Below are 243,793 nucleotides of genomic sequence, written 5' to 3'. Positions count from 1 at the left end.
TTGAAAGATGCACATGGAAAAAAGCTTTGAACAGTCAGATTTACTTCAAAAAGTTTCAGCTTCATGCATTACCACAAATCTCTTATTAGCTGATTCATATACACGTTTACCTTAAAAGTAATTGTAATGAAACTGCTGTGAGGGGCAATAAGTCTAATTCTAATCTGAAACTGTTCTTCATTTATGTCTAGTTTTCATTTATTAAAGACAAAACAACATAGAAATGTATTGGTAGAAAATATCTATACAAGTAATAGAAGTCCTGCAGTGACTTAACTGACAGTGTCAGTAAACTACTCACTGTCCTATAATTTTACAAATAGTGTTAACCAAATTACATGAGATATCAAAAAGACTTAACTGATAATGTCAGTAAACTATTAGTGCTATGCTACAATTTTACATACATTGCTAATCAAATTATATGAGATATCAAAATGGCATAACTGACACTGTCAGAAAACTATTAGTACTCTCCTATAATTTTACATATAGTTGTAAAGAAATTACTTGAGATGACAAAAATACCACAATTTTATTTAATATATGTTGTGATACTGCCAGGTGTTGAACACAAGGAGAAAACTGTTTTAAGCAACCAAAGATTCTTCAGACATGTGCAATGACAAAAATTCTAAATACCCCACTAGCACATAGCATAAAATAATAAAATAACTTCCACATGGAGTTTGAATTCTTATCAGAAGTTCAGAACACAGCTTTATTTCTGAGATTAAAGCTTTTACCAGAGTTCTGAAAGACACAAAACAAAAACTTTGAAATAATCAGGAAGGAGAGTACACCTTACTATTCACACCTTCTATAAATGAGTAACATCATCTCCCTTTCTTAATGGTTTACATAAATGCTGCAATTTTACACCTGAAAAGTGCATTGACAATTCCTTTGCAAATCCTTGCCTGGTCTATCTTGTGTCATCCTTAATGTCATAGTGTTTCATTATCACTGTTACACCTAAAGCAAAAAAGTAATGAAATTTATTATATTCTTGTTTATTCGCTGCACTGTCTTGCTGTGTGAATTACCAAGCATTTTGCTATTTCATGGCCGACAGCAGCACTCAGTGGTGGTGGGACAGCATTTCCAACCTGAAATACAAAAGTATATGCTTCAAAACCATGGGCACACACCCATGCATCCAGACACACACACACACACACACACACACACACACACACACACACATTGGAATGTTCATTAACTCCAAACTTTCTTACCTGGCGGTACTTATCTGCCATTGATCCACAGAAAATAAAACTATCAGGGAAGCCTTGCACTCTAGCAAATTCTCTAACACTCATTATTCTTGACTGTTTTGGATGAAGAACTCGACCCTGAAAATTGTTAATGTGCAATAGACCAGTTTAATTTCATGATAGGACAATATTTGATCTATGTTGTGATGAAGTTAGGTGCTGAACATGAAATATTGATTTGCATCATACATGTCAAGCAACAACAGCTTAACCTACACAACACAAGAGATAAATACTTCAAAAGAGCTGGAGGTTCAGCCTGGAGTTGATGTACAGGTGATACAGATATAAAACAGAAAACAAATAATCCTCAGAAATTAAAAACAATTGTTTTATACATGTAGCCACTTCCTTGTTTAAACTGAGGTGATCAAAGTCAAGGGATAATGATATACACATATACAGATGACTGTAGTATCATTTACACTAGGTATACAAGGGAAGTGCACTGGCGAAGCTGTCATTTGTACTAAGGTGACTCATGAAATAGTTTCCAACGTGGTTATGGTCACACGACTGGAGTTAACAGGCTCAGAATGAGGAATGGTTGTTGTGAGGAATGGTAGTTGGAGCTAGATGTAGGGGACATTCCATTTTGGATATCATTAGAAAACTCAAAAATCAGATCTCCACAGTGTCTGGAGTGTGCCTAGAATACTAAATTTCAGGCATTACTTCTCAACACAGACAACACAATGGCCTATGATGATCACTTAATGACTGAGAGTATTGACATTTGTGTAGAGTTATCATATGACAAACAAGCAACATTGTGTGAAGATACACAGAAGTCAGTGTGGGACATATGACAAATTATCCTTTAGGACAATGTGGCAAAATTAGACATTATTGGGCTACAGCAGCAAATGGCCAATGAGAGTGGCCTGCTAACAGCACAACATCTCCTGTGGTACCTCTTATGGAAGCAGACCCTGTGAAGACCTGTATCCAAGCTGTCAACAAGGTACTGTGAAGCTGGTATTGGGTCCATAACGGTGTGGGCTGTGTTTACACGGAATGAACTGGGTTCTCTTGTTCAACTGAACCAATCATTGATACTTCAGCTACTTGGAAACCTTTTACTGCCATTTGCGGAATTCAGTGTTCCCAAACAATGACGGAATTTTTATGGATGACAATCCACCATGTCATTGGGCCACAATCATAGTGATTGGTTTGAAGAACATTCTGGACAATTCAAGTGAGTGATTTCGCAAACCAGATCACCTGACATGAATCCCATTTATGGGACATAATCAAGAGGTCAGTTTGTGCACAAAATTCTGCGCTGGCTACACTTTCACAATTATGGACAACTGTAGGGGCAACGTGGCTCAGAATTTCAGCATGGGACTTCCAACAACTTGTTCAGTCCATGCCACATAGAGTTGCTGCACTATGCCAGGTAAAAGGAGCCTTCGCTTGATATTAGGAGGTATCCCCAACTCCTTTCTCCTGTGTGTGTACCAGAAAACATGGAGTTTTAGCATTGTAAGAGTAACCGTATGACTCAGTGGCTAGTGCCACAATATGAGTTCAGAAGTCTCAGCTTTGGTTGCTGGTCAGTACTAGGGTTTTAGAGTCTCTTATCACTTCTTTCACCTCTGAAATGTTTGTTGATGTGAAAAATGCCAAGGTGAACCAGGGTTCAAAGTTCTCGTTAAACTGTCATATCCGCCTATAACTGGAATTTCAAAATCTGGAGGAAGGCAACAGGACAATGCCTAGTAAAGCACCATGATGTTCACAACAATTTTTGGCTAATGACAGCTTTGTGTTAGAGTAAAGGACATATAAAAGAGCCTCCAATTTTACCAGCTGTACAAGTATGAAACCAGAATTTTGTTGCAGTAATTACACACCTGTTGTTTGAAATGGATAAATGATATTTTATTCAAAATATTCTCCATTGCTATTTATATATTTCTCCCACCTCTCTGGTGAAGAGAAACAGCTTTCTGCATCACATTCAATTGTTCCACGAGTTCCTGTTGAGTTAGAGTATCACCTCCATCCAACAAAGCCTGCAATTCATTGTCTTTGAACTTTTTCTGTTGTTTCCCATGCTCATCAATTCTTGCATCAAAATCGCCTCTTTTGAATTTTTTGAACCACTTGAACCACTTGAAACATTGTGCTTTCCCCCAAAGCATGTTCACTGAAAGCTTCGACAAGCATTTGATGCAATTCTGCATCAGTTTCCTTCAAATGATAACAGAAAATCAATGATGTCCGCAGATCATTGTTTGTAGGCACAAAACTCGACATGTTTACAGTTTTGAAACAGGTACCAGTGCACGGAACTTGGGTTACTGTGTGTTGACATTCATCATCAGCCATTAGAGGAAGCAAATGGCACTGCAGATGTGGTCTCATGGGTCCTACACTGACAGCTAGCAACATCTATAGGGGAATTCTGGTTTCATACTTCTACACCTGGCATATTGCACAAAAATTTGTTTCCCATCAATTTAAGGAAACATTGAGATTTTATTGATATTACTCCAATAACGTGATCCACCATGAATGAAAATAACAAGGGAAAGTACATTTTTACAGACTACTGGACATGGGACTCAAGCTTGTAAAAAATCTGCCTGACAGGCAAGGAAGCACCCACAAGACATTGTCAGATGTCACTGTAACTTCATACATGTTGACACCATCAGCTGTCGTGTAGATTATTAGAGCTGCATCTCTCTCTATCAGCTAGAGTGGCCACCACATTGCATTACTGTTGTTCATGTTTAGTATTTTCACCAGCCCTGGTAGGGTATAGAAGGGAGGTGCAATAATAAATTTTGAGTGAATTGGAAACCTCTGAAAGGGAGTACTATTTTTTTCCTGACAGTGTATGTTCTTAGCAGCCTCCAGCCACCAATCTTCATGGAGTGTTGATCCAGCATATGTTTCATGAATGGCAAACAATTCCTGAATAGGACATTTCAAGGTTGTTTGCTTCCGTTCCACAAACAATTAGGGAGTACATTTCTGCTCACAAGCCTTTCAATGCTACAGGTGTGCTCTCTGCATTCCAAGCTGAGTGCACCTCTGTTGTGGTGGGGCTGCTAACTAAATACTGATACCTGTGATGAGTGGTGATGTTCTGGCCATGATGAAATACTTATCATCTGATTTTAAGAAAACTATTCACTGAAAAAATTTGAGTTTTGTACATCTTACAATCCAATATCTTTGCTCAATAGGACTAAATTTCTTTTCATTATTCCACATAGTTACTGCACTGCAGCAAGTTAAGTAAAACATGTACACTACTTTAAAGAGTTTGCAGATGTACAAGTACAGTGCATTAACTTTGTGTATGGTTGATTTTATCTCATACACTTCAATGTATAAAACACAAATAAGATATCAAAATTTTACTTAAAACTGAGAGCAAAATGATATCTCAGTTCATTCTCAAAGTATTGATTTTTATACGTGATGGACAATTGCATACAGTGTGCCCAGTTCTGTCCATAAGGACTTGCTGGCTGCTATGAAATACTTACCATTCAATTTTAAGAAAATTATTTGCTGAAAACATTTGATTTTTGCCCATCTTTTAGTCTGATAGTTTCACTCAAAAAAGGACTGAATTTTTTTTCATTATACTCATACATCATAGTTACTCTACTGCATCAAATGAAATATTATTTAAAATTGAGAGTAGAACAATATGTCATTTATCTTTCAAATTATTGGTTTTTATATTTGATGGACAGTCAATGCACCCATTTCTGTCTCTGTGAATTGGGAATCATGTGGTCGTAACAACTGTATTATTTCATAAACAGTTCAAGATATCAAAACAAGGTATTTTGCAAATTATAGCACACAAAGAGGCACATATGTTATATGATAAATAATCAAAACTTTTTTATTTGCCATGGTATGAAGTAACTTGTCCACAGCCATGTGAAGTTAGTGGTACAGAATACATAAACATGTCAACAGTGCTTCAAGAAAACCCAGGGGTCATGCTTAAACAAGTCCTCATCACCTGTGGGACGATGGAGCATGACGAGTTAACTTGTTCATAAAGGTGGTTTTACATGAGTGACTTATTGGTCAAAATCAACTACTTGAAGGGTTTGCACCTTTTGTACTTGCTTCCAAATCAGCAACCAACCATGATGCAAGTGTGTCTGTGCTGAATGTGGAGTTCTACATTTCTGAATATGCTGCACCCTGCACTTGTGCAGAGACAGGGGATTTAGGAAGCGTCTGCTAACACTGGGAGTTATAACCTATTCTGGTAAAGTTCAGTCCTATTACAGAAATAGATTTTGCGATTTTGTGTCTTTTCAAGCTTTATTGTGTTGTTTTTTGGCACACTGAAAAGTTACACAATGTCCTGGTTTTTTTTTCCTACTAATGTTCTTAGAGAGATGAAACAACTGAAAGCAAAAACTATTTACATTTTACAAGGAAAAAACTACACTATATATAAAAAAGAAAATAAATAGATAAACATGTTTAATGAAAAGTAATTCAACAGCGAAAAAGTCAAAATTATTGGACAAGAAAAATAATTTTGTTGTTGTTTGGCACTTAGCAAGAATATGTGATACAAAGGATAAAGCAAAAATGTGTTATTTACTGCATTTTACATATTGTCTGATGTGTTGGCAAGCATGTATTTTCTCAAGCAAATAAATGTACGTGGTCTGAAATGTTTGGATGACACTTTTCCCACTCTTCAGTTCTCAGGAATGTGAAGAATTTACTACATGACCTGTGACATGAACTTCCACTAGCAATTCTTCTTTGGTCATTAATAACCTCTATTGTCACAGCTCTTTTCCATATTTTGTTACTACGGTTGATTTTTCTGTAAAAAGCATAATCCTTCATAACCTCACTTTCTCCATTCACATGCCAAACTCCACAGCAGACAGCTTTTTCTACACCGGCAATTTTGGTGCCGATGTGTGAAAGAAAATGACCACTCTCCACAGATGAGACTCAGTAAGGGAATAAAATGCCAGAGGTATTGCAGTTGACGCATTTGTCTTGAGTAATCAACTGAGATCAAAAAAATTATTGTATAAAAGGGGCTTAACAGTTAAAAGGGTAAGGGTCACACCTTATACTGATATTGAGAATGATAAAAATGAGTTTGAAATAAAATACAAGGTTTAATCTTTCAATAGTTTTTCCCTAATAAACACCTCCGTAAAGTTCAATAAATTTCCAGTTTTGTCTTAATAATGATATTGGTGGAATTACATTCTGAGTACTTAGGAATCTGAAACTTCCTACAACTTTTATCTCATGACACCTTTGTCTTTTAGACAGCTACTATTTCTACCACCCAACCTCAGACAATCTTCATTCCTTTAATATTTTCCAACTAAATTACATTTTCCTTTACCAATACATCTAGGTTCCTTCTGTACAAAATTGGAGTAAATCTCAAAATATTAAATATTTCACTTTTATACACAATACTTTTTAGTCATCCTCCCTCAGACGAACTTCCTCTCCTTTCCTATCAACACATTGCAGTGAGTTAGCAGAGACTGAGGAAGGAGTATTGTGGGAGTAAAGGATGTGCTGCAAGAATAATTCCCATTTGTGTTACGTAGTTCATAAAAGCTGGTACTGTGGAGAATTATCCAAATGGCACAGGTTGTGAATGAGCCATTGAATTGGAGTAGCTTATGCTTAGCTGCATTTTCTGCCAGTGGATGGTCAACTCTGCTCCAGGCCACAGTTTGGCAGTGGCCATTTGTTCACATTGACAGATAGTTGGAGGTCATGCACACAAAAAACACTGTGCAGAAATTTCAGCAGAACAGGTATACACTGTCCATTAAAAAAGTTTTAGGATTGATTTTATTCTTGCTGTATACAAAAATTAGTGCAGTAACTATGGTGGCAGGTTCAACTAACAACTGCAGACAACGTAAGTGCATTCAACCAGTCAGTTGCAATCAGGCAGTGTTAAGTAGTGGACATGCAACCTTACTGTGTCATCAATGTTCTGTCACAAATCACAAAAGAGAAATGTCTGCACAAATTTGTCCCATGTACAAGGGGCGTTTGAAAAGTCTGTACAAAGTCTGAGAGATGGCACCACCAGCGCGTATCAAGGCCATGTTTAGTCAGTAGCATCTTTGGAAAGAACACACACCAAGTTTCAGCCATATTGGTCTATTTCTTTGTGTTTGGCACTCAAGTGAATCAAAGAAGCTGAGTGACTGTCAAAAAATGGACGAAAAATAATTTTGTGTGGTGATTAAACATTACTTTATGAAAGACAAAATACCTCAAGATACTAAAGAGAAACTTGATAAACATTACAGTGACTCTGCACCTTTGATTAGAACAGTTTATAAGTGGTTTCAAAATTTCCAGAGTGGCCTTATGGGCGCAAGTTATTCTGAACGTTCTGGATGTCCTGTGGAAGTTAAGACTCCAGAAATCATTGATAAAATCCATGATATGGTGATGGATGACAGAAGAGTTAAGGTGCATGAGATTGCTAGTGCTGAGGGCATCTCAAATGAATGTGTACATAATATTTTGCATAAACATTTGGAGATGAGAAAGCTATCCACAAGATGGGTTCCATGATTGCTCAAGCTTGAGCAAAAACGGAATTGTGAAGTGTTGCAAGGATGGTTTGCAGCTCTTCAGGAAGAATCCAAAGGACTTTACACATTGTTTTGTCACTGTGCATGAAACATGGATACATTACTATACACCTGAGACCAAAGAACAATCTAAACATTGGGTTACCAAGAGAGAATCTGCACCAAAACAGGCAAAGACCATTCCTTCGGCCGGAAAGGTTATGGCAGCTGTCTTTTGGGATTCGCAAGGGATAATCCTCATTGACTATCTGGAAAGGTGTAAAACTATTACAGGTGCATATTATTCATTGTTACTGGCTGATTTGAAAACAGAGCTGAAAGAAAATGCCGGCGATTGGACCGCAAAAAAGTCCTTTTCTATCACAACAATGCACCAGCACACACCTCAGTAGTCGTTGTCACAAAATTAATGGAAATAGGATTCCAACTCATTTCACATCCCCCCCCCCTATTCTCCAGACTCGGACTACTATTTGTTCCCCAATTTAAAGAAATGGCTGGCGGACAAAGATTTTATTCAAACGAGGTGGTGATTGCAGCAACTAATAGCTATTTTGCAGACTTGGACAATTCCTATTATTTGGACGGGATTACCAAATTAGAACAGTGCTGGACGAAGTGCATAAGTCTAAAAGGAGACTGTGGAAAAATAAAAAAGGTTTACCTCGAACATGTAAGTAGTTTTTATTTTTGCACATACTTTTCAAACGCCCCTTGTACCTTGACTGCTGAACAAAAACAGTGATACGTAGACACCTGCTATGACCTGATTGAAATACAAAATGCAGACAGTAACCTGGTCAAGTCACATTACTCTAACCACCACCTAAGTTTGACATTGTTGTGCATTAATCACTCATCAATAGCACGTAGCAGCACTACCAGTGGGGCCATATCAGGGGACACGATGCACTCCATCCTCCAGCCTGGATCCTTCCAACAATTGTTACAGGGTATTTGATTTCAGACGTTTCACTCTTTACATGTCAGCAGCCACCTGTCTGATGGAGCATAAAACATTGTTCATCTGAAATAGTCACCTGTCACCATTCAGTGGACGTCCAGTTGCATCACTGATGTGCAATTCCAGCTTTCATCGCCAACGAACAGCAGTCATCATAGGTGCATGAACCGGGCACCTGCTGTGAAGGCCTATATGCAGCTATGTTTGCTGAATGTTCTGCGAACGGACAGTGTTGGTAGCCCTTCAGTTCATCTGGGCAGTCAGCTGATCAATATTTACATACCTGATCACCTGTACACATTTCCACAGCCATCGTTCATGCATGTCGTGTAAGGCCCATTGTGCACCGGTTCTCTCAGTGCCAGTTTTGGATGGTGGTCATTTTTCCACACACAGTATACTTTAACCACAGTGATACATGAACAGTTTACAAACTTACAAGGGAACCTCCCCATCACACCCCGCCTCAGATTTAGTTATAAGTTGGCACAGTGGATAGGCCTTGAAAAACTGAACACAGATCAATCGAGAAAACAGGAAGAAGTTGTGTGGAACTATGAAAAAAATAAGCAAAATACACAAACTGAGTAGTCCATGCGCGACATAGGCAGCATCAAGGAGAGTGTGAGCTGAGGAGTGCCGTGGTCCCGTGGTTAGTGTGAGCACAGAACGAGAGGTCCTTGGTTCAAGTCTTCCCTCGAGTGAAAAATTTAATTTTTTATTTTCAGACAATGATCAAAGTTCAGGTACTCACACATAATCAACTTTGCTCTCCAAAATTCCAGGACATGTTCAGATTTGCTTGGACATACACAGGGTTTGACAGACTACACAAGGAAAAATTTGAAAACATTAAAAACATATGTTTTGACAGAGCTCAGGGAAAACTGTGACTGTGAAACTGTTGCATTCATTTGTTGCGGTTTATGTGACAAACTCATTATGTTTTCATCATTTTTTGGAAGTGATTATCACATCCACAAGAAAACCTAAATCGGGCAAAGGTAGAAGAATCTTTTTTCCCATTCGCCAAGTGTACAAGTTAGATGGGTTGACAACATATTCCTGTCATGTGACGCGCAAGCCGTCACCAGTCTCGTATAGAATATATCAGACGTGTTTTCCTGTGGAGGAATCTGTTGACCTATGACCTTGCGATCAAATGTTTTCAGTTCCCATTGGAGAGGCACGTCCTTTCGTCTACTAACCACACGGTTTTGCAGTGCGGTCGCAAAACACAGACATTAAACTTATTACAGTGAACAGAGACGTCAGTGAACAAACGGACAGATCATAACTTTGTGAAAATAAAGTAAGTAAACTTTTCATTCGAGGGAAGACTTGAGCCAAGGGCCTCTCCTTCCTCAGCTGCTCACGTAACCACGGGACCACGGCACTCCTGAGCTTACACTATCCTTGATGTTGCCTATGTTTTGCATGAACTACTCAGTTTGTATATTTTGCTTATTTTTTCATAGTTCCACACAACTTCTTCCTGTTTTCTCGATCGATCTGTGTTAAGTTTTTCAAGGTCTATCCACTGTGCCAACCTATAACTAAATCTGAGGGGGGTGTGATGGGGAGGTTCCCTTGTTAGCCATTGCCAAAATGGTCCCACCCTAGGCCCAAAAATCAATTATTGTCTTTTGATGTCAAATAAATCATTCTGTTTGCACATTTTCCATGTCTGCTGATATGCTTTGTGTAGCCTCCACTGGTACTGCTGGTACCTGCCATTGATGGGTGGTTAATGCACAGTAATGTCAAACTTGGGCAATGGTTAGAGTAATGTGACTGGACCAGGTAATTGTCCGCATTTTGTATTTCAATCAGATCATGGCAGGTGTCTACATACCACTGTTTTTGTTCAGCAATCAAGGTACTTTCTTTCTTTCTTTCTTTCTTTCTTTCTTTCTTGGGCCCCTTTGTCCCACTCCAACGTGAGGTTGGCTCTGTTATGACAGATTTGGCAGTGTTCATTGCAGAGGGTGGCCTTATGCCCTTCCTGCCGCCACCCCAAACACCCCAGGATGGACGTACTGTAGCCCAGCTGTCTGTGTCTAGTGTAAGTCATGAAATAGTGTGAACGTTTTTCAAATGTCTGTGAGTCATGTAACTGAGGCAGAACTTCGGGACCAGCCTAGCGGGACATGGAAAACCACCTAAAAACCACATCCAGGCTGGCCGGCATACCGGCCCTCGTGATTAATCCACCAGGCGGATTCGATCCGGGGCCAGAACGCCTACCCGAGTCCAGGAAGCAGCGCATTAGCGCTCTCGGCTACCCTGGTGGGTCCATCAGTCAAGGTACATGGGACAAATTAGTGCAGACATTTCTCTTTTGTGATTTGTGACAGAACATTGTTGACACAGTAAAGTCGCATGTCTACTACTTGTGGCATTTCCTACATGATCTTGTCATCCTGAAAGGCACAATGGATCAACAAAAGCATGCATCTATCACTGGTGACCACATCCATCCCTACATGCAGTTCATTTTTTTGTCAGCACAATGGCAACTATCAGCAGGACAATGCAACATGTCAAACAGCTCGCAGTGTATGTGCGTGGATTGAAGAGCATCAAGAGGAGTTTACTGTACTCCTCTGGCCACGAAACTCTGCAGATTTTGACCCAGTCAAGAAACTGTGGGACTGCCTAGAGTGGACTGTTTGCACCACAGATCCTCAACTGGGAAACCTATCACGGCTGGCCACCGCATTGGAGTCAGCACAGCTCTGTATTACTGTCGGTGCCTTCAGAACCCCACTGACTCTCTTCCTGCTTGTCTCGCAATGGTCTGCACTGCGAAATGTGGTTATTCAGGCATTTGAAAAGTGGTCACATTACTATGACTAGACAGTGAATTTTCTGGAAAAAATTATCACAGGTGACATAACATAGTTATCAGCATCAACCAGGCACAAAACAATATAGTACAGAAATTCACACCAATGATCAACGCTCTGATGACATACCCAACATTCAGCCAATTTGATGGGCAAATTGAAAAAGATCACAAAAAAGGCCTTTTCTGACACTTTCACATGGTTGTATGTACATTATGTACATTCTGTGCATTGTAATGAAGTGGGGGCAGACAATGTAGAATACATGAAGCATTAAAACCATAATCTCTTTTGTATCCCGCCTAGAAGATGGTGCATGGGTAGGGGCAGGAGCAGGAAAAATTCAGCAGTACTGCACATATGTAAAAGTGGTTTACTGGTGCATAAAACAAGCTAATACATGGTCACATAACTTGCAATGAGGTACAATGCTGAAACCCATCGTACGTAGAGCAAAGCTGAAGCTAAGTGTGCCGGCCATCTGCTCTGGATCAAATGGGCAGAATCTGTAGCACAGCTCGTAGACCTCCGCAGCACCAGCTAGAGGGCACTGTCATTGGTTTCTCTCGTAGTACCAACTTTAGAACTAGTATTTACGCCGTGGCTTCATAGCTATCAATGCCACAATCTCAACATTTCTTTACCTTTTTATTGTCCCAGTCTCATAAATTTTTCAATTTATGGGGTATGACATGGCTGCTTTCACAGGTGGCCTTGCCCCCGATGCAACGGGATAGGCCTGTGATGTGAGAGGAGTAGAATAAGGTGGGTAAGTGGGTCTTCCACAGAGATATCCTCAACTGAAGTGGCAAGGAGTTGGGAGCGGAAGTGGCACAGGGATGGACCAGATGTTGTGTAGAATGGGTGGGTGTGGAATGCCACTGTAAGAGGGGTAGTGGTCACAGCTGAAGGAGGTCACACATTGGACAGAGGAGGGTCAGGTGAAGTGAATGGGCTCTGATGACTGCAGAACTGCAGTCCTGGTACTGTGTATTCAACCAGCATAATGTAGGTGTGTGTGTGTCTTTGTGTTTGTGTTTGTGTTTGTGTTTGTACTCGTACTCGAGCTCATCTGGAAGCTAGCAAAGTTTTCAGCCTTTCTTGTGTGCCTGACAGCTACTTAATGCATCTGGAATTTGTTGAGTTGTTATCTATATTCCTAAATTAATTACATTTTGTTGTACATACTGTTATTTTCATATAATTTTTTCTTAGTACATTATATTGTTTCTTTGCATGTAACTGATAATGGTACATAAGCTGAAATTGCAATAGTGCAATGAAAACAGTTACAGCTAAAAACTGGAAATAACATGACTTAAGAATTTATAGAGGTTGCGGATGCTTATTACAAGATGAAACAAACTTAAACAATGAAATCTGTCTAAATAGATTGATAGTTGCAGCAGATGGATGACTAATTAGATCATCAGCCCTGTATATCCAAGTCTGACATTTATACCAGGCTTATTTTAATTATCTTCTCCATGAAAAGTCATATAATATCGCAATGTATGGCATATGAACACATTATGCACACTTTTACTAAAAATTCTAGTACTATTTCAATGAGTTTTGACTGGATTTCAATGCTTTTTATTTATGTACCAAAAGCTTAATGGGAATTTGAACACTGTTGCACCATCTTGAGCTAACTTGACAGAGCAAAAATACCATCCATGTTTATTTTTATGAGTATGATAAATAAAAAGAATATGAGTCAAAGCACACAAACACTCAGATGTTTAGGATGGGTGGTAGGGACAGAGCATCGAGTGACATTATACTGAGTGCACTATCCGAAAATTACCTCAAGCAATTAAACAGAGAACCGACTCGTGGAGATAACATCTTGGACCTACTGATAACAAACAGACCCAAACTTTTCAACTCTGTATGTGCAGAACAGGGAATCAGTGATCATAAGGCCGTTGCAGCATCCCTGAATATGGAAGTTAATAGGAATATAAAAAAAGGGAGGAAGGTTTATCTGTTTAGGAAGAGTAATAGAAGGTAGATTTCAGACTACCTAACATATCAAACGAAAATTTCTGTTCCGACACTGACAATGTTGAGTGTTTATGGAAAAAGTTCAAGGCAATCGTAAAATGCGTTTTAGACAGGTATGTGCCGAGTAAAACTGTGAGGGATGGGAAAAACCCACCGCGGTACAACAACAAAGTTAGGAAACTACTGCGAAAGCAAAGAGAGCTTCACTCCAAGTTTAAACGCAGCCAAAACCTCAGAGACAAACAGAAGCTAAACGATGTCAAAGTTAGCTTAAGAATGGCTATGCATGAAGCGTTCAGTGAATTCGAAAGTAAAATTCTATGTACCGACTTGACAGAAAATCCTAGGAAGTTCTGGTCTTACGTTAAACCAGTAAGTGGCTCGAAACAGCATATCCAGACACTCCGGGATGATGATGGCATTGAAACAGAGGATGACATGCGTAAAGCTGAAATACTAAATTCCTTTTTCCAAAGCTGTTTAACAGAGGAAGACCGCACTGCAGTTCCTTCTCTAAATCCTCGCACAAACGAAAAAATGGCTGACATCGAAATAAGTGTCCAAGGAATAGTAAAGCAACTGAAATCACTCAACAGAGAAAAGTCCACTGGACCTGATGGGATACCAATTCGATTCTACACAGAGTACGCGAAAGAACTTGCCTCCCTTCTAACAGGCATGTACTGCAAGTCTCTAGAGGAACGGAAGGTTCCAAATGATTGGAAAAGAACACAGGTAGTTCCAGTCTTCAAGAAGGGTCATCGAGCAGATGCACAAAACTATAGACCTATGTCTCTGACGTTGATCTGTTGTAGAATTTTAGAACATGTTTTTTGCTCGAGTATCATGTCATTTTTGGAAACCCAGAATCTACTCTGTAGGAATCAACATGGATTCCAGAAACAGCGATCGTGTGAGACCCAACTCGCTTTATTTGTGCATGAGACCCAGAAAATATTAGATACAGGCTCCCAGGTAGATGCTATTTTTCTTGACTTCCAAAGGCGTTCGATACAGTTCCGCACTGTCGCCTGATAAACAAAGTAAGAGCCTACGGAATATCAGACCAGCTGTGTGGCTGGATTGAATAGTTTTTAGCAAACAGAATACAGCATGTTGTTATCAATAGAGATACGTCCACAGACGTTAAAGTAACCTCTGGTGTGCCACAGGGGAGTGTTATGGGACCATTGCTTTTCACAATATAAATAAATAACCTAGTAGATAGTGTCGGAAGTTCCATGCGGCTTTTTGCGGATGATGCTGTAGTATACAGAGAAGATGCAGCATTAGAAAATTGTAGCGAAATTCAGGAAGATCTGCAGCGGATAGGCACTTGGTGCAGGGAGTGGCAACTGACCCTTAACATAGACAAATGTAATGTATTGCGAATACATAGAAAGAAGGATCCTTTATTGTATGATTATATGATAGCAGAACAAACACTGGTAGCAGTTACTTCTGTAAAATATCTGGGAGTATGCGTGCGGAACGATTTGAAGTGGAATGATCATATAAAATTAATTGTTGGTAAGGCGGATACCAGGTTGAGATTCATGGGGAGAGTCCTTAGAAAATGTAGTCCATCAACAAAGGAGGTGGCTTACAAAACACTTGTTCGACCTATACTTGAGTATTGCTCATGAGTGTGGGTTCCGTACCAGATCGGGTTGACGGAGGAGATAGAGAAGATCCAAAGAAGAGCGGCGCGTTTCGTCACAGGGTTATTTGGTAACTATGATAGCGTTGCGGAGATGTTTAACAAACTCAAGTGGAAAACTCTGCAAGAGAGGCGCTCTGCATTGCGGTGTAGCTTGCTCGCCAGGTTTCGAGAGGGTGCGTTTCTGGATGAGGTATCGAATATATTGCTTCCCACTACTTATACCTCCCGAGGAGATCACTAATGTAAAATTAGACAGATTAGAGCGTGCACGGAGGCTTTCAGACAGTCGTTCTTCCCGCGAACCATACGAGACTGGAACAGGAAAGAGAGGTAATGACAGTGGCATGTAAAGTGCCCTCCGCCACACACCGTTGGGTGGCTTGCGGAGTATAAATATAGATGTAGATGTAGAACAAATAAAAAAATGTTTACTGAAGTTCAAAATGTATGTAATACCTGTATTCCTGATGGATCTGGATTTGTTGTTATTGTGCTGAAGAAACCATTCCAGTTTACACGGCCAAACCGCCCTCGCCAATTGTTGTGGTCATAGGCAGTGTGAACATAGGACCAAGGGATAAGTGTGTTATTCTGCTTGTATGCTGGATCACATTCCTTGCCTTCAGCACAAGGACAAACACCACGCAACTGTCCACTTCTTGGGTCGTAGTTGGTATATATGCTGCAAGTTAAAGGAATATTTTGGACTAAAATAAACTACTTAATAAATCAGTTTTAATATTTTTCACACACACACACACACACACACACACACACACACACACACACAATTTTTCATTATATAAATGAAGTTAAAACTTTTCACTGCACAGTACAATGTTACAAATTCCCTATTTGCAAGATACAGCAGCATTAAAAAAAAAAAAATAATAATGCAAAGTTTTCCACTCTTGTGTGTGTCATAAATTCTACAAGGTGTACAACTTTTCTTCTGCCATTTTTTCCCCAACATTTGGAGCAATGTCTGGAGAATACGGCGGGTGGGGTAGGACTTCCCATTTTAACGTTTACAAGTATATTCTGACCTCTTTTGCAACATGGGGTTGAGTGTTGTCTTGCTACAAAATCACTTTATCGTGCCTCTCACTGTATTGTGGCCATTTGTCTTTTAATGCTCTGCTCAAACATTAACTGCATTTGATAATGTGCACCTTTGATTGTTTCATTTGGTTTTAACACCTCATAGTATATGACACCGAGTTGGTCCCACCAAATGCAGAGCATGATCCTGAAGCCGTTGATGTGGAAGCATGGCCGGGATAGCCCCATGATTATTTGCATTTAGGGTTATCGTAATGAACCCATTTTTTTGTCCCTGGTCACAATGCGATGCAGAAATCCCTTCTGTTTTTTCCTCTGAAGCAACTGTTCACAAACACACAAATGCCGTTCAACGTCTCTTGGTTTCAGCTCACACGGGACCTAAGTCCCTTCTTTCTGAATCATGCCCATAGCCTTGAGATATTTTAAAATGGCTTGCTGTGTCACTCACACTAATTGTGCCAATTCTTCTGGAGTTTGACATGAGTCTTCAATCAACAATGTCTCCAATTCTGCATCTTTGAAAACATTCTCTCTTCCACCACTATGTTGGTCTACGACGTTAAAATCGCTGTTCTTGGAGCATTGAAACTACTCATGACGCATTCTTTCACTAATAGCATCCTTAACATATGTACCTGAGAGCATTCAATGAGACTCAGCTATTGTTTTCTTCATTTTGAAACAAAACAGTAACACCTCCCACAAATTGCGACAATTAGGCTCATAAACTGACATTTTCAATCAAGAACAACTTTACGATGCAGACACAAATCGACTAATGTTTGAAGATGTTATGTTGACCAAGGTCCAAGATAACTGCCTGACATCTGTGATCTGCTTCTTTCGACCGCTACTTACCGTTGTCGCCACCTATCGGCAAACAGCGGAAGCAAAGTTGTACACCTTGTAATTTGCTAGCGGGTCTTATGTCACAGTCTCCAAACTCACCAGCTCCATAAGCTCAGCTACTCAACCTGCTAATCCCTGCCATTGCCCATGTAAATGAAAACTTATCACTTGAGTCTATTGTTGGATACAAGCGTACCACATCAGCGTAGAAAGGAGGGCGAGTACACGCATTCGCAAAGATAACAGAGGACTCCTGGCACTGCCACCACATACACAGCTGTTGGACATGACTAGCAGTGAATATTATTCTGTTTGCAGATAAATATAAATATATATTCATATATGTAAGATTGAATGTATATGTCTAAAAACAAAGATGATGTAACTTACCAAATGAAAGCGTTGGTATGTAGATAGACATGTGTCTTCGTTTATTTTTCCCAAGTGGAATGTTTCCCTCTATTATATTTATTGAATGTATATGTATATATGCAAGTATGAGGTGTGTGAGAAAAATGATAAGACTGACAACACTGTGAGTGATCTGACAATGCTGTGGTGTTCTACTTGAGCAGATCAGTGTGGTCATACCTTCCAGATGCTCGTTCAGAGTTTCAGCTCCATACAGCCAATAAGTGATTTTTGAGAGTGCCATCAGCGAAGTTTTATTTTTGTTGTGTATTACAAAAATGGAAAAGCAAAATTTAAATCAATGTTATGCCATCAAGTTTTGTGTTAAACTTGGGGACTCCGTGGGTGTGATCGTTAAAGAGTTGAAACAAGCCTATAGGGGGGCATTCCTTATCAAGAGCACAAGTTTCTTGCTGGCAAAAATCATTTTTTGAAGGCTGAGTATGCAATAAAGCTAAACCGTGCTCAGGGAGACCCGAGTTTCAAAAACTGACAAAACATTGAACGTGTGTGTGCTCTTGTGAGATCAGATAGAATTTAACAATAAGGATGATGCGTGAGCTATTGAACTTTAACTCTTTCACAGTACATCAAATTTTGGCTGAGGTATTGCACATGCATAGGACTTGTGCCAAAATGGTGCTGAAAAACCTCAGAACTACACAATGTTCAATTGCTTTTTGACAATAGTGATATCATGCATAAAGAATTTATTCGTCCAGGACAAACTGCCAACAAAAGTGTTTTACAAAGATGTCCTCAAAATGCTCAGAAAAAGGATGAATCACTTGAGACCAGACACTGCAGAGAAGTGGGTACTTTATTGTGACAGCGCCCCATGTCACATGGTCACTTTCATCTTGGAGGAATTTTCTACCTCAAAAGGCATTCCTGCTTTTCGACAGTGCCCCTATACACCTGATCTGTTCTTGTGACTTTTTTCTTTTCCCCTAATTGAAAAACATCTTAAAAGGATGTCATTTGAAACTCTCAAAAACATTCAAATGGATGTGAACCACATATTAAATGCCCTACCAGTTGAAGCCTCTCAGGCAGCAATGCTACAAAGACAGGGAATGACAACTCTGCTGGTGTACAGCTGCTGGAGGGAACTTTGAAGGGGACAATATTATTGTTTTGAAGAAAAAAAAAACTTTAGTGCACAAAAAAAATTACTCATTACTTTCCTTGCACACCTCACATATATTATTTATGAGTATGTATGTCTACACAGGGTGTCCTCCTAAGAGTCATCACATGCATTTTCTCTGGGTTTTTTTGAAAGGTATTTTTAATTCAGTTTCTGCAATGTGTAACTGCAGTCTGCCCAAACAAATATTTCCTGCCACATTGTAATGGAACTGTTCCATAGTCTTATTTTTGTCATTTTTTGTACTTATCAACACGTTTTTGAGAATCAGACCATCCAATACATAAAACATATTTCTAAAATTACATAAATTTTAGCTTTTTAATGAGCAAGAAGCAAAGAATTTTTCTATTTATATCCAAACATAAAAAAATTATGTTCAGTTTATGGATCAAACATAATTATTCTTCGTATGTCCAATCTAATTTGATATTATTGACATTATTGCTGTTTTAAATTTATCCTGAAAACATTTGTAAAAATAAATGATTAATCATGTATGTAAGCTTTTGGGATGTAAAATCAATATTTTGTAAGGTCACAGTAGTGGGAATGTTCATAGTGTGTGTTAAGGAGATGATCATTTTTGATCTGAGTTGTAAATGTACAATGTGTGTAGTGTTGTAATATTGGGAGTAAATTTCAGCTAAGATGGAATGAATGGTCCACAACACCTGCAGCTTTTATTATTTATGTTGATAACAAGCACAGATCTAGAGCCCAAACATTTATTTTTGAGTTACTGCAAACAGTTGATCAACTAGACAACACAACAAACTAAAATCGATCACACCAAGAAAGATAAATAACATTAATATAATACAAGAATCTTCACACTGTTGCATGATGGGAGCAGTCAGTGCAGACCTGCGTAGTGTAGTTGCTGCTGGAGTACAGGTTTTTTGCTGTTCCTGTTTATACAAATTGCTAAAACAAATACTGCACTGACTAACTTGGGGCCGTTCTGTCAAATGAGCATGTAAAATTCTGACTCAAAAGTCATTTTGCTTGTAACAGGAATCAAAGTAATATTACCCATTGACAATGAGCATCACATGAAAGGTGAGCAACATTTTTTCAGCTGATTCTATCTACACTTTCCAAAAATTAAATCACAAATACCTGCCAAAACAACAGATAAAATGCATCTGATGACTCTTTGGTCACACACACACACACACACACACACACACACACACACACACACGTGCTGAGTAAGATAGTGCAGTGGTTAGCACACCGGACACACATTTGAGAGGACAACAGTTGAAACCCACATTCAACCATCCTGATTTAGGATAGCAAATGGCAAGATGGTTCATTTGAAAGGGCATGGCCAACTTCCTTCCCCACCCTTCCCTAATCCAATGGGACCAATGACCTTGCTGTTTGGACCCTTCCCCCAAATAAACTGACCAACAAACCACACACACACACACACACACACACACACACACACACACACACACACACACACACCTGATTTCGAAGACAGCTGTCAATTTAATAAACACAAATACAATCATTTTGTTTGCAGTGGATGAACTTCGTATGTTTTCTATTTTAAGTGTGGACTATAGCATCAAACTTTTTTCCAGACATTTCTATTCCAGTTACGGAACATATTTGTAACTATGTGTACTGCATTACTTAATCTTGGTCTTGCCCCTCCACAATCTGATAAAGCACAACTTCGTTAGAGGTCACATGACCCCTAGAGTTGGTCATTTTTTAACTTTCAGTGCTGCTCTACAACAGCGGGATTGTTCACTCAGCTTCTGTGCCGCATCACAAATTTACACTCCTGCACACTTTAGTAGAAGGACATGAATCAATAAGTAGGAAGTAACTGCAACACACTGTTCTAAGACTCATCATACTTGTGGAAACACAGTGGGGAGGAAGGACACCAGCACAGCACTGACATAACAATGTCGCCTTGACTCCTAATGTATCCAGCCCTCAAAAGAATTGAGTTCAGTTTACGAACTATAATTTCTCTTCAGCAGATCCATACATAAACTGTAGAGTGGAAATCAGTAACAAGCTAAGTACCAAAAACATTTATTTAGTTAGACCTGAAAAACCAAGGTAAGTGCAATTGCCAAATAATCTAAAAAGAAGTCCAAGTGCTACAATCATTTTTAGTTGAGCATATAAGACCAGAAAGATAGACTGAGCAATATGTGCTGGCCAACTGGTGAGGCTAAAGTGGGCCTAGTGCCACAAAGCTTTATAATTGTTTGCAGTGACTGGCAGGGATTTTACACAGACTGAAAAATGTAGGAGACTGGAAGAATGTCAGAGTGTTAAGCACCTAAGGTCCTTAAAAACATATGAGAAATGTAACAGCTAAAAATCCATTTGCGGTTGCTACACTCCAGCTTGAGGACCTTTTTTGTTTCAAAAGCAGCTTATATACATGTTAACACAGCAACAATAAATATTTCCAAATGTAATTTGACTCAAGTGTCATCAAGACGAGAACAATGTTTAATGAGCTTGAAGAGTGGAGCACCTACAAGATTTTCATGAAAGGAATTACCACTGACATAATAAATAATTTTGTTTTATTATTTCAACAATGTAAAAACAAAAAAGAATGTGGATCTGCTACAGATCCTACTATATTTGAAAGTAGCTAATAGCACATTTATTGAACACTTAATCAATTAAAATTGCTTTGTGCTTTAGAAAATTAAAACAAAAATTAATAATAATTTAATCACAGGACAGTGTACCTACAAAAAATTTTGAGTCACAGATAGACGCAACAAACAGCAGCCAGAGACAGTGGTCATTGTGTATTTAGCTGTGTTTTTGCATGAATGTGTGTGTTGTGTGTGTGTGTGTGTGTGTGTGTGTGTGTGTGTGTGTGTGTGTGTGTGTGTGTGTGTGTTGTCTATTTTGGAAGGAGGAAATCTGGCAGAAAGCTTATGTGTTTAGTAGTCTTTTTGTTCTGCCTGTCTGCAACTCAACATCTCCAATATATGGTGAGTAGCAATCTATCTTTCTCATAATACTGTCATTATTTGATCCTGGTTTTTCCTTTATTTGCTTGAGATTTCTTTCATTGATATTTACCTCATTTTTGGCATTTTCCTGAATAAAATACATATTTTCATTGATAAAAGAAAGAGAACTTCAAACATATGACAATAGTTGTGTGAGTCTTACTGTAGGCAATAAATAAAAAGTAATGTTGAGGTTTTTAATTGAAATATTTTCATCAACACAAAAAAGAACTGAATAACTTGGAATCAGTTTTAAGGAAACTCACTAATGTAAAAAACAATCCTTCTTAAAATGAGAAAACTATTTTCTTGTCATGCTCTGACCTCTGTTGCTTTCACCTCTCTATTGAACTCAAAAAGAAAATTATGAGGGAAATGTTTTGATTGCTGCAGTCAGCTCTCCTTTTTCTAGTGTCAACAGCTCCACTCATCCCCAGGTGACAAAATGACAATTTGTAAACCCATATAACGACAGTGAACTAAAAAAAACCAACATGCAAAACTAAAATGCTACGAACATTATGTGTCAACCTAATACACAATTACTTGAAATTTGAACTAAATGGGTTACATCAGCATAACTGCAACCTACAATTGATTACTGAAAATAATGCTTGAAGTATGTAAGTTAAAATGTATAAATGTGACATTACATAAATAGACAGAATGTAACAATTAGAAATAGCTGTGCATCTCACAGTTTCTCCAGGTAAGAGCCATCACAAAGCCACATGGCAATATTCGGCAAATCCCTCCAGTCAGCTCCTGCATTTGTAGGGATATTTGCAACACGTGCTTCATTTAGAGGGTTCAACTTCTTGCAGATGTGATCTCGCAATATCTTCTGTTTCTCATTGCCACGGACCTTACAAGTAACACAGAAAAAAATTACAAAATGTAGTAAAAGGTAATTACAATTCGTAAAATATTCTATACATTTTCTTTTCATAACTAACAAAACGTACCAAACGCTGGAAATGTGTCAGTGGTCTTTTCTTGTAATGAATTTCACATTTATCATGCCCGTTTGGTATTTCTGGAAGATCAGAAAGAGCATCGCGCACTGTTATAGTGCGCATTGGGGCTGAATACATCCGATTACAATTTGAGTAGTACTGTGAAAAATAAAGAACAGAAAACAAGTTCTATACACAGAAGTAGTACAAATAAACAGATAATATAAGACAGATCAATAAGATATCAGTTTTATTAACTGTATACGAAAAGTATCATAAAGACAACCTCCATCAAAAATGCAGAACAGAATTCAACAAACTGAAATAAAATTTTTAAGAACTGATTCAAGATGGGGTATTAAAATGGCTATTGAATATGGATGGAAGCAAATGTCAGTTTACAGGGGGAATGTGTCTTCTCTGTAGAGTCAGATGTGCAAAGTTTTCTGTGTCCTTGCCATCCACAAACGAACAAGTGTGTTGTTTATTAGTGTCATGTCACAGGGTATAATTCAGATCATGCACAGGGATGTAGTTTTCTACATATTATGGCATGTGTTGCACAAATATTTATTTGTATTGTATTTGCTTGAGGTACTCCTTCGGTGGCATGGAGTTTACCGAGAGATGCATCACACTACATATGGTATGGAACCACCAATACCGTAAGAACTGCTGTATAAAGAGCCTCCTAGAATAAGTAATGAATAAAATCATTGCAATTTCAGTGCTGCCTGTGTTGTTGACCTGACTTGCTCTGTTCATCTGCAGTGTTTTTTTTTTCGCTAGTGCTGTTTTTGTTCTTGTTTTGCCTATTACAATTGTAACTTTATGTGAACAATGTGTAGCTGTGAAATTTTGGTTTCCAGTCAATAAAAATGTTGCTGAAACTGTTTTAATGTTGAAAAAAGCTTAACAAGTTGACGCTAAGAGAAAAACTCAAGTGCATGAGTGAGTGATTCAACTTAAAAATGGTGACACGTCAATTGATGACAAAGCTTGTTCAGGATGTCCGTCAACTGCCCAAATTGACAAAAACATTGAAAAAACGTGAGAGCTTGTGCTCACAGACTGTCGACAGACAACTTCAACTGTCAGAGATTAGTGGGAATCTTGGACCTCAGGTCAGTGAATTTTCATGGAAGATTTGGGAATGAAAAGGATTTCTGCCAAGTTTGTTCCTTGGGTGCTGACTGAAAATCATAAGGAACATAGAGTTGAAATGTGTCGTGCTTTGAAACCACAGCTTGAAACTGATGTAGATTTTCTGTCAAAGGTCAGCACTGGTGATTGGTCATGGTGCTATAGCTATGACCCAGAAACAAAGTAACAGTCAGGCCAATGAGAGACATCATCATCACCCTGTCCAAAAAAATGTCATCAAGTCAAATTGAACAACAAAACAAAGCTGATTTGTTTTCTTCATGCCACAGGAATGGTTCCTTCAGAGTTTGTTCCCCCAGATCAAACCATCAGTCAAACATTTCATTTGGAAGTTTTATGAAGATTGTGCAATAGTGTTCATCAAAAAAGACCTGATTTGTGGCACACATGAGACTGGTTCTTCCACCACGTCAATGCAACTGCACACACAGCTATCCCTGTTACATAGTTTTTGGCTAAAAATTGCGTGATTCCATGGCCCCATGCACCTTACTCACCTGACATGTCTTTGTGCAACTTTTTGTTATTTCCATGCATGAAAAGGGGAATGAAAGGACACCGATTTAACAACATTGAAAAAATCAAGGAAAAAATAAGGGAGGAGGTGTCAGCCATATCTAAACATGGCTACAATAAATGCTTCAAACAGTGGAAGCAAGGATGGTTGTAATGGAGAGAATTTTGAAGGGGATAACGTTGTTTTGTGAATGATTTGAAAATATATAGCTTTTTCTCCTTTTACTTAGAACTGAAATCACATTTGTTACAGCAGCCAGTATAGAAGTGCCCCCTGGAGGGAGATTGCTGCTATATAAACAAACATCAAATATTCCAGAATATGCATCCATCAAAATCATGGAGGGGAAACAGCTACAGATGATTCATCATTTTAGACATCTTGGCAATGTTATCTGCATTAGTGGTTCTATAGACAAAGAAGTAACTCAAAGAATTCAAGCAGGTAGTAACTTCTATCAAACAGTTAAAGACCCAATATGAAATGAGAAAGTAGCACTAATGTGTAACAGAAACCTATTACACCTTAGTTTTGACATTTGGCAGTGAAATATGGACCATGAAAAATATAGAATTTAGGAAGCTGAGATGAGTTTTGCTCATAGCACAGTAGGAAAAACAAGGAGGGATAGAATCCAGACTGAGTAAATCTGAAAACATGTTCAAGTTATAAGACTACAAGACAAAATAACCTTGCAGTGGCTGAGATAGTATGGACATATGCAACACATGGATGCTGACAGGCTACAAAGACTAATGTACAATCTAAGACTCAGGGATAAAAGATCAAGAGGGCAACCAAGATTTGGGTACAAGGATATAGGAAATTCTGACATTAAGCAGAGATGACACAACTGTGACAGCTTCAAAGAGGGACAGAAGTTCAAGAACCATAACTGGTGGAGGCACCTCATTTGCTGACCCATCAAATAAGATGGAATGACATGGGATATGGTGAGGACCATATTTGTATATTTGTAATTTAACTAACAGAGACAATTCATGTACCAGGTTATGAAATGAGCATTAAGATACAAATGTGTCAATAGGGAACATTTGCTGTGAACGAACCTTAATTTTTTTTGTTTTTTGTTTGGTTGGTATGACAGCTGTCAAAGATATTTAGTATACATCAAGTCATGGAACAAACATTATCATATGTTTTCATCGTGTTAACAATGTCGAATTTTGTCCAGGAAGTGATGATGTGCGGAAAGCATTAATTGTTTTATTTTCATTTGAAAAAAAGTGCTGCAGAGTCGCATCGAATGCTAGTACAGGCATATGGTGATCATGCTCTATCAGAAGCAACATGCAAAAGATGGTTTCAACAGTTCAGAAATAATGATTTTGATGTAAGAACTGAAGAACGTGGAAGACCACCAAAAAAGTTCTAAGACGCCGAATTGCAAGCAATATTGGATGAAGATGATACTTTGAGTCAGAAGCAAATGGCAGCAATGCTAAATGTTGCACAACAAACAATTTCCGACCCCTTGAAAGCTGTGGAAAAGATCCAAAAGTGTGGAAAATGGGTGCCACTTGAATTGAATGAAAGACAGATGGAAAACCAAAAAACCATTTATCAAATTTTGATTCAAAGACATGAAAGAAAAACAATTTTGCATCAAATTGTTATTGGCAATGAAAAATGGGTTTATTTTAAGAATCTCAAATGGGGAAAAATCATGGGTTAATCCCGGACAACCATCAATATCGACTGCAAAACCAGATTGATTCGGCAAGAAGACAATGCTCTGTGTTTGGTGGGATCAGAAAGGTGTGGTGTATCATGAGCTTCTAAAACCCAGTGAAACTGTGAATACTAATTGCTACAGACAACAAATGATCAATTTTAACTATGCATTGATCGAAAAAAGACCAGAATGGGCCAGAAGACATGGCAAAGTAATTTTTTTACACAACAATGTACCTGCAAACAAAGCAAAACTGGTTCAGGATACAATCAAAACACTTGGCTGGGAGCTGCTACCCCACCCACCTTATTCACCAGACTTGGCCCCTTCTGACTACCATTTGTTTTTTCATCAATGGGACACACATTGGCTGAGGAACACTTCAATTCCTACGAAGAAGTCGAAAATTGGGTGTCTGATTGGTTTGCTTCAAAAGGTTAGCGTGGTGTCCACAAATTGCCAGAAATTTGGTCAAAATGTATAGAAAGCAATGGTCAGTACTTTGAATAAAATGTTTTTACTTTTCAATTCAAAATTAGTGTTTCATTTCCCAAAAAACGCTCATTTCATACCGGTACACCTGGTATATTTAGCAAGGTGGCGGAGCCTCACTGGCCTTGCTACAATCACACTGATTAAAAGCAATGGTACATGAAAAACAGTAGCCAGTTCTTCATTCCTTTGGTTTTAAAAGTATGCCCAGCAGACTATTCTTGTTGTCTTTGAAACAGATCTAGTGTCATTTATGTTTATTTTTTATTAATTTATTTACAACATGTTTTATCACATTTATGATGAAGGACTTGTCAAAACACAAGATAGTATAAAATTTTAAATTTAGATATATACAAAATACAGGCACATATAAGTTATGATATTAAATCTATACCAGTAGCTTTCCACAATATTGCTTATGCCTATTGTCTCTTCTGATCAAAGGTCCCATGTACCTGACATAGTAGCTCCATTTCCGGCAACTCATAAGTATAATGTTCTTTCTGTCTCACAAGGGGAGGCCACAATGTCTTCTCAAGCGTTATTCAGAAAATCACAAGATAATTTCAGTCGTCAAATATATACCTGTGCGTGGCCATTTTTACCATGAAGCTGCGCCAGCTGAGTGGTTAGTGTTCAAGCCCCGTAATCGCTGGATGGAGTCCCATTCGTCAGTTTCTTTTTTATTTTCAACACAGTTATTTTCTTTACTATTTATATTACAATTGATATAAGGGGAAAAATACATGTGATCAGATGAACTTTTATTAAATTTACTATGTTATTCGGCAGTCTACAAATTTTTATTATCACGAAGAATATAATATTCATAATTGTTGACCAGTTAGCGACCAAACGCATAAAGTGATACTGAAAATGTATGCTTGTCCATGTCTTCAAAATTGTTCATATTTAATCTAAAGAGAATGAGAAATTGCTTCTCGTGAAGACGCTATTAAAATATACTCAATACTGCATGACCAATTATCAGCACAGATATTTAAGGATATACTGCATTATGTGTGGTTTGCTTACAAATTATCAGCTGAAAGAGAGGTTTTTGAAAATGTTAATGAGGTTTGTTTTTCCATGGAAAACCTTAAAAGACCTTGCGTATGCAGAAACATAGCATTTATTCAGTGCAGCTGGTGCCATTTAACTTTGTTTTCCATGTTTTTACAAAAAATACCATCCTGCAACTTGTACTCATAATGTTGAAAGCGACGATTAATTGTACAACTTTCGAAAGCCGTCTTGCGCTGGTCAAAACTTGGAGGTAACAAATAGTTTCAGACTCCTTCCAGGTATAAGGGATTTTTCAAATCATGGACAAGCATACATTTTCAGTATCACTTTGTGTTTGGTCATTTACTAGTCAATAGTTATGAATATTATATTATTCATGGTAATAACATTGTAAATTTAATACAAGTTCATCCAATTACATGTATTTTTCCCAATATATCAGTTGTAATATAAATAGTAAAGAAAATGACTGTGTTGAAAATTAAAAAAAAAAAAAAAAAAAAACTGAAGAATGAGACTAGATCTAGTGATTGCGGTCCTTGAACGCTAACCACTCTGCTGCCGCCGCTTCATGACAAAAATGGCCATGCACGACCGAAATTATCTTGTGATCTTCTCAATAATGCTTGAGAAATATGCGCTCCTGCTTACACATTTTGTTGTCCTCAAGGAGTACTATGAGTATACAAAGTTTGCAGTAAATCTGCATTTCAAAAATTGTGGCCTTCCCTTGTCAGTGTAATCAATTAATTATCACTGCTATGGTGTGTTGCCTCATACAAGAGGTGCATCCAGAAAGGAAGTTCTGATGACATCCATAGATGACATGAGAAGTTGGATACAAATGTGCAAACACATGAGAAGAGAGTAGGTACATGGGGATAATGCAGTACAGTTTCAGTCTCATGAGGGATGTGGTTACTGCACAGTGCTAGGATATAATGGCTAGTCTGATACTGTCTGCCACCAACTGTAAGGTTTGTGCAGTTATCTGATTTTTTCACTCTCAGAAGCACTCTCCAGCATAGATCTGTCACCAGTTGTGCCCCATGTATGGACACAAAATTATGAGCAACATTATGGTGAGATGATGGTTGAGGCAATTTACTAATGGACGAACCATATTTGTGATGAGAACCATAGTGGCTGACTGCCCCAGTGATACAAGAACTGATGAAAAATCTGCTGCATGCAATTTTACAGATCCAGCACTTCACAATTTGAGAATTCTCTCTTCAATTCCCGCAGCTGTTGCACACAATTGTGCCCAATAGCTCAGCTTTCAGAAAGAGTATGCAAGATAGGTGCCAAGGCAACAGACAGGTGAACACAAAACCAAACATCCAGTCACAGCTGTAGGCAGTAGCAGAGTTCCTCAAACGTGTTGTCACTGGAAATGAAATGTAGGAATAGCATGGCACACTAGAAACAAAACAACAGTCCTTGCGTTGGTGCCATTGTGGGTCACCTGTGAAGACCAAATCCTAGCAGTCTTCTGGGATCAATGTGGTACCCTTCTGACAAGTTTTTACCATGAAGGGAGACTGTTGTTGCACACCAATCTTGTATAGCACAGTAAGATGGTTAAAATTTTCATATACCCTGAGCAAAGCAATCTCACTACATTACAGCAATGTCGAGACAAGGTGGCCACAATGAATACATTTTGCTGCGGAGACTGGGTCACGGCAAAACACAACATTTATGGTGAGCCAGGCAGCAGACTTCAGCTGAATGTAGTGGGTCTGAGTGACCAGACAGGGTCACATCACCTTTGTTTTATGACAAAAGAAAGGCTAAGGCAAATGCAACAAATGGTACCAAAAGGTTTTAAGAGCAAGTTCTATACTCTAACAAACTCGTTAAACAAGCATAGCAGAAGGAAAACTGCTGATACCTTCATAATAGCAAGCCCTATGTGGTCCCGATGAATGATGCAGAGTAAACATTAGCCTCTACCTCACTACGTAAATACCCCAGCAGTTTAGCTCGCAAGGCAGTTGGTCAGATGTTCACATTTGATTTCCTGATTGCAACAAAGTGATATGTCGCACAACTCTGTTGTAGATTTACTGCAAGTCCCTGACAACAACAGCTGCTACTGGGAGAGATGGCTATCTCGCCATAATCACCGATCACCGTGTTCAACACCACAGTCTGCTTCTGTGGCAAATGGGAGGACCTGGAGATCTTTCCATCACACCATTGTCAGAACGCCAGCGTTCCTCACATTCCAGCAGACTGAACAGGGCATTCCCAGATGGCACACTAATATCATCAAACTTCGTGGCTACACTTAACCACTGTCGTGGTATGACAGATGATGGAGAATGGTGGTGAGCGGGAGGAGACGGAGCAACTCCTAAGTCAGCATATGTAAGTTCAATACACACACCGCCATCACTCACTGCTGTGGCATCGCAGTACAGCCAGTGCTGGAGCCACCAAAAGCAGTAAACCACCACTGTCACAGCTGGCCAGAACGAAGTGTGTGGCGTCAGCTGCCTCGAGTGGTGTAAAGGCCACTTATGATGTAATTCCTCGGCGGGCACTGACAGACGGTGCCAACCATGAGTCAAGACGCTACTTGTATTTTTATGGAAATAAATAATTAATTTTGAATCTTCTTCCACTGTGCCTACCAGTGACCACAGGTCACTACCATCCTACCAAGGAAAACAAGCAAGGAGCAAAATGGGAGAGTGCTCCCTGAAATAAAACAAACTCTACTTATGCCCCCCCCCCCCCCCCCCAAATGTTCGGCTCTCCTGCTGTAAATGCCGATCAGTGTTGTCAGACACTGACAAACTGGAGGAGGAGGATCCAGAATGGGAGATGTGTGGTGCTGACAAGACACCAACGCAAGGCCCCGTGCAGCTAACATTGCACAATATGTGTCGAATCAGTTCGGAAGGGAGATCTTCGACTGCCTTGCTGTGGTCCCGACCACAACCCAACTGACTTTCATGTCTTCCCTCTCATGAAGCTTTTTTCTGGCAGGAAAACATTTCCACAATTATGCAGAACTGCAGAATGAAGTGATTTTGTGGCTCCACACATTGGTGACAGTCTCTTATGACACAGGTACACAACTGACAGTGCAAAACAGTAAATGCCTCAACAGTGGTGGTGACTATATTGTGAAGTACCCAGCAAATCCACGTAAATATTCCAATAAATATTTCTCACTTAGTAATGTTTAGGCTTTCTTTACTGGTCATCAGAATCTGCTTTATGGACACACCTTGTAACATGTTCGTTTACAGATACCTGCTGCAGGTATTCATCACAATGGAAATTGTTTTCAGTGTGATACCTAATTATAAAGGTCTTATTTTTGCACTGACCAATATATGTGCTACGGTTTAGTAACACTTACTGTCTGTCCATTTACTGCCGCGTTCAGCTGACACAAACTTTGACTAAATGCATGTGTCGGTTCTGGAAAGCTAGGCAGGAGCTCTCCAGGAGCTGCGGCAAGGAGTATTAACCTGGAAAACAATATATTTACCTTAGTGTGATGTTAATTTTATACCGAATTAAAGACTTTGTGGTACTGCAAGAAGATTATTTAATTTTGCTTCACTTTTAACATAGTTTCAGTTCAACAGGTATCAAATTTTTGAGTTGTTGTTGTTGTTGTTGTTGTGGTCTTCAGTCCTGAGACTGGTTTGATGCAGCTCTCCATGCTACTCTATCCTGTGCAAGCTTCTTCATCTCCCAGTACTTGCTGCAACCTACATCCTTCTGAATCTGTTTAGTGTATTCATCTCTTGGTCTCCCTCTACGATTTTTACCCTCCACGCTGCCCTCCAATGCTAAATTTGTGATCCCTTGATGCCCCAGAATATGTCCTGCCAACCAGTCCCTTCTTTTTGTCAAGTTCTGCCACAAACTCCTCTTATCCCCAATTCTATTCAATACCTCCTCATTAGTTATGCGATATAACAACCTAATCTTCAGCATTCTTCTGTAGCACCACATTTTGAAAGCTTCTATTCTCTTCTTGTCCAAACTAGTTATTGTCCATGTTTCCCTTCCATACATGGCTACACTCCATACAAATACTTTCAGAAACGACTATCTGACATTTAAATCTATACTCAATGTTAACAAATTTCTCTTCTTCAGAAATGCTTTCCTTGCCATTGCAGTCTACATTTTATATCCTCTCTACTTTGACCATCATCAGTTATTTTACTCCCTAAAAAGCAAAACTCCTTTACTACTTTAAGTGTCTCATTTCCTAATCTAATACCCTCAGCATCACCCGATTTAATTTGACTACATTCCATTATCCTCGTTTTGCTTTTGTTGATGTTCATCTTATATCCTCCTTTCAAGACACTGTCCATTCCATTCAACTGCTCTTCCGAGTCCTTTGCTGTCTCTGACAGAATTACAATGTCATCGGCGAACCTCAAAGTTTTTATTTCTTCTCCGTGAATTTTAATACCTACTCCAAATTTTTCTTTTGTTTCCTTTACTGCTTGCTCAATATACAGATTGAATAACATCGGGGAGAGGCTACAACCCTGTCTCACTCCCTTCCCAACCACTGCTTCCCTTTCATGTCCCTCGACTCTTATAACTGCCATCTGGTTTCTGTACAAATTGTAAATAGCCTTACGCTCCCTGTATTTTACCCCTGCCACCTTTAGAATTTGAAAGAGAGTATTCCAGTCAACATTGTCAAAAGCTTTCTCTAAGTCTACAAATGCTAGAAACGTAGGTTTGCCTTTTCTTAATCTTTCTTCTAAGATAAGTTGTAAGGTTAGTATTGATTCATGTGTTCCAACATTTCTGCGAAATCCAAACAGATCTTCCGCAATGTCCGCTTCTACCAGTTTTTCCATTCATCTGTAAAAAATTCGTGTTAGTATTTTGCAGCTGTGACTTATTAAACTGATAGTTCAGTAATTTTCACATCTGTAAACACCTGCTTTCTTTGGGATTGGAATTATTATATTCTTCTTGAAGTCTGAGGGTATTTCGCCTGTCTCAAAAATCTTGCTCACCAGACGGTAGAGTTTTGTCATGACTGGCTCTCCCAAGGCCATCAGTAGTTCTAATGGAATGTTGTCTACTCCCGGGGCCTTGTTTCAACTCAGGTCTTTCAGTGCTCTGTCAAACTCTTCCCGAGTATTGTATCTCCCATTTCATCTTCATCTGCATCCTCTTCCATTTCCAGTACATTGCCCTTGTATGAACCTTCTATATACTGCTTCCACCTTTCCGCCTTCCCTTCTTGGTTTAGAACTGGGTTTCCATCTGAGCTCTTGATATTCATACAAGTGGCTCTCTTTTCTCCAAAGGTCTCTTTAATTTTCCTGTAGGCAGTATCTATCTTACCCCTAGTGAAATAAGCCTCTACATCCTTACATTTGTCCTCTAGCCATCCGTGCCTAGCCATTTTGCACTTCCTGTCGATCTCATTTTTGAGACGTTTGTATTCCTTTTTGCCTGCTTCATTTACTGCATTTTTATATTTTCTCCTTTCATCAATTAAATTCAATATTTCTTCTGTTACCCACAGATTTCTATTAGCCCTCGTCTTTTTACCTACTTTATCTTCTACTGCCTTCACTACTTCATCCCTCAGAGCTACCCATTCTTCTTCTACTGTATTTCTTTCCTCCATTCCTGTCAATTGTTCCCTTATGCTCTCCCTGAAACTCTCTACAACCTCTGGTTCTTTCAGTTTATCCAGGTCCAATCTCCTTAAATTATCAGCTTTTTGTAGTTTCTTCAGTTTTAATCTACAGTTCATAACCAATAGATTGTGGTCAGAGTCCACATCTGCCTCTGGAAATGTCTTACAATTTAAAACCTGATTCCTAAATCTCTGTCTTACCATTATATAATCTATCTGATACCTTTTAGTATTTCCAGGATTCTTCCATGTATACAACCTTCTTTTATGATTCTTGAACCAAGTATTAGCTATGATTAAGTTATGCTCTGTGCAAAATTCTACCAGACGGCTTCCTCTTTCATTTCTTCTCCCCAATCCATATTCACCTACTATGTTTCCTTCTCTCCCTTTTCCTACTGATGAATTCCTGTCACCCATGACTATTAAATTTTCGTCTCCCTTCACTACCTGAATAATTTCTTTTATCTCATCATACATTTCCTCAATTTCTTCATCATCTGCAGAGCTAGTTGGCATATAAACTTGTACTACTGTAGTAGGCGTGGGCTTTGTGTCTATCTTGGCCAGAATAATGCGTTCACTATGCTGTTTGTAGTAGCTTACCCGCACTCCTATTTTTTTATTTATTATTAAACCTACTCCTGCATTACCCCTATTTGATTTTGTATTTATAACTCTGTATTCACCTGACCAAAAGTCTTGTTCCTCCTGCCACCGAACTTCACTAATTCCCACTATATCTAACTTTAACCTATCCATTTCCCTTTTAAAATTTTCTAACCTACCTGCCCGATTAAGGGATCTGACATTCCACGCTCCGATCTGTAGAACACCAGTTTTCTTTCTCCTGATAACGACGTCCTCTTGGGTAGTCCCCACCCGGAGATCCGAATGGGGGACTATTTTACCTCCAGAATATTTTACCCAAGAGGACGACATCATCATTTAATCATACAGTAAAGCTGCATGCTCTCGGGAAAGATTACGGCTGTAGTTTCCCCTTGCTTTCAGCCGTTCGCAGTACCAGCAAAGCAAGGCCGTTTTGGTTAATGTTACGAGGCCAGATCAGTCAATCATCCAGACTGTTGCCCCTGCAACTACTGAAAAGGCTGCTGCCCCTCTTCAGGAACCACATGCTTGTCTGGCCTCTCAACAGATACACCTCCGTTGTGGTTGCACCTACGGTACGGACATCTGTATCGCTGAGGCACGCAAGCCTCCCCACCAACAGCAAGGTCCATGGTTCATGGGGGAGTTCATTTTTGAGTATGAGTAGCAAATTAAAAGTATTCATTTCTGTTACATAACATACAACAAATTACAGTCCAACATCAAACAGGTTGGAAGTCAGTCCTCAAAGAAGTATATTCACATGATTTTTGGAGATGCAAGAAAGTGAATTATTTCAGAAGCATTGAAAAACATTTGATGTCACTCAGACTGAATCGGCTATGATAGTTGGCCGGATGTCTGTTATGTCTTTATTTATATTTCAAGTGAGCGGTTTATTACTGAAACTGTTTTATCACAAATCCTTTACAATTGTTATACGACATAACACAATGAAACAAAACAGATTTGCAAAATTATCAGTTAAAATTTTAACTGCCCCTGGTTTGTTTATTTCTTATCCAGCAAAACACCATTTCCATTTACAGATTTTTTGTGTCAGTCACAGTATACTCAACATATTTATAACAATGTACAAACTCACAAGTCACAGAGACATATATATTAAACTTTAAAAAGATGAAGTTTTAAATTTGTTCTCATGAGATGCTAAGAACTATTCATGGCATAAGCAGCAGACACATTTTGTCAGTTACTGACATGATTATTATTGCAGCACTAAACATCTTGATGAATTTAGACAGTCATTAAACCTGATGCTGATTCCACAAAAGTTTGCATCCTGTATGCAGTCGAACTAAAGTGAGGATACAGTGTAGACCAAATTGACAGCTATTTCACATTAATTATGAAAGGCATTTGATAATTATAGAAAGTAAAACAAAAATTAGGAAATACAGTTACTTTCAACATTCAAAACAAATATATCAAAACTGCCCCATTAGAAAACAGTACAAGTAAGACACAACATCAATTTGCTTTGAGCCTTCACTTGTATGTCAGAAAGATAATCTGAAGTAGGTAGTTGCTGCATGAATGACTTACATATACATTCTGATGTGTATAATATTCACATATAAAGAAATATAGAACTAATTTCTGTAAGAATGACCTTGAGCAGGTTAACATTAGGCATAATTTGTTGTTAGTTTACTTTATAAAAGTTGCCTGTAGTGGCTGCTTCTGCCAGTTAATGTATAACTTCACTCTTTCTAGATCCATGTACAATGTGCTTAGCTATCAGTTTGTTCAAAACACTTCTTGTTTATCATAAACATCAATAATATATGAATATATATTTTTCACCTGTGCAGTTTTACTCTGGTAAAATTTAAAAAACTAAATCTTTTGAAAACCAATATTTACCAAATTTAGCACAATAGTTATGTTAGCATATTTTTTTCTGAACTCAATCACTTAATTTACAATGGTGCACAAAACTTAAGGATGAAAGTAACTTCAGCATGATGTGTCACTACAAAGGAACACAGCTCAACAAAACTTGGACTATACATAGGGAGAAGTGCTACACAATAGTTCAGAAAATAACTGAAAGAAATACATAAGGGGACCAACAGAAATGACACTTTTACTCAAAGACAGTGATTACTATTTGTGATGTCTCATGGACATTACAAAAGCTAGGACATGGTTCTTAATAGTATGTATGATCATCATGGGTGGCAATGCATGCTCTGTCATGTGCTCCCATGCTGTCCATGAGGTTCCTAAGGAGTTCTTGTGGTAGGAAGTTCCACTCCTCAACCAGCATGATTGACAGGTGCTGGATGGCTGTTGGTGCATTCCACATGTGCTCGATGGGATTTAGGTTGGGGAAATGGGCAGTAAAGTCCATTTGCCAAATATCCTCTTGATCCAAGAGCTCTCCCATTTGTGCTGTTCAGATAGGTCATGCACTGTCACCCATAAAAATTAAGACAGGGCCAAATGCACCCCTAAAAAGATGTCCATGGGAAGGAGTACAGTGTCACAATAATATTGGATGCAGAAATGTGTACAAAGATCTGGAAGTCAATATGCCCATGCAAAATTATGCCCTGCAGCACCATAAAACACCTGGACTGCCAAAAAGATAATTTTCAACATAATTCAGAGTGTGCCCTCATGTGGAAAGAGGTGGGAACATGTGATGGGCCCAGAATCATTAAGAAAAAAATGTTCAAATGTGTGTGAAATCTTATGGGACTTAACTGCTAAGGTCATCAGTCCCTAAGCTGACACACTACTTAACCTAAATTATCCTATGGACAAACACACACACACCCATGCCCGAGGGAGGACTCGAACCTCTGCCGGGACCAGCTGCACAGTCCAATCATTAAGAAAAACCAATTGATTATGCACTGTGTCGCTGAATGGTGTTGTCCAAAACTACATCACCACAGAAATGGAGCTTGCGGAATTTGGTTTTGGCACTGGCTGCTTTAGGTGTTACATATATGGATGGTGACTGAGTGAATGAATGGGTACTCTGGTCAGCTCACTATACTCATATTTGGGAGGATGACATTTCAAATCCTGAACAGCCATCCAGATTTAGGTTTTCTGTGGCATCCGTAAATGGCTTTAGACAAATGACAGGGTGGTTTCTTTCAGAAGAGCATGGCCAGTTTCCTTCTCCAACCTTTCATAATCCAAGCATACAGGCACATCATAATAAGAAAAGCCTCACACAAGTGTACGTTGCAGGTCATTACTGGAGCCTGCAATGAAAGAAGATATAGAGGATTACATTCAAAACATCTTTTCCACACTAAGGGACTCAACATACTTCTTCAGACTTTATCTCAGGCTGCAGAACCTTTTGAAATAGTAGCACTCATTGTAGTGGGACCATTTCTCGTAATGGCCCAAGATAACATGTATGTTTATGTTACTGACCATTTCTCTCACTACCTTATTGTGGTACCAAATGAAGACATGGCCACTGAGTTTGTGGCTAGAGCACTAGTCACTCATTTGGTACTACCATTTTTGAGCCTTCTACATACTGTGAAAGAAAAATCAATAGGGTAAACACCAAGCAGAAGTAAAAAAGCAAGTTTATCAAAAAGAGTTTAGGGTCAACAATTATGTACAAAGTCCCAAGTGTTACATAATTTAGATAGAAGAAGCAGGTACTACAGGAAACTCATTTCTTTCACTGTCCTACAGTAACCCAGTAATTTGGAAACGATAAACAGAATTATTATCGAAAAATTTCTTCAAATTTAGTTTACCATTGATGTCAATAACAGATAACCTCATTTTGAGGGGATGCAGCAAGTTCATGCCATTTTTTAAATTATGAAACAAGCAATGAGAGAAATGTTACCTGAAGAGAAATTTTAGTACCGTAAATCACTGTTAAAATAATTCAAAATCCTGCCAGTCACTTTCTTTTGTAATCAATGAACTGTTTCACAGTATAACATTAGAAAGCCAATACAAAAATATAAATTTCTGCCCTGGTAAAGGCCAAAAAATATATGGTGTCAAATATCACGTATTTTATTGTTGAGTCACTGAGTGCTCAGTAGTTGCTAAGTTTTGGGCAATGTCCTTCAACAGAGCTAACTAACTAACTAACAAACAAAACACATACATGATTTCCTCCTAGCAATAATCAAGTTAAAAAATCTCTGTGGAAAATAAGAACCACATAATGGGGGTGCTGAGTCACAAAAAGGCACAACAACACACTTGGCTTTCAGCCAACAAAGCCTTTGTCAAAATTAGACAACACACACACACACACACACACACACACACACACACACACAGAAATGCTGTCTCCAGTTGAGGCAGAGGTCATGTGTATGTAAGTTGCATTTGTGTGAGTGTGTGCATGTGTGTACGTTGTCCAATGTTGACAAAGGCCTTGTTAGCTGATAGCCAAGTGTGTGACTGTCTTTTTTGTTGTGCCTTTCTGTGACTCAGCATCTGCAGTATATGGTAAGTAGAAACTATCCTTTTCTTTATTTTGTTACATTCCATTCTGGATTTTCCACTGTTTGAAAAATAACCAAATTGAACCTTTTTTTTTCAGTCTACTCAGTTGCTGGATGGAAATTTTTCTTAAAACTACACAATTTTCTCAATACATAGTGTACATTTCATTATTATGAATACATGATTTTTTTATATTAAACATTGGAAAATCCAGGATGGAATAATGACAATGTTATGAAAAGTATAGACTGCTACTCACCATATAGTGGAGATGTTGAATTGCAGACAGTCATGGCAAAAAGACTGCTAAATAAGTAAGCTTCTGAAACAGACACATGACCACTGTCTCTGGCCACTAAGGCCAGTCTGCGAGCAGCTGCATATGATGGGAGAAACAATATGGGTGGTGGGGGTAAGGAGGAGGCTGATGTGGGGAGGGGTAGGATAGCAAGGTAGGGGTGGGGGATAGTAAAGTGCTGCTTGTGGGAGCATACAGGGATGAGGTGGGGAGATGGTATGGCAGCTAGGTGGACTTGGGGGTTAGGACAGATGGCAAGGGGCAGGGGGAGGGAGGGGGGGGGGGGCAGGGGGCAGGCAGAGAAAGAGAAGTAAAAAGACTGTGGAAACTTTAATGAAATACAATGTTGAATCAAAATATAAATCAATATTTGTTCCTGAGTATCAACAGTTCACAGAGCCAGTCTCATGCTTCTAGTATTGTTTGGTGGGACCATTAGGAGTGAGGAGAGCCAGCCATTACATACTCCCAACAGCTTCATCAGTAACACTCATGATGGCGGAGCAACAGGTGCACCCCTCCAATGTGCAGCATATAACTATAAAATTTCTTGGAAATTTTCCAGGGATTGATTGCACTGTTTGGTGACCACACATTGTCAAAGACATGTGTGTTTGCCTGATATAAAGAGCTCAGGTAAGGATGAAAAGATGTGGAAAATCAGCAATATGATCACTGTTCTTGGACCAGCATTACAGAGGAAAACATTTATGCAGTTTGAGACAACCTTAAAGGTGATCAATGGATGAGAGAATCAGAAATTCCAGAACAGGCTGGGATAAGCTAAAGGAGCTGTGAAGCGATTGTCACAAATGACCTACAGTTCCATAAAGTGCAATCCAGATGGGTTTCTCATGTTCTGAGCAAATATAAGAAGTTGAAGTATTTGAAGGTCTGTCAGAGACTTGCAGCAAGGTTTGTGAAAGAAGGTGATGCATTTTTGAGTTAAATTGTCACCTGTGAGAGGGAGGGGAAGGCAACCTCAGTGAAAGCCAAGACTCGAGTATCAGTTGGTAAGAATCTTTCAACTGTGTGTGGTAAGAACTTATGGGACCAAACTCCTTATGTCACCAGTCCCTAAGCCTACACACTTAATCTAACTTAAACTAACTTATGCTATGGACAAGACACACACCCATGCCCGAGGGAGGACTCAAACCTCCGATGGGAGTAGTTGCACGAACTGTAACAAGAAGCCTCACAACGCATGGCTAACCCGTGTGGCAATGCACAAATGATGCTGTGCTCTACTGCATGCTGTTGAAGAAGTTGAGGAATGGATATCAACATAAAAGACAAGACGAACAGATCCTCCTCCATGACAATGCCTCATACTACAGCTCTCAGTCTTCAAAGCACAGGAATTGCACTGGACTCAGCTCCATCATCCCCCTTACAGGCTGCATCTATCACGCTGTGATTTCTATTTGACTGGACCACTTAAAGAAGCTCTAGGAGGGCACCAATTTCAAGATGATGAGGGCACAGTTGGCTCCTGATGCAACTAGCTTCATGCTACAATGCTGTCATTAAAAATCATCATCATCATCATTTAAGACTGATTATACCTTTCAGCGTTCAGTCTGGAGCATAGCCCCCTTATAAAATTCCTCCACAATCCCCTATTCAGTGCTAAGATTGGTGCCTCTTCTGATGTTAAACCTATTACTTCAAAATCATTCTTAACCGAATCCAGGTACCTTCTCCTTGGTCTGCCCCGACTCCTCCTACCCTCTACTGCTGAACCCATGAGTCTCTTGGGTAACCTTGCTTCTCCCATGCGTGTAACATGACCCCACCATCTAAGCCTGTTCGCCCTGACTGCTACATCTATAGAGTTCATTCCCAGTTTTTCTTTGATTTCCTCATTGTGGACACCCTCCTGCCATTGTTCCCATCTACTAGGACCTGCAATCATCCTAGCTACTTTCATATCAGTAACCTCAACCTTGTTGATAAGGTAACCTGAATCCACCCAGCTTCGTTCCCATACAACAAAGTTGGTCGAAAGATTGAACGGTGCACAGATAACTTAGTCTTGGTACTGACTTCGTTCTAGCAGAAGAGAGTAGATCGTAGCTTTGCTACACCTCGCTTCCAGTTCTTTCACTATGTTGCCATTCTGTGAGAACATGCATCCTAAGTACTGTCCACCTGTTCTAACTTTGTTCCTCCTATTTGGCACTCAACCGGTTTATATTTCTTTCCCACTGACATTACTTTCGTTTTGGAGATGCTAATCTTCATACCATAGTCCTTACATTTCTGATCTAGCTCTGAAATATTACTTTGCAAACTTTCAATCGAATCTGCCATCACAACTAAGTCATCCGCATATGCAAGACTGCTTATTTTGTGTTCACGTATCTTGATCTCACCCAGCCAGTCTATTGTTTTCAACATGTGATCCATAAATAATATGAACAACAGTGGAGACTGGTTGCAGCCTTGTCTTACCCCTGAAACTACTTTGAACCATGAACTCAATTTACTGTCAACTCTAACTGCTGCCTGACTATCCATGTAAAGAACTTTAATTGCTTGCAAAAGTTTGCCTCCTATTCCATAATCTCGTAGGACAGACAATAACGTCCTCCTAGGTACCCGGTCATATGCCTTTTCTAGATCTATAAAGCATAGATACAATTCCCTGTTCCACTCATAACACTTCTCCATTATTTGCTGTAAGCTAAAGATCTGGTCCTGACAACCTCTAAGAGGCCTAAACCCACACTCATTTTCATCCAATTGGTCCTCAACTAATACTCGCACTTTCCTTTCAACAATACCTGAGAAGATTTTACCCACAACGCTGATTAAAGAGATACCTCTGTAGTTGTTACAATCTTTTCTGTTTCCATGTTTAAAGATTGGTGTGATTACTGCTTTTGTCCAGTCTGATGGAGCCTGTCTCGACTCCCAGACCATTTCAATTATCCTGTGTAGCCATTTAATACCCGACGTTCCACTGTATTTGATGGGTTACGACTTAATTTCATCCACCCCAGCTGCTTTATTGCACTGCAATCTATTGACCATTTTCTTCACTTTCTCAAATGTGATCCTATTTCCATCATAATTCCTATCCCATTCTACCTCAAAATCTGAAACATTACTGATCGTATTTTCAGCATCCACAGGATTCACCAACAGTTTTCCTGACCTGTCCAAAATACTTGTCATTTTCTTCTTACCTCCCTTTCAAAGACTGCTAATTACACTCCAGAGTGGTTTTCCAGCAGCTTGGCCCATAGTGTCCAACCTGTTTCCAAAGTCTTCACAAGATTTCTTCTTGGATGCTGCAATTATCTGTTTGGCTTTGTTTCTTTCTTCAACATAACTTTCTCTGTCTACCTGAGTTCTAGTATGTAGCCATTTTTGATACGCCTTCATTTTCTTTTTACAGGCTGCCTTTACTGTGTCATTCCACCAAGCTGTTTGCTTCATCCTACTTTTACACATCACTGTTCCAAGACATTCTTATCCACTTCTAGTACTGTGTCCCTGTACCTTGTCCATTCCTTTTCCAATGACTGTAATTGACTACATTCAACTAACTGGTACCTTTCTGAGATCACTGTTATGTACTTGTGTCTGATTTCCTTATCCTGAAGTTTCTCCATTCTTATCCTCCTACATATGGACCTGACCTCGTGCACTTTCGACCTCACAATCTCAATTTCACTGCAGATTAAATAATGATCAGTGTCAACAAAGAATCCCCTGAATACACGTGTGTCCCTCACAGCCTTCCTGAATTCCTGATCTGTTATTATATAGGCAATGACAGATCTGGTTCCCCTGCCTTCCCAAGTATACCGGTGAATGTTCTTATGTTTAAAAAAGGAGTTTGTGATTACTAAGCCCATACTGGCACAGAAATCCAAGAGTTGTTTACCGTTCCTGTTGATCTCCATATCCTCTACAAATTTACCCATAACCATTTCATAGCCTTCTGTTCAATTTCCAATCCTGGCATTAAAATCACCCATGAGCAGAACACTGTCCTTGTCCTTTACTCTAACAACTACATCAGTGAGTGCCTCATAAAAACTATCTTATCTTGATCTGTCCCTTCACAATGCGAATATATTGACACAATCCTAATTTTCTTGCTAGACACTGTCAAATCTATCCACATCAGTCGTTCGTTTACATACCTTATTGCAACTACGCTGGGTTCCATTTCTTTCCTGATGTAAAGCCCTACACCCCATTGTGCTATTCCTGCTTTGACTCCTGACAGGTAGACCTTGTATTCTCCCACTTCTCTTCTTTCTCACCCCTTACCCAAATGTCACTAACAGCTAAAACGTCCAGCCCCATCTTACTTGCAGCCTCTGCCAGCTCTACCTTCTTCCCAGAGTAACCCCCATTGATATTAATTTGTCAGTTAGAGGTGGGACTCCGTCACCTCCAAAGGTCCGAGGCATTTTGCTCTGATTGTTGCCAGCATCATATTTAAAGTATCGGGGAAGCAGGTTGCTAGCCTTACTTGCCCCGAGTTCCATTGAGTTTTACCCCTAACGGTTGAGGGACTAACCGGTGGATTTGGTAGTCTTTGCCGTATGAGCACAAAGGTGACGAGGACTCAGAATATGTCCAAGATGCCCAGCCTTATTCCAAAGTAACTGGTACCCCGACTGTTGGGACCACTTACTTGGCCACTCATACATTGCCCGTGGTTCATGAACTAGGACATGACTACAGGAACCCACACCATGAACCACATGTGATTTTTTTTTTGTTTAAAAAAAAGAGAGAGAGACAACTGTGACTGCTTTTTGTTTTTCAGTAACTAAATTTTAAAAATAAAATCCCATTTACATTTGATTCACCCTCATATTTCAGGTTTTTCCCTTTGGCCAGTATCTAATGGTTTGCTAGTTAACAAAGCATGACAAATAAAAACTGGCCCCATGACTTACGATCAAACTGTCACACAAGCCTGAATTATCACTCATGAGTTCCAACCGTTCCCAGTAAAAGTATAGTCTCATTGGGAGGTCCTCCATATTCAGTTTTTGCACTATCCAAATTTGTATGGGTTTTATTGCAGTTCCTTGTGCGATATTTGCCATACATTGCAATCTGATACATCACGTTCCAGTGCATGCTTGCATGCATAATGCCTGGGACTTTGGCTAAAGGCTTCTTCCACTCTTGCAACACTCTGGCTTCCCCATGTGTTTTGTACTTCCATCCCTCTTTTTGCATCATGTCACCTGCTTCCTCACAGCTCTGTACCCATATTTTGATAGCATGTGCCAACAGGAGTGGAGCATGATATGAGATCCTGTAATGAGCATGAAATACACATTGCGTAGCCATGTAGCTCTTATTGGTTTTGAACAATTTCTTCACAGCAACAGTGCATTGTTGAACAGTCCACAATGCCATCTCAACTAAACATTGATATTGGGGTCAGTAGCAAACGTTTGTAGGCCAGAAGGCACAACTCTCAGTTTCTGATTCCTGATGTAATGTATTTCCAGGGTTGCCAAATCACCCATTTCACTCTTGCATCCATTATTTGTGGCAACCAAGATTCTTCATTGATGTCCATTTCACATTCAGTAATTTCAGCTGTGCTGTTAGCATGATAATGATTAATAACAGTGATACCACAGACAGCTAGCTTAGAAAGTAAGCAAAAAAGGTGGTGAAACAAAAATTAGTGTAAACCATTTCTTTGTGTTTATTTTATTTCTCCTTGCATTATCAAAACTTAGACCATCATTAAATTACATAAGTTTAGAATAGGTTAAATATTAACTTGTTTAAGCAGATACTTTATACATCAGTAAAACAGTATGTAATTCTGTGATTCTTCATTTCTCCAGGCATATTTGTTGCTCGAACAGGCCACAGGGTATACTGCCGGTTCATAGTGTCCAACGGGCAGAATATTTCAGCAATCAGACATGTCGCCATCATCAGGTGTGCTGACAAACTGAGCTCCTGAGGGCGGGCAGCCAATTTAAATCCCTGCTCTCTTCACCATCCCTGCCCGCGTGCCAGAGGTCGCGAAGACATGGGCGTCAGAATCTGTCGTAGCGTTGATGTGCTTGCTACATCCGACCTGGTCGCCAGTTCATACTTCTTGCTGAGAGTCTTCTTAATTACATTCAATGCCGAGTCCCAAGCCTTGCTGAGATTGTAGCCACAATCTCAGTTGATAAGATCTTCCCTGGTGTAATTAAGAAGACTCCCAGCAAGAAGTACAAACTGGCAACCAGGGTGGATGTAGCAAGCACATCAACGCTACGACAGATTCCAATGCCCACGTCTTCGGGACCGCCGGCATGCGGGTGTGGATGGCAAAGAGAGCGGCCCACGGGGGGAGGGATTTAAATTGGCCGCTCGTCCTCAGGAGCTCAGTTCCTCAGCGCAACTGATGATGGCGACATGTCTGATCGCTGAAATATTCTGCCCGTTGGACACTATGAACCGGCAGTATACGTGTGGACTGTTCGAGCAGTATGTAATTCTGATTAATCGGAGGACGTTGAAAATAAAGGAGTCTCTTAAAAAGGTGGTTGTCTTATATTCAGGGTCTTCTTACATTTGGTTAATACAGTATTCTAAATACAAATAACTTATACTGTAGCCCATTCAATAACTATATGTATATTCTTCTATTTAAAAAAGAGAAATTGGAGTCTAGCAGATATCATACCCTTCATTTTCTGAAGTATACTTTCTAATAGATATTTGATATGAATGAATGTTAACACCAAAATATTGTCCATGTGCTTGTACAGTAAATGCAAACTATTTTTGTAGTTATAAAATAAAGGTTAATAATTCAGTTTATTTACATGGGGAACTGCTGTACTTAAATAAACTATGAGAATGTAACTACACCTGCTATTGGGTGAGTATACTGACCTCTTTCTGCTCTGTGGCACACCAAAATTCCCTGCTTGAAGTACTGTGAATGTACACTGGTAACCAATCTCCAGCAAGGCTCTAAGAGTCAAGTTTAAAACCACACTCTGCTTAAATGCTACAAAATTGCGAACATTCTCCATGATAACAAATCTTGGCCGGTAATAATCACAATATGACAGGAAAGTTGCAACCAGAGAATTCTGAAATGAAAAGCTGTTATGTGATTTTTAGCAACAAATTTTGTGTACTTTACATAATACATTTTATATGTACAAACCTGGAAACGTGAGTATAGCTTTTCGCTATACCTATTCATTCCACTGAAACCTTGGCATGGTGGTCCTCCACATATCAGGTCAACTTCTCCTTTTTGTGGGAGCTGCTGACGTTTACTATTTTCTATGCCTCCCTGAAATGAACAATACTATAAACATTTCTTTGTACCTTAGTGAAATGATATCCTCTGTTTCTGAAGTGACAATATAATTCATGCCTGGAAGATTTCTTCTCCATAGATGAATTCTTGTCTAGCTACACTAAATATTGGGTTGGTGTTTAAGTTCATAGTATTTTTCCATTTAATAAAAATAGCAGATACACATAATAGACACTGTAGTCACCAATAATATATTCTCCTTCACTATTTATAATAGTCAGCCAATGCTGGGTAACTTTTCAATTCCGTGACTGTTGAAATCAAATCATGTGGTTTTAAGATGAGGCGATGATTGGAGTGCATTTTCATCCACAGATGAGCTTTCATGAAGGTTGTTCAATAAAGAGTGGAAAAGGTTAAACTCTGAAGGTACAAGATCAAATGAATAAGGTAGGTGCGGAATGACTTCCCAACAACTGCTCTATAACACTTTTTTATCAGTCTAGCTGAATGCGGGCGGGCATTATTGTGGAGTAGGATCACTTCATGTAGGCTTCCTGGTCATCATTCCTGCGTTATGTGTGCGAGACGTCTCAGTTGGTAACAATAATTGTCAGCATCAATGGTTATGCCTTGGGGAAGCAATTAGTAGTACAACGTATCATCAATGTTCCACAAGATGCATAACATTATCTTTTGTGGATGATTGCTAGTCTTTGTACAGGGAATGAAAGTGAAATTTGTACATAGTCTTTGTACATGGATCATTGTGGATTGATGTGTTTAAATGATCTTAATTTCTTGAATTTTGAGGGCCACTAAATAAAAAATGACAATCCTTAAAATGAGAAAACCATTTTGTTGCTGTGCTTGGTCCAGTGGCATTATTCCCATACACACTCCAGATGTTTCTGGCTGCCTCTCCTGTTATCACCCCTCTATGAGCTCAAACAGAAGAATATGTCAGAAATTTTCTGATTTCTCCATTTGGCACTCCATTTTCTAGCATCCATAGCTCCACTCACTATTTCCAAATTACAAAATGACAATATGAAAACTCATATAGCAGCAGAAAACTACAAATAAAAAATGACAGTTGATAAATAAGCTCACCGTATCTGGAATACCAAGAGCAAAATAAAAACGCTATAAAATTATGCACCAATCTAATAAAATTGTGTGTGTGTGTGTGTGTGTGTGTGTGTGTGTGTGTGTGTGTGTGTGTGTGTGGGCGGAAGGGGGAAGGGGGGTGTTCTGCGCTGGAATTGGATAAATATGTCTATGTAATAATAGGTAGCCAGAGAACCATTTAAGGGGTAGAATAGAACTCACAAAAAAGTTACATATCACAGCAAATTATTATTATTATTATTATTATGTGTATGACGAACTAACTGCCAAACATAAATAGAAGTATTTTGGAGATATCATAAACAGATTCCTTTAATTTGGCCTGACATGTACTCATATATAGATTGTTTGGATTGAAAGTATAAGTAAAAATGATGTGCATACTTCGCCCACAAATTTCATTCCTTATGGGAAGTCTTATGAACAACAATGGTGAATACTACATGTCAATAATTGAAATAGCCCAAATATGGCTATGTACACTGTGTTTCTTATGTATTCAGAATGTAAGAAATGTTTTTGCAAAATGTATATACTCTTCACTTACATTCGCCTCATGCAGAAAGAAACCTTCAGCACTCTTATGGCTAGGTCATAGATTGCACTTGGTGAAGCAATCAAATACCAACAGACTCTTAATAAAAATGAATTTAACTGGTCCTCGGATCTTTAATGTTATGTTATTAAATAAACTTTTGTGGAGATGCTGAGTTGCAGATAGGCACAACAAAAAGACTGTCGGAAAGCGAGCTTTTGACCAACAAGTCCTTTGTCAAAAATAGACAAAACACACACACCCACACAATTATGCAAATGCAACTCACACACACGTGACAGCAGTCTCTGGCAGCTGGAGCCGGTCTCTGGCTTTTCATCAGTCTTTTTGTTGTGCCTATCTTGACTCAGCATCTCCATGAGATGGTGAGTAGCAACTATCATTTAGAAATATTATTACATTCCATCCTGGATTTTCCATTGTTTGATTTTAAATAAACTTTTGGCTATCTCAATACTTCATTGGTTTTTGAAAACAACATTGACATGTGTAGTGTTACGTGGCTTTATGCTTAATTACAGACTTACTATTTTATCAGTTGATTTGTTTTCACCACGTAACACTCACTGTTTTCTTCCTTCTTCATTGCTAAGTGATGTATCACTTTTCATTCTGATGTCGCAACTCTTCCTTTCCTATATCTTTACTACTTTTCATCTATATAAATGATAGAATATTGGTTTTGCCATTTAACAACTTTTTTTTACAACTGTGGAAGTATTACCGGCATCGGGTCCCACCTAATGTGTCACTCACCTATACATTTTAGGGCATATAAATTAATTGAAAATTCGGAATCGAATGCAAATCTCTACATCAGAACATACCACTACTCCCTGAATAGTTATCAAGTTGTAGGCAGACAGGTTGAAAAGAATGATTACTGCCTGAGTTTTAGGGTATAGTCCATCTTCCAAGAGCTACAAAAGATACATGGGGAGAGAGAGAGAGAGAGAGAGAGAGAGAGAGAGAGAGAGAGAGAGAGAGAGAGAGAGAGAGAGACAGGGGGGGGGGGGGGGGGGATGTAGTGTGTCTAAAAAGTTTGGTGGATGCTATCAGACAACAAACAAAACAAAAGTTACAAACAAATGTTCTTTATTGCCCTTCAAAATAGTCACCACCCACTACAACACACTTCTGACAATGTTTGTACAGCTTCTGGAAACTATCAGCAAAGGCCTCCTGTGGAATTGATCACAGAACAGCTGTCACATGATCTTTGATGGCATTCACGTCTGCACAATGTTCGCCTTTCATGGCCGCCTTCAAGCAGGAAAACAGGAAGTAGTCCACAGGAGCCAGATCAGGGGAGTATAGAGGGTGCTCGAGAACAGTTACCATCTTCTGCACCAGGAACTAGCACACACAGATTGTGCAATGTGCAGGGGCATTGTCATGGAGCAGCATCCATTTTCCAGTCCTGTGCAACTCTGTCCGAACCCACCAGATACGCTGTAGCGAGTGGTTCAAAACAGCCTGGTTAAATGTATCATTAATAGTATCACGTCAAAGGAGGCAATCGAGAGTGTTTTCACCTTGGATTCTTTCAGACATCTTGTTTGGTCTGAGGGAAGACAGTGAATACCGTGACAACAATTGTCGTTTTCATCCCTGATCAAACAGGCAGCACCAGGTCTCACCTCCTGTGACAATGATATTCAAAAGCCATGGATCCTGGGCACACATGAAAATGAAATCACCAGACGTTTCCATCTGTTTTGCTTTCTGCTTGTCTGTGAGCTGGTGCAGCACAAATTGGGAGCAGATCTCCCACTTATCCAAATCATCATGGAAGGTGGTGTGCACCGTGTCCTTGCTAATGCTCAATTCCTCCACAATCAATCTAAGAGTCTGTTACTGATCTCGTGCCAGCATTTGCCGCACTTTACCAATCTCTTCTGGGGTTCTGCTTGGCAATGGCCAACCTAAATGTCTCTCATCCTCAGTTGCTTCCTTCCCTTCACAGAAGCATTTAAACCATTCATAAACACATTTTCTGCTCACAGATTCCCTTCTGTACATCTGCACCAACATTCCATGTGTCTCCATTGCAGACTCCCCCCAATTTGTAACAGTACTTGATGTTTACATGTTGCTCCATTGCACTATAACACTTCCTTTCACACTGACTATGTGCAATTGATCACAGTCTGTTTACACAGCCAGTCACATGCAGTGCATGCCGTGTATAGATTCTCCTCAAGTCTCTGAAGACCCATGCGCATGCACATACACACATGCAATAAGTTACCGTTCAGATATGACATTTACTTAACTTTTTAGAGACACCATATACTTCAACTCTGTCAGCAATGAAATCTTGTTGATGATCTGGCAGTCTATATTCGTATACTCAGATTTTTGGAGGTAACGCAGTTATCTATAATGTAGTACTATCTGTAAAACACAACATAATTATTCAAGCAGATCTTTGTAAGATTTCAAAACAGTACACAGTTTGACAACTTGCTTCAAATGTTCAAACGTGTAAAAATTCTGCACTTCACAAAGCGCAGAAATATAGTTTGAGTAAAATACTTATGATATGAAAGCAATAGATTGCTAATCAGCAGAAAAATAAGACACTGAGTTGCAGACAGGCATGATGAAAAGACTGTTAGAAATGAGATTTTGGCCAAAGCCTTCTTTAGAAAAGAGAAATACACATACACAGTCACACAAGCAGGCACAGCACATACAGAGATGACTACTAACTCTATCCAATCCAGCCAGATTGTCTAATTAGATTGTAACTATGTCAACAACATGGTGAAATCATTTTTCTTTACTTACTGTATCACTAGGTTTGAAGAGATCAACAATTACAATAAAATGAACACCCTTAGCTGCTTACAAGCATTGACATACGTAAACGGGGACAGATGAAAATGTGTGCCCCAACCGGGACTCGAACCCGGAATCTCCTGCTTACATGGTAGATGCTCTATCCATCTGAGCCACCAAGGACACAAGAGAATAGTGCAACTGCAGGGATTTATCTCTGGTACGCTTCCCGTGAAACCTATATTCTCAACATATTGTCCCGCACTACATTTGTAGTGCCCCCCGCCCATTATACTCATTACTTGCGGTGCGATGCCGATTCCCGTAAGAGTTCGGGCACTGTTTGTGCATTTGCACATGTCTGAAAGAACAGATACCATCTTAGTATCTATATAGTTAAGGCTCACTGGCCACTTGACCATCTTCTTCTTCTGTGCGAATGCACAAACAGTGCCCAAACTCTTACGGGAATCAGCAACGCACCGCGAGTAATGAGTATAATGGGCGGGGCGCACTACGAGTGTAGTGTGGGACAATACGTTGAGAATGTGGGTTTCGTGGGAGGCGTGCCAGAGATAAATCCCTGCAGTCGCGCTATCCTCTGTGTCCTCGGTGGCTCAAATGGATAGACCGTCTGCCATGTAAGCAGGAGATCCCAGGTTTGAGTCCCGGTCAGGGCACACATTTCCATCTGTCCCATTGACATATGTCAACACCTGTGAGCAGCTAAAGGTGTTCATTTCATTGTAATTTCATTCTAATGAGCTGCTTGGTCACTGATGGTATGTGTTCTTTCGGACATGTCCGAAAGAACAGATACCATCTTAGTAAATATAGAGATCAATAATGCAAGCAGGCCCTTTTGTTTCGCAATGAGACAATGGAGTGTACTACCAGTGTTCATGGCCAAATTATTTCATGTTGTTACAAATACTTTGTGTGCTAGCCTACATACCATAGGCCACCAAATTACTGACTACTCAGAGGTAGCCATTATTTGGGCAAAACTGGCACGTGATACAGTGGTGTAATGTTCCCAACTGCCAGACCCTGTACCTTTGTTCTGGATTAAATTCCAGAGCCCTCTGCAGTGTCTCACGAAGTAAGAAAATAGAACACTGTTGATAGTGATCTGTGTGCTGACATAGGTTTCATACTCTCCCTTTCCTCACCATCATATACATCAAACATGACACCACGCTATACACAACCATTATAAATGCTTATACTCAGCAGATGCACTTGAGATGTAACTCAAATCTCACATAACGGAGCCCTTGTGCATGGAGGAAGCATGTGCACTCCAAACAGGCAGCTGAGGAACCCCTCCCTGACGTCCCACACAAAAACACCATAAAACTGTTTCTTCCTTTTCTCACTAGGCATCAAATTTTTATCTGAGTTTGGTAATATGCTGTTGCTTTCACATCTGTCAGTCTTACACATCATTGAACATGTTGTATATCATCAAAATGTATCTATATGTACGAGTGAAGCATAACGACAACATTTCAACAAGAGGTTAAGTGTGTTGAATGGTTTACTCAGATCAGATTGGATAGAGGGGTCCAGAGGAATTTCCAAACACTATACGAAGTGACAACCCTTGTGAATGTCAGTATGATGGTGGTACAGGAATTTTTGGCAGGCAGGAAGCATCAATGTGAAGCACCGTACTGGATGACAGAGAACAAGTGAAGCCGACACAAAATCGAAACAGTTGGCCTTTCGACAATAACACCAAAAATCTGTTCAGAGGTCATCAGATGAGCTGCAAAATCCCTATGGTGACTATGCACCAGGTCCTTCTGAAATTTATACAGATGTGTCCATACTGATAGCAACTGTTGCACCAACTGAAAGATGACAACAAGCCATAAATTATGCAATTTGCTGTGGATGTTCTTCAATGTTTAGTGGGAGAAGGAGATTTTCCAAACAATCCAGCATTTTCTGGTGAAGCAACATCCCACATGCATGTTAGGGTCCAGCATTTTCTGGTGAAGCAACATCCCACATGCATGTTAAGTTAAACATATACAATGTTTGTATTTGGGGCACAACAATGTAACTGCCCAAAAGTAAATGTTTGCTGTTGTTTGAAGGTTCTCTGCATTGTGGGACCTTTTTTTTCACAGAAAATAGTTAATTCTAATGCTTATCCTGATATACTGGAGCTGTTTACATTACCACAACTGCCCGACCACCAAGATGTAGTCACTTTCCAACAAGATGGTGCACCGCCACACTGGTCTTGGACTGTTCGAAATGTTCTAGACTGGTTGTTTCCAGGCCACTGGATTGGTAGGGATGGTCCAATTCCCTGGTATCCTAGGTTTCTGGTATTGCACTGACAGACTTATTTCTATGGGAGTAGTTGAGGACAAAGTCTGGCAAACATCTGTCAACTACATGAATGATTTAAAGAACTAAATCACTGAGTGTAGATAGAGCTCAAATACAGACTGGCTGTTGTGGATGCCACCAAACATGCACATGTAGAAATTGATTGAATGGCATAAAACCTTTGTGAGATAGTGTGCCCCAAAAGTCAAACATAGTGTGAATATCTTAATTAGTTTGGATGGAACTGTATCTTTTTTTTTTTTTTTTTAAAAAAAAAGCTGTTAATGATATAATTGTGAGTTTCCAACATGTCTTTGAGGACAAAGACCTATCAACTCAGCATGGTACAGAAGTAAGAACCACAACAAAGGAAATTAATTTTTTATATTATGAAGTTTATTTATTTATTTGTTTGTTTGCCGTCCATATAGCAATCAGTTTTCGGACACTGTCATAGATTTTAGTTCATGTATACAAAGGCTAGTTGACATACATAAGTGCACACACTGATATAAATAGTGACGGTCAGAAATGATCATTTTTTGTTGCAAAAACAAACTTATGCTATATACACTATTTTACAAAGGGATATTACGACTTGAAATCTTCTACTGAATAGCAGCGTTTCTCTATTAATAAATGCTTAAGTTTATACTTTAAAGTGTTTTAAATTAGCTTTCTTGAGGTCAGAGGGTAGTTTGTTATAAAATATGGTTTCTATTGTATCTGGACTACAGTCTGTAGCCTTTTTTTACTTGCAAATCTGTGAAAATTTTCCTTTCTCCGTATATAGTACCTATGTACAATGCTGTTTGTTACATTATAGTCTGGATTTTGTTTCACAAACATTAATTCTTGCAGGATGTACATAGAATAGATGGTTAATATTTTGCTTTTTCTGAAGAGTTCTCTACAAGGCTCTCTCCCGTTTACCTCATCTACCACTCTTACTGCCTTCTTTTCGTAGTCTGAAGAACCTGTCTTCATAGACAGTTGATGCCCACCCCATACCTCGATACCATACTAAAGGCGTGGCTGTATCACAAGCTATCATGGTCTCTGAAGGCTGAGACCCTTTTTAGTAGATACACATTTGTACTGATTTCCCCACAAACATGGTCTATATGTTCTTTCCATGTCAGGTGTTTGTCAACAATTATACCCAAAAATTTGTGTTGGTTTGTGTATCTAAGGGCCAATGGAGATGTAAATTGAGTTCCATTTACATTCTGATTATAGCTAAGCTTAAATTGCATTGTCACTGTCTTCTCTTTATTTACGAGTAGCTTATTTGCAGTAAGATAACTTGACCAAAAATTATAACTGATTTCACCACTATTTGTAGTAGTTTGCACATCATAGCCCAAGCTGACAAAAGATGTGTCATCAGCATAGCTTACAGTCTTGCAGTTTTACGATTCTGTAAAATTGTTAACATACACAAAACAGAAAAGGAACAAATATACTGCCTTGGGGCACAACACATTGAATTATCTTTTGGGTTGATTTGGTTGTTTCCAACTGTTCATTCTTTTTATAAGTTACACACTGTTTCCTGTCTTCCTAATAGGAAGTAATAAGTTATAAGTCTACTCCTTTCACTCTGTATGCTTCTGATTTATCCAATAGAATTGTATGATTCACAGGATCTGCAGCTTTACTCACATCCAGGAAGGTGCCTGTTACCTTGTCTCCTTCAGCTAGCTTGCTTAAGATTTGATGTATAAAGATTGCTACTGCTGTTAAAGTAGATATTTCTTTTCTAAAACCATGTTGTAAATTGTTAAATAGATTATAATTGATGAAATATGCCTTAAGTTAATTTAATATCGCTTTCCCTGACAATTTCCCAAGCTCTGAAGTTAATGATATTTTGACCTATAGTTTTTCATGTCAGATTTTTATTCCCTTCTTATACACTCAGAGGATTTCGGTGATTTTCAAAAGATCAGGATATTCTCCATGGCAGAGGGAGATCTTTTCTCCTCTGCATTTCTTTAGCAGCTTATGTGAAATGTCATCCCAGCCACAAGACATTTTAGTTTGAAGTTAGGAGGTTCCGCTCAGTACTGCCATGGATGAAAAAGATTGGTTAGTTTTTGTAACATTTAAATTGGGTGCCCAGTGGTGTGTTTCATTTGTGCCAAGGGTATTAAAAGTCTGTGTGAATTTCTCACACACTTCTTTTGGACCATTTGTTATATCATCATTTTCTTTTAATGTTGTGCCAGACTGTTCATTAGATTACTGTTTCCCACTTTCTTATACATTATTTTCCGGGCTGTATTACTAACACAGGTTGACTTGCTTATTTGATAGGTATAGTCATGAGCTTTAAGGCTAATCAAGGGAGTAGTGCTATAATTTGGTGTCTCTGAAGAGTAGTAACAGACTTTCATGTTTTCTCTAAGTTCAATCATTTCTGTAGGGAAATTCTCAACTCTGTGATTAATAGCTTTGTTTACTTATTTTACTAAATGACATCTTTCATTTAAAGTTTTAATGAATAGTTTACAGAAATTTTCCCATTTATCATTCATATTTTTTGCCTAATGTCCTCATAAGTTTATTTTTTTTTTTCAATTTTCTTTTATAGGTAATGTCATTTCTACAGTGGTCATGTTTATATCCTCCTTTGTTATGTTTATGAGAACGTCTTCCTACAGTAATTCTTGTAGTTTGAGTTTATGTGGCAATATTTATAACACTGAAGCAAGTCCCCATAACACAAATAATTATTGCTATTATATAAAGTGTCTGTGTTGATGTCTTCAACAAACAGTACATGTTTTTATTCACAGGGTTGGTAGCCCTGCGCCTGCTATACGGACGTTTGAGTCACAGCTCCCGTACAAGATAAGTAATTTTAGTAGTAATAAACTGTTTCTAACATTTTAAACTAATTTATTATGTTAATTATAGTGCTCTTCAAGCGAACCATTAAATACTCACGTATTTTCACAGTAATCACGCAAAGTTCGTTTTGTTTACATATCACGGCCAGGCCGAACTTTTGAGCTTTCAGATTAAACTTCATACCGCAATTTTAAGTGCATTTACTGATAGTTTAGCGTGCCAAATACGTTTGCTGCCCCTTTATATCTGTAGAGTATTGTCATCTCTTAAGTAATTTCCAGTAAGAAACTCCTGAACCATTGTTTACATTGTCGCGAGTAGGCCTAATTTTTTGTACATGTATTTTCATTGTTTTCCGGTAACTTAATTGGCTTTCTGTCACTAAAATCGATTTGTACCATGAGTGTAAAGTGCCTGATGTGCCGTAGAATCGTTAGCTCCGGGGTCTGGTGTGATGGATGTAGTAACTTTTTTCATTGGGGAGATTTTAGTGGCGTGGGAATTGGGAAAATGAGCGAGACTCATCAGTGGTTCTGTAGGCTATGCAGTAGAGATAGAAAGATTGTGGAACAGGAGGGGAAAATTGCTGCCCTTCAGGCTGAGTTAGATGAGGCTAGACGAGAACTGTGCAGGTTAAGGGGGGAGAAGGGTAAAGAGGGGTGGGAAGTGGCAACAGGCATAAGGAAAAGGCCAAGAAATTCTTCTGACAGCTTTGTTATTAATGTACAAAATAGGTTTGACCTGTTGCCTCAGTCAGAAACCGATGAGCCTCTCGCAGAAGTAGATGTAGACAGGGCTCAACAAGCTTTCAGCAGCAAATTGAATAAGAAGGTAGGGAAGTGTGCAAAGAGAAAGAAAGTCTTGTTGCTAGGTAGTTCACATGCTAGGGGTGTGGGCCAACTTGTGCAGGATGAATTAGGGTCAGAATACCAGGTCACAAGTTTTTTTAAACCTAGTGCTGGACTGGGGCAGGTTACAGAGGATTTAGGTTCACTATGTAGAGGCTTTACTGAGAAAGATACCGTGGTTATTGTGGGTGGGCCAGGCAACAGTATTGACAGAGATCCGGGGTACAGCATAGAGTGTGACCTGGCAAATATTGCATCGGCATCGAGTCATACCAGTGTTGGGTTTGTGTCGGTTCTGGAGTGCCACGACTGGCCTCATTTGAGCTCTTCTGTCAGGAGAGTTAATTTGGAGTTGGAACGGCTACTTGGATCTGATGCAGGGTCACACATTGGTGTGGTTCCTGTTGATTCACTCTGTAGGTGGGACTATACTAGACATGGCCTACACCTCAACAAGAAGGGGAAGGGTAAACTGGCTGGGCTGATAGCAGGAAATTTAAAGGGGGGAGGAACTACATCTCATGGTGGTAACTCTTTTTTAGTGTAAGATCAGTGTCCAGTGGGAAACTCAGCCAAGCAAGTACTAAAGATGTAAAAAAGTTCAAGATACTCACAAAAGTAAAATGAAAAATGTTAGTATATTTCATCAAAATATTGGGGGATTGAAGAATAAAATTGATGAGCTTCTGCTTTGTTTAGAAGATATAGAAACTGAGAATGTAATAGGTGTACTACACCTGTCTGAGCATCACATTGTCACTGATATGCAAAAGGTTAGCATCAATGGGTACAAATTAGCTGCACATGTAAGTAGAGATAATATGATGAGAGGAGGAGTTGCCATATATGTCAAAAGCTTCCACAGTGCAAAACATTTAGAAACTGAAAAAAAATTGTGTAGACCAACATATGGAAGCATGTGCCACTGAACTAAAACTAAATGATGGCACTTTCATAATTGTAACAGTGTATAGGTCCCCCTCAGGGAATTTCCAGCTATTTCTAGAAAACTTGGATGCTTTGTTGTGCTATCTGTCAGACAGGGGGAAGCAAATTGTAATTTGTGGGGATTTCAATGTTGATTCCCTGAAAGAGTGTGATAAGAAGAATGACCTTGTAGTATTACTCGGTTCTTTCAATTTGAGCTCCATCATTGATTTTCCTACTCGGATAACAAAGAACAGCAGGTCATTGATAGATAACTTTTTTATAGACGAAGATAAGTTTAAGGACATAAATGCTTATCCTGTTGAGAATGGTCTTTCAGAGCTAGTTACAGTACATGGCATAGCTCCATGCAGTATATCAAATCAGAATTTCAAAGCAGTGCGTTCAATTAACAATATAAATACTGCAAACTTTAGGGAAAGCCTAAAGGAGCTAGACTGGGATGAAGTGTATATGGAACCCGATGCAAACTTGAAATATAACTTATTTCACGATACATTTTTAAGGGTATTTGAAAATTGTTTTCCCAAGAAAACAGTGAAATATAATTCCAAGAAAACATACAAAAAACCTTGGCTAACTAAAGGAATAAGAATATCTTGCAACTGTAAAAGAGAACTGTATCTAACAGCAAGAGGGAGTACTGACCCTGAAATTGTTCAATATTATAAAAGCTATTGTGCGGTACTAAGAAAAGTTATTAAAAAGTCCAGAAGCATGTGTATCATGTCTGAGATCAGTAACTCTGATAATAAAATTAAAGCAATTTGTAATATTATTGAAAGGGAAACAGGACTACCAAGAGCACAGGAAGACTTTAGTGCCATAAAACTGAATGACAAGTGTACTAACAAACAATCTGAAATTGGAAATATTTTCAATAATCATTTTTTAAATGTTGTGGGGAAGGTAGGATCTAGATCTTCAATAGAAGAGGCAAGGCTTCTAATAGAAGAGGCCATACCTGTGCAGTTTGAAACAGCTGTATTTCCACGAACCTCTGCCTCTGAAATCAGTAAAATAATAAACTCACTGAAAAGTAAAAGCTCTTACGGAATTGATGGCATTTCCAGCAAGGTACTTAAAGCTTGTTCCCCACAGATAAGTAGGATTCTCAGCCACGTATGTAATAGCTCTTTGGAGCAGGGTGTTTTCCCCGATAGACTGAAATATGCCATTGTAAAACCATTGCATAAAAGGGGGGATACGTCGGATGTCAACAACTATCGCCCAATCTCTCTTCTGACAGCTCTATCAAAAAATTTTGAGAAAGTAATGTATTCAAGAGTAGCCTCCCATATATGTAAAAATAAAGTACTAACAAAATGTCAGTTTGGTTTTCAGAAAGGCTTTTCAACAGAAAATGCTATATATGCTTTCACTGATCAAATATTAAAAGCTCTGAATAACCGGACATCACCCATTGGTATTTTTTGTGATCTCTCAAAGGCCTTTGACTGTGTAAATCATGGAATTCTTTTAGATAAGCTAAGTCATTATGGTTTGAGGGGGGCAGTGCACAAATGGTTTAATTCATACTTAACTGGAAGAATGCAGAAAGCTGAAATAAGTGGTTCATGTAATGTTAATACAACAGCTGATTCCTCAAACTGGGGGGGGGGGGGGGGGGGGGCTATCAAGCACGGGGTCCCACAGGGTTCGGTCTTAGGCCCTTTACTGTTCCTGATATACATTAATGACTTACCATTCCATATTGATGAAGATGCAAAGTTAGTTCTTTTTGCTGATGATACGAGTATAGTAATAACATCCAAAAACCAAGAACTAACTGATGTAATTGTAAATGATGTTTTTCACAAAATTATTAAGTGGTTCTCAGCAAACGGACTCTCTTTAAATTTTGATAAAACACAGTATATACAGTTCCGTACAGTAAATGGCACAACTCCAGTAATAAATATAGACTTTGAACAGAAGTCTGTAGCTAAGGTAGAATTTTCAAAATTTTTAGGTGTGTCCATTGATGAGAGGTTAAACTGGAAGCAACACATTGATGGTCTGCTGAAACGTCTGAGTTCGGCTACGTATGCTATTAGGGTTATTGCAAATTTTGGTGATAAGAATCTCAGTGAATTAGCTTACTATGCCTACTTTCATTCACTGCTTTAGTACGGTATCATATTCTGGGGTAATTCATCGTTGAGTAGAAAAGTATTCATTGCTCAAAAACGTGTAATCAGAATAATTGCTGGAGCCCACCCACGGTCATCTTGCAGACATCTATTTAAGGATCTAGGGATCCTCACAGTATATATATATTCACTTACGAAATTTGTTGTTAATAATCCAGCCCAGTTCAAAAGTAATAGCAGTGTGCATAGCTATAACACCAGGAGAAAGGATGATCTTCACTATGCAGGGTTAAATCTGACTTTGGCACAGAAGGGGGTAAATTATGCTGCCACAAAAGTCTTTGGTCACCTACCAAACAGCATCAAAAGCCTGACAGATAGTCAACCAACATTTAAAAATAAATTAAAAGAATTTCTAGATGACAACTCCTTCTACTCATTGGCTAAATTTTTAGATATAAATTAAGGGAGGGGAAAAAACTAACTTAAGGATTAGTGTCATGCAATATTTTGTGTAATGTAATATCTTGTACAGACATCTTTCATTAACCTGACACGTTCCACATCATTACGAAGTGTCGTATTCATGATCTATGGAACAAGTATTAATCTAATCTAATCTAATCTACTGATGTCTTCTTCAGCAGGTCTTCCAGATGACTGAAAAATTCTTTAATAAAGCTTCTAATTGACCTATACAGAGCTGCTATAGTCAAGTTGTTGTTCCCTAGTTTTAAATGTATTGCTGCAATCTTAAGTATCATTTCTTTACTCAGATCATCAATCCATTTGACTTTTTCACATGCTAAGTTATTTCTGCTGTTCCTTAGCCTGTATCCATATGCTTCCTCTTCCTTGCAACCTAATTCACTCACTATGAAGGAATGTGGCTTTGATTCATTTAGATATACATCAAAGTGCTGTGTTTTATTCACTATATACACTGAACATTCTGGTATGTAAGGATCAAATTGCTAAGTTTTACTCTAAAAAAGCATTCCTATCACCTTTGTGATTGTTAATTTTGTTTAAGTCATCTTTCTCTGCGATAATTTTTATTATTTTATCACATAAAAATTTCTTTCCTTCAGAATTTACAAGCATCCCATGTTTGGTACGTAGGCATGAACTTCATTGCCATCACACTTCACACTTTCATGTTTATCACTAACATCTCTTTCAGTAGTAATTGCATTTGACTATCACTCATAAATGTGCATGATTTTTGTAGTGATAACAGTTCATAATATTTGTAGATGTTAGTTTTTTCATATTCATATTTGGAACAGTTTGGCTATCACGTGAATGTATACATGATTTTTGTGATGGCTCACACATGTAGGTTTTGTCCCATCACTCGTTAGGTCTTTGATTGTTAGTTGAAGACTACTTACATTATCATTTAACTTTCTGATTTGATCACTACAACTCTTACACATGCTGCATTTAATGGTATAATTTTCACATTTTTACATGAACACTAAGTGTGTCTTTACAAGCAGCCAGCAAGATATCTTCTCATACTGTGATAAATTTATGCAGTTTTAAACTGATGAGATGGAACCATGTAATTAGTTAGTTAGTTTCATGTTCCAGGAATCATCTGTATGATAAATCATAATGAAGTGGAATGAGTCAGTTTAGACTGACATTAAACATTAAATTGTAAATATAGCTGCATGCTGACCATTTACAAGTTATTTTTTTATTTAGTTACTAATTCCTACCAACAATCTTTTACACATTATAATAATAGAAATTCTTCTACAGAATAGAAGGAGATATCAAGTAGAAACTTTTTCAGCTTGTTTTTAAATTTTACTTTTCTGCGTGTCAGACATTTTATATCACTGAGTAAGTGATTAAAAATTTTGGTTCCAATATTGTGCACCCCTTTTTGGCTAAATGCAACAACACTGTGGAGTAATGAGTGTTATTTTTTTCTTATAGTGTTGTAATTAAGTACGTCATTATGTCTTTTACCAAACTTCATGAGGGAATAAATGTTTGGTATAGCAGTGGTTAAAACAGATGTGTACAAGGTGATCATGGGTGAGCACCACATATTATTCTTACAGCATGTTATTGAAGTATGGAGACTTATTTTTTTAAAGATAAACTACCCCAGAACATTATTCCAGATAACATTATTGAATGAAAATATGCAAAATATGTCAACTTACTGATTTGTCTCTCCCAAAGATATACTATGATTAAACGAGTATGTCTATACCTCTAAGAATTCAGTCTAATTATTTAAGAAGGATACCTAAACTGTTGAAATGTTTACTCACATTTGTTACAAGTTGGAGCAACAAATTGCAGTCATCCATTAAAACAGTGCAGTGTGGATGATTAAGGCTGAAGGCTTCTGCAGCAGCCACATCTTTTTCTATTGCCCAGCATATGTCAGCAACACCTGATTGCTGAAGACCATATGAAAGACCTAGTAGGAGAGAGAAGGAAAGGAGTTCATAGTAAATTTCAGGGGTCATGAATGACATACTTTAGATGCTGATGACATACAAATACATGATGCTACCTCCACAACCAGCAAAAATATCCAATGTTCTCAACTTCCTGTTAACATCTGGCCAGTATTTCAGCTCACATGCATCCATCCTACCCTGGCTGTCCTGCAAAACGAGAAATGGAAACAGATCTTACTAATATTGTCTGCCATCAAGACTTGATGCTTGCTGCAATGTTAACACACGATATTAACCCTTTCATGGCTACAGGCATTTGTAGAAAGCCCAGGCGGCTATCGGCAAACACGTACATGGCTATAGGCGAACACGTACACAGAATAAGTAGAATGTCCAGAGAGGTACGGGCATTCATGTATATCAGGCAGGTAGGAACACCTGACACCCAAGAGCACTCATGTACTCCTGGGTGTGGGAGTAGATAAACTTTCGCAATAGAATGGTGCCTCACAATTGTCCACAATTCATCATTCCTGCCAATGCTATCACTATCTACTCTTCTTATTAACATTGGTAAACACTATATTTTTCACCTACTGCTGGTTCCTTTCTCCTTACGAGCCAATCTAATAAATATAATTTGATTTTCTAATTTCCACAAGACAAAAGACACAAATATATATAAATCAGGGGGACATGAGTTATCCTAATGAACTGACATATTAGATGTGATTCTTGAAGCTTTCCTGGTGTACTGAATATTCTATGAAGTTTCAGCATTGCAGCCAGATCATAGTGACTTCTTACCACAATATTTAGGTTGGCAACTGACCAGCCACCTTCAGGTGAGTGCCCGCCACTGGAGACTGTTAGCTCATGGTGTCAGTTTTATAGCAAAAAATGGCTTGGAGACATATACACATTAGTGGCTGTCACAGGTGCATCCTCTATTGAAATCAGCATCCTCTCCCAATGCTATTCCACTTGTGGTGCTAGAAACAAACATCAGATGTCACCAGATCTGTCAGAATGAATAAAATGTTTTCTCCCAGAAGAAATTAAAGAGGTCACGGTGAGAATTCAGTAATTAAATAATCTGTGGAAATACATCTAACACAAGATCTCATAAATCGTGATGGTGGCTTTCAACTGGACAAGGCTTGGATCCTGTGATCTCTTTAATTTCTTCTGAGAGAAAATATTTCTTCATAATGACAAATCTGGTGATATCGAATGTGTGTGTGTGTGTGTGTGTGTGTGTGTGTGTGTGTGTGTGTGTGTGTGTGTTTACATGTAGTTTCACATTTATGCATGCACCTATGCACCACAGATGGAACAGTATTTGCAGAGGGTGCTGATTTTGACTGAGGATGCTCCTATGATGGCCACCAATGCACACACGTCTCTGCACCAACTTTTGCTATAAAGCTGACACTGTGAATGAGCAGTCCCCAGTGGCAGACATTCATACGAAGATGGCTGGACAGTTGCCAGCTGAAATATTGTGGTAATAAGTCAACATGATTTGGTGGCTAAGATGTTACAAAAGGAGAACAGTGTAGCAAAATAACAAAATATGAGCAATTTCTTAGCAACTACCAGCCACACAGAACTGCAAATGGTATGCACTGCCAAACAAATGAAGCTTGATTTCCTAATCTACAAAGTACACATGATACAAACATACTTAATCTAGAAGGGCATGAATTATCCTATAGAACTAATGTATCAGATACTGAAAAAGCAAACAGTGCAAGAAAAGTATGTACAGTTTCTCAATAACACTTGATGCCATACGCAACAGAAGATGGTCTTGGTTGTGGGTGTCTTTGCTAGGTAGTGCTCACTTTGAAACTATGTATCTTGAAATGTATTTGTCTGATTTCAAAGAAATTTTAATCAGTTATAGGCACATATGTTGGTTGTGTAACTCTCTAGTTTCAGAATTTTTCAGTCACAAATAAAAAAGTTCTTATAACCTTTGTAAAACAACTTTCTCTCAGCCCAGCATAAACTTATAATAGAAAGCTTGGATTAGTGTTGAAGCTCTCTTTTGTGGTTATCTGAAACTGCAGCCACTGTGACCATACTGCATGATACTGATTTTGTAAAGAGTATTGTTGCTGAGTGGTTCCATGCATCCTCGAAAGTGCTACTAGTCCGCAGTGCCCATAGTGTACAGTGGTCCTGAGGTTGTGGTACCTGGCAGCCCACCAGCCAATCAGCCAGCTGGGCAAGCAGGACACTCGACCGCAACAGCTACAAAAGGGTTAATATAGCTGAGATTGGCTCACAACTTGTCAACTCTTGTGTGTCTTTCTCACAGTGTGTTGGTAGACTGTAGTACCACAACATTACAGTGAGTATGCACACTATGTCTGAACTCTTGCGGCAATTGGGTAAAGGTGTGAGCAATGAGAATAATGGACAGGCAATGCTACAAGTTGAGAATTCGTTTCAGGTAGCATGTCCAGATAACAAAAGAAGCTGACATGACCACTCACATAAAGTGGGAAATCCAGGTTTGGATCTTGGTCTGGCACAATTTAATTCAGTGCTCAATTGTGGCTGAGATCTGTATTTCATTTAAATCATGTAAACAAAGTAATGCAGACTCTGGAACAATGTAACAAAAGATGTCCTAATACTAGACAGTTCCTTTATTAGAATGTTAAAAGGCACAGTTAATGGTGTCACCAAAAACTCTCAATTTAGTCAGTCCAGCAATCCCCACCTGTCACGAAGGTGTTGCAGGTACTCGTAAGAGGTGCCCAAAATCTGTGAGTGGGGAATTAGTTCACACAATTCTTTTAAGACAACATGAGAAACATCATTTATGTTCTTGAGTTCTAGTAAAGGGGTGATCTAACACAGTAATTGAGGAAATATGCAAATACAAATAAATGAACTGGGAGGTACCGTAGGTGAAGGCAATTTAGCATAGTGATTGCAGCAAAATAAAATTACTAATAAACAAACTTGAGGTTCATTGGGTGAAGCTAACCTAACACAAGAGATCAAAATAATCTAGCACAGTGAGTAAAGCAAATACAAAAAATGAATTTGAGTTACTACTGGGGCTAATCTAACATAATTGGGGATTTCAGGCTTTAATGCTGCATGTATGCTACTGCGGTGGTTTGTGTATAGTTCACAACAAGAAGTCAGATCTTGCTGCACTTGCTATTATTTAACAGGCTCTGTGAATCAGATATTCCAGACTTGGGATGCAAGACCATGATGCAACTGCTGAATAATGTTGCCCTGAAGTATGGTATCACTATTGCCTATTGGTTCGCCAAAGGTATTGAGGGAGCCTGCAATGCTGTTTGCTTCATAGACACATAAAACTGACTCACATTGATGTCTTCACATATCATTTGCCTATCTGATAGCACTATGGCAAGCCCATTAAGTTCTGATAATGAAATAAATTGAATGTAAACTTCACACCAAAGGAACACTAATTTGCTGCACTCATTGTGTGGACAGCTTGGTGTCTGCATAGGAAGTGCTGGGAGTTGGGAACGCTTCCTCCTGCATGCTTTTGGTAAAAACCACATGTGCTGTGGTAAAGAAATGTCTGACAGAGAAAACTCTTGTCCTCAGATGCATGCAGGTTGTGATGTGGTTTTTTGCTTGGTGACATTGCAACAAAAACAGGCTGTACTGGGTCATGTGGAGTACCCAGTACAGCAGGTTTCATAGTATGCAATACATGCTAAAACAGATGTGAGTAGTGTATAAGGACACTTAGTGAATAAGGTCACTTAGTGCAACAGTGTGAAATAGTTGTAATGAAAATGTTAAATTGTGTTACAGACCAATTCATGTATGTCATTAATCAGGTAAAGTAAGGAAAAATCATTATCACTTTGATATTTCAGGATGTTTGAAGAGAAAGAACAAGTTGTGGAATCAGGGTTAATAGTGTATAAGTGTTAGTAACCTTTTTCATTCAGTTTTGTAATTGTAATTCAATTAGTAAGACTCATTGTATACCATAACACAAATTAACTGTGTAAACCATTAATTTTGGAAAAGCTTAACATTTATGTATCTTTGCAAGTCAGGAAAACATATTCTTACAGAAATCATCAACTAAAAATCTGTAATTAAACTTGTAATTCTGGAACATTGTATAGAGAAATTCAGTGCAATGTCCACAGATTACGAGAACTAGAGAATATTTGTTTAAACTGGAGACATAACCTGATTCAGAAAGACAATCTGAGTCATAAATAATGTCAAAGAATGTAATTGTTAAAACATGTGTAAAGTCACCTTGCCCAAAGCCTTGGAGTGAGTGCGGTTGGTGTACTATCTGGTGTGTTCCGGTTCCTGGGAAGTTGTGACACTTAGCTGTTGTATGTATGTGTGTAATAAAGAAGTGTTGTCAACAGATTAATTGGTGTACATCTGGTAGTCACCTATGACATTCTGCTGCGATATTATCACCACCAAAAATGTAAAACATGGTACGATCAACTATACTATGTTAAACCTGAATTGATGGGATTGCTATGTTAGATTTGGTGGACAGAGCTGGTATGAGAAGTTATGTTACATTTGACTTTGGAGCTGGGCTTTTGGTTCTGGTTACATTTTAACGTGCATCTGCTACAGCAAGAGATCGTCTGTTAGAGCAGACATGTGGCACCCACAAACATGAAGGAGTGCCTCGCCACAATTTATAACATATGTTTACTTTATTTATGTGTGTCATACTCTATGTGCTATTATATATTATCATGTATTGTTTGTGCTATACCATGTTAATGTAGCAACTGTGTGCTTTGGCATTCACATATTTCATATCCATTGTCAATTTTTGCCACAATATGTGTGCAGAATTTTGATGTTTATTTTCATTTACCAGAAATTTAAGGTAAAATAACCTATATGTTGCAAATACAAAAAAATTTCTGTTGCTGCAAGAGCTGTATCTTTATGTAGAAAACATCACTGTTAACTAATCATTTTGTGTCATCAGACTTTCATCTTTGTGGAATGGAAACACAGTTTAACATATAGGCTTCAATAAATAACCTGCTAGATAAACACAATGAAGCACCAAGAAACGGAGCGGGAAATGGAACAAAACATTTTGGGTGAAGAGACTTTGTTGCGATATTCCAATGATCACAAAATCGAGTCAAATTTACAAAGAACTTGGCAGTACAAGTATACTTATCAGCTGACATTGCACCCACCTGGGTTGGAATCATGCACCAATTTGGTCGGGAAGAGCGAGCAAGGTTTCAAAGTGGTTAGCACACTGGACTCACATTCAGGAGGATGATGGTTCAAACCCATGTCCAGCCGTTCTGATTAAGGTTTTCTGTGATTTCCCTAAATTGCTTCAGGCGAATGCTGAGATGGTTCCTTTGAACAGGCACAGCTGATTCCTTTCACCACCCTTCCCTAATATGGTCAGACCGATGACATCGCTGTTTGGTCCCCTACCCCAAATTGACCAACCACCCACTCGGTTGGGAAGGATGCCATGAAACTCTTGTGGCCCCCTCTGAGGCAAAATGGCCCACAACTGTTCGAAATGGTCATTGATATCCTGGATATTGGCACTGGGATGGAGTTGATACCCCACACACATTCTATCAAGGACAGATTTTGGGATCATGGTGATCACAGGTGTGGTGTTGTAAGCACAGCACACTCCACCACACAGCACCACAGTGGGCAGTAGACCGACACCCACTCCAGAGATGGTGTATAGCCCAGCAATGCACTGATAAGTCACAGCAGTGGTGCCACCAGAGAAATTATATGTGCTGGCCTAACAGCAGAGGGGTCAGTTCTGAGCCAGCTCAACTACTGAGATGACCACCTTCTACTCATGTACTTCATGCCACATCATCTGCTTCTAGAGTGTCCACACTAGTTAGTCTTCAGTGGACATTCTAGTGGGACAAGAAGCCTTAGCTTCTGGAATAGTAGCTGCACTTCAGGATCTGCTGCCTAAGCCAATTTGTACAAAGTTGAGTATTCATTAATAAATGTGTGTGTCTTGTAACTAACCATTATCAGTGTTTCAGTGTTCTCCTCTCATAATGTTTCCCTCGGAGAACTATAAGTAACTGAGGGTGGTGACGAGTAAAATCTTTTTCTTTTATTGTATCAAAAGTATGATACAACAATGGAAGTACCTCAACATCATGTAGACAATGCATAGAGACTCATGTCATTCATGAATAATCATTGTCCTGTTTAAAAATGGCGCCACAATAGTGTAACTTGAAAGGTAACACATAGGAACACAGGATATCGGAGCTCTCTCAATCACTATCAAGAGTGACCTGAAGTCATGCTCAGTGTGTCCTCATACCTGGATCGCAAGAGCAACACCACTGGAACACGCTCATTGTGTTGTGAGTATCTCCAATGATGTTTCTGCGCACTGAGATGTAAATAACTCAGTGAATTCCTGTTTAGTCTCTCAATGCTAAGACAGTACCTGCCATGACAATTATTGTTGTACTTCATATCTTGATGGCTGCTCTGTTAACAGAAGTGCGAAGCATGAATGCTGTCTGTTAATTTTGCAACAGTTACAGAAATGTAAATAATTTTGCCTAAAACACAACAGCAGATATTTACACTTATTGGTAACTATCTTTTGCATTACTTGAGTTACACGTATTGAGGTACTGTAATGTTTCCACTACTTTCACATATGCTTGTGAGTGTTGGCAAGCAATTGCACTGGTGATGAAAACTCATCACCATCTTAAACTCATAAGCTAATATCAAACACATTTTCTGTGTATAATTACTGCAGCACTGATTAAATATCTAAACTCGACATTGCATAGCAATATGAAAGGAACGAGCACATATGTTTAGTTGTAAGGAAGACGAATGGTCAATTTTGGTTTGTTAGAAGATTTTTAGGAAAGTATAGCTCATCTATAAAGGAGACAACACACATAAAATTTGTGCAATCCATAACTGGATGCTGCTCAAGTGTTTGGGATTGCTATCTGCTCTGATTAAAGGCAAACAATGAAGTAATTCAGAAGCATGCAGCTAGATTTGTTACAACTCAGTAGCAAACCATAAAGCGTCTCTCCACATCAATATCAGAATACTTGGACCTCTTCCAAGTTTGCCACATTACTCACCAATGATGGTGATTTGTTGATAATGCACAAAATTATATTTATATTGTTGACCTCCTTCTGTTCTCAGATTACAGAACATTTTTTACACTCAAGAGTTGCAATTTTTTGGGGAATGAAAATCTCCTCTATAAAAATCAACAAGGATTCCACAAAGAGAGATCTTGCAAAAGTCAGCTCGCTCTTTTCCTCCACAAGTTCCACAGTGCTCTCTATAACACTGCTCAGGTTGATGCCACAGTTCTCAACTCATTTGACTCTGTCAAACACTATATTTAGTGAAAAAAATACAAGCTTACCAAGTATCAGACCAGGTTTGTGACTGGATTCAAGACTTCCTCGCAGGTAGAACTCAACATGTCACCCTTAATGGAACAAAACCTACAGATGTAAAGGTAATTTCCAGACTACCCCAAGGAGCTGTTATAGAACCATTACTGTTCATAATTTATATAAATCATCTAGTAAAAAGTGCTGGAAACTATTTAAGACTTTTTGCAGTTGATTCAGTTGTCTGTAAGAAAGCAGCAATGCCAGAAGACAGAAAACTGATGAATGATGCAGGCTCTGGCAATTTACCCTAAACATAAATAAATGTAACAAATTGTGATCTCATCTGAAAAGAAATCCACTACTCTATGACTGCACTATTTTTCTGGAAACAGTATCTACTGTGAAACATCTAGGAGTAACTATCCAAAATTATCTTAAGTGGAATGACCAATTAAAAAAATATATGAAGGTTGCCCAGAAGTAATGTACTGCATTTCTTTCTCAGCTAAGAACAATGCAACAAATGCAAAGCATTATGTATGTATTATTTGAAGCCTCCTGAATGAGCATGCCAAGCTTCCATCACTTCTGACAGATAGAGTAGCTGCAGTAGAGTTTCACAATGAAGTTTGTATGTGATGTGCTTTACAAGCAATGTGCGAACACTGACTTTCTCACTGCAGAGAAAAAAACTGTCGGGAATATTCACAAATGCTTGTGCAAAGTCTAGGGAGAATCTATTGTTGACAAATGTACAGTTACCCACTGGGCACAGAAGGTGAGGTCAGAGTGGCACATACTGTCATGGGATCATTTATTTGGTATGAGAGGTTGCAGAGATGCTCAACAAATTCCATTGGAAGACATTACAAGAGATACACTGTGCATCAAGGAAAGGTTCACATTTGAAATCTAAGGAGACCACTTCCTGGAAAGAGTCAGACAATGTACCACTTCGGTGGTATCATCCAGAGATCACGATTCCACACCAAAGCTGGCAATGCGTATCTATGGTTGGTTGGTCGATTAGGGGGAGGAGACCAAACTGTAAGGTCATCGGTAACATGATCTACAGTGGCCAAAATTGACAGAGGAGCAACACAAACAGCACAGTCCAGTCATAGGGTAAGGGATAACATGCAAACAAAAAGTGAAAAGGGATATCAGAGCAGCAGCAAGAGAAAAGAACAGGATGGGGGTGGGTAAAAATGAGGAGAGTAGGGGTGCCCCAGGAACGCTAAGTGTGAGGGGACACCAGCACCACCACCGACCTATCTCGACACCCATACCATACCATTACCATGATGGAATGGGGACAATACCAGGAGAAGAAGACACAAGAAAAGGGGAAACAAAACAGCACAACAGACCAAACTAAATGGAGGGAAAATGCGGGGAGAATCCGGCGGTGTGGAGGCAATGTCGAGGCCTCCGTAACCAAAGCCTATGCTAACTGAGGGACTCAAATTCCAGAGGAAAATTCAAGGACTTGTACCCCAAGAATAGAAACCAGTTTCATGAAGAAAACTGAGGACAAATGTAGCTGTGTCAGGGTCGTCCACTAACACCCAAGACGAGGAATGTGGGAGAGGATATTTAGTGTGAAGGACCAAGAGGCAAGGGCAGTCCAGCTAAATACAGATCACCATGAGTGGAGGAGCTCATTCAGCTCATTGCAAAAACTGTAGATCAATCTAGTATGACCAATACAAAGACAGAGCACAGTAGATTCCTTCCAGGAGAGGCAAAGGAAAGAACGTCACATGGTGGGAGTCACCTCAATGGTGTGAAGTTTATTAGACAAGGGGTAGCCTTCCAAGAGTCTGCCCATGATTGAGAAAAAAGGGATTTGATGTAAAGCCACAAAATGTGAATCAAAACCATAGACAGTGACAAGGGCTCACTGCAACCCACAACAACACGTGAGAGCCATTCCTGAAATGCCTCCCCTCTCAACATTACAGCACCCTCACACTGAGGTTAATATAGTGCCGAGAATTCGAGAGCTCTGCTCCAGTTCAAGACAGTGTCATCAAGTAGAACAGTGACAATTGTTATGTTTCTGAGGAAATGTACTTTGTAAATGTTGCATTTTGTATTTCAAGAGAACAATTTGTTAATCTGTGCATCAAGTGATGTTCGTAAATTATCCACTACTCCTGTAGCTAAGGAGTTTGTCAAAGTTGAGTAAATCTTTTATTCATTTATGTAATAAAGTGAACTAATAGTTCACGTGTTCTATTTTCGTGAACCTTCTCCTAGAGCAATCAAAGAACCCACAATTATGGTCAGATGAAAGTAGTATCACCTCATCACAAGAAATGCTGATGATGATCAGTGTTTAACTGGCTCATAATTCACACCAGCTGTCTGTCTGTTGCACATGTCTTTTTTTCTAAATTTTGCTGCTCTGCTCCTAGTCACTTGTATTGTGTGTCCTATAACATTTCATTTCACTGCGTCCGAACCACCATGGGAAATTTCTCTAACCGGTGTTCCATTGTTTCATGTACAGCAGATACAACTCTTGCTGCTCCCTGTCAGCCAACTTATATCCTTACTACACAAATGATTAGCATTGCCACCAGTGGCTGCTCCAAAATTAAACCTATTTAACCTGTACCACAGTCAGGGCAAAGAAAAATCAGACTACAGGCAGCAATTCGAAGCACACTTTGCTGCCTAAAAAATAACAGATACGTAGCACAATGCTTACTTTTTGTACACTGTCAGTCCTGAAGTGTAATGCCTCACATTAAAATCCGAAGGAGCAGCACAATCAAACAGTGGATAGCAGAATTCAAAGTTCTCACCAGGCACTCCAAGTTTAGATGTTCATGTGGAATGAGCTATAGTGACATAATGTTGCGTGATGACATTATGCAGAATGTATCTGATGCACACACTCAGGCTTCAATTCTGTACCTTGCTGACCCTGATTTAAAAACAGTTCTGTCTATTGTGGAATCCCAAACACTTGTGGACTCTGCAGAGGTTGATTCTGAGGCTCCCAGTGAACTAAAAACATTCAGTCTTGTAGCACAGCAAGTGTGTTACAAAACTCTGGGAGAAAAAAATGCCATCAGTGTTTTTCAAGACACAATCATTAAAACTGTCTGTGCCATAATGCTCATTACTTTCAGTGTGGACATGAAAGTCACATTCAAACTGTACGCCTATGTGCCACACCAGGCAAAGGTGACAGGCACCTTGCTAGTGCACGGCAGCCACAGCAACACTGTCAACACATGTACACTGTATAGGCCGTGCCACTCACTCGGGCATGAGGCAAACCAAGTATTTCTGTATCATGGAATTTTTCTGCTGCAATACACAGTCAAATGGACAAACTTTTTGTGCAGTTGCAATTGGCACAAAAGACAATCAAACTAAAATTTGATACTGGTGTTTCTGTTTCCTTGATAAATAAATACACTTTTTACAGAATCGGTAGCCCATCACTACAGCAGCCTACTTTTATTTTGTCTGCCTACAACATCTACATTTGGTGTTTCTGTTTCCTTGATAAATAAATACACTTTTTACAGAATCAGTAGCCCATCACTACAGCAGCCTACTTCTATTTTGTCTGCCTACATCATCTACATTTACATCTACATTTATACTCCGCAAGCCACCCAACAGTGTGTGGTGGAGGGCACTTTATGTGCCACTGTCATTACCTCCCTTTCCTGTTCCAGTCGTGCATGGTTCGCGGGAAGAACGACTGCCAGAAAGCCTCCGTGCGCACTTGAATCTCTCTAATTTTACATTCGTGATCTCCTCAGGAGGTATAAGTAGGGGGAAGCAATGTATTGATACCTCATCCAGTAATGCACCCACTCGAAACCTGGACAGCAAGCTACACCGCGATGCAGAGCGCTTCTCTTGCAGAGTTTGCCACTTGAGTTTGTTAAACATCTCTGTAACGCTATCACGGTTACCAAATAACCCTGTGACGAAACGCGCCGCTCTTCTTTGGATCTTCTCTATCTCCTCCGTCAACCCGATCTGGTACGGATCCCACACTCATGAGCAATACTCAAGTATAGGTTGAACAAGTGTTTTGTAAGCCACCTCCTTTGTTGATGGACTACATTTTCTAAGGACTCTCCCAATGAATCTCAACCTGGCACCTGCCTTACCAACAATTAATTTTATATCATCATTCCACTTCAAATCGTTCTGCATCCATACTCCCAGGTATTTTACAGAAGTAACTGCTACCAGTGTTTGTTCCGCTATCATAGAATCGTACAATAAAGGATCCTTCTTTCTATGTATTTGCAGTACATTAAATTTGTCTATGTTAAGGGTCAGTTGCCACTCGCTGCACCAAGTGCCTATCCGCTGCAGATCTTCCTGCATTTTGCTGCAATTTTCTAATGCTGCAACTTCTCTGTATACTACAGCATCATCTGCGAAAAGCCGCTTGGAACTTCCGACAATAAAGTCCAGTCCTTGGTATGTGTAGTTTACCAGAAACTTTTCAGGGAGTGACGAAGTGTGTTACTTTTCATGTACTCAATTCTAAAAACAGTGCAAAAATTTTTAGGTTAGATTTGAATTCTTGAATTTGTGCATGCAGAACAATGCATTACAAATTAGTGGTTCTGTGCATCAAACCAATGTTTCTGAGTTGTGTAGTAAGTACAACAAACTATTTGAAGCAGGTATAAGATGGGCAGAAGACTTTGAAGGACACATCACTGTGAAAGGCAATCCACAGTTGTCATCTGTGACATGTCCCCCCATGCATTACATGGGCAAGTTGCTCAGGCATTGCAAAGATGGCGAGACAGTGGGGTCACCCAACCCATTTCTGTAAGCCAATGGGTATCGCCCAATGCACAGTGTAAATGCACAACTACATTATACTCACCTGCCATTACAGATGTGCCAGCATCCCATGATACTAAGGAGCTACAATCACTCATGGGGAATTTCAGCTATTATATAAAATTTATTCCTAATACTGCAAAAGTTCCTGCTTTACTTAATTGGCTGCTCCAGAATAATTCTCCTTTTGTGTGCTCCAAGGAAAGACAGAATGCATTTCAGCAATTGAAAGAGGCATTGTTAAGTTGTAGGTGTTTGATTCACTTTGTCCCAGCTAATCCTGTCATGGTAGCTGTGACTGCATCTTCTTATGGGATTGGTGCAATTCTGTCCCATAAGATTGGTTCTTGTGACAGACTTATTGCTTTTGCCTTCAAAACTCTCCACAAAGTGTAGTTTAACTACAGTCAGCTTAAAAAAGGAGGCACTCATCATTTTCTATAGTGTTATGAAATTCTACCCTTATTTATATGGTAGGAAGTAGTATTTTCCCGCTGGCCGGTGTGGCCATGCGGTTCTAGGCGCTTCAGTCTGGAACCGCGTGACCACTACGGTCGCAGGTTCGAATCCTGCCTTGGGCATGGATGTGTGTGCTGCCCTTAGGTTAGTTAGGTTTAGGTGGTTCTAAGTTCTAGGGGACTGATGATCACAGATGTTCAGTCCCATAGTGCTCAGAGCCATTTGAACCATTTGAACCTATTTGCTGACAAATCATCGGGCTTTGACAGCCTTGTTGAATCCTGCCAAGATCATCCTACCTTGGACAGTACAAAAATTGTAACATTGGACTCTGTTAATTGTCAATACAAGTTGTTGTACAGGCCCACTGCCCAAAATTCGAATGTTGACAAGTGGTTTCAGTTAGCAATCAGTACTGACACAGTGTTAGATTCATCCGAGGTATCATGCTTTCAAAGCTGTTTGCAGGATATGGAATGTCTTCAAAATTTTCCCTTGGTGTTCAGTGTGTAGCCACTGCAAATGCTTCTGTCTCAGTTGTTCAGGTTCTTTTACAAAACGTTTGCCACAGGTGGTGATGCAGATTGAAAAGAATTCTCCATCCAGTGGCACAATTCTGTTTCTCAAATTGTCTCACACTTTTTGCACAAACAGGTGTTCTGCTCTTGCATTCAGAGTAAAATGATGTGCATGTTGTGATTCCCCAGTCCCTACAGCGGGAAGTTCTGCTTTTCTTGCAACAAGGTCATGGGAGCATAGTTTGCACAAAGTAGCTCACCTGCCATAATTGTACTTGGCAGGGCATGGATATTCAGATTGAGCAAATGACCACTTGTCACAAAGTTTGTGCAAAAAATTAGCCAGCTCTGCCACAATATCCATCCAGTCTGTGGCAGTGTATTCACATTTATTTCACCCTCGGACTTGGGTCATTATAATGTCGAGCTAGTGAGACCTCCACCCCAGTCCGAGACCTCAGATACAGCAGTCAACATCATTGAATAGGACAGTGATGAAATGTACTTCATACGTGTTGTGTTTTGTACTGCAAGAGAACAGTTTGTTAATCTGTGCATCAAGTGTTGCCTTGTTAGCCCATGACATTCATAAATTATCTAGTACTCCTGTGGCTAAGAAATTTGTCGTAGTTAAGTAAACCTTTTATTCCTTTATATAATGAAATTAACTAATATTTAATGTGTTCTAGGTTGATGTGCATTCTCCCAGAGCAATCAAAGAACCCACAGTTGTTGCCAGACAGAAGTAGTTTCACCTTCTAACAACCCTACCACAACAAAGTTCAAAAATTAGTTATGATTGTAGTGTTACTCACACTGCTAAATATTACATTTTCAGGCAACAACAAAGTTATATTATGTGGCGGGTGTCATTAGAGCACAGTTAATAAAGTCATTTATTTAAATAATGTATAAACTAGGCACTCATCTTTTCATGTTTTCCACACTGGTCTCATTGTGGACTCGTGGCTCAATTGTCAAAAATCTAAGTAGTGATGATTCCAAGCTTGGGTGCAAAGAGGCCTAGGTGTTATTCTGCGATATTCGAAAGTTTTATACATGTGTGTTTCATAAACCATTCTTGAAGATTAAACTTTTGCAAGTTAGGACAATGGTGATGTAAAAAAGTAATCAGCACTCTGAATTTAAGTTACGCTTCTGTTTTATTACTTTTGTTGCAATATCACGTAACCCGTTCCAAAACATCACTTCACAATATAAAACATACTTGAAAATATCTTCCTCACTGTTAAAGTTCACATTTCATAAACTGACTACAATTTGCGTCTTTTTAACATGACAACCAAAGCTTGACTCTCTAATAACCGCTTACACGCCCAAAAATCAGGGTTACAAGTATGTCAAAGATCATAGTGACAAAAGAAAGAATACAAATAAGAATAATATCATTGCAATATATACATATTGATACACTCCTGGAAATTGAAATAAGAACACCGTGAATTCATTGTCCCAGGAAGGGGAAACTTTATTGACACATTCTTGGGGTCAGATACATCACATGATCACACTGACAGAACCACGGGCACATAGACACAGGCAACAGAGCATGCACAATGTCGGCACTAGTACAGTGTATATCCACCTTTCGCAGCAATGCAGGCTGCTATTCTCCCATGGAGACGATCGTAGAGATTATGGATGTAGTCCTGTGGAACGGCTTGCCATGCCATTTCCACCTGGTGCCTCAGTTGGACCAGCGTTCGTGCTGGACGTGCAGACCGCGTGAGACGACGCTTCATCCAGTCCCAAACATGCTCAATGGGGGACAGATCCGGAGATCTTGCTGGCCAGGTTAGTTGACTTACACCTTCTAGAGCACGTTGGGTGGCACGGGATACATGCGGACGTGCATTGTCCTGTTGGACCAGCAAGTTCCCTTGCCGGTCTAGGAATGGTAGAACGATGGGTTCGATGACGGTTTGGATGTACCGTGCACTATTCAGTGTCCCCTCGACGATCACCAGAGGTGTACGGCCAGTGTAGGAGATCGCTCCCCACACCATGATGCCGGGTGTTGGCCCTGTGTGCCTTGGTCGTATGCAGTCCTGATTGTGGCGCTCACCTGCACGGCGCCAAACACGCATACGACCATCATTGGCACCAAGGCAGAAGCGACTCTCATCGCTGAAGACGACACGTCTCCATTCGTCCCTCCATTCACGCCTGTTGCGACACCACTGGAGGCGGGCTGCACGATGTTGGGGCGTGAGCGGAAGAGAGCCTAACGGTGTGCGGGACCGTAGCCCAGCTTCATGGAGACGGTTGCGAATGGTCCTCGCCGATACCCCAGGAGCAACAGTGTCCCTAATTTGCTGGGAAGTGGCGGTGCGGTCCCCTACGGCACTGCGTAGGATCCTACGGTCTTGGCGTGCATCCGTGCGTCACTGCGGTCCGGTCCCAGGTCAACGGGCACGTGCACCTTCCGCCGACCACTGGCGACAACATCGATGTACTGTGGAGACCTCACGCCCCACGTGTTGAGCAATTCGGCGGTATGTCCACCCGGCCTCCCGCATGCCCACTATACGCCCTCGCTCAAAGTCCGTCAACTGCACATACGGTTCACGTCCATGCTGTCGCGGCATGCTACCAGTGTTAAAGACTGCGATGGAGCTCCGTATGCCACGGCAAACTGGCTGACACTGACGGCGGCGGTGCACAAATTCTGCGCAGCTAGCGCCATTCGACGGCCAACACCGCGGTTCCTGGTGTGTCCGCGCTGTGCCGTGCGTGTGATCATTGCTTGTACAGCCCTCTCGCAGTGTCCGGAGCAAGTATGGTGGGTCTGACACACCGGTGTCAATGTGTTCTTTTTTCCATTTCCAGGAGTGTATATCAAACTAACTCTACATTAATGAAATCAAATCTGAATGTTGTCACAGAAATATGTTAACTACTTTACGGAAACACAGTAGAATATTGCTGGTATCGAGAGGTTGAGGTGAGGTGCCGTAATGGTTACATAATTCAAGTACCATTACAATCTGATCGTAAAAATTTCCTCCCAAATACATCTCACAAACTGACCACAGTGAGAAAATTCAAGAAATTAAAGCGAAAATAGAGGTTTCCCGATGATCATCCTCCACAGACGCAATTGGCCATTGGAACAGGGAATGGGGGAACAGTCAGTGGTACAAGAAGTGCTATCTGCCACACACTTGAGAGATGGTTTGTGGAGTACTGTTGTAAATGTAGAATGCAGAACAATAATTTACTGCTGAACACAGTGTGGCACCAGTCATTGGCAGTCCACACTTCCCAGCCATGGCACCATTCCAAATGCAGCCATTTGTGTTGTGGTGTTAATGGAAGCTAATACACAGGGTGGTAATTCCCCAGTCCAGTTCTCAGATGGCATGCAGAGATATGAAGGGGTTACGACATGCTCGGTGCACAATACATCAAATCTTTCTAACTGAGATCGTATGTGGTCAACTGAAATCTCGATGGTGGCACGCACTTGTGTTCCTGTGCAGTCCAACATCGGGCCACTGACACACCTAATGACCTGAAAATCTGAATACTGCACAATTGAAACAGCCGGCTGAACGGAGACCCTCAATGAGGCCTCTTTCAAACTTGGTCAGGAGCTGATAATGCTGTCTCATATAAGTACATGGCATCTTCAGACCCTTCACAGTGATCAGTCAACAACCTGTGACATTGCTTACACTCCTTATATATCTTAACAGGCTTGATAATAATACTGAACACAAACAACACTAATGCACTCTGGTGGACATTCTAGCTATTGTAGAAAATTGCAGCTGCAATCATTCATGTATCAGCTATTGGTGTGTACATATACAAAGTCAGACCGAAGTATCATTTAAAGCTGATACTTGAAACTTCGTTTACAAACTTCCTCAGGATAGTTTACATCTATCTTTAAGAGCCTTCTAGTTCAGTTTCTTCAGTACCTGTGACACTATGCCATGGGTTAAGCAAACCTGTGACCATTAGTGCTGCCCTTCTCTGTATACATTCAATATCCCCCGTTAGTCCTATCTGGTTTGGGACCCATACACTTGACCAGTATTCTAGGATGGCTGGCACGAGTGATTTGTAAGCAACCTCCTTTGTAGACTGATTGCATTTCCCCAGTATTCTACCAATAAACCCAAGTCTACCACCTATTTCACTCACAACTGACCCTATGTAGTCATTCCATTTTATATCTCAACAAAGTGTTACACCCAGCTATTTCTGTGAGTTAGCCAATTCCAATAGTGACACACTGATATAACAGTCAAAGGATACCACAGTTTTTTTAATTTTGTGAAGTACACAGTTTTACACATCTGAACATTTAAAGCAAGATGCCAATCTTTGCACCACTTTTAAATCTCGTCAAGATCTGACTGAATATTTTTGCAGCTTCTTTCATATAGTACTTCAGTATAGGTAACCTCATCATCTCTAAAAAGCCTGATGTTACTATTAATATTGTCTGCAAGGTCATTATACACAACACGAACAGCAAGAGTCACAACACATTTCCATGATGCACACCTGAAGTTACTTCTACATGTGATGACGACTCTCCATCCAAGATAACATGTTGCACCTGTACCACAAAGTCCTCAATCCAGTAACAAATTTCATTTGATACCCCATATTAATGTCCTTTTGACAATAAGCATAGGTGTGGTACTGAATCATATGCTTTTCAGAAATCAAGAAATACTGCAACTAAATCACTGCTTTGATCCAAATCTTTCAGTATGTCATGAGAGAAAAGTGCGAGTTGGGTTTCACATTATTGATGTTTTCGGAATCCATGCTGGCTGACACTAAAGAGGTTATTCTGTTCAAGATACCCTGTTATGTTTGAACTCGGAATATGTTCTAAGATTCTACAGCTGATAGTTTTGTGGATCACTTCCACTACCCGTGCTGTAGATAAGTGCAAACTGTGCTTTTTTCCAATAACTGGGCATGGTTTTTTTGTTTGAGGGATCTATGATATACTATAGTTAGAAGAGGGGCTAACTCAGCTGCAAATTCAGTATAGACCTGAAAGAGATTCCGTTGGGACCTGAAGCTTGTTCACTTTTAATGATTTCAGCTGTTTCTCAGCACCACTGACTCTAATACCTATTCCATTTACTTTTTCAGTGCTACAAGGATTAAATTTGGGTGATTCTTCTGGTTTTCCTTTGTAAAGGTACATTTGAAAATCAAATTATGCATTTCAGCTTTTGCTTTGCTACCCTCAATTTTAGTTCCTGTCCCTTTCACTAGGGACTGGGTGGGTACTTTGGGGTCACTAATAGCCTTCACACAGGACCAGAATTTCTTTGATTTTATGAAATGTAATTTGACAACATTCTGCCATTGTAGTCATTGAAGGCAAATGCATAACTCTCTTGACAGCCAAATCTGTCTCATTCAGCGTCTCTATCTTTAGAACTACATTTTGTGTTATACCTAATTATACAGTAATCTCTGTTTCTTGAGAAGTTTCTTTATGGTGATTGTATTTACGGTGACTGTATACCACAGAGATTTCCTTCCATTGTCAACTGTTTCACTGGGTCCTTATCTGTCCAGTGTGTGGTCAACTATTCTTTTAAACTTAAGCCAGAGTTCCTCTGCATGCTCCTGCCCTGGGCTGAAAGTTTCCAGTTCCCTGCTGAGGTACAACACTATCAAATTTTTTACCTCTTTTATTGAACATATGTATCTTCTGGTTGTTTTGATTGTCTTTTGTACTTTCGTAATCATGGCTGTCACAACCGTGTTATGGCCACTGGTACCAGTTACGATATGGCCATCCTCAAAGAGGTCAGGTAGCTTTGTTGCCACTAGATCCAATATATTTCCATAATGAGTGGTGTTTCTAACTATCTGTTCTAGATAGTTTTCAGACAAGGCAAATAGTAATCTTTTGCAAGATGTCTTATCATGCCCACCACTAACTAAACTTTAGTTTTCCCAATTAACTGTTGGATGATTAAAGTCTAGACCAATAATTACAGTACGATTGGGAAACTTATGTACAAGTGAACTGAGGTTTTTTCTAAAGTTTTCAGTTACATCAGGATATGAGTCTGGTGGGCAGCAGAAGAATCCAATTATCATTTTATCTCTCCCCTGACAATGACTCTTGCCAAATCAGTCTCAAATACAGCTTCAATTTCTATCTCGATGGATTTGAGTTACTTATCTACTGTAACAAATATGACGACCACCATTTCCCATTTGCCTATCCTTTCAATATACAGTTAAATTTTCCATAAATATTTCACTTGCTATCAATTTCAGGTTTCAACAAGCTTCCCATATCTCGTTCTGTGAGAGTTTCATTGCTCTTCATGAGCGCTTCAAACTCTGGCACTTTGATGCAAATGTTTCTGCAGTTTGCCATTGGGATTTTAATACTGGGAGGCCTTTCTTTGATCTTACACTGATACTTCTGAGTTTCCTACAGCTACTGCTATCTGGTTACAATGAAAAGTCAACTAATGTAAAAAATCCTTATGTGCACCCCACACACAGTCAGCTACCTGAGCAGCAGCCTCTAATGTGTAGTGCACACCTGACACATTTAGGGGAACCCTACAGTTCTCAACCCTATGGCACAAGTCCAGGAAGCCACAGCATAGCTTATCACAGAACCTTCAAAGTCTCTGGTTTGGTCCTTCCACTCGACTCAGAACCAAATGATCACAATCAGTTCTGGGGACAATGCTGCAAACTGTGACCTTTGTTGAAACTCCATGCACAAGGCTGGTCTTATCACCTTTCTCTGCCAGTCACCATAATGACCCAAGAATGACTTCAGAGCCCTGATGACAAGCATCATTTGTTCCAATATGCACTACAATCTGCAGTTGGTTTCCCCCTGTTCCCTAAATGGATGCTGGAATAGCCCCTTCAACATGCTGAATGAGGCCCCCAGGCAAACACACTCAGCATGCCTGGTGTCCTTTCCTCTCTCTTTCTACCATTTCCCCAAGGATACCACCAATCACCATATGTCTGAACTGCTGGTGATTAACAGACCTGTACCCTTTTGAGTTTGCCTCTTCTTGACACTGGACAAAAGAGGTGTCCCCAAAACAGGTAAAATCTACATCTACATGATTACTCTGCAATTCACATTTAAGTGCTTGGCAGAGGGTTCATTGAACCATAATCATATTATCTCTCTACCATTCCACTCCCGACCAGCGCACAGGAAAAACGAACACCTAAACCTTTCTGTTCAAGCTCTGATTTCTCTTATTTTATTTTGATGATCATTCCTACCTATGTAGGTTGGTTTAAACAAAATATTTTCATTCGGAAGAGAAAGTTGGTGACGGAAATTTCGTAAATAGATCTCGCCACGACGAAAAACATCTTTGCTTTAATGACTTCCATTCCAACTTGTGTATCATATCTGCCACACTCTCACCCCTATTACATGATAATACAAAACGAGCTGCCCTTTTTTGCACCCTTTTGATGTCCTCCGTCAATCTCACCTGGTAAGGATCCCACACCGCGGAGCAATATTGTAACAGAGGATGAATGAGTGTAGTGTAAGCTGTCTCTTTAGTGGACTTGTTGCACCTTCTAAGAGTCCTGCCAAAGAGTCCTGCCAATGAAACGCAACCTTTGACTCGTCTTCCCCACAATATTATCTATGTGGTCTTTCCAACTGAAGTTGTTCGTAATTTTTACACCCAGGTTGAATTGACAGCCTTGAGAATTGTACTATTTATTGAGTAATTGAATTCCAACGGATTTCTTTTGGAACTCATCTGGATCACCTCACACTTTTTGTTATTTAGCGTCAACTGCCATCTGCCACAACATACAGCAATCTTTTCTAAATCGCTTTGCAACTGATACTGGTCTTCGGATGACCTTACTAGACGGTAAATTACAGCATCATCTGCGATCAACCTAAGAGAACTGCTCAGATTGTCACCCAGGTCATTTATATAGATCAGGAACAGCAGAGGTCCCAGGATGCTTCCCTGTTGAATACCTGATGAGGAATGGTGTCAAAAGCTTTTGAGAAATCTAGAAATACGGAATCAACTTGAGATCCCCTGTCGATAGCGGCCATTACTTCGTGCGAATGAAGAGCTAGCTGTGTTGCGCAAGAATGATGTTTTCTGAAACCATGCTGATTATGTATTAATAGATTGTTCCCTTCGAGGTGATTCATAATGTTTGAATACAGTATATGCTCCAAAATCCTACTGCAAACCGACGTCAATGATATAGGTCTGTAGTTCGATGGATTACTCCCATTACCCTTCTTAAACACTGGTGTGACCTGCGCAATTTTCCAATCTTTAGGTACAGATCTATCGGTGAGCGAGCAGTTGTACATGATTGCTAACAAGGGGATGGCCTCAGACACGGCAACCGATGTGGCCCATATTTGGCAGGTCACTTGTGTACAACCCAAAACGAAGGAATCTAAGATATTTTTGGTTAAAACCCCTGTGTTTTTGGGAAAATCACCCCTAAAGGTTATGGCGAGCAATCGATTCAAAATTGGTGGGATTGATAGATAATTGTAAATTGCACGAATGACATGTGACATCTGCAACAACCAAACTCAACGATAAAAAAAAAAGTAACTGGCTGGGAATCGGAGAACCCAGCTTCAAATCTAGAAGAAACCTAGCAGATGTTCTTCTTTTCGTTTGTATTTTTCCATATATCAATTGATGGGGATAGGAGGGTTAATAAGATAAATAAATCAATAAGGAATGGTAATAATAAGTTAGGCAAATAAGTTTCTCAAACCTCTTGGGATTGTAAACAGCTAAAATGTTACTCCAGGTCACTTTACAATGGATTTTCCAGTCACTGTTACGTGTCCTTACTCTTCTTCGAACAACTAGATGGATGGTACTTGTCATATAAATATTCGAAATAAATATACTCATGGCACCAAGAACATCTAATGAATGCAATCTTTCGACAGCTACACTGTTCCTTCCAAATAGTCGGCAGAAAACAAACTTGGTTTACATTTTAAAATATGCCTTTTTCAGGAATTAATTTTGATGCCCACCATGCATATGATATTGCCGGATATCGGTGCTGAAAGTTGATTATGAATTATGCTGTGAATAGTTATTGCATCCGTGTGGTTGTGCAATTCCCGCTGGGCTTCCAGAAGCACAATGCAATTTTGAAGCCTGGGAATAAAGTTTTTGACCTGGCGATAGAAATAAACATCACACGGTTGGCACACAAATGTGCAGTTTGGCGGTATTACTTCTACTGCGGACGTTGGCTGACCCTCGCCACCTATAAACATTTGTATTGTAGTATTAATTTATCCACTGCAGGAAACCAATATTAGGCAAAACTTGTTATCAGAAACGTATTGTTTTAAAACATTCTCAAGAAAGCTTCTGCAAATTGCATTCGTCAGTTTCCCGGATTTGGAGCAAGTAATGTAAACTTTTTTCATGAGTCGGTTAAACGATTGACCTCTTCTATAACCCAAGGACCAAATGTACATTCATTTCTTGTAAACACAGGAAAACCTTAGGCAACACTTTTCCAGAGGCTGTGATGGCATATTGCGCTGGGTACGAATGTGTTAGTTTGTTTTTACTACCAACTGCGACAAGGGTTTGTTTTTCTTCCTTATGCGATAACGTGCGTCGAATATTCACCCGATGCTCGCATCTTGTTTGATCAGTGTTGATCACGTAATCAAGAATAAAACCGTTCATAAGTGACGCTGTTTGCATGCTGAAAAGTGCCTCCACTTCCTGTATATGTTCTATATTTTGTTCCTCCTTATGAGAGACGTATTTAGTGGTGTGCCATTGACGAATTTTATACGCCGACTTGAAATTTCTTTCCCAAGATAATGATGCAGCAAACATAAAATACTTGTTGGCTGTATATTGAAACGCTGCACCTGCAACCCACTCCTGAAGTATTCTCGCTGTTACATTCTCGTTAGGACAATGAGATTCGATAAATCAGTCGTATGTCCACTTATTTATCGCCTGGTATTTGTTGTACCTTCTCCCTCCTTTAACGATATAGTTTCCCACAATTTCAAGCCTGTCATCCTTTTCAGGTCTGTTGTTGCTAAATTCTTTTGCAGTCTTTGTAAGTTCCAATTTGGATGATTCCTGACCAATGCTACCGCCTTTACTTTTATTTCAAGGGGTATATCGCCGTAGTTCAATTGCCTGCACACTGTTCGTAATACTTATCGGGAACAAATGAAGAACATGTTCCCAGTGACATGGAGATTTCCAGAGTGTTTTGACCATTTTGCGATTCATTAGTTGGGATATCTTTCACTGGTTCATCTTCTGCTTCGTCTCGATGGTATAGTACTTCAGTATCAACAGAAGTCATTTCGTTCGTCAGCTCCAAAAATCGGTCAACGATAGCCTCTCCTATCAATCTGGAATGCCGAGAAACAGAACTGCCTGCTTCCGATAGTGCATTGATAATGCATCTGTATTGCAACACTTTTACAAGCCGAAACACAGCGTCGGTAACTTCCCGCTTGCCATCATCTGTGAAAGGCTCCCAACTACATATTACAGCACTAGTCGAAGGGTGTACAGCCTCCATTATTCAGATTATGCACCTGGAAGATACGGCACAACAAACAAAACTAGTTACTATGGTATAAAGAGACGAGCTAATTACTACAAACTACATACAGCACTCGTCATATGTTACTTATGGAAGAACATGTATTCATTCACAAAACGTATTTCATTCGGTGCATTAATGATGGAAAAATCACTACATGTATCCCCGAGGTTCGCGGCAGCCTAATGACGGGAAACAGCTCTTTCTGATTGACTTCTTTAAGGCTTGTGCTGGACACCTGCAGTCTTCCAGGTTGGTTATCTGTGATCCCTCATGAGGAATTGTTCAAATGTGTGTGAAATCTTATGGGACTTAACTGGTAAGGTCATCAGTCCCTAAGCTTACACACTATTTAACCTAAATTATTCTAAGGACAAACACACACACACATGCCTGAGGGAGGACTCGAACCTCCGCCGGGACCAGCCGCACAGTCCACGACTGCAGCACCCGAGACCACTCTGCTAATCCCGCGTGGCATGAGGAATTTGTAGCATTCTTACTCAGAGTTGTTTTCACGTGACAAGGCTTAAAAGTTTAATACTTTACTAACTCACGACGTTTGGGAAATTAGTTTGTGTACCTTATTAATATCATTCATTATTGATTTACTTGCCTTATTAACCCTCCCAACCCATTCAATTGAGATATGGAAAAATACAAACCAAAAGAATAACATCCGCGAGGTTTCTTCGAGTTTTGAGCCAGGGTTTTCCTATTCCCAGCCAGTTACCTTTTTTAAATCTCATTTTGTTCATTTTCGTTCATTATATCTGCTCGAGGCATATGTCGCAAGACAACCGTTTCAGTTCGTCGTTGATCCATTAACTCAGTTTTTTTTTTTTTTTTTTTTTTTTTTTTTGCAGAGGGCAGCTAACCCTCTGACCAAACACCCTGAGTTACCGTGCCGGCGATACCTTGGCCGTTGCGCTATCGGCGCTGTCGGCAAAAAGCATTTACCATGTGGGTACATAAGCGGCAGTTGTAAAAGTTTCTTTCCTCAATTTCTGGAAAAGTTTGCATTTGCGGACCCCATACCTGATGATGAAAAATTCTCTGTTTACAATTATCTATCGATCCCTCCAATTTTGTGTCGATTGCTCATTATAAACTTTAGGGGTGATTTTCTCAAAATTGCGGTGGTGTTGACCCAAAATATCTTGGAGTCCTTTGTTTTAGGTTGTACACAAGCAAACTGCCAAATTAGAGCCAAATCTGTTGGCCGTCTGAGGCCTTCCCCTTGTAAGTAGGGAGCTATTGTATCAGTGTGATCTGAAAGGAACCTAATCGGTATACAATCCGGACCTGAAGACTTGCCCGTATCAAGCGATTTGAGTTGCTTCGCAACCCCTAAGGTATCTACTTCTAAGAAACTCATGCTAGCAGCTGTTCGTGTTTCAAATTCTGGAATATTCCATTTGTCTTCCCTGGTGAAGGAATTTCGGAAAACTGCGTTCAATAACTCCGCTTTAGCGGCACAGTTGTCGGTAACAGTACCATCAGCACTACGCAGCGAAGGTATTGACTGCATCTTGCCACTTGGGTACTTTACATACGACCAGAATTTCTTCAGATTTTCTACCAAGTTTCAAGACAATATTTCGTTGTGGAACCTATTAAAGGCATCTCGCATTGAAGTCCGTGCCAAATTTCACGCGTCTGTAAATTTTAGCCAATCTCCGGGAGTTCGCGTTCTTCTGAACTTTGTATGCTTTTTCTGTTGCCTCTGCAACAGCGTTCGGACCTGTTTTGTGTACCATGGGGGATCAGTTTCATCTCTTACCAAGTTATGAGGTACGAATCTCTCAATTGCTGTTTCTACTGTATCTTTGAATTTGAGCCACATTTCTTCTACATTTGCATAGTCAGTTCGGAAGGAATGGAGATTTCTCTTAGGAAGGCCTCTAGTAACACTTTATCCGCTTTTTTAAATAAAATTATTTTGTGTTTGTTTCTGGTAGATTTGGAAGAAACGGTATTGAGCCTAGCTATAACGACCTTGTGATCCTAATTCCTGTATCAGTCATGATGCTCTCTATTCGCTCTGGATTGTTTGTGGCTAAGAGGTCAAGTGTGTTTTCGCAACCATTTACAATTCGCGTGGGTTCATGGACTAACTGCTTGAAATAATTTTCAGAAAAAGCATTTAGGACAATCTCGGAGGATGTCTTCTGCCTACCACCGGTTTTGAACAAGTATTTTTGCCAACATGCTGAGGGAAGGTTGAAGTCCCCACAAACTATAACCATATGAGTGGGGTATTTATTTGTTACGAGACTCAAATTTTCTCTTAACTGTTCAGCAACTATATCATTGGAGTCTGGGGGTCGGTAGAAGGAGCCAATTATTAACTTAGTTCGGCTGTTAAGTATAACCTCCACCCATACCAATTCGTACAGAGTATCTACTTCGACTTCACTACAAAATAAATCACTACTGACAGACACAAACACTCCACCACCAATTCTGCCTAATCTATCTTTTCTGAACACCGTCTGAGACTTCGTAAAAATTTCTGCGGAACTTATTTCAGGCTTTAGCCAGCTTTCTGTACCTATAACGATTTCAACTTCTGTGGTTTCTATTAGCACTTGAAGCTCAGGGGCTTTCCCAGCACAACTACAAGAATTTACAACTACAGTTCTGACTGTTCCTTGAGCCAAGCATTTCCTGTATTTTCCATGCACCGTTTGAGATTGCAGCCCATCCCGTACTTTACAAAGGTCTTCTAACCTAAAAAACCGCCCAGTCCACACCACAAAGCCTCTGCTACCCATGTGGCCACCAGCTGAGTGTAGTGAACTCCTGACCCATTCAGTGGAACCTGAAACCCCGCCACCCTATGGCGCAAGTCAAGGAATCTGCAGCCAACATGGTCGCAAAACCGTCTGAGCCTCTGATTCAGACCCTCCACCCTGCTCTGCACCAAAGGTCCACAGTCGGTTCTGTCAACGATGCTGCAGATGGTGAGCTCTGTCTTCATCTCGTAAGCAAGACCGGCAGCCTTCACCAAATCAGATAGCCGCTGGAGTCCAGAGAGAATTTCTTCAGATCCAAAGCAACACACGTCATTAGTGCCGACATGTGCCACTACCTGCAGCTGGCTGCACCCTGTGGTCTTCATGGCATACGGAAGGACCCTTTCCACATCAGGAATGACTCTACCCGGAATGCACACAGAGTGCACACTGGATTTCTTCCCCTCCTTAGCCACCATATCCCTAAGGGGCCCCATTAAGCGCCTAATATTGGAGCTCCCAACTACCAATAATCTCACCCTCTGTAATGAGTCCCATTGCCTCAGTTTCACTTTCAGTGAAAGAACCTCACACTTGTTGGTTAGGGGAATCAGTGGAACACTGAGTTCTCCCTGGTCCCCATCCACCCTATACAGGACACCTAGATCTACCATGGACATGCCACTCACGGTCATGTGAACAAGTAATCACAGATCTTGTACTTTCTGCAGAGGAGACAGGATCCACAAGAGAGGACAGTACTTGAGGTACCTCTGGTACAGGTATTACAGGTACACAAGTCTCCAGAGTTCTTCCAACTCACCAAATCATACCTGATGTCAATTGTCTGACAGTAATCACGGTGATTTCTTGCTGCTTACAAACTTCAATTTACTCATCTTGTGTTTGAGAACAGTGTGGCTGCATTTTGGCTGGTGCAATGTATTACAAGGCAGTGAACAAATAACTTTAAATCAAGCCTGTTGATTATCTTTTAATCTGTGTTGAGCTAAAAAGTTGCTAATTCCCTATAAGAATTGAAGCAAATACACAAAACAAATTCATAATAAGGCAACACAAAATCCCATTCTAAAAGTTTCCTAAAATGTTTTGTGGTTAATTATAGTTGTTAGAAAACTGGAGAAAAAATTGAGTTTATGAAAAATGCTGATAATGTGCAGGCCTACTTCTCTTTAAGGGAAAGCTAGATGTAATACAATGTATTAATTAGAAAATCTGCTATAATAACCTAATCACAAATGCCAATTTTCTACAAATTACTCATAGATTATGTAAAGGACATTGGTAGCTTCCAACAATTCTCAAAAATGCACATTTATTTTTGTTGATATACAATGAAATTCCGGGGTGATGTATTCTTTGGCTGAACTGTGAACTGAAAATGCTGAACTCCTATGAAATAAATTATGTATCCAACATATTCGTATTGGTAACTTACAAAAATATAATTTCCAAAAAATCTCAAAAATAACCAATTTCTCACATAATTGTTCAATGAAATTAGAGAACAATTGTTCTGAACAAAGACAGGCCTACTGTTCTCAAAAATTTTAAAAGAGCACAATTAAGTTTAAGCCTATAACTGAAGATATGAGTTTATTGCGGCACTTGCAAACATAAGAAATTTCACGATATGTAACAATACAAATGGGTATTGATACAATCAATGAAACATTATGCAGAAGCAATGCAAACAGTAAAAATGCAAATCTAGAACTTCAAATCGGACCACGAGTCTTGTATGCCTTGGTACACATGGTCTCACACAAAGGAAACTTCCAAAGTTGGCTTTTATATGTAAGTAGACATGCCTACTGCACAGATTTTTCACTTATCTGATTCTGTGCACACTTCTACACTGACATGCTGAAGAAGAACTGTGCACAATGAGTTTATATCAGTCAAAATTGCTAAAATGTCAGCTCCCACAAAGCATGTCTTCTGCCTGTTGCAGCTAACAATGCTAACAGTATTGGAGGGTACACTATTACTAGTTTTACTCCCCATTCGTCACGTGAAAACAATGCTGTTACCATGGCTAGATCTTCCATTCACTTTGCCACATAGTGCAAAGAATATATGTAAGAAACAGCAAAATTAAAAACAGCTGTACAGCTTTTGCTGAGACTTTAAACAAGTATAGTCATGAAACACCAAACATGGAACAGACATGAAACTTATTACGCAGAGCAATGACAACAGAGAGCTAACATTACAACAGAAATTTGATATACAAAAAGGTCCTTGAATAAGAAAGTAATGAATAATCAGATTAGTGTTAGTAATGAGGTAGTGATATTGTAAGCTACTAAAACAAAACAGAGAGATAAAAGAAAGTCATACCCAGCTACCAAATAACAACCACCCCTCCCCCTCACCTCCCACATCAATGATACTTCCACCATTATACTGGGCCCAGCAGAATGAATAGCAGCATGTGAGTCACATAATACAGTGTTTTTGTCATGCCTCCATGAAATAAGTATGCGTGCACTGCTCTGTGGAAGGGTGGACATTTGTAATTGTAGTCTTGTAGGGATCAGAGCACTGAGCACACGTACCACTGAGGTGTATTTAAAAAATAACATGTTTACCATCACAGTGCAGTAACTCTTTTGTCGCCATTTTGAGGTGAAATGACATGACAAAATTCTGGATCATTGGATGGTTGTACAGTGAGTGCAACAATTTATGATTACTGTAACTAGTAGAAGAAGAAAATTCCAGGGCAATGAAGAACACAGAGGACCACGGTAATAGTGGAGAAGACAAGTCAAGGACTCACCTGAAGGCCTCACCATTCTGCTGCCAGACACACCTCGGTGCCAACAATGCCAGATTGTTCCTTGCACTACAATCCAAAAAATAACAGGTTGTACAGAAACTAAACAAACAAGATAAAGTTGTAGAACTAACCTTCGCCTGAAAATTTAATTACTGATGGCAGATGATGTCCTTTTTCATGTAGACACTGGTGTAAATAAACAGAGCTACAGGTATTGTGTGCCACATAATCCTCAACGGCTGCATGAGAAACCCCTGCACTGTGAATGTGTGACTGTGTAGTGCAGCATGGCTTTGTTTGGCATCACCAGTCCATATTTTGATAAGGATCTTTATGGTCCTACAGTACAGGTTACTAGTGGTGGCTGGTTAGGTTGAACAATTACATTTGATTCCAACAGGTAGGGGCAACATCTCATATGACCCGTCCATCCATGAATGTCTAGTGGTGTCATTTTCCTGGTTTTCCAATTTGGAAACGTTCATTGGCAAGCACGATCACTCAATTTGAGTGCCCCTGACTTGTTGTGGGGGAATACTTCAAGAATTGAGTGTGTTCTACCCACCTCATATGGTGGCTGAACTGAGCAAAAGGAATGGAATGGAATGGCAATCATCTGTGTGGTGCTCTACTGAAAACCAAGTAAGGGTATATATGATTTATAATGGCATATAGTGTTCTTTGTTTTCAATGTGTGCTTAAGTAAATTTTTCAATTTACTGAAAGTTTCTGTCCTTTTTATATCCTGATATTCATTTTGCCACACCCTATATAAGTACCAAACACTTGCGTATTGAAGAGGATTACAATGTGAGGAAATATTGAAACATAGAGAATAGGAGAAAAGAGAAGATTGGAAGAGGCTTTGTGAATGACCTGTGAAAGTAGAATTCAGGAGGAAGAACAAGAAAAATTGATTGCTCCCACCCAAATTCCCCCTCTTTTTTCAGTTCCTACCCCCACCACAGAACAACAACAAACTAATTAAAATTGAACTGCATATAACCACCAAAACATAGGAAAAAGGCAATAGAAGAACATATTGCAGGAAGTAAACACAAAGATTATAAACCTGTTTTTAAAAATACACTTGTGAGAATGTGAAGTGTATATAGGAAAGTGTGCAAAAAATTCATAGGTAAGACATTCTGGACTGTACAGGAAAACATAGTTCCACAAAGGCACATGAGGAAAAAAAAAACCATATGAATTTGTAAGTGGAACCAAAAACTGTTAAAACCCAGTAAGATCTGAGCACCAAAAAGATGTTTTCAATCAGACAACAGCAAAACATCGTATAATATAGAAACACATTTAGCACTATTTTATGGCTCTAAGCACTATGATACTTAACAACACTACTTTATCCCATATCCTTTACATACATATATTAGGAATCAAAATATGTATGACATACTTCTGGGGATACTTTGAAATAAAATCACATCATTAAAATTACATCAACCAAGCAAAATTGCTTATATAATAAGAAGATGCTAACAATCAATTAAATGATTAAGATATGGCAGAACATGTACACTATAAACAGTATGCTGTGTCATCTGTACCTTGATTCGCTTTCCAAGAAGGGATGCTTCTCCACGAGGTGTAGGCCTACTGAGTGTCTTTGTCAATGAATTAAAAGTTCCTGTGAAGTAAAATCTGTCTGGTCCTTCACATGACCACTTCGTTACTGGCACAGTCAAATTGTTACTGTACACCACACAGCATTTTCCAACAACATTTTGAAAAGGCACTATGCACTCTATAACAAACACGCAAAAGGTGAACAGTACACACACAAAAATTCACATGTATCTATGTAAAAATGAACATAAAAACAGCACACTAATAATTAGATAATAATAAACACTCAAGCAGTAATCAAGAATGGGATGAACTTGTGTTCTGAATGTGGTCTCATTTACAGATTAACCTCGCATTCCCTACTACCATCATTACATGCTCGATCCATTTCATATCTGTTTGTTACATTATATTATATATTTTATCTATGTTAACTAATTAATGGAAAATCTCATATAAAGATGTGAAACAATTACTAACAAAGAGATAGAGGGGCTGGCCAGTACTTACCTCAGCTCAGTACAGCCGATAGAAACACATAAAACATCCTTTCATCCCGCCATCCCCCTGGACTGAACCTACGTTAAACAACCTCACTCCCATTTACTTTTCAGTCTTCTCCTCTTTCCCTTTCCTCTTTAGCCATTCATGCATCTTTTCATCCTACATCTTTATACTATACACCTCTTTACTTCTGTATGCATCCTCTTTGGTTTGAAGCTGGCACAGTACCTACAGTAGAATATCTTTGGCTTCCCTCTGACAACCATGCCTCCATCCTTGCTACCCTCCCTGTTTTCCTTTCCCTGTTGCTTCATAACCTGGGTTGTGAGTAACTAAATCCACTTTCCCTTCTTTCCCCTCTCTCCTCCCTGATGAAGGAACATTTATTCCGAAAGCTAGGAACTTAAATTTTCGTTGTTTTTTGTGTTTCTATTGGCTGTACTGAGCTGAGGTAAGTACTGGCCAGCCCCTCTATCTCTTTGTTAGTAATTTAATCTATGTTACTGTGTCAAACAGCACACAACTAAATGCTGTGTCCAAACATTATGAGATTGTTTTTCCTGCTCATCTGCATTAACTTGCATTTTTCTACATTTAGAGCAACCTGCCAGTCATCACACAACTAGAAATGTTGACCAAGTCATTTTGTATTCTCCTACAGTCACACAACAATAACAACACCTTCCCGCATACCACAGCATCAACGATAAACATACGTAGATTAGTGCTCGCTCTTCAGGTCATTAGATTGTTTATGTATGTAGTAACTAACAGCAGTCCTATCACACTTTCCCAGGGCAGTCCCAACAATACCCTCATCTCTGATGAACTCGCCATCGAGGACAATGTACCATTTCGATTACTTGAGATACCTTCGAGCTACTCACATAGCTGGAAAGCGATTCTGTAAGCTTGTATCTCCATTAAAAATCTGCTGTGCGGCATCATGTCAATTTTTTTTGGAAATCTTAGGACATGGAATCCCCTCATCACTCTTCATCCTCCATAGGACATTGTACAAGAAAATGGTGAGCTGCGTTTCACATGAGTAATGCTTTCTAAAACCATGCTGATTTGTTGACAGAAGCTTTTCCATCCCTGGAAATTTATTATATTCAAACTGAGGATATATTTAAAAATTCTGCATCAAACCAGTCTTAATTAATTTTGCGAGTCTCTTATTTTACACTTCTTTTATAAAATAGTCACGTGCACCTTTTGCAGTCACTGGAACTTGCTACTGGATGAAAGATTTCTGATAAATGCAAGCTAAGTAAGAGGCCAGAGTGAAAGAGTACTTTCTGTAAAATCAAACTGTAGTTCCATCTTTCAGTCCTTCTCCACAACAGGGACACTTATTTCTATACTTTTCAAACAAGTGTCTGTATGAGGGTCATATGAAGATATGTCTGTCTGATCCTTCTGTGTGAATGATTTCTTAACTGCAAAATTTTAAACTTTGGCTTTCCTTTTGTTGTCTTCTACTGCCACACCATACTCGATAAGTGACCGGATATATACCTTCGACCTTCTTAGCAATTTTACGTAAGACTGTAATTTTCTCGGGTGCTTGGCAACATCTTTTGCTGAGCTACGATGGTAGTAGTTGTCTGCAACCTGCACTAATCTTTTTAACATATGTGTGTATTTTTTCTAAATTTTGCCTATTGTCACCTTTGAACTGAGAGCACAACAGTCTGTTTTGTCAGCAGTTTCTGAACATCATCATTAAACCACAGTGGGTCTTTTCTTTCCTTAATCCATTTACTTGGTACATAATTCTCCAGAGCAAGATTTGCAATCTGTTTAAACTCAAGATTTGCAATCTGTTTAAACTCCATCCATAATTCCTCTGTATCTGTCACACTGGAACTAAATGGTGTCCTTTCATTTTCTGAGTTTGGGCACTAACAACTGCTTACCTGCTCTTTCTAGCCAGAATACACTCCTCGTTTTCTTAATGGATTTATTAACTTCAGTAACCCTCATTCGTATGATGGCTTAGAGGCCACTAATCCCTCTCTCAGTACTGACACTCTCCATACAGACATGCCTGTTTGAAGCTACAAGGTCTAAAGTATTTACATTGCATGTATACTGTTGAACTAGCTGCTCAAGACAGTTTTCAGAAAATGACTCATTCTGAGATAATACATTAAGACTTCGTTACCAAGGAATCCCCAATCCAGTTACAAATTTCATTTGACATCCTGTGTGATCACATTTTCATAATAAGCACTGGTGTGGTACACTGTTTGGACGTAAAGAAATACTACACTGAAGAGCCAAACAAACTGGTGAACCTGCCTAATATTATGTAGGGCCTCCACAAGCACACAGAAGTGCCACGGCAAGACATGCCATGAACTTGACTAATCTCTGAAGTAGTGCTACAGGGAACTGACACCACAAATCCTACAGGGCTGTCCATAAATCCGTAAGAGTACAAGCAGGTGGAGGTCTCTTCTCAACACCACGTTGCAAGGCATCCCAAATAGGCTCAATAATGTTCATGTCTGGGGAGTTAGGCAGCCAGTAGAAGTGTTTAAACTCAGAAGAATGTTCCCAGAGCCATTCTGTAGCAATCTGGACAGTGAGGGTGTCGCATTCTTCTGCAGGAATTGCCCAAGTCTGTCAGAATGTACAATGAACATGAATGTATGCAGGTGATCAGATAGGATCGTATGCTTACATATGTGTCACCTGTCAGAGTCATATCTATACATGTCAGGGATCCCATATCACTCCATCTGAACATTCCCCACACCATGACAAAGCCTCCACCAGCTGGAACAGTCCCCTGGTGATGTGTAGGGTCCATGAATTCATGAGGGTGTCTCCATACGCATACACATCCATCCACATGATACAATCTGAAACGAGACTCGTCCAACCAGACAACATGTTTCCAATCATCAACAGTCCAATTGTGATATAGACGGGCCCAGGCGAGGCATAAGGATTCATGTCGTGCAGTCATAAAGGATACATGAGCGGGACTTCAGCTGCGAAATCCTTTATCAATGATGTTTTGTTGAATGGTTTGCACACTGACAGTTGTTGATGGCCCAGCATTGAAATCTGCACCAATTTGCAGAAGGGTTGCATTTCTGTCACATTGACCAATTCCCTTCAGTCATCATTGGTCCTATCCTTGCAGGATCTTTTTCCAGCAGCAGCAATCTTGGAGAATTGATGTTTTACCAGAGTCCTGATATTCATGGTACATTCATGAAATGGTCGTATGGGAGAATCCCCACTCATTGCTACCTTGGAGATGCTGTGTCCCATTGATATTGCACCCACTATAGCACCACATTCAAACTCACTTAAATCTTGATAACTTGCCTTTGTAGGAACAGTAACCAATCTAACAACTGTGCCAGACTCTTACTGTCTTATATAGGTTTTGCCTACTGCAGTGTCATATTCTGCCTGTTTACAAATCTCTGTATTTGAAAACACATGTCTATACCAGTTTCTTTGTTGCTTCAGTGTACATCCCTCTCATAGCTTGAGCTATGGTTTTGAGGATGCCACATGAAAGATCATGGATTGAATCTTGTATAGCAATGTTTTTGGAATTTGTACCTATGCAATGCAGGTGGTGTTTCTCTTTGAGCTACCTCATTATGTTTGAGTTCAGAATATGTCTGAGATTCCATATCAGATGGATGTCAGAGATAGTGGAGACTAGTTTTTGTGGATTACTTCTGCTACCCTCCTCTAGACAAGTGTGGCCTGTGCGCTCTACCAACCACTGGGCCCAATTTTTTGTTGGAGAGGTCTACAGCATATTATGGCTGACATAGGCGAAAACTCAGCTACAAATTATACATAGGATCTCACTGGGCTTCCATTGGACTGTCTGATCTAATTCACTCTACATGATTTCGTTTGTTTCTCAATGGAAGTGACAGTAATATCTGCAACATTCTTTTTTCATTAGTTTTTCCACATTTGGATGATGCTGATTCTGCAACTGTTGTTCAAATCTTTCCAGTTGCTTAATTGAAACATTGTTGTTGTTGTTGTTGTTGTTGTGCTCTTCAGTCCTGAGACTGCTTTAATGCAGCTCTCCATGCTACTCTATCCTGTGCAAGTTTCTTCATCTCCAAGTACCTACCACAACCTCCATCCTAAATCAGCTTAGTGTATTCATCTCTTGGTCTCCCTCTATGATTTTTACCCTCCAGGCTGCCCTCCAATACTAAATTGGTGATCCCTTGATGCCTCAGAATGTGTCCTATCAACCGATCCCTTCTTCTAGTCAAGTTGTGCTACAAACTCCTCTTCTCCCCAATTCAATTCAATACCACCTCATTAGCTATGTGATCTACCCATCTAATCTTCAGCATTCTTCTGTACCATCACATTTTGAAAGCTTCTATTCTCTTCATGTCCAAACTATTTATCGTCCATGTTTCACTTCCATACAAATACTTTCAGAAACAACTTCCTGACACTTAAATCTATACTCGATGTTAACAAATTTCTCGTTTTCAGAAATGCTTTCCTTCCATTGCCAGTCTACATTTTATATCCTCTCTACTTCGACCATCATCAGTTATTTTGCTCCCCAAATAGCAAAACTCCTTTATTACTTTAAGTGCCTCATTTCCTAATCTAATTCCCTCAGCATCACCCAACTTAATGCGACTACATTCCATTATCCTCGTTTTGCTTTTGTTCATGTTTATCTTATATCCTCCTTTCAAGGCTCTGTCCATTCCGTTCAACTACTCTTCCAAGTCTTACTCCCTTCCCAACCACTGCTTCCCTTTCATGTCTCTCGACTCTAATAACTGCCATCTGGTTTCTGTACAAATTGTAAATAGCCTTTCGCTCCCTGTATTTTACCACTGCCACCTTCAGAATTTGAAAGAGAGTATTCCAATCAACATTGTCAAAAGCTTTCTCTAAGTCTACAAATGCTAGAAATGTAGGTTTGCCCTTCCTTAATCTAGCTTCTAAGGTAAGTCGTAGGGACAGTATTGCCTCATGTGTTCCAATATATCTACAGAATCCAAACTGATATTCCCCGAGGTTGGCTTCTAACAGTTTCTCCATTCGTCTGTAAAGAATTCATGTTAGTATTTTGCAGCTGTGGCTTATTAAGCTGATAGTTCAGTAATTTTCACATCTGTCAACACCTGCTATCTTTGGGATTGGAATTTTTATATTCTTCTTGAAGTCTGAGGGTATTTCGCCTGTCTTGTACATCTTGCTCACCAGATGGTAGAGTTTTGTCAGGACTCGCTCTCCCATGGCTGTCAGTAATTCTAATGTAATGTTGTCTAATCCTGGGGCCCTGTTTCGACTCATGTCTTTCAGTGCTCTATCAAACTCTTCATGCAGTGTCATATCCTCCCATTTCAGCTTCATCTACATCCTCTTCCATTTCCATAATATTGTCCTCAAGTACATCACCCTTGTATAGACCCCCTATATACTCCTTCCACCTTTCTGCTTTCCCTTCTTTGCTTAGAATTGTGTTTCCATCTCAGCTCTTGATAATCATACAAGTGGTTCTCTTTTCTCCAAAGGTCTCTTTAATTTTCCTGTAGTCAGTATCTATCTTACCCCTAGTGAGATAAGTCTCTACATTCTTACATTTTTTTTTGTCCTCTAGCCTCCCCTGTTTAGCCATTTTGCACTTCCTGTTGATCTCATTTTTGAGACGTTTGTATTCCTTTTTGCCTGCCTCATTTACTGCATTTTTATATTTTCTCCTTTCATGAATAAAATTCAATATTTCTTCTATATTAAAAACAAAGATTCCAAGACTTACCAAGCGGGAAAGCGCTGGCAGACAGGCACAATGAACAAAACACACAAACACACACACAGAATTACTAGCTTTCACAACCGATGGTTGCTTCTTCAGGAAAGAGGGAAGGAGAAGGAAAGACGAAGGAAGTGGGTTTTAAGGGAGAGGGTGGAGTCATTCAAGACTTACCAAGCGGGAAAGCGCTGGCAGACAGGCACAATGAACAAAACACACAAACAGGATTTCTACTAGCCCTCGTCTTTTTACCTACTTGACCCTCTGCTGCCTTCACTACTTCATCCCTCAAAGCTACCCATTCTTCTTCTTCTTCTGTATTTCTTTCCCCCATTCCTGTCAATTATTCCCTTATGTTCTCCCTGAAACTCTGTACAACTTCTAGTTTACTCAGTTTATCCATGTCCCATCTCCTTAAATTCCCACCTTTTTGCAGTTTCTTCAGTTTTAATCTACAGTTCATAACCAATAGGTTGTGGTCAGAGTCCACATCTGCCCCTGGAAATGTCTTACAATTTAAAACCTGGTTCCTAAATCTCTGTCTTACCTTTATATAATATATCTGATACCTCATAGTATCGCCAGGCTTCTTCCATGTATACAACCTTCTTTCATGATTCTTGAACCAAGTGTTAGCTATGATTAAGTTATGCTCTGTGCAAAATTCTACCAGGCGGCTTCCTCTTTCATTCCTTAGCCCCAATCCACATTCACCTACAATGTTTCCTTCTCTTCCTTTTCCTACTGTCGAATTACAGTCACCCATGACTATTAAATTTTCATCTCCCTTCACTATCTGAATAATTGCTTTTATCTCATCATACATTTCATCAGTTTCTTCGTCATCTGCAGAGCTAGTTGGCATATAAATTTGTACCACTGTAGTACGTGTGGGCTTCGTGTCTATCTTGGCCACAATAATAAGTTCACCATGCTGTTTGTAGTAGCTTACCGACAGTCCTATTTTTTAAATTCATTATTAAACCTACTCCTGCATTACCCCTATTTGATTTTGTATTTATAAACCTGTATTCACCTGACCAAAAGTTCCTCCGAACTTCACTAATTCATACTATATCTAACTTTAACCTATCCATTTCCCTTTTTAAATTTTCTGACCTACCTGCCCAATTACAAGATCTGACATTCTACACTCTGATCCGTAGAAAGCCAGTTTTCTGTGTCCTGATAACCATGTCCTCTTGAGTAGTCCCCACCCGGAGATCCGAATTGGGGAGTATTTAACCTCTGGAATATTTTACCCAAGAGGACGCCATCATGATTTAACCATACAGTAAAGCTGCATGCCCTCGGGAAAAATTATGGCTGTAGTTTCCCCTTGCTTTCAGCCGTTCGCAGTACCAGCACAGCAAGGCCGTTTTGGTTAATGTTACAAGGCCAGATCAGTCAATCATCCAGACTGTTGCCCGGCAACTACTGAAAAGGCCATAGATTGAAACATTATTAAGTCTGTACAAAGAATTTCAGCCTTTATATTAGGTCACTATCAAGTGTATCTGACACACATGATGCCACAGATATATAGATATTTTTAATAACATGAAAAAAAACAGTGCTTATGTATATACAGCACAGTGCAGAAAGAACATACAACATATGTTACACTGTAGAGATGCAACGTCAAATGATAAAATACAGTAGAAGTCTAGTGGATTCAAAGAAAAGTTTTGCACCCAACGATGTCAAATAAAAATGAGTGTGTCATAATTACAAAAACTGTACAATCTGATATCTTAAAATTGTTAACATTGTTTAGCTTAAAGGGAGTTATCAAATTTTTCAAATAAAATGCTAATAGTAAATTATAAAACACTAAAATCTAGTAGATTTTAGAAATGTTCATGCCCAGCAACATATTTATGCTCATTTGAATAACGTCAAGGAAAAGACTCTTAACAATCAATGCAGATTATGGAGCACCAATTTCCTGGCTATCTGCCTCCAAGTTGTTGAAAACTCCATTTAAATATACTCTGCTACAGCTAGTAGCAGTTGTTTGTTGTATGTTTGTAAACATACTTCTGTAAGCAATCAATGATGCATACGAGCTGTTCTTGAGCTCTCAGCAGTTCCCGGTGGTTCAAATTTTACTCATTGTGGATCATACCTTTAATCTCTATTTGGAAGCCTCATTAATTGCAAATATTTTACACTTTTATTAATTGCAAATAGTTACTTCCAGCTTTTCATTGAAAAACATGCAATTGTAACTCTGAAACATGTCAGAATATAACTCTTTTACACTAAAGCATGTCAACAGTTTTTCAGATTGTGCATTTTTTATAATTATGATATGCCCATGCCAGCCACTGTGGCCAAGTGGTTCTAGGCACTTCAGTCCAGAACCGTGCTGCTTCTAAGGTCACAGGTTTGAATCCTGCCTTGGGTATGGATGTGTGTGATGTCCTTAGGTTAGTTAGGTTTAAGTAGTTCTAAGTCTAGGGGACTAATGACCTCAGATGTCCCATAGTGCTTATAGCCATATGAACCATTTGATATGCCCATTATCCCATAATGCCATTGGGTGGACAACTTTTTTAAAAAAAGTATTTGACTTTTACAGTTTTATGATTCACTATTAGCATTTTACGTGAATTTATTAATAGTACCGAAGTATCTGATTGTACAGTTTCTGTACATACAAATTGCCCATTTCATTGGGCATGAAACTTCTCCTTTTTCTAATCATTTGACATTGCTTCTCTCTGCATTGTACTGTACATGTATAAGCACTGTCTGTCATTTCCTATTATAAAAAAATGGAAATACCCTTCATACACAGCTCGAAAAAATTAGTACTCCCCTGTGGAGGTTTTCAGTAAACTCAAGGTTTATTTTTATAACAGTGCACATGGGGTACATGAAAAGATAACGTTTACAGATCAATGGTACAATCAATCCTCATTTACCGGGTATCAACCCGTGCTGAAACGCTAATTTTAGTATGTGGTGTAGCCTCTATGGATGACAATGCATGTGCTGACTGTGGCATCCAGTAGATCATACAGATGGTTAATACTGTCATGGGATATGTTATGGCATACCTGCTTGGCCTGTTCAGGAAGTTCTGCAAGAGTTGTCGGTTGACAAGTTGCACGAGTCATTTCTTATCCAATTGTATCTCAAATGTGCTTGATTGTGCTGGCCAGGGAAGTTGCCACACATCTTGCAGAGCACATTGAGTTTCACAGGCAGTGTGTGGGTGAGCATAATCCTGTTGGAACAACACATCACCTTCCTGTCGCAAGAATGGCAAAAGAACAGGTCTAACATCAATCTGCACATACCGAAGACTAGGTAGTATCTCATCCAAAACCAGCAAAGGTGAACAAGAGTCATAGCTTGTTATACCTCAGACTATAAGTCTGGGGTGAGGCCAGTGTGTCTCAGATGAATGGACTCTACGTGACAGTGCTCGCCAGGTCTACATTGTACACACAAACAAACATCACTTGTGAGTAGCCACAATCTGCTGAAGACTACAGCATACTGTTCCATTTTCCAAGTGATCCTCTGACCCCCCCCTCCCTTCCCCCCCCCCCCCCCCCCCCTTCAAGTAAAGCCATGCACATCAGTACTCTAGGATGGATGGAAGACAGGCTAGAGGTGTATGTGCCCATTGTCCCACTGCTAATAACTTGTTTGCAACTGTTTTTGTTGATACATCTGCACTCACAAGCCTTCTTGTCTGTGCTGTGGCAGCTGTACAATCTGATGTAGCTGCCCTTATGATACAATGATCCTGGCGGGCTTCTGCACTGCATGGGTGTCCAGAACCTTGTCTACAGCTGTGACAATGTTCACTTGAACATTGATACCTGCATCAATGCATCACTGGTACTGCACATCCAACTTGTGTGGCAAATCGCTGATAGGACTATCCCACAACTTTGAAGCCCACAATCTGATCCATTTCAAACTCACTCAGTTGGCTGTAGCGAGCACAAGTGCATCTATATGGCATGGTTGCCTGCTTGCTTCACATGTTTGCACCACGTTGAGCCTGCTGGTTTTGAGTATTTCCTATTAAAAAGTAGGCATAGATTTCACTGTGGTAGCTATGACACTATGCTATCTGGTGGTGGATGACACTGTCACTATCATCACTACATCTACCACTGCCCAGGAGTCATATGCCATCATCTGATAAATAATGTCATCCTTCCGGGTGTACATTTTTTTCCCCCCTGTCAGTGTAATTGGAATTAATACAAGTGTAAAATGGTTTCAATGAATGAGGTATCCATGTCAAACATGAAGGTATGACCTCTAATGACTGAAACGCAAATCAGCGGGATCTATTTAGGGCTCTAATATAGCTTGGGTGCACTGTCAATTGCTCACAAAAGTACATTTACAAGCAACTAGCTACACCTTTAAGCTTATAGGATACCTTTAAAGCAAATTGTCAATAGCTTGGTGGCAGATAACTAAGAAATTGGTGCTCCATAATGTGCATGGCTCATTAAGCATCTTTTCCTTTGCCATTTTCATGTGAGTGTAAATTTCATACTGGGCATGAAACTTTTTCAAATCTACTTGACTTTTACTGTTTTATCACTTACTTTCATCATTTTATCCAGAAAATATGCAATGTAATTTTTAATAAAATATCACATACGTATTTTTAAGCTGAATCTTTTTAAGGTATCGGACTCAGCAGTTTTCACATTACTACATGCCCATTTTTCTTACGATGCCTTTAGATACAGCACTTTTTAAATCCACTTGACTCGTACTGTTTTTATCATATGATACTGCTTCTCTACAGCCCAACATACTTTATATATTCTTTCTGAACTGTACTGTACATATATAAGCATTGTACCTCATTACCTATTATTAAAAGAAACATCTATAGACCCATCATAGTATGTATTAACATTTGTTAGTTTCAGATACAACTGATAATGGCCTAATATAAAGGCTGAAACCGGTCTTGTGTGCTTGATAAAGTTTTAATAAACAACTGGAGCTGCTTTTCATTAATGTTTTATTTTCATGAATCTAAGATCCCATACATTCACAGGTATGCAGTACTTGTTTTGAGCACCTTGTAACATGTGCTTTAGAAGCCAACTTGTGACATAGAAGGAGGATCCTTCCCATTTGTTGTTTTTCTACTCCCAGTAAGAACTAAATTTTTTGCTGATTTTTATTTTATTTTCAAAAAATTTATCTAATGGTACATAAAATTTACATAAAAATCTCAACTAATTATTTACACTTAACTTCACTGGAATTTATTATTCAGATTCATATTTTGACTGTTCCAATTCCATTGATGTAATTGATCTTCATTAGGGTACTTCTAATTACAATTAATTGTATCTACAGTTCACGAGATGCATAAAATCTGTGAATCAACCAATATATTCAAGAAATGTGATCTACACTATTCAAAAGTTAAGCATTCCAAATTACCAGCAACTTATTTTAAATTACCCAAAACTAATTATCTTACATGCAATAATCAAACTTATAGACTGTTCAGAAAATAAAAGGCATAGATATAGTTTCTAGGCCCCTTTTTTTGTTTTCCAAATCTTTTACTTTCCAACCTGTCTATTCCCTATCCCTCCATCCCCTACCCTTCCCTCACATGCCAACCATGTATAATGCACTTGCCTTTTGCTCATATTAGTTCTTGTATGATGTTTTATCAGTAATCTCTGATTTGCTACTATCCTGTCTTCCATCTTTAAGCTCTCCAGTTTTAAAACTGTTTCGTGTAGGCCCCAACAGTCCGTCTTTCCTCCTCATCATGTCCAGTAAGTCTCCTCTGACCCGGGGTTTTGGGCAACTTTTCCATAGCTCTCCCCATTTCCTAAACCTCAACAGTCATTTTCCATCATCTCTTTCCCTTTTCCTTCCAACCCTTCTGTCAGAAGATGGAGCTGCAGGCTCTGGAAGCTTGCACATTTTCTTAACTTTCATATTGGCTTTCTCCTGCCACTGCCTGGTGAGTACATTTTTTTATCTATCCAATTATATTATAAAATTGGCAGTTCATGCATTGTAAGACCTACATTTGAGTGCACTGTTAGTGTTGACTCGTGCCACAAATATGTTGTTACAATGAAATAAATATCTTAGCTGCATACAGGCATTGACATAAGTCAACGGGGACAGTGGAAAATGTGTGCCCCGACTGGTACTCAAACCCGGGATCTCCTGCTTACATGGCAGACACTCTATCCATCTGAGCCTCCGAGGACACAGAGGATAATGCAACTACAGGGACACTGCTGGCACACCTCCCATGAGACCTACATTCCCAACTTATTGTCCCTCGCTATATTCATAGTGCCCCTGCCCATTATACTCATTACTCGTGGATTTATCGACGATTCCTGTAAGAGTTCGGGCACTGTTTGTGCATCTGCACAGAAGAAGATGGGCAAATGGCTGGTGAGCCTTAACTATATATATATATAACCTTAAAACAGCTTTCACCTCCCGCAACTACCCTCCAGACCTGGTACAGAAGCAAATAACCAGAGCCACTTCCTCATTCCCTCAAACCCAGAACCTCCCACAGAAGAACCACAAAAGTGCCCCGCTTGTGACAGGATACTATCCGGGACTGGATCAGACTGAATGTGGTTCTCCAGCAGGGATACAACTTCCTCAAATCCTCTTGGTTCATGCCTATGAAATCCCCAAACCACCTTCCCTACCTTCCTACCCTTGCAACCGCCCCCGGTGTAAAACCTGTCCTATGCACCTTCCCACCACCACCTACTCCAGTCCTGTAACCCGGAAGGTGTACACGATCAAAGGCAGAGCCACGTGTGAAAGCACCCACGTGATTTACCAGCTGACCTGCCTACACTGTGATGCTTTCTATGTGGGAAAGACCAGCAACAAACTGTCCATTCACATGAATGGACACAGGCAGACAGTGTTTGTTGGTAATGAGGATCACCCTGTGGCTAAACATGCCTTGGTGCACGGCCAGCACATTTGGCACAGTGTTACACCGTCTGAGTTATCTGGATACTTCCCACCAACACCAACCTATCTGAACTCTGGAGATGGGAACTTGCCCTTCAATATATCCTCTCTTCTCGTTATCCACCAGGCCTCAATCTCCACTAATTTCAAGTTGCCGCCACTCATACCTCACCTGTCATTCAACATCATCTTTGCCTCTACACTTCCGCCTTGACTTACATCTCTGCCCATACTCTTTGCCTTTAAATATGTCTGCTTGTGTCTGGGTATGTATGGATGGATGTGTGTGTGTGTGTGTGTGTGTGTGTGTGTGTGTGTGTGTGTGTGTGTGTGTGTGTGTGCACGAGTATATATCTATCCTTTTTTCTCCCTAAGATATGTCTTTCCGCTCCCGGGACTGGAATGACTCCTTACCCTCTCCCTTAAAACCCACATCTTTTCATCTTTCCTTTTCCTTCCCTCTTTCCTGACGAAGCAGCCGCCGGTTGTGAAAGCTCGAAATTCTGTGTCTACATCTACATCTACATGACTACTCTGCAATTCACATTTAAGTGCTTGGCAGAGGGTTCATCGAATCACAATCATACTATCTCTCTACTATTCCACTCCCAAACAGCGAGCGGGAAAAACGAACACCTAAACCTTTCTGTTCGAGCTCTGATTTCTCTTATTTTATTTTGATGATCATTCCTACCTATGTAGGTTGGGCTCAACAAAATATTTTCGCATTCGGAAGAGAAAGTTGGTGACTGAAATTTCGTAAAAAGGTCTCGCCGCGACGAAAAACGTCTATGCTGTAATGACTTCCATCCCAACTCGTGTATCATATCTGCCACACTCTCTCCCCTATAACGCGATAATACAAAACGAGCTGCCCTTTTTTGCACCCTTTCGATGTCCTCCGTCAATCCCACCTGGTAAGGATCCCACACCGCGCAGCAATATTCTAACAGAGGACGAACGAGTGTAGTGTAAGCTGTCTCTTTAGTGGACTTGTTGCATCTTGTGGTGTGTGTGTGTGTGTGTGTGTGTGTGTGTGTGTGTGTGTGTGTGTGTGTGTGTGTGTTTTATTCATTGTGCCTATCTACCGGCGCTTTTCCGATTGGTAAGTCTTGGAATCTTTGTTTTTAATATATAAAATAGAAAGAAACTTCCACATGGGGAAAATATATTAAAAACAAAGATTCCAAGACTTACCAAGTGGGAAAGCGCTGGTAGATAGGCACAATGAATAAAACACACAAACACACACACAGAATTTCGAGCTTTCGCAACCGGCGGCTGCTTCGTCAGGAAAGAGGGAAGGAAAAGGAAAGATGAAAGGATGTGGGTTTTAAGGGAGAGGGTAATGAGTCATTCCAATCCCGGGAGCAGAAAGACTTACCTTAGGGGGGGGAAAAAGGATAGGTATATACTCGCTCGCGCGCACACACACACACACACACACACACACACACACACACACACACACACACACGCACACGCACGCGTGCTCATATCCATCCATACATACACAGACACAAACAGACATATTTAATATATGGATGGATGCATGCTAATTTCACATACAGAATGAATATATTCATTCTGCAAATATATTCATTCTGTATGTGAAATTAGCACACCAGCCACTGTGAATCTTGGAAACTCTAATAACTTTTAAGTGGAGTCTGTAAACTAATTAATGAACATTTTAAATGGACTGTGTTACGATACACATTAAGTTTGGAATATCATTGGTATCAGAGCGAGGTTTTGTTGGACTCAGTGATGTTTATTAGGGAATGAGTTCATTGAACTGCTACAGTGTATGGTAGTACCAAATACTGTAGGTCAATGCTTATTACAAACTGCACTGATTGTATGTTAATGTGTCCAGTGTTTTTTTGATGCTGAAAAACAATAGTGAACTTCACAACTGGATAGTGACCTTTAGGTATGGTAGAGTCTATCCTGATGCGTGTGCTAAATATTCCTCATACACTGATGTGCCAAAACTTTGTGACCATGTGTTTAATAACATATGTTCCACTTTTCAGACATGGTACAACAGAGATTCTGCTTTGCATGAAACCTACACATCTTTGACAGAATTCCAAAAGTATGTGGCACCAAATATCTATGCACAGGTCAAGCAATTCTCACAAATTATGGCGTGATGGTTTGTGAGCAAGCAACTGGTGCCTGATATGTGTTCCAGTGGCTACAGACAAGGGATATTTGCTGGCCAACATCAATGTGACTTCACTATAATGCCCTTCAAACAACTGTAGCATAATTCTGATCTCGCAACAGGGATAGTTATCCTGCTGGAAGATGTCGTTGCCATAAGGGGACACATCAAGCAGGAGGCGATCCAGGTGGTCCGCAATAATGTGCACATAGTTCACTGCTGTCATGGTGCCTTCGATTATCACCACAGGTTCCATGGAAGCCCAGCTCAATGTACCCCATATGGCCTAACTCTGCCCTCGCCTGCTGGTATCTGTGGCACTGTGCATGTTTTTTGCAGCCATTCACCTTGATGATGGCTTGTAAGGACCAAGTCAAATTGATTTGACAGGCTACACATTTCTAATGATCCACACCGAAAACTCAATGATGCAGTGTCCACTGCAATCATAATAGATGACATCGTTTGGTCAACACAGGAACACTTAGTGATGTGAAGCTCCATGTTCAACATTGTTCTGCTGTATTCTGAAACACTTGCACCCGCACCAGCATTGTACTCCGGCATCACATCCGTCACAGATCACTGCCTATCCTGGATTATACAGTGGAGGATCCTCTGACCTCTATGTTTTTTGATGAGATGTGGTTGTCCAGTAACATACATCCTACTTGTTATTCCACCATCCTTCAACCACTTTCCACAGGTGATCATGGCAGTTGTACACCAACATTTCAGAACTCCTCATTTCCAGCCACAGCGCCAGAACAATGTACCCTTTGTTAAAACTGCTTATATCACAAGATTTCTGCATTTGTGGCCCCTGTCTTCACTATAATGACTGCCCATTCATGGCTCTTCCTTATTGTGTCAAGTGCCCGGAACACCAGCAGGAGGCATTCAACCTCACGGTGGGCAGTGGTCACAGATTCTCCGACCTCTACATTTTTTGATGAGATGTGGTTGTCCAGTACCAGATGGCCTACTCATTACTTCACCATCCTTAAACCACTTTCCTTATGTGCTCATGATAGTTGTACACTGACAGGAGACCATCTTTGCCATTTCAAAGATTCTCATTTCCAGCCAAAGCAGCAGAACAATGTGGCCTTTGTCAAAACCACTTATGTCAGTGGATTTCAGCATTTGTGTCCTGCATCTTCACTATAATGACTGCTCATTTGTCTGCCTTCCATTTGCATTCTTTCCTTACTGTGTCACATGCCTAAACACCACCATGAGGCATTCAACCTCATGGTGGGCAATAGTCATAATGTTTTGGTTCATCAGTGCATATCTCATAAACTGGTCATCACCTTAATGAAGTCTGCTAATGATGGATAAAATCATTAATCAGTGAAACTTAAATTGATGAGTTCTTTGCATTATTGAGTAGAAACCTTCTGATAGCCACAAAGACTTTTGCAGCTTTGTTTCACCAGTGGAGTGTAGATCGCTACTGAGGGGCCTCTAAGACAGGCAGCATCAGATTAGATTCCTTCTGTTACTACCTCTATTTATAGCCAGCAAACTGCAGAACTTCAGGAATCAAAGATACATAAGTCTATTTGGAATACCAAATGTGATCTAGTATGGTTATCAGCAAAAATACCAAACCATGAGGAGTCAGTATTACAGTCAGGGTCTATGTTTTAAAACAAAGTAACAGAGCAAAGTAAATAAGATATATTTGTTATAAACAACAGATATTGGAGGAATCTCGGATAAAAGGAGGGAGGAGCTAACATGCAACTCTGAATTCCTTTTCTATATTGTTTGTTATCACACTACAATGTGAAACTTTAACAAAAATATGAATTACTAACCATCGTCACACCAATACAATTGGTTAAGATCTGCTTTTAAGACATCTTCTATTTCATTCATTACATTTTCTGGCCTGTAAAACATTTTTACTCTTAATTTAATATCCTGTGCACAGTTCTCATTGTTTTCTACAAATATGCACATAATAAGGCCAATACAGAATGGCTCAGGTGTGTCTTCATTGGAACCTTTAATGCCATCTTCCATCTTTCGATAAAATTCTGTGTAAATATCGTCATTTACCTTCAATAAATAGAAATGGATGTTGTGAAATACATATAAAATGATTCTCTTTCTCACTAATAGTGAAAACATGGATTTAAAGTGGTTAATAAGAATATGAAATGAACCCAAATGAAAACATAATTCACTTTCAGGATATCACAGCACATGTCAGTAGTTAAATTCTTTACAAATATACAGTACAGGCTTGTCAGAAACAGTCTGAAAAGCTTGTAAGGGTGCTGCAGGGTAGGTTGTGCTGATAAATAATTGTTTTTAGAGAAAGATTGATATATTGCACTGTTTCCAAGTTAATTACCATTGATATTAGGTAATTAGGTCATTGTGCATGCAAATTTTTGAGTTGATCTCATGAACTGTTTTCTCCAATTAGTTTCCTAAAACCACACAAGATAGTGATACAAAAACTGGACATGGGACAGCAGTAAGGAATGAACCCAAGCTAAAGCCTGGGCTGTCTCATGTGCCATAATATACACTATGAGAACAACTGACACTAATTTAATCTGGTGGGCCACTTGAATTTGTGCACAAAATGACCTGATTGGCTAATTTCAATGCTCAGGACAATCTACCTTGCCACACACTTCGAGGTTTTTAAGACTGTTTCTGGCCATCCTGTATAAAGGCATAGCAGAGTTTAGTTGTTATTTGAAATAGTGTTACTCAGCCGTATTGTTATGGCTGTCTGTGGGTAAACAAAATAAGTTGCCTTTAAGTGCATAAAAAAGTAAACCCTTTATCGTATACAAGAACATCCTGATGTTTTGATTGCATGCTGCAATGTAAATCAGTTTCACAAAAAAGTCAAATATGGCACCTACTAGCCTCGAGAATCTGTGCAGGGCCCTTTTTGTGACTTAACTTTTGTGTTTATCTACTGACTACAAATTTCATTGCATACTTTAACTCCTCATTTAAGTCCTCATTTGCGTGTCAATTTTTATATCAATGCCACGACCTGTATTGTAATCATATACACACAGGAATGGAGAAAGTGTTAGTTGGTCCATCAATAAGAAATTTCTGCATTGCTTTCTAACAAGAGCAATTGCAGTAAAAGGTGGGTCTCTGGGTATGAAATCTGGTTCAGAAAAATTTTAATCTTTCATGTTCAAATTAAGCTGAGAGCAGAGACTTCACAAAAACTAGGGTTATCAAAAAGTACTCAAGTATGATGAAACATGGTGGCTTTATGTAATTAGTTCTTCAGGGACACTAATGCTAATGTATATGATTTATTATATGTTTCTACTTGACATTACACTGAATAGGGTATATGATGTGGCATCCTACTTCTTATTTATCATTCTGGCTTCTATAATAATTTTACAATTTGCTATTCCGTTTGTATAAATGTGACCTTTGATACACAATGGCAATAATATTTCTCTATACACAAAAGAAAGTACTGCCAATCAACAGATCAATATCACAGAAGAGGAAAATTCTTACAGTTATTTTACACTTATTGGATTATTATGAAAATACATCAACACAGATGTTCTTGTTTTCTTATTTTCGAAACATTTACCATAATTTTTAAAATATGAGGGCAACCCACAGATAAATTGCTAATAACAGGTTCAAAAAATGTTTTACAGAAAATATTAATAACTTTCTGTGAGACACTACAATTGCAATTATTGTCAAGTGCTGATAAAATTATTCAAATTACCTCTTATCTGCAATAACATGAATATCTGGCACCAACATTTACACGGAAACATGTAACAGCTGCACATATTGCAGACATTTTAATTTCTTCACATTAAAAATTACAATTCTTTGTACAATAATTTGTACACATGACTAAAATTACTAAATGTAATAGAACATATAGCAACAAATAGCTAGATCAAGAGAATATGAGATGTTAGTTTGGTATTTTCGTGGTCTGTGGATCGTAATTTCAATTTCTTGCAATTGTGTTGTTTCATCAGCTATAAGAACAAAGTTATACAAGCTGAAGAGGAAAAGAGAAACAAACATTTTTTATAGGCTGTGCACTGGATAGGAACGGAATACCAAGAGTAAGACGAAGAAAAGGCAGTTCCACAGTATTTTACACGAGTATGTATGGTGCTGAACGTGAAATTAATAAGAAAGTCAGAATGTGAGAAGAAACTTCAAAATAATAATAATAATATTAATAATAAAAAGACTGAGAAATATCAGCAAGCACACATAAGCATGATAACAAATTCCAGATGGCTGTTATTAAAATAGTTTTCTGTAATCAGTGATTTTCTATTCTTTTTACATCTCTTGAAGCCTAACACATCTTAAGGACTCATCTTCATTCCCTAATGCTACAGCTACCAGTATTACATGAAGATGACGATATCAATTTTTGATTTTTTTATGTTGCAAAACTAATCATTTACTGTGTAGAAGAGAAACAAAGTGAGAGATAGTTATTTAAGTAATTAGTCCACTTTAATTTGTTTTTCCACTAGGTGCACTGTCCACAGAATTCCGGGTAGAAGATCTTTATACATATTGGTTTTACAACTTACAAACGAATTTCATTACAGTTTTGATAATCAATAGGATGTCATGTAATGAATCAATAGAAATCTGAATAAGCAACAGTTTTGTTTACATATACCATAGACGTACTTCTTATTTGTAGAATTGCAAATGGATGAGTTACAGATTTTCATGCAATAAGTTCTGTTAGATTATTGAGTAAAAGCTCTACTGAACTATGTTAGGACCACAGATAGTTTTAAACACATAAAATAATAGTAGGATAAAAAGGACTTTTCATTCGGAAACAGATTTTATATGTCTGGGTAATCTCTTGTACACCTTTTACCTACAAGGTTGTCTTTCAATAAATAACAGATGTCTCTGATCTGGTATTATGATCATGAAGACTTTGGTTTTGGGTAAATAAATTTTCTTTTGTCAGTACACTTTATTTGACATGCATAACTGCTTCCAATGTACAAAAGAAGGGACGGAAGAGTTTTATTTCGTTTAAAAAAAAGGTTTACTTTCTTTCCTACTGCTGACAAGTTTCATTATTCTTATAACTGTTTTTTTATTTCCTGAAAATAGTTTTAGTCTGCTCTATAACCATCTCTTCCTCTGAAAGCAATGCAGAACACAATCTTTTACAGCTCTCTGAAGATATTGGTCATCAGTTGTGTCAAATACCATGGGCAACTCCATGTCTGAGTGACATACTCCCTGGACAGACATCATGTCAAGAGGATTTAAAAAGAGTAACTCAAACCTGCTATCTCCGCCTTGTACCTGCTTCCAGTGATTGATATGATACATACACTGGCTCATTCTATTGCATCAATTATTGGTTGTTTGCCTGGACTCACCAACACCTTATTTTGGCCAACAGTATTGTAATAACATTAAGATAAGCTTGTTTGAACTTGGTTTTATCATTTGCGTACTTATTCTGTGCAACATGACTTGTGTCAATAAAAAATGTTTCAAGAAAACAGCCTTTTACAGACTGCGGTAAATTTTTCAGAAAAGTATATTGTAACACATTGATGAATGTAGATAAGCAAAGTTTATGACCGTAATTATTGGTGAACTAGTGTTGTCACACAGAGTTCTTAGTACATAACACTATAAATGTTAAATGAAATCCAAATCTTTAGCAACAATCTGTAATAAAGTTTGTTAATGTACCTTCCTCTTTTCTGGTTTATCATAGAAGGTAGTGCACAGATTTCTTAACTTGAAGGACCCTGGTTGAAGGTACACACTGGTTCCTACTCGGTACTCTGTGTTCCTCCATCTAACTACACTGTACTGTACCTGTGAACAGAGGGAGAGATCTCCTAACAACCTTTAGTAAAACAATTGCAATGTAACAAACACATGTTAAATGAAAAGAAGAAGATTTAAAAAAACACACACACACACACACACACACACACACACACACACACACACACACACACACAAAGAAACTCTGCACTCCACCACTCAACACTGTATCCTCTGCCATTACCAATACAAATATATATATGAATTTGACAGAATGTAAACTGAACAGAATTCTAGTGTCTTCTAATGATAATTTCATGTCACAAGTACAACCCGTAAGGAATAGAATTTCCTTATAGTAACATTTTTACATGCAGTTTGATAATAGAATGCATTTTACTCGTACAAATCCATATATTATAAGTATTTCTGTAATACCTGAAAGCATCATAGAAGGTTTTTCTTTTGTTCCTTTTATGGCAATACTGTTTGCTTATTTTTGGACACATTTCTCTCACAAAAGTCTTATCAAGCAAGATCTGAGAAACTTTTTTTGCTGTGTCTTTCAGAAAATATGAATTCATTCTTGCAACCCTTTAGGGAAATTGATGGTCCTTTCTAGTGGGCATCTGGCAGGCCCATATACGCTCACTTTTTTTTAGTGTATTTCATGGGTATTCAGCTTTTCATTTTCAGTTTAAATGACAGCATAGTAGTGTGAATAATTGTACTAAAAATTAAGGCCTCATTTTCAACAGCATGCAATGATCCAAATTTAGTTTCAGTCACTTCAGAATATAAAGAAATGTTTAATTCATAGCATGCAACCATATTGATAACTTTTTTCATCTTTTTATTTCATTTAGTATCTCATTATTTTAGCAATTAGGCTACTTCTTGACACTACATGGCAATCATCATGAAAATGAAACTATGCACATTTTTATATAAATTCACTCAAAAGATTCCTTCCACCATTGCAGTATGTTGGGATAATTAGTAAGAATATTGGTTATGCAGTATTTTCCCACCATTATGGGAGTGCACAGAAGGGATTCTATACTACTACATACAGATAAGTCATCATTTAATGTTGTTACCAAAAAATCTTGAGAAGTTCTTGGCCAATTTACTCGTATTTTCTAATAAACATTTGGACAGGCATAGTTATGTATATATAGAATATAAATATGCACATTTATCTATACTTACTGTATAGAGAGAAGTCATTGTTTAACATCATTACTAAAAATCTTAAGAGGTTGTTGACTGATTTACCAAATACACTGGGATGGACACAGGCATGTAACATAACATTGTTAGCAAAGGTCTCAAAAAGTTTTTGACTGAGGTCCTTCAAATTTTTACATGCTACTCTAATAACTTTCAGACAGGCATAAACTACACATTTCTTTAAATGTTCTTGACTATCTTACTTCAAATATTTTCATTACTCTAATAAAAATTCAGACAGAGATAGGATACATATTTTTCTAAACAACAATGTACAGGCTACCTGTTAAAAGAAACTGGGAGAAAGAAAATACTGTGCTGTGAAAATGCATGTTTTAGTTTGCTTTCTCAAAGTTGGTTTTAACAGGAAACAGGAAGGTCATATTTACAATTAGAATACTACAATGGAAACCGAATCATTTGAAACATTGTGATCCTATCCATTTGCAAATTACAACTACGCAAAAAAACTTTCACTGAAGCTACAATACCCATAGATCCAGCAGCTGAAGATGTCTCTCTCACACACAACTGATTTACCCATTCATTTTAAGCAACTTCAGTTCCAAATCAAGGTTTTGTTTGCAGTAGCAATAAATAAGGCTTGGAGTCATAAGGAGGGGAGGGGGAGGGGCGGGGGAAAGAGGATATGGGCAGAAGAGGGGGGGGGGGGCAGGAGAGGAAATCTACATCTACATATATACTCCACTAACCACCAACAAGTGTAAGGCGGACGGCACAATTCATGCTAAAGTCATATTTCCCCCCTTCTGTTCCACGCGCAGATCACGCAAGGGAAAAATGACTGTCTGAATGCCTCAGTACGAGCTCTTATTTCCCTTATCTCTGAAGGTTCATCATTGCGTGATTTGAAAGTTGGTGGTAATAATATATGCTCTAGATCCTCAGTGAAGATCGAATTTCGGAATTTAGTGAGCATCCCCTTTCGTTTAGCACACCATCTATCTGCAAGAGTGTCCCAATTCAAACTTTCTATGAGATTTGTAACGCTCTTGCAATGGCTAAATCTACCAGTCACGAACCTTGCTGCTCTTCTTTGGACCTTCTCAATCTCTTGAATCCGACCCAACTGGTAATGGTCCCACACAAACAAACAGTACTCCAAGACTGGACAAACTAACATATTGTAAGCTATTTCCTTTGTTGAAGGACTGCATCACGTCAGGATTCTACCAATAAAATGCAATCTAGAGTTCGTCTTACCCATTACTTGTGTAATCTGATCATTCCATTTGAGATCATTTCAAATAGTCACACCCAGATACTTGACGGACGTTATCACTTCCAAAGACAGGACATTTATTTTGTACTCATAAAATAATGGGGATTTTTGCCTTTTTTATACACAGTAGGTTACACTTACTAATATTGAGAGATAATTGCCAGTCATTACACCACGTATTTATTTTCTGCAAATCCTCATTGATTTGTTCACAACTTTCGTGTGATACTAGTTTCCTGTAGACTTCAGCATCATTGTAAAACAATCTAAGGCTGCTGTCAATACCATCAACCAGATTGTTTATGTACATCGTAAAAAGCAGCGGACCTATTACGCTGCCCTGGGGCACACCTGATGTTATGCTTGTTTCTGTTGAAGTCTCCCCATTCAGGACGACATACTGCTCTCTGTCTGTTACAAAACTTCCTATCCAACTGCATATGTAATTGGATAGACTGTAAATGAGCACTTTTTGGAGCAAGTGACAGTATGGAACTGAGTCGAACGCCTTTCGAAAGTCGAGAAATATGGCATCAACCTGGGAGCCGTTATCTAGAGCCTGTTGTACATCACGCACAAAGAGGGCCAACTGTGTCTCGCATGACCGCTGTTTCCTTAAACGGTGCTGGTTTCTGCAGATGAGCTTCTCAGAGTCTAGAAAGGTCATTATGTCTGAACACAAAATATTCCATGATCCTACAACAAATCGATGTCAGTGAAATTGGCCGGTAATTATATGCATGCAATTTTCTACCCTTTTTATAGATTGCTATGAACTGGGCCTTCTTCCAGTCCCGTGGAACTTCCCATTGTTCCAATGATCTCTGATAGGTGATGGATAAGAATGGTGCTATATTTGTAGCATAGTCAACAGGGATACCGACTGGTCCAGATGCCTTCCTGGCGTCTAAGGATCTTAATTGTTTTACAATCCCAGATACACTAAACACTATGTCAGCCATCCTTTCATTTGTTTGATAAAATGGAAGTGGAAATAGACATAGAGTGTGTGAGAAAGACAGAGAGAGAGGGAGGAGTTGATGGACAGAGAAAGGGGGGAGGAGGTGTTGGATGGAGAGAGAGGGCAGGAAGAAATGGACAAAGATAGGGCGAGGAGGAGATGGACAGGGAAAGGGCAGGAGAAAGGGATTAGGATGTATTCCAATACATAAACAGCAATCATAAAGAACAGGAAGGTTTGCTAGTGTTTTTATATGACCAAAGTTGAAAAAAGCAGACACTTTAGTAGGAAAGGAGACAACTCAACAAATAATGGAAGTGCTGAGTTGTTGAGAGGCATATAAATAAGAAAAAAATACTTTTATGGCTTTTGGACAGGTACACACACACACACACACACACACACACACACACACCTGTCAAACTACACTGTGCCAGCTGAAAACACAGTGCCAGGATGTCAGTTTGGGTAGAATGGGTGAAGCTTTGTATCGGGTGAGGTGGGTAGAGGAACAGAGAGGTGGGAATCGGGAGAAGGGGATGGAAACAGGTAGATGATGGCTCAAAGGGGAGGCAACAAGTTCATGGGATAGGAATGCAACAGACAAACACTGGAGCTGGTGAGTTCGTGCGACCTCAATGATGTGCAGTTGTGGATTGTGAAGGGGTGACAGGACAGACGAAGGGGAGACTGTTGGGTAGAGGATGCGGGTGCAGTGGATTAATGGAGATTGGGCCAGGAGAACTGTAGAAGTGCAAGATGTGTTGCAATGTTCATTACCACCACTGATTTGGTCCTATAAGTAATGTTGTAACTGTATTTCAGTTAAAAGTTCCAAAACTCAGATTATGTTACTTCGAAAACATGTGACAGAACCATTAAATCGAGAGCCAGATAGTAAAATATAGAGTAACAAGTGAAAGACAGAAATGAGACTGAAGAGGGCATACCAGCTAATTTCGGGACAATGTGGAGTGTGTAACATACCAGTGTAGAAGCAGTCCTGCAGTAGTGGTAACACAGAGGCCTGCTAGTCACAAGGGCACAGAGCTACACCACAAAGGAGTGCATTGGAACACAGCATGTTGCACAGAGGAGTACAGAAATTATCTGTGTGAAAGGCTCTGTTTGACAAAGACCAAATGTCCACCACAGATTGGCTGCAGCTCACAGCAAGCAGCCCAGTGGGAGAGAGGTTTTCTCCAGGGCAGGCAGGACAGGAAAAATCTAACACCCTTAAATAGTTATAAGACACAGATGGAGATTCACAACAGAAAAAAAAACGAAAATCCACTTAGGGCCATGCTAAATGTAAAAATTGCTATTTATCATGTCAAAAGACAAAACACTTAGATAATCAGACCTATTATGAAAAATCAAAAAGGAAAAACATTACAGATGAGTTTGAATAATGGTTTTGTTCATTCAGCAGCACTTGATCACCAGGCAGTTCATCAGAGAATGACATCTTACTTATAAAGATTACTTCAAAAACGACACTGCAACTTTCTCCATGTTGGTGACTTAAGATCTGAATTTTTGTAGTGACCATACAATGATCACAATTTTGTGTCAACAACATCTCAGTTTTACTGACATTGCTTGAGTCCTCACTTATCAGAGTTGAAATAAAACTGTTGTGTTTTGAAATTCCATTCAGTGATTTTGATCTGCCTTATCTTCAGGTTGACAATGAAATAGTGCCACACTGGTGGTTTCCCAGAAATTGTAATGCATGCTCATGTCACCCTAAGGGACTGAATGCTATCTGATGAGGAGTTCTTTCAATGTCAAAAGGTCACTATTCACAAATCACATCAGCTCCCTTACTTCCTCCAATAATGCTAGAAAGTGATAATTCACTTCCTTCTACATTTACAACTGTGAAGTACGCAGCAGAGGGGACATTTCACTATACCAGTTATTACGGCTTTCTTGAATTCAATTCATGTACGGAGTGCAGCAAAACTGATTGTTTAAATGCCTCCTTGTGTGCTGTAATTGATCTAATCTTATTCTCACAATCACTATGGGAACAATATGTATGGAGTTGTAGTATATTCCTAGAGTCATCATTTAAAGCCATTCTTGCGATGTTGTTATTAGACTTCTTGGAATAGTTCCTGTCTATCTTCAAGAGTCTGCTAGTTCAGTTCTTTCTGCATCTAAGTGATAGCTCCCCAAGTATTAAACAAACCTTTCACCGTTTGTGCTTCCCTTCTCTATATACGTTCAATATCCCCTATTAGTCCTATTTGAACAATGTTCTAGCTTCCGTTGCACAAGTCATTTGTATGCTACTTCCTTTGTAGACTGATTGCATTTCCCCTGTATTCTGCCAGTAAACTGAAGTCTGCTACCCACTTTATCCACAACTCAGCCTATGTCATCATTCTCCTTCATGTTCCTCCTCTAAGTATTACACCCAAGTATTTGTACAAGGAGTTTGCAGATTCCAACTCTGACTCACTTATATTCATAGGATACTATGGTTTTTTGATGAAATGCACAATTTTACATTTTTTTTAACATTTAAAGCAAGCTACCAGCATTGCACCACTATGAAATCTTATCCAGGTTTGACTCATTATTTATACAGCTTCATCCAAACTGTATTTTGCTGTAGACAACTGCATCAACTGCGAAAGGTCTGAGGTTTCTATTAATACTGCCTGCAAGATTGTCAATATACAACATGAACAGAAAGGGACATGGCACGCATCCCTGGAGTACACTGGAAGTTACTTTTACGTCTGTTGATGACTCTCCATCAGAGATAACATACTGCTTCCTCACCACCAAGAAATCCTCAATCCAGTCAGATATATTACCTGATATCCTACATGATCGAAGTTTTGATAATAATGCAATTTTTTCATTATTTCCATTTTGCATTAAAAACATGTTTTTCCTCCTTTCAACAATGCTGTTGACAATGTGCAGGACTGCTTTCAACAGTCATGGTCAGTCATCTAATGTGGTACATACGTCAACACTGACATAGCAACATCCATAATGATGCTGCTGTCAGTGGCTGTGCAGCTATCTTGGTACCTCCTTCCACTGCTCATTACGCATTGCTGGCAGGTGCCAAACTGGAGACTTTTGGTTAGACACAGCATATCTATGTTGGATGGCTCTGGCAACTCAGTTCAGAAATAAGGGTGTACATTTTGACAGTCAACTTTAGGTGGATGTTATGGAAAGATCTCAGGTCCAGATCATTACACAGTGACAAAAACAGCACCATGCACAGATACAGTGTGCCAACCTTGTGGTTCAGCCAGCAGATACTCACAATCCAGTATCAACACTGCCATCACACTCATACACCCTCAGTACCTGAAGGACTGTCTGACAGTGTAATGGTGGGTTACTGAAAGCACTGTTATATGACTTCTGTAGAGGATGTTTTCCCTTGATTGCCCATCAACAATAAAGTCTGTTACCTCTTCAAGAAGGGGTATGGAATATATTACAAATAACTCTCTCAAGTGCAAATATTGCTTGTGATTACTAATGTTTTAAAACATAACTGAAATACATGGGAAGTATATCATGATAAAACAATTTCGGATGAATTTAACACTAGCACGAGCATTAAACAACTTCAGTTCCGTCATTACATGCTGGGAATTCATATTGTGCAAGAAAAAAATGAAAGAAGACTTTTCAACAAAGGAAATGATGACAAAATAAGTCTTTTTTGGGGGGTAACAAAAATAAGATGTTATTTGCAGGGAATAATTGGTGTGAACACAAGATATTCAGAGTTTTTTAATATTTCTGTGTATTCAAGAGACAACAGATAAAATTCTACCAAGTGCTGGATGTCTGAAAGACCAAAGTAAGTATTTAACCCACAATGCTTGGTGTGTGCATAATTAGCATTTAATACATACCTGATTCATTGAACTGGAGGGAATCTCTTCATCAACCACTGGAGTTGTGAACGCCTTTCTCTGCTCCACTCGCTTACAGGCATTACAGTGCCTTGAAAATAACAGCACAGGTTATTGGAGCAAACTTTCACACACAACTCTCTGTGACACAATGAGTGGTTAATTACAAGTTTTTCTTGCACTGTGATGTAGCAATGTACCTGTACTGAACATATGGTAGCATGTGATAGGAGCACATTCAAGTGGAGGTGCTCAGGGGTTTAGTGCTTGGGCTACTACCACTTCTTATATATTGTATATATAAAATAGAAAGAAACTTCCACATGGGAAAAATATATTAAAAACAAAGATTCCAAGACTTACCAAGTGGGAAAGCACCGGTAGACAGGCACAATAAAATAACACACGAATACACACACAAAATCACGAGCTTCGTCAGGAAAGAGTGAAGGAGAAGGAAAGATGAAAGGATGTGGGTTTTAAGGGAGAGGGTAAGGAGCCATTCCAATCCCGGGAGCGGATAGACTTACCTTAGGAGGAAAAAAAGATAGGTATACACTCGCGCACACACATTCAACCATACATATACAGACACACGCAGACATATTTAAAGGCAAAGAGTTTGGGCAGAGATGTCAGCCGAGGCGGAAGTGCAGAGGCAAAGATGATGTTGAATGATAGGTGATGTATGAGTGGCGGCAACTAGAAATTAGCGGAGATTGAGGCCTGGTGGATAACAAGAAGAGAGGATATACTGAAGGGCAAGTTCCCATCTCCGAGTTCGGATAGGTTGGTGTTAGTGGGAAGTATCCACATAACTCGGACGGTGTAACACTGTGCCAAGATGTGCTGGCCGTGCACCGAGGCATGTTTAGCCACAGGGTGATCCTCATTACCAACAAACACTGTCTGCCTGTGTCCATTCATGCGAATGGACAGTTTGTTGCAGGTCATTCCCACACAGAAAGCTTCACAGTGTAGGTAGGTCAGTTGGTAAATCACATGGGTGCTTTCACACGTGGCTCTGCCTTTGATCGTGTACACCTTCCGGGTTACAGGACTGGAGTAGGTGGTGGTGGTGGTGGGAGGGTGCATAGGACAGGTTTTACACCGGGGGCGGTTACAAATGTAGGAGCCAGAGGGTACGGAAGGTGGTTGGGGATTTCATAGGGATGAACCAAGAGGTTACGAAGGTTAGGTGGACGGCGGAAAGACACTCTTGGTCGAGTGGGGAGGATTTCATGAAGGATGGATCTCATTTCGGGGCAGGATTTTAGGAAGTCGTATCCCTGCTGGAGAACCACATTCAGAGTCTGATCCAGTCCCGGGAAGTATCCTGTCGCAAGTGGGGTACTTTTGGGGTTCTTCTGTGAGAGGTTCTGAGGTTTTATTTACATCATTAATTTGAACCCAACAATTACTATTGTTATTGTCTCTGTTGCATTTCGAAATCTTTTGTATCATCTTACTTTCCTTTTTTGTTTGTACAAGTAGTTTCACTTTGTATTCATCTTCCCTCTTTCCATAATCTACCATACATTTTATCCTGCCTAATTATACTCAATAATACGTAATTTACTTCCAAACCATAACCTAAAATTTTCAACGCTTTCAACATAACCGCTGCTATAAAATCCACTGTTCCAAGTTTACAAACAATTCGTGTAAACCCGTGAATACTATTTCACAGCTTTAGTACCTTTCACCCATTAAACAACCATCTCAGATATTTCCAACAACTTTCGTTTTATTTCCATTCCCGTTTTTCCCACATAACCGATCATTTTTTAGCAGCTTCCCACAGGTTTGAATGTTATTATTTCTTCGTCAAACAATTGTTAGCCTCATTTTCATAATCTGCCAGTACATAACCAGTCCTTTGAATACATTTACATGCAGTTTTTTCGAAATTTTCCTGAATTTCCCCACCCTTTAACGTGTTTTGGAGACAACACAACTACCTAACCTTCACACCAACCTAAGTTCAGCACAGGATCAACATAGCTCATCTCAAACCAACACTTTTTCGACTTTTCACACACCTTTACCTCTCCCTATATATATATCTATTTATTTTCACTTTAACCTCATATTACCCTTTCCACCTTATAATACCACGTCAACCTCACAACATCCCTACAACGACCCCATTAAATTTTATTTACATTCCCTCCGCAAACATGCCTTCACCCTAGCCAGATTACGCTCCTATATTTTACACTCCTGGAAATGGAAAAAAGAACACATTAACACCGGTGTGTCAGACCCACAATACTTGCTCCGGACACTGCGAGAGGGCTGTACAAGCAATGATCACACGCACGGCACAGCGGACACACCAGAAACCGCGGTGTTGGCCGTCGAATGGCGCTAGCTGCGCAGCATTTGTGCACCGCCGCCGTCAGTGTCATCCAGTTTGCCGTGGCATTCAGAGCTCCATCAGTCTTTAACACTGGTAGCATGCCACCACAGCGTGGACGTGAACCGTATGTGCAGTTGACGGACTTTGAGCGAGGGCGTATAGTGGTCATGCGGGAGGCCGGGTGGACGTACCGCTGAATTGCTCAACACGTGGGGCGTGAGGTCTCCACAGTACATCGATGTTGTCGCCAGTGGTCGGCGGAAGGTGCACGTGCCCGTCGACCTGGGACCGGACCGCAGCGACGCACGGATGCACGCCGAGACCGTAGGATCCTACGCAGTGCCGTAGGGGACCGCACCACCACTTCCCAGCAAATTAGGGACACTGTTGCTCCTGGGCTATCGGCGAGGACCATTCGCAACCGTCTCCATGAAGCTGGGCTACGGTCCCGCACACCGTTAGGCCGTCTTCCGCTCACACCCCAACATCGTGCAGCCCGCCTCCAGTGGTGTCGCGACAGGCGTGAATGGAGGGACGAATGGAGACGTGTCGTCCTCAGCGATGAGAGTCGCTTCTGCCTTGGTGCCAATGATGGTCGTATGCGTGTTTGGCGCTGTGCAGGTGAGCGCCACAATCAGGACTGCATACGACTGAGGCACACAGGGCCAACACCCGGCATCATGGTGTGGGGAGCGATCTCCTACACTGGCCGTACACCTCTGGTGATCGTCGAGGGGACACTGAATAGTGCACGATACATCCAAACCGTCATCGGACCCATCGTTCTACCATTCCTAGACCGGCAAGGGAACTTGCTGTTCCAACAGGACAATGCACGTCCGCATGTATCCCGTGCCACCCAACATGCTCTAGAAGGTGTAAGTCAACTACCCTGACCAGCAAGATCTCCGGATCTGTCCCCCATTGAGCATGTTTGGGACTGGATGAAGTGTCGTCTCACGCGGTCTGCACGTCCAGCACGAACGCTGGTCCAACTGAGGCGCCAGGTGGAAATGGCATGGCAAGCCGTTCCACAGGACTACATCCAGCATCTCTACGATCGTCTCCACGGGAGAATAGCAGCCTGCATTGCTGCGAAAGGTGGATATACACTGTACTAGTGCCGACATTGTGCATGCTCTGTTGCCTGTGTCTATGTGCCTGTGGTTCTGTCAGTGTGATCATGTGATGTATCTGACCCCAGGAATGTGTCAATAAAGTTTCCCCTTCCTGGGACAATGAATTCACGGTGTTCTTATTTCAATTTCCAGGAGTGTATTTACTCAGGCTTGTCTGACATTTGGCATTACCCCCAAAGGCCTCACACTTAAAGTTCCCGTCTCTGGCTGCAATCCTTCTTTCCATCAGTCCTTATACCAGTTCCAAACTGCACAATCCATAGCCCTCACCCACCTAATCCTTCACCTATACATCGACTCGACCAATGAACACACCTGTCAACTCCTATCCCAAATCAAAGTCCTCAATCTTTCCTCTTCCACATCCACACCGGCTGTTCATAGCATCCTCCTACAGGCCAACTGCAAATTAGAACAGCATGCCACCCTCCACCTCAAAAAACTGTCCAATCTCCTGGTTTCCCACCTCCGGAAAAGCAACTCACTCACCCTCCACAACCTTTCCAACAAACCTCAACCTCCTCTCATTGCACACAGACCCAGTCTCTCCCATCTACTCAATCTCCCACTTCCAGCTCCACTCCCCCCAACACCTCAAAATTCTAGTCAACACAATCTGGAACCACAACACCCCAATTCAGTAGTTAACCTTTCCCCCGAACCTCTCTCCCAATCCGAAACCTCTGTCCTATCCAAAGGCCTCACCTTCAGCCCCACTCCCAGATTCAACCAAACTGCCCTTGTCAAAGATTTACTGCCCTACACTCGTAGTCTCTGCTGGAAATATCACTTTGCCACGAAGAAAAATAACCCTGATCCCACTCCTAATGATCCAACTCCCCAAGACACTATCCAAATTGAACCCTGCCTGGAACAGTTCCGTCCTCCATCACTGCGGGACCCACCTCCTCTTCCTCAAAATCACCCTCTCCAAACCTTCCAGGAATTTCTCACTTCCAGCCTTGCCTCTCAATCTTTCTTGGAAAAACCTTAATCCTACTCCCAACATCACCACAGCCGAAGCCCAGGCTATCAGTGATCTGAAAGCTGACTGATCCATCATCATTCTTATGGCTGACAAGAGTTCCATGACTGTGGTACTTGATCGTTGGGAGTATGTGGCTGAGGGACTGCGTCAGCTTTCAGACTATTCTACATACAAAGTTTGCCAAGGTAATCCCATTCCTGATGTCCAGGCGGAGCTTCAAGGAATCCTCAGAACCTTAGGCCCTCTACAAAACCTTTCACCTGACTCCATCAAACTCCTGACCCCACCGACACCTTGCACTCCTACCTTCTACCTACTTCCTAAAATTCACAAACCCAAACATCCCGGCCACCCCATTGTAGCTGGTTACCAAGCCCCCACAGAACGTATCTCTGCCTACGTAGATCAACACCTTCAACCCATTACATGCAGTCTCCCGTCCTTCAACAAAGACACCAACCACTTTCTCGAATGCCTGGAATCCTTACCCAGTCTGTTACCCCCGGAAACCATCCTTGTAACCATTGATGCCACTTCCCTATACACAAATATCCTGCACGTCCAGGGCCTCGCTGCAATGGAGCACTTCCTTTCACGCTGATCACCTGCCACCCTACCTAAAACCTCTTTCCTCATCACCTTAGCCAGCTTCATCCTGACCCACAACTTCTTCACTTTTGAAGGCCAGACATACCAGCAATTAAAGGGAACAGCCATGGGTACCAGGATGGCCCCCTCATATGCCAACTTATTGATGGGTCGCTTAGAGGAAGCCTTCTTGGTTACCCAAGCCTGTCAACCCAAAGTTTCGTACAGATTTATTGATGACATCTTCATGATCTGGACTCACAGTGAAAAACAACTCCAGAATTTCCTCTCCAACGTCAACTCCTTTGGTTCCATCAGATTCACCTGGTCCTACTCCAAATCCCATGCCACTTTCCTTGACGTTGACCTCCATCTGTCCAATGGCCAGCTTCACACATCCGTCCACATCAAACCCACCAACAAGCAACAGTACTTCCATTATGACAGCTGCCACCCATTCCATATCAAACAGCTCCTTCCCTACAGCCTAGGCCTTCATGGCAAACGAATCTGCTCCAGTCCTGAATCCCTGAAAACAGCTTTCGCATCCCGCAACTACCCTCCCGACCTGATACAGGAGCAAATAACCAGAGCTACTTCCTCATCCCCTCAAACTCAGAACCTCTCACAGAAGAACCCCAAAAGTGCCCCACTTGTGACAGGATACTTCCCGGGACTGGATCAGACTCTGAATGTGGCCCTCCAGCAGGGATACGACTTCTTAAAATCTGGCCCCGAAATGTGATCCATCCATCGTTCATGAAATCATCCCCACTCGACCAAGAGTGTCTTTCCGCCGTCCACCTAACCTTCGTAACCTCTTGGTTCATCCCTATGAAATACTCAAACCACCTTCCCTACCCTGTGGCTCCTACCCTTGTAACCGCCCCCGGTGTAAAACCTGTCCTATGCACCCTCCCACCCCTCCCACCACCACCTACTCCAGTCCTGTAACCCGGAAGGTGTACACGATCAAAGGCAGAGCCGCGTGTGAAAGCACCCAACGTGATTTACCAACTGATCTGCCTACACTGTGATGCTTTCTATGTGGGAATGACCAGCAACAAATTGTCCATTCACATGAATGGACACAGGCAGACAGTGTTTGTTGGTAATGAGGATCACCCTGTGGCTAAACATGCCTTGGTGCACAGCCAGCACATCTTGGCACAGTGTTACACCGTCCAAGTTATGTGGATACTTCCCACTAACACCAACCTATCCGAACTCGGAGATGGGAACTTGCCCTTCAATATATCCTCTCTTCTTGTTATCCCCCAGGCATCAATCTCCACTAATTTCAAGTTGCTGCCACTCATACATCACCGTCATTCAACATCATCTTTGGCTCTGCACTTCCGCCTCAGCTGACATCTCTGCCCAAACTCTTTGCCTTTAAATATGTCTGCTTGTGTCTGTATATGTATGGATGGATAAGTGTGTGTGTGTGTGTGTGTGTGTGTGTGTGCACGCGAGTATATACCTATCCTTTTTTCCCCCTAAGGTAAGTCTTTCTGCTCCCGGGATTGGAATGGCTCCTTACCCTCTCCCTTAAAACCTACATCCTTTCATCTTTCCTTCTCCTTCACTCTTTCCTGACGAAGCAACCGCCGGTTGCGAAAGCTCGTAATTTTGTGTGTGTGTTTGTGTGTTATTTTATTGTGCCTGTCTACCAGCGCTTTCCCGCTTGGTAAGTCTTGGAACCTTTGTTTTTAATATATATTGTATATATAAATGATATGCCCTCTAATATGAAAGGTGATTCTAAAAGATTTCTATTTGTTGAGGGAAACTTAGGTAATTTATCAAATAATGCAATTCAAGAGATAATTTCATTGTCTGTAGAAAATAAATTGATGCTAAGTCAAAGTGAGACTCAGTTTTTACAGTTTCTAACTGACATTTTGATTACAGAGAATGATTAGTGGGTCTGAACAATTCAAATTTCTAGGTATCCAGACAGAAGTTTAGCTGACATGGAAAGACTATGTTGAAGATCTTCTTCAAAAATTGAGTGATGCTGTACTTACAATCAGGACAGTATCTGCAACACAGAACAAAAAATTTACTCTACTTTGCTTAGTTTCATTTGCTTATGACATATGGTCTGATATTCTGGAATAACTCTTCCCATTCGTAAAGGATTTTTTGGATCAGAAATAATCAGTTATAGAAATATATATTGTAAGTAAACTCTTGCTAGCCTCTGTTCAGGAGTCTGGAAATTCTGATAACAGCCTCACAGTATATACACTCTACAACAAAAGAAAAAACACACCATGAAGGCATTATCTGAATGGGACACAAATCAGTAGATGTGATGTAAACAAATTACTACAATTTCAGAAAAATTAAATGATTTATTCAAGGGAAAGAGCTCCACAAATTTAATAAGTCAATAATCATTGGTTCACATCTAGCCCCTATGCAAGCAGTTATTCGGCTTGGAACAAAATATAGTCAACATACCACTGTACTGTAAGCAAGCTGCAGATGACAAACAAGGGGGCCATGCTATGAAAATAAATGGCACCCCAGTCCATCACCCCTGGTTGTTGGTCTGTACAACATGCAATAATCTATTTGGTACCCCCTCTTCCCTGAGCCATCTCCAGACATGTATTCGGCCTGGGATCCCATTGACTGGTGTAGAATTATCTTCAATGATGAGTTCCACTTTGAACTGTGACCTGATGACTGGTGAAGACATGTCTGGAGATGCTCAGGACCATGGTGGGATACTAACCTGTCACCCTCCATGCTGACTAATAGCCAGGAGTGATGGTCTGGTGTGCCATTTTATTTTATAGCAGCAGGGCCCCTTTGTCACTCATGGCATCCTTACAGCACAGTGGTCCTCTGATGATATTCTATGCCCTGTTTTGTAGCCCTTCATGGGAAGCCATCCCGGGCTTATAATTTAGCAAGATAATGACAAACAGTACAAGGCAAAAGTTTCTATTGCTTTTCTTTATGCTTGCCAAACCCTACCTTGGCCAGAAAAGTCACCAGATCTCTCCCCAACTGAGAACATTTGGAGCATTATAGGTAGGACCCTCGAACCAGGTTGGGATTTTGATGATCTAATTCATCAACTGGACAGAATTTGGTATGACAACCCTCAGGATGACATTCAACTACTCTGTCAATCAGTGCCAAGCTGAATAATTACTTGCTGAGTTGGACCAAACATTACTGACTTGCTCAATTTGTGAAACTCTTACTCTTGTTTAAACTATCCATTTTTCTTGTTGTTAACAATATGAGCTTATTCTCATGAATTAACAACTTTCACTCAGTTAATACTAGGCAGAAATCCAATTTGTATTTGGATCACACCACCTTGGCTCTTGTTCAGAAAGGCACACAATAGTCCACTGCATGCATTTTCAAAAGCTACCTCAAGAATTAAAAAAATTTTAACCGTGATTCTTTCAGTTTTGAGTCTAAATTGAAGGCTGTCCCCATGGCTCAGTCCTGATCTGCTAGGGAGTTTGTGGGGGGAGAAAAATTAATCAATTTTTTGGGCTATATTGTCAAATATGCTAACATATGCTCAGTAGCTTGTTGTCTGCGTATCATTCATGTAAATTTTACTTTATTTATTATTAATTTTTCTGATGTTATTTTTATGTACTGACTGCTTCTGTGACCATAAAGATTGACCCCTGAGTGTGGTCCTATGGAACAAGATACGGATAGAAAAAAAAGATTCGAAATATTTCTGCGCCTCTCACTTACATATCCATTCCTCTTGGCGGCTGTGTGGTGAAGTGCCAAACTACAAATCCAAAGGTTCTAGGTTTGATCCTTGATAATTCCTACAATTTTAAGCCATCACTTACCACTACTTTTGTTGTGACCAGACAAAACTACTTTCAATTGGACATAACTGTGAGTTTTTTGTCTGCTATGGGAGAAGGCTCATCAAACTAGAACACATTAAATAATAGTTCACTTCATGACATAAATGGATGATAGATTTGCTCAACTTTAACACAGTTCTTTTCCACAGGATTTCTTGATAAGTTATGGCCATCCTTGACTATGGAGGATTCACTTGATTCACTGGTTAACAAACTAGATTCAAATTTTCACTCTACAGCATAGTGTGCACTGATATGAAACTTCCTGGCACATTAAAACAGTGTGCCGGACTGAGTCTCAAACTTGGGACCTTTGCCTTTCGCGGGCAAGTGCTCCACCAAATGATCTACCCAAGCACAACTCACACCCCATCCGCACAGCTTTAATTCTGCCACTACCTCATCTCCTACCGTCCCGAGTATGAGTCTCGGTCTGGCACAAAGTTTTCATCTGCCAGGAAGTTTCACTTAACAAACTGTTCTCTTGCAGTACAAAATGCAATATTTATGAAAGTACATCATCAGAAACTTTAACAACAGTCACTGTCCTACATGATGGTGCTGACCATTGTACCTGAGGTCATGAACTGAAGCAGAGTTCTTACATGCTAGTCACTATATTGATCTCGGTATGAAAGTGGTGCTATGCTGAGATGGAGGCGTGTCTTCCGGAGTGACTCTCACTGGTTGTTGTGGACTGCAATGAGCCCTCACTAATGTCTGTAGTACTGATTGGAGTTGTTGACTTTGGTGTGGCACCATGATCTCTGGACAACACCACAACTTTCTTGTCTGGCAATGTTTGTTAAGATACCCATTTCCTTTTTCTCAATTATAAACAACCTACTGATGGTGTTAACCAACCAGATAGTATAAAACACTAAAACAATTGCCCATCTGTGACAACCTAAGAAGGTTAGTTTAGTTAACAGTGAAGGAAACAAAGAGTTAACAATCAAGAGCTTTACAAATGGAGTGAAACAAGGCGACAGTCCCTCTGCAGTCCTGATCCACATAGCATAGCATAGTCTGATACAAAAAAAATAGGCAAGAGAGGTACAATAATGATGAAATCCAGTCAAATACATACATATTTATATGACACTGCAGTTGACAAGAGATGGAAACACCCTAAAGAAATGTATGAAATACTGACAGTAGAAGGAGTAAAAATTGGACCTAGTGTAAACAAGGCAAGATAAAAAAGGTGACAGTGTTGAATTCTAAGGCTAGTACACCAACCACATCAGTTGCAGGGGTGTAACAAATATTTTAAAGCTGTCACTGTTTCCATTATCTAGGTGTACTTTTAACTAGTGATAACACTATGAGATAATGTATTAGAGAAAGGATGAAATAAAAGTACTGCAAGCAATTTACAGGCCTGTAAAATAGGCAAAGGGTTGGAAAGTAATAAATAATCTTGAAGTGCAACAGCTTAAATAATTAAGAAATACAACTTATGCAAGGAAGGACAGAGAAAAATTTATTAAATATCAAAGAATACACTGGTTAGGACATAAGGAGAGGATGGGAGATGAAAGGATACCCAAACAAATGTGGTGCTGAGAACCATAATGGCACTAAGCACAGATACAAAGTTTTGAGAAAAATAGATGTTTGTGAAAGTCAAATTTTTAGGCAAAGCACCAGTCTGACAGTTTTGTCTTGTTTTCTTCACCCAGTATCAATATCTCAAACTTCATATAAAAATTACGTACCTACTTTATTTTCTGAAATATTAATTAATATTTGGGATAGTTATTATTAATGTTGATCCAGCTAATGGGAATAGTGTCTTTGTCTTTTTGACTGTTGGGTAGTTTGTAATCAATATGAATCTAGGATCAGAACATGAAGAACAGATACTAAATGCACCACAAACACAATTATGGTCAACCACAGCACTTCATGCTCCTCATTATCAACATTTTCATTAACTTTTGAGTGGGTATGCCTCTATATTGTTTTGCACCATTCCATTGTTGTTTCAGGATGGTGAGCTTGTATCTATTCCTTCATTATCCCTTCAATTAACATAGTGATAAATTGTGTTGTGATATGTCAAAATGAGCAATAGTAACACAAACAAATAGTGAGCATTGTAAGAAAATAATAATGATCCATGCAAGAAAAGACCCACATTATGAGCTAGCAGCACAATCCACAATGAGGCAGTTGTCTATAAGTAATTGAATATGCGGTTGGCTGTGATTTGATGTAGAGTCCTTGTTTAATGCTGCAAGTAGGTTGTTATTGTGGGGTAATACCTGCCCATGGCAACAGAGTGACATAATGAAAAGTTATTTCATTATTTTTTAATCAAACTGTGCTTTAATAAGTATTATTTAATTAAACTAATATAAAACTATGCCTCTGCTCTTGCATGTTCACCTTGGTAACAGAAAGGCAGCTATTCTTTATGCGTGTATGAAGTACTTTGGGCACCAATTCGTGCTTTGAAAATTGGTGTGTTTGCTCAAGGGTTAAGCACATCCAATGATTTGAGGTTCATATAAAACTGTCTGTTTACTTTAAATCTAACAGTTTTGCTAAGTTTAAGTGTTTCGAGTTTCATCTTGTACTTTTGTCAAGTCTTTTTGTTTCAAGGTTGAGATTTTCCTTCCCTCTACACATCTGAGCACTAGAAATTGCAAAGCATCTACTTGCTGTGGAGAAATCGTGGTCACCTTTGATGTGACTTGAAGAAAATGGTTGCCTCCCATAACTCATATTGAGAATATGTTACCTTAAGCAACAGTTCAAGGCAGCCTGTTGAAAATTGTAAAATTTCTGAAAGGTACACTGTTACCACAGACATCTACTTTCAGTTTGGTAGTGAGGTTGATAACACTCTGAAAGTTTCTGAAATCTTCAGCATTCATTTTACAGACTGGAATGCTGAAACCAAAGAATGTGAGGTTATGGTTGAGCATTACTTCAAGGGCTCCCAGCTTTTATGAAGAAATGGCCATCAATGTAGCCAGTGAGCATTCCTACAGCAAAGACACTTTGTGCTTTGAGCCCTTAAGGAAGTGAATGTCAGAGAAATCTCTGAGACAGCTTCTCACAAATGTTCAGATACAGAATGCAGTGATACAGCATTAAGAAAGCTGGTTCACTGTAAGAGCAACAGATGTCAGGAACATATATACATGCTACAATCTGAACATTGACGATGGTGTACTTTAGGTCCTCAAATGATGAAAGGAAGATTCTGTCCCATAAGAAAGAAGGGCCGAAAAAGAGCTAGATGGCTAGACAATGGGCTGACTAATCTTCCCAAAATGGAGATCTGATGATGGAACAGAAAAGCAAACGACAGAGATGTTCAGAAGCAGATAGTTGAGGAGACCAAAAGCCATCAACAGCTGTAGTATTTAACAACTACAACAAGAGGAAAAATCTTTTTTACTATGAGAAATGTTCAGTTGCATCATGGTTCAGATTCATTTTTAAACTGTAGGACCCCCTATAACTGGGTGTATAAGTCAGTTCAGAGACCAGAGTAAGACAGTGGCATAAAGCATCCAACAGGTCCATGCCTAGTAAACCACTGTGGTGTTCAAATCAACCTTCAAACTGATGGCAGCTTTACTTACGAACAACCAACAAGTTAAGTTTCTACATCTACTACATCTATACTCTGCAACCTACTGTGAAGTGCATGGCAGAAGGTACATCCCACTGTACCAGCTACTAGAGTTTCATCACATTCCATTCAAGTATGGAGTTTGGGAAAAATGATTGTTTGCATGTCTCTGTAAATGCAGTAATAATTCTAATCTTATCCTCACAATCTCTGTGTGAGAGATATGCAGAGGTTGTAGTATATCCCTAGAGTAATCATTTAAAACTGGTTCGTGAATCTTTGTTAATAGACTTTCTTGGGATAGACACTTCAAATGTCTTCCAGCTTAGTTTATTTGGTATCTCTATCACTGACAGCATTAGTGTCATGCAATATTTTGTGTAATGTAATATCTTGTACAGACATCTTTCATTAACCTGACACGTTCCACATCATTATGAAGTGTCGTACTCATGATCTATGGAACAAGTATTAATCTAATCTAATCTCCCATGGATAAACAAACCTGTAACCATTTGTCCTGCCCTTCTCTGTATATGTTCAATATCCCCTATTAATCCTATCTAGAATGGGTCTCACACACTTGAGTAATACTCTAGGACCGATTGCACAAGTGATTTGTAGGCAATCTCCTTTTTAGTCTGATTGCACTTATCCAGTATTCCAACAGTAAACTGAAGACTACCACCTGCTTTACCCACAACTGAACCTATGTTATCATTCCATTTCATATCCCTACAAAGCTATTTGTAGGAGTTGCTCGTTCCAACAGTGAGTCACTGATATTATAGTTGTAGGATGCAATGTTTTTTCATTTTATGAAGAGCAAAATTTTACATTTCTGATCATTTAGAGAAAGTTACCAGTCTCTGCACCAATTTGAAATCTTATCAAGGTCAGACTGAATATCTGTGCAGCTTCTTCCAGATAGTACTTCATTACAGATATCTGCATCATTGGTGGAAAACCTAGTTTTACTGTTAATATTGTCTGCAGGCTCATTAATATACAACTTGAGCATAAAGAGTTCCAATACACTTCCCTGGGGCACACCTGAAGTTACTTCTACTTCTGATGATGAGTCTGCATCCAAGATAATATGCTGTGTTCTCCCTACCAAAAAGACCTCTATCCAGTAACAAATTTCATTTGATACCCCATGTGATCGTACTTTTGACAAAAAGCATAGATGTGGTACTGAGTCAAATGCTCTTTGGAAATCATGAAATACTGCATCCACCCGATTGCCTAGGTCACAAGCTTTGAGTATGTCATGTGAGAAAAGTGCAAATTGGATTTCACATGAACGTGTTTTTGAAATCCATGTTGGATGGCACTGAGAAGGTCATTCTGTTAAAGATACTTCAGTACGTTTGAGCTCAGAATATTTTCTAAGATTCTACAACAATTCATTGTCAAGGATAATGGATGGTAGTTTGTGGGTCACTTCTACTACCCTTCTTGTATATGGATTTGACATGTGCTCTTTTCCAACTCCTGGCCATGGTTTTTTGTCTGAGGGATCTACAACACATTATAATTAGAAGAGAGGCTAACTCAGGTGCAAATTCAGTATAGAATCTGAAGGGATTCCATTGGGCCCTGGAGCTTTGTTCAATTTTAACAACACCACTGACACTAATACTTGTTTCATTCATCTTTTCAGTGGTAAGAGGATTAAATTGGCGGCAATTCTCCTGGGTTTTTCTTCAAAAAGGAATTGAAAATGGAGTTAACCATCTGAGGTTTTGCTTTGCTACCCTCAATTTCAGTTCATTTCTCATTTGCTAGGGATTGGAAACTAACTTTCGTGCCACTCACAGCATTTAAGTATGGCCAGGATTTCTTTGGCTTCTGTGAAAGATCACTTGAGAATATTCTGCTATGGTAGTTGAAGGCATCATGCATTGCTCTCTTAACAGCCAAACACATTTCATTCAGTATCTTTCTATCTGTTTTGTTTTACACTTATTATGCAGTTATCCCTGTTTCTTTAGAAATTTCTTTGCTGTGACTGTATACCATGGAGTTCCCTCCCATTATTAACTGTACTACTGGGTACAAATATATCCAATGTGTGGTCAATTATTCTTTTAAACTTGAGCCAGAGTTCCCCTACACACTCCTGCCCTGTGCTGAAAGTTTCAAGTTCCTCACTGAGATATGATACTACCAATTTTTTATATTATTTACTGAACATACATATCTTTCTGCTTGTTTTATTTGTTCTTTGTACTGGTAATCATTGTTGCCAGAACTGTGTCATTGTCAGTGATATCAGTTACATTGTGGACGCACTTAAAGAGGTATGGTCTATTTGTTGCCATTAGATCCAATATATTTTCATCATGAATGGGGTTTCTAACTATCTGTTAAAAGCAGTTTGCAAAGAAGGCATTTAGTACTGTTTCACAGGATGTCTTGTGACACACACCACTAACAAAACTGTAATTTACCCAATTAACTGTTGGATGATTAAAGTCTCCACTGATGGTTATAGTATGATTGAGGAATTTGTGTACAAGTGAACTGAGTTTTTTCTAAAGTCTATCTCCAGATGAGTGTGTAGTAATGGTTAACCTTAACCAGATGTTCGCAAACATCGTACTACCCACATCCTGTGCGACCTCACTTCAGTGAAAGCTAACCCTTAAGCAGAGATGGCAGTAAACCTTTTGTGTTGGCCATCTTGCTGGTGGGGGCATGGAGGGGCTCCACCTCTAGTTACAACAATTGTGGATAGGCTTGCCTCAGGAGAGGATGCAATTGGCTTAGGACACCTTCGCAACTGAATCAGTGGAGGCATCCAGCGCAGAAGGAGTGCAACATCATACTGATAAGTGGGTTCAGACTGTGAACTTCTTTGTAAATTTGACTGGCATTTTAATGACTGGAATAACAGCATGTACCCTCCCAACCAATGAAGTTTCATTTTGCTCTTTCTGCATGCTTAATGTTTCAGTTTCCTTTCTCAGGCAGTGTTGTTATATGGCTTGCATAATCCAAAATAATCTATAAGAATTGGACACAATTTCTCTGGTTGGGCACTCATTCAATTTTTCTTGGTGTATAGCATGTTTGGAGTGTGATACAAAAATCATTGAAACATTTGTGTGTTCAACTGCCATCATTATCATTCATTTTAAGTGATGTGATGTATATAGTGGATGTAAATATACTGCAGAAACCACTCACCAAATATTAGAGGTACTGAGTCATCAATAGGACAGTAAACAAAACTGAAAACTGGCTAGGTTTTGGACAAATCATTTTTCATCTTAGAGTACACACAAATACACATCAACTATACAGCTACACTGTGCTGGCTGAATACAGAATGCAAGAACTACAATTCTGCAGGTTGACTGAGATGAAGGGTTGTGTCACGTGGAGCTGGAGAGGGGAGAAATGAGGTGGAGAGAGGGAGGGAAGATTGAGGAAAGGTGGCTGATGGCTTGGTGGAAGCCAGCAGGTGTATGGGGTGGAAATGTAGGATAGGAATGTGACACACAGGCTGCAAATGATGATGATGGCATGGAGTGGACTGGGAGGGAGAGACAGAACAAAGGAAGAGGAGACTGTGAGGAGGAGGGTGCTAAATGACAATGATGACATGACCTGGACTGGGAGGGAGAGATAGAACAAAGGAAGAGGAGACTGTGGGGAAGAGTGTGGCAAGCAGAGTGACATGGTGCAGGGTGGAGGTACTTGTGAGGCTGGAGGTTGATGGAGATTGAGGGCAGGAAGATTACAGGAGCAGAGCTGTGCTGCAAGGATAGTCCCATCTAAGTAGTTCAGCAAAGATGGTGTTTGACATTTAAATCTAGAATTTTGTGTTCAGAAGCATGTTCCCACATCGGGTAATCATCTCTGCTCTCTGCCACAGTTTGGCAGTGGCCTTTCATTCGGGTGGACAGCTGATGGGTGGTCATGCCCAAGTAGGATGCTGTGCAGAAACTGCAGCTGAGATGGCTCCTTTCATAGGCAGCCTTGTCTCTGATGGAACAGGATAAGCCTTCAACAAGACTGGATAAGGATGTGCTGGATGGGTGTATTGGGCAGATGTGGCACCTGGGTCTTCCACAGTTATAACAGCACTGTGGCAAGGAGTTAGGAGTGAGTGTGGCATAGTGAAGGGGCATGATGTAGTGTAGATTGGGTGGCTGATGAAATACTACTTTAGGAGGGGTGGCAAAAATTACAGGTAGATGTTCCTGAATTCTGGGCACACTGATAATCCACAATAATCTCATTTATGCTGTATGAATGTAACATAGCACTTTTATTTTTCAAATACATTCCTAGACCAAACAACTGTCTCACATTCAAACTGGGCTTCCATGTTTTGTTTGCATCATGTTTCAAGCCCAATACTTTCGAAAAGCTAGTCTGGGCTTGGGATGTACGATTTCAGTTTCCATTTGTTACGTAAATCAGTGTAGCTTCCTCATCTATGAAGTGAAATTTAAATAATTATATTAAAGCTAATAAAATGCTAAACTTATGGCAATCTGTTGTATGCTGAAGACCAACTTACCTGAAGTCAGTATCTCCAGTAAGCTTCTCTTCCAAATAGTCTTCAAAGCGTGCATTTTCTCTGTCATACCTGAAATTGCAAATTTTTTTGGGAAGTGCAATATATCAGATAATGAAATTATAAAATTGCAAGAGAAAGTCTTACGTGGAATCAGTAAACAATAAACATACAATATAAAAGAAATAAGATTACTGAATGCATTTTGCAGCAAACACTGATGTAGCAAAATGCTGGCTGACCTGAATGTATGAAACTCAATATATGCTAAATGTAACTCACATACATCAACAACGGTCAAAATTCTGGCAATAACTTCATGAAAGATATTCATGTACCAAACCTCCAAAGAACCTCATAAATAGTTACAAGACCACAGATATGTTAATTACATCCCTATCTCTGCCTCCATAGACATGGAGTTATCAATCTCAGAGATAGTTGACTGTACTCATGTTGCCATTCTCCCAAGTGTTAAGCAGCAGTAGCTGTCATCCAAATTCTTAGGATGCCTTTCAACCAATTTCTGTAGCCATGCTCACATAAAGCTCTCTAGATAACTTAAAAAAAAAAAACTTCACCGAATATGTCAGCAACAACAAGCCGCCAGGTTTGTTTATAGATTTTCTGAAAACAGTCGTGGTGAACTAGAATTTTCCCCCTTCTTTCCAATCTACTACCAGTAGAAATTCATGCAGAGTTGCTCATGGTGTGTAAGATAACTGCTTTTCTTCATTTTCAACAGCGAAGGGATGGGGAACAAAATTAAATGTGGCCATACTTCTCTCGATAAATCATCCACATGAAAAAGGTTCTGTGTAAGATTTTGCTTATGCTTTCATTGCACCTATGTCAAAGCAGCTGCACCATGAATACTGGCTGGATCTGTCTGCACATATTTTGTATGTCAGCTAGAAGATATTTCCATTCCTCTTATTCCTCTAGGTAACATACATAAGTTTGGTGTAATAACCATGTAATTAATACAAATAGTTCTACTGATAAGATCATTTTTAAATATGTACATAATTGCAATATTGTTAAATGTGATTATGAAGGTAATGTTGAATTATGAGAGCCATTACAACATGAACTATGACTTTTTCTTGAATGGCTAAATTATCGTAAGACTTTTCCCACTGGAGAATATAATCAGATACATCTAATGGCTCATTTTCGCCAAAGTATTTGAAACTAAGCTTGGGCATCGAAAGCAATCATGCATAAGAACAACAAAATAGAATTCCTGACATGGAAGAATGCTTCTCAAGTATTTCCCGTGTCAAGTTAAAAGCAACTATGGCACCTTGAAGTTGATAATCATTTGGCTACAAATCACAGCTGTTTGGTGCATAAGATGGTTCTCTTGCCATTGTTTTTCTTTCACCTCATACCCTGTTGGTGAAACATGGAATTCATTTATCATAACAGTTCAATACTTGCTGTAGACTGATTTTCTGATTACCTAGATTAATCTTTATCATTCTGTTCTTACTTAATGAATAACATTAAGCTTGGAATAATTATATCATTGGATCCACATCATGCATATTAGCAGAATATTCTGGATATTATAAGTGGGAAGAATTTACAGTTCAGCTATCCAAACTTAAGTAGGTTCATAGGGTAAGTGTGACATGAGAGTAGTTAGTTACAGTACAGAAGACAGAGATGTGTACTAGCAGGAAAATGATTCTCTCTCTCTCTCTCTCTCTCTCTCTCTCTCTCTCTCTCTCTCTCTCTCTCTCTCTCTGTCCCTCTCTCTGTGTGTGTGTGTGTGTGTGTGGGGGGGGGGGGGGAGGGAGAGGCAGTTATTATAAGGGTTAATGTATGATCTCTGTCTGATGATGTAGGATGCAAAAGTGACAGTACTATCAAAAGGATAGATTGCTACTCACTATATTGTGGAGCTGTTGAGTTGCAGATAGGCACAACAAGAAGACTGCTATACAAGTAAGATTGTGGCCAAAAAGGTCTTCTTCCGAATTACACACACACACACACACACACACACAAATGCAACTTATGCACACATGACCCCTGTGTTTGGCTGTTGAGGCCAGTCTGTATGTTGTCTAATTCGGAAAAAGGCCTTTTGTCTGAATGTTTACTTGTTTGACAGTCTTCTTGTTGTGCCTGTCAGCAACTCAACATCTTAACTATAAGGTTTTTAGCAATCTATTCTTTTCATAAAACTGTCATTAGTGCTTCCTGGATTTTCCATTAGAATGCAAAAAGTGTCAGTTGTTTGACAGATGTTGTTGATAATAAGGTATAATATCAGGTTTGAAGTGGGATGCAATGTCTTTGATACTGAGAAAGTTTTAGCAATAACTAACAAAATATCTCATGTAAATTGAAACTATGCAGATTTCGCCAAGAAAATGACAAAAATTACATGGATAAATGCTCTGAGGAATTCAGATCTACAGCAGATCCAAATTTTCAATGGTGACACTGAGAGAAGTAGTTCACGGTCTCTGGGACAAGACAGTGGTTATCTCTCAAATTGGACCAGAAGAAAACCTTCTTTATGTGTTTGAAATAATGAACTGTGACTGAATTTGTAACTAAATTAATTTGCTCTTCAACATCATTTGCAATGGAAGAAGAATGTTATTTGAATGTTATAGTGAACCAGTTAGAGAATTACAGAAACATTCACTGATTTTGTCATCAAAATGTTTCACAAATCTGATTCAAACATAAGAGTCAAAAGTAAATCACATTCATTTACCCTCATTAAAAGGTAGCCAAAATGAACAGAAATATTTACATCTGGTTGTGAGCAACAACAATCACATAAAATCAGTATATGAATATAATGGTGATGTTAAAACTGAGTATCTCTACAATTTCCATGAAATAAAAATAGATGTGAACTTCCTTACCACTTCTGGCAGTAGAATGTTCTCCCATTATCAATGAATGAAGAGCCATCACTAGATGAGATGCCACCTATTTCCCTCCAGTTCTTGGGAACTGATCTATAATGTACAACAACTTTCCACTTAATTAGTGAAATTCTTGTGTTTTCACATTCATCGACTGCAAAAAGTTCAAGAGGGTCAGCAGCTCTTCCAACAATTGTGTCCATTCCTCGGCTGGTAAATAAGAAAACACAATCAGAAACATATTGTACACCCAGACTAGTGAATTGTATTTAGAGGAATATTTACATAGCTCTATGAAAATTCCACATGTTTCAAATGAACACTATCAGCAAATTTTAGGAAACAAATTTATTGTAGGCTAGTTACTGCAAATTTTTGTGGCTTTTTGTCATTGTATTAGACAATTCCACTTATCAGAATGTTAAGTTTATGTGTCACATAGTGTAGCATGTAACACAATATGTTTTCTGCCCACTGTTATAAGCGAAGACTGTTTACTTAGTAATATCTGTGGTGTGAAATCTGATTCATTTATACAATAGTTCATCTTAATGAACACTAGTCAGTCATTCACTGACAATGCTCTGAAAAACTGAAACCTGCTTTGTATTAAACAAATGTTAGAAGCCTTTGCTCTCGCACCAGTGCAGGGTCGGCATGTCAACAAACAGATCTGTCATGGTTAGTTTAAGGTGTGGCTGGATGTCCTTCCTGCCACACCCCATTACACACAGGACAGAATATGTGTACTTGAATTGTCTGTGTGAGATGTTACTCGTGTAAAAGTGAGCAAAAGTTTTCAAAGTGTTTGTGAATCATGTAACTGACATGGGATTCGGGTACCAGCCCAGTATTCACCTAGTGGAATGTGGGAAATGACCAAAAAACTACATGCAGGCTGGCTGGCATAGTGATCCCCATCAAACCACCAGAGGATTCAGACAGGAACCGGTGCATTTCGCTGTCATAGACATGGCACTTAAACAAACCCACCAGCTATCTGGGTGAATAGTTTTTGTGCATTTCACACCTTATAAAATAAAAATCACCATCCTGACAGCACACCAATAGTGATAATCATGCCAAATACTCCAGTAATTATTTACATATTCTTTAAGAAAATAATGGAGAAAGTGACATATTGTTTCTCTGTAACGAGATAGTGTGACACAAAAACTACTGGAGAAAAACTACCCGAAGCATATGCATATAAATCACACTGACATCCCAAGCCATTCAATAAGTCACTCTACAATAATCTTATAGAATGAAGTTATTTTTCCAATCAGAAGTGGAACATATTCATCTTCATTAGCTCAACATGATTTCCTCTCTTGGGTTGCCATTTAGCAACTACAAAAAATGATACGTCTCCCATGAATGAATTACTACATTAAGTTTATAATATACAATACACCCAAATATTACTTAGACAGTAAACTAACCAAAACCATGTTGCATGGAACCATTTAACTCGCAGTTCGTCCTCCCACATGTACCGTATCTTTGCTATTAGAAATAGAGTACCTGGGAGGTTGGAACTGACCAGGACACAGTCATTTACACAGATCACTTCACCATCAATAACAGCAGACCTGCAAAAATAATATGCAGCTTAGTTTACCATTAACTACATGACATCAAATATGTATTGAACCAGCATATAAAATAACATGATCACAAAAGGTCCTTCTGGAATTTATGTTTCAATCATATTCTGTCATTCCTCTGGTCTGTGTCAATATAAATTATGTACACCTTTTCAATTTATGTAAAGAATTTCATTCTGAATAAACAGGTAGTTTCAAAACCAATGGCAGAAAGTAAAAATTTTCAAAGAGGCACAATGAGAAAGACTGTTGAACATTTAAACTTTCAGACAAAAAAGTCCTTCTTCCAAAACAGAAGACACACACACACATTAACAAAAGTTCAACTTTTATACATGGCCACAGTCTCTGTGTGCAGACTGCAACTGCATCTGACATGATGCTGCAGTCCACTGGAGTGGGTGGTGGGGGCAAGAAGGTGGAATGGTGGGGCTGAAGAGGGTTGGATAGTAGGGTACAGATGGGGAAGTCACTAATGCTGTCTTTAAGAATGAGCAAGGGTGTGATGGGGACCATATAGGGCTGAGTCAGGAGGTTGTGCTATTTCAGAAAAGCTTTTCTGAATTGCAAAGGTGGGAACTCTCCATACAACATATCCTTTGTTCCCGTAACCCCCTAGCCCCAACCTTTGCTAGTCATTGTCTTTCATCTGCCTGTCCCCTTCCCTGCTACACACTACGTATGCCTTCTATCCTATCAACAACCCTAGTTGTGTTCTCCATTCACCTGCCCCCCCTCCCCCTTTCCGCTTCAGTAGAGCTACCTGGCTTCAGGATTCTGCACCTAGCACATGGTACACCACTGACAGTTGATGAATCCACTTTTAAAAGAGTAGGCATGTTTGAATATTTGGGCAGTATCTTTAGTGAACAACATAGAATTGAAACTGGAATTAAACCAAGGATTTCAGTCAAAAATATAGTGTATTTTTGGTAATGGGATATGCTGTGCAGTAGAGCATTTTGAGAAATTTTAAATCCAGACTGTACAAAAGTGTAATTTTCCTGATAGCTTATAGTGTACAATACCACTCTGTTAAAGTGATGTGTTGCATGACATATTTAGGACTGATGAATGACAATCATTGACTGCTGAAGAAAATTTATTTAATGTAGGTTTCTCTGCACATGCACATTAACTGAACAGCAGTGGAGATGGTGTTGCTATTGGTCAGTTGATACTAGCGGAGGCTCATATTTGGCCACACTTGCTGTCTTAATGTACTGTATTACTCAGCAGAACTATCAAGTAGAAACCCAGGAAACATTTCAAACTATATATGAGTCTGAAACATTTACATTAAGGAAAGTAGGTGAACAGAAAATGCTAGCCTTTAGGAGAAAGATTGTCAAGGAAAATAATTGATCCTAAGAGGAAAACCCCCTCCCATTTCCACTGTCACAGGATAGGAGAATGCCAGAAACCCAAGATCTAGTAGAGCTAAAGTAAAAAGCTGACATTGGCCAAATTAGGATGGATGAGGAAAGACTATTGTAAGTAGCAATATATGTGGAGGGCACAAGGGGCTGCAGAAGGCTACGGGCAAAATGGAAGGATGATATCAACATGATTGGTGGAGGAATTTAGAGAATGCACATGGTCTTCCAGTCCAAAGCAACATTTAAGAAGAGAAACAAGTCACAGAGTGACTGTGACTATTTTGTGGCAAGGTTAGTTGCAAGTGTAGAAGTGAATGAGTACTGAAGTGCAATGTTTACTAGTGAATCAACTTCAGAACATGTGAGAGCAGTTTATGTATTTATGCTGGTGCTCATGAAATTCGGACATTAATACATGTATTTCTGATATACAAGGCATTTTAAAAGATCCATATTTTGAGAGGTGGTAGAATGGAACAAAACACGAAAAGAGGTCCAGTAAACATGATCTGTAACATGTATACTGTAAGAGCTATGAGCACTTGTTCATTCAAAGAGATTTGTCTCACAGTAGCTGTGGTATTGTACAAAGGTGGTGGTGCCATACAGAAGTCACCAATGCACATCGATGCCACTGACATTTGTGAGGTCTCTCTGCACTCTGGGAGGCACTCCTGAAGACATGCCCTCCGTCATCACAGCACTGCCGTCGCACGGAGACCAGTATAGAGCCAAGCAGGAATTTGCTCACCCCAGTTTGTGACCCCTGATGAAGTATCTGGTTATTACATTAGTGCTATTTGAGTCTCAGATGGAACTGGAGTTTTGTTAATGTTGAACTTGTACTTCAAGAGAGGAGTTTGTAATTAGGTGCATCAACTGATGCTTTACGTTTAAAGACAGTTGAAAATATTTGACACACTCCTGCGGCAATGCAGTGAGAAAGTTAAGTACATCTTTAAGTCATTCATGTAATGAAGTGAACTAACATTTCAAATGTCATAGTTATGATCAGCCATCTCCCACAGCAATAAAAAAAAAAAAAAAAAAAACCACACTTATGACCACATGATTGTAGTTTCATCAGGTTGTAGCAGTAGCAAAGAGGACAAGTGCTCATAGCTCTTAAGATATGCATTTTGGAGCCTATGTTAACTGGACATTTTTCTCTTGTTTTGGCCGATACTACTACTTCCCCGATAATGGAATATTTTTTTAACACCCTGCATATACATGCAGAATGAGTTAAAAATCGTCATAGTCATTGTCATCACAATCGGCGGATTCTATCAAAAATGTAAACTTCTGTCTAACTGTCACAGTCAAACAAAGAAACAATGACTTTATTTAATAACTTTGTATAGGGTGTCGTCCAAGTTTTAAGCCATGTTCTTTTATTCTTCAGTTTTTTATTAACTTCTGTTTATTGTGTGCCACCATGTCACTGACACATGAGGCCTGACTGAATACAGAAATTAATAAGTAAGTTGGCATTAAAACTGTCAATTGGATCTGAATTTTAACTTGGATCTATCCTAAGCAATGTGAGAAAGTTTCATGGTCAGCATGATGGACTGCCGTCCTAAGGGGCCCAGGTTCGATTCCCAGTTGTGTCGGGGATTTTCCCCTGCTCAGGGACTGGTTATTGTGTTGTCTTCATCATCATCATTTCATCCCCATCTGGTGCACAGGTCACCCAATGTGGCATCAAATGTACTAAGACCTGCACCAAAGCTGCCGGACCTGCCCTGTAAAGGGCCTCCCGGCCAATGACGCCAAATGCTCATTTCCATAGGCTTACATTAAATGTAATGTACCAGTATATCTTGCTTATCTTTCCAAAATTCATAGAGGTGCTCCTGAATGACCTTCAGGCTACTATCTCTGGTAGATAGGACACAGTACAGAATGCCTCAAACACAGCCTGGGAAATCACTATCCATTATACTTTTCCTTCCATGAACATCACTCAAGCGTTGTGTGAAAGACAGCCTCTGTGGAGTTCAGGAAGAAAGAAATGATGTAGGAGGAGTACGAAACTTCCAGTCAGTCAATGAGGTGTGCTCATTTTGTGTGGGGGTTTTCATTTGTGTTGTTCTGTGTCTTTTGAACTGCAGTCATCTTTTTGAGGTTATCCAGTACTATATCTCCTGAGCTATGTAGAAAACAACACACACACAAACTATCAACACACAATTTTTTTGTGGAAAATCACAAAAAAGACATATGTAAATATTGCACTTAACAATGAGAATAAATTCTTGAAACACATTTTGCTCAGCATAGCAATATATGTAATTTACATTGTGTTTAAACGAAAAACATTTGAGAAAAACAAATTGAATGGATGTGTCAACTAGCACTACAAGTGGCCAAAAGACTAAACATGTTAAATATGGTTTGACAGAGGTGTGATGACAATCACAACAATCACAAAACTGCGCATATGCTGTAGAGACAGTTTGGAAATGGTTGTGATTTGTTAAAATATCTTTATTCTAATAGACCTAGTTACTCCCATCAGCCAGAGTAGAATTTAACAGTGGCAGGAGATATGGCATGAACTGTTCCAACTTTTAAGCATTTACTGGTTTTAATTCGCTGAGTAGAGCATCCTGGTCTCAAGAAACTTAACCATGAAATGTTTGTAAATGCTACTTGATGACCAACATCATGCCAGCACCATTTTATGTCAGTTTTTTCTCCATGAACATTTTTTATAAAGTGTTAACTGCAGAAAATTATTAATATGTAGACGGAAAATCAGGTATAAATTAATGTTGTGGACATAGTAAATTTGATGGGAGCCATAACAAATGACATAAACGTTGGAAAAATGTTAATTCCAGGAATGTTAAAAGCAGAGTTAATTAACAGAATTTTTAGTTGCACTTATAAAGAACCTGTAATATACAGAGGAAGCAAAAGTAAGCTAACTAATATAATAAATGTATACATTAATACAGAAAACCAAATTATTATATATCTCTGCTAGTGAGATTAGAAGTATTTGTAAAACAATTGAAAATTTAGTTGTAGTATTCATTTTCTCTCATAAATTCCTTGACCATATAAGATGATTTCTTTATCAGGTAATTGTTTAGGCAGACATTTGATATGTAGTGGGAGTTCGTTAAACAGCTTAATGCTGAAATAATAAGCTCCTTTTTGCATGACATTTAAACTTCTCAGTTCAATGTGCAGACTGTATTCGGTTCTTTTGTTGCAGTTGTGATATTTGCTGTTGTCTTTGAACAAAAAGAAGTTATTGCAGACAAAAGTCAACAAGGAAAAAAATATACTGTGAGGAGAAGATAAGGATTTTCATCTTTCAAAATAAGTACCTGCAGGGGGGTCTATGAGGGACACTACCCATTATTCCAGTGGCTTTCTTTTGAGCAGTGACTTTTTTCCCTACTGAATGATAGCAGGCAAAATAAGAAGCTCTAATGGAACCCACTTCAGTCACAGAAGCAATAATTCATAGTGCATATCTTGATAAGCTAAGTCTTTTATAGAGACAAAGGATGTGGGAACACCAATTATATTTGCTATCTACATATGCACACATGAATTTTGTATCCTCAACTTTTTGTGTTGCTTTATCTCTACATTTTATGTTAATTTATTCAAGATTTCTTTGTGGCATGTGGAACATCGTATAATGGGTTGTATCTGCATGGAGTGAGAGACCATTTGCAGAAAACCAGTTTAAAACCTCAGAGAAAACTTTGTCCGTAGTTTATTCAACATTTTCTCAGACAATTCATCAATGAGAATAGACATATCATGTGCAAAAAGAGTAAAATTACTCTTTGTATTGGGACAAAAATGGAAATGATCATATGGCTTCAGTGGCCGGGATTTCCCAGGTGGGAAGTTCAGCCACCAAGTGCAAATCTTATTGAATGTGACGCCTCATTGGGTGACTTGCGTGTTGACAGTGGGGATGAAATGATGATGAGGACAGCCCAACACCCAGTCCCTGAGGGGAGAAAATCTTCCACCCCAGCCGGGAATCGAATCTGGTCCCCCATGTGTGGCATTCCAATGCACTGACCGTTCAGGTAATGGGGCAGACTGTATTGGGACAAAGAGGGAGCTCATTAATGAAAATAAGAAATAGTAGTGGATAGTAGTCTGTGGACAACAACATTCCTGGGTGGTAGTTTGTGGACAACAACATTCCTGAAACAGACTGGCCCAACTGCAGCCCTGGCCTCAACCCAGTGGAACAACTTCAGGATGAGTTAGGACCTCATCTTCACTCCAGATCCCAGTGTCCAAGATCATTACCTTCTATGGTTTTGGGTATTGAGGAAGAATGGGCAGCCATTCCTCCATAGACAGTCTCAAACTCATTGCATTAGTACCCAGAACAGTTCAAGCTGTGGTAAAGGTGGAGATTGGACACACCCATATTAATGCTCCCTAATAGATGTCCAGATATTTTTTGGCCACATACTACAGTAACACAACCAGAGAAACCACAAAAATAGCACTTACTTCTTATTAGAGACAAACCTGTAATACTTGTAAGGCCACGACTCTCCAACACTTTCTCCTCTCCAACGAACTAACTTTTGTACATGATACATAACACTTCTGTCCACCAGAGATTTTTTTTCACGGATACCTTCACAGCAGTCTGACTCTGATTCACTCTCCTCTTCAGATGTAGTGGAAGCACTTATGGAACAGAAATTTTAAACAACTGATTCAGTGTTTCAATTTTCAGTCAAATTTTTTAGTCCATTAATTTTGTAAGAACAAACACACTTACCCATTTTCTGCATGAAATTGGTTATCTGTGTCAGTCTTGTACTTTTTATATCTGCTACAGCCAAATTGTGAACAGGATACATCTCTGACAAGCTCAGAGTGTGGGCCCTGTATAAGTAACATGCATCAGCATTATGAGATACAGACACACAAAGCTCTACCTACAAAAGTAACAATACATACTGACTGACAACTGCTAAGGAATTTAGACACTGTTAGACAGGAATAATCACAGGCAATGATGGAAGACATGAAACCAGTACACGCATAACAGAGGTAGACCAGTATATTTACAATGAAAAATGGTACAGATTTCACCACATGGGAAAGTAGGATAACAGAAATATCTATTGTTCCATGTTTGACACAGGTAAGACTCCCAACATAAAGTTCAATATCAGACTCTCATAGGGGAAACTCCCCATTGCATCCCCCTGCATAGCCCAGTGAGTAGTCCATCAAAAACTGAACACAGATCAAGCACGAAAGCACATTAGAATCAGTGAACAGTCCAAGCTCAAGATGTGCAACATCAAGTGATTGCCAATAGTCTCAGTGTCATGTTTATGTGGTCAAAGTGTTGTATTGCAAAGGGGGAGGTTCGTGTTCAAACCTCCCTCATGCCCCATATCTCCTTATTTTTATTTATTTATTTTTTTTTTTTTTTTCGCTGTATTTAAATTTGTGTCTGTCTCATGGTGTAACATCTGCTTACAACAGTGATGTGTTATACTACACTAAATTTCATATTATTTATATATACATTGTTATGAGACTATAATCATCTTTATACTGTAATTGAACTTACTGACGAAGCCCATTGTATAAGAAAATACTGAATGGCTAATAAAGATTCTTATTCTTATTCACCAAGATAAATACTCCACAAACCACTGTTGTGCACATGGCAGAGGCTACCCTGTACCACTACTTGTCATTTTCCCTCCTGTTCCACTCACAAATAGAGTGAGGGTAAAACGACTACCTGTATGCCTCCTTGTGAGCACTAATTTATTGTATCTTATCTTTGTGGTCCTTACACATGATGTATATTGATGGGAGCAGAATTCTTCAGCAGTCAGCTTCAAATGCCGGTTCTGTAAATTTTCTCAATAGTGTTTCCTGAAAAGCATGCAGCCTTCCCTCCAGGGATTGCCATTTGATTCCTGAAGCATCTCCATAAGACGTAAGTTTTGTTCAGACCTATGGGTAACAAATCTAGCAGCTCTCCTCTGAATTGCTTTGATGTCTTCCTTCAATCCAACCAGGTATGGATCCCAAACACTTGAGTAGTACTCAAGAATTGTTTGCACCAATGACCTACATGTAGTCTCCTTTACAGGTGAACCACCCTTTAAACCGAAGTCAACCATTTACCTTCCCTACCACAGTTTTCACATGCTCATTCCACCTCATATCACTTTGCAATGTTATGCCCAGATATTTAAACTTCCTTTTCATTCTACCCAAGTACCACATATTATGAATCCTATGTTCCACTTTGGAAGTTTTGACTCTTGAATTCCTTTGTTGTAACATAGTCCACCTGCTTATTTGTTGTTTTTCTCCGTGAGAGATCTCTGCAGCATCTTGCCTGCTCCCCTTATTTATCAGATTTACTTGCGGTGGTAATATGTTCTTACCATATGATTTGCATTCTATAACCAATGTATACTATCACAATTGCCAAGACTACACAAGGTGGACAGACATGTCAGTCAATGACTGGATGGAAACTTCATAATTTTTTTTGGGTGTGGGGAGGGGGGGGGGGGGGGAGGAGTGAAGGGGGGGCAAGAGGGAGGGAGGTCTGAACACAGATCTCTCACTTTGCAGTTCAGCACCATGACCAAACAACCACACTGCCATGATTCTTGCAATTTGCTCAATGTTGCACATCTTGAGTTTGGACCATTTACTGTTTCTATTTTGCTTCTTTTTCACAGTTCGGTACACACCTTCATCCTGTTTTCATGCCTCATCTGTGTTCAATTTTTGATAAGCTATCCACTGGGCCATTTTACTATGAAATCTGAGAGGTGTGCAATGGGAAGTTTCCCTTATCAGTAAAGGATATGCCCTCCTCAGGCACTAATGCACATTTTGCCTTTCCAGTGTGTCTGACAACTCAGCAATCCTGTGTGAGTGGACACTGCCATCAACCAATGGAAATTTTGGACTACTTAAATACTAAACAGATGGGTCAGACCCAGGATAATCTCCCTGTAATACCACTGAGCTGTAACGATACCTCACGCAAAGATATGTAATGATGTTTGGCCATTTGTCAACACCTCTGCCATACCGAAGATGTTCATGAACATTCCATGGTATGTAACATACCCCCTCTCCCTCCATGCTATCTTGTGGACAGAATCACTTGCCACAGTGAAGCGGGATTTGTAAGACAGCATCACTCTGGACCACTGTTGCTGGCCCCACTTGACGTGCTCCCTGTACTGGTTAACTTTTTCTCAATGATACAGAAGCATCCTAGCATACAAACCAGTCTGATTTATTCACCGTGAAGTGGTTTTGGCAGTGACATGTGTACTGCAGTGGCTGTGAGGTCTGTGATGATCTGCCTAGGAGTGAGAGGTCTGTTCCTTTTTGCCACTAGGGCTACAGCTCAACCTGTTACCGTACCACATAAGAGTGTCACTGCTCTGTTCCACAACATTCATCAAATGCCATACTGCATGAACTGTCAAACACATACAGAGTGTTTACACACACACACACACACACACACACACACACACACACACAATCACTGCAGTTAACACATCTCACCCTCTACATTTCCTTTTACTATCATTGGTCGGATGTTCAGCAGCAACTGGATGTTGTTCCTAAGCAACTGTCATGCACTGAAAAAACTCAGGCAGTCCCAGAAGAATTTAATGAATTTTAAACTATCTCAAACAAAAGTTTCTTTTTATGATGAAATGGAGAAAAACAGAAGGAAAAACATATGTGAAAGGAGGTGAAACAACTGCAGGTGGGGACACAATGAAAAATGGGAAAAGATCCAATCAGGATAAGTTATCAAGCAGTTGTTACACATTCTATGTGCCCACAGATTTTGTGAACCAACCTCCACTACTTTGTTTTTTCCTGTAGCGTGAATAAACATATTTGAGAGAATGGGTTATAAATAGGCATATGAAAATGTATGATCTACTTTTGGCATAATTAGTGACTATTTTTGGCAAAATTTGCATCAACTTTGGAGAAATTCACATCTATTTTTTTTATTTTGGGTATTAATAAACTGCTTCAGCTGTATTTAGTCCTTTATTTTTAAATCACTACATGTTACATGACAATAAAAGCCATGAACATCTCTGTATCAATAAAAACAGAAGGAATAACAAACCTGAGACATCCACTGTTAAGATAACTTTCTAAAATTATTTTAAGATTTTTAATTTTAAAAAAGCTATTAAAAACCTTTTAAGTGAGAAAATCAAAACAGTTATACTCACACAACTAAAACATTAGAGCTAAAAGCTTAGAACTTTGTACTCAAAATTCATTGTCCATCAGAACAAAACACTGTTAAAAGGTGGCATCTCACTAAATGAAACCAGCTAGATTTCAAAACAATATGAAAGATAATTCATAAATAAATTATACCATAGTGATTCATTGGTAAGATAAAAATAAATGAAACATTATTAAGACTTAATTTGTGGCTAGCATGAAAAATCAAGAAGTGGTTGCAACAAAATGGAGGGATGTTCTACCTTGGCCAAACCCATCAAATAAATAGCTATTGATGAAAAGTAGAACCTGAAAACTGTGCTTACCACTTCTCCAGTCTATACACAATCACAAATAGGGAAGATGGCTGCATGCTGTCTTAGTGATGCCAATAAAGTAAATAGCTTGCCTGTAGACAGCAAACACATGTGCTGATGATGTGCAGGCTCAACAGAATGACCAGTGGTCTTCTTGAGGGGCACACTAATGGTGAATGATAAAAAGGAATATTGGGATAAAAAGTACAAAAACTCTTCTGAAATTAGTCCATAGAAAATAGTAGTGACAGTTAACAAATATTTTAATCAATGGTGCCTGTAAGTTATGCTAACCTAAACGAACTCTTGAACATTTATGGACTTCAAAGAGGAACATCATATGCATGTATTATGGCAATGAAACAGATATTCCACCAGTCTCCACTTACACACCTTATAACTTTAAGCACTTTAATATACTGAAATTATTATTTTGTAAAATTCATTCAAAAATTCTTCACGCTGTTTACAGTTAAATGATCCAAGACTGCAGTGAATTTTGATGATTATTAAGTGTAGAAAAACTTGAGAAAAATTTTAAAAACATACCTGAAAGGAAGAAGGGCAATACCTAAGATGATAAGGGGATGTGTAGGAGGTGGGTTGATAAGGTAGGAAAGGGGGGAGGGAGGCATGGGGGGGGGGGGGGGGGGGGGGGAGGAGGAAAATGGAAAGGCCCAGGAGGAACTAAATGGAAATAGGTAAAGGAAGTGCAGAGTATTAAATCAGTTAGCTTAAGCAGTCAAAATTTGCCAAAACACTATGATGCTTCACCTCCATTTGTCCATTCAGGATTTTCTGTGGAAAATGGTTAATGGATGCCACAACTTCAAACTCATCCAAGATGCTTAATCTGTGGCCCTTGTTATCTTGATGTAAAACTCTTAAATTACTATGGAGGTCAGTGATGCTCACAAATGTGGGTACTCAAGGCAGATGAGCTAGAAACCCCAAGATGTTCTTTAAACTGGGTACTGAAGCTCCTGCCACTTTGTCCAATGTACCGCATGGGGCAATCTTTGCACGTGATGAAATACAACATGGTTGCATTTGATTTGGAACAAATGGCAATTTATGCACAAATTTAAAATGCTGACATGGTACACGCCTGAAGAAAAAACCTTAGTGCTCACAAAATTAATACTACTAACGAAAAAAAGGGAAAAAGGAGAAAAAAAAGAAAGGAAGAAAGAAAGAAGGGTGATGACTGGAGAGATTTCTGACTGGAATGTTTGCTTTTGCAGAAAATTTAACAGTTAGATCTTTCTACACACACACACACACACACACACACACACACACACACACACACACACACACACACACACAGTTACACCAGTGAAGAGTTCTTCTCTGACTCACAACATTACTTTTCTTTTTCTACTTAATTCAATAAGTACGAAACCAGGAGAACATTGATTTTGACCATTCGTGTAAATTCTTAGCCACCCAGTCCATACTCGACAATGTTACAAGGTATTTAATGTAGAAGCAGAACTGAAAATAGATCTATTCGTACGTGAGTGGATGACTTTCAGCCTGGTTGATATACTTTGACAGGTTTTGTTTTCTGGTCATTACATTTCAGAGTGTGGACATTAAAGACTGGCAGTCACATACAAATGTAAATAAGCTATAGTTAAGACTCAGTGGCATCTCATGAGCAAGTCTGGTGGCTGCGCTGTTCTCCTGATCACCAAAGGTAATAGGGGGTTGGGCAGGGGGAAGGGAGGTGGGAGGGTGGGGATGGTGACCTGTAAACATTATACCGAGCTCTGATTTCATGAACACATGAACAAATTGCGAAATGTTGACGATTGCTAATATTCCTTCAGCATTAATCACTTTTTAAGAATCAAATCTTTGTCCTATGCAAACATTTTCAACTGCAGAAATGAATGAACATAATACTGTAATTTTGAATGTGTTTGTTGATTGACCAACATATGGTGTAAACCAGAGATATTGTGTTTATTGCATGTCAATTTTTCTCTGGAAAATAGCACACATGGCAAACAGAAAAATTTATTTGAGATGGGATGCCTGTAAAAAAGTCATTACTTCCAGAGAGTGAAACAGAAAAATGCCTAATGTAGTTTCTTTTGGCCCTTATGCCCTCAAAGTAGCTTCGGCCTACTTCCATTGTCAATTGTGAATTGAAAAAAGCTAAAAGCTATTGTAGTTTTTGAAATAAAACACTACATTGTATTTTATATGATTACAAACATTAATAACCAAAAGTGTATCAATGAATGTGTCTAGAACATGCAACACCCATACGCAAAAGTAAGTGTGCATGGCTTTCACCGCACAACATCAGTGATGTCAAGCCACAGCTGCCTCTCAAAAACTGAATGCATGCACACCCTTCCGTTTTCCCCCTTCCATCCTCATTTTCTCAACAGATGTGTGCGGCCTGGCCACTGCACACTTCTCCCTCCACAAATCTGAGCTTACCTGCTGGCAGGCGACGTTCCTTCTGTTCCCCTCTGACCACAATCTGCCACCCAGAACACATGGGCTGTGTGTCTGAATTCATCTTCTGCCACAGGCCACAGTGCCCAGTAAAAGAGTAGAATGTACCATCATTCCCTGCCCCTCCATTACTTTCCAAAGATTTCAAAACTAGAATTATTTCTAAAATGGATAAATTTTGATAGGTCATGCACTGTATGCCTAGCAGACATCAGATATATGCTTCCATTAAGACTGCCACTGGGGAGAGGACCAGTGTAAAGGAACAAACCATGCCTTCCCCTCCTTAGGTGGTAGCCCACCCCTGTGTACTGTCTCTGTGTAAACAGAACTGACACATGGTCATAAGGATAACAAATCCCATCTGTTGCTGTGATGATCATAATCAACCTCTGTGATGAAGGAAGATTAGTCCCTTCAATCATTTCAAAATAAGAAAACAATGAGCCATGTGCAACACAAAGCATTTGGTAATGGCTACAGCTCAACTGCTAGCTGAGAAGGGCTCTGTGATAAGTGAGGTTGTTAGGTCCGACTTCCATCAGTATCTGATGGAACCACAGTTCAAAACACCCACCACCTAAAGCTGCCACCTTGAAGTGCCCACTTTATACCAACTTTTGAATTTTAGCTAGCAGACAAGCATACTCATTCTTTGTCCTAAGATAATATGTCCCACAGTCTTACATTGCATTATGTGCCATGTATCTTAAAGAGCACTGTTCTACCACCCATAGTTTAAGTGGCACCAGGATACTGAGTGCCCCAATACATGATTGCATTTGTGCACTTTTTATTCTGCAAACATTGTTATGTACATTATATTTCCAAATTTGAATTCACCAGATGATGTGCAATACTTGTGACCAAAAACTGGTTAAATTTCTGATATTTATATGCAGAAAATAAAACTTATTTCAAACTATCTCTGATAAAATAGTTCATCTAGATTCACTTCACTATGGAATAGTATTTATCAAGTAACTTCACTTTTTTGCACTTTGAGACAGAATTCACATCTATTTATACATTTATCACAAAATTACTTCTTCAGTTTGCTACTTATAAAGCAAGTGCAACACATTCTATGGTCCTATTTTTTTTTCCTCTCGCCTCTATGTTCCATCTCCTCTGCCTATATTGTCATTCCTTTAATTCCACACCTCATTCCTGTTGCTTTCAGGCTTTCCTAACTATTCCCCTGTAATTTGACTGTTACTGACTGCTACTGGTCAAATTATCTTCAGTAAGTCATCTAAATGTATAATATGCAAACCATCGTGATGCGCATGACAGAGGGAAAATGCCCTAGTACCAGTTAGAAGCATTTCTTCCTGTTTCATTCACATATGGAGTGGGGGAAGAATGATCCATTCAAATGCCTCTGTGTATGCAGCAATTTTTTCATATTATCCTCACAATCCCTATCTCACTGATACATAGGGGGTTGTAGTATATTCCCAGAGTCATCATTTAAAGCTGGTTATGGAAACTTTGCTAACAGACTTCCTCTGGATAGCTTACTTTTATTACCTTCAGCAGTCTGTCATTTCAATTCCTTTAGTATCTCTGTGACACTCTCCCACAGATCAAATTAACCTATGACCATTTGTGCTGCCCTTCTTTGTATGAGTTCAATAACCCCCATTAGTCCCATTTTGTTATGGGTCCCACACACTTGAGCAATAGTCTAGAAATGGTCATATGAGTGATTTGCAAGAAATCTCCTTTGTATACTGATTGCACTGTCCCATTACTCTACCTCCCGCTTTACCCACAACTGAGCCTATGTGACTATTCCATTTCATATCCTTAAAAAGTTCTGCACCCAGTTATTTGTATGAGCTGGCCAATTTCAACAGTTACTCATTGATATTATAGTCACAGGATATTACTTTTTTTTCATTTTGTCAAGTGCCCCATTCTACATTTCTGAACATTGAAAGCAAGTTGCCAGTCTTTGCACCACATTGAAATCTGATCAAGATCTAACTTAATATTTATGCAGTTTCTTTCAGATAATAGTTCAGTATAGGTAAATGCATTATCTGCAAAAAGTCTGAGGTTACTATTAACATTGTCTGCAAGGTCATTGATATACAACATGAACAGCAAGGGTCCCAACACACTTCTCTGGGGCACATCTCAAGTTAGTTCTCCACCTGAAAATGACTTTCCATTTAAGATAACATGCTATATCCTCCCTACCAAAAAGTCCTCAGTTAAGTTACAAATTTCACTTGCTACCCCATATGATCATACTTTTGACAATAAGTATAGGTATTCCATTGAGTAAAATGCTTTTCAGAAATCAAGAAGCACTGCATCTACCTGACTGCCCTGATCCAAAGCTTCCAGTATGGTTGGCATCGAGGAGGTCATTCTGTTCAAGATACTCATTCTATTTGAGCTCAGAATAAGTTGTAAGATTCTAAAACAAATCTGTTACATATTTGTCCAGTGTTTTATTGAGTTTCTTTTTATTGTAAATTTGGTCAGCTCGAGAAGCTATCCCTTACACCCCTATACTTATTACTGAGCCACTCTGTGTCCCCTCCTCCCATTCTACACTATCTATTTCCCTCTTCCCTTCCCCATACTCATGTAGGATGTTTCTTATTGCTGCATTAATTATATACTTTTATCAAACTGGTTTCTTTTTATTTTCAAACACGATCACTGTAAGAGTGTCAGACACTGACACATGGCAACACAAACCTCAGTAACATAAGGAGCGGACAACTGTGAATACTGCAGACTTAAGAGCTGTTTTCAGTCTTTGTTGACAGTTTTTAGTCTTCGTTAAGTAAACCGCAAACAAAATCATAGCTATTAAGAGTAACTGCAGATGAATTTTTCTTTTCTGAAAAAAAAAATGATAATCGATTTGATCAAAATGAAGACTTTTGTACATGCAATATATGAAATAATCAAGTCTTCATCTGTATTTGATACCAGGTCAAAATGCATTCTATAGTGAAGGCTGAAGTGTTTTATTGTGCATCTGATAAAAATTTATTGTCATTTTGCTCACGTAGACGTATAAAAATGCTGATTTGCCACAGATTTCTGAAATGATTAACACAGTTATAGGCAGCAAATAAGTACAGCTCCTGCATAGTGTGCATCACTATACTAAAGAAGGTTTGCAGACACATAATGTTACCTTTTCTTGCAAATCTTCTCCTAGATAAATCTGCTTGTAGAAGATGGATGCAAAAAGTTTGTTTATTGTGGGTGTGGTTGTGGCCTTTGTAAATTGCAATTCATTTTCTGTCTTACTGCACCCATGTTGTTCAGCATGCCTAACAGAGAAGAGAACAGGAAAATAAGATATTGTATTGAGTATGATTTATATTTATTATAACCTAGAAGGAAAGTGGATGTTAGCATTTATTTTCCTTACAGTATATTATGAACAGATGACTTACGTGACTAAAAATCAAATACTGGGCAAAGCTATAATGTGTTAACAATTCATATGTGAAACAGAGAAGCTGTACAAAAAGCAAATTAAAAAACTGTGCACAGACAAGCTGTTTTATTTGTGTTGTCTGTGGTGAGACCAATATTTCTTTCAGCAATTGCTTATTGTCCGCCCCCGGTAGCTGAGAGGTCAGCGCGACAGACTGTCAATCCGAAGGGCCCGGGTTCGATTCCCAGCTGGGTCGGAGATTTTCTCCGCTCAGGGACCGGGTGTTGTGCTGTCCTAATCATCATCATTTCATCCCCATCGACGCGCAAGTCGCCGAAGTGGCGTCAAATCGAAAGACTTGCACCAGGCGAGCAGTCTACCCGAGGGGAGGCCCTCGTCACACGACATTACATTAATTGCTTATTTAAATGACTGGTGTTTGCTTTATACTTAAATCTTAAAATAATAAAAATGAAAACTGGATCGTAATGAAATAAGACAAGCATTGGCTGTTACACACAAGAAACTTCATGTTGAGCCTGACTTACAAAAAACACATTTTTAACCATCATCAGTTTTCTGTCACATTAGTAGGTCCTTTGTGTCTCTGTTTCATGGGATCCATTGCTTCCTCCTTAATGCTGGTGTATGTGCTGCAATCCATCACGTCATCTAGGTTCTAACATCTCTTCCACCCTCACCTCTTCCTCATACACTTCTAAGACTGTTTTTTTATGTCCCTTCTTCAGTATTAAAATATGTACAATCAAGTTTTGTTTCCTTGTTATTATTACATCCAGTAATTATCTTTCCTCCTCCAATCTTCTCAGCAGCTCTTCATTTTTCATTCCATCCATCCAGTTTATTGTTTTCACCATCCACCATGTCTACAATTCAAAAACCTCTGGCCTTGCTCTATTTTTCTTCCTCAGTGTCCATGTTTCAATTGCATACAGGAGGACACTCCATATAAAACATTTTATTAGCCTTTTCCTCAAATCTTTTTCATGCTGCTGCAGAAAATTCTCCCTTTTTTTATAATATGCCTCTTTCACCATTGCTACTCTGGTTTTAATTTATGTGCTGCTCATCCAGCCATTTTGTATCCTCCCTCTGAGATATTTAAAGCTTTACATGTCTTCTAATGCTTCTTCAGTTAGTGTTGTCTTTACCTTTTTATTTCTTTTTAGCATCATTGCTTTTGTTTCCTTTGTATTGATTTTCATTCCACAAATATTTCCTTTAGCTTAAATGGTCTCCCCTATATCTGGTAATTCTTTTTGATATGTTGTTAGGAGGGCCATATTGTCTTTAAACCTCAAACATTATTTGCAAACAATGGAAAATCCAGGATGGAATGTAACAATATTATGAAAAGGAAAGTTGCCACTCACCATATAGCAGAGATGCTGCATTGCAGATAGGCACAACAAAAAGACTGTCACAAATAAACAAAGCTTTCAGACAGCTTCATCAAAAAGTGTGTCTTCATCTATTTTTGATGAAGGTCTTACTGGGTGAAATCTTTATTTATTTGTGACATTCTTTTCATTGCGCTTATCTGCAACTCAGCATCTCCGCCATATGATGGGTGGAAACTTTCCTTTTCATAATATTCAAACATTATTTTCTTCTTCCTCCAGTTTTTAGCCCCTTGTCATCTAGTGGACAGTGGCCAGTTATGTTTTCTGACTGTAGATTGAAAAGCGCAGGAGATGGACAGCAGCCTTGTCTTACTCCCTTTCCTAGTTGTATACATATGGTACTTCCTCCTCTCACTTTCACGAACGGTTTTTGGTTTAAGTATAATATGTTTATAAGTCATCTGGTTTTCCAGTATACTCTCTCTTCCTTTAAGTACTTTTCCAAGTCTATAAAACACACACATAGCTCTCTTCCCTTTTCAGTAAACCTCTCTCTCAAAATTTGCGAGGGTCCTACTGAGTCTCTTGTGCCTATATTCTACCTAAACCAAATTGTATTTCAGTCAGGTTCCCTTCGATCACCCTTTCCAGCCTTTTATTAATAATTCTTAACATAATTTTCACTGCAGGTGAAATAAGGCTAATTTCCTGTGCACATTACAGTTCTTGGTTCTTGTTTCTCTGGTGTTTGAATTGCTGTCATCAGAAAGTCCTTTAGCTATTCACCATAGTCATATATTTTGTTGCATTGCTTCAACAATTCTCTTACACATTCTTGGCTCGAACATTTTAGTACTTCTCTTGGCATTGTATATGTTCCTTCTGCTTTCCTATTTCTCACTGCAGATGTTGCACTTTTTACTTTTTCTATTATGACTGTTGGTCCTTTCTTGTCATCATTTACACTGTTCACAGATTCAAGTTCCGGAGTTGTTGGTTTGTGATCTGTGTTGTATAGCTCTTTTAAACCATCTTTCCACATCTGTAGGATTTCCTCATGATCTTTCTATGCTACATTTTTGTCTTTACTGGGAGTTTCCAGAGTAGCACTTCCTGGTCTGCTTTGATCCAATGTTGTAGTCTTTATTCTGTAGTACAGTAAACCATATTTTCTCTTCATTCCCAATTCTTCAAATGAACCACACTTCTCTTTCAGCCATTTTTTCTTAGCCTGCTCTGTTTCTCTACACAGTTTATTATTCAGCCTTTGGTACAATTTTTTTGCATTTTCATTTTTTTTATTTTTGAATCTTCTTCTCTCTCCCCATTTTTAATATATTAAATCAAAATATTTCAGGACTGCTGTAACACAATCAGGGCATTATCATTGTATCCACTGAAATTAATGTTTATTTTCACATTTGCACATTTTTGTAATGGTTCTTCTTACCAATTACAACAACCACATGAGTAATTGATAGCAAATCTGCAATTACATATGTGTGCCCACAGTACACCATACATAAAATAAGGATATTTGAAAAGGTGTTTTGCTCCATCCTTGAGGTAATGTAAAAATGGGGCTTTTCATGTGCTACCAAGTCAAAGAGTTTATCATGAGTTGGCTGCTGTGGACAACAGGGAATCATCATTAACTATCAAAGATTGCAACAGTTAATAAATAGGCCATAACACAACAAACTGCTCATAGCTGAACTGGTCTAACTGATGGGTAGTCATTCCACTAGGAGCCACCTTCTCATTATGGGCTACAGAAAATGCCACCATAAAAATTTCTCTCTGTTCACTACCCTTCACAGACCACAGAGATTAACATGGGAATAGGGACACTATTATTGGAGACTCAGTAGAGACAAGATTTATTCCAAAACTAAGATCCAGTGACCAATATTTACCAACTGGTAGGGTTGAATAAAGTTTAATGCATGCAGACTGTCTACCAACTTTTTAGGAAACTACTACTGGTTTGATTTAGTAGTCATATGCCAGTCAGTGAGAGCAGATCGCAATAGCCAAGACAGTCATAGATCCCACCAGTTGTGAAGTGCGTGTTGCAATTAGATTTTTGCTGGCAAAAGGATCCTTAGCTGCTGAAATTCATCATGAGTTATGCCTATTGTATGGACCAAAATAATAAGTGATAAACAAGTTTAAAAATAGTATCAATAATTTCAAAATGACAAAATGAACAGTGGAGTGGCAGTCCCAGTATTCACAGCCATGAGATTGTTGATCAACTGAACCAAAACTTTGAAGTGATCAGTGATCAATGATTAGTGGTCTAATGAATTCCAAAATCTTGCTTGAACATCAGTTTACAGGACTGTCACTGAACAGCTTGTATATTACAAACTGTGCATGAGATGGGTTCCAAAAACGTTCAGTGTTCAGTGCAAAGAGCATAATGCATGATAGTTTTTGGAGTGCTATAGACAAGATGGTTCTTATCTGTTGACACACATTGTTACAGGTGATGAGACAAGGATATTGTACACCAATACAAAATCAAAATGACATTCACTGCAGTAGTACCTTTCAAGTTCACCCAAAACAGTAAAGTTCAAGCAGTCTCTGTTCTCAAACAAAAAGTGATGGCTACCATTTTTAGGGGCCAAAAATGTGTCCTCTGATTGATTTCATGCTGTGGGGTCAACATATACAGCTGATGTATACTGTGAAATGCTAACCAAACTGAGATGTGTGATCCAAAATCAACCCCACCAGAAATCACATCTAGCATAACTTCCTTCGTGACAAAGCATGCCCTCACACCATTGCCAAAACTGAAAAGAAGATTCAAGATTTTCATTGGGAACTTTTAGTTCATGCTCTGTAGAATCCTGAACTTGCACTGAGTGACTATTTCATCTTCTTTGCATTTGATGAAATGACTGGGTGGACAATAATTTCAAAACAATGATGAACTCAAGACTGGCAATACCAACTGATTCAATTCCAAGGCAGCAGACTTCTATGCGGAGGTGTAAAAGAAGCTGGTACAGTGTTACAGAAAGTATAGATGTGAATGGCTTGTTCTTTTTATTGGCGAAACGGGCCTCGCTTTTGGAATATGCCTTGTAGAAAAATATACCAATGCTGAAGAGTCATGGTTGACATTGCTATAACCTGCTGACAAGGCATGGGTGCACCAAAAACAGGTGTTGTATTCTATTTGACAACAGCACTCCATTAAGTCAGAGGGTAGATGTATTTTCATGTGAAGGATGCTTTCATGGGATGAAATGGGCACCTCAAAATGTCTACCATTACCTGTCACTCGCAAACCAGACAGGAACTACTGTCCAATCATGTGCATTTTGTCTTTTGTTTTTGTCTACACCATCCAGTAAGAAACCCATACCTTAATACAATGCACTGCGTGTCAATCCCACATTCTGTCAGAATGGTTTGAAGAACAGCCCACAGAGACAAAGGAGCCTGTATGATCCCACCTGTCACCTGACCTATACTCTAATCAGCATATTTTGGATGAGGTAAATGTGTGCACCTCAGACCCAGCTCCGCCCAGTTTCCATGAGGCATGGGCAATTGGCATAATCATTAAGGTGAAAGGGAGTGCTACACACTGATAGACAGGTGTTTTCAATTTGTCTTATTGTGTCTGATGATTCTATCTGGCAAGAGATTGTGCCAATGGTATCATTGAGCAGTGCTGGAATTTCAGTAGCATTTGCTACCGTCAAAATGTGTTCGGTACATTTTTTTTTTTTTTTTTTTTTTTTGGCCACAAATGCAACAGCACTAGGTCAGTCCAATCAAGGATTGGGCACTATTCAGGCTCACTACTGTATATAGTGCTTGGCACTGGAAACCTCTCACTCAGTGGTGGCTGGCCATCATGTGCCAATGTGATACAGCATATGGTAAATATCACACTAAAATTATGTGATTTTTCTTTAAATGTGAGTCAGAAATCACAATAAAACAATACCATTTCTTTTTAAAAATGAGCCAGACATCACAGTAAAATTGTGCCATTTGTCTTTTAACACATGCTGGTATGCAAATAAAATGGACAAAAACATGTTTTGTAGCATTCCCTTCACAATAATTAAGAACCAAGGTTGAGTGCTGAAATGACAGTCAGCCATGCTACAATAAACTCAGAAAAGTGGCATGACTGCCTGTTTTGTACTGCGCACAGTCTGGTGTGACATCATCCTTTCCAGTGCTGCAAGTTCTATGTTTCTCGCAAATCCAGATCAACATATTTCTCTGAAACTCCCTGCAGCGTTATGTGCACATGTGTGTATGAGGACTTTTTGAAAAGAACTGTTATTGTGGCACAGCTGTGGGTGAGTGGTCTAAAGCACACTTTGGTACTTTGCAGACCCAGGTTTGATTCCTGCTGACACCAATTATATTGTAAGATTAAAAAATTAGAGTTCAGTTTGTAGATGCAAAATTGATATATTCAGTTTAGGCTAGATGGTGAGAAAACAAGTGAGTATATGAAGAAATTTAGTACAAAAATGTTTTCTGTAGATGATCTGTAGGTGATCTGGTAAGGAAATTCTTTTCCAGTAGATTTATGGAGGAGGAAGCAAGATTTAAAGAGTTAGGTAGATCTTCTTCGAATTTAAATCTAACAGCATGAGGGTGGAAGATGAGGCTCACCAACATGGCACATGTAACACTGAAAATTTCAAAAAACATGCAAACTATTTTGATCACCTTCTTATTTATCCAGAACCAAACCAGAAACTCAAATACTCAAATACTCATGGAAATCTTGAAAACACTCTTTTGGAATGGTCTCAATCCAAAACAAATAAGAGCTAAAATTAAACTCTGAGATAACTTGGAAAATAGAAAACCTCCCAGGAGAGTGGAAGGTGTCTTGATACACCCACTACATAAAAAAGGCAATAAACAAGACAACAAGAAAGGGATTTCTATGCAACCAGTTGCTTATAGCATAGTTTCCAAGATTATGCTAAACAAAGAATATCACACTGGTTTAAGGAAGAGCAAATCATGTTCTGAACAAATATTTAATCTGAAGTCAGTCATCTGCCACATATTACTGAATTCAATAGGTCAGTATTTTTCTTTTAAACTTTGTGCAGGCTATTGTGCAAGCATAGAGTACAAGGCATTTTTAAAGCTCTGTTGTTGTGACTTCACTGTGGGTGAGTGGTCTAAAGCATACACTAGTATTTTGCAGACCCAGGGTCAATTCCTGCAGATAACAATTTTTTTAATTATATTTTATTCCTCACAATGTTAAGGTATTAATTATGAAGTTTAAATAAATTTAAACAGTTCAGTTTACATATGTAAAATTAACATATTCAGTTTAGTTACAATTACTACCATTGTACGTCAAAGGCCAATGAGCCACCACATTGCTACAATTTTGTGTGAGCCACCACTGCTCTCACTGGAATCTAGAATGATCAGGAATTTTTGCCATATCTATGTAATGTTGAGAACTTTTTAAAGATTTATTCCACAATTCTGCATTTCTGGTCCCTGTTCCTATACAGGAAAGCACTGCTTTGCCAGATGACCTCGTGCAGTTGGTGCTCATTAATGTGAGATAATAGAAGTCGAAAAATAGAAACCCCCATCTGGTCAATGAGAAACTATGCAGATGCATATGGTCGATTCTGTGAACACAATATTCCACTAAAACGAAAGGAGAATTTTGGTCCCAGTTAGCACTTAGGAAGAAGAAATTATGTTTCAGGGTGTCACAAATACAATTATCAAACATGAGAGATATCAACACTACCAATTAAAGTCTTTAATAATCCAAGTTCTGTATTTTTCAGTATTAGATGTCCTCACACATAAATTGGTGCTTTGATGATGATGAACAGACTACAATTACAATTTATATTATCATATACATGGTCCAATCACATAAATGTGATCACCTGTCAAAAGCCTGAATAACCACCTTTTGCAGTGGGGATGTGTTGGAAGAGAGTCAGTGAGGCTCTGGAAGGTATTGACAGGGTTGTGGAGCTGTACCGACATGTGTGCCATTGACAGCTGAGCTAGGTTTCTCAGTTGAGGATCCATGGCACGAACAGTCCAATCGCGGTAGTCCCACAGAATCATTGGATTTAAATCCAAGGAGTTTAGTGGTCAGGGCAGCAAAGTCAGCTCATCCTAGTGCTCTTCAAAGCACACAAGTACACTGCGAGCTGTGTGAGACGTTGCATTGTCCTGCTAGTAGATGCCGTCTTGCCGAGGAGAAACAAATTGCACATACGATGTAATTGGATAGATAAAAAAATCTACTCACCAAGTGGCGGCAGGAGGTTACGCACACAAATAGGTTTAACTTTTGCAAGCTTTCAGTCAGTGGCTCCTTCTTCCAGCAGGAGAGTTAAAGGGGAAGGAAGAGGGGTGAAGTAAAAGGACTGGAGAGGTTTTCCTACACCCTTATTCCTTCCTGTTCAACTCTTCTACCGGAAGAAGGTGCCACTGTCTCCAAAAGTTTGCACAAGTTAAACCTTTTTATGCATGTGTTCTCCTGCCACCACTGGTTTGTAGATTTTCTTATCTATCCATTTACATTATATTGTCAAAAACTGATTATTTTCATTGTTAAATTGCATGTAGTGGTGGACATGGACACCAGGGATGGAATCATGCTTGTGTTGTTCCATTGTAATTTCCAGAGTGGCAATATCACCCAGGGAATACCACAAAAACGTTCCCCAGACCTTGATGCTCCCTCTGGACCCTTCCAACAATTGTTGCAAGATCATACAAGCCATGGCCATCTGTTCAGTGGAGCATAAAATGTGATTCATCTGAAAAGGCCACCTGTCACCACTCAGTGGATGTCAATTTGCAGTACTGGCATGCACAGACAAGACCCCTGCTGCAGAGGCCTAAACACAGGAATGTTCAAATTAAAATTTAAAACAGTCTTGATCGCAATCTTGTTAAAATATTTTTTTATTGGAGTGAGTGACCGGTTTTGACTCTATGAAAGAGTCATCTTCAGACTCCAGAGTGGTGGATGGATACTGCTAGATGAGTTCCGTTGACCCTCGACACTTGTGCTGAGCAGTTACACGAGCGTCGAGGGTCAACGGAACTCATCTAGCTGTATCCATCCACCACTCTGGAGTCTGAAGATGACTCTTTCATAGAGCCAAACCGGTCACTCACTCCAATAAAAAAATATTTTAACAAGATTGTGATCAAGACTGTTTTAAATTTTAATTTTAACTACTTTTAATATCACTGACTATGTTTTCAAAAATCTTATACAGGAATGTACACTGAACAGTCATTGAGAAGAAACTGTCAATAACCACTCAGTTCATCTGGGCTGTCAGTCAATCAACAATTGCACATCTATTCACCTGTACACATCTCTGCATCCGTCAGTCACCCTTGTCATCTATAGCCTGTGGTGCAACACAATTGCTTTTGCTTGGGTTTTGGACAGTGTCCTTTAGCCATGTACAGTATATTTTAATTCTAATGGTATGGGAACAGTTCCTAGGCGTTCAGATAGATAGTAAGCTGTTGTGGAAAGCCCATGTCCAGAATCTTGTTCAGAAACTAAATTCTGTGTTATTTACCATTAGAACAGTATCTAAAATAAGTGACAGTTCAACACGAAAAGTAGTCTACTTCGCATATTTTCATACGCTTATGTCATATGGTATTATTTTTTGGGGTAATTCTTCTGATTCAAAAAGGATATTTTTTGCTCAAAAACGGGCTTTTCAAGCTACATGTGGTGTAAGTTCGAGAACCTCTTGTCGAGCCCTATTCAATAGTCTGGGAATTCTGACATTGCCCTCACAGTATATATTTTCTTTAATGTCATTTGTTGTTAGCAATATTAGCCTATTCCCAAGAGTTAGCAGCTTTCACTCAGTTAATACTAGGCAGAAATCCAATCTGCATGTGGAATGCACTTCCTTGACTCTTGTGCAGAAAGGAGTTCAGTATTCTGCTGCATCCATTTTCAATAAGCTACCACAAGAACTCAAAAATCTTAGCAGTAGCCCAAACTCTTTTTAGTCCAAACTGAAGAGTTTCCTCATGGCTCACTGCTTCTATTCTGTCGAGGAGCTCCTGGAAGAGCTAAAAAATTACGCAAATTCCAGTGTTACGTTGTTGATTTTCTTTATTTAAACTTACGACTTGTCACCTGAATATGTTTTTTGTATTTCATTTTATCTGTTTCTAATATCGTGTTATAATTTCATGTATTGACTCATTCCATGACCATGGAGACTTCTCCTTAATTTGGTCCCATGGAAGAATAAATAAATAAATAAAATAAATAAATAAAGACTTAGCCATTTCTGAAAATCTTCCAACCTGAGCCTGAAAGCCAACGATCATGAGCTTTTGGACATCAGATAAATTACTCTTTTCCCAGATTATGATAATGACTGTACTGTTTCCTGTCCCCCCCCCCCCCCCCCAAAAAAAAAAAAAATGCTTTTCGTATCCTCCACTGCTTGTGCTGCCACATGCCACCTGTGAGTGGTTATTGCACATTGACACTGGACATAGGTGGTGGTCACATCTTGGTGACTGAACCATGTATTAGATGTTATTTGTTTAGAAGCTACAAATTATAATTACAAATATCATCATAAGTCACTAAGAGAAAGTTGAAAACCAACATTGGCATAGCATGGATATTATTTTTTTAAAAGGGATGTGTATATTCTTACCTTCTTTTAAGTCTCGATTGTGAGCATGCACTGCATGACCTAGTGGACAGGAAATACATGTTTATACTTACAGCACAACTGATTATTATAAAACAACTGTTTTATACGTATAAGTGCAAAAATTATTCCATCTACCAAGACAACAATAAATTCCATGGTTATAACACCAGAAACAAAAAGAATCTACATTTCGAAATGAAATGTCTCACTCTGATACAAAAAGGAGTTTACTACTCCAGCATTACGCTGTTCAATTCTCTATCACTACATGTCAAATGTGTTCATACAGAACTGCCAAAATTTAAACAAGTTCTCAAAGATTACCTGACAGAGACATCTTATTATACTGTGGATGAATATCTGAAAGAAAATGTATACCATCACTAAACTTATTGTGTTTAGAAGTAGTTCAGTTGGTTTTATTGTGCATTTGGGCATTAGCACACTTTTTGTAACAACAGATTGGCTGTACATGTGTTTACTCTTGTAGGCCTAATGTCTGATTTAACTTTGTGCTCTTATCTTTAACCTTTATTTGAAACTCCTTTTTCTGTTAAATAGTTGTTATGTTATCTAGCTGACATTGTATCTAACCTAACCTAACCTAACCTGAAGAAGCAACCATCGGTTGCGAAAGCTAGTAATTCTGTGTGTGTGTTTGTGTGTTTTGTTCATTGTGCCTGTCTGCCGGCACTTTCCCGCTTGGTAAGTCTTGGAATCTTTGTTTTTAATATATTTTTCCCATGTGGAAGTTTCTTTCTATTTTATTTACATCATCATTAATTTGAACCCAACAATTACGTTTGTTATTGTCTCTGTTGCATTTCGAAATCTTCTCTATCATCTTACTTTCTCTTTTTGTTTGTACAAGTAGTTTCACTTTGTATTCATCTTCCCCTTTTCCGTAATCTACCATACATTTTATCCTGCCTAATTATACTCAATAATACGTAATTTACTTCCAAACCATAACCTAAAAATTTTTAACGCTTTCAACATAACCACTGCTATAAAATCCACTGTTCCAAGTTTACAAACATTTCATTTAAACTCGTGAATACTATTTCACAGCTTCAGTTCCTTTCACCCATTAAACAACCATCTCAGTTATTTCCAACAACTTTTGTTTTATTTCCATTCCCGTTTTTTCCACATAACCGATCATTTTTTAGCAACTTCCCACAGGTTTAAACGTTATTATTTCTTCATCAAACAATTGTTAGCCTCATTCTCATAACCTGCCAGTACACAACCAGTCCTTTCAATACATTTACACACTTATTTTTCGAGATTTTATTCGAAATTTTTTTTCGAATTTTATTTTTTTGGAAAATTTTTTCGAAACTTTTTTCGAAAATTTTTTTTTCTTCTTTCGAAACATTTTTCGAAAAAATTTTTGTCAAAATTTTCTTGAATTTCCCCACCCTTCAACGTGATCTGGAGGCAACATAACTACCTAACCTTTGCACCCATTGTTGTTCACCGACCTAAGTTCAGCACAGGATCTTCTTTCCTGAAGAAGCAACCATCGGTTGCGAAAGCTAGTAATTCTGTGTGTGTGTTTGTGTGTTTTGTTCATTGTGCCTGTCTGCCGGCACTTTCCCGCTTGGTAAGTCTTAGAATCTTTGTTTTTAATATATGTATTTATAGTATGTCTTACTTAAGCTATGTACAATTTGCCATTGAATTGGCCTTGTATTTATTGTAAGTTTAAATTGAAACCTGTACAATTTGACACATTCCATATCCTTGTGATTGACTCACTTACTGGATCTACGGAACAAGAAATAAATAAATAAATAAAATAAATACAAATTTATTTAAAGAATTTGATAGATTAAATTTCAGTCTTCCAGAAATGTCCAACTAATAAGAGTGAAAGCATGAATCTTCCTGGTCAATAACAGAATTTCACATCAGATTCTTCAGAAATAATATGTGATACAACAAAAGCTATATTCTACTTATAATACATATAAATTCATTACAAAATGTTAAAAAGACAGTATCAGTAATTTGTGCAACTTATTTCTCCACGTGATATCTGACCCATTTGTCTAGCAATTAATACATAAGTTTCTCTCTCACAGACATCACTCACACCATACAGATCAGCAAAATATTAGTAGATAACATCTAATTGAGAGTTCTGCACAGTATTCTCCGGGATATAGGAAACTCCTCACATAATATTCCACAATTTTCTGATACTAAGCACTGGTGTCTTTAAGTGAAGCTCAGAATTTTTCGGAACCTACTGAATGCAATTGAAACACTTCTGAGAACAGCATTGTGTAGGCAGCCAGTATATAAAACATTACTGCTAGGCTCCTTGATTTCTTCTTTTCTCCACAATCAAAGTGATTACTGAGTTTCAAAAACCATCCCAAGAACCAGGCACAGCTCATTGTCAAAGGCTCTGAAGAACACCACTACTGAAGTATATACTGAAATCCATTTCTCAATTACAGATTACAGAATTTAAATTATCAGGACACATTTTGAATATTTTCCACACATATTTATGTAATGAAATTCAACATTTTTGGGACTGTTGATACTGAGTATGTTTCTTAAACAGGTAGCAGCTAGTCTTGAAATGCCGGTTAACTCTATTTATCAGAGGTTTGGGGGTAATGCTCCTACAAAGTACAGATCTTATTTGCTTCCCGAATGCCCAGTCCCTTAGGTCTAGTCATCCTATGTAATGTCTACCTCACAAGAAGAACTTTGAAGACACCATATTACATTTTACCCTAACCACTTGAAGCCCATATTTGGTAGGTTTTGTATTACAACTTATATCCTATGAATATATGTTGCTTACCAACAAACTGAGGATTTCTTGAAAACATTTTTTGTAGTAAAATGATGGAAAATGTCAGATTGGTTGTTAAAGAACTTTTGTATTTGGTCATATTTTTATCTTGTGTGTTATGAAAGTATGCTGTTCCAAGGTAACAGCACATCAAAGATGTCTCATAAATCTGCCATTCTTAGTATGATCTGTTATAATTAAATGTTAGTTAATGGTATAACAGCAATTAATGCTTTGGGATTACATAATACAAGAATTGTATATGTGGAAGTTTGAAGCAGTGTAGTGAATACGGATGCTGACCAACCATGCCAAAGTTCACTGATTCACATCCTCTATCCAATTTTTTTATTCACTTTTACATTTTCTAAAATATTCTGGAATTTTATTATTAATTTAATAGTTAAGCCTTTTGTAATATTAAATGTTATGTGCATTAAAAGTTATCTCTCTCAGGAGTTAGTTTGTTCCATTGTGCAAACATAACAGGGTCTATGGACCAATGAATTCCAAGATTGCTTTTAGATCACTGCAATTTGACATTCATTTTTTAATCCGAAATGTGCCATCACAGCACATGACACATGACATCACAGAAACATTATCATTTCCTTGCACAAACTTACAAATAATGCAGTTTGAAGAACACAGAACATTAGTGAGAAGTTTAAAACTGAAATTGCAAAAGACATTAAGCACTCAAACATATACAGCATTAAAGATCTCTCCACAATGCATATTTCTGTCCAATTTGTGATACTGTGCTCCCTCCCCACCATTCCCTGAGATCTCAGTTGTTGTGACAGACTATCCACAGTGGAGCCAGAGGTCTAGATAAATTCTGATCAATAAATGTGACAGCCTTCCCCAGTACACAAACAACAGGCCACACCTGCTAAAAACTGACATTATTGGAACTACAGGGGGCTAATTGCGAAGTTTTAATTATCACACAAATCAAGCTGCATTCGTGAAACCTTCTTGTGGTGCCAGTTTCTCGCTACATATTCACACATCAATGAGAAACATTCTCCACAGTGGTGCATAACTTGGTGATGATCTCAGTTGTGCAAGTCTGCATTCTGGCTGTTCAGGACACATTCTCCCTCAAAAATCATCTCACTGCCATTCTGAGTTTCTTGAAAGAAAATGGAAACAAGTCACTGATGGCCATGTCATGTTGTCAATGTCTCCCCCTCTGTTATATTTGTAGCACCCCCCCCCCCCCCCCCCCACCAACCATCAATTTAAAAAAAAATCACTTTTTATTTTTTATTTGTTTATTTTTTGCAAATATTTCAACAGTGTTATTTTTATGACATGTGCACAGTATATTGTCAAAGGGTCTTTATAAACTAACTTTAGTATTTATTACATTCCTTTGGCTATCAGAAGTTACTGAGGTAATTAGTTTAGCTAAAAACTGTTCTATTTCATTCACCAGTAATTTTACAGCTTCAGTATCATTGTTCATGTGTAAACATATGACCAATAACAAGCATGCCAATAAGTGAGTTATGTCAGTGAACTTCCAGTTCAATATTCAACAGGTTGCTCTGTAACTATAACAAATAACATGACGATGGGCAGCTGGCCTAAAACCTGTCATGTGGAAATAAAGAAAAGAGATCTCAAGACTGAATTTGGACAGTTCTGAAGTCAGTCAAATGACTGATGAGTGCTCGGCACTGGTACAATGTTAATATAGCTACTGCACTGCAATCACCTCCTCCAAGATTTCCACTTACATCAAATTACTGTGAAACACATGGTTCAACTTCACACCCACACAGAAACTAAAAAATGACTAAATTTAATGATACTTTATTCAAAGTCCAATTTATGAATGTACTCAGGATTTAATTAGTGGTGATCTTCAAAATTTAACGTTATTAACTCATTATTTTGTGCTTTCAAAGCCATCTTTTATATGTCTATGTGAAGTGTCAATTGTTAAAGGACATTTTTCACTAATAACAAAATACCATTTTTTTAAAAAATTTCATTTGAAAACTGCTGTGTTATGGGATAAGCAACAACGATGTGTGTTTCAAATTAGCCTCCCATTCTTTGGAACTAGCAAAGCAGTATGTGATGTCATTAAGCAAACAGAGAACAGCAGTCTTAGGTATGTTCATTACTAAAGCCATGACAAAGAAGCATCAAATACCATCACAATCTTAGCAGTCGTGCAACTGGCAGTAATAAACATACAGTATTCATGTTCAATGTTTTTTTACACTTTTCTGTTTATAATTGAAGACGCAGGAAATCATTTGAAGCCTTAGACAGCCTGATGGATAACATCCACATTTGGGGAAGAAGTACAAATCACATAATTGAGTGGAATAGGGAATTGGGTGCACCATCGGTACTATCTGAGAAACCCAATGGATTTCTGAGGCTTTGTGGAAACCATAAATACCCAGTCAACAATAAAAACATCCAGAGAACAACCAAATGTGAAAAACGATATACATTGGTCAATGTCCTTGCTACCATAAACTGAAAAAATAAAATAAAAACTCTGAAAAAGCAGACACATTCTGGCACCAGCTAGAGTGTGAACTACAAAGAACTTCAACTGGCAATGCCAAAACTTCAATGAGTGATTTCAACACACAAGCTGTAAAGGAATGACAGTTTTAAAACACCATTAGCAACTACCCTGCTCACAACAGAATAAATAAAAATGGTTGAAGGCTTATTGTTAATTGTAATGCCTTTGATCTTCAACTTGTGTCTACTTATTTCATGCAACATCCCAACGAGAACACCTTGGTGAATTTCTGGTGGACCAGGTCACGAAGTCAGAATGGGACATTGAGGAAATTATGAACGTAGAAGTGAGGAAAACAGCCACTCTACATTATGGTCATAAATTAAGGATAATGCTGATACATGGTGAAACAACACTCTGGTGGGTGGTTTGTGGGTTGAAATCACCTCAGTGTATGACCATGTGGTGCATTTGACTTGCGGTCATCGCACGGTGGTGCTGGCAGCAGTCCACATATGTACAGGTGTTGTTGGTGCATGCCAGAGTATGGTGGAGTGAATAAGTGTGCAGACATTTTCAGATGTACTAATGGTGACTGTGTGTTGAAAATGGCTCAAAGAACACATATTGATGACGTTATGAGGGTCAGAATACCAGGGCAACTGGAACATGCTCAAACATAACAGGTCATAGCATGGGCCCTCCGTGTGCCACAAAGTGTGATCTCAAGAGTATGGCAACGGTTCCAGCAGACAGGAAACATGCCCACGCGCTACAGTACGGGACGTCCACAGTGTACAACACCACAGGAAGACTGGTATCTCATAACCATCAGAGCTCGCAGACAGCCACTGAGTACTGCAGGTAGCCTTGCTCGGGACCTTACCACAGCCACTGGAACTGTTGTCTCCAGACAAACAGTCTACAGATGACTGAACAGACATGGTTTATTCACCCAGAGACCTGCAAGGTGCATTCAACTGACCCCTGGTCTCAGGAGAGACCATAAAGCCTGGTGTCAAGAACACAGTACATGGTCTTTGGAACAGTGGTAACAGGTCATGTTCACGGATGAGTCCAGGTATAGTCTGAACAGTGGTTCTTGCTGGGTTTTCATCTGGTGTGAACCAGGAACCAGATACCAACCCTTTAATGTTCTTGAAAGGCACCTGTATGGAGGTCGTGGTTTGATGGTGTGGGGTGGGATTATGATTGGTGCACGTACACCCCTGCATGTCTTTGGCAGAGGAACTGTAACAGGTCAGGTGTACTGGGACGTCATTTTGCACCAGTATGTCCACATTTTCAGGGGTTCACTGGGACCCACCTTCCTCCTGATGGACGATAATGCACAACCCCACCAATCTGCCATCGTGGAGGAGTACATTGAAACAGAAGATATCAGGCGAATGGAGTGGCTTGCCTGTTCTCCAGACATAAACCCCATCGAGCACATCTGGTATCACTGCATGTCTTCAAACCTCTATGACAGTTCAGGAGCTTCGACAGACAATGGTGCAAGAATGGGAGGCTATACCCCAGCAGCTGCTCGACCACCTCATCCAGAGTATGCCAACCCGTTGTGCGGCCTGTGTACGTGTGCATGGTGGTCATATCCCATAATGATGTCGGGGTACATGCACAGGAAACAGTGGCGTTTTGTGGCACATGTGTTTCAGGGTAGTTTTCTCAACTTATCACCAATACTGTGGATTTACATATCTGTGTCATGTGTGTTCCTTATGTGCCTATGCTATTAGTGCCAGTTTTGTGTAGTACGACGTTGTGTGGCTCCACATTCTGCAATTAACCTTAATTTATGAGCATGAGTGTAGATGCAGATCACTTCCTTGCCTACAGAATGATTAGACTTCTTTGATTAAGTAAGAAAACCACTGCCTCAGAGTATAGTTATAAGAATCAACCCTGAAAGCTAACTGTCAAAAGATGTTATAACAAAGAAATCAGAGACCTTGCAGGATACTCAAAGTAGGTACATATTGTAAAAGTAGTGGTGCATTTATGATGAAGGTGTAAATTTTCATGGTGGACTGGAGTCTGTGATAAGGCAAGTGATTCTTCAGATTCTGTGGCTTGATTGATTGTGAAATAGTTCATAGGTAAATGGCTGGATTTCACTGTCCAATGGACACAATACTTTGGCAAGCAGCCACACTGCTATGATGAGGTGTGCTGATGAACTACTGCTTCAGGAGTGGTGCAGCACTTTTCTCTCTTCCCCATCTCCCTCTGTTCTTCTGCACTGTCTGCAGTCCACACCCAGCCACTCCTCCCCCTGCCCCAAGTTCTGCCATCAACACATTGCTCTGTCTTTACTTCGCACTCGAGGATGCATGCTGTCAGTATCCCTGCTGTGTTATCAGCTCAACGGATATATAGTGTTTTGTCCGGTTTGCAGAAGACACCTTAATCATCTTGCCAATCGGAAGAAGTGAGCTGAATGATTTCCTCATACACCTGAAATCCATATGCCAGCAGATCAGTTTACCATGGAAGTCAAAGTGGATGGAGTGCTCCCCTTTCTGGATGTCCCAGTAAGAATGAAAGCAGGTGCCACATTTTGCCACATTGTGTACCAGAAGATGCACACCAGCCTATACCTACATGCGGAATGCTGCCATCTCCCAGCACACAGGAACAGAGTGCTTACACAACTGGTACATAGTGTTTGCACGCTCAGCAGCAAATTTGGGGAGCCCTGTGTCCTGCACGCATGATACAAAAAGCAGAAACAGAAGAGGAATCTCAGGAGGATGTTGCCATTGTGTTCATTCCATTTTGTGGCACATTATCTGGAAAGACCAGGTGAAGACAGTCTGCTGACTACTAGCTAAAAAATGGGTACAGCTTGTAGTATAAAAGACTACCTCGGACTACTGAAATCTGGGGTTTGTCACATACCCTGCAAATTAGGCAAGACATATGAGGTGTGATCAAAAAATAATGGGCATCCTTGAAGAATCTTCATTTATTCATCATCAACATCAACTTTAACCCCTTCAAAGTAATCCCCCTCAGATATAATATACTTGATCCAGTGCATTTTTCAATCTTGGAAACACTTCTGGAATTAACATTTTGTTATGGTAGTTAGGTCGTTCAGTGATCCTGTTTTTATCTCATCAGCTGTGGCAAAACAATGTCCTCTCATGTTTCTCTTCTGCCTCAGGAACAACAAGAAGTTGCAGGGGACCAAGTCTGGTGAATACTGTGGTTAAAGCAAAATAATGGTTCTCTTTCTTGCCAAAACCATCACAAACAAATAGTGAGGTGTGAGCGAGAGCGTTATTGTGAAGCAATTTCCCTGCGCGGTATTGCCACAATTCTGGTAGGCAGCTTTCATTGGGATGATTGGGCCTTTATTTCAATGTGTTACCCATGTTTTGTCACCTGTTATAACCTCCTTTAGCATTTCTAGGTTGTCATCAACTTCATTCAGCAATTCCTGAGCCATGCAATTTTCATGAGCCAAAGGATATGCTGACATCATCAGCAACCTATCTGACAGTGGTTCAATTTCTTTTCTGCTTTCACACTGTTGTCAATAATTGTTTTGCTAGGGCATCTTCTTCACCTCTTTGAAAAGTTTATACTACTCATAAAATCTTGTCTCACTCATAGTAGGTTTGCCAAACATGTTGTGTTGCACTTTATTCCATTTTTCAATCAGCATTTAATCCAGATTCCTTGATCCATCTTTTCCAACAGTAAATCTCTACTGAACATTCAAAAACATGTATAATCTTTTCAGACAAAAAAAAAAAAAAAAGGCAGAGATGCTGCGTCACAGACAGGCACAAGACGACTGTCATAAACTAAGTATTTGGTCCAAAAGGCCTTTGTCAAAAATTTATGACAAGACTCTCTCTCTCTCTCTCTCTCTCTCTCTCTCTCTCTCTCTCTCTCTCTCTCTCTCACACACACACACACACAAGCGTGTGCGCAAACGCAGCTCACACCACATGACTGCCCTTTCTGGCAGGTGAAGCCACATTGCAAGCAGCAGCAACAGTGCATGTCTAAGAAGCAACTGGGTGGGGGTAAGGAGGAGACTGGGGCAGGGGGAGGGAGGGAAGCAGGATGCAGTGGGAGACAGTGCTGCTCGGGAGCATGCAGAGATGAGATGGAGGGACAGTAGGGCAGTTAGGTGCAGTTGGGAGGTTAGATAGAGGGCAGAGGAGGTGTGGGGCAGGGGGTGGGGCAGAAAAGGATAGAAGTGAAAAGGCTGGGTGCATTGGTGAAATAGAGGGCTACGTAGTGCTGGAATGGGAAGAAGGAAGGGGCTGGATGGGTGAGGACAGTGAATAACAAAGGTTCAGGCCAGGAGGGTTACGGGAACATGGGATATATTGCAGAGAGATTTCTCACCTGTGCAGTTCCAAAGAGCTGATGTTTTTGGAAGGATCCATATGGCACAGGCTGTGAAGTGATCATTTAAATGAAGAATGTCATGTTGGGCAGTGTGTTCAGCAACAGCACGGTCCAGTTGTTTCTTGACCACAGTTTGTAGGTGGCCATTCATGCAGGCAGACAGCTTGTTCGTTGTCATGCCCACACAGAATGTAGCTTAGCTTGTAGATCACATGACTGGTTTCACAGGTAGCCCTAACTTTGATGAGATAGGTATTGTGTCTGACCAGATAGGAGCTGGTAGTGGTGGTAGGATTTATGGGATGGGTCGTGCATCTAATCCCGTTACAGAGATGTGAGCCATGAGGTAAGGGATTGGGAGCAGGGGTTGTGTAGAGATGGAAAAGTATTTTGTGTGGGTTAGATGGGCAGTGGAATACCACTGTGGGAGGGGTGGGAAGGATAGTGGGCAGGACATTTCTCATTTCAGGGCACAATGAGAGGCAGTCAAAACCCCGGTGGAGGATGTAATTCAGTTGCTCCAGGCCTGTTACTATCTGTGAAGGCCACAACGTGACCCTCAGTATATTTTGAGAGGGACCACTTATCACTGCAAATGTGACAACAAGAAGTGGCTAGGCTCTATGGAAGGGACTTCTTGGTATGGAACAGGTGGCAGCTGTTGAAGTGGAGGTATTTCTGGTAGTTAGTAGGTTTGATATGGACAGAGGTACTGATGTAGTCATCTCTGAGGTGGAGGCCAAAATCTAGGAAGGTGGCTTGTTGGGTTGAAGCTGTTGAGTTTCTGGAGGAATGTGGATAGGGTGCTCTCACCCTCAATCCAGATCACAAAGATATTATCAATGAATCTGAAGCAGGTGAGGGGTTTTGGACTTTCCAGAAAAGTTAACAGAAGGTGTTTCGGGAAGATCCTTCTAGATGGCACATGAATATGAAACTCCCTGGTGGATTAAAACTGTGTGCTGGACGGAGACTGGAACTCGGGACCTGTTGCCTTGTGTGGAAAAGTGCTCTGTCAGCTGAGCTATCCATACATGACTCACGACCTGCATCTCCTACCTTCCAAACTTCACAGAAGCTCTCCTGCAAAACTTGCAAAAATAGCACTCCTGGAAGAAAGGATTAAGTGGAGACATGGCTTTGCCATGGCATGGGGATGTTTCCAAATGAGATTTTCACTCTGCAGTGACATGTGCACTGATATGAAACTTCCTGGCAGATTAAAACTGTGTGCCGAATTGAGACTCTAACTCGTCCCAAGTTCCAACCAGAGCCCAGTCCAACATGCTGTTGCTTGCTTCATGGAATCCCCCCACATGGCCTTAACATCAAATTACCCATCTCCAACTGCCACCCCTCCTTCCACAATTCCCTCTGTCTGTTCAGATTCCCCCAGTTATTTGCCCTCACCACCACAGTCCTGCAAAACACATTCAAACTCTTGCTCTCCAGGAACTAGAGCAACATGTACTACACCACCTCTCCACATTGCTCACTTCCTATTCCTTCCTTGGAGTACCACTGTCCACCAGCTCCACAGCAACCTCCAAATGTCCCCAACATGTAGTATGTCTGGCAGACATACTACATTTAACCTACCCTCCAAAAGTCCCTCCCACCACTGCACAGAATCCAGAACCTAAATAAACTCAAAACACAGTCATGAACCTTTCCTCCACAAGTCTTAGTCCCACAAAAATATCAGTCCTTTCCAAAGGCCTCACCTTTTCCTCATTCCAAAATTCAATCAAGCATGACTTTTTAAAGACGTTCTCTCCTTCTTCTGGTCCCCACAGTGGAAACACTTTTTCACCACCAACCCTACCAGTCAGACTCAACCAAAGACCAATTTTGAACCCTGCCTGACTCAGTACACTCCTCTATGCAATCTTGATCCACCACCACTGCCCCCATATCACCTCCCCCCATAATTTCTTAACCTCAGACCTTGCCTCACTATCATTCCCCAAATCCCTCAACATGCAAACTAACCTTACACCTGCAGAAACAACCACAATCCACCAACTAAAAACTGATCCTGACCTTATAATCCTACCTGTGGAAAAAGGTCCTATCTCTGTTGTTTTGAACTGCAAGGATTACCTGGCAGGACTCCGCCAGTCGTCTCATACTTCCACCTACAAACATTGCCACAGTGACCCCATTCCAGAAATCCAACAGGATCTCCAGTCTCTCCTCAAATCCTTAGGTCCATCTCAGAATTTCTCCCCTGAGTCCATCTCTCTGCTCACCCTTACCACTACCCACACTCCTATCTTCTACATGCTTCCTAAAGACCATAAACCCAACCACCTAGGATGCCAAATTGTGAGAAGTTACTGTGTCCCCACTGAAAGAATCTCTACTCTTGTAGACCAACACCTTCAGCCTATCACTCAGAACTTACGCCCCTACATAAAATATACCAACCATTTCCACCATGACTCTCCACAGTTCCTGTCCCTTTACCACATGGTGCCCTGCTCATCACTGTTGAACTCATCTCCTTTTGCAATAACATGCCTAATGCCCATGGCCTTACCGCTATTGAACACCTTTCCCAACACCTGGTGGATTCCAAACCAACAACTCCTTCCTAGTCGCCATGACAAACTATAACCTCACCCGCAATTACTTCTCCTTTGAAGGCATTACCTACAAACAAATCCAGGGTACTGCTATGGGCACCCACGTGGCACCATCCTATGCAAACCCATTCAAGGGCCATCTAGAGAATCCTTCCTAAACACCCAGAATCTTAAACCTCTCACCTAGTTCACACTCAATGATGACATCTTTGCAATCTGCATTGAGGGTGAGGATACCCTGTCCACATTACTCCAGAACCTCAACAGCTTCTCCCCCATTTGCTTCACCTGGTCCTACCCAACACAACAAGCCACCTTCCTAGATGTTGATCTCCACCTCAGAGATGGCTACATCAGTTCCTCTATCCATATCAAACCTACTAATTGCCAGAAACACCTCCACTCCAACAGCTGCCACCCATTCCATATCAAGAAGCCCTTTCATACAGCCCGGTCATCCATGGTTTTTGCATCTGCAGTGATGAGCAGTCCCTCCCAAAATTTACCAATGGTTTTATTGAGACCTTCAATGATTGTAATTACCTCGCAGCCTAGTACAAAACAAATATCCCGTGCCTTATCTTTCTAGCCTCCCACCATCTCCCAAAATCTCACCATCCGGCCACAGAGGACCCTCGTAACTCAGTACCACCTAGGACTGGAGCAACTGAATTATATCTTCCAGCAGGGTTCCTACTACCTCTCATCATCTACATCTACATGACATCTACATCTACATGACTACTCTGCAATTCACCTCAAATGTCCTAAAATGAGACATGTCTTGCCCACTATCCTTCCCACCCCTCCCACAGTGGTATTCTGCCGTCTAGTGAACCTACACAATATACTTGCCTATCTCTGCACAACCTCTGCTTCCACTTCTTATCTTATTGCTCACATCCCTGTAATAGACCTAAATGCAAGACGTGCCCCATATGTCCTACCACCACCATCACCACCACCTACTCCAGTCCAGTCAGAAGCATGACCTGTCCCACCAAAGACAGGGCACCTGTCAAAGTAGTCATGTGATCTACAAGCTAAGTTGCATTCTGTATGGGCATGACAACCAACAAGCTGTCTGCCTGCATGAATGGCCACTGACAAACTGTGGCCAAGAAACAACTGGACCACCCTGTTGCTGAGCATGCCACCCAAAACAATATTCCTTATTTTAATGACTGTTTAACAGCCTGTGCCATATGATCCTTCCCATCAACACCATATTTTCTGAATTGTGCAGGTGGGAACTCTCCCTGCAGTATATCCTACGTTCCTGTAACCCTCCTGGCCTCAACCTTCATTAGTCATTGTCATCACTCATCCAGCCCTTTCCACCTTCCCATTCAAGCACTGCACAGCCTTCTATTCCACCAACGCGCCCAGCCTTTTAGTTCTATCCTTTCCCACTACTGCCCCCCACCCTCCACCTCTCCCCTGCCTCCATCTAACCTCCCAACTGCACCTAGCTCCCTTCCCTCTCTCCACCTCATCCCTGCATGCTCCCCAGCAGCACTTCACCATGATTAGATTAGATTAGTTTTTCATTCCATAGATCCATGCTGAGGAGATCCTTGTGGATGTGGAAAATGTAAATTTTGTTTTTTTAATTAAGCTGAAATAACAATACTAATAGTATGAATATATACATCATTTGTTTCTATTAAAAAAATTGTCAATGGAGTAGAAGGAGTTGGCCACTAGTAAGTCTTTCAGGCTCCTTTTAAACTAATCTTTATTTGTAACTAAATTTTATATGTTTGCTGGCAAATTATTGAAGATGAGTGTACCTGAGTAGTGGACCCCTTTTTGAATTAAAGTAAGTGCTTTTAAGTCCTTGTGCAGATCATTTTCACTCCTGGTATTGTATGTATGAACTAAGCTGTTTGTTGGAAAAAGAGATATATTATTTTGGACAAATTTCATTAAGGAGTAAATATATTGAGAGGCAGTAGTTAGTATACCCAGGTCTTTGAAGAGGTTTCTACAGGACGTCCAAGAAGTTACTCTACAAATAATATGTATTACACGCTTTTGGACTCTGAAAACTTTTGTTTCACTTGAAGAGTTACCCCAAAATACACTCCTGGAAATGGAAAAAAGAACACATTGATACCGGTGTGTCAGACCCACCATACTTGCTCCGGACACTGCGAGAGGGCTGTACAAGCAATGATCACACTCACGGCACAGCGGACACACCAGGAACCGCGGTGTTGGCCATCGAATGGTGCTAGCTGCGCACCATTTGTACACCGCCGCCGTCAGTGTCAGCCGGTTTGCTGTGGCATACGGAGCTCCATCGCAGTCTTTAACACTGGTAGCATGCCGCAACAGCGTGGACGTGAACCGTATGTGCAGCTGACGGACTTTGAGCGAGTGCGTATAGTGGGCATGAGGGAGGCCGGGTGGACGTACCACCGAATTGCTCAACACGTGGGGCGTGAGGCCTCCACAGTACATCAATGTTGTCGCCAGTGGTCGGCGGAAGGTGCACGTGCCCGTCGACCTGGGACCGGACCGCAGCGACGCACGGATGCACGCCAAGACCGTAGGATCCTACACAGTGCCGTAGGGGACCGCACCGCCACTTCCCAGCAAATTAGGGACACTGTTGCTCCTGGGGTATCGGCGAGGACCATTCGCAACCATCTCCATGAAGCTGGGCTACGGTCCTGCACACCGTTAGGCCGTCTTCCGCTCACGCTCCAACATCGTGCAGCCCGCCTCCAGTGGTGTCGCGACAGGCGTGAATGGAGGGACGAATGGAGACGTGTCGTCTTCAGCGATGAGAGTCGCTTCTGCCTTGGTGCTAATGATGGTTGTATGCGTGTTTGGCGTCGTGCAGGTGAGCGCCACAATCAGGGCTGCATACGACCGAGGCACACAGGGCCAACACCCGGCATCATGGTGTGGGGAACGATCTCCTACACTGGCCGTACACCTCTGGTGATCGTCGAGGGGACACTGAATAGTGCACGGTACATCCAAACCGTCATCGAACCCATCGTTCTACTATTCCTACACCGGCAAGGGAACTTGCTGTTCCAACAGGACAATGCACGTCTGCATGTATCCCGTGCCACCAAACGTGCTCTAGAAGGTGTAAGTCAAGTACCCTGGCCAGCAAGATCTCCGGATCTGTCCCCCATTGAGCATGTTTGGGACTGGATGAAGCGTCGTCTCACGCGGTCTGCACGACCAGCACGAACGCTGGTCCAACTGAGGCGCCAGGTGGAAATGGCATGGCAAGCCGTTCCACAGGACTATATCCAGCATCTCGACGATCGTCTCCATGGGAGAATAGCAGCCTGCATTGCTGCGAAAGGTGGATATACACTGTACTAGTGCCGACATTGTGCATGCTCTGTTGCCTGTGTCTATGTGCCTGTGGTTCTGTCAGTGTGATCATGTGATGTATCTGACCCCAGGAATGTGTCAATAAAGTTTCCCCTTCCCGTGACAATGAATTCACGGTGTTCTTATTTCAATTTCCAGGAGTGTATTATACCATGTGACATTATGGAATGAAAGTAGGCAAAGTATGCAAGCTTTTTTATTTTTATATCGCCTATGTCTGCTAACACTCGGAATTGCAAATACAGATTTGTTAGGGCGTTTCTGCAGTTCTGTGGTGTGCTCCTCCCAACTGAACTTATTATCAAGTTGTAATCCCAGGAATTTAAGACAGTCAGCCTCTTCATACTTACTGCATATGCTGGGTGGAAACCTCTTACAGGATCTGAATTGCATATAGTGAGTCTTTTCGAAGTTTAATGTCAGTGAGTTGGCTTTAAACCATTTATTAATATCCATGAAAATATCATTAGCAGAGCTTTCTAGAACTACACTCGACATACTATTTATTGCAATACTTGTGTCATCTGCAAACAAAACGAACTCTGCTTCTGCCACTGTAACTGATGAGAGATCATTAATGTACACAAGAAAAAGCAATGGCCCTAAGATGGATCCTTGTGGGACACCACATGTAATTTCTTCCCATTCTGATGATGACTAATGACTTAATTCACTAGTCCCTTGCACTGACACCCTTTGTTTCCTGTTAGCGAGGTATGACTTGAACCATTTTGCAGCACTGCCTGTGACACCATAGAACTCTAATTTATTTAATAGGATGTTGTGGTTCACACAATCGAATGCCTTTGAAAAATCACAGAAAATACCTGCTGCTTGTAAGTTGTTATTTAATGAATTAAGTACATTTTCACTGTAGGTGTAAATAGCCTTCTCGATATCAGAATCCATCAGAAATCCAAACTGTGTTCTTGATAATATGTTATTTGTGGTCAGATGGTTGAGAAGCTGCCTGTACATTACTTTTCCTAAAATTTTTGAGAATGCTGGCAAAAGTAAAATCGGTCTGTAGTTTGATGGTATCTCTTTATCCCCTTTCTTGAATAGAGGCTTAACATCTGCAATTTTAGCCAGTCAGGAAATGTCCCAGTTATAATTGACTGGTTACACAGGTAACTTAGAATTGTACTAAACTCACAAGAACATGCCTTAATTAATTTTGTTGATATTTCATCATAACCACTAGAATGTTTTATTTTTAAAGATTTTATTATGAAAGTTATTTCTTTTGCTGAAGTGAGTGACATATTCATGTACCTGAAGCTATTTGTAAAGGCTAGTTTGAGATATTCAAGGGCATTATTTACGGATTCTAACAGTAATGGATATAAAGTACTTGTTAAATACATTTTCCACATTATGCCCCACACCACCCCTTCCCTGTCCCAGTTTCCTCCTTACCCCCACCCAGTTGCCTCTCCCATCATGCAATGCTGCTGCTGCTCACAGAGTGTGGCTTCAGATGTCAGAGGCTGCAGTTGTGTGCATATGAATTGCATTGTGTGTGTGTGTGTGTGTGTGTGTGTGTGTGTGTGTGTGTGTGTGTGTTTTGTCTATTTTTCACGGAGGCCTTGTGAGCTAAAAGTTTATTTTGTGACAGTCTTTTTGTTGTGCCTATCTCTGACTCAGCATCCCCACTATAAGGTGAGTAGCTACTATCCTTTTCAAAATATTGTTACATTCAATGCTGGATTTCCCATTGCTTTATTTAACAATAAACCAGATATTAAAACAGCTGAAAATGCAAAATTACATCATGAATATGTATACCAACAAGATTTAAAAAAACTGAAAACTGGACTACTAAGCCTGTGAAATTAAAAATTCCAATTACTTTTTGATCACACCACATATAGTGGTTAGATGGTGTGTACTGTCGAAGATCAATGCTGAGAACACCATTGGCACATCAGATTGTAGCAGCCTAACTAGTCATCAGCCATGGGACATTGCCTATTGGAATTACATGGAATGGATCACGCCCATGCTAAGATTCTAACACATGTGTCTCACTTCTGGGACTGTATCATTAAAGAATCTAATGAGCCTTGAGTTACAGAACTGCTCATCAATCAAGTTAGTGGCTACATCCTTGGTAAGGCCTGTAAACCCATGCATAAGACTGATTAAGAAGAGAAAGGAGATGTCCCACAACAAACTGCCTTTGGGGGCAGGCGCAGAGCTACAGCTGAGCTGCCATCAGCAAGTGACTAAGGGTCAAAGTGAGGACAAAGCAAAGTATCGATTGTTGGACAGGTGCGGGATGTGCTGGGCATGGTCCATGGAAAGAGTGATATGTCAGTGGAAAGGGTACAGATAATAGTGTAGTGTTAGCCACCAAGAAGTCAAGTCATCAACACACCTGATGATGGCAATTTGGTCACTAGCTGAAATGTTGTGTCTGTTGGATACTAACATCCAGCCATTCACCTTTGCGTTATTTCATTGCAACAAGGCAGTCAATGAAAGAGCAATGACACATATAGAGCATGTCAAAAAAAACCTTAACGTAAACTGTCAAGAGTACAAAGAAGTGTGGAAGCATACGTCAAAGATACTCTGTAAACCAAAATCACACAAGAAATCTGCACCCTGAGTCAGAATTCAAAAGAAACAACACCAGGAACTTTTACAAGACCTTCAAGCAACATGTAAATGGCTATAAAGCTCAAAGTTTGAACTTCAAGAGTGACGATGGGTAACTAGCAATGAACAAGAAAGACAAGTGTTAGAGCCTTGCCAAGTACTTTGACAAACTGCTTAACTGTGAAGAAACCAGAGAAAAATGATTGAGAATAATCCCAGAGGAAATACGATCATGATTCAGCTCCTCCTATACCTAATGAACTTGGGGAGAGGGAAATTGTCACAGAACCAAAGAACAAAAAAGCCATCAAGGAGGACTTGATATCAGCAAAATTGTTGAAAAATTGAGGAGAAATCACAATTAATCATTTAAGTCAAGGGTCACAAAATATCTGTGAAATCAGAATAATACCTAGTGAATGGAAAACAACACTGTTCACCCTCAATACAGAAAGGGAGATAGAAGTAACATCAAATATTTACCATGGCATTTCAGTAATACTTCAGACTTAGAAGGTATTCTCTAAAGCGCTGCAGAGTATGCTGGTGGAGCAAGCAGTGTCAGTGCTGTGAGAAACAGCAGAAATCTTTAAAATTGAGAAAAGCTCCAGACTACTATGGAATTCCTGTCAGATTTTGTACTCAACTCGTGGCTGAGTTAGCCCTCCTTCTAACTATAATCTATCATATGTCCCTCAAACAAAAAACTGTGACCAGTTCTTGGAAAAATGGATAGGTCACACCTGTCTACAAACGTATTCTGAGCTCAAACATAATGAGGTATCTTGAACAGAATGACCTTCTGACCTTCTGACCTTCTCACTGCCAACCAGCACGGATTTTGAAAACATCGATCATGTGAAACCCAGGTGGCACTTTTCTCACATGACATGCAGGAAGTTTTTGATCAAGGCAGTGTGGTAGATGCAGTATTTCATTATTTTCAAAAAGCATTTGACTCAGTACCACGCCTATGCTTATTTTCAAGTGAAATTTGCGACTGGATCAAGGAAATTTTATTAGGGAGGACACAGCATGTTATCTTGGATGAAGAGTCGTCAGATGTAGAAGAAACTTCAGGTGTCACCAAGGGAACTGTGTTGGGGCTCTCACTGTTCATGCTGTATATTAATATACAATACAATATATACCTTGCAAACAATATTAATATTACAAGTGTTTTGCATATGATGCAGTTATCCATAATGAAGTACCATCTGAAAGAAGAGCCTGTATAAATATTCAGTCTGACCTTGATAAGATTTCAGTGTGGTGCCAAGATTGGCAACTACCTCTAAATGTTAATAAATATAAAATTTTCCACTTCACAAAAAAAGTAGTAACTTATGACTACAATATCATCTCATACAAATACCTGGGTGTAACACTAGGGATGTGAAATGGAATGATGACATAGGTTCAGCTGTGGGTAAATCAAATGGTTGACTTCAGTTTATTGGTAGAATACTGGGGAAGTGAAATCAGTCTACAAATGGGATTGCTTACAAATCACTTGTGCAGCCAGTTCTATAATATTGTTCAAATATGTGGGACACATACCAGAACAGACTAACTGGGGATACTGGACATATATAGAGGAAAGGGCAGTACAAATGGTCACAGGTTTGTTTAATCCATGGCAGAGTGTCATAGAGACACTGAAGGAACTGAAATAGCAGACTTTTGAAGACAGATGTAAACTGTTCTGAGAAAGTCTATTACAGTTCCAAGAATCAGCTTTACAATGTTACTCTAAGGATATACTACAATCCCCTATGTATCACTCACTTAGGGATCATGAGGATAAGGTTAGAATAATTACTGCGCACACAGAGGCATTCTAAAAATCATTCTTTCTATGTTCCATACATGAATGGAACAGGAAGAAACCCTAATAACTGTTGCAATGGGATGTATCCTCTGCTGTGCCCCTCATAGTGGGTTAGAGAGTATGGATATAGATTATATATAGTTATAGGTGTAGATCATCAACTTGGGGATATCAAGCTGGAGTCAGGAAAGAATGGTCCTGCCTTGAGCATATCTGGAACCTGAAAAGAATATTGGAAAATTACATCGCTAAGGATCTGGTAAAGTAGAGAAGCAACTTAAATCACTTAATAAAAGCAAGTCTTTCAGTCCAGACTTTATACCAATTAGCTTCCTTTCGGAGTATGCTGATGCACTAGCTCCATACTTAACAATCATATAAAACCGCTCGCTTGATGGAAGATCTGTAGCCAAAGACTGGAAACCTGCTCAGGTCACACCAATATACAAGAAAGATAGTACCATGTAATTAACATCAATATGCAGCAGGATTTTGCAACATATATTATGTTCAAACATTATGAATTACCTGGAAGTGAATGGTCTATTGAGACAAAATCAACACAGTTCTAGTGAAACGCAACTACCTCCGTACTCACATGAAGTATTGAGTGCCTCTGACAAGGGATTTCAAATGGATTTCATAATTCAAGATTTCCAGAAGGCTTTTGACACTGTACCACACAAGCAGCTTGTAGCGAAATTGTTTGCTTATGGAATATTGCCTTGGTTATGTGACTGGATTCGTGATCTCCTGTCAAGAGAGGTCACTGTTCGTATTTACTGACAGAAATTCATCGAGTAAAATGGAAGTGATTTCTAGCATTCCCCAAGGTAGTGCCGTAGGCCTGCTACTGTTGCTTATCAATATAAATGATTTAGGAAACAATCTGAGCAGCCATCTTATATTGTTCACAGATAACGCTGTCATTTATCATCTAGTAAAGTCATCAGAAGAAAAAAATTGCAAAACAATTTAGAAAAGATATCTGTATGGCAAAAATTGACAATTGTCTCTAAATAATGAAAGATCATCCACTTGAGTGCTAAAAGAAATCTGTTAAACTTCCATTACATGATAAATCAGTCTAATCTAAAGGCCATAAGTTCAGCTAAATACCTAGGAATCACTATTATGAACAAGTTAAATTGGAAAGAACACACAGAAAATGTTGCAAGGAAGATGAACCAAAGACTGCAATTTATTGACAGAACACTTAGACGATGCAACAGATCTACTAAAGAGAGTGCCTACAAGGCGCTTGTCCACCCTCTTTTGAAGTACTGTTGTATGATGGGGGATACTTAACAGATAGTATTAACAGAGTACATTAGGAAAGTTCAAGGAGTACAATGTGCTTTGTATTATCAAGAAGTAGGGGAGTAGTACATAGTGCAGGAACTGGGGTGGACATCATTAAAATAAAGCCATTTTTCACTACAGCAGAATCTTCTCATGAAATTTCAATCACCAGCTTTCTCCTCTGAATGGGAAAATATTTTGCTGATATTGATCACATAGGGAGGAATGATCACCAAAATAAAATAAGGGAAATCAGAGGTTGCACAGAAAGATATAGGTGTTTGTTTTCTATGCGTGGTGTTCGAGACTGCATGGTGTTCGAGACTGGAACAACAGAGAATTATTGTGAAGGTGGTTCAATGAACCCTCTGCCAAACACTTAATTGCGATTTGTAGAATATCCATGTAGATGTTGATATAGATATTTGTTGACTTTAAGAAACCCTTAAATTCAGGTGAGCAGGAACTACTATTCAACATTTTGACAGAATTAAGAGTGGACCCAAAAGCATTACAAATTATCTTGCACTATTCTTCTTGGAACTATGGGAAGAGATTTCAATTAAAATTGGGTTCCAACAATGTGATGTGTTGCCATGTCCCTGGTTCTCTTCACATGCCTGTTAGAGGTGGTCATTCAAGAATGAGGCAAATAGTTACTTGGGAAAAGTAAACTGAACAAAGCTCATGCTAGAGGTTCAGAGTAGGGAGTTAGAATCAACTGTCTCATACTTGTTGCTGACCTAACAACCGAGTATACTCACACAGCTGATACCATTCTCACATTGTTCGATAGATATTTGTACACCTGTGTTATTTTACACAAAATTCCATTGTTCTTCATCTATGGATTGATGGTGGAAATGGAATATGAAAGCTTAGACAGGTGTTCTGTTAATTTAGGAAAAGTTTGCTGTCACATCCTGACCTATGGTGTGAAAATGCCAGTTTTCAGTACAACAGTGAGTAGAAATGTCCACTCTGTTCCAGATGTCATCTTTACAGACTCTTATGTTATGTGGAGCAGTTTATTTTACTTAGGACCTCAGGCCTTTTCCTCTCATTGCTTCCTTTGAAAATCTCTTACACTTCATCTCTCATTACCAGAGAGGCTGCTTAATTTTCCTGAAGATATCATTTCAGTTGACCAAAAGATTTCATTACAAATGGATCAGTAGCTTTGTTGATTGTTTGTATTATGTGGTCCTTCCACTCTCCGACACACTCACAGTTTCAGTCAAAATTGATTAGGCTTCTGGAAGAAAACTACCATCACTCAATGGCTTCCAGATGAATCAAGCATCATGATATGAACTGGAAGCAATGAGAAGCAAAGGTGTACAGTTATGTGTGCAACTGGCAATGGACAAACCCACCACCATACATTATATTTAAAAGAGAAACTATTCCAAAAATATCAGTGAAAAGCATACTAGTGAGAGCAAATCATGAAGGATGGACAGACAATGACCTTGTGATTGACTGGGTGACACATACTTGGTAACATTGCCCTGGTACGTTGCTGAATTTACGTAACATGTTGGTCCTGGGCAGCAATGGATGGCTGATGAAAACCACAAGTTCACAGTGAGTGGAAAAATCATGTGCCTAGACTTGCCCCAGATTTGTGAGTGGGTGATATGTGCGTGGGACTCCATAACACTACCACTGGAGATACCACAAATACACTGGATGGAACTGAGGACAATGGTCTGTGGTAGGAGGTAACAACAACGATGATTCTTCTGCTAGTGATGATGATGGAAGTGATGATGAGAAGAATCATTCTGCTAGAATATTCGCTTTTGTAACTAAAACAGAAATTAAAACCCATATTTCCTTTTTTTTTTGGTCCCTTAAAAAGTAGGGTGTGTGGGTTATTGAATGGCATGAATTATTCGGTTATAAGCAGTAATTACTATTCCTATATGCTCTCCATCTTTTTTTACAGATACACTTTTTCAGGGTCCCATAAAGGAAACATGAACACAGTCTGAAAATTAGTAAAAAAGGGCATGAGAATAATAACTGAAAATAGTAACAAAGTTTCCTGTAAAGGTCAGTTTAAACAGATGGAGAGTGTAACTGCACACTGTGTCTACATCTGTCCATCTGTTATGCACATCTAGATGAAAAGAAGTAATTATCTCACAAAAAGCAGCATTGATGAAGACCATGGAACAAGAGGCAGACCAAGCTTGCATTTACCAAGAGTGAGTAAACAAACAAGCAACACAAACAGCATTCTCTACAGGGGAATAAGATTGTGCAATAAACTTCCCTAGGAGAGTAAAGAAACGTAAAATTATTTATAACACAAGTGTCTGGAATGGTACAAAATCAACATTAAGCAACTGCCATTCTGCAGTAAATTGTTATCATTTAATGATCCTTACTGTAAAATCCAACACCCAGTATCTGTGATGGGAAACTTTAATCATTTGCGATTTTCTTGAGCTCAACATTTCACTCATTCTGGTGAAGTGCAGACCCCCCCCCCCCCCCCCGGTGAATCAAGGGGTCAAGTATTCAACAGAATGGCAGGAGTAGCATCAAGGTCCTGATGTGAGCCTTGTGTGTGCTTTGATGAGTAACAAATGAATAGTGTTAAAGTATTTTTTATAAGATAATGTTGCTTTATGTATAAAATAGAGAACTTTTAAAAAGAATTGATTCTGGTATGATTTTGTGAATTATCTGTGGATAACAAAACAAGTAATTAACTAACTAACTAATGTCCACTCTACTTTGCTTGACATGGTATGTCATTCCACATACAGATCAAATAATATAACTACTTTCCAAATTTTATTGTATGTATGATATGCTATGAACTGAAGACACATTTAAAAAAATACTTACTCAGTATCTGGATCTAAAAGCAGAGGATGTTTATGGAGGTCAGTAAACATCTGAGATTCCACATCATACCTAAATTTCAGATAATATAAATAAGCTCATGTATTTAGAGGACTATAAAATGTCAGTTAAATTAACAAACAGGTAATTTTTTAAATTAGTGCCAGACAAACTGTAAAAACATTATGCTTTGTGACATGTGTATGAAAATTTATATTTGAATGGTTCCATATTTAAAAAATAGCTTGTGGTAGCTCTACATATACAGTCAAACAGATAAGGTAAGTAACAATCTGCAACTGTTAGATGATGACACTTTGGTGTATGGGACAGTTTTATCTTTAAGTGAGGATTAGAATAACACAAGATGTCAATGACAGTATTACCATTTGGTGACAAAAATGGCAGCTTGCTCTAAATGTGGAAAAATCTAAATTAATGCAGAAGAGCAGGAAAAATAAACATTTGAACCAAGTGTTAATGATGTGCCGCTTGACACAGACACACTGATTAGATATTTTTCAGTAACATTGTGGAGTGACATGCAATACAAAGAACATGTAAGGTTGGTTTTAGGGAAACAAATAGTACACTTTGGTTTATCGGGAGAGTTCTATGAAATTGTTGCTCATCTACAAAGCAGACAATTGAAGATCTGTACCTGAGTACTGCTCAAGTGTTTACAATTGGCACAAAATTGGATTAAATTAAGACATCAGAGCAATTCAGAGGCATGCTTCTAGATTTTTTATCTGCAGGTTTGATCAACACATGGGTATTTCAGTAATGCTATGTAAACTCAAATATGAATCCCTGGGGGAAGACAATATTCTTTTCATGAAATACTGTTGAAAAAATTTAGAGAACTGACATTTGTGACTGACTGCAAAATGATTCTACTGCCACCAATACATGTTTCGTGTAAGGACCATGAAGATAACATAAGAGTAATTAGTGCTAATATGTAGTCATACATGCACTTATTTTTTTTTCTTCCTCCATCTGTGAATGAACCAGCAGAGGAAATGGCTAGCAGTGGAATGATGTACCCTCTGCTATGCACCATGTGGTGGCTTGCAAAAAATAACCAAAATAATTCACAAACTAATTTTTTAAAAAAAAATTAATTTGTATATTAGATGTAAGAGCATGATTTGATAAATACAGGAAAATTCCACGAAAGAATGGAACATTTTGTTGCACCTGCATGGTTGGTAAGACTGATTATTCTAAGGATCATATGAAGAATTTCAACATGGTACAGCATACAGTTCATTGGTGACAGCAGTCTTAATTGGTCAAAGTATCAACTATGACTGAAAATGGATAAAACCAAATTTCATGATGTTATTATTAAACTTTTCAGAGTTGGCTTGCCACACAAATCAAAACAGAATTGGAAGAAGCTCATGCAGACTCTAAAGCACCATTGAAGACCATTCATTATTCAGTTAACAAATTCAAACATGATCAGACAAGCACAAATGAGGCCACCACAAAGAAAATTGTTGACAAAATCCATGATATGGAAATGCAAGACTACCAAATTAAAATTCATGAGATTGTAGGCATCTCAACTGACTGATTGCATTATGTCATGCATGGAGAATTGGCTATGAAGAAGCTGTGTGTGAGGTGGATGCTCACAGGTGACAAAAAGTGCATCTGGCACAACATTTCAACACACTGTCTGGTGATGTTTAATCACAATCTGCAACCCATTTTTGCACCAGTCTGTGACTGAAGATGAAACCTGGATCAATCATTATACACTAAAGTCAAAACAGTAGCCAAAACAATGGAAAAATGTTGGTGAAAGAGCACTGAAGAAGACAAACCCAATTTTGTCAATCAGCAAGGTGATGACCACTGTTTTTTGAAATTCCCAAAGAGCAATCCTCATAGATTACTTGGAAAAAGACAGAACCATAACTATACCCTATTATGCTTCATTGTTGAATCATCTGAAACTTGAATTGGGTGAAAAAAGACAAAAGCTGGCACACACTAAAGTGTTATTTCACCTGGATAATGTACTATCCCACACATTAGCAATAACAGTGCCCAAAGTACTTGAACTAGACTTTGATTTGGTTCTCATTCATCCTATCCTCCAGATATAGCCCCACATGACTTCTTTCTGTGCCATAACTTGAAATTTGGCTTGCTGGTAAGAAATTTTCATCAAATGAGGAAGCAATAGCTGTAGTAAATGAATATTTTTTAGAGTCTGAAAGAATCTACTTTACTGAAGGGATGAAAGAGCCACAGGATCACTGGAATAAGTGTACATTCCTCAAAGGAGACGAAGTGGAGAAGTAAGGTTGCTCTTTATGAATCAAACATTTATTTCTTGCCTTTTTATCAGACATTCAAACCACTCTCATAGAACGGTGGTTATTGAAATGTGCACTGAGCTAATGGAAACATTAAACTGACAGCACAGGCCAATTTCAGCTTGGGCACCCTGAGTTTGGCTATCCTGAAGTCTGTTCTCTGAGGCTGTCATCATTTGCTAACATCCTGAGGATTGTTTGGATCAGTATGCATAATTCCAGTCTCTTTTATACTCACAGTGTCTTAAGGTTACCATGTTTCAAAGCTTCTTTTGTAGTCCACACATTGCATTAATTACCTACAGAGTTATCATGAGCCTCTTTCTAGCTCTTGTTCTCTACCAGTTCATACCTATAAATTTCCTACTCTGTTTGATTCATTCAGAATTCAAGGTTGGAAGAAGTGGCTTTCCCAGCTGCCATCACGCAAAACAGAGATTTAGAATATTGTAACATTTCACCTGGTGATGATAAATGAGAATTTTCATGCTGTTGAGAATTGCAATTCATTACAATAAATTTTTCCCTATTTATTTAAAATATTGACAGTGAATTGCACGGAACAGAAGATGCAGAAGAAAACATTAAAATGTAGTCCTCATTTGTGTTTCAAGCAACTGACTTTTATATCGAAATAACCAGCAACTGACTGCACAAAAGAAATGTAATTCTTAATTGGTTTTGGGCATTTAGTGCCCTTCACCAGAATATTATACCTATTGCATTTTTTGAGTCATATAGTTCATAGTGTCTGCAAGACCGTACAGGCACTATGAACTACAGTACCACAGCATTTTGCTGTATGCATCTTATTGTTGGCATCTGCAAATAATGCAACGCCTTTTGAAGAAGGGCACTAAGTGCCTGAAACTGGTAAGAATACTAAATTTCTTTTATGTTGCTGGTTATATTTCTTTTATGCAGCTGGTTGCTAGTTATTTTGATATACAAAACTACAGTTGCTGAGGATGGATAAAATATTAAACTGACTTTTCATACTGCCTTTGTGAAAACAGCATCCTCAAATTACAAATTCTGCATTGTTTATAGTTTACTTGAAGCAAGATTGTCAACTAAATACAAAACTTCACAAGTATCATATAATCCAATTTGCCAATAGAAGTATGCACTATAAAAGAAACATACTAGTAATGTCATTACTCACTGTTTTCGGCAGACAAAAGTTGTGCCATCACCCAGGAAGAAACTGTTGGAAAATGACTTGAATATTGGAGACTTCTTTCCTGGAATGAAGTGTACTGAAGCTTTCCAGGCTATCAGGTTTATATAGGTGTTTTCACACTCGTTGGTGAGATAAATTTCTTGTGGATTTCCTTTCTCACCCAAAACTGTCTCCTTTCCTTGCCTAGGACGAATAAGAAAGAACAGAAACTGTATTAACACTAACAGAGAAAATTAGATAGATCTTCTTTAATAAATTGCAATGAAGATCACTGCAAATGTAAAGTTCTTGTGAATCAAGCTCAAATGTTATGAGCTATCTCAAACAGAATGAGCTTCTCCATGCAAACCAGCATTTATTCTGAAACATCAGTTGCTTGAAACCCAACATGCACTTTTCTCACATGAGATACTGAAAGCTTTGGATTGAAGTAGTCAGATAGCTACACTGTTTCTACACTTCCAAAAAGCTTTTGACTCAGTATCACACCCATGTTTATTGTTAAAAGTATGATGATATTGGGTATCAAGTGAAATTTGTAAATCGATTGAGTGCTTTTTGGTAGGGAGGAAGCAGCATATTATCTCGAATGGAGAGTCATCAATGGATGTAGAAGCAACTCCAGGTGTACCCCAAGGAAGTGAGTTGGGTCTCTTGCTGTTCGTGTTGTATGTTAAGGAAATTTCAGACAATATAAATAGTAACAACAAACTTTTTGCAGATGATGGAGTTTTCTGTGAGGGTTCTCCAGAAACTAAGACTTTTTAAAATAAAAAATTAATCATATTGAAAAACCAAATTTTATCAAAAAAATTTCAAGGTCCACTCTTAAGCTATTTTGCTACATAATCACAATTCAAAGTGAGACACTTATCACATTGTGGCACAATTTTTTCAATACCACCTCTATAGAAACCTGCCACCTGTGATTGCAACCATTGGTTTGTACCAACATGCAGTTTGTCATCAATGTCAAAGAATTGTGTAGTGAGCCATGTCTTCATTGCTGGGAAGAGAAAGTAGTTGCTCAGTGCCAAATCCAGGCTGTATGGTGGATGATCGAACACCTCCCATCCAAAATCCCATAACAGCTCTTGGGTATGATTAGTCCTTGTGTGGGTGTGTGTTGTCATGGGGGAAAAAAATAAAAATCCAAAACTTTTGTGCTAAGTTTTCCACAATGCTTATTTAGTATCACCTGCCTTAACTTTGCCAGTGTTTGACGAGACCTCTCTGAGTTAATCATTGTGTCACATTCAAGGAACTCAACAAGAATCATTCCCTTAGAGCCGCAAAACAGAGAAGCTATGATATTTCTCACTGACAACATGTGCTAACACTTCCTTGGTTTCTTGAGAGAATTTGCATGTCACCACTCAATTGACAGCCATTTTGTTTCACAACTGACATGCTCCACCCAGTCTCATCCCCAGTTACGAGATGATTGATAACTTTGTTACCATTTTTCTCATAATATTCAAGGAAAGTCAGTGCTGCAGTCAGTCTCTGTTTTTTGTGGTCTTCTCTTACGATTTTGGGAATCCAACTAGCACAAAATTTGCAGTGACCCAGCTTCTCCACCACATTTCCATGAACTAAACTCCATAAAATTTGGAGAAAATGTTGCGAAAGTTCCATAAACATGAAACAATGATTTTCACAAATTTCGTCATTGATTTCCATCACCCATCAGTCACAATGCTAGGCCTTTGGTCCTCATCATGACGGCCATTTTTAAAATCAATGCACCACTGCCTTGCTTGGCTTTCATTCATTATTCCTTTTCTGTACACGTCACAAAGGTCATGATAAATTTCAGCTGTTTTGCAGTTTTTTGCCATGAAAAATCTAATCACAGAATACACCACACCAGTGGTGGGATTTTCTATTGAAGCACACATTGTAACACATCTCACAAAGCAAAGCACCAGAGACAGAGACCACACATAATCACTGCTGGATGTGTACTGAGTGAAGGAACATTATGGCACAGAGATCACGGTTGTAGCCCTACCCACTGCCATGACAGACTAAAATGTCTCTTACTTTCTGGATAGCCCTCATATAATGATGGCCTCTCTGAAAAAAAGGCTGCATAAATATTCAGTTTGAATTTCCTAAAATTTCAAAATGGTGCAAAGATTAGCAGCCTGCTTCAAATGTTTGATAATGGAAAATTGTGCACTTCAGAGAACGAAATACAGTATCCTGTGTCTACAGTATGAATGAGTCACAGCTGGAATCAGTAAACTCCTACAAATACATAGCTTTAAAGTTCATTGATAATATATTGGAGAAATGCAGTCAGTCTACAAATATTGCTTGCACATCACTTGTCTGACCCACCAGACTATTGCTCAACTGGGTGGAACACACATATCACACTCTACTAAAAGGGGATATTAAACACACAGAGAGAAGGATAGCTCGAATTGTCAGGGTTTATTTGACCTGTTGGAGAGTGTCACAGAGCTACTGAAGAAACTCAACTGGCGGATACTTGAAGATAAATGCAAACTATACCAAGAAAGCCTCACTACAAAGTCTCAAGAACAAGTTTAGAATGATTACCCTTGGAATATACTATAACTCCCTAAGTACTGATTCCATTGCAATCACAAATAGAAGACTAGATTAAATACAGCACATACAGGAGCATTAAAACCGTTGTTCTTTCCACATTCAACACACAAATAGCATGAGAAGAGACCCTAATAATTGTTATAATAGGGAGTACCCCCTGCCATGCACTTCACTGTCGTTTTCTGAGCATATACATAAATGTAGATGTAGACCGAGATGTAAAAGGGAACAATGGAAACAGAAAATCTCTGACCTACTTGCACACCCACACCATCTCCCCCCCCCCCCCCCCCCCCCAACCTTCTATCCCCACCTCAGCCACATCTGTCCTCATCTGTATTATCACTAAATTGCCCCAACGGAACCACAGCATTCAGAGAAAACACTGACAACGGGTATCTATTAGTTGCACATGTATTAAAGTGTGTGTGTGTCTCTGTGTGTATTTCTCTGTATGATGAAGGACTTTGCGTGGTACTTAAATCTAACAGTCTACTATTTGATGTACCTGTGTGTTATGCAATGCCTCCTCTATGTCATTGTTGTTGTTGTTGTCTTCAGTCCTGAGAATGGTTTGATGCAGCTCTCCATGCTACTCTATCCTGTGCAAGCTTCTTCATCTCCCAGTACCTACTGAAACCTACATCCTTCTTAACCTGCTTAGTGTATTCATCTCTTGATCTCCATCTATGATTTTTACCCTCCACACTGCCCTCCAATACTAAATTGGTGATTCCTTGATGCCTCAGAACATGTCCTACCAACCGGTCCCTCCTTCTGGTCAAGTTGTGCCACAAACTTCTCTTCTCTTCCGATTCAATACTTCCTCATTAGTTATATTATCTAACAATCTAATCTTCAGCATTCTTCTGTAGCACCACATTTTGAAAGCTTCTATTCTCTTCTTGTCCAAACTATTTATCGTCCATGTTTCATTTCCATACATGGCTACACTCCATACAAATACTTTCAGAAACAACTTCCTGACACTTAAATCTATACTCGATGTTAACAAATTTCTCTTCTTCAGAAACGCTTTTCTTCCCATTGCCAGTCTACATTTTATATCCTCTCTACTTCGACCATAATCAGTTATTTTGCTCCCCAAATAGCAAAACTCCTTTACTACTTTAAGTGTCTCATTTCCTAATCTAATTCCCTCAGCATCCCCCGTCTTAATTCGACTACATTCCATTATCCTTGTTTTGCTTTTGTTGATGTTCATCTTATATCCTCCTTTCAAGACACTGTCCATTCCGTTCAACTGCTCTTCCACGTCCTTTGCTGTCTCTGACAGAATTACAATGTCATCGGCGAACCTCAAAGTTTTTATTTCTTCTCCATGGATTTTAATACCTACTCCAAATTTTTCTTTTGTTTCCTTTACTGCTTGCTCAATATACAGATTGAATAACATCTGGGAGAGGCTGCAACCCTGTCTTACTCCCTTCCCAACCATTGCTTCCCTTTCATGTCCCTCGACTCTTATAACTGCCGTCTGGTTTCTGTACAAATTGTAAATAGCCTTTCGCTCCCTGTATTTTACCCCTGCCACCTTTAGGATTTGAAAGAGAGTATTCCAGTCAACATTGTCAAAAGCTTTCTCTAAGTCTACAAATGCTAGAAGCGTAGGTTTGCCTTTCCTTAATCTTTCTTCTAAGATAAGTCATAAGGTCAGTATTGCCTCACGTGTTCCAGTATTTCTATGGAATCCAAACTGATCTTCCCCGAGGTCAGCTTCTACTAGTTTTTCCATTCATCTGTAAAGAATTCGAGTTAGCATTTTGCAGCTGTGGCTTATTAAACTGATTGTTCGGTAATTTTCACATCTGTCAACACCTGCTTTCTTTGGGATTGGAATTATTATATTCTTCTTGAAGTCTGAGGGTATTTCGCCTGTTTCATACATCTTGCTCACCAGATGGTACAGTTTTGTCAGGACTGGCTCTCCCAAGGCTGTCAGTAGTTCCAATGGAATGTTGTCTACTCTGGGGGCCTTGCTTCGACTCAGGTCTTTCAGTGCTCTGTCAAACTCTTCATGCAGTATCGTATCTCCCATTTCATCTTCATCTACATCCTCTTCCATTTCCATAATATTGTCCTGAAGTACATCGCCCTTGTATAGACTCTCTATATACTCCTTCCACCTTTCTGCTTTCCCTTCTTTGCTTAGAACTGGGTTTCCATCTCAGCTCTTGATATTCATACAAGTGGTTTCCTTTTCTCCAAAGGTCTCTTTAATTTTCCTGTAGGCAGTATCTATCTTACCCTGAGTGAGATCAGCCTCTACATCCTTACATTTGTCCTCTAGCCATCCCTGCTTAGCCATTTTGCACTTCCTGTCGATGTCATTTTTGAGACGTTTGTATTCCTTTTTGCCTGCTTCATTTACTGCATTTTTATATTTTCTCCTTTCATCAATTAAATTCAATATTTCTTCTGTTACCCAAGGATTTCTAGCAGCCCTCTTGTTTTTACCTACTGGATCCTCTGCTGCCTTCACTACTTCATCCCTCAAAGCTCCCCATTCTTCTTCTACTGTATTTCTTTCCCCCATTTCTGTCAATTGTTCCCTTATGCTCTCCCTGAAACTCTGTACAACCTCTGGTTCTTTCAGTTTATCCAGGTCCCAACTCCTTAAATTCCCACCTTTTTGCAGTTTCTTCAGTTTTAATCTAAAGTTCGTAACCAATAGATTGTGGTCAGAGTCCACATCTGCCCCTGGAAATGTCTTACAATTTAATACCTGGTTCCTAAATCTCTGTCTTACCATTATATAATCTATCTGATACCTTTTAGTATCTCCAGGGTTCTTCCATGTATACAACCTCCTTTCATGATTCTGAAACCAAGTGTTAGCTATGATTAAGTTGTGCTCTGTGCAAAATTCTACCAGGCGGCTTCCTCTTTCATTTCTTAGCCCCAATCCATATTCACCTACTACGTTTCCTTCTCTCCCTTTTCCTACACTCGAATTCCAGTCACCCATTACTATTAAATTTTCATTTCCCTTCACTATCTGAATAATTTCTTTTATTTCATCATACATTTCTTCAATTTCTTCGTCATCTGCAGAGCTAGTTGGCATATAAACTTGTACTACTGTAGTAGGTGTGGGCTTCGTATCTATCTTGGCCACAATAATGCGTTCACTATGCTGTTTGTAGTAGCTTACCAGCATTCCTATTTTCCTATTCATTATTAAACCTACTCCTGCATTACCCCTATTTGATTTTGTGTTTATAACCCTGTAGTCACCTGACCAGAAGTCTTGTTCCTCCTGCTAACTAACTTCACTAATTCCCACTATATCTAACTTTAACCTATCCATTTCCCTTTTTAAATTTTCTAACCTACCTGCCTGATTAACGGATCTGACAATCCATGCTCCGATCTGTAGAACGCCAGTTTTCTTTCTCCTGATAACGGCATCCTCTTGAGTAGTCCCCGCCCGGAGATCCGAATGGGGGACTATTTCACCTCCGGAATATTTTACCCAAGAGGACGCCATCATCATTTAATCATACAGTAAAGTTGCATGCCCTCAGGAAAAATTACGGCCGTAGTTTCCCCTTGCTTTCAACCGTTCGCAGTACCAGCACAGCAAGGCCGTTTTGCTTATTGTTACAAGGCCAGATCAGTCAATCATCCAGACTGTTGCCCTTGCAACTATTGAAGAGGCTGCTGCCCCTCTTCAGGAACCACACGTTTGTCTGACCTCTCAACAGATACCTCTCCGTTGTGGTTGTACCTACGGTACGGCTATCTGTATCGCTGAGGCACGCAAGCCTCCCCACCAACGACAAGGTCCATGGTTCATGGGGGGGCTCTATGTCATTAGTAGCACTATATCACACCACACACACACATACACACAGAATGAAGAAAAGTGGAACAGATTCAAAATTCATAGGCATCAAACCACAGAAACAAAAATTGGTGCAGAGAAACTTACTTGCAGGCAGCAGCAACATAGCAAGATATAGTATTCACAAATGAGCATGAGACAGTGTGAGTAAACACTGTTGAAATATGAAACACTATCCATAAATTCGAAATGTGGTGCTACATAAGAATGCTGAAGATTAGATGGGTAGATCCCATAACTAATGAGGAGGTATTGAATAGAATTGGGGGGAAGAGGAGTTTGTGGCACTACTTGACAAGAAGAAGGGACCGGTTGGCAGGACATGTTCTGAGGCATCAAGGGATCACAAATTTAGCATTGGTGGACAGCGTGGAGGGTAAAAATCATAGAGGGAGACCAAGAGATGAATACACTAAGTAGATTCAGAAGGATGTAGGTTGCAGTAAGTACTGGGAGATGAAGCAGCTTGCACAGGATAGAGTAGCATGGAGAGCTGCATCAAACCAGTCTCAGGACTGAAGACCACAACAAGAACAACATCCATAAATAACAAACTACATCAAATACACTGATACGACAAAAGTTATGGAACAGTAACATCCACATATACAGATGGCAGTAGTATACTCACTGTATATCAGAGATGCTGTGTCACAGATAGGCACAACAAAAACAAAATAAGCTTTCATCCATCAAGGCCTTTGTCAAAAATAGATCTCTCTCTCTCTCTCTCTCTCTCTCTCTCTCTCTCTCTCTCTCTCTCTCTCACACACACACACACACACACACACACACACACACACACACAAAACACAACACACACACACACATGACCACAATCTCTGGCAGCTGAATGGAGACTATGAGCAGCAGCAGCAGTGCATGATGGGAGAGGCACCTGAGTGGGGGTAAGGAAGAGGCTGGGGCAGGGAGGGGGAGGGACTGCAGGGCAAGGGTCATGGACAATGAAGTGCTTCTGGGGAGCATGTAGGAGTGAGGTGGAGAGAGGGTAGGGTAGGGCAGTGGAGGGGGGTGGGAGTAGCGAAAAAGGAGAGAACTAAAAAGACTGGTTGTGTTGGTGGAATAGAGGGCTGTGTGGTGCTGGATTGGGAACAGGGAAGAGGGCTGGATGGATGAGGACAATGACTAATGAAGGTTGAGGTCAGGAGGGTTACACGAACATATGATCCATTACAGGGAGAATTCCCACCGGTGCAGTTCAGAAAACCTGGTGTCGGTGGGAAGAATCCATATGGCACAGGCTCTGAAGCAGTCAATGAAATGAAGACTTTCATGTTGGGTGGCATACCCAGCAACAGCATGGCCCAGTTGTTTCTTGGTCACAGTTTGACTGTGGCCCTTCATGCAGGCAGACAGCCTGTTGATTGCCAAGCCCACATAGAATGCAGCACAGTGGTTACAACTTAGCCTGTAGATCACATGAGTGGATTCACAGGTAGCCCTCCCTTTGATGGGATAAGTCATGCTTGTGACTGGACAGAAGCAGGTGGTGGTAGTAGGATGTATGAGGCAGATCTTCCATCTAAGTCTATTACAGGGATATGAGCTGTGATCCAAGGGGTTGTGAGCAGGGATTGTGCAGGTATGGACGAGTATATTGTGTAGGTTTGGTGGACGATGGAATACCATTGTGGGAGAGGTGGGAAGGATAGTGGGTAGGACATTTCTCATTTCAGGGCACAATGAGAGGTAGTCAAAACCCTACATTACATTCCATCCTGGATTTTCAATTGTTTGGCACACTATACCGTTCATAAGGTATAAAAGGACATTGCATTGAGGAAGCTGACATTTGTACTCAGGTGATTCATGTGAAAAGGTTTCCAACATGAAACAAAAATTCAATCCACAGACATACTGACATCCCTCATGTTTGCAGATGACACTGTGTACTAATTTAGACCTGTGGCTGATTTTTGTTCACAGCCACAGGACACACAAAGTGTAAAACAAATAAAGTGCAAATGTAATTTAAATAAGAACAAAATCTGCTGTGACATATTTCCTAACCTGAACATAATCTGTATCTATGTATTCACAAAAATAAAAGAAAAAAGTCCACTGAAGCCACCACAACTGTGTTTAGTGCTATGGAAAAAAATAATTTGTGTTCTTGCAAAAAGTTGGAGCCATCCTTTATTCATTATTATGTTAATATTCATGTTCTCCTAATGGTGAGAGGTACAATGGGTGGGACTTTCTGGAACCACCTATACAACAATGTAGGTTAGAGTGCCAAGTATCAGCCATTGATTCTAGTGTGCCCCGGATTGTGAGTAATCAACAAAAGAAAATTTCAGAATTTCTTGTGGCTGACAAGAGACATGAAATTGTCAACAATTCGAAAGTGGCATCACAGCACAGTGGTTAAGTTATTTGGCAGATATGCTTTAGGTTGTGCATTCAAATTTCATCAGGTGCAATATATTTTTTTCTCTTTTTTTTCTTCTTTTCCTTTATGAAAATAATTGTGATTGTTTGATCAGTTAGGTGATTTACATGTAATTTGTTTCCTTTCCAATCCTTTGCTGTGTCTTTTTCATCAGCACATCAGCTTTTCTGTTTGTTGTCATTCTTTATCCGCTAAAACTAGCAAACTAAGGGAGTGGCAGTTGGATCAATTGATAGGAAGAGAAGCAGTTGTGAAATTCAAATGGTGTAACAGGCAACTATTAACAGAAACAGAGGAAAACAATACAACAGATGACAAATGAGTGCCTTTCAGAAATGAAATACTAAAGGCAGGAGAGTATAAAACAGGTGAAAAGACAAGGTCTACTAGAAGTAATTAGAAGACACTGGAGATATTGAATTTAATCGGTAAAAGGAGAAAATATACAAATGCAGAAAATGAAGCAAGTGAAAGGGAATACAGACACCTATAAAATGATATGAAGCAAAAGTGCAAAATATCTAACCAGGGATGGGTTGAAGGGAAATGCATGGCTGTAGAAGCAGATGAATGAGTGCCTTTCAGAGATGTAATACTCAACGCAATTGAGAATAAAATAGGCAAAAGACAAAACAAGTATCCTTAGGAAACACAGGAGATACTGACTTTAATTGATGAAAGGAGAAAATATAAAAATGAAGCCAATGAAGAAAATGAAAGGGAATACAGACATCTATAAAATAAGATTATGAGAAAGTGCAAATTGTCAAGCAGAATAAATGCAAGGCTAAAGAAGCATTAACAGAAAAAAGACAGATGCTGGAAAAAGGTAATCAATTTTATGACTGTCAAGAGCTCAGACACAAAGCCAAACTAAGCAAAGAAAGGAAAGGTTCAAGAAATCTGTAGAAGGGCTGCAGAGGGGAAACAAACTTTATAATAATGTTTTATAAATACAAGAGGTAGTAAATGATGACATGATGGGATATAATACATTGTGAGAAGACTCTGACAGAAGCACTGAAAGACATAGTCAAAATGTGAATCATGGTGTAGACAACATTCACCCAGTATTATTGAGATCCTTGAAAGAGCCAGCCATAGCAAAAGTTTTCCACCTATTGTGCAAGAAACATGAGGCTGACAAAATACTCTTGGGACTTCACAAAGAATATAATAATTCTGATTCCAAAGGAAGCAGGCCAGACATTGACAGGTGTGAATAATACCAAACAATAATGTTTAATATGTCACTGCTGCCAAATACTGATGTGAATTATTTACAGAAGAATGAAAAAACTGGTTGAAGCCAGCCTTCAGGAAAAGCAGTTTAGGTGCAGGAGAAAAATAGGAACATGCAACGTAATACTGACCCAATGTCATGTCTTGGAAGATAGGTTGAAGATAGTTATTCAAGTCCGCCCCGGTAGCTGAGTGGTCAGCGCAACAGACTGTCAATCCTAAGGGCCCGGGTTCGCTTCCCGGCTGGGTAAGAGATTTTCTCCGCTCAGGGACTGGGGGTTGTGTTGTCCTAATCATCATCATTTCATCCCCATTGACCCACAAGTCACCAAAGTGGACCCTTGTCACACGATATTATTATTGTTAGTTATTCATAGAGGAGGAGGCTTGCACAGGATAGATTAGCATGGAGAGCTGCATCAAACCGGTATTCACACTGGAGACCACAACAAATGGGTCAACTGCTCGCCAAGTGAGTAATACATCTGAGTTTACTAAACAGTGTACACTTGAATTAAATACAGAGGTATGAAGCTTTTTATTTTAATGTTTGTGAAACAAATCTTTGTAAGAAAGATAATTTTCAGTATAAAATTAAATTTGTGCCGAGCCTTACACAGCAGCATGTGTGAAGAAAATCTTCTTCATTTTCCAGCCAAATCAATTCATATAAAGGAGGCAGCTTAGAATAAACAGCAACAGTTTTAACAGTGACCAGAGGTACAAGCAAGGGGGCGGGCATTGGATATCAAAAGAGAGCAACAACTGATACTGGGTGCTTGTAGGGAGGAGAGAGTGGCAGGTTCGAACATGGTGCCATGCCCCTCAAACCACTTGATGCGTCTTGGTCCTGCAGTGGGCCGAGATGCTATGAGCTGCCCAACTCATCGTCTGCACACGTATCATTTCAACCCTCTCTGACATGACAGAGAATGAAATCATACCTATATAGGCAGAAAACCATACCACCCCCAGCCTTCAATGGTTTTTACTCCTGATGACGATACCCGAGATATCGGTAGCCATCAAAATAGCAAGTATTTTATTCAAACTGATGTGATTTGAAAACTGAGAAGATTTTATTTATAAAATTGAATGGTATTACCAATACATTAATAATATGAATAAAAGTGTTTTTCAAAATGCTGAATTGTTTCAGTGCGTTAATTTCATAGTATATGCTAGTTTACCCTAAAGATTTTGAAATTCCCTTAAATTTGTACTTTTTGATTTTAGAACATCTTTCCTATAAATTTCAGTAATTTTACCTTAAGTTTAACATGATACTTCGAAAACAAGAAAAGAAATGAGTAACAATGTGATTTCCTAAGAAAGGGTGTTAATTTGATGCAAAAGGAGGGAAAGGGGTGCTTTTCAGTGAAATGAAGAAACATTGAAAATGCGCCAGCTCTCTCCTTTTGTGTCTACTTACAGAGCAGTATGGATATGTACTGTATGTAGAACGAGAAAAATTTACTTACCGAAACCATGCAGCATGAAACCATTTTATCCCAACTTCATCTTGCCACATATAAACAATTCTTGCTACCAACCAACAAACTGGATGTAATTTTTGTGGCTCCACAAGGACAAAATCTCCAATGCTGTAATTAACACCACGAAGATTGAAGGAGCTGCAAAACAAGGTGTTTGTTATTATTAGACTGAGACCAGACTTTGGAGATATAATGAGACACTAAAAACTGACATTTTGTACACTAATTGTCACTTTGTGCTGTTCTAAAAATACTACTGAATTACCCCCACCTTTACACTGCTATCCATTCTCCTTTCCCACTCTCTCCAGATTCCTGCTTCCATTCCATGAGACAGTGGCATTCTGGTCTGAGCTGCCAGAGTTGGCTGCCATGTGCGCTTGTTTGTGTAAATGAATGATGTGTGTTTATTTTTCTGATGAAGGCTGTGGATGAAAGCTTATGTGTAAGTGTATTTAATTGTACCTGTCTGCAACTGAACATGTCATCTTTATGGTATCTTTCGTCTCCTACATCGTTGAATTACTAAGCGTACTGAACTGTCACTTCACATGTGGAAAGGAAAGGCCAAAAGACAGTTAAGGAATAAATATCAATTCATAATATATGTTTGACAAAAGTAGTATGAGGCTGCACTGAGCACACAATATGCACAGAATCAAGGTGCTGTACACTACAGCCCGTTGATGAATTCAAGATTTGTGCTGTCTTCATAACATGTGTAGGTTGGTAATCTTAATTTACACACATGTATACAGAAAACTGGTACCAACACCATCAGATAATCAAAGTTTGATCTTCATCATGTCTATTTATGACACAAAGGAATTAAAGGCTTTAGTTGTCAATGGGCATCGAATTATATCAATAGGGCAAGCTGAAAATTTGTGCCAGACCAGGATTCGAACCCAGGTCTTCTGCTTATTAGGTGGATCTGGTCACCATAACCACATGGACTACCCTGGCGTACCTCTCATCAGACCCAAATTCTCAACTTATTCCACACACTACTGATGTGTTGCACCTTCTCATTAACTTCATTACTCATGGCACCTTGCAAATTCCCATAAGGGTTCGAGCTGGGTGTACATCTGCACGAAAGACTGTCACTGCACTGAAGGGACTGATGGTACTTTTGGACATATCTGAATGAACAGACACCACATGTATAAATTAAGATGACGACGGCCAACGATCACTTCAGTGCAGAAGCACACCAGACTCGAACTCTTATGAGAATTCGTGAAATGTCGCAAGTAATGATGATAATGGGCAAGGGGTACTGCAATAGTAGTTCATGGATAAGTTGAGAATTTGGGTCTGATTGGAGGCATGCTATGGCAAGCCATGTGGTTGTGGTGACCCCTGTGTCTGGATGGCGTAGTAAGCAGGAGACGCATGTTCAAATCCCGATCTGGCACAAATTTGCAACTTGTCCCGTTGATATAAATCAATGTCCACTGGCAGCTAGTGTCTTTCCTTCCTTTGTGCCTTGACTCATAGTAGCTGCAGGATCAAAATGGTGTTGGTGCTTTCAAAAAGAATGGTTCAAATGGCTCTGAGCACTATGGGACTCAACTGCTGTGGTCATCAGTCCCCTAGAACTTAGAACTACTTAAATCTAACTAACCTACGGACATCACACACATCCATGCCCGAGGCAGGATTCGAACCTGCGACCGTAGCAGTCGCACGGTTCCGGACTGCACGCCTAGAACCGCGAGACCACCGCGGCCGGCCTCGGTGCTTTCAGGAATGTCTGAGAGAACAGGCACCCCATAAATACATGGCTATTTACTAGCTACAGTTTCAACATAATTAAATTACCAGAAATCAAAATAATTTTATACTGGCAACCCACCGTTTAAAGCTTTATGCTCAAACTCCATAGTATATGGGTATGAAAATTTCTAACCAAGTCAAATGAAGAGAATTGCTCAGCATAAATTTAGAAACACTGAAAAAAACCTTATGTGAGAAACCAGTGCAGAAGTGTTACTATTCAGTAAAAGAATTCATGAATGACTACCTGAAAATTTGAGCAGAAGTGAGCAAGTTCAAGGACTGCTAATTTTTAAACGTTCATTACTTTCTATGAAAAATTATTAATTGCTTAATAATTAATTATGCAGTACAGTATATTATATTAATGATATTGTTAGAAAAATTATAAACTAGTTTCTGTGTTTTGATGAGTCTCCTGTACATTAAGTCAATGACTAGAAATTGTATGTTACAAGACAATAAACTTCTATTCTATTCTGTTCAGAACTTGGGGCATCTGGATCCTCACCTCCACCACCAGCTTTTTTGAATTGTGCAGATGGGGTAATCCTTACAACACACAACACATTGTATGCTCCCAATATCATTGTGGCCTCAACCTGCAGAAACTTGAAACTTACTGCCCCCCCTAAATCCCTTTGTGCATGCTTCCTCACTCTGCCCCTGGCAGCCTCTTCCTGCTGCCTGTTAAGTAACTTCTGCACAGTCCACCAGACAGTGCCCTTTCTCCTCTGCACCCCACCCCTACTTTGTTATCCCTGCTCGCAACCCCACTCCCATTGCTTCTTTTGCTCAATGCCTTAGTTGCAGTCTGGTTAGAGCAGCCAGAGGTAGTGGTCAAGGGTACATCAGATGTGCCAAGGTGAGGGCATAACAGTCTTTTTGTTGTGCCTGTCTGCATCTCAATATGTTATCCTTAAAATAAATAGCAATCTCCAACCAAAGGAGTCAATTGTTTTCCGACAACTGGCTGAGTTGATTGTTTTCGTATAATTGCTCACATCACTACTGATAAACTGAGCACCATAATACTAACGTACAATCTGAACAACTTTATACACACATATCTATCTGCCATTAATGTATTCAGTCACACCATAGAGAAACAGTCAATGATATTAAACAAATTGTATTGTTAGGAGCGAGGAAACAAAAATCTCCTATAATATAGGGACTTGACTTCTTTTTGCAGAGATTGGATTCTGTTGTCTTTATACTCACAGCAGAATCAAAAATCAGCAGCTTAAATACACTTATTTATTTTCTAGTAGTAGAATATCCAGTGTTGCATGTATTTATTCAAATTTTCTATTAGAGTAGCTCCTTCTCCCCCTCTAATTCCATCTCCTCTTCCTATATCTACATCTACATCTACATAGATATTCTGCAAGTCACCATATGGTGTGTGGTAGAGAGTAACCTGCACCACTGCTAGTCACTTCCTTTCCTGTTCCACCTGCAAATAAAGCAAGTGAAAAACGACTACCTATATGCCTCCGTATAAGCCCTAATTTCTCAAATTTTATCTTTCTGGTCCTTATGTGCAATGTATGTTGATGGAAGTAGAATTGTTTGGCTGTCAGCTTCAAATGCTGATTCTCTAAATTTTCTCAATAATGTTTCTCAAAAAGAATGTTGCCTTCCCTCAAGAGATTCCCATTTGAGTTGCTGATGCATCTCTGCACCATGTCAGATGCTTTCTGGAACTCTAGGAATATGGACTCAGTCTGCTGTGCTTCATCCATGGTTCACAGTATAGAAAAGGGCATGCTGAGTTTTGCATGAGCATTGCTTTCTAAAACCATGCTGATTCGTGGACATAAGCTTCTCAGTCTCAAGAAAGTTTATTATATTTAAACTGAAAATATGCTTAAGAACTCTGCAGCAAATTGAAGTTAGGGATATTGGTCTGCAATTTTGTGGGTCCATTCTTCTACCCTTCTTATATACTACTGCACTTTTTTCTAGTCACTTGGGACTTTGTGCTGTGTGAGAGATTCATGACAAATGCTACCTAGGTAAGGGACCAATACCGCAGAGTACTCTCTTTGTAAAGCCAAATTAGGATTCCATCCAGACCTGGTGATTTATTTGCTTCCAAATCTTTAAGTTGTTTCTCTATCCCATGGATGCTTATTACTACATCATCCACACAGGAGTCTGTCCAATGGTCAAATGACAGTATGTTTCTATAATTCTCCTGTGTGAATGACGTCTTGAATATGAAATTTAAAACTTCAGTTTTGTTTTGCCATCTTCAGCTGCCATACCAGACTGGTCAACAAGGGACTGAATGAAGCCTTAGGCCTGCTTAGCAATTTTACATAAGACCATAGTTCTCTTGAGTTCTCTGCCAGATCTTTGGCTAAAGAGTGATGATGGTAGTTGTTGTATGCTTCATGCTTAGATCTTTTCACATATGCCTTGATCTCTATTAACCTTCGGTTGTTGTCATTTGCACATTCTCTTTTGAACCAATAATGCAACAGCCTCTGCTTCAGAATTTCGTTATTAACCTATGGCGAGTCTTTTACAGCCTTTATCCATCTCTTAGTCCATTGGTATATCCTTCTCCCCCTCTTCTGTCCATCTCCTCCTCTATGTATAGTGTCTATGTTCTCCTTCTTGCTCACTGTCTGTCCATACCCTGCTCATCTATATCTACATTGTTACTCTGCAAATCACATTTAATTGCCTGGCAGAGGGTTCATCAAACCACCTTTGCAATAATTATCTATTATTCCAATATAGAACAGTGCGAAAAAAAAAACTATATCTTTTCTGTATGAGCTCAGATTTTTCTTAGTTTCCCTTATTTTATAGTGATGAAAATTTCTCCCTGTTTAGGTCGGCTTTAACAAAATATTTCCACATTCTGAGGAAAAAGTTTGTGATTGAAATTCCATGAGAAGATTCTGCTGCAATGAAAAACACCTTTGTTTTAATAATGTCCACCCCAAATTCTGTTATCATTTTAGTGATACTCTCTCCCCCATTTCATGATAATTCAAAGCGTGCTGCCCTTCTTCCAATTCTATCAATGGACTCCATCAATCCCTGGTAACGATCCCACACCGAGCACCAGTACTCCAAAAGAGGATGGAAAAGTATAGTCTAGCCAGTCACTTTAGTAGATATATTACATTTTCTAAGTGCCTTGCTAAAAAATCCAGTCTTTGGTTTGTCTTCTGCACAGCATTTTCTGTGTGTTCTTTACAATTTAAGTTGTGTGTAATTGTAATACCTAGGTATTTAGTTGAATTTACGGCCTTTAGATTTGACTGGTTTATCATGTAGCCAGAGTTTAATGGATTCCTTTTAGCACTCATGCAGATGACATCACACTTTTCGTTATTGAGAGTCAACTGAAAATTTTTGCACCATACAGATATCTTTTCTAAATATTTTTGCAATTTCTTTTGATCTTCTGATGACTTTAGTAGTCAATGAATGACAGCATCATCTGCAAACAACCTGTGACAGCTTCTCAGATTGCCAACTACATTGTTTGTATAGATAAGGAACTTCAAAGGGCCTATAACACTACCTTGGCGAACATCAGAAATCACTTCTGTTTTAGTCAGTGACTTTCCATCAGTTACCACAAACTGTGATCTCTCTGACAGGAAATCACAAATCCAGTCACATAACTGAGACAATATTCCACAAGCACATAATTTCACTACAAACTGGTTGTGTGGTACAGTACCACAAGCCTTTTGGAAATCTAGAAATATAGCATCAATTTGAAATCCTTTGTCAATAGCACTCAACACTTTGCGTGTGTTAAGAGCTATTTTTGTTTCACAGGAACGATTTTTTCTAAATCTGTGATGACTGTGTGTTAATAGATCATTCTCTTCAAGGTAATTCATAATGTTTGAACACAATACATGTTCCAAAACCCTGCTGCATACCGAGGTTAATGATAGAGGCATGTAACATAGTGGATTATTTCTACTGGGTTTCTTCAATATTGGTGTGACCTCTGCAACTTTTCAGTCTTACCCTTCTCTCTTCACATCATCATGCTCAGCTCAATAGGATTTTGGTGGTTCTTACTCCCACAGTATTTTTTTCAGATTGTAACTAATATGTATAGCAAATTTTGTTGAAATTGTTTGATGTGTTTTGGATGAGCTTTCTACTCATGGCTTTGCCCACATACACAAGCCAAACATATTTCACATGTATCTCTAGCAAATGTCACCTTTTCACACAGTTTAATGTTTATGACATCGTATTTCCATAACTATCTGCTGTAAATGATATGCTTTTGCATGTACATCCAGTGGTACTGCAAAATGTGTTGTGAATAGAGTTGGTAGTAAAGAAGTAATAAATTAAACTCTCATGCACGATGCAGCAGTCTTTCACACATCTCACCGTTTATGAAGGCATATCTTCTGAACTATCTGTCATACAATGATACACTGTTGGTACATCTAGCAGGATATTTAGATGCTTTCTACAAAATCCATAGTGATTATAGTTAGTAGCAAAGAAGTAATAAATTGAAGTGTCATACATGATGTCATAGTTTTTTGTTCATCTAAGTATTGATGTAGTATCTTCTGAAATATGATACTTTTTTGTAGGTACATTCAGCAACACTGCAAAATGTGTCATAAATAGTTAGTGACAGAGAGGTCATAAATTAAAGCATAATGCATGATGTGGCATTTTTCTCATGCATATCAGTATTTGATATCACATCTCATTACGTATGTGCCAATGATATATTTTTGTGAGTATATTTAGTGGCATACATTAATACTGTCTTTGAAAAATGTTCCAAATATAATTAGTAGAAATGAAGTATTAAATCTAAGTGTCTTGGATGATGCATCAGTTTTTCACACATCACAGTGATTATGACATCACATCTCCTGAACTATGCATCATACAGTGTTAGTTGTAAACAAGAAATAAATGAAAATGTTTTTCTTCATGTGGCAGTTTTACTGCATGAACAACTAAACTGTAGTAAGTGATAACCTTTTTTCCTTTCGTCATTTTGTGGGGGTTGTCAGCAAGAAACATTTTCAAAAAAGTTTCAAATTATGTGTGGTGTCTGTTGCAAATCACTAAGTGCTCTCTTTAACAAATACTGGATAGCTAAATTATGGGAATTCTCGCATTAGGGGCTACACTGCTCAACCCTTTGGTATGTGTGTGGTTCTTCCCTCCTAGTGATGCTTTCCAGGTAGCAAATGATATGTGTACAAAGTCTGGCTGAAATCAGTATAGTGGTTTAGGAGGAGATGTGAAATGTACACTGAAGAGCTAAAGAAACTGGTACACCTGCCTAATATCGTGTAGGGCCGCACAAGCACACAGAACTGTCACAACACAACAGGGCATGGACTCGACTAATGTCTGAAGTAGTGCTGGAGGGAATTGACAGTGTGAATTCTGCAGGGCTGTCCATTAATCTGTAAGAGTATGATGGGGTGGAGATCTCTTCTGAACAGCATGTTGCAAGGCATCCCAGATATGGCCAATAATATTCATGTCTGGGCAGTTTTGTGACCAGAGGAAGTGTTTAAATTCAGAAAAGTGTTCATGGAGTCACTCTGTAGCATGATCAAACTCACTTAAATTTTGATAACCAGCCAATATAGCAGCAATAATTGATCTAACAGCTGCGCCAGACATTTTTTGTCTTATATAGGAATTTCTGAGTGCAGTGCCATGTTCTGCCTGTTTACATATCTCTGTATTTGAATATGTATACCTATAGCAGTTTCTTTGCCATTTCAGTGTAGATACATACATACATAGATTTTTATAATATGTATGAATAAGTATCCTTTTCCATGCCATGTAAATGAAATAATCTGCGACATCTATTAATGTACAAACTTCAGAGACTAGCAATTTGTACATAGATAACACCTTCATTCTCCAATGATATTCACTATTAATTAAATGCAAGTAACAAAAAGGATTTGTGGCATCAACTCAGTGAACAGACTGGGAGAAGAAAAGTGACAAATGTGGAGGTTACAACTTTGCTATAATTTCCACCACACATTAATATTTTTATAGATTTTCCAACACATTTGCAAAATGCCGATAATAAAACACATATTTTCAGCTACAAACTGGATATCTGTCACTATTCAATTTGTTCCTAGGAGGATTTCACCACTTTTTATAAATTCTTCTTGTGACAGTTGTGATTAGGTAAATAAATGACACACTAAGTAAATGCTAAGCTTACAGTATAAAGAAACCAGACTAGCTGCCTGCCCTTGCTACAGTGATTTAGGATCTTCATGAGTTTAAAAACAACTCTGCACCACTATCAGAGGACAAATTCATAGCATTTTCCAAATAAATTTTAATTTACTGTGGAGAGGTTATGATGTGACTAGAATTAACACCTTGCACTATAAATGTTAATTTGTTAAAGAGATAAAACAGCACACAAATTGCTCTTGTCATATTTTATCAACACAAGTTTAAAGCAAAACACATTAAATTAAAGTGTACTGTTAACAAAAGCTGCAACATACCTGAAATATTTCAAAGTCCCTTCCTCTTTAGTTACTGGCCCTTGCCACAGAATTTTTGACATGTCTTCTATGGCACAAGTTCGGCACCATTTTGTGCAAGTGGCACAAATTTTGCACATTCTGCTACAAATGGTACTTAACTCCCATTCATTGCAGTTTGCTGTACTTTGTGTTTCTTCAACCCTAATGTAAATATAATAATAACAACACTAATAATAATAATAATAATAATAATAATAATAATAATACACTCATGTTCAGAAAAAAAATAGAACACCTTAAACATCCAGAGGTCAGATGTACATATTCACAGAAGATGTACATTAGTGTGTTCTGAAGAAATTATTAGCATTTCAGTCACCTCAGTTCCGCATGTGTCCTGTTGCCTAGTAGGCACAGGGTCCTCAATGGGCCCTGATAACTTGTTCTACATGTGAGGGCATCGATGCACGTAAGGTGCAAATTGTGTCCTGTGGTATAGCCATCCATTCTGCATTCACCTGGTTCCAAAGGTCACATATGGTGCTTGGCACTGGGTCACAGCACTGTGCCCATCATTTTACCACATCCCACACATGTCCTACTGGCAGCAAGTCTGTTCATCTGACGGGCCAGGGCAAAAGTCCAAAATCCTGTGACACCAAGAAGGCACATGTTCATGCACCAACATGTGCTTGTGTATTGTCTTGCTGCAGAATGGCGTCTTGGATGTCGTGCAGGAAGTGTATGGCTATATGTTGCAGGATGTCATTCACATAGGTCACACTGGCTACAATGCTATGGACATGCACCATCTGCGATTTGTGGTTGTACCCAGTACCACCCCACACCATAAGGCCCTGAGTTAGTGCTGTATGTCTTGTATGAATGCAGTCACTGTGATGCCACCCCTCCATCTGTGGCAAACCAAAATGTGTGCATCATTTTCAAACAAACAGAACATGCATTCATCAGACAACACTATCTGATGCCACTCATGTCCCCAGTAACATTGCTCTATACACCATTGCCGTCTAGCACATTTCTGTCATTTGTCAACAGTAGGCAGAGAAAAGGACGACTTGCATGTAACGCAAACTGTAATAAATGGCAACTGAATGACACCCCCGATAGTATATGATGTATTAAACTGTTCTATTGTTGCACCAGAGCAGAGGAGGATGCAGATCTGTCCTGCAATGCCATTTAGATAAGTTGTTGATCTTCTCGATGGTAGTGTGGGTGGTGCAACCTACTCATCTCGTAGTGTTCTTAAGTCTCCCATGAACCATTCTGCACACGCCTGCTGCACTGCAGAAACACTTCATCCCACATGAGCAGCAATTTCCTGGATGGATGCATCACATCTCTAATGCCAATAATGTGCCCTCTTTCAAACTCACTCAAGTCACACTGCTCCATTACCTTCAGTTTATAGCAACAATGAGCGGCAGGCGCATTTTACTGGTAGATCATGCTGCATCATGATACTGATGTTGACACTGAATCCATGGGCCAACATGGTTCAAATGCTAATCATTTCCACAGAACGTACTAATGTACATGTTCTGTGAATATGAAAATCCTATCTCTAGTCACTCAAGGTGTTCTGTTTTTTTTTTCAGATCATGAGGGTCTAAACAAAATACATGCACATTATTTTTACATAATATGTTTAAGAATTATGTTCCCCTCTGTAGCACTAACATTAAATATCTTGCTTGTCTACAGTTCAAAATTCTATAATGGGTTTATTCATCTTACTTTCGGAATACAAATTTTACAACAGTGTAATTCATATACAACATGTTTAAAATAAAAACAATAAAAGTGCCCTATATTCTTAAATGAGATAAGAGGATGGTTTCATAAACCTGGTAAATTTCCATGAAAGAATGGAACATTTTGCAGGTTGCTAAGCTTGATTATTCCAAGGATCATATAAAAGTTTGAGCAATGTACAGTGAACAGTTTACTGTTGACTGCTGTCTAATTTGGTCAATATTTTGACTGTGATTGAGGAAGAAGATAACCAAGTTTCGTGCTGTTGTTAAACATTTTCATTTGAAGAGTTGTACTGCCGCACAAATCAAAACAGAATTGGATGAAGGGCACATGGACTCTGCACCGCCATTGAAGTCCATTTACTTTTGAATTAATGAATTTATATATAGTCAGACAAGTACTGAAGACAAAGTGCACTCCAGCTGTCCAGGTGAGTCACCAAAAAGGAAACCATTTGCAAAATCCATGCTAAGCTAATACAGGACCACCGACTAAAAATTCATGAGATTGCTGAGACTGTAGGCATTTCAGCTGAGCAGCTACATAATGCCCTGCATGGAGAACTGGCTATGATGAAGCTGTGTACAAGGTGTGTGTCACGATTGTTCACAGCTGACCAGAAGTGCATCTGGCATATTATTTCAACACAATGTCTGGGATGTTTAATCACTATCTGCAAAACTTTTGTGCCAATTTGTGACTGTTGTTGACACTTGGATCATTACACACCATGAAACATTGGACGAAGGCTGCTGAAAGCACTCTGAAGAAGGTAAATATCATTTTGTCAGCTGGTAAGGTGCTGATCACTGTTTTTGGGACTTTCAAGGAATAATCCTCACAGATTGCTTGCGGGAAGGCAGAGTCAGAACTGGACCCACTATGCTTCATTGTTGGATCATTTGAAACTTTTGTTGACTGACGAAAGACCACAGTTAGCATGAAAAAAGATGCTCTTTCACCAGGATAAAACTCTTTGCCTTTACAAATGTCTGCTTGTATCTGTATATGTGTGGATGGATATGTGTGTGTGCGCGAGTGTATGCCTGTCCTTTTTTCCCCCTAAGGTAAGTCTTTCTGCTCCCGGGACTGGAATAACTCCGTACCCTCTCCCTTAAAACCCACATCCTTTCGTCTTTCCCTCTCCTTCCCTCTTTCCCGATGAAGCAACCGTGGGTTGCAAAAGCTTGAATTTTGTGTGTATGTTTGTGTGTCTATCAACATACCAATGCTTTCGTTTTTTTTAATGAAAAGGATAGTTATTCCTCACCATATAGTGGAGATGTTGAGTCGCAGAAAGGTACAACAAAAAGACTGCTGAAAGTTATCTTTTGGCCAACATACACACATGCTGACACTCACACAAATGACCATAGAGTCTGGCAACTGGAGCCAGTGTGTGTGTGTGTGTGTGTGTGTGTGTGTGTGTGTGTGTGTGTGTGTTTTGTCTAATTTTGATAAAGGCCTTGTTGCTCAATAGCTGGTTGTTTTGTTGTGCCCTGCGACTTAGCATATCCACTATATGGTGAGTAGCAACTATCCTTTTCATTATCTTGTTATATTCCACCCTGTATTGTCCATTGTTTGAAAACAGATCAAGCATGAAAACAGGAAGAAGGGGTACTGAAGTATTAAAAATAAAGGAAAAACAGAAACAGTGAATGGTCCATGTTAATAAGTGCAACACTGAGGGCAGCAGTAGAGTTACAGTGTCATGGTTAAGTTGTCATGGTGTTGGAATGCAGAGCAGATAACCTGGGTTAAAAAATACCTTATGCCATTTATTTTTATTTTATTTTATTTTATTTCACCAAATTATTAACTGTCCGTCTGGTCACTGAAATGTTTGTTCTCTTTCTGTAGTCTTGGTTGTTATAGAATATGAGTCGTGGTAAGAATACATTACTGTCTCACGTAATGTGATGAATAGTGATAGAAGGTGAGATACCACATCTCACAGAAATTAATGCAAACTATCTTCAGGAGTCAAAATGTTCAAACCTTAACACACCTTCGAAAGTGTTAAAAACATATGTTTTGTCAGAGCACAGGGAAAACTGTGTGACTGAAACTGTTTCTTTCATTTGTTGCATTTTATGTGACAAGCTGTTATCTTTTCATCATTTTCTTGGAAGTGATCACATTCACATTCATACAAAAACCTAAATCGGGCATGGAGGCATACCTCACTCACTCACCAGGCATAAGTGAAGTGCGTCAATAAGCAATTCCTATCATATGACACACGTACATCACTAATACTCTGCAAGGCACATAAGTAGTTCAGTACACCTTCTTCCTTTTTTCATGCTTGATCTGTGTTCAGTGTTTGATGGGCTGTCAACGGGGCTCTCTTACCACTAAATCTGAGGGAGAGTATTATGGGGAGTTTTCCCTGTTAGAACATTTTCCATTTCCCCCCTTTCTAAAATACTTGTAGCCAAGTGATCCATTCTATTCTATGACAGCCATCTGTCTGTTGACACTATAAGAGGTGCTCAGTGTAGTTTCATTCATTCTTACACAACCTACAGCCCTCACTCTCAACAAATCAAAAACTTTGCCATCACACCTGGTTGCCCTCAGATTTGATCATATGTGTTGATCACATTCTATGTCAACATCTACTTATACATGCATACTCCACAAGCCATTGACAATGCATGGTGGAGGGTACCTTGTACCACTACTAGTCATTTTCTTTTCTGTTCCACTCACAAATGGAGTGAGAGAAAAAGGACAGTCTATATGCCTCTGTATGAGTCCTAATTTCTTATCTTCATAGTCATTACACAAAACGTACGTTGGCAACAGGAGAATCATTCTGCAGTCTGCTTCAAATGCCAGTTCTCTAAATTTTCTGAATAGTGTTCCTCAAAAAGAACTTTGCCTTCCCTCAAGGGACTCTCATTTGAGCTCCGTAACATTTTCATTTTCATTTAATCTACTAGTAACAAATATAGTAGCCTGCTTCTGAATTGCTTCAATATCTTTCTGTTATCCACCCTAGTGGGGAATCCAAACACTCAACAAATAGTCAAGAATGGGTTGCACTAGTGTTCTATACCTGGTCTCCCTTGTAGAAGAGCTACACTTACCTAGAACTCTCCCAATAAAGCAAAGTCAACCATCTGCCTCCTCTGCTACCATTCTTAAATGCTTGTTTCATTTCATATCACTCTGCAATGTTACACCCAGATATTTAATCAATGTGACTATGGGATGCAGCACTCTAAAACTGTGCTGATCTGCGGACAGAAGTTTTTCTGTCTCAAGGAAGTTTATTATTTTCAAACTGAAAATATGTTCAAGAATTCTACAGCAAACCAATGTTAAGGCTATTGGTCTGTAATTTTGCATGAACTTTCTTATATACAGGAGTCACTTGCACTTTTTTCCACATTATTCTGTAACATGAGCATATTGTCAATAGGTGTGAAATAAACAGTGCCTTTGCACATCCCCTAAATCTAAGGGATTAATGTCACGCACGCAGGGATGCCCCACTACTGCACCTCTTCGACCTATCAGGCACTTATTAAACATTTACGATGTATATTGGTGTATGAGGTGTAGAAAATGGAATGGTGTGGCATCATGCAGAAACACGAAGTATTTCTATGATGATAATGTTGTCAAATAGTGTGGGTAATTTGTGAAACATAAATTGATGATAAAAAGCATGCATTTTTTTATCAGGTAAAGTGTATGCTGCCCTGAATGTGACACCCACAGTTCTTGTCTACATATTAACACTAGAGCAAAACTGATGTCTCGCTTACCTGGTCACTGGTGAATCTACTTTTTCTAGAAGTGATTGTTGTGAATCCTAGCTCAGCTGTAAAAAAAATGCAAGCTGTAAACAGCACAACTTCAGTGCTCTATCTTAGAATGCTCTGTCAGCGATTTAATTTGGCACGTTGTTCTCATGGCCTGATAGACTGCATACACTGTAAAATGTAGGTAAAGTGGGAACATTGTCAACTTCTCACATCATTCGTTTCTTCATATCTGGTGAGCAGACACTGTGAATGATCATTTGTATGTAAACTGACAATATAACCTAAGAAATATTTTTTTTCCCTGGTGCAATGTGGCACAGACCACATTGCTCGATGTAAACGACATGTGCCTGACAATTAATGGCATTCCCTAATGCTGCCGAGGCATGTATAAGAATGTGCCAACAGACAGTTAGACATCTATCCCATGCAATACCACACAAACTAGTGCACAAGAGTCAATGACACTGTTATGCAAAAAGCAAAAATTGTTAACTGGTTACATGTGATTGCTCCACAGGAAAAAGAAAAACATTAAATGTTTGAATCTATTACCCTATATGATCCTTTCATTACAGTCCACAAAACAAACAGCTACAAGAACAATACAATAAAACTTGTAGAAAGCTTACCATTCTGTTTGGTTGATTCCTGTACAAGACTCAGGATACCTAAAAGATAAGATCATGTGTATTTACAACTCAACATTTTTGCTATGTGACTCAACTATACAACATAATACAGAACACAACCCACAATAAAATGTACTACAAGAAACAAATTATGAGTTAAAGTTGATGGCAGATAGTATAAAAATGTCACTGTATCAAACAAATACTACAAGTTCAGCACTATTATGACATACAATAATATGATTCCCTATTTTCAGTTCCCCTCACACTAAGAGGTATATAATTTATATAAAATAACATGTTTTACCCCCCATGAACCATGGACCTTGCCGTTGGTGGGGAGGCTTGCATGCCTCAGCGATACAGATAGCCATACCGTAGGTTCAACCACAATGGAGGGGTATCTGTTGAGAGGCCAGACAAACGTGTGGTTCCTGAAGAGGGGCAGCAGCCTTTTCAGTAGTTGCAGGGGCAACAGTCTGGATGATTGACTGATCTGGCCTTGTAACAATAACCAAAACAACCTTGCTGTGCTGGTACTGCGAACGGCTGAAAGCAAGGGGAAACTACAGCCGTAATTTTTCCCGAGGGCATGCAGCTTTACTGTATGATTAAATGATGATGGCATCCTCTTGGGTAAAATATTCCGGAGGTAAAATAGTCCCCCATTCGGATCTCCGGGCGGGGACTACTCAAGAGGATGTCGTTATCAGGAGAAAGAAAACTGGCGTTCTACGGGTCGGAGTGTGGAATGTCAGATCCCTTAATCGGTCAGGTAGGTTAGAAAATTTAAAAAGGGAAATGGATAGGTTAAAGTTAGATATAGTGGGAATTAGTGAAGTTCAGTGGCAGGAGGAACAAGACTTCTGGTCAGGTGATTACAGGGTTATAAACACAAAATCAAATAGGGGTAGTGCAGGAGTAGGATTAATAATGAACAGGAAAATAGGAATGCGGGTAAGCTACTACAAACAGCATAGTGAACGCATTATTGTGGCCAAGATAGATACGAAGCCCACACCTACTACAGTAGTAAAAGTTTATATGCCAACTAGCTCTGCAGGTGACGAAGAAATGTATGATCAAATAAAAGAAATTATTCAGATAGTGAAGGGTGACAAAAATTTAATAGTCATGGGTGACTGGAATTTGGTAGTAGGAAAAGGGAGAGGAGGAAACATAGTAGGTGAATATGTATTGGGGCTAAGAAATGAAAGAGGAAGCTGCCTCTGTTATTCTGATCTTGACTGTTGTTTTGATCAAATATAACAGATATGTCTAATGAATGTTTCGTGAGCCTTGGCAAATGACCACTACTAAAACATGTTGTTGTTGTTGTGGTCTTCAGTCCTGAAACTGGTTTGATGCAGCTCTCCATGCTACTCTATCCTGTGCAAGCTTCTTCATCTCCCAGTACCTACTGAAACCTACATCCTTCTGAATCTGCTTAGTGTAGTCATCTTTTGGTCTCCCTCTACGATTTTTACCCTCCACGCTGCCCTCCAATACTAAATTGGTGATCCCTCGATGCCTCAGAACATGTCCTACCAACTGATCCCTTCTTCTGGTCAAGTTGTGCCATAAACTTCTCTTCTCTTCCGATTCAATACTTCCTCATTAGTTATGTGATCTAACAATCTAATCTTCAGCATTCTTCTGTAGCACCACATTTTGAAAGCTTCTATTCTCTTATTGTCCAATCTATTTATCGTCCATGATTCACTTCCATACATGGCTACACTCCATACAAATACTTTCAGAAACGACTTCCTGACAGTTAAATCTATACTCGATGTTAACAAACTTCTCTTCTTAAGAAACGCTTTCCTTGCCATTGCCAGTCTACATTTTATATCCTCTCTACTTCGACCATCATCAGTTATTTTGCTCCCCAGATAGCAAAACTCCTTTACTACTTTAAGTGTCTCATTTTCTAATCTAATTCCCTCAGCATCTCCTGTCTTCATTCGACTACATTCCTTGTTTTGCTTTTGTTGATGGTCATCTTATATCCTCCTTTCAAGTCACTATCCATTCCGTTCAACTGCTCTTCCAAGTCCTTTGCTGTCTCTGACAGAATTACAATGTCATCGGCGAACCTCAAAGTTTTTATTTCTTCTCCATGGATTTTAATACCTACTCCGAATTTTTCTTTTGTTTCCTTTACTGCTTGCTCAATATACAGATTGAATAACATCTGGGAGAGGCTGCAACCCTGTCTTACTCCCTTCCCAACCACTGCTTCCCTTTCATGTCCCTCGACTCTTATAACTGCCGTCTGGTTTCTGTACAAATTGTAAATAGCCTTTCGCTCCCTGTATTTTACCCCTGTCATCTTCAGGATTTGAAAGAGAGTAGTCCATTCAACATTGTCAAAAGCTTTCTCTAAGTCATCAAATGCTAGAAATGTAGGTTTGCTCTTCCTTAATCTAGCTTCTAAGATGAGTCGTAGGGTCAGTATTGCCTCACGTGTTCCAGTATTTCTATGGAATCCAAACTGATCTTCCCCGAGGTCGGCTTCTACTAGTTTTTCCATTCGTCTGTAAAGAATCTGTGTTAGTATTTTGCAGCTGTGACTTATTAAACTGATAGTTCGGTAATTTTCACATCTGTCAACACCTGCTTTCTTTGGGACTGGAATTATTATATTCTTCTTGAAGTCTGGGGGTATTTCACCTGTTTCATACATCTTGCTCACCAGATGGTACAGTTTTGTCAGGACTGGCTCTCCCAAGGCCGTCAGTAGTTCCAATGGAATGTTGTCTACTCTGGGGGCCTTGTTTTGACTCAGGTCTTTCAGTGCTCTCTCAAACTCTTCACGCAGTATCGTATCTCCCATTTCACCTTCATCTACATCCTCTTCCATTTCCATAATGTTGTCCTCAAATACATCGCCCTTGTATAGACCCTCTATATACTCCTTCCACCTTTCTGCTTTCCCTTCTTTGGTTAGAACTGGGTTTCCATCTGAGCTCTTAATATTCATACAAGTGGTCCTATTTTCTCCAAAGGTCTCTTTAATTTTCCTGTAGGCAGTATCTATCTTACCCCTAGTGAGATAAGCCTCTACATCCTTACATTTGTCCTCTAGCCATCCCTGCTTAGCCATTTTGCACTTCCTCTCGATCTCATTTTTGAGACGTTTGTATTCCTTTTTGCCTGCTTCATTTACTGCATTTTTATATTTTCTCCTTTCATCAATTAAATTCAATATTTCTTCTGTTACCCAAGGATTTCTACTAGCCCACGTCTTTTTACCTACTTGATCCTCTGCTGCCTTCACTACTTCATGCCTCAAAGCTACCCATTCTTCTTCTACTGTATTTCTTTCCCCCATTTCTGTCAATTGCTCCCTTATGCTCTCCTTGAAACTCCGTACAACCTCTGGTTCTTTTAGTTTATCCAGGTCCCATCTCTTTAAATTCCCACCTTTTTGCAGTTTCTTCAGTTTTAATCTACAGGTCATAACCAACAGATTGTGGTCAGAGTCCACATCTGCCCCTGGAAATGTCTTACAATTTAAAACCTGGTTCCTAAATCTCTGTCGTACCATTATATAATCTATCTGAAACCTGTCAGTATCTCCAGGCTTCTTCCATGTATACAGCCTTCTTTTATGATTCTTGAACCAAGTGTTAGCTATGATTAAGTTGTGCTCTGTGCAAAATTCTATCAGGCAGCTTCCTCTTTCATTTCTTAGCCCCAATCCATATTCACCTACTACGTTTCCTTCTCTCCCTTTTCCTACTACCAAATTCCAGTCACCCATGACTATTAAATTTTCGTCACCCTTCACTATCTGAATAATTTCTTTTATTTGATCATACATTTCTCCAATTTCTTCGTTATCTGCAGAGCTAGTTGGCATATAAACTTGTACTACTGTAGTAGGTGTGTATCTATCTTTGCCACAATAATGTGTTCACTAAGCTGTTTGTAGTAGCTTACCTGCATTCCTATTATCCTATTCATTATTAAACCTACTCCTGCATTACCCCTATTTGATTTTGCTCTGCTGCAAAGTGAAATATTCATTCTGGAAATATAAAATATTTATACAATGTATTTAATTTTCTAACAGTTAGTCTGAAACTAAGGGTCCTAGATGGTTTACAAAGAATAGAAAGAATTAAAGCAAAGACTCACCCTATAGACAAGGCACCCAGTAGTCTACAGACACATAAAACAAGATTTTTGGTAATGTCCTCCTTCAGGGGCTGATTAACTAAACCACACACACACACACACACACACACACACACACACACACACATATGTGCTCAGCTACATTCACCTTTTTTTTCCTACTGTCACTAGGAGTACTCCTTTCCAGTTTTTAATAATAAAATGGCAGCACTTAGTCAGCACTAAGACTGAGTCTGGAATTCCACTTACAGTATTTTTCACTATCCTAACAAAGTACTGACTGAAGACATCAGGGCTACAGGAAGCTAAGGCAGAAGTAGGTTTCTTGCTGTGCTCTTTTACCAGACCTCAAGCCACTTTGCTTGGATTATGAGTCTCCTTAATCCTTTTTTGCATTCTGTAATTACAGTGGCTCTTAAGCAGGATTTTAGCTTGGACATAGAATGTGTCACTGGTGAGCCTATTCTGTGGCAGGTACGGAACAATGCATTAAGTGGTGTTGTGGAGTCATACTGTTTAGGAGGAGCAGAAATGCTAGAGGGGACAAGGTAGAACAGAGGATGAAGGATTCTGATAGAAGAAAAATTAGTGCAGATAAATGGAGTAAAGCAGCTACTATGGTCTAGTATGCTGCACTCATCAGCATGTTCTGTCACTGTGGAGCCAAATTTTCTCTTGAATAATATTTGGCAGTGGCAATTCATTTATGTGGGCAGGTGGTTCTTGGCCACATGCACTTAAAAAGCTGTGCAAATGATAACAGATACCTCTTTCCCCCTGAAGAAGTAGATGGTCCTAAGGATTAGTGAAGTTAACAGTTACTCTAATTAGAAACAGATTTCAATGAGACACCCTCTTGTAAAAAGTTTAACTTTCAATAGAATCTCAGTTAATGTAACTGAGAAGCATACACTAGGCTAATTCCAAATACCACACAACTTTTTAAAGCATTTGTTTTGATACTTTCGTTACAACAGAATATGAGTCAGTTTTTATTTTTATATGTTTCATATATTTCTGAATGTATGCAATTTAAAAATTCTTGTTGTTAGTTTCTACCACTGAAAATTATATATTGGTTTAATAAGAGTTTCCTTTCAAATAAATTCATGAAGTTCCTATTGGTCAGTCCTTCTTATACCCTTGATCCTTTCACACTATGGTGGAAGATTATGAAATGCAGGGGAAACTTTAACAAAATGAATTCTAAAATAAAAAAAAACTATGATAATAAACATACCCACATCCTTCACCAGTTAGTGACAGTTCATCAGGTAATACCGTTAACTTTCCAGTTCTTGAATCATACCTAATGAAGAAAGTTGGATAAGAGTTGTTTGAAGTAACTGAATGGTGACTTTTAAGACAAAGAAACACAAAGAGCATGCAATAAAAGAATAAAATATTGCTGTTATATAATTACCATTTGATAGACATGTAGAAAGTAAAGTGAAAATCTTTAATGAGCTGAAGATTAACATAAAATGCAAGAACAGTGATGTTCAAGTAACAATAATAATAATAATAATAATAATAATAATAATAATAATAATAATGGCAATAATAATACCATTGTTAGCAGCCGTGTGGGGTAGCCCTGCAGTTCAAGGTGCTTAGCCACGGTTCGTGTGGCTTCCCCCATTGGAGGTTCGAGTTCTCCCTCATGCATGGATGTGCGTTGTCTTTAGCGTAAGTTAGTTTACGTTAGATCAAGTAGTGTGTAAGCCTAGGGACCGATGAGCTCAGCAGTTTGGTCCCATAGGAACTTACCACCACCAATGTTTGCCAGGATAATTACATGAATATAAGTCTTTAATTTCTGAAGAGCAGATGCAAAGTGTTTTTAGAATGATTACACATCCACGAGGGCAACTTTACTTGGGATCTGTGGAAGTACATCAGCATCTCTTTTCTTATTTTGTTAACATTTATTGTCTATTCTTGTTTCCTCACTATGGATCAGTTGGAACAAAAAGTGCATCTAATCTACAGATTAAAGGTTTTATTAGTCAAAGATATAGATAAAAGAAAAATGATATGTTGAAGAATTTCCTAGTAGCAGTGCATTAATACTTCTAAAAACAACTGCATAGCACAGGTTAACAGAGATATTGTTCCAACAGTACAATTATATTTACCAATAAAAAAAATTTGATTCTAATAGGACAGTCAGCTCAGATAAATAGAAATGCTCACCACTGTTGACAGAAAAAGATGTTCTCTTTAATTACAGTCCTGGAAATGAGTCCTTCTGTAATGTGAACAGGCTTGTACTTCACCATAACCTTCTTCATAATCAAGTGCAGGTATGTATTTTCACATTCACGCATCATATATAATTCACGATGATCAGCATCCCTCCCGACCAGAGTTTTGTTTGCATGGCTGCAATAAAATTAAACAGAAAATTGAGAACTCGTATGTAGTGTCCTGAGATGTAGCTTTCACAGTGTCCACTTGCTGAATGACAATATCATAGTCATAGCCTGACATAGAACATTACTGAAAAAGTTAAGTAGTAAGATAAGCATTTTCAGTGTTTGACTCAACCAACAAAATCAAAGCTTTTTTTGGAACAGTCAAGGATGATCTGGGATTAAGAAAATTGAGGATTTACTATGTACCTTGTAATGGCAGTATGCCTTATATCAGTCAAACTGCAAGAACAGTGGGTGTAATGCGTAAGGAACATCAAAGACATACTAAGCTAGTGGAGGCCACAAACTCAGAAATAGCAGAATTCTGCCTGGACCAAGAACACACCATGAATTATGATAAAATCAGGACCCCGTCCCAAACCCCCAGATTCTTGAATAGTCTCATCAATGAATTGATTGAAATAAAGATTGTGGAAAACCTAATCAGCCAGGAAGCAGGTGTAAATGACAGCATCTGACCACATACAGAGCATGGGGCAGTGGTTACTGCTGTGGTAAACAGCCACAGCAAGCACACAGAAAAGTGTCAATGACCTGAGACCTCAGAGACTGTGATTCATGGGAGAAGACCTAATGCAGAACACCTGATGGCAGTCTCTACCACAAGGGGCTGCTGCAGAGGGAACAGACATAATACAGAACTCCAGCATGAGTGCAAGATCGCAGGCAGTGCAGCTTGCATGAGTGGACGGAATACGGGACACTGGGAAACTGACACCACTGTGAGACACAGATTCAGTGGGTATGTATGACACAGTGAAAGCCAAGAGCAACATGAGACTGAAGGGAATATGCCTTGTGGACACAGGCTGAATACAGAACACCGGAAGGCAGCCTCCACCATGGGAGACAGCTGCAGTGGGCATGATTGGAATAGGAAAAACAGGGAGCAGCGGAGAAGTGCGTGAAACAAAGACGGAACACCTGATGCACAGCAGATGGCAGATGGAGCTCCAGGCACCACTCTGGCATAAATATGGGACACAGTGGTCCAGGGAGTCAGTCCTTAAGTTGCAGCGATGAAATATAGTGTCGGGAAGATGAAGCCCGCTGGAAGAACACGTGATCTGAACGAGATGACAACTGGTTGCTGGGAAAACCTAGGAGATGACACTCCTACAGCTGTTCATCTGCTGTTAAGTGTTATTGTGGTGGTACACTTCTTCTAAGCAGAACAGTTTTATAAATTTAACACTCCTGCACTTGGCAAGTTAATAAAAATTTGTCATTCAATAATTTTTTACATATTCTTGTGTTATCATCTTATGAAAGAGCAGAAAAATATTAATATTATCTCTAAAATGTAACTGGGGATATCAAAAAAGTCAGTCTTGTAAAAGTAAGTGTCTCCAGTTTAATGGATTTACACATTGCTTATTTAAATTAATTTTTAACTTTGTCTGCGTACCTCTTTATGGTTATTTGTGTTTTTCACCCTTTTCAAGGGGATCATTAAACAATGGGACCAAAGCATGAAAATGCCCGTTTGCTCATTTTCAGATTCAATGCCTTCATGCCACTGGAATTCCTACCACCAAAATTGCTCAAACATTGGTTGTTGATCACAAAATTCTGGGTTAATAGAGATGGTGCTAATGTTAGTGGCAGTAACAAAGTTTGGTGACTAACACTCACCTAACTCTAAAAACAAAATCAGACATACGGTCAAGAATAAAACTGGTATCTCTCTATGGGCAATTAACAGAATTTCTCGGACGGCTACCAGCATGCTTATGCTTACACACACACACACACACACACACACACACACACACCAAAAATAAAAATGAGAGGGAGAGAGGAAATAATGCTGTCAGAAAAGAAATATTCTTGATCGTCAAGCATTTTGTGAAAGGAAAATATCTGGTTGTTTCTGCGATGCTAACAATGAAGGAAAGAGGCAAAGGATGTACATTTTGTTTACTGACAAGTCTCCAGTAGATCTCTGCCCAAAATGCAACAAACAAAATGCCCAAAGCCATACAAATAAAACGAGAACATTTCCTCAATCCATCGACAGAAATGAGATATGAAGATAATGGTTGCTGGTGGCATGTGTGGCTATGGAAAAACTGAACTGCATGCGGCTGATGTAAAGAGGACTATCAGTGGTGTTTATTCCAGAATGAAATTTCAGTCTAAAGCAGAGTGTGTGCCAATATGAAACTTCCTGGCAGATTAAAACTGTGTGCCAGACTGAGGCTCAAACTCAGGATCTTTGACTTTCATGGGCAACTACTCTATTGACTGAGCTACACAAGCAAAACTCATGACCCACCCTCACAGCTTTACTTCCACCAGTGCCTCATCTCCTACCTTCCAAACTTCACAGAAGTTTTCCTATGAAACTTTCAAGAGGAGAGTTTCTGTGAAGTTCGGAGGTAGGATAGGAGGTACTGATGGTAGTAAAGCTGTGAAGATGGGTCGTGAGTTGTGCTTGGGTACCTCAGTCAGTAAAGCACTTGCCAGCGAAAGGCAAAGGTTCCCAGTTGAAGTCTCCATCCAGTACACAGTCTTAAGCTGTGAGGAAGTTTTAGTGTTGTTTACATCAGAAAAGGATAGTTGCTATGCTATGCGATCAAAAATACCCAGGCACCGCCAAAAACATAAGTTTTTCATGTTAGGTGCATTGTGCTGCCACCTACTGCCAGGTACATATCAATGACCTCAATATTCATTATACATTGTGAGAGAGCAGAATAGAGTGGTCTACAGAACTCAAATGTGGTCAGCTGACTGGATGTCACATGAGTCATATGTCTGTATGTGAGATTTCCACACTCCTACATAAACATTCCTAAATCCACTGTTTCCGATGTGATGAAGTGGAAACATGAAGGGACATGTACAGCACAAAAGTGTACAGGCCAACCTCATCTGTTAACTGACAGAGAACTCCGACAGTTTAAGAGGGTCATAATGTGTAATAGGCAGACATCTATCCAGACTTTCACACAGGAATTCCAAACTGCATCAGGATCCAATGCAAGTTCTATGACAGTTAGGTGGGAAAACTAGGATTTTATGATCAAGCGGCTGCTCATAAGCCACACATCATGCCGGTAAATGCCAGACAATGCCTCACTTGGTGTAAGGAGTGTAAACATTGGATGATTGAAAAATGGAGAAAAAGTGTATGGAGTGACAAATCACAGTACACAATGTGACAATCCAATGGCAGGGTGTGAGTATGGCGAATGTCTGGAGAACATCATCTCCCAGCATGCGTAGTGCCAGCAGTAAATTTTGGAGGCAGTGGTGTTATGGCGTGGTCGTGTCTTTCATGTAAGGGGCTTGCACCCCTTTGTTGTTTTGCATGGCATTATCACAGCACAGGCCTACAGTGATGTTTTAATCACCTTCTTGCTTCTCACTGTTGAAGAGCAATTGCATCTTTCAACAAGATCGAGCACCTGTGCATAATGCATGGCCCATGGCAGAGTGGATACATGACAATAACATCCCTTTAATGGACTGACCTACACAGAGTCCTGACCTGAATCCTATAGAATACCTTTGGGTTGTTTTGGAACGCTGACTTTGTGCCAGGCCTCACCGACAGGCATCGATACCTCTCCTCAGTGCAGTACTCCATGCAGAATGGACTGCCATTCTGCAAGAAACCTTCCAGCACCTGCTTGAACATATGCCTGTGAGAGTGGAATCTGTGCCAAGGCTAATGGTGGGCCAACACCATATTGAATTTCAGCATTACCTATAGAGGGTGCCACGAACTTGTAAGTCGTTTTCAGCCAGTTGTCCAGATACTTTTGATCACATAGTGTTTCTATACTCAAGTAGTCCACAATAGGCTTTTCTGGAATTCAGATAATGAAACAATGTCTCACACAGCCATAGAAACAGTGATGTGTCTGAAGAGAACATTCCCTGTAGTTTAAGATAACTGGCCTGGAAAGAATCCAGGGCTAAACCCTACCTAGCATGTGTGGGCCAGACTACAGGATGCAGTCAATAGAGGACCTCACCCAAGCATCAGATACAAGCTTATTGCGCATGCTCAGGAGGAATGGAGGTACATCACTCATGAAGAGACAGCAGTGTTCACAGAGAGTTTTGGCAGATAAGCTGAAGAATGTCTTCATAATCAGGGACACTATACAAAATATTGAAAAAGTGAACAGATAATTTTCCAAAGCATTCAGTCAAATGTAGAAATATACTTTTGTCAAAAAAATGTTCTGTGTAATAAAAATATTCCAAAAAAACTTGAGGGAGAAACTTTCCATCCACTCTCTATAATTGTCAAAAGCTATTCTGAAGAAAATAATAATGTTAAAATATTGATAATTATTTATAATTTTTATGAAGAACCTATACCAAAAATCCATTTCACCACAAACCCTTTCAGGTGGTTAGGATGAGATAGTCCACTTCGTCACACACCTCTGGACAGGAAATGATGCCTAGTGCAGAACCTACTCAATATACTTTCATGAATGGCTGCTAGCATAAAATTGTAAAAGTCTGGAAACCCTCCATGGAATTTTGTGGTCGCAAGAGGCAGTTTTCTCTTGTGGTGTGGAAAGTGCAAACAGCAGGAATCAGCAGAAAAACATAAATCATCATAGTAAACAATGGCAAGTCCAGAATGGAATAACAATTGTATGGAAAGGATAGATTGCTACTCAGCACATACAGAAGGTGTTGAGTTGGAAACAAACACTGTGAGAAAGAATGTTAGAAATATTTCACCTCTCAAACAAAGTCCTTCAGAAATAGAAAACTCACACACACTCACACAACACTTACACACATAAATCTTTCCATGTGAGCTCTGATTTCTCTTATTTTATTATGATGATCATTTCTATCTGTGCAGGTGGATGGGAGAAAGTTGGTGATTTAAATTTGACAAGGAGATCCTCCCAAGACAAAAGAGCTTTTGTTTTAATGACTGGCACCATAATCATATCTGTAGCACTCTCTCCTCTATTTTGCAACAATAAAAAAACAAGCTTCCCTTCTTCGAACTGTTTTAATTTCTCTGTCAGTCCTATCTGATATAGATTCCATGCTGCACAGCAGTATGCCAAAAGAGGACGAGAAGCATAGTATAGATATTCTCTTTAGTAGCTCTGTTGCATCATCTAAGTGTTATGCCAATAAATCACAGTCTTTGGTTTGCTTTCCCCACATTATCTATCTAATTGTTCCAATTTAAGTTATTCATAATTGTAATCCCTTAGTATTGAGTTAAACTTACAGCCTTTAGATTTGTGTGATTTATCAAGTAAAGGAAATTTAGCAGATTTTTTTTGTACTCAAGTGGATGAGGTCACACTTTTCATTATTTAGAACCAATTGCTGCTTCTTGAGCCATACAGATGCTGCATCTAAGTCATTTTGCAATTGGTTTTGATTCCGCGTCACTCTTAAATCATTTTTACAGTTCAAGAACAGCAGAGGGCCTATAGCACTTCCTTGGTAAATGCCAGATATTACTTCTGTTTTTGATCTTTATGACAGGAAATTATGAATTCAGTTGCACAACTGAGATAACACTCAAGAGGCACACAATTTGATTAGAAGGCACCTATATAGGTTTGTTGCTGGGATAAAATGCATGTGTAGTGCTGCAGTGGGAGTGGGTAAAAGGATAGGCAGAAGGAAGACAGGGTATAGCAAAGGCTGAGGTCAGGGGAGTTATAGGAAAGAAGGATATGGCGTAGTGAGAGCGTGAGATTCAGAAAATCTGATTTCAGTGGAAAGAATCCAGATGGGATAGGCTGTAAAGCAGTTGAGTGGCATGTTCAACAACTGAGTGGACAAGCTATCCCTTGCCCACAGTTTGAAGTGGGCATTCATGCAGACAGAGAGCTTGTCAGTTGTCATGCCCACACAGGAAGCAGCACAATGGTTTATAGATCACATGACTGGTCTTTGACAGGATAGGAGATGCATGTGACATGACTGGAGTAGTTGTTGGTGGGAGGATGTATGGAAAAGGTCTAGAATCTAGAACTTTTGCAGGGATATGAGCCATGAGGCAAGGGATCAAGAGCAGAGTCAGAGAGGAGATGGACGAGAATACTGTGTAGGTTTGGCGGGTGACAGAATACCGTGGTGGGAGGGTGGAGAGGATAGTGGATAGGATGTTCCCCATTCCAGGGCACTACAAGAGGTACTCGAAAGCCTGGTGGAGAATGTGATTCAGTTGCTCCATCCCTGGGAGATACTGAATCATGAGGGGGAGTGCACATTTGTGGCCAGATAGTGGGAATGTAAGAGGTGGTTGGTGACTGGTGTGGTGGTATGTGTTACTCATCTAGGAAAAAAACATGTTTCACCTTTTGCTCTTCATCAAATGAAAGACGTTCATGTAAAAATGTTACTTAGGTAGTTAATATGTAGAGAACAATCCGATGCACACACTTTTGTTGATATATGTGCAGAGGTGATGGAAGAGGCAGGGGCACAGAAGACAATGATCGAGCATCACCACATGCTATGAAGGGGTCACTTATACTTTGGCACTGTGGCCTGCTGGTGCTTTTGAAGGCAGAGAGAATGGGATACTATCTACAATGTCCATAAACAATTCAACAAAGCAGAAAAGTCACTCCCTTCTAAGATGTTATGAGATTCACTTCAAAAATGTTGTTCTAAAAATGAGATCTGTCCATGAAATGCACACGAATGTTAATTAACAAAATATATAACAGTTCTGTAAAAGGCAGTTATGTCACTTCATAGCTTGAAGATTATACAGTTCTCTTACACCCTTTGATCCCCTGAAAATGGAAATGATGTCACACATTTATGGCACTGCATAGCAGATTCAGTGTATCAAGAAACTCTGAGAAGGAGACCCTAAGAAACAGTCAAGGTAGCAATTCATCAGTAACATCAGGGTGACAGATCATTGAAATGTAATATATCTTTCAGACACAGTACAGCCATCAGAAGCCCTTTTTCATTACATTTCACTTGTGAGACAAGGCATGGGAGATCCTTTTCTGGTCAAAGTTGGGAGAATAATTACAGTCTGTGAAAGACTCAGTGACACCCTTGGCAAATTTTGAGAAGAACTGTGTGTCACTGCACATGTGACAATCATAGGTAGTTGGACTGTGTGGATGGGACTTCTTGCAGGGAATGGTTGGCAGCTGTCAAAGTGGAGGTATTGGTGGTTAGTAGGTCTGATATCACTGAGGAAGGCGGTTTGTTGGGTTGAAGAGGACCAGGTGAAGCAAATGGGGGAGAAGTTGTTCAGGTTCAGGAGGAATGTGGACAGGGTGTCCTCACCCTCGATCCAAATCACGAAGATATCGTCAATGAATCTATACCAAGTGAGGTGTTTAGAATTTTGGGTGGTGGGGAAGGATTACCTCAGATGGTCCATGAATAGATGTGTATATGCTAGTGCTCATTGCTGTACCACAGATTTGTTTGTCGATGACATCTTCAAAGATGAATCTTCTAGCATTCTTCCTCATTGTGTCTATCTGTAATTCAATATTTCCTCATGTTACATGCACACAATCAGTTAAACCACTGGACAAAAGTCCGAGCAGAAATAACAAATATTTTGTTTGCCTCAGAGGTTATGTTCATCTGCTTCCTGTTTCTGTTACCAATAGGTTAATTCAGCACAGAAGCTTTACAGAAATGCTCTATGAACTCAAACCAAAATCTATTGATGAAAAAAGGTGTTCATTTCATGAACCACTATTAAGTAAGTTTAGGGAACTGGCACTTATGACAACTGTGAATGATGCAAGTGCCACTGACAAACATCTCACATAAGGACTGTAAAGATGTGATAAGAGAAATCATGGGTAATATAGAAGCTAACAATGGAAAATCCCATCATGCACTGGTACTGCTGTTTGCAGTATGGTCTCAGCTCTCTGAGACTGCAGATGCGTGTGCAAGTTGCATTTATGTGTGTGTGTGTGTGTGTGTGTGTGTGTGTGTGTGTGTGTGTGTGACTTCTGCTCACAAACGCCGTAATGGCTGAAAGCTTTAATTGTGTGAATCTTTTGATTGTGCCTATCGCAACTCAGCATCTCTGCGATATGATGAGCAGCAACTTTCCTTCTCTGGTATTGTTACATTCCCTCCTGGATTTTCCATTGTTTGCTTTTTGCCTGATGGCTTTTCTTTGATCCTAACCCTGTACTGTTTTCCTTTGTAACAACATTCTTTTGCACGTGCTATACTCATTGTCATTCCTTCTTTCTTTTCTTTCTTGTGTTTCTCTTGTTGCCTTACAAACCACACTGCACACTCTACTTATGAGCCACACTGTACCAATTGTCTCCGCCACGCGCAACAGATGGCCTCAAGACCACACTGATTATTAGTGCAGCATCTTAGGTCCCACATTACTCCTGCCGATATAATGAATCCTATACCTTCAAACTGATCACCCTCCCTATGTCAATTCCCAGATTTTTGCATGTTATCTCCCTCAATTTTCTGGTGCCACATGAACCTCTCCCCAGCCCCCACACTTTCCCCGTTCATCTCATTGCCCCCCCCCCCCCCTTGTGCATCCATTTCATCCTTTTCATACTTTTCACACATATTTGGGTGTATTTTTGTGTAATTTTTTGGACATAATTCTACTTTCTTACGCAATTTTTTGCACCACCACGGATCTATGCTCCTTCCATCTGTGTCAATACAGAAAAGTTTCCTTATTCCTAGCCAGATCCCAGTCCCATATACTGTTCCTGCATTGAAACTTCCTGGCAGATTAAAACTGTGTGCAAGACCGAGACTCGAACTCAGGACCTTTGTCTTTCGCGGGCAAGTGCTCTACCAATTGAGCTACCAAGCACAACTCACGCCCCATCCTCACAATTTTACTTCTGCCAGTACCTCATCTCCTACCTTCCAAACTTTACAGAAGCTATCCTGCGAACTTTGCCCGTGAAAGGCAAAGGTCCCGAGTTCGAGTCTCGGTCCGGCACACAGTTTTAATCTGCCAGGAAGTTTCATATCAGCGCACTCTCCACTGCAGAGTGAAAATCTCATTCTGTTCCTGCATTGTTTCTTGGCTCATGAAATCCCCCCTAATGACCTTACCATCAAATTACCCATCTCTGGGTATCACACCTCCTTCCACAATGACCTACAGATTCCGCCAATCCTTAGGCCTCACCAACATAGTCCTGCAAAACCATATCAACCAATCCCAATCCTCCTTGGAGTACCTTCTCTCCATCCAAAAATTCTCCTGCTATGTGATACAAAATTCCTGGAACCCATAACACACATTGAAACCCTTGCCCTGCAGGAACTTGAGCAACATGCACAATGCCACCTTGAAAAGCTCTCCATCCTACTCACCTCCTACTCCTGCCTCAGAGCACCACTCTCCACCACTTCTACAACCACCTCCAAACCTCCCCCATGCCCCTCATAACTGACAAACCCTGTCTCGCAGACCTACTACATCTACCCCACCCTCTAAAACTCCCTCCCACCACCACAAAGAATCCAGAACCTAAACAGACCCACAACACAGCTATGAACCTTTCCCCCAGAAGCCTTAGTCCCACAGAAATATCAGTCCTTTCCAAAGGCCTCACCTTTTGCCCCACTCCCACATTCAACAAAGCTGGACTAGTTAAAGACCTCTCATTCTCCCAGTCCCTACAGTGGAACAGTGGACACACTTTTTCACTACCAACCCAACCAAAGATCAATATTGAACCTTGCCTAACTTAGTTCACTCCTCCATCCAACCATGATCCAACCCCACTGTCTCCAAACCACCCCCTGTTAACTTTCCAGAATTTCTTAACCTTGAACTTTGCCTTAACATCATTCCCCAAATCCCTCAACATGCAAACTAACCGTACATCTGCAGAAAGAACCACAGTCCACCATCTAAAAACTGATTCCAACCTTATATCCTACCTGCTGACAAAGGCTCCACCACCGTTGTTCTGAACCGCAAGGATTACATGGCAGAAGGACTCTGTCAGTTGTCAGATACTTCCAACTACAAACCATGCCACAGTGATCCCATTCCAGTAATCCAACAGGATCTCCAGTCACTACTCAAATCCTTAGGCCCATCCCAGAACCTCTCCCCATCTCTACTTACTCCTACCACTCCTCACACTCCCACCTTCTACATGCTTCCTAGTCCATAAACTAACCACCCAGGATGCCCAATTGTGGCTGATTACTGTGCCCCCATTGAGAGAATCTCTGCTCTCGTAGACCAACACCTTCAACCTATTACCCAGAACCTATCCTCCTATATAAAAGATTCCGACCATTTTCTCGACTGACTCTCCACAGTTCCTGCCCCTTTACCACACGATGCCCTGCTCGTCCCTATTGATGCCACCTCCCTGTACACTAACATTCCTAATGCCCATGCCCTTACTGCTGTTGAACACCACCTTTCCAGATGCCCTATGGATTCCAAACAACCTCCTTCCTAGTCTCCATGACTAACTATATCCTCACCCACAATTACTTCGCCTTTGAAGGCATTATCTACAAACAAATCCACGGTATGGCTATGGGCACCCACATGGCACCATCCTATGCTAACCTATTCATGGGCCATCTAGAGGAACCCTTCCTAAAAACCCAGAATCCTAAACCCCTCACCTGGTTCAGATTCATTGATGACACCTTTGCTATCTGGATTGAAGGTGAAGACACCTTATTCACATTCCTCCAGAACCTCAACAACTTCTCCCCCATTTGCTTCACCTGGTCCTACTCAACCCAACAAGCCACCTTCCTAGATGTTGACCTTCACCTCAGAGATGACTACATCAGTACCTCAGTCCGCATCAAACCCACTAACCATCGGCAATACCTCCACTTCGACAGCTGCCACCCATTCCATACCAAGAAGTCCCTTCCATACAGCCTAACCACCCATGGTCATTGCATCTGCAGTGATGAGCAGTCCCTCTCAAAATATACTGAAGTCTTCACTGACCATAATTATCCTCCCATTCTTTTGTACAAAAACAAATCTCCCATGCCTTATCTTTCCAGTCTCCCACCACCTCCCAAAGCCCCACAGTCTGACCACAGAGGAGCATTCCCCTCGTAACTCAGTACCATCCGGGACTGGAGCAACTGAATTACATTCTCCGCCAGGGCTTCGATTACCTCTTGTCGTGCCCTGAAATGAGAAATGTCCTACCCACTATCCTTCTCACCCCTCCTACTGTGGTATTCCGCCGTCCACTGAACCAGCACAATATACTTGGCCATCCTTACACAACCCCTGCTCCCAATCTCTTAACTCATGGCTCATACCCCTGTAATAGACCTAGATGCAATACTTGTCCCATACATCCCTCTGCCACCACCTACTCCAGTCCGGTCACTAACATCACCTATCCCATCAAAGGCAGGGCTACCTGTGAAACCAGTCATGTGATTTACAAGCTAAGCTACAACCAATGTGCTGCATTCTATGTAGGCATGACAACCAACAAGCTATCTGTCCGCTTGAAGGCCACCGACAAACTGTGGCTAAAAGACAAGTGGACCACCCTGTTGCTGAACATGCTGTCTAACATAATATCCCTCATCTCAGTGACTGCTTCACAGCTTGTGCCATATGGATCCTTCCCGCCAACACCAGCTTTTCTGAATTGCACAGCTGGGAACTTTCCCTGCAATACATCCTACATTCCTGTAACCCTCCTGGCCTCAACCTTCCTTAGTCACTGTCCTCACCCATCCAGCCCCCTCCCTGTTCCCATTCCAGCACTACACAGCCATCATTTCACCAACACACCCAGTCATTTAATTTCTTTGATTTTATTTCTCCCCTCCCTTTCCACTACTTACCCCCCCCCCCTCGACCCCCCCCCCCCTCCACACCCTCTCTCCTGCCCTCCGTCTAAACTGCAACACTTGACTGTCCGACACTCCCACCATACTATTCCTTCCCCTCCCCGCCCCAGCCTCCTCCTTACCCCCACCTAGTCACCACTCCCATCATGCACTGGTGCTGTTGTTCGCAGTGTTGTCTCAGCTCTCTGAGTCTGCAGATGTGTGTGCAAGTTGCATTTGTGTGAGTGTGTGTGTGTGTATGTGTGTCTACTGCTGACAAAGGCCTTAATGGCCGAAAGCTTTAATTGTGTTAATATTTTTAGTTTGCCAAACGCGTCTCAGCATCTCCGCTATAGTGTAATATAGAAGCATGTAGACAGTGATTGTTCACTTGCTCCATTTGTGAATGGCACAGGAAAGGGAATGATTAGCAGTACCCTCTGTCATGCAACACATGATGGCATGCAGATGTAGATGTATAAGACTGGAGATTTGCTATCAGAGTTACTAGACCTCCTATAATGCCATGGGACATATCAATGGATAAGGAGAGATTGCCTGTATATATCATAACTTAATTCTCTGGACTTAATTCTCTAGACTGTCTCCTGTAAGAGCATTTTAACATGATATGTCCAGCCATGTAATGCTATATGAAAATACTGATGGTACTGAGAAATCTTCAAGTAGCATTTCTCCTGTTGGTGAAGCCATGTTGTCAAACATTAGAAGTGCTTTAGTGCAGAGAATTAAGAGAAGGCCATTACTGCCTCTCAGTCTGTTCATTTTATTGGGGTATCCTGACTGCAATCAGCTTGATGAAGAAAAACATTTTCCTATATCTCTATACTCCACCTGAGTTCCAGTAACTGGCCAATACGGCCAGCACAACTGCGTGGTGCACAACACAGAGATCTTCTCTTGTGGTAGTCAGACATGGTAGACCAGAGCCTTGATGACAAATATACCTGTCATAACCTTTCTGCACAGTAAAACATCAAGTCTCTCATAAAGTCTCTGTCACTTCTGAATGCCCTCAATTTATCCAGTCAGCTGAATGGAAGCCCCCAATGAGATTCCTTTCAGGCTCTGTCAACTACTGATAATGCTGTCTCAGATGAGTACATGGCACCACCACCTCCTTTACGGTGATCCCTCAACATTTAACACTGTTCCTGCCCCTTTCCAAAAAATAGATGTGTGGAGGACATTTGCCATTTTCATTTACTTCAATAAGCATGAGAAAGAAATTATGATGGTGCAATTGTTTGGAAACAATTATGGCAGAGTGATACAGTTGTAGGGATAAAGAAATAAATCCATATAAAATTAAGATACTGAAATATGAAAAGCACCTGAAGTTGTAGTATTCATCTACAGAGTGACAATTATTTAAATATATAAAAAATGTAAATTACTTAGAAACTACACTGTGCACACACTTCATTCAACATGTAAACATCACTACAGATATTCATATTTAGGTTATGACATGTTTGATACGCCACTATTTGTGATGATGTGGCACAGACAAATAGTGAAATGCTGCATGATCCGCTGAAGTGTCAGAACAAGGGGTGAAGGGTGACTCACTGAGAGAAGGGGAGGAAATGGGCACAGGGAGGGAAAGAAGAAAATGAACAGAAAGAGGAATAGGTGAGAGGAGGAGATGGATAGGGAGAGGAGGAGGTGGGGGGTTGGGATGTATATCTGATTCCTAGACATATTTAGCAAATTGTGAAGCACTTCCAGATTCATCAGTTACCAATAAGAACATAATATGTATCAACAATGGTAGGTATGGAGATGCACTACCAACAACTGTCAGAAAATAATAAATGCTTTGAAGACATAAACAACATTACAAGTTTTTACTTACCATAACCAAGTAACATGAAACCATTTTAATCCATGCTGATCTTCCCAAAAACATATTATTTTTCCTATGATGGCTTGAGACTGCTGTCGACATGTTGAAACAGCCACAAAGTCTCCAATTGTATAATGTTCTTTGTCCAAGATAACATCACTAAAAGTAAAACATCTATAAATCTTCATTCATTCTAAAACAAATCTTATCATAATTCTGCTTTCCTTTAACTTAGTTGCACAGGTCACACATAAAAATTGGTTTCTAATTATTCTGCCAATACTCAACCATTGCCTGATTAAATTCTGAAATTTTTATACTTTCCTGTGCATTTTTTTCCAGATAAGTTTCCTGTATGATGTTTTTTAGTCTACTCCTTCCATTAGTCTAGCTGTTTTACTGTATACTAAATTATTTAAACTTTTGTCGACAGTTTCCCAAAAACAGTTTGCATCCATAACACTTCTCACACAACTAGCAAATCAAGGCACTGTATTATTTAAGAATGGCTTTTGCGCATTCTTAATGAACTAAAGCCTAAACAATGAATTGCAACTTATTCTTCAGATTAATATGCCTGGCCACTAAAGTCATAAATAAAATCATAAACCAACTAC

The 243,793-nt window shown here is 39.6% G+C and overlaps 1 protein-coding gene across 1 annotated transcript; it reads right to left on the bottom strand.

Annotated features, from left to right (window-relative positions):
• Window positions 1–250: 250 nt before the first annotated feature.
• LOC126293235 (DNA (cytosine-5)-methyltransferase 1-like) lies at window positions 251–161,921 on the bottom strand. Its single transcript, XM_049986355.1, has 23 exons — window positions 161,813–161,921; window positions 161,192–161,262; window positions 159,034–159,080; window positions 158,750–158,888; window positions 149,307–149,413; window positions 149,048–149,212; window positions 142,980–143,129; window positions 141,532–141,744; window positions 138,644–138,712; window positions 121,572–121,662; window positions 114,152–114,280; window positions 110,245–110,488; window positions 92,960–93,156; window positions 62,119–62,212; window positions 61,871–62,022; window positions 45,916–46,047; window positions 45,636–45,838; window positions 31,088–31,199; window positions 22,820–22,969; window positions 22,553–22,719; window positions 15,822–16,047; window positions 1,239–1,355; window positions 251–1,109 (listed from the first exon to the last, which is right to left on the bottom strand). Exons 1-23 carry the CDS (start codon window positions 161,919–161,921, stop codon window positions 1,014–1,016), a joined length of 3,180 nt encoding a protein of 1,059 aa, XP_049842312.1. The 3' UTR covers window positions 251–1,013.
• Between the last annotated feature and the right edge of the window lie 81,872 nt (window positions 161,922–243,793).

The sequence above is a fragment of the Schistocerca gregaria genome, chromosome 10 (genome assembly GCF_023897955.1).
Source record: "Schistocerca gregaria isolate iqSchGreg1 chromosome 10, iqSchGreg1.2, whole genome shotgun sequence".
Lineage (NCBI taxonomy): Eukaryota > Metazoa > Arthropoda > Insecta > Orthoptera > Acrididae > Schistocerca > Schistocerca gregaria.
Note: the sequence above shows the minus strand (reverse complement) of the source record. Positions and strands in the feature narration are given on the sequence as shown.

Coding starts and splice junctions, on each gene's coding strand:
- LOC126293235 (XM_049986355.1), bottom strand. CDS start 161,921: ATGGAGCAAAACACCTTTTCAAATATCCTTATTTTATGTATGGTGTAC. Junction 143,130..149,047: donor TGGCCTTACAAGTATTACAG/GTTTGTCTCTAA, acceptor TTATTTTTGCAG/GTCTGCTGTTATTGATGGTG. Junction 22,970..31,087: donor CGGCAGTAAATGGACAGACA/GTAAGTGTTACT, acceptor TATTTTTCACAG/TACTACTCAAATTGTAATCG.